The 288358-nt window shown below is 46.2% G+C and overlaps 1 protein-coding gene across 1 annotated transcript; it reads left to right on the top strand.

The window, feature by feature from the left end:
• The first annotated feature begins 4273 nt into the window (after positions 1-4273).
• GRIK3 (glutamate ionotropic receptor kainate type subunit 3) lies at positions 4274-241558 on the top strand. The gene is made up of 16 exons (XM_077837713.1): positions 4274-4388; positions 136262-136438; positions 140498-140755; positions 142236-142417; positions 147467-147520; positions 155431-155604; positions 163428-163571; positions 170012-170119; positions 177524-177637; positions 187008-187211; positions 206670-206893; positions 217498-217616; positions 222967-223184; positions 239492-239714; positions 239959-240209; positions 241364-241558. The coding sequence occupies exons 1-16, from the start codon at positions 4274-4276 to the stop codon at positions 241556-241558; spliced, it is 2760 nt and encodes a 919-aa protein (XP_077693839.1).
• The last annotated feature ends 46800 nt before the right edge of the window (positions 241559-288358 follow it).

Consider the following 288358-nt stretch of genomic DNA (forward strand, 5'->3'; position numbering starts at 1 on the left):
GGGTCTCATATCTCACACTGATTGTGGTTATATTATACCCAATGCATATAAATCTAAACAAAATTCATGTGCATGTGGCTAATAATAAATGAACGAGTTTAGACAGCCATTGTTTTGGGTTTTTTGGTTTTTTTAAATGGTCTTTTTTCCCTTCTACGGTATTGTGGAAAAAATGTCCTGAAAGTAGAAGTGCTTATATCATGTCTCTTTGTGTGAATTTCATCCTTCTTAGGTTGTCGGAAACATTAACCTGATTTGAAAGTGTCCTTCACTGATCAACGGTTTTTTTCTAGATATTAATAAAATGTTTCAACATTTTGTCCTCTTTTGTAAGCAGTTCCTTTTATACTTGAAGAGAAAAAGCTTTGCATTAAAATTAATGGCATTTAGAACTTCCGTAAATCTTTAGGCTTGCCTGTGGGTGAGAGAAGATTAAGATGCTTATGTATACAATCAATGTAAAATGTTCATGAATGTCATACTCCTATCAGTATAACAAATACAGCAGGAACTACTATGTGTAACCACCGCAAAAACATGTAGTAAAAGAGTCTAAAAAATACCAGGACATCTTAAGCTACCTGTGACCACACAACTTCCTAATTCATACAAATAAAAAGTATACTATGTTTATGCCCTGTAAGTACAGTACAGAATTTGCATTAATTGGTGATGGATAGACTGTGAAATGATGAATTACTGCCATAAAACTATTTTCACTATATTTGTGCATTGTGCAAATAGATTTTAGCACAATCAATGGAAATCACATAAGAACTGTAAAACAACATTGTGCTATTCTAGTGAAGGACAGTGGAGCAATGATAGATTTCTGTAAGGTGTTCTAACAACTTGTGGTGATACCAGTTCCTTGTCTTTTGAGTCTCCCAGGTCAATTTGTATTGTGGGCTTAGTTAGACAGGAAGGTCTTCAAGACAGGAAATGAGTTGTTTTGGATTTTTTTTTAAATTTTGTACAGCACATTACATGCACTGTGTAAACAATTACATTATGTTGAAATTCAGTTAATTAATGTGCAGCATTGAGTCTGCATTTCACAGAGCAGTTTTCATAACGTTTACAATTGCTGTGTATTGCCACAGTTCGGTCAATGCATGAGTCTGGCCCATTACCAGTAGGTGTGTTAAATCCATCTACTACAGCAGGTGTCAGTGGGAACTTGTATGTAAAAACACATATGTAGAATTACATGCTCTCTTCCTAAAAACATGCTGATGTGACTGAGACAAGGACTCGGAGCTGGGGTTTCCAAACTGTTTTATTATTGATCATAGAACATAGAACAATCCCGGGTTGACATTTGGTGCGAGAGCGGAATTCGCTCTGGGGGGAGCAAAGGCCAGAAAAGAATGAAGCTGCTAAGTTGCACATGCAAGAGAGAAGGGTGCTGAGAGCAGGCCAGCCAGTGAGAGCGCCAGGGTGGGGCTTCAGGAATACAAGGGAGGATGGGAAGAAAAATATACCAGGGATTTGCCATCCTGTTCAATTTTTCACCTTGCAAGACTCTCAGCTTCTATAGAGATGGGGAAAAGATATGAACCCAGAGAGAACAGACTTTGTATTCCAGCATCTATACACCACAGTTTCTGCTGCTAGACATTGCAGGCATTTTTGTTTCCTTTGGTTAACTTCGTTGTTGTTGTTGTTTCGGGCTCGTTCTCCCTGCCTCAACTAACATCGCAGAGCTTTCTCCATGAAAGCTTGCAGCATCCATGGCCTCTGCATACCATCCAACCCCAATCAAACAGCAAAAGATAAACTACACCCATGCTCTGATTAGTATTTATATTGCACTGCACCCATCCACAGCCCCCAGTCGGGATCAGGTTTCCATAGTGCAAGGTGCTGCACATACCCAGAGTAAGAGACAATCCTTACCCAGTAACAAACTAACCCAATATATCAGCCTGCAGCTGGCTTTTACACCTAAGGATTCATAGAGACAGAACCCACTAGCCTGACTTAAATAAAATCAACCCCCCTTCTTTACAACCTGCCCAGACTGACAGCAACAAGGAACAGCTGCTGCTCTAACTCAGAGCAAAAGCCTCTTCCTTCACCAGGCATATCTGTCTGTATCTCATTACAAGCAGCCCCCAGCTCATGCCCTTTGTAAAGGGCTACAGATGTCCCTCATATCCGCCATTAGCAGGGAGACTTTGCCTCCATGCCCTTTCCCTGAATCTTTAATCCTCTATGTACCCCCAACGCACTGTCAGGAGATGATAGAAATTGTCTTCGCTTGAAACACCCACATGCGCAGCCCAGCTGTAGATAATGAAATTCCCCCAGGAGCTCAGGGCCCCTGCACACCCACAGGGCTAGCAGCTATTAGCCTTGCTCTCGGGTGTAACACCTGTGCAAATGACAGCTGGAGAGCCCTGCCCCCGCTGCTTGGTAATTGGCCTAATCACTCAATGGGGCCAGTCTGAGAAAAAGTCATCCCCCTTGTGAAATTAGGCCCAAAGCCCATGTCATAATTTTGGTAACTTGCCTGTAGCCCAAGGAATATATTACAGCCGCTGTCCCCACCAGTTACTAATTCTATTCTCTAGAGACACTTACAGGTGATCAGAAACCCCCCGGCGGGCACATACCCGGCTAACCCACTGTGTGCGCTACACAGATGTGCTCACTAATTGCTGCAAAACATCAAAACCAGAGTCTTTCCTTTTGCACTTGAGGCTGATAGGGATGGGGGTGGCCTTTCCTCTTTCTTTAAGGATAGGAATGGTAATTGCAGGGTCATGAGGGCCAGTACTGAGTTAAATGCTCAGCGAGAGGCCAGAGATATCAGCCCTCCCGACAACGTGAGATGGTTTTGAGCCTACCAACGAGGAACTAAAAAGACAAGGCCAATGAGAGGGATGGATGCTTATGGGCTATGAGTACGTCTGTAAGAAAATTGAAGAGCCGCTCCTCAGATGTTCCAGGCGATACAGTCGCCGACAGCCGGCAAACACGAGCGCCTGGGGATGATGGAATAGGTCAAACTATTGAAAAGAGAAAAATAAACGCACCGCAGCCTCGCCCCAGCAAGCTGACAGAGCAGCCCGCTCACCTAGTGATTTTCCAGCCCTTTGTCTCTGTCACGGAGGTCATTCAACGCCTATAACTGCAGAACTCCTGGCTGCTTTGCAGCGCCGGGACTCCTCTCACCTCCCACCAGAGAGGGGGTTTTAAAATTATTATTATTGTCCTCACCCCCATCCCCTTTTCCTGCCTGCAAATAAACTCTGGCTGCAGGATGCTCAGTCTCTGCCCTTTCCCTTACATCCAGCCTCCTTGAATGCCTCCATCCATAGCCTGGCCAGGGCCAGGAGGCGCTGCCCAGGAGGGTCTCCCTGCTCCTGGCTGAAGGGATGCTGCCAGGAGGGCAGCCCCGCTGCAAGGCAGCCCCAGTCTGGCCGGGAGGGGAGCTCACGGTCCCCCGGAGAAGTTTCCCACGGTCACTGTCCGGGCTGCCGGAGGGGGGCTCCCTCCCGCAGGGACACCCCTCCCCGGGCACCCCACTGCTGCGCCCCCTCCCACCTCAGCCCAGGGCTCCAGGGAGGGGGACAGGCTCGCACGCGGCCAGGAGCAGCCCCCCCCCAGGCTCGCGCCCCCTCCCGCGGGTCCCAGGCTGCGCGGGCTCCGCAGCCGCGGCCCTTCTGGGCGCACCGGTGCGCCCGGGCGCAGGGCTGCGCGTGTCCCGGTACCTGCGCGGGGCGGAGCGAGCCCTGCGCCCCGGCGGCGAGGAGCCCTTGCCTCCGATTGTCCCCCGCGAAGCTGAGTCGCCCGCCTGCCCCTTCCCAGCCCCAGCTGCTCGGGGCTGCCCGCCTCCCCTGGGGGCTGCTCCTTGGGGTGGGGGTGGGGGGTTTCATCCCCCTCCAAACTCTGCTCCCCGCCCCGTGTGTGCGCGCGTGTGCAAGACTCCACTCCAGGGCTTTGTGCTCACCAGCCAGAGCATCAGTGGTAGGAGGGGACAGAGACTCCGGCAGGCTGAGCCGGAGCAGCCAGAGCCTTCCTGCCGGTGACACCCGGCTCGGCCCGGGCACCCAGCCGGCGGGGCTGAGCCCGCGACGCTTCCGTGGGTCTGGCACGGCGCGGGCTGCAGCGCCCAGTAGGATGAGCCACGAGCAGCCTCCCCGCGCCCCGGCCGGCCCGCTCTGCCTAGCCCCGGGTCCCCGCTCGCTCTCGGGCTAGCCCCGAAGTCTTCGGGTCGCCAGGGGACCCCCACGCGCAACTTGCCGGCAGGCGTTTTCCCCCAACGATGCCCCATTTCTGGCTCGCTCTGCGGAGTGTGCTTGTGGAATACTGGGCAGGGCTCCTGCTTTGCACCGTTTGGGTTCAGGAGTCGCACGGGATGCCGCATGTCATCCGGATAGGTAAGAGCGGCGGGAGCTGCCCTCGCCCCCTGGCTCCTCTTGCGGGGCTGCGGGGGGCTGTTTGCTCTCCGGGGCTGGCGGCTGGCGCGGAAAGGGCTTGCCCCCCGGTCTGCTGTGATTTCTGGCGGCTGCCAGGCCAGCCAAGTGCACTTTCCAAAGGAAGCAGCCCAAGTGCCAGCCCGACGCGGAGGAAAGGTCCTGTTCGGCGGGGCAGGGAAGGAAGGGGAGAGCCCGAGACGCACCGACTGGGTGGGAGGCTCCAGGAGGCGGGGGGGCGGTTGGCTGCTGCTGGCCCCCGAGGCGAGATGTCCAGGGCGCAGCTCTGCCGGCAGCGATGGGGCGGGGAGCGGGTTGGAAGGGCGGCAGGACACCGCGGGGGTGAAAGATGCAGGGGCGGGTGTTTTCGGGGAGATCCAGCTGCGGGCTTGTCAGGACTGAGTCGGTGACCGTGGCCGGGGGGCAGAGTCGCCCGCGGTGGCTCCTCTCTCGGCTTCCCACGGCAAAGGGGAGCTGGCCAGGGTCCAGCGGGCGGCATGCCCCGGGAAGGGGGCTTAGCAGAAGGGAAAGTTTGGGCAGGGGCTTCTCCTCTGCTCGGTGCTGTGGAGGAGGGGAGCCGGCCTGGGGCTGCCCCAGAGCAGGAGCGGGGCTGCGCGCACACGGCGGGGTGTGTGAAGCTGCCGGAGGAGGCGTGAGCGCTCGCGGGGTGCTGAACCCAGACTCCCCTTGGCTCTGGCTGGTGCGAAGCGCTCAGCGGGGCGTGGTGAGCAGCTGGGCACTTGCTACCGCTGGCTGGGGCGGGGGGGCAGCAAACATGCGAGTGCATTGGACTGAACGCAGCTGCGGCTCGTAATTTTATTTGCTTGAGGCTGAGGCGTGAAGGGGGGTTGCAGCCCTAAAAGGACGAGCGATCAAATGCTGCGACTCCCACTGACTCTCCGCACATGGCCGCTAAAGCCAGGCAACTGGTGCTGGCAGCCACGTTTGTTCTGGGGAGTGACTGAGGTTACGGGGAGGTTTTACGTTTTTAATAATGTTGCCCAAAGTCATGGCACGGCCGGGGATGCAGGGGAGAGCCACAGATGCTCTTTAATTAAAGATGCAATTCTGAAGTGTGGGACTTAAGGAAGGCGCTGTTCTCTCTCGGCACTCAGTCCAACGTACACACAGCCTTTGCGTTTTTTGGTCGTGTGATTTTGGTGCACGACTCCAGGGGTTTGCTCTCTGCCACATGACACAGCTGTCATTCGCGTTTTACAAAGGGACCCTGGGGACCGAAGGCTCGTGGCCGAGCAGGTGTCAATGGAAGGACAGTGGGGATGAAAACAGAGAGGAACAGGGACCTTATCTGCCCAAATGCAACTTAACAGCAGCCCTCACCCATGTCTGTCAGAGGAAACCAACGAAGCTGGACCACAAATAAAATCCTGCCGCTTTAAGTTTTTTCTTTTTAAGTTTCAAATATTTATATCTGTGTATATACATTTCAGTTTCTTACTTGCTGCCCATTGGATTTTACCGGTGCTAGGTCGGCTTGGGGATATAGAAATCACAGAAGAGATTGGCATGTGCTTCAGCACAGCTAGCTTAGGGCCTAGGTGTGACCTCTCCGCCTATGGAAAGGTTTCAAATGACCACACGCCCTAGCCTGCCCCATGGACTGATGGCCCGGCAGGGAGACCGAGAACCTGCTGCTTCTCGGAGTAAGATCCTGCGGCCCTGAGGCCGGACGCTGCAGTTGTATCCACCGAGGCTCCTGTGCAGGTTCAGATCATCATGGATTCAGAGGGGGAAGGCTCAGGAGACGCCTGCATGGGTCCAACAGCAGGGTCAGGGGGGTCTTCGCAGCTTCACTTCCTAAATCCAGTCGCCCTGGGGTTCTCTGAGGGCAAAGCCCTGGATCCTGTGGGCAGGTTGTGCACTGAGGAGGCCCACGTGCGAGGGAGCTCCCCAGCCTGGGCTGTGTGAGCAAGGGAAGGGCTGTCACTACGACAGAGCCGTTGTGGGAGTTCAGCAGTGTAACTGCAGATCTACGGCTCTGAAATGCCCCTCCCTACTAGGGTGGTGGAAACTGTCGCACAGGGAGGGTGTAGACCCCTGCATGGGCTCCATGATTCTGCGCATCTCCGTCTGCGCCGTGGAGCAGAACCCCACTGTAGCTAGCCTGACAGTTCTCACTCAGGCTAACTTCCCACCGAAATTGCCGCCTGAGAGGGGACAGGCGTCTCGGGTTCCAGTCCTGCAGCTGGATATGGTTGCACAGGCATGCAGGGGTCCAACATTAGCAGATCCAAATGCAACCCTGGGAGTTGCAACTTGTGATCCAACTATCTCCACTGCCAGGCACCTGATGCAGCCATGTCGTCCTGAACAAAGGGGCTGTCAGATGCTGCCATTCTGACTTGGTAGCGATTTAAGGACTGCACAAGGTGTAGGGCAGGGGAGAATCAGGCTCAGTCCCTTGACCCACAATGGCTTGCACTGTCATCTGCCTAGCTCACCAGAGCTGCAAGCTGCCCCGTGATTTGCCTGGCCTTCTGAGATACTCAAGCAGACACTTGAAGGAGAGTTTACGGGAGTCAATGGGAGGGGAAGGTGCTCAGCACCATAGAGGATTAGGCCCATCTTCTTGGGACTTCACTGTGGCTCAAGGGAATTGTTCAGCAAGAGACTCCAAGGCTGAGTGGCCTCAACCACCCAAGGAAAGTATTTTCTGTTGGAGCTTGAAAAGGCTCCAGGCCCTTGCAGCAACAGCAGAGAAGAAAGAACACTTGACATTCCAGCGCTATTGAAAAAAATCATCATGAACTTGCCACCTGGATCATTCTCACTGGTGGGGACACTGTGGGTCTGATTTGCCATTGCCTTGCCCTCCCTCCCCTACCCCAGTGCCTAATGCTGCTGAGTCAGGTGGGCAGGGTTTTGCTCTCACACTAGCCTGGCATAAATGACCCCACAGTGAGCAGTCTGGCCTTCCTTCTCTGCAAACACCTCTGCCTACAGCCCCTGTCAGTGGTGTTATGGGTTGAATGGAAAGGGCTGTTTTTAATTTCTAAACGTAAAAAGCCAAACTCCTATCTCTAGCAGAGCCTAACTTGGTTTTGGTCAATGAACTAGGAAAGTTAAAATGCAGAGAGGTGACTGAGGGTCTAGGGAAAGCTACAAATGCCTTCGTGACATTCGTTTAAAATTGCCATAATATTTTCCTCCCCTTGGGTTCAGTTGAAAAATGCAGATTTTTCTCTCTGCATTGATCTGCCTGTCAGTTTGTGCACAGCTACACCGATTCCAAATTCCGCTTTTAATGAATAGAGTACATTGGGACATGGAAAACTCCTGAAGGGGTAGCCTTTGTGCTTTAAAAACAGTCAAGTTTTAAAGGCTAGTTTGGTTTGAAATGAAACTGACAATTGAATATGTGCCATTTGAATTCTAGGGAAGGCATCCAGGACAAGGAAGGGAAGATCCAGAAAGCGTGTGCTCTCTCTCTCAGATCCTCATAATGGAGGAAAGGAGGGAGGGAAGAGATCGATAACACAGAAAATACATGCCTTGATTTATTATTAAATGGGAGTTTTCCCCAGCTTTTTCAGTATCTATTTGAATTTTATGTGATCCATCAAATATTTTCAAATATTACACAGAAACCTCAGATTAGATCTTCTATACAGTCAAGTGGCTGGATTCATCTCCCAGTTATACCGGGGTAAATCCAGAGTAACTCCACTGACTTAAGTGGAATTACTCCAGATTTCCCCTCCCCCCCCCCGCCACTGAAGAGAATTTAGCCCCCAGTGGTTTGTGATAGTCGGACTCTGGATGTGCATGTAATCAATGGAACTACTCTTGGTAGTAAGTGCTGCACTTGATAATAAGTATTTGCAGCGTCATGCCCAATCTGTAGTAAAAGCTGCTGCTCTGAATGTGTATAATATGATTACGCTATTTTAAACAGCATATTTATCTGGCCTTTCTGTTAAATTAAAAAAGCAGCCGCAGCTCTCTTCATCAGTGATAGACGAGAGCTTGATGCCATCTTGTAATGTCCGAAGTTACTAACCGGAACAATGCGAAAGCAGATGACGTCACACTTAGGATTTCAAGCATGTCCTGTTTTTAACAAATTAATTTTAGTTGCTTCAGAAACTGTAGAATTATGTCAATGCAAGACCAGAAAGCAAAACCTACGTAGATATGAACCAGACAACATGAACGCAAGACTAATAGTAAATAATAATATACAAGAGGGAGAGTGAGTGGTAGAAATTAATCCACTCTTTGAATGTTTGCAATTTTTGGTTGCCTGGCCTTTTGTTATTATGTAGCACCAGCACTGTATATGTCCTGAGCCCAATCCAACGGCCTTAATGCACATGGGTTCTCCTACCGGCTTGAGTGGATTACTGCAGTGAATAAGGGCTGCATGACCATATCTTTTTCTTAAGTGCTCAGTGATATGTAGGTGCAAATTACTTGAACTTGTGCTTTCGTTTCTTATATTGTCACCAAAACCCTCGGTACGTACATACCACATCCTCCTCTCTGCATACTGGGAGCTATTGTCTGGAGCGAATTTCATTGTGTTTTCTGAATATTTGAAATGATTCACTTTCCCCTTCATTTTTCTTCAGCTTTAAATTTTTATTTTTTTTGGTTACTCAGATTACATTTTTCTTTTTATATATTTCCATAGATGTTATACTTCAAGCGTGATAGAAGGGCCCAATCCTGTGTTACTGAAGTCAATGGGAATTTTGTCATCTACGTCACTAATAATAGGATTGGGCCCTGACTGAACTTTTAAAGAAACGGTCTTAGATAGCTGAATGATAGGGCTTTGTCTCTTATTTTCTCTTTTTAAATTGTGTCGGGTAAGGGAAGAGGTCAGTGCATCGATTCTTTGGGTGATTTGCAAGTAATGCAGGAGAGAGAGACAATTGGATTGTAGTTGGCAGGGAAAATGATAATTGATTATTTTATATAAATATGTAGAAAATAAATTTGGTGCATAATTATCCTTCCCTGTGAGATCAGCTTTTTCATGGCTTATTATTGTGTGTCTGGGATATTTTTAAAACTAGATTTCTAGTTTCAGCAAAGGAAGTTTTATTTTTTAAAAATCCAGATTTCCCTAGGCAAGAGAGATGTCTTCTAGTAGGGATCTGTGCTGAATGCTATGGGATTTGTGAAGGCTGCAGGAGGTAATTCTCAGAAAGGCTGGTCAAGTATTATTCTATTCGGCTCAGCTTGATTAATAGTTTGGAGAAATTCTTGTTTCAGTGAGAGGGTGAGGGGAAGTGTTAGACTGAGTTCTTGCAGGGCCGTAAAACAGGAGTTCACAGGTGTGAGGGGTTGCTAGGTTTTGCCTGCCTTTTCCTAAATAGTGTAGTTGCTGGCCCCAAGCCAGTAGGTAAGGGTTTGTATTCAGGGGAGTTCCTTGCCCTTAATCCAGGGTGTATATGGGATAGAGACCAACCCTATTCATCCTTCTATCATGAAAGACTCTAACATCTTATTTACATAGTTATTTTGTATAAGCCTCTCCTAATCCTACACACAGAGACAGAGGGCCAGACTCCAATTAACTCCAGTTTTCTGCCAGTGGAGCCCTGCTGGCTTCAGCGTTGCCGGATTTACACTGGTGTGAGTGAGATCAGACTCAACCCCACACAGTTTGCAGCAACTCTCCCGAGTCCACTGCGACTCAGTGTGTCACTATAGCCGAATGGGCCGGCACACTTGTCTTTGAGTTTGGGAATCACTGAGTGTAAAACAATGAGAAATTTCTTTCAGTGACTGGTGATGCGATGAAACATTGGTGTGTAGGAGCAGACAGAAGCTGAATGAAGATCAATATGTTTCCCCCCACCCCTGGAAGCAAATAGCTTTAGACAAGTGGCTTCCTGCCACCTGGGATCAGCATACAGACTTAGAAAACATTAACTTGAGGAATCTTCCCTTCCAGCCAAGCTGACTGCACAAATTCCAGCCATTTTATTCTTTAACGGCTGTGTAAACAGAAAGAACTGAAACTTGAATTTCACTGGGCTGAGTTAGCATGAGTTAGTCAATGCCAGCCTGACTGCAAAATGCACCTTGGCCCAGATTCTGACCCATTTACATAACTGGTGTAAATCTGGAGTGACTCTTTAGAAGTCAATGGAGTTACTTCCAATTTACAAAGGGGTAAATGAGATCAGAATCTGGCCCCCTCTTGTATCAATGGGGGACACAAGCCCCCACAGGCAAATTGATTTCCTTGGGATTCTCTGCTTGTTAGCACGTTGCATTTTTGCAAGTTAAGACCTTTTTTTAAATCACTTTTCTGCTTTTGTGGCCTTTTCTGTATTTTCAACACCAGCGTCCAGAGCCTCATCGCTCCATCTTTTTATAACTGAAAATGTTATTTCGGGTCACAAGATCCTTTGGGTCGAATAGTATATTTTAGTGATTTCAGCAGACTGTACAGGTGGCAAACTGTTGGTGGCATATAAGTTCTCAATACATCTGAATCACAACATTACTTCTTTATTGCAGAGAAGTCTAATAGTTTGATCTCAGCTTCCTCTTGAGAAACTCACACAGGATATTAAGATGAAACATGAAAACTGACCCCAGTTAAACATAGGAATAGGAGTCTAGCTGAAATAAATATAACCTCTTGTGTGCAGCAGCTGCGGCTGCTTCCTCGAATGAAACAGACACTTTCTCAAGACTCTGTGTGCACTGATCCATAGACCCCTTTGCACAAAGTGAAACTCACTAGGTTTACATAGAACTGAAATGATGCATAACCTTTGGACCGAGTCTGCATGGGGTGAGTTTCACCACTCAGTCCTTAATGGTAATGGGGCTATTAACTCTGGCACCAGGTTCGGTACTGTCTGTCATGAATGCCCCGTAATAAAGGCTGGATCGTTAATTTCGTGCCTTGCCACCTGCTGTGCAAACCCCTCCTTCTTATCTTGATTTCTCCTTCTCTGGACCATTTCTGTTTAAAGAACTAAATGACGGTTGATTTTTAAACCTTCGGCCTGCTTATGAGAAGACTGTTAAAAGCCTTTTTGATTCTATAATGCACAGAGCAATAGTAAAACCCAACCAATCTACAGCAAAGCTGTCTCTCTCTTCTTTTTGTAAGCTGAGCACTTCTTTAATATGGATAAGGAATTGCATTAAATTAACCATGCTAAATAAAATGTGGGCTTGCCCCATGATAATCTGTTGCAATATTGCCAAGAAACTAAAAAGCTGGCATTTAAAGAGAGCTAATGTTTGTGGAGTGCTTATTCTCTCATTTCAGCAGAGGGCAGTGTTTTTCATTTACAATTCAAATGCTTTGTAGGTATGGCTGAAAATATGATTTTCCCTACTTCTCTGCTTCTGGCTGTTGACTGTAGCTCCTTCATATTAGCCAGCATAGCTAATTTACAACCATTTGCAAGGAAAGGGTTTGCCAACCTAGCTAGACTACGAGTGTCTCTGATGGAAACATAATATGAAATAAAACCCCAGGTTGCAGAGACTATTGGTTGTGAACATTAAGTCTACTTAACCAATGCACTGCATTTCCCCTCTCCTATAATGCTATATATTCTTCTCTCTCTCTCTCTCTCTCTCTCTTCTTGGCTAACAGTTTAATGTAATGCAGTCTAGACAGCTTTTCTTTGCATTCTCAGAACATGGGCTGGTCAGAATCTCTGTGCAACACAGATAACAGCTAGAAAGCATCAGAGCCTACTTTAAAAAAACAGACAAACCCAGGAGGAATTCAGCACCTGAAAACAAGGTTAAAAATTTGTGCTACTGGCAGTGTTGCCAAATGGAATAAATGTGGAGTCAGGAATAAGGGATTTTTGCTGAAGCAGATAGGCTGAGTTTGGTCCTAAAGCTATTTGTATCTAAGTTTGCTGAGACTCTGCATCTATGTCTGTCTGTCTGTACTGCCTTTGAGGGACGTTGGTGACCCATCATTACACATTGTGGGGTGCTCTCTGTCTTAACACACACAAGAGTGTTCGCTCTTTGAGCAAGGACTGCCGTTTCTTGTGTTTGTGCAACACATGCCACAATAGAGCCCTGGCCTGATGGGACTTCTGAGCACTACTGCAATGTTTAATAACAACAACAAGAGGGTATTTGTTAGTCTGAACATTAAATCAAATCCAAAGGTAACATCACAATCAGGAGAGCTTTAAGCATGGGATAGGCCCAGTTCTGTACTGCATCTTTATTCTAATGACAGCATTCTGCATTCATTCTACTTCGGATTTTCTCTTCTAACCCCCTTTCCAAAACCTCTGTCCTCACTATTTATGTGCACCAGCCACCACTTAAGTCACACGTCAGCAGCGTCCAGAGCCTCCGCATGCTGCACTGTGAAGCTAGGAACATTCTCCTTTACGTTACAGTTTTATTTTTTTTAGCTTTCATTGCGGACAGGGAAGTTTCACATGCCAAGTGTAACCTGAGATTTTAATCATCTCTGGTGCATTGAAATCCTCAGGCCCAGGGAGACACTATATATTCTGCTACAACTTGATAATTTTACAGCACAAATATATTGCCATGGACTGAGCTGGTTTGTTCCGACAAGGAGAGAAGGTGGCTGTGATCAATAAAAAGCAGGATTTTCACACGTTGCCTAATGGAGCTGTGGCATGAATAATTCCATGACTCAGCTCAGATTTTCTCTACCGATATGCCCAATTGTTCTTCCTTTGAAATATAATTTAAAGAGATACTAAAGCAAACAGCAATTAGCAGCGATAAAAGGCTACACCACCATATCATTATTAAACAAGTCTATTACGCTAGCACTCATATGCCTCAGTCAGGATCAGGGTCCTATGGTGCTCAGCACTGTACACACATAACGACATGCTCACCGCCCCGAAGAACTTACACTCACAAGTCTCTTTTCTAGTGCTTCCAAATGCTCGAGTGCCAGCCAAGCATGGGTTACCAAGATAGCAACAAGGTTTGGAAGTGCCATAAACTCTCCTGCTTCAGAGTATGAGACAACTTTTAACACAGGGGATCTGGAAGGCACTCATCCAAGGAGCAGATTATCCCATAACACCCACTGTGGGGTTTCAGTTTCCTGCGCCTTCCTCTGAAGCAGCTGGTGTTGGCCACCGTCAAAGACAGGATACTGCGCTAGATGGACCCCTGCGTTGATCCAGTCTGGCAACTCCCATGTTCCTGTGTTTAATGATGCAGAACCTGTCTGGGATCTGAATGCCATGCTCAGAGATAGGCTTTCTTAGTTCATATCACATATGGAGTGAAGCATAGGCCCATAGGCACAGCATACTGTGCAGAGAACAACCCTCCCCCTTTGTTCTTTAGTTCACGGTGACATTCAAATGCAGCCACTGCAGCACAATGCTGTCAGACTTTCCTCCAGCCGTTCCTTTCCAGTCTGTGCCGTTTATCCAATGGCATTTATCTACTTCCTGTTGACTGACCATCTCTATGCATCTGCTCCGAGCTTTGTCCTCTCGCTCCTCTGGCCTGACCCAGTGAACGGCAGCACACACGGAATCCACAATTTCCTTGTGATGCGAAGCCCCACAGGAACACCTCGAGCTTCTTGCTGGGTTGAAGTTTCCTCATTCTCTAGCTCATGGCTGGTATTGCTGGGAAAATAAAGTTAGTCAAGGGATCTTCCTCCTCCTGGGTGAGTGCCAGCATAAGGCTTCGAAAACCAGCTGGTTCCCCCTTCAGTCCTGAGGGCTGACGTGGTGCCCAGATCTTGTTCCCGGGGTGAATTTCACCCCCTATCCATTCTGCTAGCGGCAAGAATGAGACCCGCGTGTTCTTGCTGGGTTAAAGTGTTTGTGCTTTAGTTGCAAAGGGCTTGTGAACATTTATTCCAGTCTTCCTGGGCAACTGGACCATTCTACTCTGCTCACAGGCCTGCACCACTCTGAAGAAAATATGCCTCTGAATCCCTGAAATTACATCAGAATCTGGAGTTACACAGGGGGAAAGCAAAGTTTTTCAGTAGTTGCTTAAGGCTTTGCTCATTTGATTTTGAACATTCAGGGAGGCAGCGTGGCCTAATGGATAGGGCACTAGACTTTAGCTCAGAAGACCTGCATTCAATGCTTGGCCTTGCCACTGAGTGACCTTGGGCAAGCTGCTTCACGGCTCTGTGACTCAGTTTCCCCATCTGTAAAAGGGGGATAATGATACTGACCTCCTTTGTAAAGTGCTTTGAGATCTACAGTGGAAAAGTGCCGTGATCTCTATTGTTAGTTATACACTACTATATATGTTATACTGAAGGCCATTGTCACAGAATACTTCTGAGAGTCACGTTACAGATGAATTATTATGCATTAAGGATGCACAGTTCACGTCTGAGTGCTTTCTGATTTTAAATGGAAAATTGGGATTATGTTAATTCACCTAGAATCTTTTAATTGGTGCCTGATGCTGGAAGCCTATCAGTTACTGAGCTTTATTGAATTGTTTTCTACCACCACATGTGAATCAGGGTACATGGCAGGGGAGTGCTCAGCTGTGGGGGTGGGGGGAGGAATCAAATTTGCTGAGCATGCTAAAAAAACACAAAAAAAGGGTTGCGGGGAGGGGCAGAGTCATTCTGAAAGGGCTGGGGAGACTCTGAGCACAGGGCAGATGAAAGGTTTATGCAGTCCGTTCAGAGAACTGTCAGGTAATGAGGCTATGGGCAAAAGCATGGGAAGAGAATGTCTCCCTGGTGATCATACAGTTTAAAATAATGAGCTGGAGAGGGCTCCTGTGGGAGTGGTGGATGAAATTCTGAAGCCGTTGGCACAATGCTTAATCAAGCGAAAGTAAAAGAAAAGGCGGAAGATACAAGATTCCTGGCTGCCTGAATAGAGGTTCCCAATGAGTGGGAGGCGATGTCATCTGGCATTATAAAAGAGCCAACTGTAAAGTGACTGCAGAGTTGAAAAGACCACGCTAGCTAAGGTGAAGGGGCAGTGCAACTGAGAAAAGCTGCAACGATCTTTGTGACACACAAAAACTGGAGAAACCTGGACTTTGGTTCCCAGTTATGATTCGTTCCCTTTACTCCAGAAGCATCCAGGGGGCAGGTGGCTGGCAGGGACAGCCCCGGGGAACGCTCCCCCAGCCAGTGAATGAGGGTGTGAATGGCTGTATGCTAGCCCCCAGTGGGAAGGTGTGGCGGGGGACCGGAGGTGGCTAGTTGGAGTTGAAAGGGGGTAGAGCCATGGAGGGTTGTCAACTCTGGCTGAAGCTATTCTGGGGAATTTTTTTCTCCAACATGACAATGTCATTTTCTCAAAACAGCCTATTAGAATTTCCTGGATTGCTTTCAGTAGTTACTGGGAGATCAATGCCGATTCCCGGAGACTCCAGGCCAATTCTGGAGGGTTGGTAACCCTCCAGCCCTGGTGCTTTGCACTTTGGTTATTCTGGTTGTCTAAAGCAGGGGTAAAGTACAGCAGCCCTGGGGGTTCTGGTCATCCCCCTCCTCCAGGCCCAGAATTTGGGATGTGCAAAGGTGGTTAAAGTTCCTTTAGCCCCCCAACTCTGCTGGGCCATGTCTCCTGAGAGGCAGAGCTCAACCTAGCCCCAGCTCTTGTCCCCACTGATTTAGACAGTGGCAGGCCTTCAGTCTGCTTTTTTCACTTTGAGATCTAGATGGGGAGGAAGGCTCCAGTCACCTGGTTATCTAAATAACAATATACAGTTCTGAAGGAATCTCAGTGGGGCAGATGCTGGACCCAGCACAGGGTTAAAAAATGGAGACTGAAGAATATTTGGAGACTGTGACCATTTTAGGGTAGGGACCACGTTTTCCAATGTGCTCATATGGCCCCTAGAACAATGGGGCCCTGATCCCACCTGGGACATCTGGGCACAGCTGTGATATCACTATTTCAGAATAATTTGCATGAAGAAATGCTATGTGAAATTAGAGAGGGCAAAGCCAAATGGGCTTCACGCAGCCTCTCCTTGTTTGTAATCCTAGTGCTTTATGAGGATCATCTTTATGTAACTCCTTTATGGAGGAAACAAGATGTCACTGTCTGGCAGCAGTGCAGTGCACTCTAGCTCATTAGATCAGGAAAAGAATCTAGGCCATTACTTATTTCAGACTTACTTCTTTTTTTATGGTCTAACAAACAGGAAGGTTTGTCATATCAGCTCCAAAGAGGCGGCTGCATTTCTCTTGAGATGCGTTAATCCCAGTTTATGTCTGCTGGGATGATTTGGTATCACAATGATCACCTGAAACAAAAACAAACCAACCCCCGAACAACACCCCAAAATAAAAATAGGCCCCTTTAAAAAGTTTTGTGGGTAGCGGCTGTCTCCTGCCTGCCTGTGCCAGACTGATTCACCCCCACACCAAAACACGGGATATTTGCATCTTGGATTAGCTGGATGAGAAATATTTGTAGAAGTTAATTTATTGCTAGCGAAAAGAGCCTGGAGACAGAGGCCCTCTGCGCACTCTCAGAACAAGTCCAGCTCCCGCAGAGGGGGATGATGTGGTGTCTCTGCCTGCCGGCAACATACTTTAGCTTTATTCGCTTCTCTTCTCTTCTAGTTATTTAGGCCATGATTCAGGAAAACATCTCCATTTTAACCCATGCTCAACCCACCTGAAATCAATGGATCTTACGTTCTTATCTAATTTCAAGCATTTGCTTATGTGCTTTTCTGAATCTGGGATTTATATTCCGGCCAGCACTATGGGATCTAACTACTGATCATGTCTGGATGAACCACCTTTAGGGCTGTCCAGTCTCCTGATATACGGTGGTGCCGGACACATCACAAATGCTTGTTGAGACTGATCAGCCAGAATGAGCTTTCAGTCCTGAATAACTGCTCAGACTGAATATAAGAATATCAATTCATGCCATGATGGTGGTTTGTGATGTCCAATAAGAACTGGACTGAGACTGTATTGGGGTATTGGCTGGTCCTTGGGTGGTAATGACATCTGCTCACTCCAGCATGGCCTTTATCAAACAGGGGACGTAGAGATAAAAGGCCCAAGCCTCTGAGCCAGCCAGTATTGAGTTGCACAGGAATGTGTCATTCTAAAAACACCCGTTGTAGAACAAAAACCAAACACTTTTAAAGACCCAAGAGTGCAGCACGATGAGAGAACAAACGTCTGTTGCAGGTTGTTAAATGACTCTGTCACTTCTTACATGTCTCTTACAATGAAACAGTAAGTAAAATATGGAATAACCCACAAATTTAGGTGAGTTATAGTGTCTCTTGGGATTGAGTGTTGGACTTGTCCGTTGCTTTTCGCAGTAAATTCAGAACACTCAGCAGTAAGTCACAGCAGTGGTTTTAAAATCCACCATCTGGCTGTGAAATAGAAACTTCCTCTGCTAGAAACTACAGCTGTGTGGGTACACATCTACTCTAGGTTTTCCAATGGCTGCAACAGAAGGAGTACTTTATAAAGTGGGCTGATTTGCCGATGAATGGAAGGAATGCTCACAGCACACGTTCAGCCAAGGAGTTCAGAGTCGATTTTCAAAAAGGCTGAAAGGCCCAGCCTCTCTTCCTGCAAGTGCATGTCGCACATGGAAAATTTGCACCTGCATTTTTGCATTTGCAAAATGAACCTCAGATGCAAAACAGAGTAACTTTCAGCTCTAGCTGACTTATTTCTCTCTCTTGCTGGTGTAAAACTGTCCTTGCAAAAAGGAAGCTGGCCTTTTGAAAATTTGGCTTTTAACTCTGCCAGACAAGGACAACATGTGCCTCCGTCTGTGGCATTTGAAAGGGGAGATGTAAGTCTTCCCACTGCCAGAAAAAGCTTCTCTTGTAAGTTGCACAGGTGCTACTGTGAAATCTGAATGTCTTTGGTTCAAGTCTCATGTGGGGGTAAATTATTCACCCCTTATATGTCCTGTAGGAAGACAGGCTGGTAACTCCTCCAATGAATATTAAATCAGAAGAAATCTATTCTTGTTTCTAGAACTATTTGTATCTAGTATGTAACTTGAGAGCATTTTGGAAAAAGCAACAAGACACTGAAAGACGTTTTTTGGTTAATATTCTAATATGTGTGCACGTGAAAGGTTCCATAGTCTCTACTGTTGAGAACATAAGAACAGCCATATTGGGTCAGACCAAAGGTCCATCTAGCCCAGTATCCTGTCTTCTGACAGTGGCCAATACCAGGTGCCCCAGAGGGAATGAACAGAACAGGGAATCATCAAGTGATCCATCCCCTGTCTCCCATTCCCAGCTTATAGCAAACCAAGGCTAGGGACACCATCCCTGCCCAGCTTGGATAATAGCCATTGACGGACCTATTCTCCATGAACTTATCTAGTTCTTTTTTGAACCCTGTTATAGTCTTGGCCTTCACAACATCCTTTGACAAGGAGTTCCACAGGAGACTGAAGAAATAATTACCCCCACAACAGTACAACCTCAGACATTCTCTTATAGGCTCTCCCCATGCCTTCACCCCCTTCCAGTATCTACAGCATGACCTGTAGGGACCACCCTAGGCATAAAACAATTCACTGGCCATGGCCATACTGTCCTTCATCTATTCTGCCCTTGGCTGTTCTGCTGAGGCTTCAAACAAGGCAGCTAGTTGGGATAGTGACAGCCTTGAAGAACTGGGCTGAGGTGACAGCAATCTCATTTCAAACAGGGCACCAGAGCAGACAACACATGGCAATTGTGTTGAATGGGTAGAACTGGGCCAGTTCCTAGGCTGACTGAAGTCAACAGAGATTCTTCCATTGGCTTTAACGGGGATGGCGTGTGACCTGGAGACTTGAGAGGTAGCCAAGTGCTGTAGTTCCTGGTACTGATTTGCTGAGCCATTTGAATCCTCTCCTCTGGCTCCTGAAATGGGATGGTTGCAGTGGGCAGTATCAAAGGCCTTCCCCCGGGAAAAAGACATCACTCCGTTAGGAATTTCCTCTCTAAAATACACCTGTTACTTCGGCCTTTGCTCTCATTTATTAGCACTGTTATCAGGCATTTGCATTTCCAGAGAGTTCTTAAAATGCAGCCATTCCTTGCTTGGTTTGTTTGAGCAGGGAGCTGGATGGAGACACGGGGCCGAACTCCCACTGGGAGTGAGCGAGGGAGAGGCTCCCAAACTCTCCTGGCTGGACCCCCCTTACTGATAGATTGGCAGGTGGGTTCCTGTCCTGGCTCCACTCACCAGGCACCATCTTCTCTCTGTCTTGCCTGGGTTTTGCCTTTTTTCTCCTTGTTTTGCTGCTGCTCTTGCTGTTTGCTGCCTTCCCCCCCTTCCTTGCTGAAGGGCTACGTGCCCCTGGGGTGGGCTGTCATCATTGGTGGCTCGTTGGTGCCCAGGAAGAGTACATGCTCCTAGCTGAGTCCTGTGAGAGCCTGGGGCCTCTGCCATGCAATCCTTCCCAGGAGGCATCCAGCGCTCTCCACTGGCTTCAATGGGCTGCGGATCAAGCCCTCCGCAGTGTCACATTTGCTGCGGGAAGCAGGATAGACTTGGGGCCATGCAGCTTTGAGTGTCCTCGTTGCTCTTTTCTGACCGCCCTGGGCTAGACCAGGCCTCTGAGGCGGGAAGTGCTGCATCACGGAGTCCTGACGAGAGACTGTGGGTTTCAGCCTCCCTGACTCTGACGCCCTCCCTGTGTAATGACAGCAGTGTCTGTGCACCTGCCAGATACGTGCTGCACAATACGGTTATTCCGCTGAAACCCCTCTGCTGGCCACACAGCTTCGGGAGGGTACTTCTGTGACTTAACACTGCAGAGATGCAAAATGATATTCATCCCCTGGACACGTAGCAAAAGATACATAACGACTAACCTTAGAAGCTGAGGCTTTTCCTTGCCTGCCTGAGACAGTGACTTCCTTCCCCAGATCTGAAGATGAAGCTCAAAAACTTGTACCTCCCATTAACAGAAGCTGGTCCCATAAAAGATATTTTGTCTCTCTCGTATCCTGGGACCAGCAGAGCTCCAACAGCACAGAGATCGGGTCTACACTAAAAGGTTAGGTCGGCCCAGCGATGTCACTCATGGGAAGTGGCGTAGTTAGGCCAACCTAATGCCTGGTGTAGCCAATGCAAGGCCGACGGAGGAATTCTTCCACTGACCTTGCTACTGCCTCTCATGGAGGTAGATTGCCGATGCTGACGGGAGAACACACCACACCTGTGATACTGTAGCATTTCAAGTGTAGGCAAAAGCCCTGGGACAGATTTGTAATATTTTTGTCTCTCTCTTTTTTTTAAAAAAAACAACCCACTGGATTCTCAGTGTAGACAATGATTTATTGAATAATCAATTTCCTTATCTACCTAATACTTTGAAGCAATCCATCAATGCCAGATAATCAATCTAGCCTGTGAGTGTGTGTGTGTGTTTGTCCTGTGTGTCTTGGTGTATCTTTGTCAGGGCCAATGAAGTTTTCATTTTCATGTTATTCCTTTTTTCCCCCTATGGGTTTTGTTTATGGTGCATAAAGGAACATCACTAGGTTATATTACGCCTTACAAGATTTACAGGGCAGGAGAGGGTTATGCAGTATGAATATAAAGGGCAATGCTATAATGCAAAGGGCAGCGAGACATTCTTAAACACAGAAGGATACACAGGAAGGTACAGAGATAAATCTAGGCAGATTACCACCCCCAGGTGTCATTCCCATTTACAGAGAGAGAAGATATTTGGTGTAACTCAGGCTCCAGGCCACTCAGCTGCACTCTCTGAATCTGCTTTGCATTCTGGGCCAGTTACATTTTTCTTTGCCTGACCTGTGTCCTCTGCCCTGGCATCTTATCCTGTTCTCCAGAGGGTCTGCTATGCCGTGTGCTCAGAGTCCATAGAATTCACCCCCCTGAAGAAGGGCTACCATAATTCCACACCACTTAGGGGGTGACTAGGTCTTGCCTAAGCCTGTGGTTGCAGTCTGTGGACAGGAACTGACCTGCTTCTTCAGCAGGAGGGGCCTCCTAGGACTTTTATGGATAAAGACAGTCTGGTTCCCTGTGTCTAATGAAAGGGGGAATCAGGAAAATGAACTGTGGGAGGAGGCAAAAAGAGTGCAGCTTGCAAAGAAAGAGGGGAAGGGAGGAACTGAGGGGTGGGTTTGATCAGAATGGAGGTAGGATGCGAATTCTCATCAAGTTCAAGGTTGTCTGCAGCTGGGATGCTAGTTCATGCCTGTTAGAAGGCCCTCTGGAGCCTGGGTTTCATCTATGCTGCTGCATTGCTGGAGGCCCACCGCTTATTTCTTCCTGCTCTCTGAGCTGGCTGAGTGGCAATGGATTTGCAGTTGCATACATTCGTTTGTCATTTTCCATGTACCAGATTCCATGCAGTGCGAGGGTACCAGGTCATCTGCGTGGCTGTGTGCAGAGACAGCATGTTCTAGTGCAGTGAACTGAACACTGGCCCACATGTACGGATTCTCGTTTCTAATCCCACCTCTGCCACTCACCTGGTAGATGTCCTTGGGCAAGGTACTTAACGTCCCTTGTGTCTCTGTTTTCCTATTAACAAAACAGGAATACTACCTCACAAGAGGGCGTGACTGTTTATTTGCACAACTGTGGGGACCTGAGGCACCATTGTGCTGGGCGTAGTAAGAGACAGTCCCTGCCCCAAAAGAACTTACAGTCTAAACAGGCAAGCCAGAGGAAAGGACTTGTCCAGGATCCCACGATCAGAGGTTAGAGCCAGGAATAGAACAACCCAGATCTGCTAACTACCCAGCCAGTGCCCACTGCACTGAGCCACACTGCATCTCTCATTCAGCTCCTTTGGGGATGAATTCAAATTCATACAGTGCCTTGAAAAATGCAAAGCACTATATAAATGCTAAGAATTACTGGCACAGTATAATATTTATTTTTGCCAAATGCTATTGGAAACATTCTTATTTCTTGTCAGAACCTGATTAAAACTTAAAAGTAAAAGCTCTCGGTAGAGCCAAACTCCCTGCAGCAGATTGGACTCATCCACGGGATGTGTATTTTGTTCTCTTTTGCACCTTTTTTTAAATTTGAAAACCCAGCAGAATTGCCACTTTTTAATTTTCCAACATCCTCAGGCAGAGGGACAAACAAATATTCATTTTTTCACACCCATAATTAAAAGCATCACCCAGGAGATAGCACTCCACTTAGCGGGGACAAGTGAAGTAGAATTCTGTGTATTCAAAAAGAATAGCACACTCTGAGCCTAGGTAGAGTTTTCAGGTGAAATCCCGGCCAATTGACAAAACTCCCATCGACTTCAATGGGGGCATGATACCATCTATCTTGGGTATTTGAAAACCCTCCATAACTATAGTAACTGAACACCTCACAATCTTTAGGCCCAACCCCCCATCTGAAGCAGGGCAGTCTTGCTATCCCATTGTACAGATGGGGAATTGAGGCACTGAGAGACTATGGGACAGATTTACAAAGGTATTTAGGCACCTAAAGATTGTACTCAATGGGAGTTAGGAGCTTAACCTGCTTAGGTGCTTGTGTAATCCCACTAGGCACCTATCTGCATCTTTAGGCTCAAAAATACCTTTATAAATCTTGTCTTAAGGGACTCCCCCAGGATGTCTGTGGCAGAGCAGGGCTCTCTTCCATCCTTACTGCTTCAGATGGGTTGGATGATTTGTTAAACTCTGTGCCTTCCAGGGCTGGATGGCCTGAGGGTGGCGAGGTAATTTTAGGGGCATAGTTCAGAACTCATGAGCTCAGGAGTGTTATTGACAAAGATTCATTTCTGAACAGAGGATGGAAATGATTCATTTCTGAACAGAGAGAACAGAGGCAATAGAGGATGCCAGTCTATGAATCCCACTTTACATCTTTTTAAGAGGGGAAAATACGATATATGCTATTTCCTGAGTATCTCCCCAACTCTTGTGCAAACATACCCAGGGACATAACCCCTTCCAGCAAAGCGAGATGAATGCACCAGGGACTCAGGTAGAAAATAAGAGTCTCCTGGAACCCTGCAGGTCAGCACAGATGTGTAGAGCATGAAGGTTTCTGAAGCTGTGTGTTCGTTGCTCTAATGCCCCCAAACTCACACTCCTGCCAGGTCAGCAGGACACTACACTGGACAATAATATAATCAGTGTGGGAACACTGGCCAACCCAATGCTTGGTAAAGGCTTAAGTGCTTCTCCTTTTCCCTCTGTATTTCTATAGGCTTCAAAAAACAAGCCCACTGATGGAAAGGGCAAGATAGCTGGTTCTAAATCCAAGCAGGAGGAGGATACTGGAGACAGCCAGCATTGTGGAAGCAGTGCATGAGGACACAAAAGCATCTGATATCAGTTGGGCTTGGGATTAGAAATGCTTGCAAGAATATTGCCCTCTTGTGGGACCTGAATAAATTCTGCTTTCAAGTGCTTGCAATCAAGCGAGGTGGATTTAATGAGCCCAAGTGGGCAAGACCTCAAATTTATGTTTAATCCAAAGAACTTCACCTTGTACAGAGCCTCCTAGCACCTGGCTAAGACACCGCCTCAATTGTATGGTGAATGGGGAGAAGAGAACATCTCTCTAGTCACTAACAGCACTTCTTGCAACTCCTTGGTGGGCTCCAGCCGGCTGGTAACATGTAAGCTCTTTGGGGCAGGGACCCTCTCTGTGTTTGGTGTCTGTAGAGCTCCTAGCACAATGACAACTTGGTCTATACCTGGGGCTCCTAGGAACTACCACAATACAAATAAAAATAATTATTCAAAACCCTCTTCTCCTGCAATGAGATTCCCTTTAAAGGCATTGTATGGCTATAGTGTATTTAAATGCAAGTCAAATCTGCTCTCTACGGGCAGCAACATGTTTCACTCTTCATATTAATTCTTCAGATCTGTTAAAGATGTTCCCTGTTCTTAGAAACTTTGAAGATTTATGAATTACGTGTTGGCTGCATATGATATCCCCCAGTCTCCTTGTATACACACCCATACGGCTAGCGGTACTCAATATCCTCAAAGACCCATTTGTGCCTCACAGGGAAACGAGAGACCATTTTAATTCCCTCCACCATATTTTCTGTATTTCCCTTCCAACATAATTTATTTCTGTAAGACCAAATCCTGCAGTGCTTAGTTTGATAAAACTCCAAATGAGATCAGTGGGCATTTTGGCTTGAGGAAGGCTCCGAGATTTAGCCCATAAATATTTAATGGAAATAGGATGATTTGTTTCTTTTAGGATTCTGGTGCTTATCCCTCACCTGACTGAAGCCTCTGCTTGTGACATCATAGTTCATTGCAATGGAAAGGACCATAATGTCCCAGAAAGGTAAAATTCACCCTGGGCAGGGGGCCAGTCCCAAAACTATGAACCTCTTTAGTACCATGTAAATACTCAAATTAAGATTTTTGCTGGCCCTCTGCTTGGGATGAATGTCATCCAAACAGGATTAGGATCTCAGATGAAGATGTAGTTGATGAACTGTCAGATCTCACTTGCCCTTTAAATTAAGGGGAATTATAAATAAAAATCCCAAACATACTCTGTCACCTCAGCATTCCTCTGTACTCCCCGGAATTCTTTACCAATGAGGTTTCTCATTAGGCAACACTGGTTTTGTACACATGCCCATTAATTCATATACTGTTTGGTTGATGATTAGTTAAAACAAGCTCAATATTTGTTTTACTTTTTAAATATTAATGTAATGTTGGTTATTTGAGTTTGGAGCAGAGGAACTTAAAATACTTTCTTTTCTGCAATACTATATTACATTTTGAGTGCTGAGGCTTCTGTGGCTGGATCTATTTCTCCCAATTAGAAGGAGAGCAATAGCATACTCAAATCTCTAACCCAACCCGATTTGCATATCATTATCCATAATGCTTTACCTTATGAATTCACATTTAATTTTAGTACTTGGTGGAGGCAATTCTAACCTAATTAAATTTCTCTCTCTCTTTCTCCAAGAATCTGACACTTTCCCCCCGTCCTGCTTGAGACAACAGCTGAGCCACACAAACAAGCCACAGGAAAGCCACGTGACAGTTGTTGGGATTTAGTCTTGCTTAAATATTAGCCTCACTTTGATTCCACTAGAATTCCCCAAATGCCATCCACTCAAATACTCATTTTGCAAATTACCCAAACTCTATTCGTCAACCTCATGCCTCAAAAGTAGAGAGAAGAAATTAATACAGCTTAAGTCTTGGGCAATCTCTCCTTTTTCCTGTTGAAAGAATAAATTGGATCCATCTGCTTTCTTAGTAGCTGGTCAAGATTTTTGTTCATAGATGCAGGGAAATAGAATAGGCTTAAAAGTAGCCATGTCGATACAGTATCACTATTTTCTGGGACAAGCAACTAACATGGACAAGAACTGGGCTAATTATTGCAATGTCAGTTATCACTGTTGCAAGTGCAAAGAATGGAGATGACAATACCAGATGTATGAAATCATTTTTCTTCTGGAGATCATTAATTCAAAGCACAGTAATCCTTACAGCAATGGCTCTAATCATGCTACCAACTTCTACAATAGAGCGCTGGTTTGATATGCAGTAGGACTGGTCAGCACCATGGACAGTAGTAAATCGCAATCCTCCAGTCTCCCTGGCGATGACCTTCAGTTTTCATTGCTCTGATGCTAGGGGCTGTCACTGTGCATGGCCCTGGTTTCAGGGGCTGGGGTGTGGTGGGAACAGCCAGCCCTTTTACCCAAGTGAATTATCTGGTGTGACACCTGATGGGAATCCTCAGGAAAAAGGGCTCAGGAAAAAGAGCAACACCAGTCCAAACGCCTAAGGTGGATGTGCTGTTCTAGTGCAAAATCAGTAATTTACTAGAGTGTGTTGCACCCGTGCAGAAAGGGTAATTAAAAGGCTTTTGTGTAAATCCATATGCATCTGCATTAATGGTTTGTGGCCATATAATGCACCAGTATAAGTATATCAATGCAAAGTTCCCGAATGTAGACAGGCCCCAACTCTAAAAGGGGCACCATGTATCCATTTTGGCCCCATTCTGTACATGTATTAAATTATCTAACAATTTATCTATCCTTGGCACTAAAATGCCTGTTATTCTGGCATCTAAACATATAACGTGTTTAATGTTGAGACATAGTTCCTGGGGCACAGCATATAATATATGGGAGAAAACTGGGCTCTTTAGAAATGGCAGGGGAAAGTTTCACAAAAAATGTATTGAAATTTTAAATTAAAAAAAAAAACGCCCTTGACTGCTCTAGTTGGTTGAAAAACAGCAGAGACATTTTTGTGAACAGTTTCCAAAATAATTCAAAAAATATTTCAACCCACTCCAAGTAGGATAAATCTCACTCTTAGAAATAGAGATGGGTGAGAAAAATCCATTAATGATTATTAGACATATTTAGCAAGCAGACCAACTGAAACCCTGCACTGCTCAAGCAGGGGAAACTCATATCTTAAGTGGGAGTCTTATCTGTGGGAACCCTCCAGGGCTCTGGCCCTGAAGGTAAAGACCAGGAATTAGACAAGATGTTCTCTAACAGACAGGAGTGATTCAATGGGGTTGAACCGCAGGCTGACGGGCTGGGCTAGCGCTATATCGGAGGTTTATTTGGCCAGTTTTCAGTTGTAAAATTCCTTGCAAATATGCCTTGCATTTTGACCTTGATGTGAATTTCAAGAGGCCAATGTTGGTTTTTGAGAGGCTGCAGTCCTTTGTACACATGCATGGCAGAGTTGTTATCATGCCTGAAATGGCCAGAGATCTTTGCTATTTTTGAACAAATTAATTCTCACTAAAGCCACTAAAATGTCTGACCTCAAGTGTCTCCTTCCCTCTGGCTTTTCTGTGCATCGCCTCCCCTGTAGCTGGTGTTGGGAAGCAAAGCAGTTAGTAGGTTTCCTTGTATTTTAAAGAATTCAAAAGGTCACTTCAGTTTGGATGAGACTGCTAATCATTTTAAAACAATGCCATATTGGCTACACAGCATAAAATACGCCTACCTGCGTCTCAAATAGATTTGGCTTGGGTTGTTTCCCTTCCCCAGCAACAGTTTGACCATCTATATTTAGTGTTTGCCCACTGGTTTGATATATATATATTTTTGACTGCATTATTATTAAGGTCACTTTGTGTGGCTAGATGGCTTTTTGTGCCTTGTGAGTGTTGGTGGAAAACCAATTTCCATATGAAAAATGAAAGTTTATGCCAACAGGATTGTAATTCATAAATTGTTACGACAGCTGCATTTTGAAAGGAAACACAGAGAAACCAGGATAATAAACCTTGCCATCAAGGGAGTGGACTTGTGAGTCTTGAAAAAATTTCTTGCCCAAGGATTATTTATGATTATTACCCAACAAAATGTGGTTTTGCATTTTTATTGGTTGCAAATTACTTGTAAACTCACTAGGGGACTAACGATTTTTCCTCCGCAGCCCATGCTACTTGAGAGGTTTTTTTACATTTTTATGGCTGATATATACCATTACGTTCAATTTATAATAGCAATAATTACTTCTAAATCAGTCATTTTCATGGAGAACAATCAGTATGTTAAAGGGTTAACCACTCTGGGCTTTCAGTTGACAACTGGGCTTTCAATTGACAAAAACTGGACATTAGCAATGACTCATTTCAAAGGGATGCTAGCTGGGGGGTGTGTGCAGTTTTTCCTTAAGCAACAATAACTGCTGCTTACTGACTCTAATGGAGAACACGGATTATTCATGTTCCTAAACACTTTCTCATTAATTTTACAGCATAACTGGATGCTGCAGGGTCAGATTTCTGAGTTTCTTTACTAGCATTACTTGCCAAATAATGAAGCTGAGCAGATTTGCTGGGCTGATTAATTTTTTTAATGAAGGAATAGAAGGAACTTTGGAAAGTCCAGCAGTGGCTTTTTCTCTGGCTGGCTTTGAAAGCTGCCCTAAGACTTGGCACTGTTTTCTTGTCAGCTCAAGATGGAACCTAAAAGTCTCACATTTCTGAACTTCTCTGTTGGATGAGGCATTTGGCTGAATGGCTGGGCTGTGGCACTCTGGATTGGGCCCTTGGGGGAGTCGCCCTGCAGAGGTGCTGAGAATCCGAAGCAGGGCAAAGAAATCATGACCTAAGAATAGAAGGGAGCAATGACAGGAGGAGGGTCGGGTCCAAGGTCAATACGCTAAACTGCTGCTCAGGTGACCTTGTTCAAGTCCCAGGTCTACATCTGAATCTCCACGCAGCCCTGGACAAGTCCCCTAGTCTCTCGTTTTCCATCCATACTGTGGGCATAACAGCCTTATACTCTTCCCACCTGTCATCTGTCTGATCTACTTAGACTAAGATGTCTGGGGTAGGGATAGTCTCTTACTATGTGACTGAACAGTGCCGAGCATGAGGGCTCGAGATGCTGCTGTAATACAAATAAATAATAATTAGGAAAGTCAAGAATGGAGTCTGCTTAACTGGTGAGAATACAGACTCAGCATCCAGGGCAGAGACAAAGCATTGGAGGAGTTTATGGGAGCTGACGAACTAAAACGATGGGAACTGGGATCTAATGAGACTAGAACAGGATGTGTCCTGAAGTGGAGCTCGTGGGTTTGGGACTGTGTCTCGCCTGCTTTACATCACTTCTGGTTACATACAAGTGTTTTTGGAGAGCCTGATCCTTCCTCACGAGCCCTCACTCCACTGGGGCCTGCTATGCTAAAAGCTGTCCCCAGAAACCTGCAGCTCTTGCTGCCAGCTTGCATGCGATTTTGCAAAGAACAGAGAGCGTGTGAAAAGGCTGCCTGAAGCAGCCCTGGACTCTAAGCTCAGCTGCCTTTTCCTCATCTTTCCCTTTTGGCTGAACTGCTCAGGCGCGCCCTTCTCAGCTGTGGCGGGAGCAAGTCTGGCAAGCACAATAGCTCAGGGTGAGCTCCCCCTGAAATGCCACATTTACTGTATTTCTGCAAATTGAATTTTCCATTAAATTGTTTGTAGAGGCGCGACATGGTGGCAGTCTCCCAGACATAATTATGCATGTCACAGACAAATATAAGTTAATAATAGAATGCCCTTTGAAATTACCTGTGGATCTTTTCATACAGGAGAGAGTGCATGTAAATGATGGGCAGTACCATTTAGGAGGAGTCCGAGAGATGCATGTGCTAGAATTTCAAGGCTTTTAGTCTCCGCTTTCCCTCCCAGCAGAAACTGAAAAGTATTTGCATTTTTTTTCTTGAATTGCCTTGATTCTTGGAATGGATTATTCCAGTCACTGGGCCTCAGTTCTATGCAGGCCCAGCTCTATCTGTGTTTGCTAGCGTGACTGTAGCCCCCCGATACAAGCTCTTAGCTGCCAATGCTCCTGGTTCAATTCCTGCTGTCACATAAATGCATCCTCTGTTGAATGTAACATGCATTGAGTATCGGGTTACATGCACTATGCTGCCCAGCCCTGGAAGACGGTGTGTGAATTGCATCAAGTGATGGGCAGTGAGGACTTGGGAGCCTTGGCAGATCTTTCCTTTTATCACAGCTCTGCTTGCGACCTGTCACAGGTGCCTCCTTCCTCCTGTCTGACTGGGAATCTTCACCCAGACTTCCTCTAGCGCATGCATGCCCACATCGATTGCAGCTCTCCTGGCATAGGAGTAGGGGTGGATTAGGAGAGAATCTTGGGGGCATCCCATTTAGGGTGCCCCCTGCTCCATGACGAGGGATCAGCCCTAGTTCTATAATCTCTGCAAACTGCCCCTCCCTGCCAATGACTTTCACCTAGCACAATTCCGATCCTATTCCAGCTGTAGCGAGAGCGCGTAATTTGGTCCCCTTCCTTGGTGTATTTTGCGGGAGCCCATCCTGATCAGGACAAGGGGGCACGTGCCCACTGGAGCCGAATGAGCTGTCATGCACACACTCTTTCCTTCATGGGCTGCGAGCAGCTGGACTCAGAAGGGCACATGTCAAAATCTTCCCCATTGGCTTGCCCCTGCCTTTGCAGAGCCCTCTCATTGTGTTCCTCTCTGAATTGGGCCCATCCTTGCTGGAGACATAGGTCTCTGGGTAGCAAATGCAGCCAGCCTTAAACCGTCAGTGCAGGTGGGGGATTTCCAGAGCAGGATGATCACTCTTTGGAATAAGACCATGGTTTCAGTAAACAACGGGCAGCTTAGATCAACCTTAACAGAAAGGTTAAGTGGTTCCTAAATTATTCATTGTCATGGTTACCAGCATCCATTCTGCTTGTTGTTCACCAAGTGCTGTCTTGCAAAACCCCTCCCAGCTGAGATGCCTCTGATCCTGATGACAGTTCAGCTAATCCCTGCCCTTCCGGGGTCGTGGGCTCCTTTCTTGTGGTTTGCTGAATGCAAGAGACAAATGCTTCTAAGCCCTCGTCTACACTGGGGTGGGGGTGGGGGTGGGGATCTGGGCCACTGGTGTATCAATAGCTAATGCCCTAGCTAGAACGAGCATAGAATTAATTAGTCAATGGAGTTTTCTGTCAGAGTAATGTTACAATTTGTTACTGCTGTCTCTGCTTTGTATGTCTCTCTTTCCTTCTAAATGTGACTTTATTTAAAAGTACTTTCCGACCTTTCCTGGATTCTATTCCCTGCTCTGCCACAGATTCCGTGGGACCTTGGGCAAGTCACTTAGTCTCTCTCAGGGCATCTGCACACCACGTGGCACCCCGCGGCAGGGAGCCTGCCAGCCGAGGTCAACAGACTTGGGCTCATGCTACTGTGCTACAAATGGCTGTGTAGACAGTGCTTTTAAGCTGTTGCGTGGGGCGGAGCTGGGAGGCTGATGCGCACCCCTCTCTAGGCTTCAGCCCTGAGCCCCAGCCCATGCTGTGTCATGAGCCCTGCAAGCTCAAGTCCGTGGACCTGAGAGGCTCACGGCTGCAGGCTGTGTAACGTACCCTTGGTGCTTTACTTCCCTGTCTGTGAATGGGGATAATGGCACCGTCCTACTGGACGGGGTGGTGTGAGAATAAATGTATTAAACATTGTGAGGGGCTCAGATCCTATGGTGGCGGAGGCCATACAACTGCCTTCGATAGTCACCTAGTGAGACATTGAGTTTACACCCCAAGATGCTTTGGCTACAGGCATTTTGAGGATCAAGTGCCTTAAATATACTTAACTACATATTTAATTTCGACTTTCAAGGGTATTTACTGAGATTGAACAACTGCGTACTAGACGCAGGGCTATAAAACCTTAAAAATATGCTCTTAATAATCCCTTGGTATTTAACTAACATACAATAGTGTGTTCTATTATATCGCAATTAAATCCCTATTTGAGACACTTAATTGAAAAGGTGACTATAATAAGCTCCAGAGCATTTACATTTCTAGTCAGATCCCCGTGATCTATCTCTACCGCGCTGCACGTTTGTTACTATCATACTGAGGCAGCATATATCTAATATATTACTACATTACGGCTGGGTTTTTAATCAGGGATTTGGGCTTTTGTGCGGTGATATTGCAGGGAGATTTTCTTCCAGTCGACACAACTCTGGCTGATCTGATGAGAATGTGTGCTCGCGTTTTCCTCAGCAGTCAGCTCCTCAGGCCCCAATGTTTGGTTCTGGGAGAGCGGAACTCAGCTCAGGAACCAGGGATGGAGCAGGTAGCCAGGGCTGCTTCCTGCTACTTTACACCTTCCAGGGGTGGAGCAGACACTGGTGCTTGTTAGGGTTAGGGTTGGTCAGCACCCCGGGCGTGCAGCTGTGCTGAGGGTCTGATTGGAGGGTGGGTAAGGCCATTTCCCAGAGGGGATGTCTCACCAGCTGTGCAGCCCTTTGTGCCAGTGGTAACACCAGAAGAGGTTGGAATCAGGGCCAAAATACTGCATGTCAAATGGGGGAACCTTGAAAATACTGAACCCGCATCATCATCTCCAGTCCCGGCTTCTGGGCAGAACTCCGCACAGGTCGCTCCTTCAGTTAATAATTATAACAATGGGATCCTTTGCATTATTATTGTGTCTTCTGCCAGCCTTCGTCGGACAGTCAGCGGACTGAGTCAGCAGTGTGCCCTTGTTGCCAAGAAGGCCAATGGCATTTTGGGATGTATACGTAGGGGCATAGCGAGCAGATCGAGGGACGTGATCGTCCCCCTCTATTCGACATTGGTGAGGCCTCATCTGGAGTACTGTGTCCAGTTTTGGGCCCCACACTACAAGAAGGATGTGGATAAATTGGAGAGAGTCCAGCGAAGGGCAACAAAAATGATTAGGGGTCTAGAACACATGACTTATGAGGAGAGGCTGAGGGAGCTGGGATTGTTTAGCCTGCAGAAGAGAAGAATGAGGGGGGATTTGATAGCTGCTTTCAACTACCTGAAAGGGGGTTCCAAAGAGGATGGCTCTAGACTGTTCTCAATGGTAGCAGATGACAGAACGAGGAGTAATGGCTTCAAGTTGCAGTGGGGGAGGTTTAGATTGGATATTAGGAAAAACTTTTTCACTAAGAGGGTGGTGAAACACTGGAATGCGTTGCCTAGGGAGGTGGTGGAATCTCCTTCCTTGGAAGTTTTTAAGGTCAGGCTTGACAAAGCCCTGGCTGGGATGATTTAACTGGGAATTGGTCCTGCTTCGAGCAGGGGGTTGGACTAGATGACCTTCAGGGGTCCCTTCCAACCCTGATATTCTATATTCTATGACAGGCGGAATTGAACCCTTGGGGGCACATGTGTAAGGCCACCTGCTTGCCATCTGGCCAGGTGACTTTTCTTCTTTAAACCTGAATTTAATTTAAGCATGTTTTAAAATGGCAAAAGCTTTCACATTAGACTCTTAGTCTCACAATGTGCCAGAGTTTTTAATTCATGTTAGTGAAGCTTCTCTGTTGATTTGCAGCCTGAGATTCAAAATTCAGGCACCGGGGGGAGAGTCAGGGGAGAGAGAGACTCCATGACAGACAGTGGGTGAGATTCTGTGGCCTGCAGGAGGTCACACTAGACAACCATAATGGTCCCTTCTGACCTTAAAGTCTAGTCTATGATTACACTCCAATAAGTTTGTTTGTTTGTCTGCATGTTTAAAATACAGCAATTTGTTTCTATAAATACTTCTGGAAAAAAAAGTGAGAGGGTTAAGGCACTGGGCTGAAATCCAGGAGATCTGAATTCACTTCCCAGCTCTGAAACAGACTCCCTGTGTGACCATGGGCCTGGCACTTCGGGAGAACTCATATCCCCATGTTACAGCTGGGGGAACCGGTGCACAGAGAGTTTAAAGAGTCTGATCCAAAGCCATTGAATTGAATGAAAAGACTCCCACTGACTTCAGTGGCCATTGGATCAGGCCCTGAATCTCTCTGAGCATCAGTCCCTCCAGCTGTAAAATGGGGCTAAAATACTCCCTTTCCCCCCTTTTTTAGTCTGTCCCATTTATTTAGGTTACACACTCTACCAGGCAGAGACTCTCTTACGTTGTGTCCATGCAGCACAGTGGAGCCTTGATCTTGGCTGGGGCCTCTCAGCAATACTGTAATAATAATAAACAACAACAAGGTGGAAAAAGTGACATTTTTAACTTGCTTTTTTGTCTAATGAGCTGCCCATCACACTCCATAAAACTGTTCTGGAGAGCAAAGGAACTTGCAAGGTCAAATAAAATGTATGGCGTGCCCTTATGGCCCACCAGTGTAACCCCTCTGAAGTCACTGCATTGCAGTGGCACTGGGGTAACTGAGGGGGACTTTGATGCATAGAGGAAAGGACTTAGTTGGACTGCAGCAACCTGCCTCAGAAGTCACCTCCAAACAGGGCCTTGTGAAATGGTCTATGTGCCATTCACAGGTCTAACACGGCACAGGGCCGCAGATGTTGTTTTCCCAAGTCAGGATCTGGATACCTCTGTTTTCGATTTGGTGCAGTTGCTCAGTGGTGGTGAATTGCAGAACAAACCAAATGGACTGACAAATGCAGTGTCAGTTTTCCAAAAGGAAATGGATGTCCTTGTTTCCTTTGGTAGGCAGATAAAAATAAGCACAGATCTGTGATGTAGCAGCTACTTGGCTTTTGCAGAGGATTGTACGGCAAGCAGTGGTTTCTGAGCAGCCTATTAATGTAATGCATACAGTATCTTACAAAAATCCTGTTTTCTCCATTTCAGTGCTATGGTTACATTTCATTTACAATCTAAATCTAATCAGAGGATCAGCGTAGATCTTGGCAGAAGAGCCTTTTCTAGTCCTGGGAATGGGGAGTCAAAACAGCTGCACTCCTTTAGCCCAGCAAAGTGAGGGCTGCAGAGATCTGAGAGAGAAACAAAGTGAAACGTTACCTTCAGTTACAAAACCACTTTCCCAAAGTGATGTAGCTGAGTGCCGGATTGTCTGAGCTCAGAGAAATCCATTGGCTGGAGAAGAATACCTTGTTTAGAGGAAGAAGAGTAAAAGATTTCGGGGGGGAGGGGGAAGTGCTTTGAAGGAAAAAAATATTGAAACACTTTACCCCAGCCCCCAGAAAACAAAGCTGCCATTTCATTGTTTAGATTTCAGGTGTTGCTAATTATGCACACTTGTGTTTTCTGTTATTTAATGCTGGCTAGTGATGGATGCTCCGTAATCTTGTGTAAGAGAGAGCACATTTGTTTTCTAAGGCTGACTGCACACAATCTGTTATTGTGTGGCACCGAACACTTTGAGGGTTGGTGCCTTTCAATGTTATCCATGAAAGCCAGGCTTCCCCAACAATAACCTTCATTAATCAGCCCTCTCTAGTTTGTTAGCATCTGTGACCACGATGTCTTCTTTGGTTGCCAAAGCTTGCTAGGAATTCCACTTTGAAAATCCTTCAGTTGAGCCCATATTCTTTGAATTCTATTTGTTTTCTTGGAAGGGTAGAAAGGCCTCCTGGTACTGCAATCTTTTAGGTTGTGTCACCGCTGTGTTCACATTGAGCTAAAACTTGGTGTGAAAGGGCTCCACTTAAAGGGGATTGAACTTCATTTATTTCTAATCCTAGGCCTGAGATTTTCAAAATTAGAATCCTAAAGTTAGCTTCCTTTGTAACTGAAAAGAGCAGCCCAGTCTGGGCAAAATTTTCAAAAATGCCTGAGTCACTTTCAATTAGGTTCCTATGTCACTTGGATGTTTTGGAAAAGGTTACCTTCTTTGACTGAAATAGAGCTCCTGGGCGCTCAGACATTTTAAAAATCAGGCCATTTATTCAGAATCCTAAAATGTGAATTTAGGGGGGAGATTTACAAAGGTGCCTCATGGATTTAGAAGCACAAGTCCCACTGAAGGTCAATGGGAATTCTGATTTTAAGTCCCTTGGGTTGTTGGGGTTGATTCTCAGAAGTGCCCTAACTTTAGGATCCTAACGTCAAGTTCTTCATCCATCTACCAGCACCTAAACGAAAGTGGCTGGATTTCAGAGATGCTCGGCACCCATAGATCACACAGACTTTGAGGGGAGCTCCAGGTGTACAGAGACTTTGAAACACAAGGACCACTTTTATTTAGGTACCTAAAGGTGGAGCTAGGAACCTAATTTTGGGCATGCAGGTTTGGAAATGAGCCGTAAATAACAGAGCTTGGTATTCTGAGGTACATAAGGATAAAGCATAAAAACCACCCCAGGACTAGTCTGCTATTCTTGATGTTTTTTTAAAATGGTGATTGATTTTAGAGAGGGTTGGCAGAATTCAATTTTTTAAAATAATTTTGTCAGATATCGATGTTTATTTTTAAGCTTTTAAAATTTTTACGGGTGCAATTTTTCAGAGTCATGGGAATTACAGGGGGCATCAGATAATTATTAAATAGTAGACATGGAGGTTCAAAAAGTTAAAGCTTTATAAACCATTAAAAATACAAATTGTCAATATCACATTTCGGAATATAGAAAGTAAATATCCTTGAATCAAACCCTACTTATTTTCGCTATTCATTCGCTAGCTCATTTGTAACAAGCCTAATTCTAAAGTCTAGATCGCTGGATTTTTTTTCTAATAAATTCTCACGCAGCATTTTTCTTACATTGCCTATCTGTACATTTTGATGATTGTCAATGGAAATATTTTTTCACTGGTGTGCGTGCATGTGTGTCATGAAATGGATGTTTACCAACATTTACAGATTAATCTAATCGGCCAAGCCTACTGGTAGAATGTTTTCTATTGTATCTTTATTGTCCCAGCTCTAATTTGTATTCAGATAGTCATGTAAATACAGACTGATAGAGCACGCCAGGTCCTAAATCATGGGATGATCTCTCAAGTCAACAAACGGCATTTTTACAATCCTGAGTCAGCATTCAGGAGATCTGAGAAACAGCTTGTTCAGGGTGCGGTACTGGCTTCATCATCCACCAGGACCAAAGTGACTAGCATGCAGGTAGTGTAACTTCTGCTCAGAATAGCCATGCATTCTTACTGTGGATTCTCTGGAAGTGAGATTAAAGCCCCAGCTGTGAACAATCAGTTCCTTAAAGACTAGCCTATCAAGGATATGTACATAGACACCCATCTTGAAGTAGCCTTGACAACTTGGTTAAAGCCACAAAAGTCTTAAATAAGGCAGGAAAATAAAGGCTGCACAGAGCTGAGTTCTTGCAGAGCTTCCTGAAGTTATTTTTAAACATGGTGTCACTGGAGAGGCAAAGCTTCCTTCAGCGCAAAGGCTCAGAAAAGGATGGAGCACCTTGAAGCAGAGACAAGATGTGCAAACGGTTGTAAATGATCCATTGGAAAGTGGGTGTGAGTCTCAGAGAGCCAAAGGGCCCTCATTCACTCTGAATAGCATGTCGCTGCATGAGTAATCCCACTGACATGAATAGAACCAGCCGTGGAGTAAAGTGGTACCCAGCATTACATACTCACAGCTGGTTGATGTATGTACTCTAAGAAGGTGGGGGACAGTGTGGTCTAGGGGATAGGTATTAGGCGGGGAGACAGGAGTTCTATCCCGAGCTCTGCTGGATGATCTTTGGCAAGTCAATTTACCCTGGCTGTGCTTCCTGCTCATTTAGATTGTAAACTCTCTGGAGCAGGAACTCCCTCTTCCTGTGCGTGTGCACAGTGGACCCTGCACGTAGCTGTGTCCTCTCAGTGCCACTCTGATACAAATAATAATTCTAGGTGCAGCGTGTGTCTAGGAGTGAGGAGGTGACACCGGATTAGATTCTCTTACACGTCCTCTGACTCAGACTTCTTGGGCCAGAGGTGACGTGTGTGCAGTTTACAGGCTTTGGGAATATAGCACACTGGTAACTATTACCAAGCAGCAAGCCCCTCAGCCATGCTTGTGGTGGGAGAGTTTATTCTTTAAACAAGGCTTCACTTGTCTCAGCGATAATGAAGCAATTCAAAATAACCCTCTGATTTCAGCTGAACACTCCTCTCTTGAGCAGTCTCTCGCCTTGACCACATTTAAGCCCTGCTCTTCTCCGGCGAGTCAGTTTCCGACAGACTTTTCGGCACTTGAAGAGCAACTTCTAAGCACAGGCATAACTCTTCAGCCCGTCACCAAAATAAGAGCAATTATTAGACGGTGTCTCTGCCGCTGGTAACCACCCTCTCAAGCCAGTACAGTCAGTATCACTTTAGCTTTAATTGCTAAATGTCGCCCTGGAAGGGTTGTCTTGCCACTCTGTGGCTGCACGTGTTTGTCCCGGTTTCAGACTGTAGGGAAAGTTTTTTTTTTTTTGGGGGGGGGGGGGGGGGTTCTGTACATTTCAAATGCTTCATTGTCAAACTGGCTAAAAGCCCTTATTTATAAAATGCGTGCATCCCTTTCAGCTTAACTGAAAAGGCATTAAAATAACTGCAGCTGTGGAAGGAATAATTACAGCTAGATTTTGTCAAGGACTCTCTTGTCTGATGTTGCCATCTGTGACACAGTGAATGCAAAGATCATTTTAAACATAGGCAGTTAATGTAGGGAATAATTCAAGAGCTTTAGATATTTATGGTAAATTATTTAACTTTATAGTTGGGTTTTATTGCCACATTATTCCATGCACTGAGGATCTCTGCATTTTCTGTTGCCCTGCATTTTACTGAATTTCACTTTGTAGCAGAAAAGTACATTGCAGTAAAAGCAATACTTCAAACAGTTCAGAAATGTTTCCAATGCTATATCTACCTACCTACCCATCTAGTGTTCTTCCGGTAGAATTAGATCCTTTATCAAACAAATTCTTAGCACATCACTGATGCTTTTTTTAAAAAAAACAATTTTTGGAAAAAGTCATGTCATTGATTGTTGATCAAGTATTAATAGTCACCACTTCAAGCTTGGGTTGTGGTAACCTGCTATAGATGCTGCTTTCTCAACATTAATTTGCCACTTTCTCTTGGGAGAATATTTTATGGTATCCTCCTAGGAGAATGTTGCTGTATTATTCCCCTCCCTCCCCACCCCAAATTAAAACCACCTGCCATCTTGGAAATTAATAAATGGCTGCCAAAATCAAAGAGAGGGGGCTTGTCCTGGCTTTAATGATATTCACCGCTCTGTAAAAGGGGCCATGTTGCTGTGAAGTCAATGACACTATCAATCAAAGCAGGGTAGAAAAAGCCAAATGGGGACTGGCTGCTGGAAGGATCTGAGTGCTCTGTGCCCGATACTTACACAGTCTAAGGGTGTTTATGTTTTCTGTTGCTGTTGGTAATTAGCACATGGCCCATTTCCCTCCTCCCCTCCCGCCCCCCCCCCCCGCCCTTGTAGGATTGCCAACTCTGAATGAAGCTATTCTGGGAGATTCCCCCCCCCCGCCCCCAACATGACGTAATGTCATTTTCTTAAAATATCCTATTAAAATGTCCTGGATTTCTTTCAGTGGTCATCGGCAGATCAGTGCTGATTCAGGGAAATTCCAGGCCAATCCTGGAGGGTTGGCAATCCTACCCCCTTGTGGCACAATAGGACTCATGAGGATTTCTCCCCTTGTGACTCTAGGTGGCATTTCTTTAACTTTGCCTTGGAGCGGGGCCCAGCAGCCCTGCATAGACAGACGGGTTACACTCAGGAAGAGGACAGAGTAGCTCCCTGTGTGTGCTGCTGGAAATGCATGAATCCTCCCTGCCCTTCCGCTGTAATCTTTGCTGTAGCTCCAGGTTAAAAGAAAAAACAGTAAAACAACTCTTGGGAGCCAGCTGCCTCCTGCCCTTCTTGACGTATCTGGCAGGAGGTCTGTGACTTGCGGGAGGCCAAGGTGGTGTATCTGAGAAGATGGCAGGCCTCTGCCAGCATGCAGGACTGTGACAAAGTGGACTTTCTAAGGAAAGCTACTGCCTCCAACTGGCCTTGCATCCTGCATTTTTCACAGTATTTCTGCAGCTCTGAGACAGGAGATGGAATGTTCCACCCATATGGGATTCAGCTGCTACTTTTGATCACATAAGGCCACGATATAGCTGCATGGCTGGCATCCTGGTTTGGATCTCCATCCCAATTCAAAGAGGAAAGCAGGAGAAACTCTCAGCATGAGGCCTCTTCCTCTTCTAACCTGTGTCTGCGGCTACTTCTCCAGCTGTGCCTACGGAAAGGAGAAACGAGATCAACATCTGCCACTGCACACATCTCGGGTTCTTTAGGGCCCTGGTGATTCTTTCCCTATTAATCAGGAGGCAGTCATCCTGCCTACTCCGAAAGACTCCCCATTCTTCATCTGATTGTTGGCTGGAGCAAAGCACTGGAGAAATCCTACAAAGGAGGCCTTGGTTTGGAACAGGTCCCTAAAGGGATCATTTATCTCAGGGAGACAAGATGCTCATCTCAAGAGACAAAGGAAGGATTTATATCCAAATGGTCACTTCCCTAAGCAATTTCTGCAGTTGCCATGTGCTCTCGGCAGCAGCCCACAAAAGAGAGAAACCCAAGCACTGCTCAGTCCCAGTCATGTTGGGAAAGGCTCTGTCTTTACAAGGCTGTGAGTCTGATCAGCCTGTGACATGGGATGTGGAGAGCAGCAGGAGAAAAACTAGCTCTAGGAATGGCAGACCATTGGCTGTCTGAGGACATCTCAGGGTAACAAGCATGACTTGTGGCATCTTCCTATTCATCAGCGCATACAGAGAATGTGGCAGGGTTAGGTACATGCTGTTCCATCATCTTTAGGCCTTAAAATGGAGTGGGACTGGCAAGTGGCATTCACAGTCAGATGCGGGGCATGACTTCTCCTGCAGATCTCTGCCAACCTGCTAAAGTGCAGAGGCTCCTTCATTCAGAGCAGTCACCGAGTAACCACGAGCTTTTTTTTAGGAGCAGGGGACAAGGAAAGTCCATAATTTCCTCCCAGTCTTTCCCAGGCCCTCAGCTGCTTTCACTAATTCTGAATTGCTAAATCGATTAAATAGAGACAAGAGCTCTAAACTCTTACTTAATGTCTTAGTTTCATCAGTGGAAGTTGCCAGCTCTACATGCCTTTCATGTGTGTTCACTGAGATTCCTGCTTCTTTTTCCATACACTCTATGGTTTTCTTTCACCCAGACATAGTGTTTTTGAGCTGTGATCTCTTCCAGTGTAGCTTGGTTCAGCACGAAGATATTGGGCCAACACGAGACAGTCTTTCCTTTGTGGAAGCTGCAAATCTCCTCAATTTTGGCTGGGCTGTAGTTAGCCCCCTCTAACTCCTTCCTTTTCTAGAAGCACCCTTGCTCTCTGAAAACAGCCCGTCTACTGGTTTTGTTACAGTTGCAACACAGATCGTTTGCTTGGTAAATTACATACTGTATCTCTCTCCAGTACAAAGGAAGTTGAGTCTGCAATAAAGGTCACAAAGCGATCTTTTGGGTAACTGTGTTAATCATGACTAAGAAAAGATGAAAACAGATTTCATTCTATCTTTCTGTACACAAGGGAAGCTTTCTCAATTACCACGTTTACATTTTGCCACTTATTTTCATCCTCAGCAACGTTTCATTGCTGGTGCAATATTTTTTTCTGTAAACTGTACTCTTTTCACCAATTTCACATTGAAATAAAAACAGTTGTATGACCCCCCCACCACCCATTGTAACATAGCGTATTCTCACCTTTTGGTCAACATTTTGACTTTCAGATATTGTGACATTCTTTCTTGGATCAGTCCCGTGTACTCTCCTGAAAAGTATTCATGTTGTCTGGCAGCTTCTTCTATCTAATCTAATTCAAACTATCCATCGGCTGATGACCGCCATTACCATGGGAACTGAAAAAAGAGAAGGAGGACTTGTGGCACCTTAGAGACTAACACATTTATTTGAGCCTAAGCTTTCGTGAGCTACAGCTCACTGCATCGGATGCATTCAGTGGAAAATACAGTGGGGAGATTTATATACACAGAGAACATGAAACAATGGGTCGAACTGAGTGCCTCCAAAGAATTTAAAAATAGAAATAGTAATCTCACTTTCTTCCTTTGCAGCCGGTAGCTGTTAGTTGTGTGTGCGTGCATGTGTAAAAAATTATTGAAGCTAGGGTGAAGAAATGAGTTTTGAAGTTAGTTCTGTAAGATCCATGGTTGTTCTCTCTTGTGGCAGTAAGTTACATAGTCCAGGCCTATTTCTTGTAGATGTTTTGTGTCATGAGCCTCAGAAAACTTGGACCTCCAAAATGCTTTGATTTGGGTATTGGGTTAAGGAGGTTCATAATGGATCTTTCTTCATTCAAAGAGATTTGTACATCCTCAGTAGGAATCAGATCTGAACACTCACCTTAAGTCTCCTGCTTTGTTTTCTTTTGTGTTTTAAGGCTGACTATTGTAGTGAAGGAAATGCAGAGACTGCAAAAATAGCTCTGTGCAATGAAGTGTAGTGTAAAAAGATTTTATTTCTCTTGCTCACAATCTTTCAATGCACATACAACCAAAGACTCCACTTTTTGTCAGGTGAGACAGCCTCATTTTATATTTTAGCTGAGTGACCAGTACTTATGTTGACAGATGGACAGAGAAGCCAGGAGCCAACACATAATTCCTGAACTTGACAGGCTACCTTCTGCAGCTTCATAACTTTTACATGTAAAGAGAGAAGATTATGAAGTGTTTGCTTTGGCCCCATAGAGGCTGGATTGAGAGTCCCTGATGATTAATTACTGTAATGGTTAAAGAGCATGGAACAATGTGCAGACCTGGCTTCTCTAGCTGCTCTTTTTGTTTGTGTAGAGATATGCCAGAATTCTCTCAACCCTGTTACTGACACACATTGTGTCAAGATCTGTTTACAGACAGTATCAGAGCCTGTATCTATGGCTCTCTGACTTGGGATTTTAAGCACCATTGCAATCTCCTGCCTTATAGAATCACCACTTTATAAAGCTCAGAGCTGTTTGCCTGGATAGGATCGTGTCAGTCGCATAGTAAGTCCTTGTCCAAATGTTTCTTCTCTGTGTGTGTGTGTGTGTTAAATACAGTCCCTAAAGCTGAGCTACCCAAAGTTTGTGGGGAGTGGGTATATGCGTGTGAAGCTGGAGCTGAATTTTGTGGCCCTGTGCATGACTGTAGTATGGACTAATCAAAACTCCAGACTCAAGCATCACCAGACCTTTGGTGGGGACCTGGATACTAACTTTTCAGCTCAGCCCCAACTCTAGTGTCTATGTAACAGATCTACAGAGCTACACAGCACTTTACAGAACACAGACGACAAGGTCTTTGCCCTAGAGCACTTGTAATTTTCACAGAAAAATATGCCAATCATTAAAGCTCGAGGATGCGTGGTGATTGTGCCAGTGAGTGAAGAAATCTACTGACAAACACATGGATCTATGTAAAATGTGAAAGTCCAAAACTCATGCAGCCTTTTGTCAGTAGGCCATGATATCAGCACCTTCTGTGAATGGCATCCTGTCATGATGGGCATTATTATACTTTGAGATCCTTGGATGAAGTGCGAAATATACATGTAACGTTATTTACAAATTAATGAAGCCCCAGCACCTAGGTGGAAATGGCGAATCACTTCATCCACTGTTTAAATGTAGCCACTTTTGGGGTGAAATTCAGCTGCTTCTTAACAAAGTATAGAATCATAGGACTGGAAGGGGCCTCTTTTAGTCCAGTCCCCTGCTCTCCAGGCAGGATTAAATTATCTTGTATAACAATGCTTCACAGCCGCTTAGATCAGGGAGCAAAGAATGCCATAGGTCAGGGTGCACCCACGTTTTTGCAGTGCAGAGCACATCTTAAGAGAGATTCTCATGGGCAGCCTCTCCTCTCTCTTTTGTGATTTTACAATACATCCCCATGGCTACAAACAGCAATTGCTTCCATGGCACAGTTAACTATCTGAAGCATTTTTAGCTTCCTTTAATGTGATTTGGCAGTTGGCAACAAGGAAGAGGAGCAAGCCTCACATGACCAGATATAGACATCAGCAAGTGTTGAGCTCACCACGGCTAGACCTCTGGCCCCAGCCTGTGAACTGCTGCCAGGATAGCTGGAACTGCGCGGGAAATACAGGCTGGCAGGATGTACTCTTACTGAGTTGGAATTTGGCCAGAAGACTAAGAGTCCCACTCCAGTGCACTTGTGCAAAGTGCAGTGGGCTGTGTGAGAAGCACTTCCAGCACTAATATAGTGCTAGGGCATGGGATCAGCAACGAGGGGCCAGCAACTGGCTCAGCATCGCTGTGTTGAACCGCCCACGCTGTCCAAAGATTGGGCCAAATTCTCCGCTGGAGTCGCAGGATTTATATCAGCTGAGAGTTTGGCCCATAGGGCCAGTTACGGGAAGAAACAGGCATGAAAAGGCCCCGTGTTTGCTCAGAAGCTGGAAACCCTCCTGTTCTCCAGTGTCTTCACCTCTAGCTATTGTGCTTGTTAACTTGAATTAAACATTCATAATTCAGAACTCATTGAAACATGCCTTCCAGACTCCCAGACATATCTGCCATGGCCAGGATTAATCACAAGTGATAATTATTTCATTTAATACTCTAATTATAACTATGGCTCTAATAAGCAAATCCATGCATGTTAACGTCCAAGAAAAGGAAAATACAGAACCAGACAAGCTCTGAGGGATGCCTTGGATGCATCTATTGGTCTCCTTGTGATGGGGTGTGCAAACCCCACACAAGTCAGGAAATGGTGGGTGGGCTATTGGGGGCCAATCAGCCCCACCCAGAGATACCAGAAGCAGGTGTCAGGCTTTGAGGGGGAGCTCAAAGAGGAGAGCCCAGCCCAGCTGGTGGCAGGCTGAGATCAGGAACTCAGGAAGCCTGTTGCCTGTCAGAGCCTCCCTGACCGCCGGTTGGCCTGCCCTGGCCTGGCCTTGTTCAGTTGCCACTTGACTGACAGCTTCAGATAAGCCCAGACAGTGTGGAAGAGTTTGTTTTCTTGGCATGCTGAGAAGCCTGGAAGGGGCAGAAAGTCTGCCAAGGACTGTGCCATGGACAGGAGGAGGAGTTTATGTCTCTTGGTATTTATGCTGGACTTTGGGCACCGTGTAGGGGCTGGAACTGTGGTAAGATCTAGCCAGTGGCAAAGTCACTTCACCCAGGAAAGTGCTGGAGGCTGGATGGATTCATGGAAGACCAAGACCAAGAGCCACTGCAGCACCACACCACATCACAAGCGAGTACCTGGGGGGATACATGGTTGCGCTCTTGCATCCTTTTATAAAAAATCTGCAATAGTGGGTATTAGGAAAACCCACCTTCGTTTGAAAGTTTGGGAAGGCTGCGGGAGAGAGGGGTGGCAGAGCTGAAAGAAGCTGAGGGGTAAGCAGTGGAGAGAGGTGGTTGTGAATCTTTCAACGAAAAGTTTTTGCTGAAAAAAACCCCCACACTGTTCGCGAAAGACCCAACTCAAAAAAATTTAGTAAAAAAGGGAAACATAGTGTAAAAAGGTTTTGGGACTGTTGAAATAGAAGCTTTGTTGAAAAAGTCAGCACATTTTGTTTGGGAATTTTAGGAAATCTACAATGAAAAAGTTTCATGGGGGGGAAAGAGCTCAAAATCAAAATGAAACACTGACCTGAACTTTTTTATTTTCGGTTCATAAAAATAGGACTTTTTACTTTTTGTTCCGATCTGAGATGGGAAAAGTTTCTGAAGTGTTGAAAATTCGCTCAGGGTGGGAAAACCATTTTTCCCGCCCGTCCTAATAAGTGGGGAACTAGATTGATTATTTATTGTTCTGCAGTAATGCTGAAGCACCCATCAGAGATCACGTCCCCTCAAATCTGCCACCTCTGTCTCTGGAATCATTTATTTGTTTTAACATAACTGGCAAAATGTGCTTTGAGGTACCTCACTTCATGTCTCCCCATCCCCAGTGTCTGTGATGCTTAAAATGTGCCACTTCACTAAAGAATTTACAGTCTTCCCCTCTGTGTTGGTCACCCACTTCGATTCCTGAGTGCCCCATGCTATGATGGCACCATGGTCCGGCCCTGGGCATTACCTCCTTTGAGACGTTGGCATTTTCCTTTGCTTCAGGGGTGGGCTTTTTTGTTTTTATATGTTTGCCACCTGCCCAGTGCTCTTCGTTCAGCCAGGCCTGTGGGGGAGAGCAAGTGTACCGTACAGATCCGCGGCAAAAGCCCCAGCTTTGTGACTGTCAAAGTTTTCCTGGGGGCTGAGTGGCTCACTGCAGCTCTAATGTATGCTTATTTTCTTTTCTATATTCTGCACCATGCTACAGGGGAATAAATGGATTCAATGAAGTATTGTGCAGCTGCAAAGGTTTAAAAATATCTAACTGTATGTAAATTTATGTAAACTACAAGCAAGCCTATCTATGTGTAGCTGTGAGATGTTATGCATCTGTGCACAGACACAGGTACTCTGCTCATAAAATCTGCATAGTATATTTAAACATTTGTAGGTATTTAGGAGGTGGCAAATCTTCCCCTTAGAATCAATTTATTAGCAATCCACTCCAATTCAAAATATTTGGATTCGGCAATTCTTTGTCCCCAACCAAAAATATTAATTCTCGATAATTAACCCGTTTTCAATCTCATTATCCAGCTACATATGGTAAAACAAAAATCATATGAACACCGAGCACCTCCTAAAACAAATGATAACATAGACGGTCCCTTTTTGTAGCTGGAAGCCATCCTGGTGGTTTGTCTAAGGAATCTCATTAGTCTGAGCTATTAATGTTCTATATAGCATAGTTAAGATGGTTCTCTGGGCTTGTAGCCTATATCCAGTGAGAAATAACAGCTAAGACTTGGTGTCATATATTGGGCAGGTGTGTTTGTGTGTATTCATATAGATACACAACACCCTTCATATGGTACACTATGCGACACAGTCACAAAGAAGTCCCCTAGGACAATGTTTACTGTACTTTGCATGTAGAGATCTGTCTTGTTTCCTGTGTATGAAGACTATAGTGTGCTGCTTTAGTTTCTGGACTACTTCATAATATCAAATGATAAAAAAAAAATCTGCATAACTAACAATGCAGTCAAAATCCAGTTGCAAATATTATGTTGTTTATTGATAGCTCCATAATATGGTGAGGTAGATTGCCAGACAGCTGCATTTCCTGGCATTTAAAAAGAATTCACTGTAATGTATTGTAATGCATTAGCATAATAATTGGTAAGCATTCGCAGATGAATAGTTTACTGACTGATAGATTTTGTACAGAAACTGTGAAGGTTACATGGAGGGTGAAAACATTTCATTGTGTCAATGAACATACTTAATTTTTCTGGAAGTGCTATTTAAATTGTGCAGTGGTATGACATTAACATAACAAAGACATAACACATTAGTTTATGCTATAATAGGGAACGCTGCCATACAGTCGCTTAATCAGGTGACCCGTAAAGGATAGAGGGCTAGAGAGTTCTCCCATCACCATGGATAGTTCTCTGAAAACTTCAGCTCAGGGTGTAGCTGTGGTCCAAAAGACTAACGGGATGTTGAAAACTTAGGAAAGGGATAGAAAATAAGACAGAAAATATCACTATATAAATCCTTGGTGCTCCCGCAGCTTGAATACTGTGTCTAGTTTTGGTCACCCCATTTCAGAAAGGATAGAGTGGAACTGGAAAAGGTTCAGAGAAGGGCAACAAAGATGTTCAAGGGTCTGGAACAGCTTCCGTACAAGGAGAGAAAAAAAAGATTAGGGTTGTTCAGCTTGGAAAAGAGACAATTAAGGATGGGGATATTCTGGAGATCTATAACATCATGACGGGCATGGAAAAAGTGACTGGAGAAGTGTTATTTACCCTTTCCCACACAACAAAAACTAGGGGTCACCTAATGAAATTAATAGGCAGGAGTAATAGAAACAAGAGGAAGTACTTTTTCACACGATACACAACTAATCTGTAGAACTCATTGGCAGAGGATGTTGTGAAGGCCAAAATATAACTGGTTTTAAAAAAGAACAAGATAAGTTCACAGGAGGACAGGTCCATCAATGGCTATTAGCCAAGATGATCAGGGAGGCAACCTTATGCTCAGGGTAACCCTAAATTTCTGATTGCCAGAAACCGGGAGGGGAAGATAGGGGTGGATCACTCCAAGTGCCCTGTTCTGTATTCTCCCCCCCAAACTCTGGGACTAGCCACTGTCAGAGACAGGACACTCAGCTAAATGGACCATTGGTCTGACCCAGTATGGCTGTTTTCATTCTCCTAGCTGCTGCAATGTGGAGCGATTAATCTCAAACTGTATTTCTGTGACTCACCCTCACATCCGTGCTGCCTTCCCCTCACTTTCCAGGATGGACTATTGGATCTGTCAGTTGTTTTGCTTTACTAAATTATCAGTCTATCAGGATAGAGAAATGCTTTGAATCCTTTCCATTAGCCATTTTCTATGACTTGCTCACTAAGAACGGCTTAGTCAGTTAACACATGGCCCAAAGAACAGCTCATCTCTCCAGCTGGTGTAGTGTAGGACGAGTGTGAGATACAAGAGCTGGGTTCTAATCCCTGCTCTGCCAGTGGCCTATTGTGCGACCCTGGACAGGTTATCATGCCTCTTTCTCTGCCTGTCTTGTGTACTGAGGTTTGGAGGGCAGAGATTGTCTCTTGCTGTTTGTATAAAGAACAGCAACGCGGGGTGCTCCTGTAGTGAGAACTGAACCCAACCCCCAATTATTGGGTTTGATACCATTTGATTACTTAGCTTCCCCCTCTTCCTCCTGCATGACTCCTTCATCTCTGCTGAATGTCATCTCGGGAACTAGCCACTGCTGCCTTCACGACTCTCTGCTGGGTGAGTGCCCACTGACCTGGGGGAAGCCCTGGTGTAGCTTAGATTCCAACTCAGCAGATGGCCAGAACTGAGGAGAGAGAGGACGGGCCTAAGGTATCCTGGTACGGTGTCAGCAGGCCCTGCTGGGAGCCAGGAGGGGTGAGGGAAATGGATTTGGGCAGAGTCTGTGGGAAGGGACTAAGTAAAACAGTGGATGTGGGGAGGGGAGAAAGATCCCTTGGGATTGGGAGAAAGGTGAGTGAGGGAGGGAAGGGGCACAGTGGAGCCATTTCTGAGCTGGCCCTAATTGCGAGAATCCTTTGGTGTAATTTAGAATCCTAAATTATGAACGTGCAGGCTGGAGTATTAGGGCCAGGAACAAGGAGGTATCTGGAGTTAAGGGGATGTGACCAGGATTTGTGAGAATGAGGCTGGGTTTGAATTTACTCCAAAGTTTTCTCTGGGTCCTGAGTTCTTGGATATTAACAGCTGTCTCCTGGGTTCCCTGTGGACATGCGCAGCATCCCGAATAATTTATGTAAGCAGTGTCAGGATGAGCTCCACCCTGACATCTGGTGGTGAGGTGTGGCAAGTTGTGGAAAAGAACTTCAGGGGCCGATCTCATTTGCATAGGCACACCCACCACGCCTAGAATGAGACCATAGCTGCTCAAATGGTCACTTTGGCTGCTGTGGGATCCCCAGCGTCTCTGTTATTGGGGCAGGAAGAATAAATTGTTATTACCCTGATTATGGGAACTGTGCTTGGAACTGTACGTGGCCTTTTGTTATGATGGAGGGATTCACCATCAACTAAGTAGCACTCGCTAGGCAAGGGTCATGGGTTCCAAAACTGTGTGAATAGAGAGAGGCTGGGGACAAGTATTAATACTTGGTGGCATGGGCCCCTTGGTGAGGGCCTTACATGCTAATTGCACTTCCTCCTCTCTCCACTGTGGAATATCAGAGCTAATTTTGATTTCATTAGAAGTCTAGTTATAGGCTGCTGAGCTCACTTTGGGCTGACAGTGCACCAGCACTGGGGCTCCCCTACTACAAGCTGAATTCACCTAAGAGCTGAAATCACTGAGTGTTGTGTTAAGTAGTGGGGGAGCCTGAAGATATATTGTGGAGCAGTTTGCGGCACGGCTGGTGAAGCAGCTGGCGGAGCGGAGCGCAGCTGAGCGAAGGAGTTCGTGGGGCGGCTGGCGGAGCGGAGCGGAGCGAAGGAGTTCGTGGGGCGGCTGGCGGAGCGCAGCGGAGCGAAGGAGTTTGTGGGGCGGCTGGCGGAGCGGAGCGCTGCTATGGAGCTGTGGGGCGGTCAGCTTCAGATCATGTAAGGTGCCTCTTACCCCCGTCCCATTTCCACCCAGGTTGGGAGGTAAAGCTCCGCAGATAAACTTTCGAACTCTGGGGCTGCCCTGACCAGGGACAGAGACTTTTGGGGCATTGGACTTTTGGGACCTTGGGTGATTTGGGGTTGCTGGACTCAAGAACCAAAGGGAAAAGGGCATGCCCCAATTTGCCTGGGGTGGGTTTTTTTTGCTCATGGGTTGTGTTATGAATCCTGTTGGTGGTGTTTCCCCAACATAATGCCACATTGTTTCTCTCTGTTATTAAAAGGCTTTTGCTACACTCAGGCTATGTGCTTGCGAGAGGGGAAGTATTGCCTCTTGGAGGCGCCCAGCGGGGGTGGTATATATTTGTCCCAGGTCACTGGGTGGGGGCTCGAGCCGGTTTGCATTGTGTTATTGGAATGGATCCCCTAGATATTGAACCCGGCCCTTGTTGCTGCCAACTCTGACGGGCAGAAGGGTTACATTTTTGGGGGCTCGTCCGGGATAGCCTGGGTCAGTACCCCTCGCAAGCACCTGTTGAGTGATCCACTACATTGGGAAACAATTTATATATTTTTTTGTTTTGTTTGTGCTTATATTTTGAGGAAATTACTGTTTGTATAATGGCTAATATGTCAGGTTTGTTGGGCCCTGGCTCAGCAGCTTCTAGCTCAGGGGCTGCAGCCTCGGCTGATGATTGGACAAAAGCTCTGGGGCAAATATTGGAAAAGGTTGTGCTGCCCCATGCTGAGTCAGACTCTTGTCGTAAGTTAAGATTATTTGCTGGGGAGGAGGAGTTTGAACCCTGGTTAGAGCATACCACTGAAATGCTGCAAGAGTGGGCCGTACCAGATGCAGAAAAGCGAAGATGCCTTATAGAGAGCCTTGGCGGCCCAGCATTAGATGTGATTCGCACCCTGAAGCTCATTGACCCTGGGGTCAGTGTGAAGGACTGCCTAGAGGCCCTTGAACACAACTTTGGGAGCGTAGAGGGCCCTGAAGACAGCTACTGTAAGTTCCTTAATTCCCGACAACAAAAGGGCGAGAAGGCTTCAGCCTACATACAGAGACTGGAGAGACTGCTTCAGAGAGCTGTCATGAGGGGAGCAGTGACTGCTGAGCAGATGGATCAGACCAGACTGGCTCAAATTGTAAGAGGAACTCAGTATCAGAACCCGATTCTACTTCATCTCCAGCTAAGAGAACGACGGGAACATCCCCCAAGTTACTCCCAGCTGATAAAAGAGGTCCGAGAGGAGGAAGAAAGGCAGGCTGCCAGTGAGTTTTGGGAAGCCCAAACATCGGAGCCAGGCAGCACAACACCACTGCAAACGGCCAGTGTACTGATGGTGAGCACCAGAGAGGAACTTGCCCAACAAATGCAGGTCCTGACGGAACGGATAGCTGAGCTGCAAAGTACCGTTGACCGAGTTAAGACTTCCAGGAATAAGAAGCCTCAAACTGTGGCGATTGAGAAGCCCGCACTTAGAGCCACCATCCCCCCCAGGCGAAGGGGAAAAGGTCAGTTCTTCTGCTACCGATGTGGTCAGGATGGACACAGTGCTGCCAAGTGCCGTAATGAAGAAAACCCCTCCTTAGTGTATGGAAAGCTGAGGATCAGTTGGGAGAGATCCGGTAGCTGCCAGAGGGTCTGGGGACGGGGACCCCCCAGGTCTGCAGGATTTGAAGATTCCCCCAGAAAAGACTGTCCAGCTGGGATCCCTGCAGGACTGATAGGGCCTCGAGCAGAGGTCACGGTGAGGATTGAAGGGGTGGAGTGTAAAGCAGTGCTTGACACTGGATCTCAAGTGACTATTATATTTCAGTCATTCTACCAACAGATGCTTAGGCACCTGCCTATACAGCCACTGACTGGCCTTGGCCTGTGTGGCCTCAGCATGGATGAATACCCCTATCAAGGGTATGTCATAGTGCACCTGGAATTCCCAGAGGAGGTTGCTGGGGTAAGAGAAGAGGTAGACACAGCTGCCTTAATATGCCCTGACCCTAAAGGGACTTCTGATGTGTCTGTGCTGATAGGGACCAACTCCAGTCTCTTCAAGGTACTCGCGGATTACTGCAGAAGGCGGGCTGGGGACCAATACCTGAATACCCTGATGATCCATACGCTTTGTGCTGAAGCCTATAGGAAAATTGAGAGCGCTAAAAGGGACACATCTGAGCTACCGCTTGGGGCACTGAAGTACGCGGGCACAACCCCCTTAGTAGTGCCTGCAAGGACGGAGCAAGAAGTGCTTGTCATGAGTACCTGTCTGAAAGGCAGTAAAGGGACGTTAGCAATGATAGAGCAGCCGATGGGAGGAGAGCTCCCTGAAGGAGTGCTGGTCCCCAGTGGAGTCATAACCCTACCTGCTGAAGCCCAGGAAAGGGTGACTATACTGATTGCTAATGAAACGAGTCGTGATGTTGTTGTGAAGCAAGGACAAAAGATAGCAGACCTCTTTGAGCCTGAGTCGATTGTAAAACCCCAGTGTGAAACTCAAGTTCCGACAATAGACCCAGCAAAGTTTGACTTTGGAGATTCACCAGTGTCCGAGGACTGGAAAGATCGCCTGAGGAAGAAACTTTGTGAAAGATCCAAGGTGTTCTCACTGCATGAGTGGGATGTGGGATGTGCAAAAGGAGTAGAGCACAATATCAGACTACATGACTCTCGACCTTTCAGGGAGAGATCTAGGAAGATTGCTCTCTCTGAGATGGAAGATGTGCGACATCATCTTCAGGAGCTGGCTGCGAATGGCATCATTACAGAGTCCCGTAGCCCATACGCCTCACCCATTGTGGTAGTCCGCAAAAAGAATGGGAAAATCCGGATGTGTATTGACTACCGCACCCTAAACAGCCGTACTGTGGTCGACCAGTACACTATGCCTCGAGTGCAAGATGCCTTAGACTGTTTGCTGGGAAGCCAGTGGTTCTCTGTGTTGGATCTTCGAAGTGGATACTACCAGATCCCTCTGGGAGAAGAAGATAAGGAGAAGACAGCCTTCATCTGCCCATTAGGGTTTTATCAGTTCGAACGCATGCCCCAAGGGATTTCTGGAGCACCTGCCACCTTTCAACGTCTCATGGAGAAAGTTGTGGGAGACATGAATTTACTGCAAGTGTTAGTTTATTTGGATGACCTGATTGTGTTTGGAAGAACCTTAGAGGAGCATGAAGAAAGACTTCTTAAAGTGCTTGATAGGTTGGAGGATTATGGTCTGAAGCTTTCAATTGACAAATGCCAGTTCTGCAGAACCTCAGTGAAGTATGTGGGTCACATTGTGTCCCAAGAAGGTGTGAGTACTGATCCTGATAAAATAGAAGCACTCACTACATGGCCACGTCCAAGTAACTACAGAGAACTCAAGACCTTTCTTGGATTTAGTGGCTACTACCGCAGATTTGTGAAAAACTATGCTACGATTGTAAAGCCTCTGAATGATCTTACCAGGGGACATCAGTCCAGCAAGAACAAATCTAAGTCCAAGAATAAGGGGAGGTCCCCAAAGCCTCCTGTGCAGAGACACAATGGCCCCTTTGCACCATTTGGGCCACGGTGGGATGAGAGATGTGAAAGGGCTTTTCGAGAAATCATTACTTGCCTAACTCATGCTCCAGTCCTAGTTTTTGCTGACCCAAGCAAACCATTTATCCTGCATACTGATGCCAGTTTGGAGGGTCTGGGAGCAGTCCTGTACCAGGAAGTGGAAGGCAAATGTAAACCTGTAGCCTTTGCCAGCCGAGGATTGTCTGATAGTGAAACTCGCTATCCCACCCACAAGCTGGAATTTTTGGCCTTGAAATGGGCCATCACTGAGAAATTTCGAGACTACTTGTATGGTGCTCAGTTCCAGGTGTGGACAGACAACAATCCACTGACTTATGTGTTAACAAGTGCTAAGCTGGATGCTACAGGGCAGAGATGGGTGGCTGCCTTGGCTAGCTATGAGTTCAGCATTCAGTACCGATCAGGGAGAAGCAATGTAGATGCAGATGCATTGTCCAGGCGTCCGCAGGCTCCAGAAGTTGCTGTGATACCCACAGATGGAGTGAGAGCTATTTGCAGTGTGAGTCGCCGAGAGCCAGAGGCCCGTGAGGGCTTTCAGGGATGTGTTGCAGAAGCTTTGGGCCTGCCCCCTGAATGCATGCCTTCTGCTTCAGTGAACTATATTGCATTAGACCAATCTCCTTTGCCCATGCTCAATGCGGCTGACTGGCAAGAAGCCCAGCGGCAAGATATTGACATTCGTGATACACTACTTGCCAAAAGGGAGGGGCGAAGCCCAGCTGCGGTTGTCCCACCTAACCCGGAGGGTAAACTACTATTGAGAGAATGGACCAAACTAAAACTGATTCAGGGAGTGCTACACCGAATGACCACTGACCCTTTACAAAAACAACGAGCACAACTAGTACTGCCAAAAAAGTACAGAGCCCTGGCCATGAGGGCCCTGCATGATGACTTTGGGCATTTAGGGATGGAGAGGACCCTGGAACTTATTCGTAGTAGGTTCTATTGGCCCCGAATGGCTGAAGATGTTCACAGGAAATGTGAGACTTGCGCTCGATGTGTTCAAAGGAAAACTCTGCCCACGAGGGCTGCATATCTCAAGAACATCACCAGCAACAAACCTTTGGAGTTGGTATGCATTGATTTCTTGTCTGTAGAGGTAGACAAGAGGAATGTTGGAAACATTCTAGTAGTGACTGACCATTTTACACGGTATGCACAAGCATATCCCACACGTGATCAGAGGGCCACCACCGTTGCTCGAGTATTGTGGGACAAATATTTCTCAGTCTATGGATTCCCGGCTCGGATACACTCTGATCAGGGGCGGGATTTTGAGAGTCACCTTCTGAAGGAGGTGCTGAAGATAGCAGGAATTAAAAAGTCTAGGACAACGCCTTATCACCCCCAAGGTGATCCTCAGCCAGAGAGGTTCAATCGAACCCTATTAGATATGTTGGGAACTTTGCGACCAGAGCAGAAGGCAACCTGGAGCCAGCATGTCGCATTTCTGGTGCATGCCTACAATGCCACAAAGAACGATGCTACGGGAGTCACCCCATATCTCTTGATGTTTGGGCGAGAACCAAGATTACCCATAGACTTGTGCTTTGGTGTATCAGAGGATGGAGATAGCTATGAAACTCATCAGCAATATGTATCCCGACTAAGAGAAAAGCTGCGGGATGCTTATCGCTTAGCTACCGCTGCGGCTCGGAAGAACGCAGACCGCAACAAACATCGATATGATGCTAGAGTGCGTTCGCAGGAGCTCCAGCCGGGGGACAGAGTCCTGCTGCGAAATTTGGGTATTGCTGGCAAACACAAGATAGCTGACAGATGGAAGGCAATACCTTACCTGGTGATGGAAAAGCTGGGAGATCTGCCGGTCTACAAGATCAAACCTGAAGACGGTCCAGGGCAAATAAAGACGGTGCATAGAAACCTTTTGCTCCCTGTGGGGGAATTGGTAAGCACCCCTTATGAGATGGGCCACGGCAGGGCCGCCGGGCAGAACAGAGGTGCTAGACCAAAGCCGCCATCCAACACAGACAGTGGGCCCCCTGCAGCTAACTTACCCCTATTCTGCACATCTGAGAGTGAGTCTGAGGAGGAAGACACAACCCTGGTGTATCCTGGGATGGAGACAAGATTTCAGTCTCGATCAGCTGAACCAAACGAGAGTTTTCCCTCTTCCGCCCTAAACCCAATGGCGGAACTATTTAGGCCCCTTTCTGATACCCCGGTGCTGCTGATGAGACCCCCCTGTGATGACACACACAGGTTACTGGACAATGGGGACAGACAGGTAGAGGATGTCCTGGGCACCTTGGACCCTCCAGCGTTAGAACTAGGAGTGCAGGGGCCTACGCCAGTAGCCGAGGGACCCTCCAGGGAAGCCTCTCCATCCGTCACTCAAGAGGATGTTCCCCCTACCTCGGCAACAGAGATTCTCAATAGACGAGACAGGGTGATAAGACCAGTGAAACGGTTAACTTATGATGCACCTGGGGTGACTAGTGAGGAGCCAATACATTTAGCACACAGGCTTGTGGAAGCTAAAGTGGGCTTCCTGAGGCCCTTTGGAGGAAACCAATGAGTTGGTATAAAGGGGGTGTGATTTGTCGGGACGACAAAGTCTCGGCTGGGGGGAGGATGTAAGCAGTGTCAGGATGAGCTCCACCCTGACATCTGGTGGTGAGGTGTGGCAAGTTGTGGAAAAGAACTTCAGGGGCCGATCTCATTTGCATAGGCACACCCACCACGCCTAGAATGAGACCATAGCTGCTCAAATGGTCACTTTGGCTGCTGTGGGATCCCCAGCGTCTCTGTTATTGGGGCAGGAAGAATAAATTGTTATTACCCTGATTATGGGAACTGTGCTTGGAACTGTACGTGGCCTTTTGTTATGATGGAGGGATTCACCATCAACTAAGTAGCACTCGCTAGGCAAGGGTCATGGGTTCCAAAACTGTGTGAATAGAGAGAGGCTGGGGACAAGTATTAATACTTGGTGGCATGGGCCCCTTGGTGAGGGCCTTACATGCTAATTGCACTTCCTCCTCTCTCCACTGTGGAATATCAGAGCTAATTTTGATTTCATTAGAAGTCTAGTTATAGGCTGCTGAGCTCACTTTGGGCTGACAGTGCACCAGCACTGGGGCTCCCCTACTACAAGCTGAATTCACCTAAGAGCTGAAATCACTGAGTGTTGTGTTAAGTAGTGGGGGAGCCTGAAGATATATTGTGGAGCAGTTTGCGGCACGGCTGGTGAAGCAGCTGGCGGAGCGGAGCGCAGCTGAGCGAAGGAGTTCGTGGGGCGGCTGGCGGAGCGGAGCGGAGCGAAGGAGTTCGTGGGGCGGCTGGCGGAGCGGAGGAGTTTGTGGGGCGGCTGGCGGAGCGGAGCGCTGCTATGGAGCTGTGGGGCGGTCAGCTTCAGATCATGTAAGGTGCCTCTTACCCCCGTCCCATTTCCACCCAGGTTGGGAGGTAAAGCTCCGCAGATAAACTTTCGAACTCTGGGGCTGCCCTGACCAGGGACAGAGACTTTTGGGGCATTGGACTTTTGGGACCTTGGGTGATTTGGGGTTGCTGGACTCAAGAACCAAAGGGAAAAGGGCATGCCCCAATTTGCCTGGGGTGGGTTTTTTTTGCTCATGGGTTGTGTTATGAATCCTGTTGGTGGTGTTTCCCCAACATAATGCCACATTGTTTCTCTCTGTTATTAAAAGGCTTTTGCTACACTCAGGCTATGTGCTTGCGAGAGGGGAAGTATTGCCTCTTGGAGGCGCCCAGCGGGGGTGGTATATATTTGTCCCAGGTCACTGGGTGGGGGCTCGAGCCGGTTTGCATTGTGTTATTGGAATGGATCCCCTAGATATTGAACCCGGCCCTTGTTGCTGCCAACTCTGACGGGCAGAAGGGTTACATTTACATGGTTTGATTTCTGCCTCATTCTTTTCTTTCTTCGTTTTTACAACACTGCCAGGCTAACAACTTCACAATTAACTTAGAGGAAACTGAAAAGCTAATTGAAAGGGACAGAGCTGAATCTCTTGAAAGGACGGTTGAAAGCATTCTGAGCCGGGTTTTGCTGCCATTCTGTATGCTAATTCCATTATTGCTTGGATCTAATTGGGGGAAACAGATGTGAGGGGGAATAAAAAATTCCTGCCTTAGAGAAAAAAGTTCTAGCTCCATGGTGACCCATCTGAGAACGGAATAGGATCAGTCATACACATGTACCTTTCCTGCTGAAGAAGCCCAAAGCATTTCAAACACATTGCTGACATCCAGCAGCACTGAAAAGCCTCCACCACTTGCATCAGGAACAGCAGCCAGCAGGCTAAAGAACAGAGAAGGGAGGAATCTTTTTGTCCAGGGCACAGGGGCAAAAGCAGAGTCTCCCAAACAGGGCTACCAGCCCTGCAGTTTCAGTGAGGAATTCACAGGCCGTTGTCATTGTAAGATCTCATTTGAAAGCCTCCTTTCCAGCAAACTGTGTGCATGGAGTTCACTTTATTCACATCCAGAGTGATGGAAGGATGAGTCATCTTAATTACAGTGCACTTTTCCTCATCCTGCTGTTTGGCATTTGCTGTTCCTTTTTGGAAAATTCCTATGAAACGGATAGGAAGGAAATCAATGGGACTTACACCAGCCAGAGTATGATGTCCTTTCTATAGAATTTTTAAGCCATCCTGCCATGCGTATCCATCCCCACCGACCTTTTGCAGAGTATTATATCCTCTTTATAGAAATCTGTAGATTTGTTTTAAAAACCCTGTGGAAAAGTTATGGGTTTTCTATTAGATTTCCCATAAGGGGTTTTCTGCCCACTAAAACCAAAAGCAAACGTTAAATCTGCTCTGTAAAATGTGCCCAGAATTTCACTGTGTGCAACTTCCCTGCCTGGACAGGGATTCCAGGGAGTGCGGCTACCCAGCATTTGGTCTATGGATTTTCCTCCTGTGCCCCTGAAGCTGTACATAAAGCCACCCCAAACTGTCCCTCAGTTTCCTGAGTATGATTCCATGCACCTGAGAAGCCCATCTCTCTGTTAAGCAACCAGTGAGTGCGTCTCCCTGGAGTGGTTGTTCAAGACAAGATTCGCTGTGTATATGGAGGGACTAAGCCAGAAATAGGATGGAGATATAGTGGACATTTCTGAGTGGCTGATAAAGATTCCAGGGACGGGGGCTGGGAGGGGGGTGGGCAGGGTGAGTTTCTGGCATGTTTAGGAGGAAGTCCTGTTACGCCAGACACATGTACTTCTCGAGGCACTGAAGGGACACAAAGCTCATGCAGCAGGATTGTGTATGTGTCTGTCCCCATCTTAACTCCTTGCTGAGTGTTAACCCTCGCTTCTCTCCTGGCAAGTAATGAAAAGGTATTTGACACCAACAAAGGCCTGCGTACTGTGGCAACCAGCCCTCTCCATTTTCTTCATTCTCAAATAAGAGTCCTAGTTGTTCCTTGACTTTAGCAAAGCTTTTGACACTGTCTCACACAGTATTCTTGCCAGCAAGTTAAAGAAGTATAGGCTGGATGAATGGACTATAAGGTGGATAGAAAGCTGGCTAAATCGTCGGGCTCAAGGGGTAGTGATCAATGGCTCCATGTCTAGTTGGCAGCCGGTATCAAGTGGAGTGCCCCAAGGGTCGGGCCTGGGGCCGGTTTTGTTCAATATCTTCATAAATGGTCTGGAGGATGGTGTGGATTGCACCCTCAGCAAGTTTGCAGATGACACTAAACTGGGAGGAGTGGTAGATACGCTGGAGGGTAGGGATAGGATACAGAGGGACCAAGAGAAATTGGAGGATTGGGCCAAAAGAAATCTGATGAGGTTCAACAAGGACAAGTGCAGAGTCCTGCACCTAGGACGGAAGAATCCAATGCACCGCTACAGAATGGCTCGGCAGCAGTTCTGCAGAAAAGGACCTAGGGGTTACAGTGGACGAGAAGCTGGATATGAGTCAACAGTGTGCCCTTGTTGCCAAGAAGGCCAATGGCATTTTGGGATGTATAAGTAGGGGCATAGCGAGCAGATAGAGGGACGTGATCGTTCCCCTCTATTCGACACTGGTGAGGCCTCATCTGGAGTACTGTGTCCAGTTTTGGGCCCCACACTACAAGAAGGATGTGGAAAAATTGGAAAGAGTCCAGCGGAAGGCAACAAAAATGATCAGGGGACTGGAACACATGAGTTATGAGGAGAGGCTGAGGGAACTGGGGATGTTTAGTCTTCAGAAGAGAAGAATGAGGGGGGATTTGATAGCTGCTTTCAACTATCTGAAAGGGAGTTCCAAAGAGGATGGCTCTAGACTGTTCTCAGTGGTAGCAGATGACAGAACAAGGAGTAATGGTCTCAAGTGGCAGTGGGGGAGATTTAGGTTGGATATTAGGAAAAACTTTTTCACTAGGAGGATGGTGAAACACTGGAATGTGTTACCTAGGGAGGAGTGGAATCTCCTTCCTTAGAAGTTTTTAAGGGCAGGCTTGACAAAGCCCTGGCTGGGATGATTTAATTGGGGATTGGTCCTGCTTTGAGCAGGGGGTTGGACTAGATGACCTCCTGAGGTCCCTTCCAACCCTGATATTCTATGATTCTATGATCTCAAATGGAAGGGTGTACCCTCTTCTCTAGCTGGGTACAGCAGAGACAGAGAGCCAGCACTTGATACAACACGTTCACCAAGGAAACCTTCAGCATATCAGGAAACCTTTGTATTCGCCAACACATAAGCACTTATAAGTTTCCTAGTCAAAACAGTGAAGGAAATGATTACACATCTCTCTTTCTCTCTCTCATATTATTTTTAACAATAAAAGTGCTTTTATGAAAGCTATTCACAAATGCACCAGAATGTTTGACTTTCTTATTCTAACTGGCAATAAGGAATTTGAAATGTAATTTATGGTAACAGATTTCTGTCTACTTTTCCTTGCAGTATGAGTTACTTTAACAATGCTCCAGCGATCTACAATATCAGGGCCATATTTGCTTCCACTAATAAGAGCCACGATTACCTGACCCTGTCACTGTGCTCTAGATCTTGTTAACGCTATGTGTTACAGTGGAACACTAACACCATCATTACAATAGGGAGTTGGTTAATTTACAGACATACTTGGCTTCTTACCACTGATAGACGGTACAGGAGCTTTTATACATATCATGAATGATCTTCGTTTACCAAACAGAAAGTAGCACCAAAGTCCTGAGAATGAACCCCTTCGCACCACTTTGTGCCCTTAGCATTGGTTCAGAACGTTATTCTCTGTCTCCTCGCCACTGAGGCAAATTAGCAACATTTTCAGACATTTGTCACTCATCATTTTGCCAAGAAAACACACTTTTTTCCCTTCTTCTTCTGTAGTGGCCATTTTTTTCTGTAGTTGCGCATGGCGTAACATCCTGTAAATCCAGCTGTTTGGTCACTTATTCCGTACAATGTACTTTTACAGTTTAAGTCTAGAGTACGTTTGATTTGAACTATTTTCTAGAGACAGGATTGTCTTGTGGATCAGAGGCTGGGCACTAAACTCAGGTGACATTAGCTTCAATTCCCAGCTCTCCCAGAGATGCCTTAAAGTTCCTTGGGCAAGTCTCTCATGTTCTCTGTACTTCTATTTCCCCATCTGTAAAACAGGGATGATACTTCCCTGCATGAGGATAAAGCCATAAATTGTTTAGAGCCACTCTGAGGGCAGGGATGGGCACTATGCAAGTACCTGGATAGAAGCTGTGTACATATGTATGGATGTTGTTTTGTGGCTTCAGAATTGAGTTAGGCACTGCACAGAAAACATAAGAATACCGGATCCCTGCATTTAAGGTCTTACAATCTAAATGGGATTAGCTAGTAGCATCTATTGGTGTCCCTGTGTCGTTTATTCACCAGCAGAGCACTTGGTATTATGAGTCCAATCCATGTGTTTTAGTCTCTATTCCATTCACTCCTGAAGATGCTTTTTCAGCAGTACAATCCAATGAGGGTGGGGACTCTCACTTTAAAAAAAATAAAAAAAGGTGGCAGGATGAAAATAATTTGGAATTTTCCAGTCACAGTTTGCTGGGGCACTGGCTGAATAAATCTTAGAGGCAACAGAAATTCTCCAAGATAAATAAAATGAATCCCAGCCAACCCTGACAGTTCTCGCGATCCAGGCGTTAGAAGTGACTCCACTGTGCTAGATGACCCATACAGCTGTACGTATCCGGCACATGGCATTTCATCTTCATTGTAAATGGGAGTGGGAGTTGCTTAGCTATAGAGTAGGAATGGGAAGAGACTAGAGCCCAATGGGCATGGCCGGGCCAGACTGCTACTGGGGAGGGAGATTTGGTGTGATCTAGCAATGTGAAACCTGTCATTCGTTAGGCCAGATTCAGCCCTGGTGAAACTCCATTGATTTCACTGAACCTTGGGGGAATTTGTCCCTAGGAGAGCTGGGGAATGTACTTTGCAGGCAACCAGAGAACAGAAAATGTTGGCTATTTGCTGAGCCAGCGTGTGCAGACCATGGGCCAAATGGAATTACACCAGCGATGCATTTGGTCGTATCAAGAGACAATAAAACTTGCTGCAGAGGACAAGTTGCAAGTACGCTGGCAAATTCCACTTACTGTAGCATGTTTCTGCAGGGTCCTGAATCTTTCCCTCAGAGCCTGTGGGGCTCATGTGCAGTGCCGGCTCTAGGTTTTTTGCCGCCCCAAGAGCGCAACTGCCCAAGCAAAAAAAAAAAAAAAAAAGGGGGCGGCCAGAAAGCCGCCCCTGGAATCGTGCCGCCCCAAGCACATGATTGCTTTGCTGGTGCCTAGAGCCAGTCCTCCTCATGCCTGCTACTAGGAGTGCAGAGTAATTGAATAGGCAATACAGGAGCTAAGCAATAGGATTGCACTAAAACTGGCTGAGGAGGTGGGTTCTCTAGAGGCAGACCAGTCTCCTGTATTCTGCTTTCAAATAAAGAAACCTGAATGTATTGATGTCGCTGGGGGTCTTGGTTACCAATCTGAGAGAGAAAAGGGAACTAAAGCGGCTGCCAAGAACCAGGAAGGCTCTAAGGGAGCCTGTTGCAGGGAGAATGGTTTCGGAAGCAAAAGGGCCTGCTAAAAATTCCAAATATCTGGTATTCCACTGACAATGCGGGGCTGAGTCCCCGTCACTCTCCTGGCAGCTGCTGGATACCCTGGTATCTGAATTCATCCAGCCCATTACTATTGGCAGGTGTCTGTGCGTGTGTGTGTTGTGAGCCCTGGAGTTACAGTGAACTCAGCAGTCTGTACATATTTCATCCATTCCATAAATAGCCTAGAACCAGCATGCAGAGCACCTGGGCATGGTTATGCCAGAGACAGAAAAGAATCTGTTTAACTCAGGATACATTAGGATTATTGCAACTACAAAAGAAATTGCTGGTGTCCATTGAGCTATCGTTCCTGCTTTTTTAAAATTTAGTCCCATTCAGATATATTTAGCAGTTAGCATGAAAGGGGAAAGCTAACAGCAGATGGGTCTAGTCCTGGGGAGAATTTCAGTGTTGAATATATCATATCATTGCGTGTACGCAGGTGTGTGTCCTGTGCTTGAGACACAATATGCAGCTTTCTCTGAGAGTTTACAAATGCCATGTATATTATTCACCTAATAGGAATAACAAATTGTGCTCTATTTCCTGGGGCCTGGCCAACTGTTCTAATGGAATCGCATGGATTCAGAGCTATCTATAAATTGGGGGCAACTCTCCCAATTTTGTTGCGAGCCTCGCAATATTTGGTGTTTTTCTTAAAGCCTCAGCTCCCAGAGTCCTGTGGTTACTTGGGAATCTCAACTTTTTTCTTTTTGTGTGTGTGTGTGTGTGTATATTTCTAGCCACTGTGTTTACAGAATCTGGAAAACACAACCCCTTCATAAGGTCGACTAAGAATAGCCTGAATTTTATTAATTTAAATACTCATGATTTTTAAGCCAACCTTGTGCTATTTTGGGAGCCCGATTCACGATTTTTAAACGTTTAGGGTTGGCAATGATGTCCGGAGACCAGGCATGGTCCAAAATACATTGAACCTGCTCCTTAATCCATGGACAGCCCCCAAGTGGATGAGGTTTGGAGACAGCCTCTGGCTCAGAGAAGACTCTCTGACCTACTGAGATCATAGGAGGGAGTTTGGCTAAAGCAGAAGGCTCTTGCTGGTCAGGGAGAGGGAATTTACTGGGGGCAGAGGAAGTCAAAAGGCCAGAAATGGACATCGCGGCTCTCAGCTTTAAGCCAGTTAAAAAGAAAAAAGATTTGGGAGTGAGCTGAGATTCCTGATAGTTCTTATTCCTTCCAAACATGGCTGCCGATCTAGGCAGTGACCAACGGTTGGAGCTTCAGAAGTAAACTAATTAAAGAAAGAGAAGGGGCTGCTATAGCTTAACGAAAGGAAAAGTGCACAATCCACTTGTAATGATAAAACTTTCACTCACCTTGGAAACTTCACTTTCCTCCACTCCCTTCTTCCTTTGAGGTTTTTAAGGTCAGGCTTGACAAAGCCCTGGCTGGGATGATTTAGTTGGGGATTGGTCCTGCTTTGAGCAGAGGGTTGGACTAGATGACCTCCTGAGGTCCCTTCCAACCCTGATATTCTATGAGTCTATGAAAGGTGAACGATCCGGCACGTGAGGGAAAGGAAACGTTCTAGAATTAAGCTGGGAAAAGAACTGCAGAAAGGTTACCCTGCTTCGTGCATGCTCTTTTGGAAGCTTTGTGTGTATGTAACATGAATCGGGAGTGATCGAGAAATTCCCAGCGATAATTACGATTTTACAAAGAGCAAGGGTGACATTTGTGGTGATATTAATCTTTCTACCTTTTCAAGAGCAAGTGGGGCGTGCGAACAGTGTCTGACTTCAGCGTGGGATAATAGACTCATAAACTTAATTAGCTGCTGTCCCAAGGGGAGGAAATTGAAAAGTCTCAGTCTTGCTGTTGGGACTCGGGATGAATCACTCTGTTTGCTCAAATCATTGACTGTCAAACAATAATCAGAAAATGGTAATGTGCCCGGCTTGGCAGCAGCCCCGCCAAGACAATTGCATCAGTTCCTGGGACACACACTGCTGGCTCTTAGCTCTCTGTGATGTGTTGGTCCTGCTTTGAGCAACCCTGATATTCTATGATTCTATCTCTGACTATTTTATAATATGTCTTGCAGACAGTGACATTAGAGAGCTTGTATAATATTCACACATGTAACCAGGGGACAGAAACTGGCCTAAAACTTCACCCCAAATTTGAACCATGCATGGACATTTCTATGAGGTTCCAAAGGCTTTTTCGGTTTGTTTTCTTGCTGAGTCCTGAGTTCATGATTTTCAGGTAGGGCCAGAAGCAAAAGCCCAAATTTCCTGTGGCGGAGTCATTCTCAGAGTATTTTTCACCTTTTTTTTTAAACCAGGCAGGGAAGCCTGGGAAATTTCCTATGGCAATTTCGTGTCATTGGGTTGGCAGTACAAGTGCCACCAGCAACTTCTGGAAGTGTATCCAAATAAAACCCAGGATGCGGAAACCCACAGAACCTTCACTCAGTGTTTGAAGTGGACCCCTTTTTAAAGATCAAAGTTGGATTATTACCCCCTCCGCACGCACTCATGCTTTCATTTCCCTTCGCACTGCATGATCCCAGGTTGGTTAGGGAACAGAAGCACACAAATTCTGGGAGAATGCTCACTTTGGTGCCCAACCAAGAGCAAGAAGTAGCCGCATCTCAGATTGTAAAATGGGCTAGTTCACCTGAAGATGAAAAACACATTAAATAAATAAGTTCTTGGGACTTAATTGTTGCAAGCTGAAGTGGGGAGGCAGATGGAGGAGATGCTTTGCCCGGCACAGCGGCACCATGCCCACTAAGTTAAACGCAGGATTGTAGCTGAATCCAGTGCAAATAGAGCTGGTCATCATTTTTTGAACAAAAAAAAGCGTCCATACGGGCCATCTTTTTTTTTAAAGTTTCCTGGTTTTAGAATTTTTTTTTATTTTTCTGAATGGCTGATTTTGATTTGGTCAATTCAAGTCACATGGTGTGTTTTTTCAAAATGGAAGTTTGGTTTTCAAAAACATTTGATTCATTCAGAAAAAATGGCAGAAAATGACATTTCAGACCAATGTGAAGCACAGTTAGATAAAAACTGCTTTTGAATTTGCCCAAATTCCTGCAAATGTTTGTATCTATTTTTACCATCTGTATTTTCAATCAGTATAAATTATTAAAATTAAGTTAGATTAGTAAAAGCTGAAGATTGTTAAAAATTGAAATGCATGTAAAGACTATTTATTTAAAATATATGAATTTTCATTTAACAGTATCTCTTTAAGGCCCCACTAGCTACTCTGCAAATTGGGATTGTGTCAATATATAATACTAGTGAGGGCTTTGTCATTGGTTTACTGACCTCTTGAAATCTGAAGGATACTTCTTGTGTTGCAGGCATTTATCATATTGTATTCTGTGTGGGAAAGAGGGACTCATTCCGCGTATAACATCCACTTTTTAAAAAATCGTACGTAATACTGCCTCAGCAAATACAAACTTGTAATAGTCGGCTCTCTCAGAGAAGAGTCTTCACATTTCTAGTATCCAGAAAAGGAAGTAAAAGGATAAAAGGGCAAAGAAATACAAAACAAAGACGTTTGGAGGATGTCTCCTTGTAATTCAATAATTACTGGCATTGCTGACACCACAGGGAAACAGATTTTGAGCCTGCTGAGAAATGGGTAGAATGTTAATAAATTTGGGCTTGCTGCCATTAACTTGATGGTTCTGTGGTGATTTAAACGCCTTATTTCCATCAGGGCTGTCTCTGTCCGTGGATACTTTCATGAGAACGCGAAGTTGGTTGAGTGAACACAGAGTGGTCGTGGTGTTCAGAAGAATATAAGATGCTAATGGAATAGAGAGAGAGGAGCAGTGAATACATCTGAGGTTACATAGTCAAGGAATTTTAATGAGACTTGGGTTTCATTTGAGAGATGTAAATCGAAAAGGGAGAACATTAATATCGCTTCAAAACATCTATCCCAGTCTTTGTTCTGGACTCTGTATCTTTCCTGATCACAGGAAGTGCCATGAATATACTGAACTCCCTTGTTTACTTCCTCCCTGACCCCAGACTTGGTAAGCAGTTGGTGGGGGGAGAGAGGCTCCATGCTGAAGTAACCGAGGCCAGATTTACAAAGGTATTTCAGTGCTTATAGGCACCTACTGGATTACAATCGCACCTAACCTGGTTAGGCACCCAACGTACATTGATTTCAGTGGGAATCAGGGCCTGACTCACTTAGGTGCTTTTGTAATCCCAGCAAGTGCCTATTTATTGATCTATTTAGGCACCTAAATACCTATACAAATCTGGACCCTAATCCTGCTTAAAGCCCAAGATCCTGCTAATATCCGAGCAGCTGTCCTTTCCAGCAATGCGTTGGAAACTTCCGCTAGGCTTTCCGAGCTCTCGCTCCCCTGATGTGAGCTTTATTCCAGTGTGCTCCTCTCTCCACATTATGTACTTTGACAATTGTGTGTGTGTGTGTGTGTGTGTGTTTAGTGTGTGTGAAGGGTGCCCCCCTCCTGGCTCTGCATTCTCGGGCTCCCAGATGGGCTGTGGATTTAGCACAGAGAATCGGGGGGCAGGACAGCACAGGTCCCAGAGCGGGCAGGGCATGTAGGGGCCAGGAAATCAGGTTCTGCTGGCTCTACAGAGCAGGCGGCTCTTGGCCAGGGTCCATCAGGGGGAAAGAGATAGCCAGCTCCCAAGGAGTCAGTGAGATTTCAAGCGCACCTGGGGAGCCAGAAGGGGTTCTGGGCACCATATGAAAGAGGAAGATGTCACAGAACAGTGACATCAAGTGACCAGCACGTCAGGCTGGAGCTAAGGCTGTCTGGCTCCAGAGGCGTGAGCTCTCTGGGCTGCACAGTCCCCTGGTTTCTTCCAGTGCAGTGTGTCCTTTTTCAGCTGTGCATGAACCCCTCCTGTCACTTCGCCTTCGCTGCAGGGGGCCAGGAGAAGGAGTTAGTGCACTCCTTGTTGAGGACAGCCAAGACATTAACAGTTCTGTGGTGTGCTGTCAAGTTGTATCCTGGTGTTAGAATGGTTTGTCTGCCCAGCCCACTACGCTACCCCCATATAACTTGGATAGTAGATGCCCCGAGGAGCAGAAAGTATTTCATTGCAAGAGTAAAAAAATACTAAGGGGAGGGGGAAAGTGCTATCTCAGCTGGCTGCATAAACAGCTAAAATGAGCAGTATGCCGGCATCTCATCACGAACACAGAATAATAATTTCTGTTTTGAGTAGCGATAGCTGTGTTTAATTTACGGTGGCAATGGTATCATGGCCCCAAACTTTATTGTCCTTTAAATTATAGCGCAGTCTATACAGAAAGTAGACCAGGCCCTAAATCATGCATTGTCGCCTGTAAATTTCAAAAAAAATTGTGTTTTTTTCCCCTATAAATTACGAACTTCACAGCTTTTGTAAAATAAAAATAAGAGTCATGACATTTATTTTATTTTAATTAGTGAGGAATTTCCTCCTCTGGAGTCCTTTCATTTCCCTCTTCCCCTTCTACCAACCCCTTTCTACTCCCTGCAGGCCTCAAAGATCTTACCTTACCATGGTCAAAAAAAGCTGGGTGTGATCATGTCTGAGTCCAAAGCTTTCCATATGGGGTGGGGAATGAGGGAATTTGCCTCTCTCAGATTCCTGCAAAAGAAGGATGCTCTTCATCTGAGCCCAGACTCTGTGTGCTACCTCAGGCCCAAACTCAGAGCATTGGGTTGGCTCAATATATTGCATTCACTTTGTCCTTCCAAAGGCAGCATGGAAGCAACTCCGATGAAGCCCTCCCTACTTGTGCATTAATTTTTCCTTTGTATAATGGCAACAATGCACGTGTTGATCGCACCATGGAACTACTGACTCTGTTGATTTGGGGTAGTACTATGTCTGCATAAAGCCAACTGCATCAAGGCAGAAAAGCCCGTATTTGACAGGGTGACATTGGCTTAAAGCAATGTCGTTTATTCTCTCCCACCCTCCTTGAAATAGGAGAACAATCAATAATACCAAGGGAGTTGATTTGTGTTCAGGGAGTTTGCAAGTTTAGTCTTTATCCCTCACCTTTTCTGAGTAAAGGGACAGCTGGTCTCTTTATATTACAGGGCTTGTGACTCTTCCGCTGTCTTTGTGAGATCCACTTTTCAGCAGGTAATTGAAATGATAAGAGAATGATGATTCTTCCCATCAGCATCACTAGCCTGGCTGCTGAATTGTAATTCATTTACAGGCACGGGAGGGCTGCTCATGTTTTGTCATCTTAGACCTGAATCTCTGGATCTGAGGCTTAATAATTTTTTCCCTTGCCCCTTATATTCTTCAGGTTTCGCTCCTCCAGTCTTGTTTCAGATTCCAGTTGCTGCAACTTGCAGCAGTCTCCAATCGGAATGTCACCTATGCAAAGCAAAGATGGGATACTCCAGCAAAGGGAGATGAAGGAGCATCTATACCGTGGGGCTGCTCACCTGTACCCGCACTGCTTAGGGAAATGGCTCCTTAGCCAGTGACATCGTACTATCGTTACTACGGTTACAGTACCACACTAAAGGGCAACCAGCGTTCGGGAGGGCCCTGTTGTGCTATGTGCTATACAAACATGTGGCGAAGGATGGTCTCTGCTATGAAGGGCCCATGGTCTAGATAGACGAGATAGGCAGTGGGTGGGAGGAAGGAAGGATTATTATTCCCATTTTGTAGGTGGCCCACTGAGGCTCAGAATGACCAAGGGATTTGACCAAGGTCACAGAAGTAGCTTGTGTTGGAACTGGGAATTGAACCCAGGTCTCATGAGGCCCCAAGCTCGTGATTCCTCTTGCTCTTGTACTTTTAACATACTAAGCCCATTCCAGCTATCCCCTTAGACATGGAAGGGGCTGCTCCTGGTCACAAGTTCATGGAGCCAAACATTCCCAGGCCCCAGGCACCAATGTGATTGTCTAGACTGACCTCCTGTACAACACACACCATAAGACTTCCCCAAATTAATTCCTGTTTCAAATCAATAGCTGTAGTTGAACTGGAGCAGATATGAAACAGCCAGTCTCAAGTCAGTATCCTCCCTATTAAAAATGTGCCCCTTATTTCGAGTCTGACTTTTCTAGCTTCAACTTTTAGCCGTTCAACCTTGTTATACCTTTCTCTGCTAGATTGAAGAGTCCTCCATTATCCAATTTCTGTGCCCCACGTTGGTACTTATCGACTGTGATCTTGTCACTCCTTAACCTTTTCTTTGATAAAAAAGATAGATCGGGCTCCTTGAGTTATTGCTACAAGGCATGCTTCCCAATCCTTTAATCATTCTCCTGACTCTTCTTTGAACACTCTCCATTTTATCCACATCCTTCCTGAAGTGTGGACACCAGAACTGGGCACAGGATTACAGGAGCAGTCACACCAGTGCCAAGTACAGAGGGAATATAACCTCCCTAATCCTACATGAGATTCCCTGGCAGTGACGGGGGCTCTCTTGTACATTCATCAATCTCATCATATAATATAACATTGTAGTACGTCGGCTTGAGGTTGCTGAGTCATTTTGCAGCTCTAATGATGTAAGTAGGTTGGCCTTCCCCCAGGCAAGAAGGAAAACCCATCCGGTGAAATGTTTGTATGTGTGTTCTGCAGCTGTGGCCAATGGGGAATCTTGATAACCTTAGAAAATGCAGTAAAATGAAATTCTCTCCTGTAGCGCCCAGGAAATGCCATTGGGCCTGCTGGATTTAAAGAGACAGCTTTTGAATAAGCTGTACCCCCGCCCTAGTGCTGTTGAGGCAGCATGCTCGGCCAGAGCGGGGAAGGCAATGCCCCACGTTGCTGGGCTGAAGCATGCTAGAGGAAGCAGAGCTCAGCCCTTGTCCCCTGGAAGGTGGGGGAATGTGGTCACTGAGCACCAGGCAACACTGCCACCAGAAAAGTACAGCCAGACGAGCCCATCCTTCTGTAGAGGAGGGCATGCTAAGGTGTGCCCGGGCTGCCTCAGGTGCTGATGAATAAATGCTCCACTAGAAGAAGGGAAAAGGGTCTGACTCATTTCTCATGTACACCAGTATTTCATTGGTGTAACACCATTAACTGCAGCGGTTACTCCTGATTGATGCCCCCGTAAGAGAGAGAAGACTCAGCTCCCCAGTCTCCACGAGTCAGATATCACTCCCATGCACTGCCTAGCATCTCTTCACTAGGTCCATTCCCTAGAACTTTTGTTACAAGCTCCTCTCCTTCACTTTTACATTCCTGGCCATCCAGGAAGGCTTTGTGGTTTGCAGCAGCTTTCAAAGACGAAGAGGATCCAGAGCCAGGGAACTGATACAGGAAGCAGCGTAAATCGAAACCAAGTTCATTGCTCGTTCCATGCTATTCATAATACCATGAAGCAAAAGGCTCCTCCCAAGCTACAGAGACCAGGAAGGAGGGTGGGATGAATAAATCAGTGAGCTGAAGAGAAGCTTGTGGGCACAGTGGTTTGTTTGCTTACTGTCTGTCCTAGGCCATATTGTGTATCTGATATCTGCTCTGTGAATGAATCAATACTGGGTTTGCCAGAGATCTCTTGGCAGAACTTTCAGATACAGCCCTGCCAAACGGCGCCTTGGCACCCAATGATAATTAGATTTTGGTGATAAAATAAGTGTAGAAATTCCTGGTGTGAGGCTAGCACTTGATATCCTGGGCCCAATCCTCTGTTCGCCTCTGGTGGTATAAATCAGGAGCAATTCCCTTGAGGTCAGGGGGTGGAGAATCAGTCTTCTTTTGCATTATCCACTTTCTTTTGCTGAGTCTTTTTTTTACCACAGAGTTTTTTTAGCCCTGCTGTCACCCATCCCAGGAGAGTAAAACTCAAAGGGCTACCTACAAATAATAATAGTACAAGTGAGCAGAAGCTTATTCTGCCCATGAAAGCGGGACTAATGCTCCCTGTGCCTTTCCTAATGGGGAAAAAAGGTGAATTGCATGCAGCATAACATGTGCTTTGATTGGAACAAACTGGGTGAAATATGGACCATTAACCTTTTCGCTGCCTCTCGGATGCATGCCGCCCATTCAGAAGAGAAACCACTGGACATAATATTTTACATCTATACAGCACCTGTTGTCCCAAAGCAGCTCATAAATTACTGCAATACAGCACCATTGGCCTGCAGCTTTCTCGGGGCGGGGTGGGGGAGGCAGTAGTCACACTCTGTGCTAATGGGATGGGGGCAGGATAATTTAATTTTTGAAATTGCCCCCCCCCCATATAACTCAAACCCAAAGGTGATTCCATTTTAAACAACGATGCGTTTTCTTATTCTCAGCCTTAATACAGGAGAAGGCCTCCAAGCATGAGGAGAGCCACAGATACAAGATCGAGACTGTGGGGCTGATTCTGCCCTGCCTTGAACTTTGGCTGGCGATTTACATGTGAGCAGACAGACTTCAAAGTGGATGCAAAATTTTTCCATCCTGAGGGGAGAACAGTTCAACTCCTTTGCAACAGATGTATGCGACGACACCAGGCAATAAGCAGTTGCAAATCAGGCTCTGAATTTCCCTTTCCATTAGAATCTCTTCCCTACCCTCTCTCTGCTCCTTTATTCACAGACCCTCGCAGCTGGGACACAAATTCAATAATGTATTAAGTCAATCTTTTGAACCCCTGAAATCTGAGTGGGTTTGAAATGTAGGAAACATGAATTTGCTTTTCTCTAGTGTATTCTATAAAAAGCAAAGTGAAAAGTCCCCCAACAGCGTATCAGCATCAGAATATCACCAATAGGAAAATGATTTCTCGCTTCTATTTTTAAACAACCTCCCAGAGTCCACTCTGCCCATCTTCTAGAGAAGTTTTCCAAAGCTTAACTGGTTTGACATGTTCATTTCTTTTTTCCTCAACATCCCCGGCATCCTCTGATTGAGCATTAAGGCTTGTTTGCATTCGCCAGCCTGCAAATGTATTTCCAAATCCTGATGCCCCAAACACACAGGGGACAGTGCGGCTGTCTGTGACACGGGCATTCTGCTTAAGTGAATGATTGTGCAGTAGCTGCTGCAGGCCTCTGTGTCTGCGAGCCGTGCTCTGGCCACATCCCTTCCCGCGGGTGATTTGCTTTCTGGATAATAGCTTCTGGCATGTAGCGCAAGAGGCTGCTTTGCCCAGACTTTTCTGTTCCATTTTGCTGCTAACACAACTTTGCACTTCCCCTCCATCAGTTGCTCCAATAAGAGCATTATAGGGCCTGGCAGTGCCATTTATGCTGCCCCTCCGTGCAGCCACTCGTCTGGTACAATCCATTTTGGAGAGTGAAACACAGGCTCCTTGAAGCAAGTCCTGCTCTTGGCTGTATAACAGAGCAGCGCTGCGCTGCTGGGTCAGTAGAGGGAGCTCATTTCATCCAGTCTAACTGCTGGGAGCTCTCCAGATAAAGAGCGGCTGTTGGAAATGCCAGCCTGTTCATAAGACTTAGCGCGGACCTAGGGCGCCGCATAGTCCGACGTTAGCTACTTAATCCTTCCAGCCCTCTCCAGGTCATGTCCCAGATCCCTGCAGCATCGCCCCCTGCAACACCGGGCCCCTTGCTGTGCACAGAACCTGTGTGGCCAGGCACAGCTGTGGAGGGGGAGTCTGGCTGCCTCCAGCAGCTCGAATGCTGGGCCTGCCCACAGGCCAGGCTGCACAGATAAGGTGTTCCCTTGACTCCTCTCTCCCTGGCCTGCCCCCGGGTCCTGCAGAACCAGAGTCCATTGCAGGGGCTAAAGAGAGGGAGAGAGGCAGCTGAGTGTGAGGGGCAAATGCTACTGCTACCGTTCAGCTGGATTCCCAGCCAGACAACGCTTTCCAAGCCTCCTCCAGGAGCTATGGGCCTTTTCGTTCCCCACCCCAATGGATACGATAAAGGGAACCTAAGCCGTGCTAGGATTAACAGCAACACCCACCGTTACAGTCGCAGGGATACACTACTAACCCTCGTGTTGAAAGGCATGAGCTTATCGCTAGCTGGTGTCAGCCAGGAACGTCCTGAGATATGGGATAACTCCGCTCAAGGTAACATACAAACCTCGAACACACACATCTCCTGACACATCCTGCATCAGCCACTGTGAGAGCCAGAATGCCAGAACAGGCAGATCCGTGGTCTGTCCTGAGGTCCTGTTGCTGTGTAGACTTTTCTGTCTGTACATCCCTTGGAAGATGAAATGTGCTATGTAGGTTTTAATAATAATGCATAATCCCATACAGCCAGTTCCCACTATGTATTGCACTAAAGGGTCGGCCAAACCCGCCCCTCTGACTGAACTGCAGTGGAGGCCTTTTGTGGCTAGTTTACTAGGACCTCATAACTGACTTTGGAACCACCCCAGAGTAGGTCATATCTGAATACTGGCCCCAGAGCCTGTCATACGAAGTGCATCCCCGCGATTAGCAATTGCTGCTCACTTGCAGCTGTGGCCAGTACCACCTCTGCAGTTACCTCTTTTGGGAAGACGTCTTTCCTCAGCCAGTGGCACCAAGATAGTCATATTTGTATTGGCATTGTGGGAGGGCTAGGAGTCCCAGTCAGGGGCCAGGGGGCCAGAGTGCCGGGCCCGGAACAAACACAGAATAAAAAGATGGCTCCATCCTGCTGGTGGTGGTTATTCCACAGGTAAAGGTGAAGCCAGGCCCAGCAGTCCTGACTCAGTTGCCATTCAAGTCAACTGGAGTTTTCTCTTGATCCCCGAGCCAGGACTGCAAGAATTGAACTAAAGCATTCGGGAAATACCATGGGCAGGCGGCTTGATAATTCTATACTCGCCCAGCACCTGGGTCCAGAGCTGGAACCGTCTGGAGAGTTAGTGAATAATCCAGTGTCTGAGCTCCACCTTCTCTCTTCTGACTGGGCAACCTAAATCCCTTTGGCCCATAGCACCCATTATCCTGCCACCTCTATCTCTGACTTCACTGAATCCTGTACAACCAGAGCGAGTGGCACAATTCCCTCTTATTCAAAGAGCTTTTCCAAGCCCCATCAGCTTTTCTGAGTGATAATGTATTGGACAGTATGTGAACCTTTTGTTCCCTTCCCCCCAATAGCAATTAATCCCAGCACAATTAATATGATGACTCAGCACTTCAGTGCTGTGGATTTTTGTTCCCCTGAAGTGACAACACTGCAGAAAAATGACAGACCGCAGTATAATATGTCTCCAGGGACCTGCCAGTGACCCTTTCACAGGACATATGTTCTATGCGGTAACACATTTAAGGGTTTCACTCATGTCTTGTTCTATTTGCCGAAACCTCTACAGCTTTTCATCTCACTCATAAGGATTCAATACTCGCTACTGGGCCAGATTTTGCCGAGATTACATGCCCTGTCTTCTGAAGGCATGTGCTCTATATCTGGGCAATTATAGCTGGAGACAGAACCGATATAGTCACTTTTCCTTTCCTCCACTTGGGAGGGCCAAAGCCCAGCTGGAGTCACAGGATCCCAAGCAATACAATAGCCCAGAATCATCTTTGGGAGCAAGATTATAGTTAGAACTGAAAATTGCACAGAATACCTCCTCAGTGGCAAAGATTGCAGGGAAGCTGGGGAAATTACACTTGGGTCATTATGTAAAATATTGCAGTCTCGGGCCGTGCCTTAGATGCTCGGAAGTGGCTGAAGACATGTAACTCGAAGAGCACCGTTGGAGTGGACTTAGGGGAGAGCAGCGAAAGCAGGGGCTTCTCTCAGGAAGATGCTGAAAGGTACACATGGCTGCTGGCCTTTGTATCCTTCAGAATCCCCAGAACCCCGGCGTGGCCACAGGTGCTGGGAATGCACCTTGGCTGATTGATGAACTGCTCCCCACAGCTCACAATAATCCACAGCAAATGTCGCTGGGGTCTTGGTGGAGGTTTAAAGAGGAGGAACAGGGGGTGTGTCTGAGCATATTATGGAGTCGTCTTGGATGCGCCATGTCTGGATTTAGATGTCTGAGCCGCTCTGCTGACCCAGGACCAGATCTTGAAGATGCTAGTCAAGATAATGCAAGTATTCAGCGTCTCTCAGGTTCAAATGGGCCCAGAGCCCATCATGAAAAGCAGCAGTCCTGATACAATTTCTCACTGGGGACACAACACTCTTGTGAGTACACTGCCATCTGCTCAGTGAGCAACACCACAGAGTCTGTGTCCAGGAGACACCAGCAGGAGGAGGAAACAGTTCCTGAGTTGGTGCTGTAAGTGAATCTCTATCTGGCGTTAATTCTGAATGTGCCCCTCAGTCCTGTACAGAGGCCATCCCCTGTCGCCCATTCCCACCTTCTGGCAAACAGAGGCTAGGGACACCATCCCTGCCCATCCTGGCTAATCGACATTGACGGACCTGTCCTCCATCGGTTAAGCCAATCTAAGTCCAACGTAGGCGCCACTGGGTGGAGGGAAGAATTCTTCTGTCCACGTAGCTACTGGGTCTCAGAGAACCAGAGTAACTAGAGCGACGGACAAAGCCCTTCTGTGGCTTTAGCGAGTGTCTATACTATGGCACTATCTTAGCACAGCACAGACGTAGCTTGAGACGGTGGAGCTGCAGCCTCCCACATAGATCCTTCCTGGGGATCCTGAGAGCAGCACAGAGAGGTGAAATGGCCTCCCCACAGTCACCCTGAATCAACAGCTCAGTTCCCTGTTCCTAGGCTCTCGGCTGCCACCTCTGGTGCGCTCCTTGATGACTGCAGGAGATCTCCCAGGGCTGGAATGGGTGGGAGCAGGCTTCTTCCTGGCTCAATTTCACCTCCTGGGCACTGCAGAAGGCCCTGTGGTCTTAGTAATTTCCATCAGCAAGGAGCAGCTTTATACTAACTGCTTTATACTAACTGTCAGGAAAACTGTCAGGAAAGTCTGCTGATGTCTGAGCCCCGTGGCTGCCAACCGGTGCTCCCCACTCCAGTCCGGTCACCAGGCGCCAGAGTCGTATAACAATTGTGCTAGTTTCTCACTCCCTGATTTAGAACAAGCCTCTGTGCTCCAGTCCTGGAGTCCTGCAGTGCCCCTCTCCCTGAGATAAATTTAATGTGTGAGCATTATTGTAGGCAAGACTTGGATTTGGTGCCTTGTTGCTTAGAGAACCCATGAGAGATGGGTGTTAGCTGGCTCAGCTGAGGTCCTAGCCTGGTAATGGAATAGTTCCCTCAAAAGGCTGGAAAGCCACTGGATCAAGTTCCCTTTAGATTTATACATTACCAAGGGAACGTCCTTCTCTAGGTGAATTACCCGCTCCCCATGCTGCCCTGGGTCTGTGGAGTTAAGGAGAGTGAATTGCCTCTTTTGTCAAAGATGTGGCCCAGAAGGAGTGAAATCACTTCATTGAAGTGCAGCATTTGGGAGTCTGTCCATTTAAAACACAGTTGTTTCACAACTGAGACTCTAAGTCATTTAAATTAGTGTGGCTGAGATGCTGGACATTGAGTCATTTAATCTCTCTAAGTAACTTTCCTGTTCTGGACCTCTGCTTACACAGCATTGGCATCCAACTCTGAATCTAAGAACAGGATGCTCTCATAAATCTCTTGCTGATCTTTCCATCCTGGCAGACAGAGGGCTGTCCCAACCAGTAATATATATCTATATATACTTGGTGCCTCGGAAGGGCTAATTTCCCAAAGCTGAGGAAAATTATGAGTGACATTGACCGGGATGAAAAATTAAGACAGAAGAATGTGAATGAAAATTGGGAGTTCAAGAAGAGTTTATTAGATGGCCAAACAGCCACAATTCCACAATCAAGAAAGAGGACAACTTTGGGTAAAAGCCCATCCTGGCTCAGTGGCAAAGCAAAAGCAGCAATTAGAGTATATTTTATATATATTATATAATAATATTTATTATCTATAAGATGGGAAAAGGGGAAATAGGAAGCAATCCATATAAATCAGAAGTTATGAAATATAGAAAATTGATAAGGGAAGCTAAAGACTTCAGGGGGAAATCCATGGCTGTCGGGACAATGAACAACACAGGAGGTTTTTGAGTACATTAGGAACAAAGGATATTCCAATGATGGTATAGGCCCATTCTCAGATGGAGAGAACTGTTAATAATGAGGCAGAAAAGGCAGACATATTCCATAAATATTTCTGTTCTGAATTTGGAAAGAAGCAGAATTATGTACCTGTGGCTGATGAAGTACTTTCCAGTCCATTAGTAACCAAGGAGATGTTTTTACAATATCTACTCGGGATAAGCATTTTGAAATCAGCAGCCCCAGATAACTTGCACCCATGAATCCTAAGAAGAGTTAGCTGGGGAGATCTCTGGCTCACTGGTGCTAATTTTTAATAAATCTTGGAATACTGGGGAAGTTCCAGGAGACTGGAAGAGTGCTAAGGTGCCAATGTTTAGAAAGGGCAAGCGGGATGACCGGGTTTTTTATAAACCAGTGGAGCCAGACATTAGTCCTGGGCAAAAGAATGAAAAGCTGACATAGGATTTAATTCATAAAGAATAAAATGAAAGGAATATAGTCAGTATCAGCCAGCATGGGTTTTATTGAAAATAGGTCATGTCAAACACCTTGATTTCATTCTGTGACGAGATTATAAGTTTGGTTGCTAAAGGTCAGCGCATAGACGTAATACACTGAGAGTTTTGTATGGCAGGGGGCTCAGTACCATGGAACATTCTGATTAAAACAGCAGATCTCTAGAATATCAATAGAGCACATATTAAATGGATTAAGAACTGACTAAGTGACAGATCACAAAAGGCATCATTAATGGGGAATTATCATCAAAAGTTAGTGTTTACAATGTCGTTCTGCAGGGTGTTCCCTGGGCCCAACGCTCTTCGACAATTGAATCAGTGAGCTGGAAGCAGATGTAAAATCGCTGCTGACGCATAGATGGGCAGAATGATAAATAAGGATGAGGACAGATCAGTCATATGACATGATCTGGACTGGATTGCTTTGGGCCCATTCGAATAAAGTGCATTTAAACACAGACAAATGCATAGTTATTGCTGTGGGGACAAGGAATGCAGGCCATACCTTACAGAACGGGGGGCTGCATCCTGCAAAGCAGTGACTCTGAAAAGGACTTAGGGGGCTTCGTGAACAAGAGCCTAATGTGAACTCTCAGAAGGATTCTGGAGCAAGAACGGTTAATGCAGTCCTTGTACGGATAACCAGGGTGTAAGGAATAGGATCAGGGAGGGGGCTTCACCTTTGTCTATGGCACTGGTGAGACCAATACTGGGGTAGTGCATCCAGTTCTGTGCATCCACTTTGTAAAAAGGGTGTTGAAAAACTGGAGAGGGTGCAGAAGAGAGCCACAAAAATTGGGCAAGGGCTGGTGAAAATGCCTGATAATGAGAGCCTTAAAGGGCACAATCTGGTTAGCTTATCAAAGAAGCTGGGGAGGAAATTTGAAGGCTCTTTATTCTCGTGGAGGAAGGCAGAATGAGAACCAAGGCTGTAAGCTGAAGCCAAGCACAAATGTTTAACAATGAGGATGATTAATCCCTGGAACCAACTCCCAAGGAAGGGGGTGATTTCTCCTTCTCTTGATGTCTTTGCATGGAGACCGGATGGCTTTCTGGAAGATACCCAAGTTCCTGAGCTCAGTTCAGAGGTAACTGGGTGAAATGTAATGGCCTGTGACATACTAGTTGGTCTTCTAGTCTTGACCTCTAGGAATGTAAGAACCGATCCCAAGTTTTTGCCAGGCTGCTGTCCAATCCCATTCAGGAAAAATACAGGGGAGATAACATGGCCCAACATAATCTTAGCTCCTGTGAACTAGCCATTCTTGCTTATATATCACATCAACTGAATCTGTCCTTGGATTGACTTTAAACCCAACATATTACTGGAGTTGAAATGCAGAAGGGATCACAGGCCACAGCAAAAACATATCAACAAAGGAAACTTACTTGGAGCATAGCACAAAGGGCCACCCCCTTCTCTCTCACACCTTTCAGTCTCTTTGGAATGGAATGGAATAACTACTATAACTGAATGATAAAGAAAGAGAGTGAGTATCAGTGGAAGGAGCATATCTACTGTTTGTGGAGCAGAAAGAAAGTGAATGAAATAATGAAGAGGCAAGGAACTTGGGGGAAAGATAAATACATGAATAGTTGGTGCATTGGGTCTGGAGGATTTTCACCGGGGGCAGCTGTTGTGTGTTGGAGGTGGAGTGGACACTTCCCGTTCCCTGTTGCAATAAAAGAAATAATAGCAAATTTAAAAACACCTCGAGGAGAGTGGGCATTCTCTTGCCCTCCAAGGGTTGTAATGGGGTTTACACGCATGATTAGAGGGGAAAAGTCTCCCAACTTTGATATTAAATACTTTTTAAAATCCATGGCCAATGAATTTATGAGCATAAGAATTTCATTCTTGGTACAAAGCAATGGGATGAATGGTTATTTTTTCGACTGTAGTTAGTTTGCTTTCTTCCCCTCTCTCTTTCTCTCCCCACTGTGTCTTTTAATGTGTTTTAATCTTCAGTAGAAATTAACACGTTCTGTGTGTTCTTGAATGAAAAGCAATAGAGACTTGCCAGCTCTAACTGCAAAAAAACAGAACACTGCACATTTTTGAAGCACATAATTATTCTGCTATAAACAGAAGTTTATATACATTTGTAAGTGTACAGCACAGCCACTTAGGTTATCTCTTGTATTGTACACTACGTCCTTCCTGCACGCCAATCAATTTTCTGTGTCATTTTTATCTTCTGGCGGATCTTCTAGCTGTATAATTGTCAGACACTAAATAATTTCATTAGGGAATGTGAGGAAAGATGCATCCTGGTTTTGAAAGCATTATTTCCAACTGGATCAGCCACATGAATTCTCTCTCAAATGGTCTGCACTGTAGGGACACTCAATAAAGTTTACTTTGCTTTATGTGCTTTTCCACAACGTAAATCTAGTATGTGACTCCCAAACTTTAGTTTCCATTGAGTTTGTATTGACAAGGGAGCTTTTCTGGCTATCAAAAGCGACAAAAGACTGCAATGTCACGACTGATTTATTTCTGCTTGGGGAAGCCAGAGATATTCCGCTTTGTGGTGCCTGTTCCCTAACTCTAACAGTTAATACCTTTCCAGACTGAGAATGAATTTATTCCCTCTTGCACCTTCTATGGGCAAAATTTACCCCTGTGCTGAAGGACAGCACCAGGTCTGTGCATCACTAAAGCCCTCAGATTAGGCCTTGTGTGGCCCCATTGCATGGGGCAGTTCCAACATGCAGTTTGCAATAGCGTTATAAAAACACAACATAATCAGAGATGGGTAACCTTTTTCAACCAACACTTTTTTCCACTGAAGAATGCAGTTTTGTCAAATTCACAGATGTTCTGGGTAAAAAAGGTTTGATTTTTCTGAAAAACTTTGGATTTTCAGTTGAAAGAATTTCTAAACAAAAGTTTGTTTCATTTAGAATTGTTCTGTGGAATTGTTTGAAATGTCACTGCAATAAATTGGGATTTTTCAACCAGTTCTAATTATGATTTTTTGAGACCTTGGTGTAGCTTTCAGACACTAGAACCAAATATCTGAACTGAGATACAGTATTGTTCTGGATAGGCTGGAGAATAATAGCAGGGATACATTTAAAAGAAACCCCCTTAAAGTTAAATTATGATGAAGCACATGCTTTGAAGCCTCACAGGGTAATGATCCCATCCTTGTTGCCAGATGCTGTCTCTTTTGCTCTTTTATTTAACAATATGAACAAATCACATATACGGTTGGGTCCAAAGAACGACATTTACTAACTGTACATAAAGATGCAAGGCCTAGTTTTAACATATTGCTGCTCTAACTGATTTCTGGTGTGTTCCAAAACATGGCACACGGCGAACACCAGTAGAGGGCACACAGACTATTGGAAGTTATACTACCCTAGAGAACTTAGTGCCTAGAGAACTTACCAAGAATTGGACCCAGGTAGATTTTGGTGCTAAATGGCCTGGAGGAAATCCTTGTTGCTAAGAAATCTCTCTCTTTTATTATTTGCCCATCATTTTACAAAAATGGGTGATCATTGACAGATGAGTTTTACTGGATAGAACTGAAAGCATAACAGCATGATGAATGGATTAGCATGTACTGATTAAAGCTGGGAAGCTGGAGTCAGGACTCTTGGGTTCTTTTACCGAGTCACAGTGTGACTTTGAGTAATTCGTTTCACCTTCATTTTCTCCTTATGTTGTATCTCTGTTACTTTTGCCACCATGGTAGCCCATTCGGTAGGGTCCGTTGCTAATCTCTTTGTGGATAGATAGGCCTTTTGATCCATCCAGGAGACCACTTCATCCATCCAAGATCTTCTTTTTCTGCCTTGTGTTCTTCTTCCATCAACTTTCGCTTCCAGTATCCATAGACATGCATTGCCCACTGAGCCTCATAAAATGTGCCCTGCAAACCAAAAGTCTCTTTTTGCAAGATCTTTAATGAGTATGTGCTGAGCTCTAATAATCTTCAGTACATTTTTGTTGGTCACACAATCTAGCCATGATATAGAAGAATTCTTCTATAACACCATAATTTGAAGGACTGTACTTTCCTTATTATCAATTGTTTGAATGTCCATGTTTCACAGCCATAATTTAACACAGGCCAAATATACATTTTTAAGAATTGGAATTTAGTCTTCAGATTTATGTCCTTTCTCATCAGAAGTTTATTCTTACAGAATATCTCTTTCGTTCCTGCTATTCTGATGCTGACTTCAGTATCTGATCTTCCATCTTCCCTAATAATGTTTCCTAAGTAGCAATAATTTCTTACTTAGTATGGCTGAGTTGTTCACTGGAAACTTAAATGTTTCCCTAGGATCCTTGTGTACCATAGTTTTTGTCTTGTCCACATTCAGCTCTAGAGCGTATTCTTTGCCATATTCATAAATAATCTCCACTAACTTCATGACACCTTCTAAAGCAGCCAAAAGCATTGTGTCATCTGCATAGCAAATGTTATTCACCTATTTTCCATACATCTTAATACTTTATTCTGTTTCTTTGATTAACTTCAAACAAACACTTGCTATAAATGTTGAATAAAGTCAGTGACATTACACAACCTTGTCTCTTGCCTCTTGATCTCTATTAGATTTTCATTTTCATTTCTCCTTAGGTGATCTAAAACATCCTTAAGGTGACCAGCTCCCAGTGTGAGCACCCACGTGCAGAATTGGGGGCCCGAATGTAAGTGCCCAAGTTTGAAAGTCAAGCACAGAGTCTGCAGAATTTTTATAACAACAACAAGGGTTCAGAAAAGTGACTTTCACCAAGGCTCATATACCTTGGACACAGGAGAAGACCATGGGGAGCAGAAATATTTATTTCATATTTAAAACGAACGGACCTTGCAATACACCCTGCCAGTTAAAGGGGAGGAGGCACAGAGGGGCTGTGAATTGTTGCTGTGTGACTTCCTGAAGGACGGAGCTCATGCTCAGATGCAGAATGACGTAGCAGCCTGCTCTGACTTTAAGAGTGTCCGCAAAATACAAGATCAGCTGTAGCCTCCTGTAGAGCAGAGCTTAGACAACACTGCTGCAATTTTTACAGACACAGACACAGAGTGAACTTTTTGACTGCTCCAGAGTTTGACAGAAACATCAGAAAGCAGGAGCCCAGGCACAGAGTTAGAGGGAAGGCTTGGAACTCCAGACAGCATTTACGTTTGAGATGCACACAGGGTACCTGAGTCACCTCAGATTCTTATCTTGAGCCCCTCTCCTGATCTATGCCCCATCCACCCCTGATCCATCCCTCCCTGGTTTATCATGCCTGAATTCCAGAGTGTGAGCTCTGCAGGGCATGATCTTGTCTGACTTTGCCATAGGAGTATCTTGGGCACAGTTCAAAATTATGAATAATAGTCATGTGGAAAAGGGAAAATCAATATATTGAATGTAACTGGAAAGCAATGGGCCAGATCCTTAGCTGGGGTAAATGAGCATAGAGCCATTGAAATCACATTCACAAAGACTTGTGCCATCCGAAAGCAGTAGCAAGATTGATGTGTTATTGACTTACAGCTAGACTCAGGCTATGCACGTGGGATGTGTGAACAAAATAATATACTAAAAAATCACTTGTGGGATATAAGATTGCCTTCTATTGAACCCTGCTTCTCTGGATATTCTAAATGTTACAGCTAGCACGTGTCCAGGTCCTTCTCTAAGGTGGTTTTATTCTTGCTCCTGTGAACTACTGACCCAGGCCTATCAGTGCTCTCTAGAATTTCAGCTTGGCACAGAAGTCTAGAGCCCATGCCATTAGATCTTCACAGGGCAAAGACCTCATCTCTTGCATGTTCTGTACTTTGCTGTGCTCATTGCCCTCTCTGCGTTCAACAAAATAAAGGCAGTGTCTTGAAATGTTAAGTGGAGAAGTGCACATCAGATGAGTAGATGCAAAAAGCTTCTTGGTTGTGTTTCTAAGCTTTCTGAGGACAGCGCCTTTGAGGGTCGCTTCTCTTCCAACCCTGCACATTGGTGACATATGCTGACCTGCAGTTGTCCACTTGTTAGAGTCTGGTGTAAAGTGAAAATGCTCGTGGGAGTGGCACTGTTGTGATTCGGCCTGAGTGCCATCAGTGAGGGGCAAGGGCCTTTTCCTCTGAGGAAATCAGGAGAGGCCAGTGGTCAGGATTTTCAGAACCTTTGCTGTGCTTGTGACAGGCTGGAAAATGCATTTAGAAAAAGGATAATCGCAGATTTTGTGCCATCTACACAGTTTATGGTGCTTGTTAATATTTCTTTTATCTGCCTTGTCTATTTAGATTGTAAGTTCTTTGGGGCAGGGACTGTCTCTTAGTACTTGTACGTACAGCTGCTGAGGCCCCGATCTCAGGTGGAGCATCTAGGCTCGATCGTAATTCACATAATAAATTAAAGCTCAGTACCCACCCAAACGGGGCACACAAACACAGGGGCACCCATGCTTACTGGCCAGTGTTGAAAATCTAGACCCAGAGTAATAAATAATTGTTGCCTCTTCTGGAGTGTCCTTGGAGAACTGAAGTGTCTTCAGCTGGTTGAAGACACGTGTCGACTTTGGAATAGAACACCGTTGTTCTTCTTAGGACACTCTGGAAAAAATAATCTTGAGAGGTAGGATTTAGTCTCAGTCTCGCTCAGGATCGGTGCTGGATTAGAGTGGACAGAGTCTACGTGGAGTGAGGCCATCACCGGAGAGCCTCTCAGGCCTGAAAGCTTTCATCAACAGCCCCAAAGCAACTATGAAAGAGACAGTTGCCTCTCGGGCATGTCACTGGAACGGTGACCAGTACAGCCATGTACAGTACTTGGGCAATTCTATTTGAAAACCTGTCGTCTCCGACCCTTTCTGACAGCTCCTCAGAACAATACGGGAAGCTGAGCACGTCAAAGCTCAGACTCTTGAAAGGCTACAGGAAAATGTTGCGTGGAATGACCAGTCCTAAAAACCAGAAGGGTGCAGCTTTGTTGCCAGCAGGGCACTGCACCCAGGAGTCTCCATCTCGAGTCAGCTTTGGTTGCAAATCTGAAACTCAGGCCAAATTTGCAGAAAGGTTTTCTGAGTTTTGGATGATTCCAGGCTGGGTTTTGACTGGTCCAGGGACCATGTGTTTAGAATCATAAACATACATAATGCTAGATAATATGTCAGACTTAAAGTGCCAAGTGGAAGTCAGAAGGTTTGTGTTGTTTTACCTTAAAAAGAGAAAAACGTGTTGGTTTGGGCTGAGTTTTGCTTTGAGTTTTTGGGGTGCGTTCAAAGCTGAGATTGTTAATGGCAAGAGGCGCAAGAGGAAAAATTGCTCATATGTATCTGTGGGAATGAAAACTGCTGAATAATGCACAGCTCCACCAAACCTAACACTTCTCTAAGCTCACGAAACAGGGCAGGGACAGGATTTTAAGATTTCATACCATGAGCAGCCAAAAGCCATTCCTTTTTGATGCGTCACACTGTGTATACTAGTTTGGATTTTTAAATAAATCCACTCAGCCCGTTTATGTATTTGCAGGCCGGGAACACACAAAGACTGAAGGAGTTTTATTGCAATGAATTTTTGAAGCAAGCTAATTTCACTCTCACCTATATTGGACAGAAACTGACTTTTGAGCACCACCATGTGCTCCTTGGTGCCAGAAGTGCTCATCCAGTCTCTTCCAATACAGGGAGGCTCCGAGTGCTCACGCTCCAGATGGAGTTCCTGGCTCTGCACACCTCACGTGACAGAGCCATTAGGGATTAAGAGTGAGAAGGACCTCACCATGTTTTATGTCTGGTCCAAAAGATGGAGAGCAGATGATATGAGCCTGGGGTCAGCTCCAATGTAACAAATCTTGAGTTACTCCTTCCTATAAAAGCATCAGTCAATTCAGCTTCCAAGGTAGAAGCCTGTGATAGACTTTTTTCCTTCGCATCCAGCTCAGGGCTAGATTATTTTATAAATGGAGTGCATAAACAAAGGTCTTCTCAACTTGGCAAGCTGCTAGATAGACTGTATCTTCCTCTGTAGACTGCTTGGAAGACATGAGATGTTGAAGGGAGTCATGTTAGAGACGAGACAAGACGATACCCCAGTTACAACTGTCAGGCATTTTTCTTAGTGTGCACTTCAAGAATTAAGGTACAAGACAGTACCTCCCAGTCCAAATAGCACGTACTGTATGCATGTCAGCGGATTGAGTGAACAAGCTCAGCAAACAATGGAGCATCTGTTTGCAAAAAGCAGACAAAGAGCCAATAATCAGGTCTATGCTTATTTTTTATATCATAATTCACTGCTGGAGTGTGGAAAGTCTGTGGCTCGACTCCTGATAAGCAGCAGACAGATAAAAACATGGTTACCAGCTGTTGCTGCTGGCACCATCGTTTGCATTGCAGCATGATCAGAGATGTTCTGGAACTGGAGTGTGGAAGAAGTGCTTTATAAAAATACAGCAATTCAGTTTCAAATGAAGTGAAGAAGCAAACAGCTGAATCCTGTTTCTTTCTCTTTCTCCACCTACTTACATATCAACCTTAAAGACTCCTGGCACCAAGGTGGCTTCTAATTTTCCATGAAATCTGTTTCCTACATGGGAAAAACAGAGAAAAGCTAAATCCCAAAAGAGAATGGCCTCAAATCCCTTCATTCTCAAAGGAGACTCTGAAAGAGGGAGGTGAGCGCATGAAAGGGTCAGACTGGCACTTGGGTACTTGGGCAGTAGCTTGTTCTAGGTTGAAGTGCCTGGAGTTGGCACTGGTCTCCAGTCACAAAGCTTCACAGCAAGAGATATGTAGGGTGCTGCCCTGTGAAAAGAGTGGAGAATGGGGGACCTGGATGGTGGGCTAATAGGATACACAACTTTTCACCCCTAGGCCACTGCTTCAAACCCAGCCCAGCTCGGCAGTGACAGAGCAGGTGGGCATGGCCGAGTTTCTCGCTGTCAGACATCCACCTTCATAAGTTAACTCTCTTGTTGGCAGTCCTGGGCTGTTAAACACAGCAAGGGCAGTGAGGAGACATGCCCTCACCCACCCTCCTGCCACTTGATAAACAGAGGACTCCAGGCTCCGGGGTTGCTGGACCAGTGTCTTTCACAAGCACTGGGATGATCAAGGCTAAACTGAGCATGGACCTACCAATCGTGTCCTCTCACTTCTCTCCCCATCACCAGACTTGCTTTTCTTCTCAGCCCCACTGGATTACTCCTGTCTCATTCCCACTGCTGAATCCTTTACCCGCCTCCAAGGCTAGATAGCCCACTAACCCTTCCCACCCCAGCGGGTCACACTCTGCACCTCACTGCTGAGTCTGATCCCCAGGCTGCCTACGTCATTAGCTCAGAATGCATGTCTACATGGACTAAGATGTTGGGTTTCTCCTTATTGTGCCCTTAGCGTGGTTGTGATGCCATTAACTAGAAGGTGTCTAGGTTCCTAGAGGTGCCTAGAAATACTCGGAGTTGGTGCATCATTGCAACTAATGTTCTAGCCTGCGTCTGTGTCTAAGCCTGTAGTCATTGCTGTGCAGAGAAAGATGTTGTCAGAAAGAGCTACTTCCTAACTGCTAAGCAGCTACTGCTTGTTCTCTCTGACATCCCTTGGCCCTGTTTCTCTGTCTTGCATAAAACCAAAGCATGTTTTATTAAGGAAATCCAGGTGGGGGCTGCTGTGTCTACAGGACGCAAGGGCAGTGGCAGTTGGCCACATCTGTGCTGAGCCACATGGTTCTGGGTGTCCAGGCTCCCACAACATCAGTGTGAAAACATGGCACCAGGAAGCAAATTAAAGATTTGAAGCCAGAAGGGTAACATGTTGGCACAGAGCTGAAGTGACAAGCAGCATCCGACCAGGAAATGGTGCATCACTGAACTCTGCACTGAAATGAGTCAAGAAAATGTCCAATGCAACTTGAAGAGCTTTATCGAATTCCCACAGGGAGCTCCAGATGGCCAGTGCTGCTCGCCCAGCTTCTGTTATTCATGTAAAGGCTGCCCAGTGTGTTTCAATGCCATTAGTGATAATAATGGTGTTTGCGTTTTCCTTTCCCCTTTGCCATGGATACATGAATTTTCTTTTGTTTTCCATTGAAGCACTTTTCTGGCAGGTGGGGACTTTCTCTCTGGCATCTGTATGGCTCATTTTAGAGAGGAAGGTCTGGGAATACAGCAGCCAGCAATTCCCCCCGTGAGATTAGTTATGCTGTCAGGTCTCTATGGGCAGAGGATAACATCCCAAATCCTATGTTATCTCATAGCTTCTCTAGCAGGTGCCACTGCTCAACCAAGCCTCGATCCTGCCTCCAGTGTCCAGTATTGTCTCCAACACATTACTGTTAAACTTTGCAGGTTTAAAATCACAGGCACATGGCTACAAATCCTAACAGAGGATGTGTGTACAGCTTGGATAGTTGACATGCACACAAAGTTGTGTGTACGCATTCAGAGGATGTGGAGAGCGCAACCCAGGTAACCAAGAGCAGACCTGTGCTCAGAAATATCTGGTGAGACACAAGACCTCATGAGGGTTGCAAACAGGTGTCATGACCATCCTGCCCTTCCCATACTGGTGAGTGCGGGGCAGGGGGTTCCTAGTTACATCCTGGCTAGGGTTCTGATCCAAATCAGAACTTAAGCACTTGCTTAACTTTAAGCACCTGAGAAGTTCCAGTGACTTCCATGGGACTTCACGGTTGGAGGGTCCTGGTATGGAAAAAGAATTACTTCAGTAGATACATGATGGCTACTATGGAACATCTAGTTTGGGTTCAAAATGTGTGCATGGGGAGAGAGGCTGACAATTTTCTCCATCAAAATAGATATTTTCAGAGGAAATATTTGTTTAGTTTTCATCAAAACAAAACAAAACCATACCCCCTGTTTGGAGAAAAAAATTAAAACAAAACCTCCTTGGCTTTCATTGAAACTTCATAGGAACAAAAGGTGTTTCCCAAGCAGCTGTAATAACGACCACCAACTATTTAATGCTCAAGTGAAACCAAACTCACTTTCTGCCCCGATGCAAACATCCTTCGGGTCTCTCTTTTTTAAATATTCAAAGTAACACGCTCTCTTGAATGCCAGCCTGCACAGAACAAATCCTGAGCTCTGTTTACGTGGCACCTTCGTCTCTGGAAATGGGTAATTCTGTGTATCCACGCAACAGGGATGACACTGGCAAAACATCCTACCCCTGTGCTCTGCAACTGCACATGCCATGAGCCTCGGCTCTGACCTGCAGAGCCTGGTCCAGCCCCTCCACTTTTGTCAGATGGCCTCACTCCTTTGGAGTCAACAGAGCTACACCAACCAGCTGAGGATCTGACATGCAGATGTTAGAGGGCGAGAGATATAGTTAAGGCATTGCTCATTCAGTCCTTTTTGATTCTTCCCTGGCATTTTCCAATGGCCTTTCTCCCTTCAGCTGTCCTTTCCTCCCTCCACTTTTCACTGTAGGTACTGGTTTTTTAGATGTGCATGTTTAATTAGGTTATAAATTCCACTCTGCTGTGCTCCAGAATGTTAGGTTTTGTATTTTTCTGTGGAACTGTATTTTCTTTCATGGGCTTAGAGATTTATTAGCTAATTTTCAGTTTTATGTTTCCCTTTTGGTGGGCAGTTTTGACTGTTTCCTGGTTATTTACCCAGAAGTCCCCCATTTTCCAATCTTCTTCTGTTTGAATTTGCTCAGGTCTCCTTTCTCTTCAGCAAATCAAGGTTTATTTTCCTCTCCCACTCTCTTTGGGACTTATCTTGGGAGTCATTCTTAGAGCTGCATTTCCGCTTTATGTGTAGCTTGCAGGTGTCTTTGTGGTTTCCATAATTAGACAATACCTTGTCATTGAGCTGTGTGATGTGATGATGATTTTATATCTGTATTTATCCCTCTGAACAATGCCTTCTGTGCCACAGAAATACTGAAGGTGGCACCAGTATGCTTCTTATAATACGCTAGCACACAGTGTAATCACCTCTACCCTTCGTTCCAGTCAGTAGATGAAGCTCCTTCGGATTATTAGAGAAACCATTAGAGCTCTGCCTTGGTGCATGGTGTTGTATCTATGTTTGGGAAATGGGAGGAGGGTGGAGATAAAGTCAATTTAGACTTAAATAACTTGTAACGTGGAGATTAAGCAGGTCCCTAATGCTGGGCCCGAAAACACCTCTCATTAATCAGTGTGAGCAGCACATATGCAGCCATGGCATAAGTAGGACAAAAGCAACGCTGAAGTGGAGCTAAGGGTCCAGTTCCACTCTGGGGTATATTAGCCATCCAGATGGCTGAAGAAACCTTGACGTTTGGCTAGTTTACTTTGTACAGCTGGTTGACTGACATCTGAAAAAAATGTCATTAAGTAGAACTTTGCACTGTTCTACAAACTTCGATACAAAGAAATAGAGAATTGTTTCACTTTGGAGGGTATCTCTGTATTAACCCCCAAACTTGTTATTTATTCTTTGTATTTTGGTAACACCATGGATCTGTCTACACAGTAACTAAACTCCCATGACTGGCCCCTGCCAGTCGACTCGGGCTCCTGGGGATCAGGCTGGGGGCTCTTTCGCTGCTGTGTAGACATCTGGGCTCAGGCTAGAGCCAGGGCTCTAGGACCCTGCAGGGTGAGAGGGTCCCAGAGCTCGGGCTGGACCCTGAACCCAGAAGTCTACACAGCCATGAAACAGCCCCCAGCCTGAACCCCACTAACTGAGTCGGCTGTCATGGGCCAGCCCCAGGTTTTTCTTTTCTGTGTAGACAGACCCCTAGAGGCCCCAACCAAGACTGGGACCCTGTTGTGATGGGTGCTGGACAAATACAGTAAGAGACAGCCGTTTCCACAATGAACTTTCAGTTGAAAGAATAACACAGGGAAATGGTGGGGAAAAGGAATCCCCATTTCACACACTGGGAACACAGAGAGATCGACTCACCCACGTCACAGGTGATAGCAGAGCTGAGGGTGGAACCCAGATTTCCGGAGTGACAGGTCATTGCTTTAACCACAGAAACATCCTTTCTTCCTCAGCACGTCTGGGCAATCATAGACTATCAGGGTTGGAAGGGACCTCAGGAGGTCATCTAGTCCAACCCCCTGCTCAAAGCCGGACCAATCCCCAACTAAACCATCCGAGCCACGGCTTTGTCAAGCCTGACCTTAAAAACTTCTAAGGAAGGAAATTCCACCACCTCCCTAGGTAACCTCTCAGCACCCTGTGGAGTCTGCGATTTAGTGACTAGCTGGAGGCGAAAAGTGGGAAATACTTAGCAGTTGCTCTTAGTTGCACAACACCCAGAAAGGAATTTGATGCATGTGTGAAAGTCTGAACCCAAATCTTTCAGTCTTTTAACAGAGCCAGCACTGCTGTGCAATATCTGCCGGTTAGCAAAGCATGCTGGGTAATCATATTTAAGTAGATATCAGGCCTAGACACCATGGTGATGGACATTTTATAAATGCATTAGTTAGACAGACGGACAAGCCATCCCACTTAGGAGCAGCAGCACTTCCACAACAAAGAGCAACAAGCGCAAACAGGGGGGAGACTGTTTATGGCAGGGGAGCTGGTGTCCGAGCCGGGGATGCAAACTGAAAAGACTCATGCACAGCAACAGGGCAAAACACTCGTCCCAGGCGTCACCCCAGGCACCTCGAACGCTTCAGCCCTCAAGCCCTGATTCTTTTTTTTTTTTTTAAGAAAGGGGCCTTTAATTTGCCCTCCCCTGTTTGTACTTGCAGATAATTGTAGGGGGTGATTTGTCAGGCATAAATGTAGATGCCGGAGATATATATGCAGTTGTGGTTGGGTACATGTCCTTGTTTCCTTTTCCAAAAGGAATACGCCCACACCCACATGGAGGGACACAGGGTTTTACATATCAGGCTCTTACTGGCTGGTACTTGACTAACAATGTCTTGTAGCAGCCCTGTTAGTCTGTGTCCGCAAAAAGAACAGGAGGACTTGTGGCACCTTAGAGACTAACAAATTTATTTGAGCATAAGCTTTCGTGAGCTACAGCTCACTTCATCGGATGCATTCAGCGGAAAATACAGTGGGGAGATTATCAGTGGAAAATACAGAGGGGAGATTTATAATCTCCCCACTGTATTTTCTGCTGAATGCATCCGATGAAGTGAGCTGTAGCTCACGAAAGCTTATGCTCAAATAAATTTGTTAGTCTCTAAGGTGCCACAAGTCCTTCTTTTCTTTTTGCTGACCTTTCCACATGCAGTTACTGTGTTTGTTTTCGGAAAGCCCTTTTTGTTATTGCACTGAAGGAAGCGCCGTCCTTCAATATTGTTTTAGCCAATTTATACAAATTGTGTCTCAGCGCAGACTGCAAAGGTCACCAGAAAACCTGGAGAGTTATTTGGTGCTTTAAGTAGATTCTAATGCATCTTTTGACACAGGGAAGAGACGACCTGAATGCCACATTATTAACTCAGAAAGAGGCTTTGTTTAATTAGCATCTGAGTACTTTTCCAAAAATTAGATTGGATAGCTATATATATGCATATATATTGGGTGTGTGTATATATACTCAGGCCCTCATTTATATGTCTTAGATTTGGAAAGATCTATTCTAAAATATTACATTTTCAGGGAATAAATAATTCACATAAAATAGGCCTAACACTCTTGTTTGATTTTTCACAGTGAATGAGAGCTAAATGCTTGTATATTACCTGTTCACAGAACAAAGAGAAAAGGAGAAACGTGCGCCCATTTCCACAGAAAGCTGATCTCACGGAGACAGCCCTTTTCCATCAGAAAAGCATTTTCACTCCTTTAGTTACTGTGAAACAAGCAACTTTCCTTTCCTTTGGCACAGTAGACACACTTTCTTGTGACTCCTTGGGTGTGGCAGCCCCACATTGAAACAGATCCAGAAAGCAGGACTCCAGTACGTAGAAGGGGAGAGGTCCTTCTCTTTGTTGGCTTATTAAGAAAACATTATTTCCATTAACAATCGGTGAGCATCAAGAGGAAGAAAGATTCAGTTAGAAGAAGCATTCAAAAGTTCAGAACATCTGAATACAGTCCTCTCACTTTTATCTCCCCCCTTAGCTCCTTATACAGACCTCCTATTGGCTCCCCTGTGTTCCTCTAACTCCCATTTCTCCTGCTGGCTTAGGGGTTTGTACTGTCTTTACTTTAGACTTGCTCATTCACCAAGATCCGTTGAAGAGCTCTTGAGCCATGGCTTCTTTAGGGTGTTGAGGAGACAACAAGCGACCTCATGCATACAGAGCGTGCTCACCCTAATGTGGATTCATTACTGACTTGCTAGTGAGATACATTAAAAAAGGATAAAATACTTCTTTGCATAGGCTCAAGTTTTCAAGCAGTGGGAGCCAAGAATGAATGAGCTTTGAGCATGGGAGAGAAAAGCAATATGTTGTATGTACACACACACACACACACACACACACTCAGACACTCGTGTCTTTCTGCAGGATGGCCTTAGAGCTTCACACACACCACTACAAATCTATCTTCACTAACAAAAGTGTGAGCAAAAAAATCCCCATTTACAAGCAGTTTTCATGCAAGTGCTGGAGCAAGGGGGAGTAGCAAAAAAAGCTGGTTTTGAAAAAGGAAAATTGTTTTGGTGAGAAAAGCTGATTCTACATCTAGTATAGTGAACTTTCACCAGGAACAAATTCACAAAGCAGCTGGTAGAACCCCTCTTCACACAAAGCCACCTTCACTAGTAGAAATGGTGAGATTTCATTCAGGATGAACTTTGTTAATTCACATGATTTGCTCCTAAATGCTGGTGGGATGGAATCTGGCACCTTCACATCCAACTCTTGCCAAGAGTGGATCAATCCATCCTTTAAAAAGATACTTATTATTAATTACATGCATTACTGTAGCAGCTAGAAGCTCAAATCATGGACCAAGACCCCACTGTGCTAGCTACAAACACATAACAAAGACAGTCCTTGCACCAAAAAGCTTGCAATCAGTGTATAAAACTCAGTGGATACAGACAGACAGAAGGGGGAGCATAAAGAAACAACAACACAAAACAATTACTCAGCATGAGAGGCAGTGGTATCAGCACACCAGCTGCCTAATTTTGTCAAGGTTTGTGAAGGACAGTGTCTGAGCACAAAGCACTTCTGAAAAGTCATGTGACTGGATCTCTGCTACACTCCCCTACATTCATTTCCTCGGGTTGAGCTGGTTCTGAATTAGGCACGTGGGGTTTGGGAATGTCTTTATTTAATTCCATTTCACTCTACTCCTTGGTTCCAGTGGACTCGCTGCATTAGTGTGTCCATGGTAAGAAGGGTTTTTTAGTCACAAGACTACAGAGCAAGGGCGGCCATTAATCCAAAGGCAGGCCATTGTCAGTGGTGGTGCTGCAAGGTCTCTCTTCATATTCCTCTTGTATCTCACAAGGAAACAGCGGTGAAGGGGGTGAGGATTTGGGGAATCCGTCTACACAACTTATGAATTTTCTGTGAGATGATGAACTCTGTGTGTGTATCTCTACCACGCTGAGGGTGCAGCCCTTTAGGCGGCTCTGTTGTGCTTTCATCTCCACGCTGGACTGACATTTCAGGGGGAGCGGTACAAGGCTGACAATAGCGGTTCGTTAACTTGGGATGGTCCTCTATTCTCATAGAAACACCCTAGATGATAGACTGGCTCTCCCCTCCCAAGAAAACTGGTTTGTAAGGGGAGAGGTCACCTGGTAGGAGTCTGGGATCATCAGATGAGGCTGGCAGAAGGACTAGACAGTTATAAAATGGCAGGAACTGATCTATTCATTGTCTTCAGCCATTACCACCAGCTCAATAGTATTTTAGTAACCTGTATGTGTGATATATGTGACACCGGCCATATGCCCCTTGAAGAGAAACCAGAATACCCCCTTGGCTGGAGTTCTGGGAGATGGCCTGTTTAAGCTCTGGGAGGAGTCTGAAGGGTCAGGGGCTGGGGAATAGGTCATGTGGTCGCAGGTCTCAATGTGGAGGGTGCCGGACAGAGGATCTGCACCCTGAGAGTGTGCCTAGGGACCCCCAAGGCAATGGTAATGCCTGGACTCTGTTCAGGCTCTGAAGGCTTAAAACAAGATCCAGCGGCTGGATCCCCTCCCAGCAATCTGGTGAGCGTCCCGCAGGAGGGGCTTGTCCAGACCTGTGACAAAAGGCACCATCCCCTCTTCAAAGCTGAGCGGGACATCTGGTGAACAGAACTTTAACTGACCTTAGCTTGGAACTCACCTGCATTAAGCAATTATTTTAAATGAAAACCCCCTTCCCCACCTGCCAGGCATGTCCCCGTTTGAGACAGCTCAGTTGGAAGCAGCTTCTAGCTAGCTTCCTCACCTGCGGACGCATTTCGATGAGGTGTCCAGCTGCTGCGGAGAGCTGCGCCTGATGGATCATGCCTCGGTGCTGAGGGAAGCAGAGCTGGTTGCACAGAGGGTGCAGCATCCATCTTTCAATTTGCCAGAATAAATAGTCATTATTGACCGTATTGTGCTTTATGTATTTCTTTGCACTGGCATTCCTGAATGGAGCAGCCTAAATCAAGTGGTGAATACAGGGTGCGAGCGATGCCCTGCCTTAACTCATCGGGGGAGCCAGCTGCAGGAATGGCACCTGGGCCAGGCTGCCCACACGAGACAGGAAGGTGCATGGCAGGTGAGGGCGGGGGAATCTCAGCGAGGAGTGCACCTTAGTGAGACTCAGAAGAGGAGCAGCAAGCACCCTCCTAAGGCTGCAGGGTAGGCACAGGGGTATGGGGCCTCCCCGGCTGCAGGGCTGTGGAGGATTAGCCAGTTATGGCAGGTCTAGGATGGCATCACGCTCTGCGGCTGCTGTGCCGATGTGCTGGGGAACGAGGGCCTTGGGGTGGGGGAAGGATTCACGCCCCTTCCTCCCCTTAGTGCACTGCAGAACTCAGATGTCCCGGGCAGGGATGGGTCACTCGCTGCCGCAGCTGTAACCGGGGGCTGTATCCCAGATGGCTGCTGGGCGTCCCATTGGCAGACTGGCTCCTTGGCAATAGGCTGCAGGCAGCAAGGACTGTTTCAGAAAGCCACGCATTCGGTTCCCAACACAAACAGTCTTTCTTTGGTGGTGCCCGATTCCCCTTGGAGTCCCGCCCGAGCCCCACCAGGGCTGGAGAGAGGTGGGCTCATGGGTAGGGCCTGGCCCTGGGAGCTGGAACATCTGGGCTCTCTCTGATCTACAGGCTCCCTCCGTGGCCCGGGGAAGTTTCTGTGAGTCACCTGGAATGTTCGTTCTTAGCCTGCTGTAGATACCGGGCTGTGGGCAGCAGAGCGTCTGGCTATCAGGGGGGCGGAGGGGGGGGGGTTGCAACAGGGCTCTGCTCCATGGCCCACAGCTGGCTGGAGGCAGCCCAGAAAGTGAGCCTGGCTGTCTCAGTGCATCTGGCCAGTCAATCTCCTGCAGAGCCCTGGCCACTGCTTTAAACCTGCTTTCTTGGGGCAGCACCTGTGCGGGGTGGGGGGTGGGGGTGTGTGACAACCCTGATATCCTGCATGGGGAGTGGGTACAAAAGGGACCAGTCTTCATGCCCCCCTGCTCCAGTGGGGTGAATCTGGCCGATAGGACTAGACAATTCGTGTTGATTGGCCTTTCTTTGCCGCCCATCACTACAATGTGGACCATGTTCCAGGATTCAGTTTCATCAGATCCCAGCCCAGTGCAGCGTACCATGTCACCACCTGGTGGCCACACTTTTACGCATCCTCGGGTGCCCTACTGACAGAGCCCCCCACCCAGCTATGGGGGTGCGAGGCACACTGCAGATTTAAAACGGGAACTGTCACTGTCCATCAGAGCCAAATGGGAGGTGTGATGAGATGGATGAGACAGCAGGAAAAGGGTGGGAGACAGTGAGTAGCCTGTCCCCATCTGGAGCCTCTTTTTAGCATCTGTTGCATACTGCACTGAAATCCTCTTTGCTGCCTGCCTTTTTAGAGACCTCTTATGCTATTGCTCCCAAAGCAAATAAAACATGCTAGAAAACGGCCCAGGTGGCGTACAGCCCTAAAGGTCATTATGATGGTGTTTATTTTGAAATCAAGCGAGTCCATTAAAGTTGCCACACTGAGAGAAATGTGCCCCTTTGAAACCTGTGAATTAGAGAGAGGCCCTTCAATACTTTGATTAAAACAGGGTCATAATAGCACGTTCCTCTGTGGCAGGGATTGCTAGCCATTATGGGCCATTTGCTTAATGACGGGTGAGTTAAGCCGCATGAATGAGCAATGCCTCCTATTGGCTGGACCCTCGGAGCGCTGGGCTTGTTGCATACGCCGCTGTGTGCCACCAATATGTTCATACTCTTCCTCTTACAAAAAAATGGACACACAGCTATTATTTCCCTACTAGAATGCAGAGCGGGAAGTGTTCGCACTTTCTGCCGTCGGTTCCCATACAAGAGATTAGCCATTTCATAGATTCCAGGGCCCGAGGGGACCACTGTGATCATCGAGTGTGCCCTCCTGGATAACACAGGCCAGAGAAGTCCTCTGCAATGATGCTTGTTTTGCGAAAAGCTCGGCTCTCATTTAAACAGTTCAGCCTGCTAGGAGCAAAGCGTCCCCACCATGCACACAGCGAACGCTGTGACTCTAGTGGTGGGGGCCACTGCTGCAGCTAACGCAGGTGAGGAGAGGTAAAGATGGCTGGTTAGCAGAAGGGGGGTCTGGCGATTAAGGCACCAGATGGGACTCAGGAGATCTGGGTTCCAATCCTGCCTCTGCCACAGACTTGCTGTGAACTAACCTCTCTACTCCTGGTCGAGGTTCCCGTATACCCAGCCCAGAATCCCATTCACCTTTTTGGCCTCAAGATCACACAGGGAGCTCATGTTCAGCTGATTATCCACCATGACCCCCAAATCTTTTCCGGAGTCACAGCTTCCCAATACAGAGTCCCTCCTCCTGTATGTATGGCTTGTATTCTTTGTTCCTAGATACATACATTTACACTGAACCATATTAAAACACATAGTGTTTGCTTGTGCCCAGTTCACCAAGCTATCCAGATCACTCGGAATCAGTGACCTGTCCTCTTCACTACTTACCACGCCCCCGATTTTTGTGTCATCTGCAAACTTTAACAGGTGATGACTGGGCCAAGTCACAATCTTCCTGCACCTCAGTTTGCCATCTGTAAAATGGGGATAACAGTCCTACATTTCTCCTTGTCCTTTTTGATGTGTCTGTTCACACTGTAAGCTCTTCGGGGCAGGGACTTACGTATTTGCACAGCACCTTGCACAGCAGGGCCTTCGATCTTGGCTGTGATCTCTAGGCACTACTGTAATACAGAAAGGTGATCACAGTGAGATGCCAAAACTGCCTGTGGGTAAGTTGGGTAAAAAGGTCACTTGGTGATTTCTGCTGCCGGTTCTGCCGTCCCAGAGGAATGTTAGTGGAGGGGCTCTCAGGGCTGAGGGAAGACAACCTGAACAAGGCGTCCAGAGAAGTGAGTGACACTTGCAGCTGTACCCGCACCAACATTACCCAGCAACCTTCTCAAGCCAGCTGAGTGGGAAATTGCTAATTGGAAAATGGCTCTCCCCTGCTGCAGCATCTGTTTAAGATTCCAAGGGTGAGCAAGCGAATCCCCCAGGATGTTCACTCCTCTGTGACCTCAGCCACTGTGTGGGTTCCTGTTCCAGCGGCTGCAGACACAAGGCTGGAACTCTGCATAATTGTCTCTGGACAGCTAGACGGGGGGAGAACTAAGCAGTCAGGTGTCTGAAGGGAAAAAACTCAAGACCCCATTTCGGCTAAGCTCTGTGCACGTGCTTTGATGGTGCATTAACAAATAAAGTTCAGCCAGATCACTTTGAGCTCAGAGAACCTCAGCAGGAATAAGCAGCTGAATGAGAGTTCAGCATGCTAATCCAGTTTAGGTTTCCATATTCATCTCTGATAGGATATTGGAATATCCTAATTGCATTAAGGCTCAGCTACACAATACAGGCAGGGTAGTGGTTGGACCATGGGGCTTTTTGGTCTGACTGAGCCTACCGTCTAGATAATGCAACGTCTTCATTTCCATTATGCAGGAGTTCCTTTATATTGGAGAGCATTACTAAAGATTTGTTAGTTCAACATGAATGCTTTAGGAAGTGCCTCCCACATCTGAATACTCAATGCAGGGCTTGAACGCGGCCACATTAATTCATGTTTATTATGGAAATAAGAACTTTTTTTTTATCGTATCGCTGAAAGGGATTATGGCAATTAAAAGCCTTTGAAGGGCACTTGAGAGTCTAGGGTCATGGTTACTGAATGCTTTTCACGGTGGGGGGGTTGTGAATTATTTATTGCATCCAGGTCTGCGGTAGGAAGAGGAGGGAGCAAAGCGGGAGCCGTCATGCATCAGGATTCCAGCTGCGGCATTCAGCACTGCAGCTGCTTGGCAGATGCGTCAAGTAATGGCCAGCTAGGAGTGAGAGCCGTGGGGGGGTGATGGGAGCTGCTCGACAGAGCTCAGGTTCTGGGTGAGGAGAGCAGACCCATGCTATGCGAAAATAGGACATTGCATCATGGGATTGCATGGAACTAGACTGCAGTCCTGGCTCTGCTTTAACGTAGACCTGCTTCATGCTCCTTGACAGGTAGGTTACATCAACGTGTACTTGCGTACACATGGCTAGAGGGGCGGCAGGAGGCCTAAGGGAGTCAGAGTGAGCGCAAGGGGGTCTGACCTTGCACAGCTTTGGGCATCTCCTCTGGATCTCCGACTCTGGATTTCAGTTTGGATGAGCCTCCAAATACAAACATCTGATGCGTTTTCTGAAGCTGGTTATGGAAACAAGACACCGTTCTACCGACTCCTGGAGCCTGGCAGTGTGCTTATACCACCATCTAGTCGGCATTGAAAAAGCAGCTATCAGCACAATAGCTAGGTGCTGTAGAATATGTATCCCAATTCACCAGCCCACCAGCCTTGCTTCATCCTGATCCCTTTTAGCGCCCCATCTTCAGCAATACCCTTCAGAAGTGCATTCCATCCACTGATCCACCCATGCCCCTGGGATTTTCCAGTGGAGTCAGTGGTTTAGGCCTCTTTCAGACAAACTCATCAGTGGATGGAGCTGCTGTTACGTGCTGTACAGCTCCAAGCGTGCTGTTGTAGCTAAATAAATAAACAGGGCAAAGAGCCACAAGAAATAAGGTGACGGCAGGATTTGCAGGGCTGCATCTGGTTCCAGGCCACGTATCACCCAAGTGTTTGGAAACTGTATATTAAAAGAAAGTGAACTTTTCCAAGCCTCCAAACCAGTTTGATATGAGACCGAGAGAGCGAGCGCAGGTGTGCATGGGAATGGGTGCGCGGGCCTGCCTAGTTTGACTGCTGAGTGAAGGGTCTGCCTGCTCTTTGCTTTACACAGATGGGCTCCCCTTCTGGCTCATAAGCTCAGGTGCCTTCTGATTGCATCTCCTCCCCAAATGCCATCTCAGCTGCGCTGCTCGCATCAAGCACAGCCCTCCCCTCCCCCACCATTTGGCCTCAAAAGTAAGACATGTCTGCCGAGCACTGATCCACTGGACGGAACGGCCAGCTAAAGATAACTGTGTGCACATTCTCCCTTGGCCAGGGCTGTCCTCGGGGGGCTGTGATAACTGAAAGCTTTTCCCACACAGCCAGGGGAAAGGCACCTGGAATGTCTTGCTGTGTACCCTTGAGTGTGGAGATATTTTTTCTCTCTCCCTCCCGCTGAATGTGTTAACACGGCACCAATTTTGTTCCCGGATTCCATTGCTGTTTTATCTGAGAAAAGCAATTATAGCTGAGAATCTCTCCACTTCGCTGCTCTTGTCACCCTGGAGAACACTTCCACTACATCTCTCCCCTGATCAAACAGCTGCAATCTGCTAACGAAGGTGCCGCAGCCCCTTGCAGCTAGCACACCTCTCCGCAAGCAGCTGGAGGGAACTCACACGCTCTCTTGCCCGCTACACGGGCAGGATCACAGGAGAGGCGTTCAGATAACGCAGCGAGGAGAACCGTGTCATTACTCAGGTGGATGGGACTAGTTTTCACAGTGGGCGTATTTCTCCTTTCCTCTGGAAAACAGGCCTGTGTGTGTCAGGAGCTCCCACCCATATTCAGGAGTCGTGTATAAAATTCAGAAACCCCAAAGAGTAAATTTGTGACTTTGTCCCCCAACAGTTCCATAGGTCAAGCGACTCCCTTGGGTGGTAAAATGCTGGTTCCATGCGTGCCCAGGCCCTCTCGCAAGACTTTCTCAGGGCCCCTCTCTGGCGAAAGAACGAGCCATCTTCCAGCCCTTTCCTGGGTAGCAAAGGGCCACGATGTGAACATCATTCCTTTTAAGGTCCAAAGGGACCACTTGGGTCATCTAATCTGACCTCCTGCACAGTACATATCTGTATCTGTATTAGCTGCTCTGCCAGCTTTTCAGGGGTGCTTTCACCATATCATTTCTTTTCTTTTCTAAATGTAAAATGAGGATTCCCCTCCCGCCCATATTGATAAAGTGGGAGTTTTTTGTTCTGGGAAGTATCTCCAAACCTGCCTCAATGGAAACCGGTGGGACTAAGGCAGAAAGCCTTGCTAGTCTCACCCTGCGCTGTACGTCTGGCAGAGCCCTCTCTGCAACCTCACTAATTACCAGGGAGTTCTCCACTGCGATGATACACAAGATGAAAACGAGTGGAGCAGGCTGCCTTACCAGAGCAGGAATCAGAGAGACCCTGCACATCAATGCCTCTGCAGCTGGCAATGGCGGTCGGGGGCGGGTTCAGTGATACGGACACTGGCTGCGAGGAACTGCACGTTCTGCCTGTGGGTACCGCAGATCTAACAGGAAGATGCTGCTGGTTCTGATGGCTCATTAGCACAGGGGGAGAGAGAGGAGAGATCAGATCCAGATCAAGGAGGAGAGGATACAGCAGAGAACTTGCGAGAGAATAGGAAACACTCCAGCAATTATCTCAGCTGTTTCCCTGCCTTGGGCTGCAGCCCTCTTGCCAGCCCATACCTTCTATCCAGCACCATTGCTCTTCCCGAAAAGCAAATACATCGCTGGTAGCTATCCGAGAGAGTCAGCAGGCAGTGGAGCCCACTGTTTTATTAATGGGCATGTTGGTGCGTGTGCGTGTGTGTGTGTGTGTCTGGTGTGTCCCAGTAATCCACACACATTACATTCGAGGATGCAAGTACCTTCCCCTACCCCCTCATGGTCAGCGCTGCCCAGGCACCCCGAGCCCACAGGATATCGCCAGAGTTTGGAGACATGCTTAGAGCAGCGTCTTTTATTGTGGAAGACATGAAGTGCCGGCAAGGGAGGAATCCGGGAGTAGGCACAGGGTGAGGATGACGAGGCCGCAAGGTGACCCAGCTTGGCAAGCAGCTAAAACAGGAAGCATTGGTCACTTCACAAGGCAGGGGATGAGAACGCACACCACAAAAGGAGACCTAAAAGAGAAGCTGATCGAAAGAGATGGAGCCTAGGATGGAGTTTATGGGCCTAACTCTGCCCAGAACTCCCAGGGAATTCTGCAGGAATTTTGAGCCTGCAGATACTGCAAAGCTCCATGAGATTGCTTGGCTGTTCTTGTGCAGTGCAGTTGTAGCTGTGTCTTTTCCTATCCAGCATGGGGTCGTTCTCTGCAGAACATCTCTGAAATCCCCCTCGGCAGCGCGCCAGCACCAGGGATGAGCAGTGCAGGGGCCTGGGGCTGGGTCTCTGCATAGGAACAAGTTTCATTCTAGTTATGGGGAATTCCACCACTTCCCTTCGGAGGCTGCTGTCCTCGCCAAATCGCCCCGCCAAATCGCCAAATCGCCCTGATAAGTTTTCCCATCCTACGCAGGCATAAACAGGAGCTGATGCCTTCCAAATAGCGGGAGACAGTTGTCCTATCCATCTCGGAGCTGATCTCCAGTTTTATCTCCCTCATGGGCTGAAGGGGCTCAGGTAAGGCTCAGCACAGCTGCACATGCTGTTGGGTTCAGTCACAGTGTCTGTTGTGTGTAGAGCACACATCTGGCCATTTGAAACAGCTGCTGTGGGGAGGCCAGGCAGATGCTGTGACCGGATGACTGGAGACGCTACGCTGGAAGGAAAGAGCCTGATTCTCACGCTGCCTTGCAACTTGTGTCACATTTACAGCTGGCAGCGGGGGTGGGAACAGCTCCCAGATCACGATGGCAGAGCGTGACGCCCAGCTTGCACAGGGAGAAGTGTAGGCCCACTGCATGGCCAGAGCACTCGTTGTGCTGGGTGTCAAGATCTCAGCCTTTGCTCTGGGCGGGTGCGAGGAAGGACTGTTCAGAGAGAAGATGGTCTTGTGGTTAAAGTACTGAACCGGCTTGGGAGATCTGGATTCAATTCCCAGCTCTGCCATAGGCTCCCTAGGTGACCTGGGGCAAGTCCCTTCATCTCTCTTGCCCTCAGTTCCCCTGCCTGTCAGACAGATGATAATTCCCCTTTCCTTCCCCTCTTTGTCTGTCTCGTCTATTTATACTATTGACTCTTCAGGGCAGGTGGTGTGTCCTTGTACGGACACACAGTGCCTGGCACTATGGGGCCCTGGTCTCTGTAGGAGGGCCATAACGCGAATAAAAATAGGAACCATTCAGCCTGACTACATAAAGAGGAAGCAAAGTGAGTGGGGAACTATCAGCTGCTCCCCATCTGGTGGCCATTTTCATGGCCTGATGGCAAGGGACCAGCAAACATTGATTTAGAAGGCCTGTAGCTGACACCAAGCGTTTGCTTAGCAGGAGCGACTGTTTCTAAAGACCAGGCTTTTTAGTACAGCCTCGGAGCCACGAGGGAAGCTGCCCAAAATTAGATATTGTGGGGGAAATGATGGCTTTTTCCGTAAGCCTGGATCTGCCAACGTGCATGAAATATTGGTTAAATACTAATTGGATAACAATATATTCTTTATGCTGAGGAGGGCATGTCTTGTCAGTGGAAGTTAATCTACCATGGGTGTAATGATGAGCAATAGGCTTACTTAAACAGGGTTATGTATATTCATTGTCTTAATAAGGGATTTGGAAAATATGAGCCCAGGAGCAATCTGGAGAGTTGTAATTGAGGTCATTCCAGGCAGTGTTTTTATAAGTGATATTTAAAAAGTGAAATCATGACAGGGGCCACTTTTCCTGCAGGTTACTGCGTGAGATAGGCCTAGACCAAAGCCCATAGGCCTAAATACAGCCAGACTGGGGGAAGCTGAGATCTGAATCCAAATGCTGAGGTTCTGAGCCCATCTCTAGTGGCTGCCTCCCTATTCTCCTGCAGGGATCAGCCACTCCCAGTAAGACACCAATGGCAAAGGCGAGGAAAAAGCAACCCCTGATGTTCCATGGGATGGTGTGACTGAAAGTGGGGGGGACCTGCACATAGAAATCTTAGATCTCACTTTATATCTTGGGAGTGGGTTTTCTAGCATATGCTTGAGGATCTGGCCGATTCAGACGTGCACAGTTGCTGTGAAATGTCACCCGGCATGGCAGCTTCTTCCCAGAATCCATTGCCAGCATGCAGCAAAGGGTTTACACTTTCTAATTCATTCTGGTAACTTCACTGTAAAGTTGGCTTAAACTCTCTTACGCAGCTAGGGATGGATTCCATGGAGAGCCTTCGGTGTTGTGCAGCGTCTGCACTGAAATCGCAGAGCTCACAGTGTAACCAGAAGGAACTCTTATTGATTTTCAACACCAAAGTCATATATTTTAATTATTATGGCCCTTAGATATTTGTATGAATAAGTGACTTTTTAATTAAATCAATTCATTGCAGGACACAGTACATTCACTCCTTGGAGTGCCGCTGAGTTTTAATGCTAGTTTCCAAAGACTATATTGAATGCTAGAAGTTTTCCAAATGGAAGCTGGCAGCTGGCCTGCAGTGTCGTCTGCTAATGCATTCTTGGGCTGCCACACAAATCTGCCTCAATCTTGAGCTGCAGCATCCCTTGCTCGTCCAGTCCTGGAGCCCCACATGCAAGTCTGGCCCTGGAGAATGTGTGCAGGAGAGAAGGTCACAAGGAGCAAGCCAAGCATACAATTGCTCCCTCTTATTTCTCCATGGGACACACGCCACCCCGAAGGGAGTGGAGAGGAGCTGGGACCACAGCCCTGCGCTCCTCCTGGACTGTCCTGCTAGCTAGCCAGCCCGGCAGTGGGATCATATCGCAAAATCCATACTTCCTGCAGCTCCAGGAATGGAGGAACCTCCTGGAGTCACCACCATTCCCAGAGCTCCCCCAGGGCCTGCGTCTCCACCCAGCCCCCCAAGCAAGTGCTTTTGAGGCACAATGGGGCCCAGCATCGCTAAGACCACATTGTGACACACAGTCATATCAGTGCATCCGGCAAGGGGCACTTGCATGTCTGTCTCTAAGACAGCATCAATCCTCTTATCAATCCGTCCCAACCTTAGCTTATAACTGTTTGGCTTGGTTTGTTTTGCAAATCACTCCACGGCTCTAGAGCTGGATCAAACCTCCTCCTGCAGATCTCAGTCCCCCAGACCCATTGTTCTTGGCCAGGAATAAGGCATATTCAAAAGGTGTCTGGTGCATTCAATGCAACCTTCTGAATGGCTGTAATTCACGTTCTCCATCGTTGGCTGCTCCACTGCTCTTATCCAATAGAGATTCCCAATGAGCACCAATAGGAGTCGCCAACAATGCCTTTCATAAGTAGCCTTGAAATATATTGAACTGTTATTACTAGTGTTGAGGACAAAGCAACATATAAACCAGATGCTTGGAGTGATATCAGTCTGTATTGCTATAATATTCTCTACAGTCCGCTTTCAGAGGGGCAAGTTTGCTTTCAGAGGGACTGTTCCTTCATCTACTCATTTCTTGCATGGCTCTTTGTAGCTAAAGGCATTGCTAGAAATCACCTCTAATAAACTTGCCCTCTCTCAACTCAGAAGATGACTTGGAGCTATTGTCCTCAGATGTGATCTTTACCCCATTGTTAAATCAGCTGGTCTATGGGACTTTTGCCTTATCTACTAACTGAGGAATTACCTCTGCAGGACTTAGCAGGGAGGAAGGCTTTCTGTTTAAGGCAGTGGGCTGGGACTCAGGAGGTCTGGGTTCAGTTTCCAGTTTTACCACAGACTTTCTTGAGAAAAGTCCTCTCTCTGTGCCCCAGTCCCCACATCTGTTAAATGCCAGTAATAGCACTTGTCTGGAAACTGCCTTAGCATCTGTACATACAGCCCCCTGCACAATGCGGCCTTGATCTCAGTAGGACCACCCAGGGCTATTGTAGTGCAGACAGCAAAAGGCTGTACATATCTCCAGGTTCTCCCTGTGGTCTGTGGACTTTTCTCTAAATCCTCTACGAATGCGTGATCAACAAGGGTAAAATTCATGAGTGTATATTAAGAGCCATGGAAGCCCCACCCCCAATTTGGGGGGTACTATACGGTAGACCTAGACCCACACGAGCTGTGCAGAGCCCAGCAGCACCTATTCTAACGTAGGCACCGTAGGGTTAGCCACTGAAGAGCTACCCCATATTCTGCCCATGGATTAGGGGAGAGGTCCTGCCCCACATAACCTAGTGTGGTTACTCACACCCAGCCCATTTGTTCAAGCTGTCTGCGTACGCCACAAGGAGGAGGGTGATTTTCAGCCCAGATTCCTGGATTTAGAAGGAAGATGATAAAGAGAGGAGGTTTCCCCCCTTTTCGCTCCTATCCAGAACCCAGGGTTCTAGGTAGAACAAACTGGATGCAGCTGTGGCTAGTGGTCATGAAAGGGGCTGCGAACACAAGTACTCCACCAGCTGAGCTTCACAAGTGTCAGAGGAGCAGTCGTTTTGTTAGTCTGTATCTGCGAAAAGAAAAAGGAGGACGTGTGGCACTTTAGAGACTAACACATTTATTTGAACATAAGCTTTCATGAATGCATCCGATGAAGTGAGGTGTAGCTCACGAAAGCTTATGCTCAAATAAATTGGTTAGTCTCTAAGGTGCCACACGTCCTCCTGTTCTTTGAGCTTCACAAGTAGTTGTGAGAGGTGTATGTTTAGCTGCAGTTTACACCAGGGAGAGTTTCAAATTGTTTGTTGGATGGCAACATTCTCAGTTTGCAACTCCCACTTCACCCCATACTGTGTAGCTATCACACTGCGGGTACAGACAAAGACACAAAGTGCAAAGGAAATCAGGAGTCAGTTAAAAAAAAATAGAAAATAAGGGACTAATTGAAGATCCTATAGGAAACAGATTTTACAAAATCCTGGTAGCAGCTGTTGAAACAACAAACAATCCTTTCTAAACATGTCTCTTTACAGTAAATAGGCTTCAGACAGAAACTTACTAGCTCTAGATCTTACTTTGGGCTGAATTCTTAACCCTTGATGCGCCTCTGAAACTGGCATAGGCTCCCCTTGCTGACATGAGCATAAACTCTTGAACTGAATTAAATTCCAATCTACATCAAGCTTCAGAGCTGTACCACATTCCCAGCCAGAAATATACTTCTGAGCTGAGCTATGTTAACCACTCCAAATGGGTGTCTCAGAGCTAGAGCAGACTTCCATCTACACTGAGCTCCCAAAGCAGAGTAGGCTATGGGGGCCTAGAGGCCAGTTTTATAGTTCCCTAGCACCAGCCCTAATAGTTTCTGGCCACTCAGCCCCCTCCACCTGATCCTAAGTGGACTCACGCAGCCTGCCCCAAGTAGTGCCGCACCTCCCAGCCCAGCAGCTGGGAGGAGGAAAAGAGAAACCAGCTCTGCAGTGTATGCTGCAATGGGCCTTTACCTTCTCATCTCTCCTGGAGGGTCAGAATTTTGAAGTTTCCTCAGGTTTCAGTGTGTAAGAGATCAGAGTTCAGTTCATTGCTGGAGGTGAGATTCCTGCATCTAAATCCTAAGTGATTGAGAGATGGATCACACTGTAGAACCACTTACATTGGATTTGAACCTATTAATAAGTTTCCCCACTTGGTCTCCCCAGTAATTGGAATGGTGCTGGAGATTTCCAACTCTTTGAGTTGCCAAACTAGTAATTTACCCACGTTATTTCCTGACTGGTACTTAGTTTGCTTTACTCATAATAGAATGAATGTGCAGCTTCATGAGCACGTCTTGGGTTCAATTCATATGTAAATGTCGTCAGTTCCATCAGCTTAACATTAGCGATCATGCCTCAGAACAGGAGGGTGTTTTCTTTAAACCCACTTGTAGTCATGATTAGTCACTCACTCACCTCCTTTCCAAAACAGGGTAGCAGGGCTGAAATGGGGACGGTGCCCTCTAACCTACCCTTCACCTGCCTCCGACACAGATGTGTGCAGAGCAACTGGCTGCTCAGACACCTGGGAGGATGGGTTTTTTTCCTGTCTCAGTTCTCCAGAGCTTGCTGCCCCACTGCAAACCTTGCTGTAGACAGTAGCATAGTAAGCTAGAAATAGGTTTCTCAGCCTTTAGGGAGGTGTAAGATCCTAGGTCCTTTTCTGAAGTAGGCTCAGCTCTTCACTTCATTAACAAATTCTGGACTCTTCACTAGAGCCACACGCAATTTCTAACCCCTTTGTTTTTCCCCTTCTCTTGCACTGTCCTTATGTGATTCATTAATTCCCTGTGAAAGTCACCTTCCCCCTCCCCGTGCATTGGGCCAGCACAAGGGCTAGGTCACGGTGATGGTCCATGTGAGCCTCCTTTTAAGGCTATCAGTGATGCACTGGGATGGATTTCACCCTTAGTGAATAGTCAATCTTACAGATAACAGTCTCCCTTCCATTATTAGCCAGACCCAACAGAAAGAGAGAGAGCGCGAGCGAGCCTGATCCAACAACACAGTGAACTCTGGTGGTGTTTAGATGCTGCTTGTAAGGGTGCAGCAGCAGCTTGGTAAAGAGGTTTCTACTTTAAAAATAAAGTTCTGTGGAAGGTTGTTATTACCTTGCCTGGTTGCTACAACAACTCTGTGTGTCTTTCAACTGGGCCAAATCCCAGCCTTGTTTCCATATGGGCAAGTCCCTGTGCAGGGTTGCTCAGGTGTGAATGAGTGAACACTAAGGCCTAAAATCAGGACTCCTTGCAGCCAAAAATCAAGCCTACAGCCGTGGCAAACCATCAACTTGTCCACTGCAGCTGCCTCCTTGCATACAGCTTTCATTTCCTCACCTCTTCCCTCCCTTTCCTTCGGGGCCTGGAAGGCTCCTCATGGGAGCTGTGCTAGAGGCATGAAATGGGGCCAGCAGGGAGGCAGACAGGACTAGCAGGTCTGCAAAGCACCTGAAAGAATGATTCATGAACTGGGTAAATTGTTCATCAGTGTGAATAAGACCCTGTCTTACTGCCAAGGTCGCTGAGACCCAAGGAGACTTGTGCTTTGTTACAGCTCCCTGGGAGCTGCTCTCTCAAGTGTCACATTTTTACAAGAGATCAGAACGTTTTTAAGGGAAGAACTTGCTCATCTGGGTCAACTCATCTTTCAGTTTTATGTTGCCTTTGCTTTGAACATGGGCATCTTCCAGTGCTTTCCTGCCTGCTGCTTTCTCTGGGTTTAGCAGAGTCCCACCCCCATAGGGCCCTGGAAATTTTGGCGTCTTACTCTAATTTGTCATTTTTCCAAATTTTCTGATTTTTTTTTTAATTGTCAGTTTTAGGGTGGGGGAAACCCCCTGGTGTAACTATGCTGAGCAGTCCAAATGAGCAATGCGGGGGGGCTGAAGACATTTTTTTCCTTACCAGTTTCCACTGAAAACTTTTGAAAATAGGCAGGATTCTCTAGTGCCTAGCCAGACACTCAGCGAGATGGGTTGGCAAAAAAATGAAGTTTTATAAAAAGTGGCTACATTTTGATGAAAAATGGTATTCATTGAAAAAGTCAAGCCCCTTTTCTCGGGGGTTTCAGCTCTCAAGGCTGGCCACGCACCTGCCTTCCCTGCTCAGACTGTTGCTTTGGCTATGATGGGGAGAGCAGGGGCTGCTCACCCTGTACTGCTGCTAGCCCCATAAACGTTTGTGCGTCCTCATGGCATTCACAGCATGTTCCCCCACTTTGTGTGCTTGGCATGGCTTCCTCATTCAGCTGGCATGTTTTCCCCCTTTTGCACATGTACCCACACCCCAGATTCTAGGATGGCACCGCGCCCTTTTAACTCCACGAGAATGGAAGATAAGGAGGCTAAAGTAGGGCTCTAAATCTCCCAATTATGTCTTTCACCTGCCCCTTAGCAGCAGCAGCACAGAGCAATTTAATCACTGACCCAGCACCGGGTATTGGAGTCTACACACCTCGGCCCTTTGAAACCTCTTGAAATCTATTACAGACCTTTGATCTTTTCCTACATAAAGGGCATTCTGGAGAGATTTCAGAGAGAGTGGATAGCATTAAACAGAAACAAATTTTCCATGGGGCTTTCTTTTCTCTCTCTCTTTCTTTCCTTTTTAAAGAAACCTTCATGTGACAATAAGAACACTTATAAAAAAGGCCTAACCAGGCTGAGTTTTGGGGTCATTAGCTCTTGAGTGGAATTCATTGTATTCATTTTATAAACAGTGAAACAGAGCCAGCTTGAAAATTCAGCATCTATTAAGAGCAAATTCAAAGCATGTGGCATCAAAATCACATAAAGCTGAACTGTGAAATATTTAGGGCAGATGATGAACAGCATGTCATAATATTTGTTGAATTGCATTTGCTATTTGATGCATCGTCTCACTTAAAGCCCTGACTTTTGCAGGCAGCAACAGAAGAATAAAAAACAAATCAATTGACTGCCAGTATTTGGTTATGAGTGTGTGATTTAATTTAGACTTCATAAAACTAATATTGCACGCTAAATACCAGGTGTATATTAATTTTAATTAACGGAGGTTTAGCAATTCATAATTAACAGGCATTCAGTTCACATACAATAATTCTAATTTAATGTAGGTAGAATCCTTATTTGCACTCCATTTGAATTTTCATGCATGGCATCGTTTTATTTTATTGCCATTCGGGGTCATACCTGGGAAGTAGTTCTCTTTGGAATTTGAGTGCTCGTGAATGGTATGGAAGGCTGCAGCTTTTTGTTCACGTAGGAAAACTTCACCCATGGGCAGAAGGCTGGCACAAGGGCATGAGACTTACGTTGTGTCTACACCTCTGGCAGAGTGTAGAGTACATAAACTGCCTGCCCCCCCGACCCCCTAAATAGCAGTTTAGATAGTGAGACACTGCTTAGGCGAGAGGAGTAAAGACAGGCCTGAACCTTAGGGTGTGCACCCTGCAGGGATCTCGACACACCCAAGCACTGCCTCCCAAGTCTACGCCGCTATTTTTAGCACAGCGGTGTCCTGCTGCCAGAGTTGTTCTTCACCGCGGTGAAAGGCTCCGACTCCTGGGAGCTGCTGGAGGTTTTCCCGGCGGCCTCTCCGCTGCCAGAGCCTTTCAAAGCCATGTGCAGCTAGCCACACTCTGCACACAGTCGCCAGTGTATACAAGGGCTGAGTCGCAAACGGTCTGGTACAAAGCCCACTGAAGACAATGGAAAGACTCTGCTCCAAATGGCTTAAATGGGGTTCAGTCACACACAGCCCTTGGGCTGGCTCCTCTCCGGGAGAGCAGGGAGAGAAGAGGCAGTGGCAGTAGAAGGTTCTCCAACACCTCGTCCCTTTGCTAATCTGTCTCCATCCAAACGGGGGTGGGGGCAGGTGCTGTCTCTAACGGTGAGAGAGCTGTTCGTTCCCAACGTCCATTCGGATCTTGCCTTCTCTGCTTGTGCTACTAACAAGGGTGTTGGTTACTGACAGTTGCTGGGGATGTAGGCACTATATGGGATTGGGCTGGGATGATATCAGCATGGTGTCACAGGCTTACACAAACAACGACCAGAGGGTTACCACCTTTGGTCATTTCCATTCCAGGCTCAATCTGAGCATGTGAAAAGCTATATATCACTCCTAGACCTCAGTCAGTTCCCTGGCAATGCTTTCTTCCCCCCCTTCCTGACTCCATACATTTGGTGTTAGAGCTGATCAAGAAGTGAAAAAGGACTTTCACCAGCAATGGTGGCATCTCAAAGGGTTCCAGACGGATCCATTTCTTTTCAAAATTTGTATTGAGGACTTTCTTAAAAGTTTATAGAAAATGTTTATTTACTGAACACCTGGCTTTTGGCAAACAAACTAGGAAACGAAAATGTTTACTAACTATTTTGACAACATTTGGTGTTTTCAATACACATTTTGATTTAAATTAATACAAATATTTTCTAAATAAATCCATTTTTTATAGAAAAGATAGTCTGAAAAAGTTGCACAGCTATCTCGGCAGAAGTGAGAGGAGAATCGGAGCCGTAATGTAGAGAGGTTGGCGGCCAGAGTGCAGTGGCCTGTGTTTAAAACCACTGCAGGTGTGCAATTTAATGGCCATGTTAATCGGACAGCAGCAGGTGTACGGGGAAATCTAGTGCTAATGTGGAGCTTTGTAACCCACAATAAAGAGAAATACAAAGTACTTTTACTATGCTGCCGTCTTTGTTACAAGCCCGGTCAATCACGCACATGAGCCTGGATTTATTGCAGTTGCATTGTTTTTCTGCTCCAGCTTTTGGGTGGACTGTGCACCAGACGGACAACACATAGAATACAAGACTTCAGCCCAGACCAATAAAACACACGGGAAAACATATTTATGGCCGTGTTGCCTAAAACCAGTATTGTAGATCCTTAATAATTTCAAGCTTTCAGACACTTCCTTTTTTTTTCCTACCGTGCATTACAGTTTAAAGCGTGCTTATGGTCCAAAGAATGGCTATAAAAGTGACACGTCTGTGTGCCTGATTTATTCTCCCATCAGTGGCTTTCCAGAGTAAATTTGCTGAGTTTACACAAGTCAAAATAAGATTTTTTTTTTTATTATTTTTTTGGGGTAAGTTTCTCAGTACCTGTGCTGCCAGCTCAGCCTCGTGTCTGAAAATGAAAATTGGGCTCATTCTGATCCGTGTGGGCCCCACCAGCACCACAGGTTCTGGAATCAGAAATGATCTGGCTGGATGAGTACAATTCAACCCAGCTCACGCTCCAGCAGCATGAGCGAAAGTGGAGACGGACAAACACTGTGTTCCAATACCGCTCCGATGGAAGGAACTTGGGTCTGTAGTTAAACCAACCAGAGTAAGCTCAAGAGAACCTCTAGTTAGTCTCCTATACTGATCATAGACACCATCCACACTGGAGTTACTCAAAGCTTTAAAGATGTTTTGTTTCAAACAAGTAGGCCAGAGTTTTCAAAGTAATTTTGAGCATCTCAGTTTCTGGGAGCCCCTCTTGACCCACGTGAGTGTGCTGTACTTTCTGAAAACCAGATCCCTTTAAGGTGTCTGAACAACCAGTAATAGACACTTCCAAACTCCCTGATCAGTTTTGGAAATCTTGACTGTTCTAAAGTCTGCTTATCTGGTAAATTAAAAGTTTCTTGGCATTTTCATTGCCCTTATCTTGATAGTGCCCTATTCCCAGGCGATAGTGGTTCTTTTTGTAATTAATAGACCATGCTTAAAAAAAAAAAAGAAAAAAAAGCCTGTTTCATTTTAATCATGTTTTATGCAAATTAGAAATGTAAATATCATGAAGAAATCTGTTGCTAACTTAATTTGTTTCTGCTGTAGCAGTGTTGAAGGCCTTTGATCTCAAATTAGTGCTTTGATCTGCTCCCTTGATCAGGGTATGCACATGCTGTTTGTAGTAGATGCTCTTTCTTAGATGTCAAAAAAAATAATATCCAAATCGATCGTTCAAAGAAATATCACAATAAACATTGCCAATTAGACTGCGCAAGCCTGAGGTGCAAACAGCTGAAAGTTAACTACCAGAGAGAGATTCCCAGCTGATGTAAATTGGTACCCCTCCACGGAAGTCTTTGGAGCCATGCCAGTTTATGCCCAGTTGAGGACTGGGCCAATAGTCTTAAGTTAGTGGCTTACAAGATTCTAACATTTGGGTGGAGGGGGCAGGGGAGGTAATGCTCACCAGTACACACAGTTCACTTCTAGTAGCACGCACGCTGTGCGAGGCCCTGCCGACATTCATAGAAAGACCCAGCTCTGGCCCTGTGTTTGGGGCTGCCTCTTCCCCAGCTCTCCCCAGCACCCACTGCTACTCAGCCACTGCTCACAGCTGGCAAGGACGGAGGTTAGCACAACAGGCCAGAGCTAGGGAGGGAGCAGGAGAGACCAGGTGAGCCACATGCATTTTCCCCTCTGTCGAGTGGCACTGATGGGCCCTATGGCATCTCCCTGTGTCCTGGGGAATCTGTCCTGTGTGTGGGAGTGGCACCCAATGAACATGCATCTGTGTGCCAGGCCACTACAGCTGCTGCAGAGCTTAATTACTGGTGGACGAGAGACGGGAGGAGAGTTAAGAACCACCGGCCTCCTGTCTGGATGCCCTCCAGAGGGCTGGGTCAGGAAAACGCAGCGAGAGGTGAGAGATTTGGCCAGTTTTTGTTTCTGTGCAGCATCTGGATTTACTGCATTTAATCCCCTGTAAAGCCTGATATTTATCTAGGGCTGCTGGTTAGTTTAGCAGGACGTAAAATGCAGCCAAGTGGCTTTGTAGGAAAGCAGTTAGAGCATTTGGGTGGCAAGCCTTGTGGGGAAGCTGGCACAGTGCTGGGGAAAAAGCCTTTGGCCTGATTCTCCTCCCAACACAATGCACATCAGAAGTAATGCCCGTGAGTTCAGGTGAGGGCTTGGATCAGACTTTCATAGGGGTTAGATTATCCCACATGTGCCTTGGAGGTTTCATGTAGTTTCCTCTGCTGTGTCTGGTACTGTTCATTGCCATAAACAGGGTATTCAACTGGATGGACCATGGGTGTGATCCAGTCTGGGAATTTCTATGTTACTATCGAACTCAATGGAACCACACTGATGGTAAATCAGGTAACTGCACTGAAATCAATGGAATTATTTATTATTTATTATTAATTATTGACTCCAAGGAGGGGCTGGTGTCTGTTCTCACTTACACCGGTATTATACCAGCCTAACTCCCGGTAATAGAAAAATTACTGGTGACTGGCCCTCTCTGTTTGGCAGTGGGCAGTAGATCCTTAGGGAGATGATGACCTTGTTGGGAAGGTTTCAAAGTAGCAGCCGTGTTAGCCTGTATTCGCAAAAAGACAAGGAGGACTTGTGGCACCTTAGAGACTAACAAATTTATTTGAGCATAAGCGTTCATGAGCTACAGCTCACTTCATCGGATGCATTCATCTCCCCACTGTATTTTCCACTGAATGCATCCGATGAAGTGAGCTGTAGCTCACGAAAGCTTATGCTCAGATAAATTTGTTAGTCTCTAAGATGCCACAAGTCCTCCTTGTTGGGAAGGGATCAGAGTCAGGCAAAGCATCCAGTAAACTATAGGAGAGCCACAGGGACATGCCAGCCAGTCAGCAGAGAGCATAGATCTTCTGGTCTTCAGTAAGTTTGATATATTAAGATGATAGCTGGCTTCTCCTGGAGATGGCTGCAGCTTCCCCCCGAGGCTAGGTAGTTCTCCAGTGGGATGACAGCTCGACCTCCCCAGACCCAGTGGGTATACAGGGCACTATGGAGCAGCAACTTGCCCAGTCCCTGAGGGCGGTGATGGAGCTGTGGCCACAGTTCCTGAATTATATCCCACTGTGTCTGACTGACAGTGCTGGCCCATCGTCCCCAGCAGTGTGATTCCCAGGACTCGAGTGCCCTGAAGCATTCCTGGAGCATTGGATGTGACTTCCATTTCCAGTTGCCAACCTAACTTTAAATACAGCATTTGGTGCTTAGGTGCCAGGGATCAGTGCCCTATACGTATGCCAGACAGAAAGGGAGGGTGGGGAAACACAGAATCCTGAACTCAGGGGTTTTCCTCCTTATTATGTTGTACATGAGCCTATGGGAGTCTTACTGTTTTGCATGAATACTGTGTGTGCCTCAATTTCCCTGTGTATTGCACAATGCCTAAGTGGTGGGAATTGGGTGTGTGACTTTTGCTGAGACCCTCGAGGGCAGGTGAGTCGGCTCCAGCTCCCAGGTGGGGGATGTGACCAGGTGACACTTTGCCCGGAAACTGAGACAAAGACCAGGAGGAGGGCCCACAGGCATGTCGGAGTTCGGGTTGCTGGAAGCTAGGCAGTCAGTTGTTGAGGACTCAGAGATGGGGGAGTCCCGGGCGTCCGGCCCGGGGTCCCCCCATGTTGGACTTTGCTGAAAGTCACTGATTTCTGTGCTAACAAGATCTGTTCTACACTGTGTTGACTAATAACCCTTCTGTGTCACCCGTTGGCTGAGAGTCATGGCTGATTGCAGAGTTGTGGGGCAGGGTCCTCTGGCTCCCCCAGGGGTCCCATCCAGGTGGACTTGCCAAAGGGACATGCACGGTGAGAACAGGGGTGTGGAATGCTCTGAGGTCAGTCCCAGGAAGGCCATAGCCAAGGAGGCTCCATGCCCCGAGGGGAGTAATGCTACCCAGAGTCCTGGCTGGCTTCATACCAAGCAGTTCCAGAGCATCGGGCCTGTGACACCATGACCACAAGCGTTTCTGTTTAGTTGTAATGTCTGGGAGGAGACCATCCTACATCCAGAGATGAACGATGGTCTTGTGGTGAAAGCTGAGACAGGGATTTTGGCTTTGCGGCTCTGGCTCTCCTGTGTGACCATGGACAAGTCACTTCGTCTATCTGTGCCCCAATTCACCAGCTGTGGAATGAGGACAATAACCTTTCCTTTGTCTGGTTTATTTAAGTTGAAAGCTCTTTCAGGGCAGAGATTAGCTCTTACTATGTATGTACAGCACCTTTGCTGTTACTGCAATACATAGAATGGTGTCAGTCCGTCTGTCTAGTGCCAGGGAGATGCGCTGGATCTATTGGGCCGTTCCCTTCTCTGACATTGGAGATTCTGTTGAGTCCGGAGGTTGGGCGGGGTGTTGGGAGTATCTCCCAGCTCTTACCTGCCTTACCCTGGCTGCTAACGCCACCTTACACACCGTGTCCTGACTGAGCTGCTCTTGGGGGAAGGTAGCAAGCTAACACTGGGAAGAAGCTTAATAATGACTTCTCTCCACGTGAGGAGTCACACCCGTGGCTGAGTGCTGAGCATGTGTGTGTGGGGAGCACAGCTCTGGGGTCTGCGATACGCCTGTTACAAACACTATGCTGCCAGGAGCAGCCCCTGAGCATGGCAAACATGTAGGTACAGACCGGAGACGACCACAGCAATGGCAAGACTAGCCCAGAGCTCATGCCTTCCCCTACATCGTCCTGATGAAGGCACGCCAGGTCGCTCAGCATATGGTCTGACCCATAGTTACGAGACGTTCTAGATGCTCGTTCTGCACTCATCAGCACGGTGTCTTAGCTGAGGAGATGGTCCGTATGGTGGCACATGAGAGACAGCATGTCGCTAAAGGCTCTGAGGATTATAGAGACAGTACCAGCGGAGAGGTCACTGCAGAGCAGGTGTCTGTCACAGGTGACCTTGGCCCCAAATCCCCGTGCTGTTGAATCAAGCCTGAAATCCCAGACAACTACCGACCTGAAAGCAAGTCCCCTGCCTTTTGCCAGGCAAAGCCCAATAGACCTAGGCTGCTGCATTGGACAAAGGTGGCATCACTTCAAAGCCCCGTGTGACAGGTTGGGTCACAGAAACCCCCTGGGAGCCGCCCCCTGATGTGCCAAGGCTACTTCTGCCCCTGCTTTCCGGCCCTGCCAGCTGAGGACTCCAGCGCCCTGCCTGCTTTGAGCCAGAGCCGCTAGCCTGCTGCAAACTCAGACCCAGGTCTGAACCACGTCCCCTAACAGCTGTAGGCTTAACTGAAAGCAGCTTACAGAAGCGTGCCTGTCCTTGACGCTCAGATGCCCAACTCCCCATGGGGCCCAAACCCTGAATAAATCCATTTTACCCGGTATAAAGATTATACAGGGTAAACTCATAAATTGGTCCCCTCTATAACACCGTTAGAGAGATACACACAACTGTTTCCCCACCCCACCCCCAAGTATTAATACGTACTCTGGGTTAATTAATAAGTAAAAAGTGATTTTATTAAATACAGAAAGTAGGATTTAAGTGGTTCCAAGTTGTAACAGACAGAATAAAGTGAATAACCAAGCAAAATAAAATAAAACCTGCAAGTCTATGTCTAATAAAACTGAATACAGACAAAATCTCACCAGTTCCAGTAAGCTTCCTTTTACAGACTAATCTCCTTCTAGTCCAGGTCCAGCAATCACTCACACCCCCTATAGTTACTGTCTTTTGTTCCAGTTTCTTTCAGGTATCCTTGGGGGTGGAGAGGCTATCTCCTTAGCCAGCTGAAGACCAAATAGAGGGGTCTCCCATGGGCTTAAATAGACTCTCTCTTGTGGGTGGAGACCCCCTCCTCTCGCCTATGCAAAGTCCAGCTCCAAGGTGGCGTTCTGGAGTCACCTGGGCAAGTCACAGGTCCATGCAAGATTCACAGTTTTTACAGGCAGAAGCCATTGCTCACCTGGCATCTTGAACGTCTCCAGGAAGACTTCTTATGTGTACTGGAGCATTCCAAGATGCACTGTTCCTTAAAAAGAACAGGAGTACTCGTGGCACCTTAGAGACTAACTAATTTATGTGAGCATAACCTTTCGTGGGCTACAGCCCACTTCATCAGATGCATAGAATGGAACATATAGTAAGAAGGTATATATACATACAGAGAACATGAAAAGGTGGAAGTTGCCATATCAACTGTAAAAGGCTAATTAATTAAGATGAGCTATTATCAGCAGGAGAAAAACAACTTTTGTAGTGATAATTAAGATGGCCCATTTCAGATAGTTGACTAGAAGGTGTGAGGATACTTAACATGGGGAAATAGACTCAATTTGTGTAATGACCCAGCCACTCCCAGTCTCTATTCAAGCCCAAGTTAATAGTATCTAGTTTGCAAATTAATTCCAGTTCAGCAGTTTCTCATTGGAGTCTGTTTTTGAAGCTTTTCTGCTGCAAAATTGCCACCTTTAAGTCGGTTACTGAGAGGTTGAAGTGTTCTCTGACTGGTTTTTGAATGTTATGATTCCTGATGTCGGATTTGAGTCCATTAATTCTTTTGCATAGAGACTGTCCGGTTTGGCCAATGTACATGGCAGAGGGGCATTGCTGGCACATGATGGCATATATCACATTGGTAGATGTGCAGGTGAACGAGCCCCTGATGGCATGGCTGATGTGATTAGGTCCTATGATGGTGTCCCCTGAATAGATATGTGGACAGAGTTGGCATCGGGCTTTGTTGCAAGGATAGGTTCCTGAGTTAGTGTTTTTGTTGTGTGGTGTGTAGTTGCTGGTGAGTATTTGCTTCAGGTTGGGGGGCTGTCTATAAGCAAGGACTGGTCTGTCTCCCAAGATCTGTGAGAGTGAGGGATCGTCTTTCAGGATAGGTTGTAGATCTTTTATGATGCACTGGAGAGGTTTTAGTTGGGGGCTGAAGGTGACGGCTAGTGGTGTTCTGTTAATTTCTTTGTTGAGCCTGTCCTGTAGTAGGTGACTTCTGGGTACTCTTCTGATTCTGTCAATCTGTTTCTTCACTTCAGTAGGTGGGTACTGTAGTTTTAAGAATGCTTGATAGAAATCTTGTAGGTGTTTGTCTCTGTCTGAGGGATTGGAACAAATGTGGTTGTATCTTAACTTTGCAAATTCCTTTCTCCAGGAACTGACCAAATGCTCTACTAAGGTTATTTAGAAATCAAGCCAGTACACGGTCAATATTCATAACTTCGAAAACAAAAATGATACATGCATAGAATCATAGAATATCAGGGTTGGAAGGGACCTCAGGAGGTCATCTAGTCCACCCCCTGCTCAAAGCAGGACCAATCCCCAATTAATCCCCATACAAATAGGATTGATAGATTCAGTAGATCATAACCTTTACATAGATATGTTACATGGCATATGTAGCATGGAACATATTCCAGTTATGTCATATATATTCATAAGCATATTTCCATAAAGCCTTATGGGGAGCACCGTCACAGCCACCTCCAGAAAACGTAGGCAGGAAACCAAAGCCCGTAATGAGCGCAGAAGACTCTTAGAATCCTCCAATCCATTATCAACCCCCAACCTTCTTATCTGATAAGTTCTTCTATCCATAACATCCAATTTCCATTAAAGGTGGCTCACCTTTTCAGACTCTCCCTATCTGTTTTTCATTAAAAAACAAGCCACCATATTCCATTAGTTTCTCATTTAGTGTGTGTAAAACGCTGATACATACATTTTACCCAGGGTGTTTTTAATCAGTTAATTTAACCAGAAACATTAATAATGTATTTCTTTGCCCCTTGACTGCTCATCTGTTAAACAGCTTATACATGGGAGAATAATGTCACCCTCTGTGACATGAAGTATCTAATACAGTGCGAATGGAATAAGATTTTGCATGTTTAATGCCAAAATGAACAAAGAGGAAGATACTGTCTCCTGGGAACGGGTATTACAGGATGAATAAAACCACTGCAAAGGACTTGTCTTTCCTAGCAGCCAAGCAAATCCTTCCAGAAAGGACACACATTTTCTGTACTTCATTTTCCGCTTGGATTCAGTTTCTTGGCATTTCTCAGCACATTTTTCCTATCCTGCAAGACATGGTTAAATCCAGGTCTCCGTGAGGTGAACTTCCCAGCTTCAGCTCCATCCATGAAACCTCACCCAGGTATAATGGGCGCTGCTGGAAGCCGGAGAGCGCGGACACCAGTTGAGAACTGAGTTGCACTCAATGGGGGAAATTCGTGCCATTGCAGAAGGCCAGCAAGAGAGGCCTCTGTACCAACTGAGTCCCACATAGAGCCTGAATCGGGCTGAAGCAGGACTTTAGTGGCATGTGGTCCTCATGCCTATACTCAGCAGAAACGTCCTTCTCAGCGCTTCTCCTGGTCCCCTCGAAATAGCAACTTCCAACATGGCCAAACATTTTGTATCTCTTTATTCATTTTTAGCTGGCGAAGTCAGCAACATCAGTTAGGTCGATTTTTTTAAAGTCAGGCACCTCAAATGCAGACATGGGCAGGAGACCTGAACTGCAGAGGAGCAGAGCCTACTGAAGGCAATGGGGAGCTGCAGTTGCTCAGCACCTCTGGAAATCAGCCCACTTATTTCAGAGCCCAAACTGAGTGTTAAGCCCCCATTTTAGCCACCCACATTTGAAAGTTTTGGCAGCTTGTACTGAAGCCTAGCAGGGAGCTGCTGTCCTGGCCCCTCCCGGCTCTGCCACAGAGTCTGAGCACAGAGCGGGAGTCTGTGGCTGGGAATGCCTGGGATTTTGCCGTTTGTGACCACAATCTTACCTTTCCCTTCAGCATCTTTTCACTGCATCCCTGGAACTACGGGCAGAGGTGATGAGATGCATCCCACTGTGCAACAGCCTTGATGTCACACCCTGGCACAGGAAGGGAAAACGCTGCACCCCCTGAGGGACAAGAGACTCCGTTAAGGAGATTTCTCCTTCCTCCGGTCGGCTTGTGTGGCAGCAAAGCAGCACCTGCTAAATGGAGACTTTTCCCCAAGGCCGGCAGGACGCACAGCAACTCTGCCTGACCCTCTGAGTCATGCTGCCAACACCTCTCTGGCCAGCCTGATCTTCAGTGTTGTGCTGAACTTTACTCACACGTGGAAAGATTTTTAAAATGCACCCACGGCGATGATATTTGGAGGTATTCTGCTTCGAGCCGAGGAGAGGGTTTCCATCAACAAGCATTTCACTTCTCTGGCTTGGAGGGAGACCTTTAGTTAGCACTGAAGATTTGGTTTTCAGTCTGACACTTCTAAGCGCACTTGGGATTGGAGCCCAGACACAAGCTCATGTTTTCCCCACAGTTACAAGGTCAGAGGACAAGCTGAACAGAAGTGAAACAAATCTTTCGTCAGGGTAACTAGAGAGAAGCAGAAGCTGGCTCGGCATGTCCTGTCCCACGATGCTTCCCCGGCCTTGCGGCCACAACGGCCAGCATGATCTGAGACAGGTTCTCAGGCTCTGGCTTGGGACTCGCATTCTGGATAAACCAACTGGTGTAAGGAACCCGAGCCCAATGACGTGCTGGGTGTGAAATACAGATGCTGCTGGCACAGGTGATTCCCACGGCGCTTCCTCTCCAACCCCCCTCCCAGACTAGAGAAATCTGCCTTGGCAATACAAGAATCCTCCATTCAGGAAGCTTTAGAGAAGCACAATGGTCCAGTGGTAGGGTGCTAGCCTGCAGCTTGGGACACCTGGGTTTATTTCCAAGCTCCCTCATAGACACTTTGAGTGCCCTTCTGCAGGTCACTTTGTGTCTCAGAGCCTCAGTTCACCATCGGGGCTATGGGGAGAACTGCCCTGCCCTGCCTCGCAGGGAGAAATGCCCTGCCCTGCCTCATGGGGAGTGCAGTGGGGAAAAATGAGTTAAAGATTGTGATGTGCTCAGAGGTGATAAGGGCTCGCCAAGGGCCTGAGACAGACCGGAAACCAGCACATGGCTAACGGGCCTGATTAGGATCTAGAACTGGGAAACGACTCCATGGAAGGCCACTCATATAGCCTTCATCACTGTAGCACTGTATATCTTAACTGTATTGTTACATTTATGCACCTAAATTTGGGTTATTGCTGATTATGTATCTTTTAAAACAAACTTTGTATTTGTGGATAATCTAAGCACTATAGCCAGATGGACAGACACTCTTTTCTTAACACATGTATTACATAATTTTTTTAACATTAGCTTTAATTAAATGTTTAAATATGAGTGCTTCACAGAGCAGGGTTTATTTCACCCTCAGAACCTCCACTCTGAGGTTTTAGTCTCAGACGCGGAACAGAGCGGAGAAAAGAGACGAGGTGATTTGCCCAAAGTTTCAAAAAGAGTCTGTGGCAGAGCCAGACTCTGAACCCCGCCTCCTGCATCCCAATCCGCTGCCTTAACCACGAGGCCAGCCCGCCTCTCCGCCTCAGTGGAGTTGCACCAGTTTCACAAAGCTGTGAGGAGATACGGGCCGCGTCGGTTTGCCTCTGCTGTACCCATCTGCACACCAAAGCTGAACCCATATTACAGAGCTTAGCATCTGAGGGCTTCCGCCAGCCCCAGGCAGAGGGGTTTAAGGGGTCTCCCTCCTGAACAGGCCAGACTGGAGCTTACTTCCAGGAGCCTGCATCCAGGATTTACAACGAGGGGTTGGTTTTTGGTGAGCAGCGCTGGCCCTCTTTAGTTTCCCCAAGCAGTCTGTTAACTCCTCCTTGCCTAGGGTTCACATCATCCAGCACAGAGCTGGTCTGCTAGGGTTTGATGTACTGGTTGCATATCGATGGTCAGAACGTGACAGACCCGTATGCTGATTGTTTAGGGTATGTGTCTTTATACAGCACGTGCAGCATCGCCAGGCTGATGGCTCAGGAGCTGCGGTGCGGTACGTGGAATGCCGGAGAGCCCAAGGAGTTTCTTTGGCCCTGAAGGTTTCCCATTCCAATCCCATGAGCCCTCCACTGCTTTTCAGCATGTGGCTTTATGAGGCTAGGGCCCAGGGACCCATGATGGGCAGATGAGATGTACAGCAAGCTGTCGAGTCCATCCTTGGACGCGCTCCCTCCAGGTGTCCAAGTGGATTTCCCCTGCACTCTCTGCCACGCGCACTTGCCAAGCAGTAGGACACTAGTTAGCACTGCTCTTTTCAAGCCAGGCTATTGGGGAAAGGGAAATAAAGCATGTCAGGTCTGTCCCTTAGCTCCAGCTGAGTTGGGCTCAGTGGTAGGCCGCAAGCTGAGGAGGGAGGAGATTTACTCCGTACTTGTGGTCCCCCAACTTGGGGGCTGACCAGGAGCTTCAGGGCTGCTCCAAAATACACCCAGTTGCTCATGGCCCCACACAGCCCTTCCAGCAGCCAGGGGTAACAGCTGGGTCTGTGCCACTCAAGGATTCCCCTTGGGAAGGGGAAATTCCAAGCTGGCCAGACCTGCTGCATCCCTCCCTGGCTTCCTTGATGTGGCATGAAGGGGTCGTACTGGAAAGAAGCCCTGGTCCCTTAGAAAATGCAGACAGAAGTGACAGGAGACACCCCCTGAGAGAAGTATGTCGGGCTGCCCCAGGAAAGGCTCAAGTCCCATCTTTTTTCCTTTAGAAAAGAAAGAAGACACTGACTAGAACTGTGCCGATGATGTTACAGTTGTGACACGGCCCTGCCAAAGCCGGGGTCTCTGACGCTGGGGCTGTTTGGGACCAGTTAATATTCACACAGAGAATCCCCTTCGGATAGCTCAGCCCTGTAAGTAAGAGGCAGCTGATTCCCCAGGTTTCCGTTTCATTCACTCCATGGCTATGTAGCCTCAAATTGCATCAGCTACATGATCATGTTGCATCACATTAGGCTCTGCCAAGCTGACGTGACAGGGCCAATGCATCATCACGAGAAGTGTACAGGGGGCAGGAGTTCAGTTCCTTTGCTGTTCTGTCAGAGCAAGAAACCAATCTATGCCCTAAAGAAAACATTTTCAATTCCTGCCGTGGAGGAATTCAAATTTGCAAGTTCCAGTTATTGCATGTAGAAGAGCCTGGCTCTTTGCTGCTGCTGCTGAGCAGATCTCTGAGTGTGCCCCAGGAAGTAAGCGTTACTGCAGGAGGTGCGAGCTTTGGGACTGAGGGTGAGGGGTTTGGGAGTGCTAGGCAGGGAAAAGATCCCTTTGTGCATCTCCTGCGTGCTAATGATTCCCACTCAGCACAAAGGATTCCTCAGTAAAATGTGAGCTGTAGGGATGGAGTTTCCAGTTTCTTCTGGACTTTATCTTCCCCTCTTGCTTCAGAAAAAGGCTTCCACGGAATCACTCTGTGTGGCTTTTGGAAGACACCAGATGGCACCGCCATAGGGGTGCGGGGACTCTACTCACTGCCCGGCGGAGAAGGGGGTCAACAAAAATAGAACAAACCTGAAAAAGACAAAACAAGCAGCCCAGCACTCGGCAGGAAAGAAAACAATTGCAAGGGAAAGAGATCCTAGGGGCCCTACGTTTGAGAGAACACACAAAATCCGGTGCTGATGGGTAGATGGAAGGTATAAGAAATTCTTCAGGGTTCATCCCATGTTGTCTCTGCAGGAAGCAATGCTGTCTGCATCCTCAGTAAGATCTTTTTCAAAACAAGCGTTTATTCCAGAATTCCATCAATGGAAGGGGACTGTCCGAGCGCTGTCTAAGTGTGTTAGCAACACTGTCAGCAGGGGAGGGGAAAGTGTGATCAAATGTATCTGTTTTTCAAAGCTAAATAACACTGCGATTTTATTAGAAGAAAAAGGTAAGCGATTACATTGCAGACTAAGTGCTGCTGAAATTCCCTTTCCTAGAACGAAGCTGGTTTGTTTTGTTAAATTGGAAAACACCTGAAACGCTTTGACTTTCTTGTACACTTAGCTGCTGTGAAGCTAAAAATAACCAGCCATTTAAGGAAAATGGCATTTAGCCAGAAAACTTGTCTGGCAGGTTTTGACTAGACAAGAATTAAACTAGTGGGATAGAAAGCACAGAAAATGAGTTTTAACCTGGGAATAGTAAAGCAGCTCACACCTATATGATTAACAGCATCCTGTCCTGAGATATACATATAATTTCTCTTCTATGGATAAGTCGGGTCTGTGTAATAAATGGCGTAGAGAGCCATTCTGTAGAGCACAGTAAGCACTGAAAGTTGCTAACGAGATCTTTTTGCTTTGTATTAGTGTATGGCCTTTGTCAATGGGAGTTGGGTACTTAATTCTCTTCGGCCTTCTTAAATCCCATCTGGGTTGTCCATAGCCACATTCTGACTGGATGCTTGGTCTGTTCTGAGGTTGTGTGGGTCTTGTCATGCGCCAGAGAATAGGGGGAATAGAACCGGTCATGCCAACTGTGTCTGGGCCCGATCCTGCTCCTTTTGATGCAATGGGACTTTGCTGTTTCGTGGGATCTGGATTTTGCTCTGAAGGGAGGGACTGATTTTCAGTGATTTAGCTAGAGCTACAGCCTGCCAGTTCTTTGCATCCAAACCTCCCTGTGTGTCTAATGCCAGCTCCCTGTCCCTGTGAAACACCTGCTCCATCTAGCCCTTCTGATCCAAGATTTTAAACAGGAGTTTTAAACATTCATTTTTGTTTCTCATTTTGAGTTCTTTCACCTTTGAAACTTCCTAATTCCAGCAGCACTTTCAATGGTCAGAAAATAAGATAAAAAAGAAGGGAAGTTGAGTTTGCATTTTCTTATTTGCAGATTGACAGTCTCTGGAGAGCAATTAGCCTACTTTAAAGCAAAAAAAAAAAAAAAAAAATCCCAACAACCCAAACCTCCAAACCGAGTAAGTATTTAACCTGCCTGTTGATTGATATTTAAAATACACAGAGACAAATGTAATAAGGCACAATAAACATTGTTTCCCATCGTTAATATTTAATGATCTAGGCTCTCCTTCCCTCCCACCACATATCTGAGCAAATGCAGTTGCCTTTATGTCTTGACATTTCTGTCTGAAGAGCACTGAGCAGATCATATCCAGCTGTGACTTGGAGGAAACCTGTTGCCGCTCTTGGCACAATTATTCATCAGGGAACACTGGAGTCTCGATCTTTCCCTTAGTTTGGTAATGAGCAGGAATTCGAACAGTCGCACACGTCATAGACTTACCATCCAAATAACAGATTCTCGCCAATTGCCCAATGGAATTAACTAGGAATATGATGATTTGCTTACGAGCTGTTGACACAGAGTAGTGAGGCATACTTTTTTAGTACGGATACAGGCTGCATTAGTGTGCTCTGGAAGACATTAAATGTGTGGCCTTCAGAGTACTGTAAAGTCATTTCCTCCACTATCCTTATCGGGGACAACTTCGACTATATTCGTTTGTCAGCAGTTCAGCAGCAGGCTGTTGAATCCTTAGGCGGCGGCAGCCTGCTCTAATAGGTGGCGTATGCTTCTGCCGTTCCTAAATACAACGAGATGCGCCAGATTCCGGCATAACAATGTGCAGTAGTTGTCTGCTTGCACACTTGCAGTCTGCCTGGCCATATGTACAATGAGTTACATTTGCAGTTGTGCATGAGTGAGGCTTATTGCTCGTGGCGAGCTTTTACAGCTGTGGGTTAGATATCAGAAACAGGAGGACTAATGCCCTTGCTGTGTCAAAGGAAGGTGAATTAAGGAGATGGGGTAGGCAGGGATTTGGGGCTGTTGCCTTCTCCTTGGACTTTGAGAGTATGGGTGAAATGAACCCCAGAGCTAAAACATGCCTGGCTACAGTTTGGCAAAAGAACTAAATCCATCCTCTTTTGGCTTAAAATTGTTTGTTCCTTTGAAATTTAGATGAAGCAGAACTGGAGTTGGTCTCGGGACATGGACCATTCCTCTCTCTGCAGCTTTGCATTCAAACCACCCAGAGCCTCGGCTTTAGTAAAGGGAAAACCGAACTGATGATGTTTTGCAAAGTCAAAACCACGTACCCTTTGTTCACCCATGCTACAAATGCACCCCACGGTCCTTACCCTGGCTAGCCTAACTCTGGACCTTTCTTGGGCTGGTGTAGGTTTGGTGATCAGAGTTTGGGGATCAGAACAAGTGTCAGCTGAGCCTGGTGTGATTTTACCAAATGCTCACCGGCAATGGGATTTGAGTCAGGGTCACCAGGGTGGAGAAGCGTTCAGCACCTTACCGTGCCTCAGAAGATAGTCGTTATTACTATTATGATCTTTATTCTTGTGATGCCCAGGAATTCCAGCCAGGACCACATTGTGCTAAGCGCTGTACAAACAGAACTAAAAGAGGGCCCCTACCTCAAAATTTCTTACAAGTAGAATTGCAAACACTCTGTGCCTGCGGCCATTCAACCTTCATAAACATGAACCACTCCATCGCATTGCAGCGTGAGATCTGTGAGCACCGCTGACCACTCAGGGCAATGGCATAGTCCCTTCTGGGATCAGTTAGGCAGCCAGTACTCTCATGCTTATCAGGAAGATGTTGCAAAGCGTCCCTGTAGGCCTGAAATCAAGCGGAGTGGATGAGAGACCTCAGCCCAGCCATCTTGTATCTGCCTGCAAAGCTGTAGGAGGCAAAGGAAGGTGGAAGATGAGCAGCTGTGATCTGAATAGACAAGGAGGTAACACTGCGAAAAGGCTGTTAGCACTAAATCAAGTGAACAGTAACTCAATTCATCTCCAGGACATCTCCAACACTTTTTAAAACAGGGTGGCGGTGGAAATGCTGTAGAGAAATACATCACCACTAAAGGACCCTTAGTTTTGGTGTTTCATATGACATTTATTTATAGACAATGCATAAAAGTGGATACCTTTTTATTGCTGATTCTTTTACTGTCCATTGACTTCAATTTTTTTTTTCATCTGAGCAAAGTCCTGGTGGTGTTCTTGTCAAAAGACCAAGAAGGATACCCATGTGAAACCTAGGGGAAATGCAGACAGCTGACTGCATTTCTGCTCCCCTCACATTGCTGTACGTTGGTGTAATGGTTACATTTGTCAATACATTTGTGCAAGCGCTGTATTTCAGAAAGACTTTGGAGCACAACCCCACTGAGTTCAGCCCACTGGAGTTATTAATACGATCGACTGTTTGCTCCTGTTAGCATGGTTCATTCCCTCTGAAGCGTCCAGCAGTGACCACTGTTGGAAGACAGGATACTGGGCGAGATGGGCCACTGATCTGACCCATTCTGGCCATTCCTTTGTTCATTCCCACTGCGCTGAGTAGGGAAGCCTTAAAGAGCTTGCCAAGAACCAAGTCAGGATAAAGATGGCTTGGGTTGAAGGTACTGGTCTGGAGCTTAGACAAGCTGGGTTCTGTTACTGTTTCTGTGAGGTTGGGGTCTGGGCCTTGGTTCTCCATCTCCAACATGGAGATAACCTTCGCTCATTGTCTGTACTCCTACTTACATCACTAGCAACTTGAGGCAGAATCTGTCTCTTACTGTGTGTCTGTGCAGCGCCTTGCACCAACAGGGCCCTGATCTCAACTGAAGTCTCTAGGCCCCACTGGGGTGCACAGGAATAATAATAAAGCTAATTGCGTTGCACCCGCTATTACAGAGATCAGGATTTAGAGCACTCCGCTGGCTAGGGCGGTGTTTGTCCGGGCTGGTGCAATTCCACTAGCACCACATGAACATGGTGATTAACTCTCCTGGTGTGTGCACAAGCTGATATTTTCATGTGCAAATGTGCATCTCACAAGCAACATTTCACCATTTTCACTGACTTTTGAGTAAAAATGCCAGATTTGTCCTCCACATGTTAGTGTTATTTACTGTAAAATTGGCAAATATCCATCTCCAGGGAAAGAAAAACATGTGTGTACCTCCTTCCTTTCCCCCACCCCACCAGCCGTGTTTGTTTACTTTCATAAAAATAAAATCACAGCGAGGTCAGGAATGAAAACTGTTTGGCTTTTCTGGGCGCTTGTGAGAGCCTCAGTTCTCACTGCATCACTGGTGGTGAGAGGGATTGTTTCACACGACGTGAACAAGAGGGAAAACTCTGCTTTGAAATATTAACAAGCTGCTTGTTCTGAGAGTGGCTGAGCCGTTTGCTGAGCTGGTGCTGACCTCAGGGGCTGTGCTTCTCATGGGAATGGCGAGTGGAGGCTGGTTTTCAGAGTATTCTCCTCAGGTTATTTCTTTTCTGTTGTTAGTTTTTCTAATTGCAACCCTGAGAGATTGTCTTTGCCCCCACTCGACTCCAGTGCCAGGTATGCATGGAACGAAGCCGATCTCCAGAACCCTGGGCTCCGCACGCTATCACTGCATTGCCACTTCGCTCAATAGTGCAAGCCCATTTTCTCCGTTTTATTAAAATGGAAAAGCTGTGACAATTATTTTCGTAATTAGCTGGCTCTCCAAATTAATGCCAATTACACTGTGTAATCACGATGAAGATTATACATTAATCAACCCTTCCAAGCTAGTTATTAGGCTTTCTAAGTAATGATTGTGAAGAACGTATGGGAAGAAAAGACACACGAGCTAAGAGAGGAAGCCACGCCAATCCAGGGGAATAGGCAGCAGGGAATTTCCAAATGGGTCTAGCTGTTCTTTTCAGCACATTTGATTGGCCTGAAGAGATTTGTCGCTGGCTTTTGTTTTCCCCCTTCCAGGGCCTCTGTGTAAAAGATTATTCTGTCATATATTGCTACCCATTGGCTCTTTCTAACACCTTAGCAAATGCAGGGTCTGTTTCACATTGCATCTGTCCCCATGCGCTCTTCAGCCAGTACTGTAATCAGAAATAGACCAGCTGAGCCTGTCTCCTTTCTCATCGCCTGGCACTAAATGCAAGTGGCTGGGTGGTTGCACAGAAAATCCTTTCTTTAAGTAAAGCCTATTATATCCAAATGGATGTCTGGAGTGTTAATTTATTTGGGATCAAACACTGATAATCCGCATACCGAATCCTACTGTATTCTATCACAATAAGACACACTCAGAACCAACTCTGAAAGCTCTGAGCTGGGAGAAAACACGTCAGCCATTTGCTAATCAATGCAACATGAAGCCAGTTCATTTCAGCATAATGCTAGAGAACAAAATCCTGCTGCTGAAATGTGCTGGGTTGAAAACATTCGCGTGGAGGGGAAGGGATGAGCCTCACCAATGGGTTTTATTTTTATTATTATTCATTATTTCTACAGTAATATTTGTGCTTTTGGAGCAGTGCAGACTTTTTTAAAGGTAGGTCCCTGCCTTCAGAAGCACAAATTAAGGGCCCAATCCTGCAAATGCTTATGCACAGGAGTAACTTTGCATGCTCGAGTGATCCACTTGAGTTCATTGGGATGACCCTATGGGAGCTAGGCACCTGGGCACTTTTGAAAGTCCTACCAGGAACCTAACTGATATGGCCCTAGGTGACTTGTCCAACATCACAAAGTGACTTGAACCCAGGACTTCCAAGCCCAAGGCTGGGGCCCTAACCACTGGATCATCCTTACCCATGTTTGTACTAAGCCTGGTAATACTTTACCACACTGGGGTATGTAGAAAGTAATTCCATGTGTGTGCGAAGAGTTTCTGGGATCCTCATATATGTACATACAAAGTATTACTATCCCCATGTGCAACATGGGGAAACTGAGGCACAGAGGGCCAAGAAAATGATGTGCCCAAGAGCAGACAGCGAGTGAGTGACAAAGCCATCAATGAGGCTCAGCCCTTCCCCTCGCACATTTGCTGTTCTCTGCTGTTTGTAATGGCATAAATAACTAAGCATCAACGTCCCCCCACTGCCCTTCCACCATGCACCTCCCCTGTCCCACTCCAACACCTGTCCCTGCTGCTCTCCAAACATCTGCCCTTGCTGCCCCACCCCAGTATCTGGCCCCTGGCCACCCCTCCATTAGGAGCTCTCTGTAAAGCACTCAGTACTGCTTCGTTGGTCAGATCAGCCCACTGACAAGCCATTCCCCGCCTGACTTCCAAGCTGCTGTGGCAGTGCGAGGCCGAGCTGGTATCACTAGGTTGAAACCTGAGCTTGCCCTGGCTGGCTGGGCGAAGGGAGCTGATGGGATGCCATCTCTCTGGGTTAAGGGTTTTCATAGCTGGGTATTTTTAATGTAATGTTCGAATGAGAGATACTCCTGATGATAGATACTGAATAATTAATGTCAATGAGGTGGAGTTTAGCTTTTGCTGGGATGGAGGATGCTCCGTGGCCCTATAAATATTTCACAGGGATAAAAAGGGAACGAGAGGGAGATCTCCAAGCAGCGCTATGGTGTGAAGGCTCACAGGAGCCTCCTTTGGGTTGGGGAAGGGACACCCTTTGCTGGCTGAGCAGAGCAGTACATTAAAACAGCCACATGCTGCTGATATTCCTGTCTGAGATACCAGAGCAGCAAGCACTGCTAGAAAACAAGGATCTGGGGGTCAGGAAATTCAGAACAAGGGGGCCATACAGCATTGAGGACTGGGGATAGAGTTTCAGGTCATTTGGTTGGACCTGTCCCCAGTTGGCAGTAACCACAGGTTATTGCCAGAGAGTTGTGCTTTTGTCTTATGTGAAATAGACTGGAAAATGTCCCAGAGCAGGCCTTAGTGACCATGTATTTACAATAATCATCACCACGATGTCAACAGAAGCAAAGGACTGAATTAGCCAGGGAGACTGAACAGCCCTAGAGATGGGCTGTTGATGGTTGGGGCTGGTAGGAACATTCATAGGTTCATAGATTTCAAGGCCAGAAAGGTCCATTGTGATCATCTAGTCTGACATCCTCTATAGCACTGGCCAGAGAACATCTCCAAAATAATTCCTAGAGCAGAGCTCTAGAAAAAATCCAATCTTGATTTTAAAAATTGCCAGTGATGTAGAATCCCCCATGGCCCTTGGCAAATTGTTCTAATGGTTAATTACCCTCACTGTTAAAAATGTATGCCTTATTTCCAGTCTGAATTTGTCTAGCTTCAACTTCCGGCCATGGGATCATAAAAAGAAAAGGAGGACTTGTGGCACCTTAGAGACTAACCAATTTATTTGAGCATAAGCTCAAATATGCATCCGATGAAGTGAGCTGTAGCTCACGAAAGCTTATGCTCAAATAAATTGGTTAGTCTCTAAGGTGCCACAAGTCCTCCTTTTCTTTTTGCGAATACAGACTAACACAGCTGCTCCTCTGAAACCATGGGATCATGTTATTTCTTTCTCTGCTTAGACTGAAGAGCCGTGTAATCAAGTCACCCCTTAGCCTTTTCTCTTTGTTAAGCTAAGTAGATTGAACTCTTTCAGTCTATCACTAGAAGGCAGGTTTGCTAATCCTTTAATCATTCTCGTGGCTCTTTTCTGAACCCTCTCCAATTGATCGACATCCTTCTTGAATTGGGGGCTCCAGAACTGGACCCAGGAGTCCAGCCGTGGTCTCACCAGTGTTATATATGGAGGTACAATAACCCCTCTGCTGCTACTCGAGGTTCCCCTGTTTATGCCTCCTAAGATCGCATTTGCTCTTTTGGCCACAGTGTCACACTGGGAGCTTGTATTCAACTGATTATCTACCACGATGATCAGAGTCTCTGCTTCCCAGGATAGAGTCCCCCATTCTGTAAGTATGGCCTGCATTCTGTGTTCCTAGATGTGTACATTACATTTAACTGTCTTAAAACACATATTGTTGGCTTGCGCCCAGTTTACCAAGCGATCCAGATTGTTCTGAATTGGGGACCAGTCCTCTTCATTGTTTACAACTACCCCAATTTTTACGGCACCTTACAGACTAACAGATGTATTTGGGCCTAAGCTTTCGTGGGTAAAAAACCCACTTCTACAGTTGCAGGCATGCAGCAGTGGGTTTTTTACCCATGAAAGTTTATGCCCAAATAAATCTGTTAGTCTTTAAGGTGCCACCAGACTCCTCATTGTTTTTGTGGATACAGAGTAACACGGCTGCCCCGCTGATACTTGGTACCAATTTTTATGTCATCTGTAAAACATAAGAATTATCTTCCCTAAACTCAATAAAATAATGTGTCCACTTAGTTCAGTATCCTGTCTCTAGCAGCTGGTGTTGGCCACTGTCAAAGAGAAAGGTATAAGAAACTGATAACCTGCCCTTAGGGTAATTTCCTTCCTGTCCCCCAGTCTTTAGAAGCTGGTTATGCCCTGAAGCAGGAGAGTTAAGAGCACTTCGAAAACTGGGGTTGGGTGGGGTGCGGGGGTTGTGTTTGTTTGTATTTTGAATCCTTGCTATATCAACTCTGGACATTATTGCTATCCATATAAATGCTCCATCTTTTTGGCTTCCCGCTAAGCTCTTGGCCTCAGTGACATCTTGTGGCCATGACGTCCACAAGCTGAATGTATACTGTGCAGAAAAGTATTTCCTTTGGTCCATTTTAAACATGGGCGGGGGGGGGGGGAGTTTGAGCTGTTAAATTACCTGCCTGTGGATGAAATAGGGAATATCTACACTGCAATTAAATACGCAGGGCTGGCCTGTGTCTGCTGACTCAGGCTTACGGGACTCAGGCTAAGGGGCTGTTTACTTGCTCTATATGCATCCTCCTAGGGGCTTCCGTCCCAATTGCCATTGGACTGGCACTCTTGACCAGCACCAAATTAGTATAAACATGTATAGACAGTGTGGTTTGGACCTGGAAGGAGAAGGCATGTAATTTCTTAAATACCAATAGAGCTGATAAGGCGTGTGCCATCTATAATGAAACATTGGAAAGGCTTTCCTAAATCGAAGAGGAAGGCTTGCTTCCAGGTAATGAACCTGGAGACCATCTGTTACCAGCTGCATTTGCTGAGCTCATTCATTCATTAAGTGTTTTGATTTGTGTGTTATCAGACAGAGTCAGGTTTGTGTGTCTTACCAGGGCTCTTTAGGGGCAAAAGATTGTTCCTACATCTCCGAGACAAGGATATACAATTACATAATTTACGCCCTCACTCAGTCACTTCAATTAGAGAGGCTGCCAGTGGGGAATTGAGGACAAGACTTACAAACGCAGAGCCAAGAAAACTAGTGATACCATGACATGAGCTCACTGCCATTGGGGAAATTTAATGGCATTAACAACTTCCAAACATGGAAAAGCATGCGTTGAAGCCATGCATTATTGAGCAGTGCAGGTTGTAGTTGTAGGCAAACTCAGAAGTTTCTGCTTGTCTGAACTAAGGACTTGGAGAGCAAATTCAAGGAGAAACAAAAAAGATGGGGCAGAGGGAACTAATAATAAGGAATGACAAAGAGGGAACTTAAGGATGAGCAGAAAGCAGCTGGAGATTTCACTCCCAATTCTTATATTAATTATAACTCTGCATTATTCACACAGCACAATGACTGTGCATGGTAAAAGTCAACACACTGATTGCCTCATTGGTGGAGAATCTAAGACATGAGGAAGACCTCACAGCATGGCAGGAGGTAGGGCCCAGAAGGGAAAGCCAAGGCAGCAATTCCTGGTCACTGTCAACTTGGACCATGTTCAAGATGGTGACTTAGAAATTAAAGGGTCCAGACTTTGTTCCCAGAACTCTGCAGGGGGGAAACGATTTAACTGCTGCAGGAGAATTTTCAAGATTTCAAAAAAAAATTCTGTTCCCAATGGGGGAAAAAATTCAAAATTTCAAAAAAATAATAATAATAATAAAAAAAATTGTGAACCAATAATTTGAATAAAAATTCATTTTGGTTTAATTTTGACCTTTTTAAAAAGAGGTTACTCTTCTTTAGCTAAAATTTCAAAACAAAATGTTGTTTCAAAACAAATTGAAAAGCAAAAAATTATTTTTGAAAATGTCAACATTTCCCATTTTGATGACTTTGAAACTTTGTTTTTCAATTTTTTTTTTCAAATTTGGAGATTCACTGAAACTGACCCTTTCCTGTGAACAGTTCTGGTTCTGACAAATTGGTGTTTTCCAGCAGGAAAAAGTTTTGTTGGAAAATTCCTGACCCGCACTCCTCACACTCCACACCCACTTTATTCTTATCCTCCTAGCAACAGCTGCTTGGAAAATACCAGTTATGTTTGATGGGACGATTTCTTAAATGTGTTTTTCTTAATTTCCTTTGAAAATACTTCAATTTTCAGCAGATTTTTGAAAACCCAAATCACAAACAAAAAATTTATTAAAATTGCAATTGTTTGATTGTGAAAACCAAACATTTAAATCAAAAACTGAAAAAAAATTCATGAAAATGTTTCAGTTTCCAGTTTTTCATGAAAATACAAATATTTTAACCAAAACAAAAGTGTCCACCAAAAATGTTTATAGTAGTCAAAATGCCTTTTTTTAAAAATGGGAAAACAATTCAACCCGCTCTATCCTGGCCTCTGTATCCTTTCTCTCTGATGTTGATTGAGGCTCAGGCACCTCTAATCTCAGATAGTCAGGGGAAGGAGATGGAAAGAGGGGGATGGCAAAACTGGGCTGGATGGGGAGAGAGAAATTTATGACAAAATATTCCTGGAATTGTTACTATCTCTGAGCAGCCCTGGGTTCAGCCCCAACATAAGCCACCAGCATCTCCCCAGCAGTAAAAGGGGAACCAGGGAAACCCTCCTTCTCAGAGAGGCCCCATTTCTTGTTTTTAGGTGTCACCATAATTTGACTCAGCTTCCCTGCCTGCCGTCTCTGGGCTGGGTGCTCAAATCAAAACAGAATGTACACAATCACATACACAGCAGTGAGCGGCTGGGTTCCCAAACTCCCCTGAGCTTCCTAGGGAAACTGTGAGAGAGGTCCCTCCATGCAGTTTGGAAGACATGGAAGTTCCCACTGGCTGATAAACCCAGGGGAGACATGGCTATAGCCAGTAGTGTAGCTGAGCATAAATGCCACTCGCTGTAGCCCTAATGTAGCTTTGAAATGTGTAAGCTTTTCCCAGGAGTTTGTCTCTGGACACGCTGTGGGAGAGGGTGCTCCTGAACCTTCATGTTGTTAGTAACTCTATTTTGGTCCTGTCTTTCAGGAGGAATTTTCGAGTATGCAGATGGCCCCAATGCCCAGGTTATGAGTGCCGAGGAGCAAGCCTTTAGATTTTCTGCCAATATTATCAACAGAAATAGAACTTTGTTGCCTAACACAACATTAACTTATGACATTCAGAGGATACATTTCCATGACAGCTTTGAAGCCACTAAGAAAGGTAAGTAGATAGCATGTTTCTCCATTTGGTGAAGAATTACCGTTTGGGTTGATCAGAGGCAGACCGCTCTCTGCTCACCTGTTGAACATGTAGCCAGGAGCTTATGGGTCTTTAATGGCTTTATTTATTATTTAGTTTAAAAATGTCATCTCTTCTACCCATTTCCATTTTACTCCATGTCAGCTGAAGATGCTAAGGCTCAGATCACCTACAAGTGGCTGATATATGCATGTGGCAAAAATAAATCTTACGAGCATTGCGATCAGTGATGGTAACCATGCACTGCTGGAGACATTATGCATATACCCACTTGGATGACACCTTTGGCAGCATCCTTCCTGAAGTACATCACCTGGCGTGCATGGCAGGAAGGGAGATTAGAACCTACCTGGAATGCTATAACAGTGTGTCAAAGGTTAACAACACTGTGCTCCACTGATACAGGGGGACCCCATAAAATCTTGGCCCTGCATCTCCCAGAGGAATCTGAGTAACCACTGCATTCAGAGCTGCTCACTTTGCTTTCCTTGAATTGGGGCTTACACACGGGTACATGTTTTTGAAATAACCTGACCACAGTGAGAAAAGGTGGACAGCTGCAGGAACCTCAAGCCAGCCAGACTGGAGATTCCTTGTCTTCTGTAGCCTGTGCAATAGTTTCTTTATTAAAACAAACAAAGGAACAGGTGTTGAAGCCCACTGTATTTTTCATGCAAATGTTTCCATTTAATTGAACTTCATGCAATAGGAAATTCCAAGATGGCACCAAAGGTGTTGGTGGCAGAAACTAAAATAATCCTGACTCTCACTTGTCGGGATTCTCCCAGTTCAGGTGGAAAGTGGCTACTGCTTTACTGGATTTTATGAATATCTTTTCCTAGAATTCTCAGGACCTTTGTACCACCCAGTATGTACAGGTCTATTGCCAGTTTCTACAGCTGAGTTGACTGAAGCACCAAGGGGTCAAGTGAATTCTGGATCAAAAGCCTTGTAAATCAGATGCTCAGCCATGCATCTCCCAGTTCCTTATCCTATGCCGGTCACTAGACTATACAACTCCTTCACCCGCTAACCCTACACAGCTAACCTATTTCTCTTCCAACTCTAAAGTTTGCAAGACTCTTGAGCAGCTCCACTTAGACATGATATTAATGGAATATGACAAGTAAATAAAGTTATGTTTTTAAGCCTCTCCTTCATGTTTAATTAATGTGCCACTTCCTGGTGCATTTGCATTGCTAGATAAAGACTGGGAACTCTATCCAATGAAACAGAGTCCCCCCATCCCTCTCCCCCCCACACACACATTAAAAGAAGGGTAAAATGTGAGCACTGGAATGATGGGTTGTGCCGTTATTAAATGCTTCTTGCCTGTTGTGGTTTGTGTGGAGGTTCTAGAATGTTTGAGGTGATGGTTTGATGAACTTTTTAAAAGCACAGAAGTGTGGAATAATAACGGTGGATCCTAAAAAGCTTAGAAATTGGATAAACATGCAAGAGTTTGGCTGCCCACCACATATTCCTGGTAGAGAGGGATTACAGCTTCCTTCTCCCCACCACCACAAGTCATTGTTGTTATTGGATGCCAATTGATTTGAGCTGCTAGAGAGCGAGGTCTGGAGGGCGGGAGGGAGAAACTGGATGGCACAGCAAGTGCTCTGATTGTGGTTTACCCGTCAGCTTGTGAGGGTGATGGATTAGCTTCAGCTGGGGGGGAAACCTGCTCAGTAAAAGTATGACTCTGTCTGAATTCACAGACCAGAGAGGCATCAATAGACAGAGCTGGTAACTGATTGTCACGGAGTCTACCAGGAATCAAGGCGGATATTTGCTTTTTTCAGGGGGTTTTATCTTGGAAGTTCCCCTAGGTTTTGTGACCCCTGCACTGTGCTAGGCTGAAGTGTAAGTATCATGTTTATCTTCACTGAAGCATTAATTTTTGCTGGATGTTAAACCAGACAGGAACCAAAGGAGGGGCACTCGTGAGCGTGCACACGTGAGTGTGCAAGTGAACGTGTATGTGCGCACACTCCCTACCCGGCAGGAAGCAGTGTGGTTTCTGCCTTACCAAGTGGAACGCAGTGTGTAGGCCACAAGGTGCAAGCTTCTGCTCCGTGTCCGTTCTATGTTTATAATACAGTCAATGACGTTCCGTTCATTAGCACCCCAGTCCTGCTCTTATTACATGAGAGAGATCTCCCACTGACTTCAGAGAGCCTTTTGTCTGAGCTGCTAGTACTGGACCAGGCCCATAAAGGTCAGCTGATTTCATTTGGTAAGTGATCTAGTGGCTTCCAGAACCTACTACCACCTACAGCTCGCAGACCTGGTCCTTTGAGCCTTATGTTTTTTGTACAGAAGATCTGGGGTTCTGTCCCCTCTAGTGACCTATGGTGTCATTCCATACTCAATAGGATTGAATTTCTGGCCCCATTGTGGCAAAACTCTCTGGCTTCGGTGGGGTCAGGATGTCACCATATCTGATAACTCTCTGAGCAGAGCAGCATGGAGGAGTAAAATACCCTGCTATGGTGCTCTATCCTCGATCTGGTCCCCATTCAGCAAAGCATGCAAGCAAAGGCCCGATATTCCAGTGGGGTGACTGGCCTCACTGAGCTCAGCGTCAGCTGGCATCCCAATAGAAAGGGGCTGTTCCCATAACTAAGGGCGAGAGGGTTAACCCTGTACGCGTTAGCAAGTCTCTCAGTCTAAACCACGGTCATTGCTGAGCTGGGCACAGATAAACATATTTTATTTTTAAAAAGTAATCACTATGTGCATTTCAGAATGAAGTTATTTAATGTAATGAACTAGTCAAAGCCCCAGTCTGTGCTAAGCATCTGCAAAATATCTGGGGTTTAAGCTTAAACCCTGCATTCCCAGCAACCTGAATGAAACCTACACATCAAAATCCAAAAATCTCACCAGCCATCTACCCCTGTTTTCTGGCCACTGAAAATATATTTGATAAATTACAGATAATTTTTGTATGGAAAGAGAGGTGTGGGGGAGATGCTTCCAGACTGCCAGTGGCTATGGTACGTTTCAGTCACAAGGGATTCAAACCAGTAGGGATCCCAGAAAAACGGGCGCTGTTTATCATGGAAATAGGAATCAATCCTTTTTCATATTGAGCTGATTGGGATATAATTGGTTTCTTTTTCTGTGAAAATTTCTGTTTTTTCTTTAAAAATCCCAAACCCCCATATCTTAGGTTTTCAAATTTTTAATGCAAAATTTAGAAGAAAATTGACATTTTTTTGTGAAAATTTCAGTTTTGTCAAAAAGCCATTTTTAATTTTCAAAACAATTCAATGGGAATTTTTTGCCCAGCTCCATATTTATATCAGTTGCTGCCCAAGGGACCATCACTGCAGGGCCTAATTCTGTTCTTAAGCGCCTTAAGTAGTAATTACTCCTGCAAGTAAATCTGCAAAGATCAATGGAACTACTTGCATAAGGGCTGCTTGGAGCAGGGGAAGGTGGCAGAGTCAGGCCTCAGTGAATGTCTCATCACCAGAGCTTGGCTTTGTGGTCACTCTTTATGAGATAGGAGAGGGCTCTGTGACCCAGTGCTGTTGATAGGATAGTGCCATTAACTAAAGAGCAGTCAGTGTTATCACCATGCAGAGCTGGGATTTAAAAATGAAATATCTGTGTGTAAGGAAAAAATCCTGAAAATGTCAAGACTTTGTACATCTCCCTCAGCTGTATCAGGCTTGGATAATCACTCCTTGGTCTGGAACCTGCCATCTCTCGTCTGTCTCACTGTTGATCTAGAACTTGACCTGCCTCTCTGCCTCTCCTCTCTGTTCCTTTATTTTTTAATATTTATATTTTGGTTGTTACCCAGAGGCTTCTGTCTGTCTGTCCATCCATCCCCATACATGCTGCTCTATCTATCTCTCCATGTGCCAAGACAAAGCAGCAGAGCTGTGCTGTTTGTGATATGACTGAATTAGTGACACGCGCTGGATGGGCTTGCATCCCCCAGTGTTAATCAGTCCCAGGAGGGATATTGTCTGGTGTATTGACAGCCTCGATCCCTTTCTATTCCAGCCTGTGACCAGCTCGCCCTGGGGGTTGTAGCAATATTCGGGCCTTCTCAAGGGTCCTGTACCAATGCTGTTCAGTCTATTTGCAATGCACTGGAAGTCCCCCATATACAACTTCGGTGGAAGCATCACCCTTTGGATAACAAGGACACTTTCTATGTCAACCTTTACCCCGACTATGCTTCTCTCAGCCATGCCATTCTGGACCTTGTACAGTATTTGAAATGGAGGTCAGCTACCGTTGTTTATGATGACAGTACAGGTAGGTGAAGGGGGAGCAAAGCAGCTCATCTATTGTGGGTTCCATTTCGGGACTTTTCCCATGCTCTCTGGTGGAGTAAAATCATGTTATGTGTGGTGAGACGAGTCCACAGGGACAGATCCGAATTCCTCATGAACTCACAGCAGAAATGCACAGGGTTCTTTGGAATATGTCTAAAGCTTTGGCAGACTTGTCAACCGGCTAGCCTTCATCCCCACGGCTGCCGACAAGGGGCCAGATGAAGGATGACGCTCTCTGCCTGTGTAAACTGGCCCCACTTCACTGAAGGCAGCCGCACAGCGTCTGTTTACATGAGCAGAGAATTTGGCAGGTGGTTTTGCCACGGAGGGCACAAAGCTCCCTCTAATGGCATAACTGAGCCTGCAAAGCCTTTGCTGTCTGGCTCATCCCAGAAAATGCTCCTTACACACATCTGCAGGTAGAGGGAGCTCTTGATAGCGGGACAAAGCCCAGCAAAGCACCTGCTCTAAAGATAAAATTGTGTCGGGTCGCTTGTTCAAGACAATTTCACAAAGCCAGCGAGTTTCCTTAGGGGAAGTGCTGCGGAGAATGCCGTGTGACACTGCTGTTGGCTAATGTGGCTCCCTGTATATTCCTCTCCGTGACGTGTTCAGATGCACTTCTTCCATGTTGCACAAGGACACTCCCCATTGTCTCTTCCCCCTTTGCAATGGCCTTCTGTTGGGTTTCTTCTTGCAACGCTAGATCCCACTAACTTTAACCGGCTGTGGCTGGCACAGCATTGTGCTTTCTCCAGAGGAGAGAAATGAGTGCACGGGTCGAAAAAAGGTCTCCGGTTATTTCCTGTTTCTGCCTACAGTCATGGCAGTAATATAATATGATAGAGAGGAGATTCTTCTCTTCAGATTGGAATTAATTACCCTAAAGACTCAGTTGGACTCAAGCCTCAGTTAATGGGACTTTTTTTTTCTTTTTTAATCTATACACAGTAAATGAAACAGATTTTGAGATGTTGGCTGGCTAGTTGTTATGCTCTCTCTTTCCCCTAGAACATGGGCTCTTAACTTGAAGGGGCATGCCCCCAAAGCTGTAGGGGGTCACGACTGTCCTGCCAATCCCACATGGCCAAATGGTGTGGGGAGGGGGGGAAGGGTGCATCCTGGTTAGATCTCAGCTAGATGGAAGGTGGGTTATTAGGAATGGGGTTTCTGATATGGGAAAAATTGGAAAACAATTGCCCTAGATGTGGTTGAAATTTAAAACCACGGCCCAGCTGCATCCTTTGTTTCGGTAGACACTTTTAAAATGCTAAATATTGGCGGGGTGGGGGGGGAATTACTTTGTGAAATCAAATTGTGAATGAAAATTAACAGTCGCCCAGTAAAAGTTTGTAAAGGAACCCAGAGCCCAGTGGATGTGGAAGGGACCCGCTGCTGGCAAGAGCAGCTCGTTCTGACATTGCTGTGGGTTTTGTCTTTTTGAAATGCTGCTCTCTAAGGCCTGATTCGGCTGCAGGAGCTTATCATGGCCCCGTCAAGGTACAACATCCGACTGAAGATCCGCCAGCTGCCCATCGACACGGAGGATGCCAGGCCCCTGCTGAAGGAGATGAAGAGAGGCCGGGAGTTCCGCATCATCTTCGACTGTAACCACTTGATGGCAGCTCAGATCCTCAAACAGGTGAGCTCTGGAGGGGCTGCAGCAGGAGGGGTTCTTTGGAAAGTGGGAAGCCTCTGGGAATTCATGCTCATGCAATGATGATAATCCAGCTGAGACATCTGTGGCGTACCCCTGCAGGTAACGTCCTTTACAATAAATACAGCATTTTTGCAGCTGCAGATGCTTTGCTTAGGCTCTTGCGGGCAATGTTCTGAGGCTATAGTTAAAGCTACTTCCTCTACACTTGGTTTTTACATCTGAAAATACAGGTTTTGTACAAAGAACTATGCTACAAGGGTCAGGTCACACTGCAGAGCACGCAGAGAACACCAAAGTTAGGGCTGCATTGGTAACCCAACTTGGCTCCCTTGTGCATCGGTATTAAAATTAAGGCTGGCCAAAAAATTGCTGTCAAAACTTTTTTGGTGCAAAATTAGGTTTTTGACTAAATGAAAATTTTCAGGGAAGTGTCTGATTTCTGCAGGAAATTTCAACTTTTCTTTGGGGAAAAAACCCAAAATAATGAAAAGTAAAAATTGTCCATGGAAAAAAATCAAAATTTTCCACTTCAGGGAGGAAAAAAAATCCTACAAGCTTTAGTTAGGATACAAGGCCAGATCCTCAGCTGGTATCAGTGGGTTCAGCTGTGTTGGCGTCAGTCTTTAACTGTATGATCACGTACCATTTCCTGTTGCCACGCAAGTGGTTCTCCAGCCCTCAATGCGTGAATGCAGCACTTGTTCCTCCCTTTGTCAGCCAATGTATCAAATAGAATTCTGCTCTTGGCCACTTCTGTCATTGTTCGGTTAGCCCTGTCCCTGCACAAATGTGGTATTACTTCCTGGTTTCATGTCATCTCTCCCATCTGTCCTGCCTCAGGCCCCCTAGGCGTGCACAGGGGGACATTATACTAGATGCTACGTTTTGGTAAGGACTACTGCAAGGTACGCGTGTCTGCTTGCACACATGTCTACACACACACACACACACACACACACGTACATACACACAAAAGAAGCCACAAATTTGGTCAAAATGGAAAGTCCAAGATTACCACATTTCTGGGTCTTTTTATTGCTATGTTGAGCCTAGATGTCAGTGATTTCCCATTGACCGGGTTTTTTTTCTGCTACTTGATTTGTGTCTCTCACATGCCAGCAGGCCTGGATTTCTCCCCTTCCTCTTCCGCTTAGGTACATGCCGTTATGGTAGGAAATGTCGACCCTAGGAGAATTACAAAAAAATCATCAAATACAAGTGTGATTTATCCCAGCCCAGGGAGACCCAACATATTGTTTAAATAACCGTTCTGCCCTTGAAGGACTAATCAGCCCAGTGCACTGAAGACGGAATTCTCTGCAACCCCAGTGCTACTGCAAAACGAGGGGAAGTGCCCAGAGATCAGACAGCCAGGGCGGGATTATTTAACAAAGTAATAAGGGGAATCCTCATCTCCTGTGAATTATTTTAATAGGCTAGCTGTATTTGGTGCTGTACACTTATTATGCAGGTTTTGATAGTTTTTTGTGCCATCTGCTCTGCTCATCGGTGTGGGTAAAGAATAAAGGGTGGGTGGGGTGGAGGTCGGGGGGGGCACGAAAGGTTTCTTGTATGTGGGGGTTTTTTTTAGGAAACAAGAAACAGGGGTATCTACTTACAATCCATAGACCAGTGGTTTCCAACCTATTGACCATTGTGGGCTGCCTATGCAGCTCTCTGTGTGTTGTGTGGGTTGCATCTGTGTCATAATATATGCTACCTGTGCAGCCCTGCGGATGTCACGTGGGCTGCAGCTCTGCGCTGATTGGCCATGAGACCCACTGCCCTAGAGGATTGCTCGTTGTCTAGGACCGAGTGCCAAAGGACCTTAAGAGCTCCGGAGGAATGTCACAACCCCCTCCACCTGCACCTCAGCTGGTGTCAAAGCTCCCTGCTGTGTACCGAGCTCTCCCCCTGGGTTCTGCCGCAGTCCCCGCTCATACCTGGTGCGGGGTGGATTGAGGAGTGGGGATAGCTCCAGTTTTTCCCTGCATCTTTTCTGACTGCCAGAGAGCATGAATCTGGCACAATACTGCAGCCTTGCTCTCTGGAGGATGGTTTATGGAGACGGTGAGTCCAGTCTGCTCTTCCCCGGCAACTTCTGCAGGCCTTTACACCTGTGCAAAGTGACTGTCAAATCCCGCCAGGTTAGAATCGTAGGGCTCTGTTCCCACTGCGAATCAGTGGGGCGGGAGGGGAAGAAGACTGTGCAAGATACAGGAAGAGCGCAACACGCGTCACACGTTTGTGCAAAAGGGATACGATTCAGAGCCAGACCCTTTCTGTTAAACAATAACAACTTTTCTGTGTTATTCCCTTCTGGGATACTTTAGCAAACATGCCAATTAAACCACACGCAAGTCTGACCTACAGTTTTTGCTTCCCATGTCAGGACAAGTGTTCTGAGCTCACCTATTGTACTGCACCTATTTGCAAGTCGAAGCAGGAGAGGAATCCTGCCAAGCTGCCCCACTAAATAACGTAGAGTTCAAAGACAAGATTTCCAAAAGTGAGTCCTGATTTTTGGGTGCCCAGTCTGAGATGGCTTAACACACTCTGATTTTCAGAAAGTGCCGAGCACCTGCTCTCTTCAAATCAGGCCCCTCAGAGGTGGCCTAGGTTGGGCACCCTGGATCATGAGTCACATTTGAAAACCCAGTCTCTTTAACACATTCATTAAAAATATCCCCACAGTGACTATAGCATCAAGGCAACTCATAGTTACCCTGGGCAATACTTTTAAACCCCACTAACCCAAGAAGGACTACCCCAAGATAATACAGACAGCACATATGAGACGATCACATTCCCAGGAAGCAGGTGTGGCGTTTCTTGAGATAGCACCAGGGAGTTAAAGTATTTTCTGTTTTATCCTCTTGCACTATAATTTCACTTGAGAAAAGTCTGGTCTCAGTCTTTCTGGTCATCGGTTTACGATCACGTCTGTTCTCTGAACTCCCAACTTTCTTTCTCCTCCTCCTTGGCAGTGGTCTGTGAATGGATTGCTGAACTCCTGCTCGGCACAGTCCTACCTTTTCTACAGTTCCCCCTCTCCCCTTTCCCCCCTCCCCGGCGGTTGTTGATAGCCTTTCTACTGTTCTGCGGGTTGCTTTTTGCTTTATTTCTTTACAAAAGCAGAGGCATTTTCTGCATTCAGACTCATGCATCACACCAGCCATCTGATGGCAGGATTGGGCCCCAGCACATTAACATTTACCATCGTGGATGACTCAGAGAATTACAGCCTCATTGCCTTCTGGGTTGAAATCTTCTGCTCATACCAGAGACCTGATTATTTTTTGCATTAATATCATCGTGTTTTTTAAAGACATCCAGGTCAAGGAAAGGAATGAAGGGAAAACTTCAGATTCTGGGTTTCTAGGCCCTGCAATCTGGATTGACCCATCCTCTCCATGTTTCCTAACCCCCTGCTTCGTTTCAAACTGTTCTTTTCTTCCTCAGAGCTAAACTCTGCCCTAGTAATTGTAGCAGAACCAAACAGAAAGCAGAGAGAAGCAAACATCCCCTGAGGTCAGAGGAGGCAAGGTGGCTGTCATTAAAGATTTTGAAGTACTCTTAGATCTGCTTTCCCCAAAAGCACACTGAACCCTATCCAAAAAGCCAAACCTCCCTTCTGTTTGAAAATCTTTCCAGGAGGATTCCTTTCCTAGATACACTAGAGCTATGCCCTGTTGCAAGGTGAATGGATTTGGTAATAGTCCAGGCTCTTTCTGGTCCAAAAGATTCAGTGATATGTATCGTAGAATTATGCATTCAGTCTAGTTTTATTAATATCCATCATGGCAATGATGTGTGGGAGTCATCGTTTATATGGACTCCTGCTTCTTGGTCTACTCTGATCCCTTTCGCATCAGCTGTAGAAGGAAACACTAAAATATTGCATCCATTAACTGGACACTGCTTTACACCCCATGTTTCAAAGATGCTGACATGCTATTTCCCCAGACTAAAGGAGCTAAGGCAGCTCTGGGGAAAAAAGCTATTTGTTTCTCTGGATATCTGCAGCTCCTGCTTCCTGCCAGAAACTGTCTGGCCCTTCATTCCACCCAACTATTAAGATCTACTGCAATGCTTCTTGGAAATAGTAAACATTGCCCTGGGTGCCAGATTTTGCTCTGACGATTTCTGGAGCAGTCCTTTCAGCCCATCAAGCAGGTCTAAATGTATACTAATTGATCTGACTTCATTGATAGAATAATACAGAATGGCTGAGTGGCTTCCCTCCATTCTCCTTCCCCCTGGACTTTTTCTGACACCCACCCCCCCGCAGTATTTCTAATTAGAGTCCCAAATGCTAAGTATAATCCTCCATTGATTATGTTCAGAAAAAGGGGCACAGTCGTTTAAAAAAAATTAGTTGTATGAATGTGGTAGGCACCAAAGACCCACACTAACGACAGATGGAAATACACAGCAATGCCAGTCCAAAGTTAAGGAATAAAAAGCTTTACACTTCACCTTTTAAGATCAACACAAGGCAGCATTACCCTGGTGGTGGGCTGTGTGTCTGCCTAGGTTTCTATAATGTTGCCCATCACCAAGGTGTCCAGAGTACCTTCCTCAAGAAGTAAACACAGCCATATCTTTCTCCCTCTGTCCCAGCCAGGCCAGCAGCGGCCAGCTCATTGTCAGTGTTGGGATTTCACGTGGTATAGGACGTGTGGAGATGCCCAGATGTTGTAATCAAATCTCTGGATTTTTCTCACTGCTGGAGCGCCATGCCCTATTGAAGTCAATGGGATCTGGATGTGCTCAGTACCTGTTTAAAACAGGCTACAAGGGTCTTAGGCCTTGATTCAGCAAAGCATGTAAGCATATGCTTATGTCCCAGGAACTTAAAGTTAAGCACATGCTTAAGCACTTTGCTGAATCAGTCCAGAATCCAAATGTGTTTCCTGGTTTATCTCTCTCTGTATGTATCAGCCCTTCAGGTGTTTTTCTTTCACTGTTTCTTCTGGACGGTTTTACCATACATCTTGCTAACCCTCTTTCCCCCCCACTCTTCTTAAGGCCATGGCAATGGGAATGATGACGGAATACTACCACTTCATCTTCACTACTCTGGTAAAGTATCAAATCAATGCAACTCTTTTTACTGTCCCCATGTACCGTGAATGAAATGTGAGCAGGTGCTGCATGTCGTCAGTGAGCCGTACGGAATACTTTTTTCTGGGTGTGTCATACAGCTCCAGGACCCCAGAGGGGCGGGGTGGGCCTGTATTAACAGAACAGGGACCAGGAGGTTTTACTTAGCTTTGGTCTAAAATCAGATTTTTTTTAATCCGGCCTTCTCATTGAAGCATCACGTAACTGTTCGTATTAACAGACACGCTGATTCTCCTCTCACGTACACTGCTTTTCATCAGTGTAACTGCGTTTACTTCTCTGGAGTTACTCCACATATACACGAGCGGAGGCAAGAAGAGAATCAGGCCCACAATATTTGTTCAACTTCTTTTCCTCCCGTAATTTTGATCTCGGTGTGGTTGCTCACACGCTGAAAGCTGAGCGTGTGCACAAGGTCCGTAGCCATTGTGCATGGGATTTGTGGGTGCTGAAATTCAATAGGCGTTGGGAACCTCTCTGCCTGAGGCTCTTTTGAGAACCGCAGCCTAACCCTCCTTGCTGTGGGAGATATTTTGACACTGCAGGTTTATTTTGCACGAGAAGAATTCAGCTTGAAATTATCTTCAGTCTCATTAAACATGGGCTAGTTCTCCTCTGACTCCAGGAGGCATTGTTCTTGGCATATGCTTTTTTTTTTGTTTTAATTCAGGGTGTTATTGTCTGGGACCCTCCTGAATTTGGTATGATGCTAAAAAAAACTCCTGTATCTTTCCCCTTTAGGAAAGAAACATAATAAACTAACCCTTAAAATTTGTAAAACTTATTTTTCAAATGCAAAAGACGTTTTAATTACTCCTACTGCCATTATCTATTCCAGGCAGCTTTAAGCAGTTCCCAGATAACCTCCTATTAATCAGTCCCAGCTGAGCCCATAGTACATCTTGTGTGTAGGTAAAGCCTGGAGGTGGGGAAAAAATGTTAATAAATTAACAGATAAGTGATCACAATTAATGCCACTTTCCTGAAATAACAGTTATACCATGGGAAAGATGTTTTAATCTATTATTCCTGAAGGCAATGTTTTCCTAGCTTGCAATGCACATTCTCCAGCTTTGACCATACTAGACCCATGGGGTGCTAATGAATTAGTCTATTATGTTATAGTGAATGTTTCTGAAAGGTCCCTAGACAGTGCTGAGTACACTCTATCAACATTTGGCATGGAATGCTTCAACATTTTGCCAAACAGCAAAGCTGAGTTCAACGTGTAGGGCCCCCTCTTGATTTTCCTTCTAACGGAACTGGGAGCCAGGATCCAGCAAGATGCCTGAGAAGCCGTCGTTTGGTGTCAAGCACAGCCCTTGCTTCCACATGATTTAGGGTTTGATCCTGCAAGGTGCTCAGCACCCTCAGCTCCCGTTGGGGTCAGCGGGACTTGGCATCTCTAGAAGTGGCTCGGCAGCTTGTAGGATTGTGCGGTGCCCGTACAAGGAGAGGTCTCCCTAACACAGCTGTTTGCGGGTAGCTAAGGAAAGCTGGGGGCTCAAACTACTTAGAGTCTGGGCACCAAGTCCAGAGCGAAAGAGCGCGCCCAGGGCAGCATCTCAAGCAGGCGCGGTCACCAGCAGAGGAGCTAGAAGTAAGGGGGAAGAGGGCTGATGTTCTGCTGCTTGCTCCACTCATCCAGCTGAGCTCAGGATCTTCGCTGCACTTTGGGCTGCTCTGAAGAGGGCTAAGGCTTAACGCTGAAACAGTCTGTAGCCGCCCGTGCTGCGAAGGGTGAGGTCAGCACCTGCAGGACTCGGACTCTGCGCCTGAGCGGGAAATTGCACAGCAGAGGACTTGGGGCAGGCACTAAATACGGCGCCATCTCTAGAGCCACCAGGGGGAAGGGGAAAGCGTTCAGGAGACAGAACAGAAGGCCGTAATGTTCAAATCATGGGGCCTGCCCAGGTGGGTGTGTGGGGGCCTGATTTTCTGGCACTTAAATTAATATTGAACCTGATTATTAGGCACTTAAATTAAACTGGACTGGCTTTCAGCTGGTGCTGAGCACACCCTACTCCTGTGAAACTCAGCACATCAGAGAGGCAGGTCACTTCGATGTACGTCAGTTGATTGTGTTGAAACAGGGACTCAGTAGCGTCTGAAGGCCTAAGCCGAGATCAGGGCCCCATGGTGCTAGGTGACACCCAAACACAAAGAGCTCCGCTGAAGTCAAATGGGGGTTGTCAGTGCAGTTGTTGCTGGATTTGGACCACAGCAAGTCCCCGCCCCTTTCTGTGTGTTTGCAGAGCAGCTAACAGAATAGATCCCTGATCTCTGCGGGCGCAGACTCTCAAGAAGCCGCGCCTGTCATGGAAGATGGAGCTTCCGCTAGGAACTTTTTGCTGGGCAACGTCAGGGGTGTAAAAGCAGCTCCGTAACTCTGAAAAGCAATGTTCCAGAGAAGGTGGAAGGGGACAAATCCAAAGCACCAGAGTCAGTGATAGAAGGAAAAGGTAGATGAACTGGAAAATGGAAACAGATGCTCCAAGTTGCAGATATAGGAGCGGCAGGAGCAGAAGGTCTGGGAGGAACTAATATGGTGATTTTTTTTCCTTGCAATTTTTGCAACTCAGTTTGAATTCTTAATTGTTCTTTTATCTCTAGAAGCTGGAGAGTCAGATTTCAGCTGAGATTTCAAAGGGACTGGAGGAGAATGGAAAGGCTCAAGTTAGCTTCCATGGAAGTGAAATCAGGTCCTTGGGGAAGTGAAGGGCTACAGGAGATGCAGAACAGGAGATAGTCACACCCTGAGTATGGGCAGGGTGAGAAGGGAAGCCAGTGCTGGAGGCATGGCAGAGAGGGGAACAGAGAGATAGGAGGTCCTGGACATCAGTTGGAGCTAGCTGGATGGACTTTGTCATGTACAACTAAAGCTGTGGAAGTGAATCTGCTAGCCTCAGAAGTGAATTCACCACATCTTTCCCCAAAGCACTAACAGAAGATATTCTATGCCTAAAAATTCTGATTGCTGGAAGAATGAGGAATATGAAAACTGTTCCCCTGGGGTCGAGCAATAGACTAATAAACCCATAGTCTGAGATAAAGATGATGTTAACCATCCAAACCCTGATGCAATTAAATATCTGCATGCTGAGTTCAGTCACCTGGCATCATTTATGAGAGGATATTCAAGATTGATTTTCAGCCTGCTCTTTAACTGGATCTCTGGTTTTCTACCTAAAATTTTGCAGATGAAAATTTGACCATGCAATTCTTTGTGGGCGTAATTAGTGACTGGACCTGCAAACATCTACATGGCATCAGCTGTGCACTTGGAGGGTGCAAAATAGGAAGCCAGCATATAAAAATAAAATGAGGCCCTAAAAGCTTAAGGCCCAAGAGCTGCAATGATTCCCAGCTCCTCCATGGAGTGTGCAGTCACCGTGGTCTGGAATGCGCTGGTTTTCTCACACACTGATTACGGTTCTGCATTTGGGGCCAATGCTCTGCCAGCTGTTCCAGAAATTACGAATTCTGCAAGTGGGAGAGTGCACCATCAGGGTCATTACACAGGGTCAGCCTGTGACGTCACCAAAAACCACATTTGCATGGCTAAGCTGGTTCCTGTTGGGTGTCGGGAGACATCAGTGTTCAGCCACTAAGATGCACAAAGGCATAATAAATATCCCAAGTCCTTGCTTCCCCATTGAGAGATTCCCTGTCACCTCCTTGATGAATCCCCTTAAGGAGTTGCCAAGCCTATTCCTAAAGTCGATACATGCTTGCGCAAAGCTTCCTTATCAGGCAGAGCTCTGGCCCTCACTAACTCTTCCCAATGCTGCTCTTGAACAGCTAACGAAATCCCAGCAAATTGTTACGTGTGCTATTCACATTGCCCAGTAACCTCCCAAGCCGCGCCTGTGTGTTTGCAGTACGCGGCCTCTACGGGCGCACTGTCCAGTGCAGGAAACAGGATGGTCTGTTCCTTCCCTCACCCTTGGGCAGAACAGAACTGATTGTCAAGCAGCTGTGTGGCTGAAGTGGCATATTGCATGGACCATCTCTCTCCTGTATTGAGACGTGCACCCAGTGGTCCCTGCCTCATTGCACAAGCAATCTGGGCCAGATGACTCACACAGGGACTGCCAGAGACTATCAGACAGAAAAACGAGACTTCACCAGCAGGGGATCGATTAACGGTTAAAATATAACCCAACTTTTCAAAATCCCTTCTGAGAACAATAAACGTATACCCATCCTTATCGCTTCAGCCCCTGTGAGCCATAGCAGGGAGACTTCATTACTACCAGCAATAACAAAGCGTTGCCAGAAAAGAAGGCACTGGCCCGTGTGGGTGGACACTGTTCATGGGGGAATTTCCACGTTATTAATCCAAGCCTCAACCATTCACTCCATGCTCCAGAAAGGCTCTCTCCTTAGACAGCCCATGTCACCACAGCGATAAGAGAGGGTTTACAAGTAGAAATGACAACAACAGTTGCTCCCTTTCTCCCTTCCCAGCTGGAAAGAGAAATAGCTTGCTCAGTTCCTAAGGCTCCCTGTGTTTGCGTGTGTGAGTTGTGGACGTGTGCAGGGGACGGGGGATGTGAAGAAACTATTGAAGTTGAAGAAATGAGACTTGTCTCTAGGCCTGAGAGTGGCTGGATCCCAGGTGTTTGTTCTTTCTCAGGGCGGGGAGCTCCATAGCCTGGGAACATCTGGTCCCCTGCACCCATGGGTCTCCCCCATTGGTGTAGAGTTGCACCGTTGTGTGGGATTGTAGCTGTCATGGAGGGAGAGGCAACCACCGGCAGGTAGAGCGCTTTCCATAGAGGTCTTTGTAGGTCAGGAGACACACCTTCAACTGGACTATGCAGTCCGCAGGGAGCTCTCTACGCAGCTTATGTGAACCCCCTGCTGCAGTAGCAGCTGGCCCTGGAGCAGGTCGGACCATGTGCTTGTGAGAAGCAGCGGACGCTGCTCTGCTGGGATACAGAGCAAGATTGAATCCAAGACTTGGCTACTTCCTTTGACAAACTCCTCCATTAGATCTGGTGAGGAAACCCCCCTGGGCACAGACAAGCTGTGTCCCGGTGCTGAAGGGGGTACAGTATGCTAGGTGGGATAAAGGTGCGTGGAGTTTACGTAGAGCAGCCATTTCAAAATTGCCATGTTCCCTAAATCCTGCAATGGGCATTGCACGTGAATCCTGGTGATTACGCATAAATAACACGGTAGAGAATGACTGGATGTGACAGAGATGAACATACTTCCCAAGTTACCGTTTAGTGTCCAAATCATCCCCAATTTGCACTTTGGGTTTTTGACACTGAACAAAGAACAGCGGCCTGTTGGGTTAGCGTTGGGGGTCAGTCAGGCTGTTCCTCTAATCTTGTAGGGTTTTGTAAACCCCTAAATCAACACCCCTTGCACATATCCTGCAGATCTAGGGACTTCACCTCATGTCATTGCAAAGTTCCCAGCCTTCCACACAACTTGGGGGTCCCCTCACTTGTACTGTTGATGACTATTTACATAGGGTGACCAGACAGCAAGTGTGAAAAATCGGGGCAGGCGTGGGGAGTAACAGGTGCTATATAAGACAAAGCCCTGAATATCAGGATTGTCCCTATAAAATCAGAACATCTGGTCACCCTATATTTACATCAGTGTAGCTAACTCCTCTCACGGCCAGGGGTCATTTTGCACGTACCCTGCCCACGTTAGCCTTCTCTTGCAGGCCCTTTGAGAACTCCTGTATTGTCTGTCTTGTGGTTAACAGCACCCCCACCCAGGGATGGTTTAATAACCAAAATGGTTCAAACAATCCCCCGAGAGACCCCAGAGGGAACCTCATACCCGTAACACAAAAGTTTATACCCACCCCTGGTTTAGTCGGCCACACACAGAGCTCTTCCTTTGTCCCAGTGTGCTACTTCACCCTACTGCTCTCTGCGAGGAGGCCCCGGGCCCCACCAAGGCGTGCCTCTTCAGTAAGCAGGGTTGGCCAGCCTCAGCCCTGCAGCCCCGCTGGGACGAGCTGCCCTGGTGCAGTCAGTAATAAAGATTCATGGGGCTGAGGTTCCAGAAAGTGTCATTTGCTGTAAAGGAAGGAACCCAGCGGCATTTTAACTTCCCAGCAGGGATCCTTTTCGTGGCTCACATTTCACCCCAGACCTGGTCCCTGACAGGTCGAGCGGTGTGGCACATCATGGTGGTAGTTAAACACTGACTTTGATGAGGCGGTGTCAGGGTACAATCGAATCCAGCAGGGAAACCCATGCATTCGTATTGCAGGAGCACCTAGCGGCCCCAGCCACGTCCCAGGACCCTGTTGTGCTAGGCAATGTACAAACACAGAACAAAGAGACAGGTCCCAGCCCCAAAGAGTGTACAATCCACGACCGGGACAAAATAAAACATTTTGTTTCATTTTGGGGTGTTTTTCATCCCATTCTGTGGGGTTTTTAATTTGTCTTAATTTCTAAACAATGCCATTTTGAAACAAAAAGTCAAAACAGAAACTCAGCACTTCCTAGAATTTGGCCCAGGAGAATGTGGTGCATGCAAACTAGTTTTTTTTTTTATTGCCTCTCATCTGTTTTAGAGAATGAATCAGCAGAGAAGATGGTAGGAATGGGATGATCTGGGATTACAAAATCAAGAACTGTTGCAGAAACTGTTCAAAATAAAATATGGTTAAAACAACTCATTAAGCAGATTATTCCAGGACCGAAGCCCCCTCCTGACTGCCATTCTCTGCCATGCTCACTCACGATTCCCTCATTTGTGAACTCCCAGGAAACCTTGTTCAGCTTCATCATCCAGGCAGCTTCCATTTCCCTTGGGTGAGCTGTTCTTGTTTTTTGCCGAGCTGAACAGCTGTGGTGTGTGCCTGGCATGTCTCGGATCCAAAACCCATTCAGATTTGTTTCTGAGGTTTGAGCTACAGACCTCCCTGTACTGAAGTTAATATTCAGATGTGGCAGAGCCAAGAGATGCATTAAGGAAGTGCGCTTACGAAGGACTGCAAATACCCCCTCTCTCCCTGCCTGCCGAGTGACAGCTTTGGGCTGGTTGCCAGGCGAGCTAAAGACTGCCTGGTTTCTCTGTCTCTCTCTTTTTTTATTGTATAAAGGGCACACTCATTCATTTTCAGACTGTGTACACTGGTTGTAATGTCAAGAAATTCATCTTAGCTCCTCTTCTGTAGTGATCTGCAAATTGACATTCCAAATTTGGAGTTATTCTGTCATACAAGGCACCATCCAGGACTCAGCACTCAAAGCAAATTCTCCAGGAAAAACCTTGGGGAACTTTTATAGGATTAAACTCAAATGCAGAAACAATGCCTTTTAAGACCTCATTCTGCTGGGTGTAGTGGCCAGGCACCAGTCGCAGGACTAGGGTTGGATGACATTTTTCAGTCAACTTTTTTCACGGAAAAATGCAGATTTGAGTCAACCAAAACATTTTGCAAATTCTTACTGAAATTTGGAAATGTTTCATTTCAATATATTGAAAGAAAAAAAAAGATTTTTCAGTTCAAAATGACTTTGTCTTTTGATTTAAAAAAACTTGAAAACTAGACATTTCATTTTGGGTTGAACAAAACATTTTGTTGTTTTTCTTTGTTTGTCCTGTGTGTTTAGATTGTAAAGTCTTTGGAAAGGAGATTGGCTTTTCCTAGATGTATGTAGCACAATGGAGCCCTGATTCCATTGGTACTATCATGATACTCATAATGATGGTAAGGGACGGAGCTCTACACCCTGCATTCAGTACGGCAGCATCCTGTATCCCACTTTCTGTGAACCCTGAACTCTCCAGCTTAATACAAAGGGCACCACATTAAACAAAGGAAATGCGACAAATAAAAGAAAGTCACAAAATGTTAAAACTGATTTCTCTCTTTTAAGGATCTTTATGCATTAGACCTAGAACCATATCGCTACTCTGGAGTGAACCTGACTGGCTTCCGGATCCTCAACGTGGAGAACCCTCACGTGTCTGCCATCACTGAGAAATGGTCCATGGAGCGGCTGCAGGCCACGCCCAGGGTGGAGTCAGGCCTGCTTGACGGAGTCATGATGGTACGATGGTCACTTTAAAATCCCTTTGGCATGTGGGTGTGTTGTCCCTGGCTGTGCAAAGAGGGGCCCTGACACAAACGCCACTCCCGTTATATCTGCTCTGGGTGCTGCCTGGGTTCCGGGGAGGGAGTTATTCCTCTAGGATTTTACTGAATAATTGACATTTATTTTCTACTGATTATTTCTCTGCTTTTGAAACTTAACAAAGGATCGTAGTTGGACGTCCCTCTCATAGCTGCATCGGGCCATATTCACCCTGGTGTATCAGCATGTGTATCAATCACAGGGGATCTACATCTCCTTGGCCCATCATCCATAAAAGTCTGATGTGTGAAGATAGCTGCTGTTCTTCTCTAAATACAGCAGTTCAGTGCTGATCGCTTCAGCATTTAGTTAAAATCCAGAAGTGGATGGATAGGTGATCCATTGGGGGGGAAAAAAACCCTTTTTAGATTTCATACAACTTTAAAAATCAAAAAAGCATCTGTGCACTCTCATTTTGCTAAACGTGGTCTCCCCTGCAGGGACTAGATCTGAAGGTAGTTATTCACCAGTAGGTGTGTGAGCAGTGTGAAGCTACCACTGACAAGGATCTGAGTACAAGAGAAATGCACATTTGGTGTCTTGAGAGTTTTGCAGCTGCCCCTGCTGCAGATAAGTCCCCTGGAAGCCTATGTTGACCATGCAAAAGTCCATTAATGGCTCCGAGCATTATTTATTAGTAGTGGAGCCAGTCAGGAGAAAACCCACAAACATTTGTGTCAATATTTTCAAATTGTAAAAATTTCCACCAGTCCTGTAATTTGGAGAAAAAACTGGAAGAAAACTGTGGAAAGGTCAAGAAAATCGTTCCTTTATTGTTTTTAATTCTGAAATTTGGAAACATTTTGACCAGCTCTAATTGTTCTTATTGTTATTGTGATTATTTCTTATTAATAATAGTAATTCTTTGCCTTTCTCTAGCACCCAAAGGCTCCAGCGGGGGCTGTACAAACATATAGTAAAAGACTCACATCTCAACCAACTTGTCTCAGGACAACCCATCCCAGGGATCCTTCCTCATGTACTTAGTTGCTCTCTATTGTAATTGCCTCTTAAATACAACAAAGCTCTCAGTACTGTACCAATGTTATTACAGTCCATCTGTGTGGGCCAGCATGCCCGCGGGCTGCAGCTTCCGTGCAGCTATATGTCTTGTCTTAATAGCGCGACCCGCTGTCACGTCTCCTCCACAAAATCTGGATGCACATAGACTGATTTGAAGCTGTTAGTTCAGGCTGTTGCGTGGCTGGGCTGTGCAGGGACCGCGACTAGGTGTGGTGTAAACGGGGGAAGTGCCCCGCACAGTATCTGCTGGGAACGAGAGGCAAAGGAGGGCAGCTGTTTCTTTAATCAGATAGATACTGTATTCCTCATGGGAACATGCCTGGATTTCTCTGCGCCGGCCCCATGCACAAAGCTCACTGCACTGGAAAGGTCCATGATGCATGTGCGACAAACCCTGGTGCTCCCAGGCTGAGGAAGGAACCCTCTCCTCATTGCCCTGCACAAGCTGCCTTTCAGGTTGGGGCAGACGGGTGCCCCAAGGGGTCACCATCCACGAGCACCCTGCTCCTGAGAACAGGCACTGGGAATTCCGAATGCTCGTGCCGTTCAGCGGGAGCCATGTCACCAGGGACGTGCCTGCCGCTGTGACAAGCTCTTGCACGAAACTCACCAGAGGGTTGGGCTGGATTAAGGACAGCCGTGTGATATTTCACAGGGCACAATCCTGCAAGATGCTGAATGCCTCCTGGGAGGTTCACCGGCACCCCTGCCTGCCGCAGACTTCACTGGGAGCTCAGTACCTGGCAGGATAAGGCCTGCAGTTTGGAGCGAGTGATCTGGAGAATGGGAGCAGAGTTGACACGCTTGTGTTGGGAGCTGGGGTTCCCTGCCACCCCGGAATGCTGCTGCTGTGGGGGTTGGTAGCAGCTCCACACCCCAATAGTTTCTACTGGGAGGATGCTGCATCCCACACAAGTACTGCCTGGTTTCCTCCTGTCCTGCCTCTTCACCCCAACCAGGATCCCCGGGTAAAAGGCTCCCAAATTGTCACTGGTGCATTTGCGTCCTTTCCTCCTTGAAGTGCCTGCCGCCTGTCATTGAGGGTTTCTCCTGAGTGGAGGCTTCCACCATTCTCCTTCTGCCTTTGGCCCATAGCAAGCAAGGCCCCCAACAGGACACATTCTGGGCTTCTGACTCCTCAGGGGCCCCAGGACTCCAGAGGGACTAGAAGGTGCCTTATTCACAGTGTGGATTTCGGGATGGTGCTCCTCTGTAGGGATGGGCAAGCAAAGGAGGAAGTGCTCCACTGTTCCGACCCAGAGACGGCTCATAGCTTGGGTCCTATTACTCAGCGTGTGCATCAAGGAGGGCTGAGAAAAACCAGAGAGAGACCCGGTGCATATGGAGCCCTCAAGGGGAGTGACAGTGAGAAAAAGGCAGTTTGAGAACCACCCCCCCCCCCCCGAGCGCCCTGTCCATCTCTGCTCAGGGTTTCAGAGAGAAATAGCCGGCAAGGGCAGATCAGATATCTGGTGGCTGGTTTGTGGGATTTCCCAACACTAGAGGGAAGGATGCATTAGGAACATGTCTTAATTTCTGACCATAAGGAGTCTGCTTTCTTAGCCCCATCCCCAGAGTGCCACATGGCCTCGTGAGAAACTTCGCTCTCTCTCTGCATGTCGGGAGCCAAGCACATCTGGGGCAAGGATGGACCTGGCGGCTGGCAGAAACGAGGACAGCAGCATCCCTTCTTCTATTGCAGCAAGACAGCTGGTAATAACCAGAGGCACGGGTGTGATCTTCCCCCTCCCCAGTATGGCTTGTTAATCTTCTGCTCTGCCTGTCACAAAGGGGCATTATGATAAAATGCTACTCTGAGGTGATGCCTGCATGCTGGCTGTGATTTCCAGCCTCTCTCCTCGCCAGCAAAGACTGAACCAGCATGCTGTGGGCTTTCTAATAAATTTTTTTAAAAGTCTTCTTCCAGCAGAGCTGAAAGTTTCTCTCTGCAGCTAGGAGCAGCATCCTTCTAACATCAGACATCTCTGCCCAAGACATCTGAACCCTCCCTTCTTACGAAACCGAGAAATGAGGCAGGCACACACTAGAATTCTCTCCCTTTTTATGCCTTCTGGTCAATGTCAAACATCAAAACAGTGGGCCAGGCTTTCAGAAGTGGGGACCCCAAGCTCTGGAAGCAAACAGGGCAACTGTGAGTAAAGTTACTCCATCTCCATACATGTGAGATTTGCAGGAGGACCCATTGTATTGGGAAAAATAATTCCCTCTACTCCAGGAGTTTACTGGTTCAGGTTCTCTGCCCTGGGAGAAGCAGAAGCTCAGCCTGCATGACCATAATTGTCTCTTCTGGCCTTAGAATCTGGGGATCGCTCCCCAGTGACAAATGTCTCTCTCTTGCAGCTGAAATTTTCCTTGTAGCAGGCTCTCCCCCTATTTCCTGCATTTCTTTGACTTTTTTTTTAATCTTTTCTCTTGTTCCGACACTTCTCCAAAATACCTTCTAAATTATTTCATTTTTATAGACGGCACATACCCCTGGCTTTGTATGAGCACGGAGAGAGACTATTGCACAGAATGTACGACAAGACCTCAGTTAGTAGAACCCTTTGTTATATGTGCACTAAGATTTGGTTGTTTACCACCTCTTGTCAATAGCAAGGTCACAAAGCTCTCAGACCTCTGGTTTTAGGGTCCTTCCTCCCTACCAAATATGACCCTCCAGAATACAAGCCTTGGGGATGTAAGAGCTTCCTCTTTGTTTTAAACTATCTTTAGATTATGCAATAGTTTGTTTTAAACTATCTTTAGATTATCTTTAGATTAGGGGGTGCACTATTTTCCGTAACTACTCGAGCATACTGGGTAGGATGACCAGATGTCCCGATTTTATAGGGACAGTCCGGATTTTTGGGTCTTTTTCTTATATAGGCTCCTATTACCCCCAACCCCCTGTCCCAATTTTTCACATTTGCTGTCTGGTCATCCTAATACTGGGGCATGCTGTACTCTACTCAAAACACACTGAGTCTCTGCAATATCTCCCGTAGTGGTGGATGATAAGAACGGAAGTCGTTTTAGGAGCACGCAGAGGCCACAGGTTTAATGAGCCAGCCCTGTTTGAATTGCTGTTCACCCTATCTTCGTGCTTCAGAATTGTGTCCTTCAAGCCTCTCCTTCTCCAGCAGCTAAGTCAGGTGTCTATCAAACTCAGTCCCTTCTCTGGGAGCTTATTGCGTGGCTAAGTTCTGCCTGATTTCCTGTGTACTCCCAAATACAGTTTGGATGGTGGGTCTGATTTTCAGCTACGCCGTCACTTGCTCACTGAGTTTGCATGGTCAGAGGCACAACGGGGAGCGCTCAGCCACTGAACTCCCGTCCCTGGATTTGTGGGTATAACCCCTCAGAGGCATGAAACTCTGAGTACAGGCGCTATTTGCAGGTGGAAAACCATGACTGCCAAATCCGAGGCTAGCACCGAACCTGCCATTCTGGCCCTTTGCTTTCGAAACACGCCTCACCTTTGAGCGGGGTTTATCCCCAGCCACCCTGGCTCTGCCTTTCTAATTTTGGAAACCTTTACCATGGCACCTGCAGGCTCACTCCTCTACTATGAAAACAAAGTCCAGATCCCTTCATCCTTTCTTGTAATGTAGGTTCTATACCGCTAGTGACCATTTGGTTAGCTTACACTGCACTCTCCATGCTAGTGTGGGATGGTGACTAGAACTCCCTAGAGGGTTCCACATGGGAATTCATGGCTAATGCACATTAGCTGTAAGTACCTGTGAACTCACCCTGCTTGCTCGGAGTAGAATATTGTGCTGTCTTCTCCTCTCTAGTATTCCAGAACAATGCAATAGAAGAGAAAGGCAGCATGGCCCAGTGGGGAGGGCACCGGCTTTCTTCCCAGTTCTGCCAGGGACCTACAGTGGGATCTTGGGCAAGTCTCTTTCCTGATGTGTGGTTATATTTCTCTCCTGCCCCATGCCTCTCTTGTCTGTTTAGCTCTTGGAGATAGGGCCTGTCTCTCCCTATGTGTTTGTAGAGTGTCTAACACAATGGGCTCTCAGCTGGGGCCCGTACATACCACCATCAAACAAATAATAATTATACACCATCTGTGTGCTTAAACGTGTTCCAGTATCCCCCAGACTTATAAGACCCAGTATCCTGTCCCTTAGTGTTGTAAAGATACACCAGCGGGATGTAGGCCAGGCTCCTGCTCTTCACGCTTGGGAGGAATAAGGTCATGGGAATGATTGCCAACCTGGGACAAAGCATTTTCTCCTCTGCCACACTCCACTGTTAGATATTTGATCTGTAGTTTGCTATATTGTTTGATTTTTTACAAATATGGCTACTATTCTTGGGTCTTTGTCATCCACTTTTGTGAAACCAGCAAGGAATGTGTTTTTAACTAGTGGGATTTCCCCCCATCCCTCTTTTAGAAGTGAAAAAAAACCCCACTTTGTCAGTGTCTGGAGGTGGGGTGCAGTGTCACAAAGCCATTCCAAACCACCACCACCCCACTGGCTGTCACATTGTACACCAATAGCCCCCTGGTCCCCACTGCGTGAAATTTCCCAGTTTCATCATGGATATTTCATGGAAGCAGGACTGTCAGGCATTGCCATCTGGGTGAAGATTTCACAGCACCAGCACCCAAGAAAAACTACCAGGGTGGTGGGGGGAATTTTTATTCAGAGTCCAACTCCTCACCTTGAAACTCATCTTGAAATGGGGATGCTTTGCTTTAGTTTTCTCATGAGGGCAGCTCTGATTTCTCTGTGTTGTCTCGTGGTTCTAAGAGGGACTAAGAGTCAGGAGAACAGAGTTCTGGTCTTGACTTGCTGCATGCATGACCTTGGTCACTTAACTTTTCTGTTCCTCATTTTTCCCATCGATAAAATAGAGATACCACTATTTTTCTGTGCTACTACTTTGAGATCCTCAGAGAAAAGGGGCTACATTAAAAAAAAAATCTTTTTATATCTCCTGTTCGTCTGACATTTCACTAGAAAGGGCTTGCAATCTTTTTTGCGTGACAAGCAGACAGTACAGTGGTAGGTGCATTAGAGATACCTAAAAAAGAAGTAGCTAGAGAAATGACATTCTTGTCGTCTGTGATTTAAAGAGATGACTATGGCCTTTTAGTGTAAACGAACACATACGGGAAAAAACCTTCTGAAGAATTTCTTTGTTGTGTACATAATGACCCATTTAGAAAATGAAAAGAACAACAAAAACACAACTTCTGCCCACAAAGCAAACCTATTTGCTGTTCCGTAGCTTTAGCTATTTCAAAGTTCTGTTGAAGTCTGAAATTTCAGCCGGAGAAGACATTTTCTGGCCTGATGGGTAGGCCTGTTAGGGTTAGGAATGGTTGAAATTTTTTCAGCCTTCTTTAAAGGGGTTTCACAAAACATGGTTTTTTACACCAAGGTTGTTATTTCTGACAACTTTTTCAGTTTTTACATTGGGGGGAACTTCCCCTCACCACCATTTATTTTTACTTTTTTTTTTTTAAGTGGAGGGAAGAATAAAAGAACACGAGAAGGTGTGTTTTCTTCCACAATTTTGAAACAAAAACGTAAAAATGTGGAGTGGGATTTTCCCCACCAAAATGAAATTAAAAATTTCAAAACAAAAAAATGTTCTCCAGAAACTTTTTGTCCAAATCCAGAAATAATTCAGGAATAATTCCAAATGAAACAAAAAATCTCCCCCCTTCTCCAACCCTCCCCCCGCACAGAGTCATGAAACATGGTAACTTTTTTTAGATCAGCTCTTCTTTGGATAAAGAATGGATTGTTCCAAATCTACCCCCCAGGAGGGAATTGAGGGCCTGCTTGTCTGGTTACAGTGCGGGGCTTTTCAAGATATGCTATGGCTCGAACAGACGTTATGGGCTTCACAGATTCATAGCAGGAATCATGGAGCAAGGGTTCCCATGGCCTGTGTTATACAGGAGGTCAGACTAGGTGATCTGACTTTGAAATCTGTGAGTCTCTAGAAGTTCGTTGAGCACACCGTTGTAACAATGTAGAGAATACAGCTATGTTCTGCTCCCTTTCAGTCCGTGGGAGTTTTACAGTTGATTTCAATGGGAGCTGGATATGTGGCCTTTGATTACACTCATCTAGGGCTGAACAATTAGATCCCTCCATTAGCCAGAAGTCAGTGTGACTGTAGGTGTCCTTGGAGTGGTCAGCTGGTTCTTGCATTAGACTTTGTTTTTTATTTATCCAGTGCCCCCTCCTCCCCTGTTTTACCAGTGGTGCCAACTGTCCCATCAATCTGCTCTCCAACGAAACCATTGTACCCAGGCCTTCCCCCCACACACTCACAGCCCCCTGCTGCTGGCAACTGTGTGTGCTGGAGGGTGTTCAGCCTGCAGTTCCCGGACTGATCAGCAGCGTCGGGCTGATCCGCCGGCAGGATACAACCCCTCAATGCCGAAAGCCCTGCCCTTAGGGAAGCTGTATGCAAGTGTGTTTCAGGCGCAAGGGAGGAGAGATGTCAGGATGCAGGCAAGAAGACAGAGGCAACCTCTTTCATTTCTCTGAGAGACGTATGAGTAAGAGGGAGGAGAGAATGGGGGTGGGGACGACAATTTAGAGAAGAAGCTTCTGCAGCTTTGCATGAGATGGATCATCGGTTTTCCAAATGGAACCGTCACCAAATTGCTCTGCCTCATTATTGTCTTTTTGCTTTGGAACGGTTATCAACCCAAATGCTGTTCCCCTTTATTTTAGACAGATGCTGCCCTGTTGTACGACGCAGTTCACATCGTCTCAGTGTGCTACCAGCGAGCCCCACAGATGACCGTTAACTCCTTGCAGTGCCATCGACACAAAGCCTGGAGGTTCGGGGGCCGCTTTATGAATTTCATAAAAGAGGTAAAAGCATGATTTGCAGCAACAACTGCGTCCTCCCTATTGATGCAAACCTTCCGTCGGCAACGTGGGGATGGAGAGCAGCTGTTCAGAGCCCAGAATTAGGAGATGCACAGTGGCTAGACAACGCACTTACGAGCACTATAGACAACCCTTGCGGAGATGGATGGGAGCAAGGATCCAGGAGTCAGATTGTTGGTATGGCCCCTTTGGGACCAGATAAGATGCACTTGAAAGTAAATGTGGTGATAGAACAGACTGTGCAGCTTTCATCTGATAAAGGCCAATAACCAGAGTCTTAAGGTTTCTGGGCTAAACTGAATCCTGGTGAAACACCCCTGACTTTGGTGGAGAGAGAGCAGGGCTACACCTGACCAGTCACAGTGGTCCAGTAGATAGGATCCTGGACAGGGAACCAAGAACCCCAACTTCTATTCCTAGCTCAGGTGTGACCTTGCGCTTGTACCCTTTGCCTGTCTTGTTTCCAGCCACTGCCATAACTGTTTGAATGTCCGTCCCCCCATTTGAAACTGGAGATGCTTGGTGCCCCATTCATCGGGGGCTAGAGGTGGGCTGCTTTGATCTGTGTATGTTGAGGCCCGGTATAAAAAATATCCCTGATGCAGGTAAATAGTGGGTGAAAACTCAACTCCTAACCAGGAGACAGCCAGAGCTCTTGGGTGCGCTGGAATATTTTTACAGGAGGCATTTCAGAGTATCACCCCAAGTGTGTCTGTGAATGAGAGTCCAGGCCTGGATTGGGGCCTGTCAACAGTTAATTGTACGAGTGCATTTGTTGATCTAAAACCGATCGTGTAAACCATCGTGAGTTACAATTCTTGTTAAATGTTTGCTGGTGGTTGATCTTCACCCCTGTGCAAAAGGCTTGCGTGAGGCTTATGCACTATTTACATCTTACACCCTCAAAATAGTTCCAGTGGGGTCACAGCAAGACGTGAGAAATGAGCTGAACCCTCCAGTACTATTACTGACGCTGTGTCCACCTGTGCCCGCTCTGGGCTGCTCTCATTACAAGGCGGTTTCCGACCAGAGGGAGAGCTGTTTGCCTTCTGCAGGAACTTTTGGTTGGTGTCTACAAAAAGTACTTGGCACAGGTCTGGTGGCAAAACTGGCAGCGTCTTACATCTCTGCCCGTGTGCTGATTGCCCAGTTTTGGCAGAGCGGTGGATTTAGTAAGATAGGAGTCCAGGAAGTGAAGTGGGAACTTCATTTCCTCTGTTTTGTGTAATTATAAATTCCCTGGGTTCAGCCCACGTAACTGTTTGTTTGGCTTACGCATGCAAACAGCAAGCTTACCAAATCACAGCACGGCGGGGAGGCTGGAACAAGGAGCGCACCTGTGAGAGCAGCCATGCAGGGAGCTACTTTCTTACCATGCCTGTCCTCTGCTTACTTGCTGTGTTTCTCCTCCTGCCAGTGGGAGACGATCCTAGCCTGAAAAAAACGAACCAAGAGTGAGGGGTGAGTGGCAGATCCCTAGTGCTGTGCTAAGGGCACGTTGCAGGGCCTGGGATGTGGTCCTGCCAGTAGATAGGTTCAAGCACTCTTGGGATTGCTTTGTGATTAAGGGCTGGATTCTCATTTACACAAAGGCCCCTTTACACTGCTCTGGCTGCACCTTTTAACATGGGAGTCGTATAATCAGGCCATAGTAATTTATTCTATTCCTGGAGCCATGGAAATAATTCTCTCTCTTCTTCCCAGGTTTTGCAATGGTTAAATTTAACTCTCTTGTTTTGAGGCAGAAAAGCCAATCAAAAGATCATTATTTATTGTTCTTTCTTATCTGTATTTTGGTAGTGCCTAGGGCCCATCAAGGTCCCCTTGCGCTAGGGCCTGTACACACAGAGTGGGAGAAAGTCCCTGCCCTGAAGAGTTTACAATCTAAATAGACAAGACAGACCCAGGGCAGGAGAAAGGAAAGATTATCCTCATTTTACAGGGACATTGAACTGCCAGTTCGCAGGCTCTGAAAATCTCCTCTTCTCTCTCTTGGTTTGTTCCCTTCCGCAATGAGCGGCTCCTGCCGGCTGCCAGAAGAAAGTGTTTAATAATTTCATGTGTTGCCGCCTTTTGCAAATTACCCTGAGCCCTCCACTCCAGTGCCCGCCTGTTGTTCCCCTTCCTGGCACTCTGTCAGCTAGTTGCAGGGATAAGCTTCCTCCGTTGCAGCCAAAACACATAATAACTGTGCTCTCTGAGTGCTGGAAAGGACAAAAAGGCAAACGCAGAGGGATGTCCCGCTGCAGAGACCAGGCCCCTTGGCCCCATGTTCCTCAGGCAGAGAATTGTGCCAATGTTTGTTCATGCCGCACCAGCCAACACACACTGAGGCCTTGTCTTCAGCAGGATTTTTTCAGAGCTGTGATTCGCCCGGGGCACAGCCTGGCTTGTTATCACTCGTCAAGGGCATCTGTCCTGCGTGGGAACTGCCGCCCTGAGAATGTCTGGGGGGTGGTTTGGACTCCTCCCACTGCAGCAGCAGCCGAACAGGACACAGGGATGAGACTGGGCAGCTCAGCATCCCGCTGAAGTATCAGAGGAAACCAGGGGGGTCGCCTCGTTGGCTAGCAGGCTGCTGTCACCTACCAGCGTCTGCTCAAGAGTCTCGTAGCGGAGCAGGAAGCCAGGACCAATGGGCAAGGCAGAGGGAGGTGAGGCCGATAGTCCCGTGGCCTCCCTTCTCAATGCCACCACACTCTAAGGCTCCTGAAATGCGGGGGCCTCCCAAGCACAGGGCATCCTGAGGCCCGCACCAGCCAGAGATTTAACATAAATTAGCTTCAGAACAACCTGCTCTGCAGAGGGCAGAAGACCCCGGTCGGCTATCTGGAGAGGTGGGCTGGGGGAAGCAGCTGAGCTGACCCTTCCTTGTCCCTTTTATTTTTTTGGAAATGAGAAAGCAAAGGGGGACAGACCCTCCTGGGTGACAGACACGTGCCGTGTCTCCTCAGAGGGAGACGTGTCTCTGGGCACAGGGGTAAAGCAGACTGAGGAAGAGGGGGAGCACTCATTGCACCACCCTAGGAAGAGGGGGAGATGTGGGGGAGCGCTGCCGATGGCTGCCAGGGAAAGGAGGGGAGCTCTCCTTGGCTCTAGCTGCCCCTGCCTGCGCTCCGTTTCCCTGGTGCCATTGAATTAATGTGACACCTTCCTGCCTGCGGTGGCGAAGCAGGAGAGTTAGAGCCCCAGAGAGGAGTTGACACACTCAGTACACATCTGTGTTTGTTTCCGACTCAGTACTTCAAACACGGTGTGTGTTCACTGCGTCCCGGAGAACTTCCCAGCTGTAGTTCCCACCTGCATGCTTAACCTGGCAAATTGAGTGCAGCCGTCCACAAACATGCAGGGCAAAGGGCCTGTGAGGTGGGGGGACCAGCATTCCTTCAGGAATTAACCAGCCATGTCCCGGGGGAGAGTGGAAGGGGTTTGATCAGGGAAACATGCCAGTCATCCCTGCAGCTTGTGCCACCTTCATCATCAGGGGATATTTCTGGCTCACCCCCCCAGGGAGATACACTTGTTAGACAAGAGCATGCTGCAGATGAACTCTGCAAGTGGAATGAGACAAACCAGTAAAGCGTGCTAAGAGTCTGGCATTTCAGAAAGGGAACAGGGAAATACCAGCCTAAAGTTCAGAGCGTGGCAAGCATACTTCACTTGGTGTGCATGGGAGGATGGAACGGGTGTCCTGCATTCAGGGAAATGTCACAAGAAACAGCAGAAGAATTGCCTCTCGCTGTCCCTGGACATTCCAGGGTCAGCACTGCACACGGCGGTGACATTAATCACCACTTAGCCTACAGGAGCAGCAGCTGTTCTTCCGAGTGCTCTTGCCCCTTAAACCAGGGAGGTTAATTTCTGTGCTTTTGTTTATTCAAACACCAGGAGAGTCGCTCTGAGACAGAAAGGCAGGGACAATATCATTGCACTTTTCATCAAAGTGGGATTGGCTCCAGATCCATCAGCAAATCTCCCTTCCCCAAAATGCCGTGCTATTCCTCCACCCAAGAAGGGGGCTGCCGTTCAAGAGAGCTGCGTGCCCATGGGGCCAGTGCAAACCCTTAAGCACGTGCTCACGTGCGTTGCTGAACAGGGATGGACTTCTGAACTGGGGCCGAGAAGTTCAGAGACCGACCTCCCACATCCAAAGAATCTGAAAAGTTATTTATGTTTATTTTTTAAAAGAAAAAATAAGCAGAGAGAGGGTTTTGTCATAGTTGGGTTTTGTAATGGTGTCAGTTAATGATTCATTTGGCTGGTGCTACTATCAGCAGGTCTCAGAGAGAAACATATTCGAATGGTCTGAGCACAGGATTGGGAGCCAGGAGCGACTGAGGTCTAATCCCCACCCTGGTCTAGTCACTGAGGCCTGGTGTACACTTCAAAAGTTTTAGGGGTGTAACTAGTTAGGGCTGCGAAGTTTCACTTACATAATTATGCTGGTAAAATTCCTATATTGGTATAAGGGGCTTTGTACCAAAAGAGCTTATTTCTCTTTGCCAAACTGGAACAAGCATTACTCTCGTGAGCACTTTTATATGAGTCTACCCTGGTGTGCAGGGTTGCTGCTGTAAAATAACAGGCGCAGTAAAAGTGGCAATGGGCCAAATGCTCTAAAGGGGTTGGGGCTTGTGATGCTCAGCCTCATAACGCCTGACTCGTAGGTGCCTGGAAGACCACTGCAATCCACACTGCCTGATTTAAGTGCCTAGCTGCCTATACAATGAATGCAAAGTATCAGCGGGGGCAGCTGTGTTCGTCTGTATCCCCAAAAACAACGAGGAGTCCGGTGGCACCTTAAAGACTAACAGATTTATTTGGGCAGAAGCTTTTGTGGCTAAAAAACCCACTTCTTCATTCAAACAACCCACTTCAAATGTTCATCTGCAAGCGTAACACCATCTATTTGGGTTTCAATAGGGACTGGGAGTGGCTGACTCACTACAAAAGCAATTTTCCCTCTCTTGGTATTGACACCTCCTCCCTGACTGAATTGGCCTTGTCAGCCCTGGTTCTCCACCTGTAAGGTAACTCCCTTCTCTTCATGTGCCAATACATACTTATGCCTGCATCTGTAATTTTCACTCCATGCAACTGAAGAAGTGGGAATTTTACCCACGAAAGCTTCTGCCCAAATAAATCTGTTAGCCTTTAAGGTGCCATCGGACTCCTCGTTGTTTTTATACAATGATTGGGCAAAGATAGGCACCGAAACTGAGATTCACAAAAGCCAGCAGGCTAAGCAGGGAGCCACTGAAGCCAGCCTGTGGGAGATGGGTGCTAAATGCCACCCCCTCACAGAGATCGGGGCCAGTCCAGGTGGCAGGGAGCGGTGGCTCTGCTTGCAGTTCTCAGCCAGGACCCCTCTTTCGAGTTAGGGTCCCTAGGCCATTTTAGCATGAAGCCCAGGACACGGGGGGAGAAGGAGAGCAACCTCCCTCGTAACATTCAGCCCGGTGGTTCGGACGCTCACCTGGAAGAAGGTAGCCCCCCTGTTCAAGTCCCCCCTACCCCACCTGAAGGGGGGAAAAAATTTGACCAGGAATTTGCCTCCTCTCAGGTGAGAGCTGTGGGATATTCTGATGGGAGGAGTCCTGCAGTCTCTCCTGCTGCACTGTGGATAAATAATGAGTTATTGAAGCAGGGGGACTGGATCCTGGATCTCCCCATGCTGGGCCAGTGCTCCAACCACCAGGCTATGCAGCCGTTCTCCGGCCCAAGTGACCCTTGAAGGGAGAGAAGTGCTTCAGGAATTTTTACTGCAAAAACAGGAGCATGGAGCGCGTTGAGATCCCTGCGGGGTTTCAGCTGGAGTTTTATGCATCGCAGTGACCCCAGCCCTGGAACTTAGGGGCCCAGCTCCTTCTGAGCATTCAGCCCCAAACTTCTAAGCATCAAGCAGGTCTTCTCTTTGTGCTTCCCTTTCCCCATCTGTAAAACAGGGGCAAAAATACTTGGCACTTTTCAACTCCAAAGCACCTTGCAAAGGGTAAGTAAACATTCAGCACTATCCCCGCATGGAGGCAGGTGAGGGGTGTTTGTTTATGTGTTTGAGTGACGTGGTCTAGTGCTGAAAGACACCCCTCGACCCTCCCCCAGACATTGTCACTGCGGCAAAGACACGAGCAGAAACACAGCCAGTTTTGCACTGGCCCAGCGTGCCAGGGACACGTCCGGAGACAGATGTTGTACACAAAAGGTGCAAATGTAAATCAGGGCAAGGACTATGATAGAATTTATGGAAAGCTCCAGCCCATGCTGCAGCATGAGTAATGATGGAGGTGATTATTAATTAATCACGCTCGTCGGGGAGAGAGCATCAGTGTAAGGAGTAATTAAAATGAAGCGCTGTACAGCAGTAGCAAACGATGATTTATGAAGCTGAGTAACTGCTGTGCTGCCTTCTCTCCCTTCCACAGGCCCAATGGGAAGGATTAACTGGGCGTATTGTCTTCAACAAAACCAGTGGATTAAGGACAGATTTTGACTTGGACATCATCAGCCTCAAAGAGGATGGTCTCGAAAAGGTCAGTAAAGTTTGTCCTTCCTGCTAGCTAAAGAGTTTATGAAAAAACCTTCAAAAGATCCACTCAGGCCCCCTGGAAAACGGTGCATCAGCCTCATAACTCCTATATTTGCCTCTGTGTTCGACGTAAGGGTCTTTGCTGCTTTGGAATTGCTCTGCTCCTGTTCCCTGATGTACACACACACACACACCCCTGAACCCTCAGCCCAAGTTGTCACAACTAGTTGCCATGTAAGATTGTTGTGGTAAAACACACAGGAAACGGTGGAGCCACAGAAGCAGAAGAAACTCCCTGAGCAGTCAGGAGCCTGGTTTTTTTCCCATGCCACTGATGGGAAGAAAAAAGCCCAACCCAAGTACTGCCTACATGCCACAGTTTGTTTATGCAAAAAGAAAAGGAGGACTTGTGGCACCTTAGAGACGAACCAATTTATTTGAGCATGAGCTTTCGTGAGCTACAGCTCACTTCATCAGATGCATAAAAGTTTATGAAGTGTTTTCCCTGAGGTGACAGCAGCTCTTTAAAGCCCCTCTCTCAGTGTGATCTCCTGCTATGAAAATTGCCTAAGGCCTGGAAATATCCCCTGTTCATTACAGCCCTGATTGGCCCTCTTGCAGCCTGAGTTTTGGAGGAGATGATAATGTATGGTTTTTTTGCTTTTTGATATCGGAGAGAGGGTACGAACAAAACGAGGGCAGGTTAGTTTCCTGGCCTGATTGGAAATTTCCCATTTGGATGTGGAGTGTCTGCAGCAGCAATCCTGCTGCTGGGGACGCAAGGTAGCAGCCCAAACGCTGCTCCAACGAGAGACTGCTGAATTGGAATTAATTTGCAAACTGGACACCATTACATTAGGCTTGAATAAAGACTGGGAGTGGATGGGTCATCACACAAAGTAAAACTATTTCCCCATGTTTATTCCCCCCCACCCCCCGCTACTGTTCCTCACACATTCTTGTCAACTGCTGGAAATGGCCCACCTTGATTATCACTGCAAAAGGGTTTTTTTCTCTCCTGCTGGTAATAGCTCACCTCATCTGATCACTCTCATTACACTGTGTATGGTAACACCCATTGTTTCATGTTCTCTGTGTATATAAAATCTCCCCACTGTATTTTCCACAGCATGCATCCGATGAAGTGAGCTGTAGCTCACGAAAGCTTAGGCTCAAATAAATTTGCTAGTCTTTAAGGTGCCACAAGTCCTCCTTTTCTTCTTATTACCCTGTAGAATCCTCCTAATTAGCACAGCTCCCTGCTGGATACAGGGATATCATGCCACTGAAGTTCAGGCCTGAATCTCAGGTGCTCATGGGGATTTCATTCCTGTTTCATGGACCACTTAAAAAAACAAAGAATATTCAAAGCATTAAAACTTCTAAAACATCATTTTCAAGGGGAGAGCAGTTCAGTCAGTGGACAAAACAGAGCAGCAAGTTGCCTGAATAGAACAAAGATCTGCACCGTGGACAATTCATACCAATAGTTATCTATTCACATGTGCTGTGCTCGAAGCAGGTTGCATATAGTGACATTACAGTCTCTGTGAGCTAGCTATCCATGGTTAGAGAGCCTTTGAATTTACCTTGGGGACTGATTCTTCACGGCTTTACCCATTAGGTGGTTGCTGACACCTTGCAAAGTGGGTTGCTAGGATTGGTGCCAGTGGGTAACATCAGTCCACCCTGCTCCCTGTGCCAGTGGACAGCTTACCACTAGTGATCCCGGTAGAGTAATAGGCAAAAATGGCAGACATTTTGGATATCTCGTGAATCTGAACCTTAAAGTACTGCCAAAATATCTATCAGTCAACGTAGTTCTCCTCAGCTATATGATAGAATTGCTGACCCTAGTGGTATTTATTACTACCGTGTGTCACGTAATGCTCACTGGAAATTGCCAAACCCTGAAGCATATTCCTCAAGGATGCTCAGTTTTTATGTTTAATCTTCATCGAGTCAAGAGATTTTGTAGCTCTCTGCTTTTTTTTTTTTAAAAAAAAGCTTTTTGTCAACCCTAGAAAGGTTTTAAAGTATAGATGTTAAATCTCTGTGGACACTAAGATTCTGTTAATAGCTAATCTGAAATAATGAAATGCCAAACGGAGTGAATCCCAATATGTACTTTGCATTATGTATAATAGCTTATATTTGTTGAGCTTTAGGATTGTGCTTCTGATCCTGCTACCTCCTGGATGTTCTGAGGATTAAAGCAGTATTACCCAAACATAATTACATGTAGTCTGACTATCTGACTTGCACAGTTCTCTTAATGGAATATTTGCATTTTTTCTTTATTTTAATTTGTAAATTAATTAATGCAGACCTGAGTTCCATGCATTTCATTTTTCTTAAGGAAAATTTAGCAAGGGATTCTTCGCTGAGTAGGTAGCACTGCCAAAGGCTCTTTATATTATTGCTTCTCTTTCCTATAACAATAATAATCTTCTGACATTTTAACTGGCTGCGTGATTGGAAGGAGGGATGGAGGAGAGCCTGGCTTTTGTAAAATATTTAGAGATTCTCAGAAAGTTCACGGAAACTCTTTTAAAATTTATACTGTTCATGTCAAACAGCATTCGTTGTTCAAAAACCCTTTCTGTGAATGCAATAAAACCAGGTTCTCGCCAGAGGTTGCTGGGGAGATTGCATTATTTAAAAAAAAATAGAAAAGAAAAGAAAACCAATCAAGGAAACAAAAAACATAAATAAATAAATAATCCAAAGCTCCTGGCCCCGCAATGGGATTGGTCTGTGGGCTCTCCGTTTTCAAGGTTCCATCACTCATGTGGCCTCGTAGATGGAGCGACCTGTATATTCTGCGGTTCCTATTTGCTGTGTCTCTGTCTCTGTCTGTTTGGGGGCATAACAAGCCTCAAAGGGGCAGCCTTAGACAACCAGCCACAAGGTTTGACTATGACAGGAGATTTTAAACCTGCATTCTCGAGGTCTGGGAGAGAGTGCGGAGTAGCAGGTGCAGCAGGACGACGAGGGGCCAGATCCTCTTTAGGTGTAAATGTGCTTAGCACAATGGCGTCACTGGAGCGGTACTCCTTTATGCCAGCTAGGCCCAGGAGTCAAACTCTTCTGCGGGCCCTCTGCATAGCTGTTGCCAGGCCTTTCCCCTCCCAGAGCTTCAGCTTGCCCAGTGGTAAAAGGCTGTGTCACCAGCCAATCGTTACTGTTGGTCAAGTGGAGTGAGATCCCGGTAGGAAAGACTCTACAAAAGATCAGTCGGCTCTAAAATCGGGAGGCAGTGTGGTAGAATGGATAGGGCACTGGACTGGGATCCAGGAGATTTGGATTCTAGTCCCAGCTGTGCTGTTAAGCTCCTCTGTGATGATGGGTAATTCACTGCCTTGGCTTCCCCTCCCATCTTGGTCTGTTTTGTTTATTTGGACTGTGAGCTCCTCAGGGAAGGGCCTGTCTCTCACTTTGTTTCCGGAGTGCCTAGCGCAACAGGGGTGCTACACGCCACTGTCATAGAAATAAGAATACTGTAAACAAGTTGTTACCTAGCTACATACATGAAGGTGGAGGAAAGTGCGTTCTGATGTTAAACATAGCGCTGTACTGCAATCGTTTCCTTTCCAGTTAGTCTCTTTGCCTTCTTTTTTCACATTTGCAGTCATGCTGTTAAAAGGCCTTTTAACGACTGTAAAATATAGATAGTGGCTGGACAGAAAGGGGAGCTGAATGGTAACATCCCATGCAGCATCTGCTCCTGCAGCTGGAGGGCAGGCCGGCCGTGTGGGTTTGCATTTGTTTAAAAGGGAATTGGACCAAATATCGGTGATGATGCTGGACCAGTTCCATAGCGGGTGTAAATCATCCTAGCTCCCCTGGTTTTAAAGAGACTGTGACATTTTACCTCAGCTAACGATCTGGCCCTCTATCTCTCAGCAGAAGAGAACTGATTAAAATTAACACTTGGCCCCTATTTGTGACACTTTATAACTGAGCCAAATAAATTTATAGAGAGGAACGTAGGAATTCCCCAATTGGATCAGACCCATGGTCCATGTACTCCAGGATCCTGTCTCTGACAGTGACCAGTGCCAGCCGCTTTAGAGGAAGGCGCGAGAACTCCCTGATGGGCAGGTATAGAGTAATCTTCTCCCATTAGAAGTGGATAGCTGGGAGTTCCTGGCCGGTTGCTTTGAGTCCAGCTCATATTCATTCCCAATGTTACTAGTTTTCAAGTTGGTTCAAAATGGAGCTAAGTGAAATGCAGATGGGCTTGATCTCCACTCCATGACACTAATGTTATGCTCCTTGTCTGTACCTCCAGGGACTTTGATGAGGTTGCCCTGGGTGGAACTGGTGTCATGTGGAATCTGCCCACATACAGGGTATTACAGGAGTTCATATTTCTGAACTCTCTCTCTAATACCAGGGCCTCTCAGCACTTTTCTCTGCAAGGACACTGTGATCGCCTGCTGAAATCAAACACTCTCCCCAGGACAAAATTATTTGAATGGAGAAGTCTTAATTAATGTCTTGAGTAAATTCCTCCTCTCACATGCATGGTGTGGCTCTACATTGCAGGTTGTGTGCTAGATCCAGGGACGTTATTCTCTGCACTGGCGTAAATGAGTGCTCCATCCGTGGGAAATGGCAGACGGGATTGACTAACAGTAGCAATCCTGCAATGCAAACCAGACAGGAGAGTTCATAAGTTTATAGTTCCCCTATTAATGTGTATGGTATAGCTTGACTTCACCAGACACATTTTTCACACGATAACAGATAGGAAATACATTGGATACACTATGAATTGTAAAAAGAAAAGAAGTACTTGTGGCACCTTAGAATCATAGAATCATAGAATCATAGAATATCAGGGTTGGAAGGGACCCCTGAAGGTCATCTAGTCCAACCCCCTGCTTGAAGCAGGACCAATTCCCAGTTAAATCATCCCAGCCAGGGCTTTGTCAAGCCTGACCTTAAAAACTTCCAAGGAAGGAGATTCCACCACCTCCCTAGGTAACGCATTCCAGTGTTTCACCACCCTCTTAGTGAAAAAGTTTTTCCTAATATCCAACCTAAACCTCCCCCACTGCAACTTGAGACCATTACTCCTCGTTCTGTCATCTGCTACCATTGAGAACAGTCTAGAGCCATCCTCTTTGGAACCCCCTTTCAGGTAGTTGAAAGCAGCTATCAAATCCCCCCTCATTCTTCTCTTCTGCTGGCTAAACAATCCCAGCTCCCTCAGCCTCTCCTCATAAGTCATGTGTTCTAGACCCCTAATCATTTTTGTTGCCCTTCGCTGGACTCTCTCCAATTTATCCACATCCTTCTTGTAGTGTGGGGCCCAAAACTGGACACAGTACTCCAGATGAGGCCTCACCAATGTCGAATAGAGGGGGACGATCACGTCCCTCGATCTGCTCGCTATGCCCCTACGTATACATCCCAAAATGCCATTGGCCTTCTTGGCAACAAGGGCACACTGCTGACTCATATCCAGCTTCTCGTCCACTGTCACCCCTAGGTCCTTTTCCGCAGAACTGCTGCCTAGCCATTCGGTCCCTAGTCTGTAGCGGTGCATTGGATTCTTCCGTCCTAAGTGCAGGACCCTGCACTTATCCTTATTGAACCTCATCAGATTTCTTTTGGCCCAATCCTCCAATTTGTCTAGGTCCTTCTGTATCCTATCCCTCCCCTCCAGCGTATCTACCACTCCTCCCAGTTTAGTATCGTCCGCAAATTTGCTGAGAGCGCAATCCACACCATCCTCCAGATCATTTATGAAGATATTGAACAAAACCGGCCCCAGGACCGACCCCTGGGGCACTCCACTTGACACCGGCTGCCAACTAGACATGGAGCCATTGATCACTACCCGTTGAGCCCGACAATCTAGCCAGCTTTCTACCCACCCTATAGTGCATTCATCCAGCCCATACTTCCTTAACTTGCTGACAAGAATACTGTGGGAGACCGTGTCAATTTATTTGAGCATAAGCTTTCGTGAATGCATCCGATGCAGTGAGCTGTAGCTCACGAAAGCTTATGCTCAAATAAATTGGTTAGTCTCTAAGGTGCCACAAGTCCTCCTTTTCTTTTTGCGAATACAGACTTAAACGGCTGCTACTCTGAAACCTGTCACTATGAATTGTGATGCAAGTCACATATATTCCAATTACGTTTAAGCCTAGTCGGGGGGCTGGAACAATTTGTACAGTGGGGGTGCTGAGAGCCATTGAACCAAACTGTAAATCCCATATATGATGGAAACCGCTTAAAGCCAGGGGGTGCTCCCGCACCCCCAGAACCCCTGTTTAGTGCTCCGATGAGTCTAGTGCTGCAGAGAAGGTTGCCCACAAAACAGGGCAGTGGTTCTGCAAGCTTGGATCTCATTTGGCTGCGTTTTTTATTTTTTTAAGAAACACACGTTTTCATGGGAATCCTTTATTTCTTTTGAAACGTGCTGGTTTTTAAATGAAAACACTTTCAGACTTTTGAAAACGGAAACCAACCCCCAAACCCCCAGCATTTTTATGTTTCTCTGTTTTTTGTTAAAACATCCAAAATTCCAGCAGCCACCCTCAGAATGTTTTCTTATTTTTAAAATTTTCATCAGAAATACCATTTTCCAACTAGCTGTGTTCTCAGCCTTTTCCATACCAGAATTCTCCTCCCACCTTGCTGCACTGCCCTCCTGTTTAACAATATGGGAAGGATGGATCGAGACCACAGCCCCTGTCCTCTGGTCTGTATGACCCACAAGACTCCTTCCAACACAAATGACTCTAAATACTGTATGAACACATCCCTTGAGTGCAGCCAAAGCCTGTCTTTTGCTTGAATACATCCCATGACCTCTTTTTGGTTACTATAGGAGATGGGCCCAAGCTGGAAAATTATTATCTAAATTTTTAACCCTTCACAAGTTTGGAAGTGTTAGAATCTGGTGTTTCTGGTGCCAACCCTGCCATTCACCAAAGCTTGGGACATATTTGCATTGGGAAATCTTTGATTCAGGAATATCTCTAATCACTGTGAGGCTTGGCCAAAGTTCACTCTTCAGTGTATTCTGAGCTCCTGTACTGCATGGCGCTATTGTCCATTGTTGAATGAATTCCTGAACTCTAGATATCATGGACCTCCATATTTGTCCACAAGTATCAGTGCCCCCATTTAGGGGGCAGCAAAACGGAAAGGCATTCGGTATTTGTAATGTCTGCTCTGCATGGGTGACCGTTGGAGCGGTCTACAACTGCAGGATTAGTGTAACTTTCTCTTCTGTTTAGCTCAGCCAACGCGGTGTATTCAGCTTTGCTTGCATGTGCAGCAGAAGACAGAAATAGCTACCATTCAGCCAGGGCTGTGGGATTCTGGAAGAGACTGAACACCACATGTCAAGTGTCTAGTAATTTGTTTCTTTGCTTCATTTCAGGTTGGAGTGTGGAACCCTTCTGATGGTTTGAACATCATGGAAATTTCCAAGGGGCGAGGGCCCAACGTCACAGACTCACTAACCAACAGATCTCTTATTGTCACCACTGTACTGGTAGGAGGCTGCAGGCTTGTATTTCTCATCCATATATAAATGGCTGGAAATATGTGACTTCTCTGGTGCTTTACAATGCTGCAGTAGATTTGCCAGTCCCTTTGCTTTTGGCCTTATGTTTAGGGGCTCTCTCCTAGCTCCCCATGCTATTGGCAAGGTCAGAAACCTGTGCTGGTCACCAGTAAGACACCAACAGTTGCCACACAGCTGAGTGCCTGAGACACCACAGCTCTTCGCTTTACTTAAGATAACAAGAGATAAGAGAGACTGAGATTTCAATGTGCTAGGGACTGTCATCTGCACACTGTTGGCAAATATTGGCTCATTCATGGTGACCAATTAACCTCCACTAGTTAGCAACATTTTACCTCCCATGGCTGCCCCATGCGAAGGTGTGATGGCCCCCAGGCACCTGCTAGCACATGGCTGATCTGGGTGGGGTTATAAAGGGGAAGAGGAAGCTAGTGCAGAGGAGGCGACCGTGGAGAAAAGGTGTGTTCTCTCTCCTCCTACCTGGCTGGAGCTGGATAGTCCGTGGGTGCTTTTTAGCCAGTAGTTTGAGTTGGTTTGTCTGGGGTTTGAGTTTGTGATTTTGGAAATCAAGCCTTGAGGAAAGGATATGAAATGACCGGTAGCTGGTGAGTCTGTCTGCACAGTGGCTTACAGGCCCTTCCCTGCATAGAAGTGAGGTTGGACTAGAGAGAGGGGGAGACCTGCAACCATATCACTCTCTGCTGCACACTCTCATACCCACATGCTGACAGTGCCTCCTGGTTTATCAGCTGGGCAGGGCAGGTGTTAGCAGCCCTGAATCCCACAGTTGGTCTGTAGGACAGTTCCAAATGTTTCATTAGCAGTAATTGACACGGAAGGTGGACAGAGTCTGAGGGAGGAGATCTGTACTGAGCGTGTGTAGAGACGGGTGCTACTGCCCAAGAGGCCTGTGCTGGTCTGGTCGCCACCTGACCCAACTTGCATTCCTTAGGCCCAGGTGCCACGCCAAACAGCTCCCTCCCGTCCCTCTATTTCCACACCAACCACGGGGCTGGGTGAGGAGATGGGGTGGGAGTGCTGCAGTGTCTCATCTTCAGGAGACAGAAGAAAAATGTGCACAAAGGACTTGGCTTTGGGGGTCTCCTTGCTCCTCTGACCACCGGTTGGGGACAAGGGGATGAGGAAATGGAGAGGCCACCTACCACCCTTCCCCTTTATCCTGACAGTAGAGGGCCACTAGAGGAAAGAGGCTGGGGAGAGAGGTGGTGAGCTGAAGGCCATGTTTGAGAAGGAGTTGGAGAAAGGTGCCCTTGGTGCCTAAGGGGGCACAGAGGGAACCATCTCCTCTCTGCCCCAGACCCCCGAAGAGAGAACTGAATGGCTTTGCTGTCCCATTTCGCTCTTTGGGGAGATCTTTCCCTCAGGCAGCGTCTCAAATGTTCAGTGGGAGCTTTCTACCCACAATCCCACTCTGCACCACGGCAGCTGGCGTGAGGACTCAGATGGTGCATGCATTCGCAGAAGCCCTGGCCCTTCCCAGGAACGGGCTGGGGCGATCATTTAGTGCATCTGGTAACAGATGTATTCCTCCCTGCAAGCTGGGAGTGCTGCTCTGGGCACTTTAGCCACCTGAAGAGAAGCCAAAGCTAGTTGATATGCTGAGCAATGACTCTGAGGCATCAGAGCCCACTATAAAGGGTGAATATCCTGCAATATTGTCATTGGTCTTAGAATTCACAGTTTGTGGGCTGGGGAGGGGGTATCCTTTTTTGCATTAGTGGTTATCAATAAAAGTTATTGAGTCAATCTGTTTGGTATAAAATGGCACCATTGACATCAATGCGGGAGCATTGATTTAGACCAAGAGAAAATCTGACCCACTGGATACTTACCCAGACAATCAGGTACACCGAAGACCTGGTGGAGATACCTGCTTTCACTGCCTGGTAGGCAGGGCTGGGTTTATGGCACCGTTGTCACTCCAGAACTTCGGCACGTCCTTGCTGTCGTGACTGAACAGAGCCCTTCTGGGAGCTAGCTGGTCCTTTCTAGAAAAGATATACTCTGTGCTGAGTGAATGGCTAGTCTGTCTGCACCCAGAGGCATTTCAATACCTGTGTATCTCAGCAATGGAACTTAAAGGAGAAGAAATACGAGAAGGAGAGGGAATCTGGTGCTCAGAGAGAGCGTGAGGGGTGCTGGCTGGCCTCAGACAGGGCACAAGCAGGTGCTGCACAGACTCCCACATGTATGCTGCTAAGCTGCAGCATCTCCTGCTGTTCCCACACTCCAGAGAAACGGCTGCTCCTTGTCCACACGTGCCAGCCAATTCAGTGATTCTGTGTGTTGCTGGCGAGAAGCCACCACACTTCCAGTAGCCATGAGGCTGCTTCTTGTTCCCGCTGCACTTTTGAAAACATCCGCGTCTACTCTTGTGCGGAGCCTCAGGCATGTTCTCGGTCCCGGTGCTGGGCTGCATGACCCGGCGCTCGGTCCCAGCGAGGGGCTGCGTGCACTGGGCGCAAGAAAGGCTCTTAACTAGCATTCCACACAGGTTGTACAAGTGCCCAACTAACTAGCAGGAGAGGGGTGGGTGTCTGCTTCAGGTGTAACTATTCTCATCACAGCAAAAAAATCAGAGCAAATGCATGCCTCAGTGTCCTCCCTTCTGGGGCCTTAGTGGCTCAGGGGATTAAGAAGGGGCTAGAGGGTCTCTTCCTCTCTCTCACTGATCGAAAGAGGGGCACATTCTCTCACACATAGTCATCAACATCAGGTGGCTGCTCAGCAGCCCTCTATGAAGTGGCTTGTCAGTCTCCGCAGATTTTCTGTTGGACATTTGCCCCCATAACTCCAAGGCCACAAAAGCCCCAAATTAGCCGCCCTGCTGGCAATCTTAGCAGAGAAACCAGTGGCTTCATGGGCCTTGGAGACTGAATCCTCCTCTTGCTTCTAGATGAGGCCCTTCAAGGTCAGAGCTGAAGCTCCGTGTCAGGAGGTGGGGTGGGTACCACCGGGGTGCTTGTCCTGCCACTCCCAGCGTTGTATCTGCTCTGCGGGTGCTTCATGCTCCAGCGCTGCCAAGCTGTCACTTCTCACTATCCCAGAATTCATTTATACACACGGGTTAGAACTGCAGCGGCTGTGTTTCTTTCCCCTCATAACTACGTAGGTGACAACCTAGCCAAAAGTAATTGAGTTATCCAGCAAACCATGGATACTTAACCAATCTCCTCTGTCTCCAACTGTCACGCTGTATTTAGTTCTTGCCTTCACTACTGGATTTGATAGCAGGCATCAGATCAGAATGAATTTTTATTTAACATCTAATGAATTATGACTAGTAGCATTGGTTTGTATTTGGCTGTGTTACACAATGCTGGGTCTGCCAATCGGCAGCAACAGCAAATAATGCTGTGCCTAGAACAAATAAACGATTAAGGAAACCTGGGCAGGTTGTGTAGATCTGGTTTGAAATTCTGTTTATGCCAATAATTTTTCTGGCCAATTTCCATGCAGTGGCTTCAAGGAGCCTCTTCTGTCAAAGAATCGTGGATGTTAGAGGTGGGAAAGAATGGCTAGGTCATGTAGGGTTTAGAGAGTATCGTCTTGTATGACATATTGTCTAGGATTCCTAAAAGGATGTGTGCATGTGAATTGGGTATTCATAAAAGAGAAGGACAAGTGTTTGGCTCAGTGCAATATTACAAGCACTGTGAAATGTATTCTCTGCCCATCTCTTTGTTCATGCACCTCGAGTCTCACCTAAAGAACTTCTTTCCGTTCCAGTTCTGGAGCTCGCACATAGCTTTGCCAATGCACCGCATTGCCAGCCTGCAGCTCCTGCTATTCCAGTGGGGTTCTTCATGTTTGACTTTTACTCTGCTTGGGCTCTCCAACAGGGTGATAGCCCTCTCCTTCCCAGGGTGATAAAAACTAAGGAAGGTAATGATTAAAAAATGTTTGTTCCATCGTTACCTTACAAATGATGCGCTCGTGCTGTGACACCGCTATCCAATAACACCCCCGTGTAATCACATCTCCCATCAGAGGCTGGACAAGGTAGCTGTGTAACCTGATCCAGTGCAGCAGAAAGGATGGGAGATACAGGACTTGACAGAGCAATGATCTGGTCTGGCATGTTGAGAGATTGGATAATGGAATTAGATGGACCACTTGGGTAATGAGGCCTGACTTCCTAAAATGAAACAACCACCCAGCCTAAAAATAACCCAAACCTGGCACACAGCTGCTCCATCTTCTCTGTGTTCATTGTCATAAAACGTTTTTCCCAGCTGAGTCGCTCTGCTCAAACGCCTGGGTGTGAATGTGCTGCAGGAGCCTCTGGTTGTCTTAGTTTAGCCCATAACATGCTGCTTTCATGCCTTGCTTCAAATTCCTCAGACCCAAACTTTCAGAACAAGCCAAAAAAAATAAAAAGTAAATTCAAAAGTCCTCAGACCAGTAGTGAACAACCTGCGGCCCGTCAAGGTAATCCGCTGGTGGGCCGCGAGACAGTGTTTACATTGGCCGTCCACAGGCATGGCTGCCCGCATCTCCCATTGGCCGGGAACGGCAAACCATGGCCACTGGGAGCTGCAGGTGGCCATGCCAATGCAAACACTGTCTGGTGGCCCGCTAGCAGATTACCCTGACGGCCCGCAGGTGGCCCACCACTACCTTAGGGGAAATGCTGGAACAAAAGGCACTTTGGCAGTTCCCACTCACTCAGATTTTGGACATCTCTGCTCAGGCTCCTGGAACAGGGTCAGTTTTTGCACAGTGTAACAGGGTGGCTTTGGCCTTATGGGCTGGAGGCCTCAGGCAGAAAAGCCCCATTACTGACAGAATGGATCCAGCCCACCCGTGCCACGAGACTTGACGGGGCCTGATAGAGCACAGCTCATTCCCCTATAAAGGGCAGCAGGAAGCTGTAGGGAGGAGGGAAATTCAGGAAACTGCAGTGAGTGAAAAAAGCTCCTGCAGGGAAGAATCTGACACCAGGGGAATGGAGAAGTCAGAGCCAGGAGGCTGAACTCCAGCCCGGGCAAGCCTGAGAGTGACTTGACCTGGACCCAGCTCAGGGAAGAAGAAAGGGGGATGCCCTACTGAGGGGAGGGAGACACTAAACCAGTGTGTTGACCTCAGGCCTGAATAAATTGGACCCTAGAAGGGGTATGTCTGAAATGCTGTGAACTGGGTAGTTCTTCAGGGGCCCTGAAGAGGGGGAAGGTAGCGGCAGGGTGCTGCAGGGCTACCTCTGGCCATCAGTGGGGAGGGGGTGGGGGGCATCTGTTTTGTTTTCTTTTTATTCTTTTGAATTTACTTTTTTTTTTTTTGGCTTGTTCTGAAAGTTTGGGTCTGAGGAATTTGAAGCAGGTTACTTCTAGTGGGCCCAGCAGAAAGACTGCAAGGCTACCTGAGCTGGAGCCAGTCCCTGTAAGTGGGAGATAGAGCTGTGTGAATAATACAAAATAAATGCCATGCACAGTGATATGAACCCTAGGTGGAGTCCAGGGTCAGTGGTGGGGGAATTACCCAAGGTTATTTCAACTCTCAAGAGATTGAGCAGAGACTCATTTCCCCCTGCCTTTGTCCATCTTCATCTGTATCAAATTATAATGTAGCGTGGTGCCACAAGGGGAATAATTGGCTGGGGGTGCTGGTAATACTGAAACGAAGGGTTGAGATGCACCAGCCCAGGTGTGTGGGGCCGAGGGCTGGAACAACAGTGAGAGCTGCAGGGCCAGGACTGAGAAATGCTGGAAGAGGGAATACTTCAGCTCAGAAGCGAGACATATTGGTAGAGCTGAGACGGGGTCTGGATCTGGAATAGCTCTGTAGCGGGAGTGGCGCAAGTCAGGAATGAGGTGCATCAGCAGAGCTAGGGAGCTGAAGGGAGCCCCTGCCTGTTTCTAGCTAGCACTTTAGTCTCTCCGCTCTAGCAATTCTACTGCCACGAAGGTCCCTAAGCTTTATGCTCACATTTCAGTTCTAAAGCATCCATAGAGCAAATCACCACCCTCTAATTGCTCAGCAATGTGTGCTGGAATGGGCGTGTGCGTGCCTAACGCAAAGTCACCTGCAGCCTTATGACCCACCGAGTGAGGAGCATGATGGGATTGGCGCGCTGAGTTGTGCAATAAATGCATTTTCTTACATTGGCTCCTAAGAAGTAAAATACAACCCTAAACTTTATCGACATCTGCTGCTGCCCTTTCTGCCTCATCCGTAGGTGTAAATGACAGTAGAAAAGCCAGAGGAGGGATCTTTAAAAGGAAAAGCCGGAAAGGTTGTTCACCCCCCTCCTCCCCACATCTCCCCACTGCCTTTTGCTCATATTGCAGTGGCTTGTTGGAAGAGAAATATTACTCCAGCAGCCAGCACCACTCTCCCTGAGCAATACAAGAACTGTGAAGTTATGAAATTGAGGGCACCTTCACTGAGAAATCGATTAGCAAGCCAAGGGAGCTTGTGAATTGGATGTCTGGCCATTTTCAGTAATAAATTGTGAAATAGTCTGTGAATAAGTGGTTCATAGAGATCAGAATTACCCCCAGGAAACGTTTGAGACCCGCAGATACATTACGGAGCAAGTGGCATCCTAATGTTCAGTGCTTTGGCTGTTAAATATGTATGTTATCCCTATAATGCTTCCCAAAATTAATAGTGTTCTATGGCTGATTTGGAGCTGGTGTATTTATACCAAGACCCGTAGACTCAGCTGGTTCACAAACAAAGCGCTAATTCCAGGGGAGAGGGCTGCAGAGGAGACTGGAGAGAGAGGGAGTTTAACGGGCTTGCATGCACTACGCTAACTCCATAGGCATGACGTTGTCAGCCTTGCTTTCTCAGCCAGCAGACCCAGACCCAGACCCAGACGCTCTCTCTCATCCACTCCCCACCAACACCCAGAGCAAGACAAACTGCCTTCTGCACAGCCGTACGTGAATGGCCTGGTTTGTCCACTGTGAGTGCTGGATGAGTGTGGATCCCTCCAAGGAGGAGGCACAGGTAGGGATGTTGCTGGAATTCCAGCAAAGCCTCCACGCACTAGGGCGAGGTCTGGGCCACCTCCAAGCTAGGACTGTAGCATTGTGTATAATGTTATCCAATGGTTCAGCCTAATAAATAGTCTTTTCCTCAGGTCGATCTCCTGTCCTGCCCTAGTCTCCTAGCACTCATCTGCTGGATAGCGTACTTTGAGCATCTCAGCACTTCCCTTATATATCTTCTCTCTCCGGCCACTCCCACATCTTCCTGGTCCCTTTCTGTTGCCATGACTAACAGCCCAAACGTCTTGCTTTGTGAAAGGCTATGATTTTTATTGCATACTTTATTGCCTTCACTTGCATATGATGGCCTCATTCATCACAGGAGATGAGAAGAAAGATGGAACCTTCCTGTGTAGAAGCCTGTTATAGGGCTGCTAATATTAGTACATTATTATTTGGATCGTGGTAGTACCTGGTGGCCCCCATCACGGCTCAAGGCCCCATTTTTCTGGGCATTGTACCCACATATAATGAAAAGAGGGTCCTGGCCCAAAAACTGACTATCTAGGAGTAGGATGAGAGACACTAGTTGGAACAAAGAAAGGGAGAACAAGGTAACAATGAGACAATTTGATTATCGTAATAAACAGTGGTTCTGTATTTGACAGGCAACCTGGGATCTCCTGGTGTGCCATATATCGTGGGCATTAATCAGTGCTTCAGTGTGGGATGGAATAATAATAATTAATTAAAAATACATAGTTTGCTTTCTGCATCTGGACATGATTTTCTCAGAAAAGTAATGGCCGGTTCTGGATTCCGACAGGAGCTGGGTTATCCGCCTGACATCTCTGAACCTTTCAAGGCATCCAAGCTGGACATCTTTAAACTAAAAAGAATGGCTATTTTTGAGCATTAGCAGAAGTGCAATCATTTGGACTTGGAGGAGAGCAGCCCTCTGAGTGTTTCAGAAAGTTCACCGTGGAACATTCCTTTTAGATGTGTTATAACTTACAATGCTTCCTGGCGCTGCCTGCAGTCTGCTAGCTAATAAGGCGGCACTTTGCTGCAGCTTGTTAAATTTTCAGAGGCTTTTCTGAATACAAAAGTAATGAGAACAGCTCAGGAGGGGGAGAAAAGGCCTCAAGATAGCAAGGCGGGGGTACTTACCCCACCTTGCTGTGCCCTTCCTGAAGTAATGTGCCATGGCTTGTTGCTTGAGAGGCCAGGGTGATACCTGGTTATTGAAAAGTCCTGGGTCCTGATCCTGGGCTGCATCTGAGTTGATCTCAGTGCAACATGGGTGTGGGAAAAGATGCCAAAAGCCACCAGTACCACTGCTGACTAGCATAATTTAGAGCCATCCTGGAGCTGCTGTAAATTATGCCTGCTGCCTCTGACCCCAGTGGCAGAGCACCTTATAACTCTTGGGCATGTCCTCTGCACCGACAGCCAAAGTGGGGGTGGGGACACATTGGGCACTATGCCGGTGAACAGTCCTCTGACAGACAGTTCAGCTGCCATATGGCCAGAATGAAGCTGTGGGTCAGAACTGGAGGGGATGTTCCTGGGATACTATAGGACATGATCAAATCCAGGTGTATGTGGAAAACCTGTCCTTTGGAACAGCTAGCAGGAAACCTGCTTGGGAACCATCTACTTTTAGCACCTCCTCCTCTAAGTACAGACCTGTGCTCTCAGGTGCACCTGCTATGGAAGCGGGTGCTGGTGTGTTACAAAGGAAAAGGTCTAAGACACATGCTGGTCTCCTTTTGACCTACCTCTGGCCAGCACTAGAATCCCTGCCCCAGTCTTTGCTTTGTCTTGTTCACCTATCCTGGGGGGATAAAGAAATAAAGCCAACCTTATACCAGCCACCAGCCACACATGGTGTCCTGGCAAGACACCCAGCTCAGATGCTCTTAAGAACCCTGATGGTGGTGAGTCCACAACAGTCCCCAGGGATCGGTTCATTTGTGTTTCTAGCGTCTGGGATTTGTGGCTGAATTCTTTTCCCCTACGTATTTTTATTTTTCAATGCCCTTGTTTTCATTTGCAGAGCATGAAATGGTTATTTTCTCTCTCTCTCTCTCTCTCTCTCTCTCTCTGAAATCCCGCAGGATGGAAACCAGTTGGCTGCTCAGAAGAGACGAAATTAAATTTAGTGGGGTAAACAAGGTTGCTAATTAGCTGATGCACCATGCAAAGTTAATTTATTCCAAACATGTCGTGGTGCCAACCTTGCCTGCATAATGAGTGTCACATTGCGCAGGGTTACCTGGAGGAACAGCCACCTGCTTTCATCACTTTTCTGCTGGAAATGGGCCTGGCAGCCTGCCCTTAACTGTGGCTCTTTGCTGTGCTCTCACCCATCTGCGCAGGAAGAGCCCTTCGTCATGTTTCGGAAGTCAGACACAGCCCTCTTCGGGAACGACCGCTTCGAAGGTTACTGCATTGACCTTCTGAAGGAGCTGTCCCACATCCTGGGCTTTACCTATGATATCCGGCTGGTGGAGGACGGGAAGTATGGAGCACAGGATGAGAAGGGGCAGTGGAACGGCATGATGAAGGAACTCATCGACCATGTGAGTAAGACCCGTGTGTGTAAAGCTCCCAGTAACTAGGGGATAAACCACGCTGCAGCCTGAACTGTGGGTCAGGACACCTAGAGTGGGTTGGCATCCCAGCCCATCTGAGCTCTGTATCTTCCCCAATGTATACTGAACATATTCTATAATACAAATATTCTTGATCATTGCTAGGGGCCTCTTCCAGCTTTTCCACGGTCATTGAGTGAAGAAATAAATTAGCCCCACCAACAGATGTCTTCCTTTGCGTCAGTGTAGGACCAGGGGCACCACTGCCCCAGCCGGGTAACATCCTGGCTCTAAGCCACCCCTTCTAATTCCAACTGCTGGCACAGGGGGCATGTTGTGGGCATTCCCATTGCTGAGGGCTTGCCAGAGCGTAGCAATGCTCTGGACGTCTCTGACCAATGTAATCACCCATGGGGCTGTTACTTGCCTCAGTGTTGCTGAAATTCCTGGTGGCTGTCAAGTCACACCTGGGGTGGAAGCATCCCCCAGCAGCTCTTGGGATGGGGGGGTGGATGGGGAGACAACCAGCTGCCTTAGACTCTGTGCCCCCAGTTTTGCACAAAGCACAGCCTGAGCAGACTTGAGGATCATGGCTATTAAGTATTTTGGATACATGTCATGCTGTTAAATATAATCATTACACATGGCAGTCCAAGTCCCTCCCTCGAGCCCAGGTGCCGAGGGTTCTCAAAGATGTGGTGGGGAGTAGCAACCCCAGCCGGAGTCAAGGAGAGCTCTGTGGAGGTGTGGAAGAACAGAACAGGGTCCTGTCCTTCTCCCATTGAGCTAACGGGGAGCTTTGCCACCAACGTCAATGGGAGGAGTGGTAAGCCCCATATATGGGCAGTAGGGTTCCCAGGAGATACCGTTACTTCTGGGTGATGAAAATCGGAACCTCAGCCTTACATTCATGTACATTTCGTCCTCAGTGTCTAGTGTAAAGTTGTGTTCGAATGGGAGGTGAATTCTGGCCAAGCGTATTTAAATGTGTGTCCCAGATAATGTGCTTACCCAGAGGAGGGAGTCATAGGACTGGAAGGAACCTTACGAGGTCCTCTGCTCCAACCCCCACCAGTGCTAAGGCAGGATTAAGTATACCTGCCTCAGCGAGCGGTCATGCAGCATCTCCTGGTATTTAGTCACAGCTGAGTGGAGCCTGTATCCTGAGAGGAGTTCATTTGCTGGGTTTCTCTCTGTACACTCAGTGTCTGACATACTTGGCTGCATCCCTTTTCCATCCCTCTTCTTAATGTTACTTGGCCAAGACCCCAATGACACCCTGCCCTCGAGCCCAGGTGCCGAGGGTTCTCAAAGATGTGGTGGGGAGTAGCCCACAGCTCCTGGTGTCTTCAGTTCTGAAATATCACCTCCTGCTGACAGGATGACATGGAGCTATTCCCCTCCCATGTGCCTGTCCTCTGGGATAACAAATGTACAGCAATCAACCAACTGGGCAGATGGTCCCTAGTGCAGGGACAGTGTTTCGCCAGCCTGGGATAGCGCGAACAAGCCTGCTGCATGCTTGGCTCCATCATTTAACCAGGCTGAGTCTGAAAGGGCGCAAAGAGCACAGCCCCAAAGGCTGATGCCCTTACGCAGAGACCTGCTTCGTTACGTGCCATAGAATGCCCCAGGCTGGTGGTGTGCAACACTCCCACCATCGTCCCCTGTGTGTGCCCTACAGCTGTGGGATCACTGGCCTGACTGAGCAAGGACTCCTATTCCACAGAGCACACGTTCATCTGTGAGCATATGCGTCCGTCCCACAGACTTCAATGGGACTCAGGCGTGCGCCTAAAGTTAGCACCCCCTGAAGTGCTTTGCTGCATCAGAGCCTCGCTGAGAAACAAACAATGTGACTAGGCTCTGATCCTTTTTCCAACCCTGGGACCTGGTGGAAAGATCCCAAGAGAACGATTTGCCCTTCACTAAAGCACTACACGCTCCTGGCTGCGCTGACCATGCCACCAGCTGTTAAGCAGAAGGGAGCCCATTCAGCCTGCTTTAATCTTGGATTATACCTCCTAAACTTCCCTGGATGTTTTTTTCCACCCAGCATTCCTGTCACGCAGAATTGGCGGCAGTTGTCCTTGTGCTGCTGCCAGTAATTTGAAAGTCTGAGTTGACCACGGCTCCTGGAGAAAACCCTGTAACGCATGTTAACAATTGTGATGCTGTAGTCATCGGTCGTCATGCCAAGAGGCCTCTTCCGCCCCTGTGGTCAGGGTGATGGGGGAGCATTTCAGAAGGAGCCTCTGCCACTGGGTGATTAATAATTGTGTGTGTGTGTGTAGGCATGGTAATAGGGTGGGAAATTGCTAGATACAAGGCAAGTCTCTCACAACTGTTTGCCAGGCCGCCCAGCAGTGCAGAAGAGGGAAAACAATCAAATTCCTCATAAATCTTATCTTCCAGAGGAGACTTAATTATAGGCCCATTTGTAGACATGAAATAAATCCCACCGCACTTTTTTGCAAGACTGGGGAGGCATTAACCTCAGTGTCCTGACCTGATTCCAGTTCTGGTATTTAACTTCACAGAGGCATTTTAGAAACTATTCTGCCTCACTTCCCATCCTAAACTCCTGTGTGCGGTTACCCTGCACTCTTACACCCTTCACAGCCTTCCGCAGGAAAGGCTCCAGGGAACTGTCCAGGCACTGTCTGGGATTTGCAAAGAGACAGCAAGGAGTTATGTTTCCAACTCCCATTAAAAGAGAGCAGCTAGCGCCCTCTGGAAAAACCCATCACCCGTTTCCCCTCCCGCTCCTCAGCAGTACATTCAGAAAACTGATGTAGTAAATAAACCCCTGTGGGGAACTACAGAAACAGATCACCTTATCTGGCTTGACTCAGGTGACCCTCACACTAAAGCTCAATGCAGCTAAATGTGTGACCCAAAGCCATAGGACATCATCAGCATGATTTATTTTTATTATTTCACTGGCTGTTTCCTTCATTTCTGGTGAGCACAGAAGTGTGACATCTCCTACTTCTCCGGCTTAGTGGCATGCTTATTTATTGGCAGTACTATCTTGTGTTTTTCCTGGCTCCTAGGTGAACAGATGATCCCTACTGCACCATATAACGATAATATCTAGCACTTCTCTAGCAACTTAATCCCAGGGTCTCAAACTGCTTTACGAGAATTCATGACAACACTTCTGCAAATTACCCCAACAGCTACTGTCCGTAGTTTACAGACAGGGAAATTGCGGCATGAAGACTTGGCTGATGGGCACACAGTGGCGGAATCAGAACCCAGTCCAATGCCCCATCCACTAGAGCATGCTGCCACACAGTCAGGACATCTCCTTCCCTTTCTGAGGCACACCTGGTTGGCGGGAGGAATTTTCTTCATAATTGCTTGTGATGCACCGTGCCAGGGTCTGTACTAGCTGGACGGCACGCGCTTCAGCTCTCTGCGAGTATCCAGGCTCACCAAGGCAGGAGTTCCTGTTTCACAGGGAGGAGGGAGTTCTTCCTGTGACTCAACTGAGAGGAGCAGATAAGCCAAATCAGTGCAGCTCCTCAACATCCAGGCAAGCCGAGTCAGCCCGGTACCTGCTGTTTGGGGCCAGCCCTGCTGCATCTCCAGACCTTGTGGAGCTGCATTCTCACGGGAGCAGGCTTTCTTGTGAGATCTCAGGGACTCCAGACTGGGAGTTCCCTGCAAGCAGCTTTTTCCAGGGAGTGCTTCAGCCACAGCCCAGGAGAGCAGATGATGATGAAGGAAAGAATAAAAGCCGCTCAATACCTGAAGTAAGGATTGGGTTTGGACTGGGGTCTGTAAATGGAGCAGGGCTCAGGGCTGATGTGTGTTGGGGGCATTTGGTCTAAGTCCCATCCTTAGCTGAGACCCCTCGTTTAGGAATTAGTGTCTGGATGCAATGTTGGTTGGCACTTGAGATACACCACGGCAAAGGGTCTCCGCCTCCCCCCCGCCCCCAGGAGAGAGAAACTGTTGGACTCTCCCTCCCCCAAAAAGGAGGGTGATCATGCACCCCTGAAACCATTTACATTTTCTGGTTGAGAATCTGTGTGTGCCCTTGATAGACAGGCAGACCAATGGGTACGTTCTGAGTTCTCACAGGGCCTAGCACAACGGGGTCCCTGGCTGGAGTTCCTAGGCACTGTGGTAATACAAATAACATTGGGATAAATATGTGATAGGTAGCTAGAGGGGTATGTATTTGTATAGACATGATGATCGCTAGAGGGGTATATATTGTGCTAGGTAGGACTTTCCTCTCTTCTTCTAGCTAATCCTCCACCCCACCATGAGCATTCCCAGCAGACTCCACGTAAAGCATTCCCTTCCATTTTCACGCAGAGCCTAAAACATTTGTAGAGAGCTTTGTGTGCCCGGTGTCCCCCAGGGAACACAGCCATCTGGGATACATTGAAGCGAAAGATGCTTTGTAATAGAGAATGTCATTATGGTTTTGCTGCCCTTGGATATACATAGAAAGGAAAGCAAAGGGTCCAGAATCCTGCAAGCTTTACTCCTCTGAGTAATGCTTAGTGATTTCATTGGGGTGAATAAGTGCTACTCCGAGTAAGAGCTGTCAAATGTCTGCTACAGCTGCATCCTGTACAGTATCCCAGCTCTGTCTAGCATGTGTAACCAACAGGCAGTTGTGAATAATTAGGCTCTTCTCTAGCCTTGAATCCCAGAGGCATTACCTGCTTCTAATGATCTGCTTTCATGCTTTATGGAGTGACCCTTCTGTGGAACAGAGGGCAAGAGCAGGCGTGCAGGGGACAATTTAATTTATTTATAAATTCAGCTTATTTTCTAAAATCATCTGACTCGCAGAAAGGGGGGAAAAAACAACAACCCACGTCACCAACCAGAGCAGCTGCGTTCTTGCTTCCACTGCCATTTAAAAGAGTCCATTAAACACTAGTGCATTTCCAGCGGCAGTGTTACTGAGTCCCAAAGCAGCCAGAAAGGCAAATTGTCTGAGACCTCAGCTCATGGCCAGAGGTCACTCAACTTCCTAATGAGACGCGTTGCTTCCAGAGCATGCTGCCATGCTTATGCCCAGCTTGGAGAGGGGAGGAAATCTTGCGTTTTTGTGAAGCTCTTATTCCCAGAATCGGGTCTCTGGGAGAAGCGGTGTTGGCAAAGGGGTCTAGCTTCTCGCAGTGCAGATAGCGAGGCAAGCAGCCCTGGTGTTTTGGCCTCGCAGCTATTTTGCATCCATGTCAAGTGATTCAGCCTCCTAGATGCCTCTGAAGTTCCTGGCACCAATATGAAAGCATTGCCTAAGCAAAATAACTTGTATAGCGGCTGCGATCCTCTTGTAGCGTATGTGAGGGGAATGTAGTTGCTGGGTGACTCACGTCGGCAAATTAGCTTCTCTGTGAATAGCTAATGGGCTCTTGCCGTGTTGTTAATCACAGGATTGGGAGTCAAGAGACCTGGGTTCTGTTCCTGGATCTGCCTCAGACTCCCTGGGTGACATTGTGCACATTGTTTGTGCTTCAGTTCCCCCCATCTGTAAAATGGAGATGGTAACAATTACCTGCTGCACACAGGTGCTATGAGGCTTAATGTTTGTCAAGGGTTTCAAGTGCCTCAGCTGGAAGGCACTGGAGAGGTGAAAAGTAGAGCAGGGGCATGTCAAGGTAGCTGCAGTAGGGAATGCGTCCTCACTGCTAACCAGGAAAGAAGCGAACGCTTGGATTCAAATCTGCCCTTCATAGTTGTGCTCCCCGTGAAGTCCACAGAGGACAAAATGTGAACCGTGTTGGTTATGATGGTTTCCTAGGTGGCTAGTGCTTTGGGAGGTGACAGTAGCCTCCATATGCCGGGTGGTCGACATTACAGAGCCTCATTTTGCTAGAGAAATTAAAATCCTGTTTCATTTCAGCTGGCAAGATGAGTTAACGTCTTAAATACAAAAAATTGAGAAAAGAAATGACAATGTCTTGGCTTTCTAACTGTGCCCAGCTCCTCGTGCTTTTATGCAATTATTTTCGTCTGTGCCTCCTAGCGCAAGATGTCTAGCTCCGTAGCCTTCTATTCGTTGCATGTCCTGCGTGATACCCTAATGGAACTGTCTGGTACCTCAGTCTTTGAAATGCAACACACACGACTGAGCAGGTGTTCTGAGGGGTTTTTTTATGTTACAAACACTGCTGGAGAAGGTCAGGCCGTGGGGCAGGAGACAGCGGAGGCTGGATAATGAAACGTAATTTGAATATGTAGCATATTTAGATACAGAGTTAAGTGTCACTTCAAAATACCCATAACTAAAAAATGCTTTGACTAATTGCCTTCAGCCTTTCCCAGAAAAAATGGAAGTCACTGAGCAGCAACTAGTCACCTCTAATTTTCAATCCTCAGAGAAAGACATTCCTGACAATGCAAAGAGCCTTATTTCTGCTCCTGCGTACCCCGTGCTCCTGGCGATCAATGTTAACGAGAGCTCTGTGCACAGTGGGTGGGGGTGAAGTGATTATGGCCTGGAATTCCGTGATGCCGTCAGTCCTGGTGAGGAGTCATTCTGAGAAATCCCACCAAGGCATAACAAGGTGCAAGGGCTGAAGCTGAAGATAGGCAAATTCAGACTGGAAACGTGGCAGAAGTTTTTCACAGGATGGGTAATTAACCATTGGAAAAACTTACCAAGGGTTATGGTAGATTCGCCATCCCTGGATGTTTTAAAATCAAGACTGGATGTTTTCTAAAAGATCTGCTCTAATTCAGGGACAGTCTCCCCTGGGCTATGCAGGAGGTCAGACTAGATCGGTGGTTCTCAAACTTTTGTACTGGTGACTCTTTTCACATAGCAAGCCTCTGACAGTGACCCCCCCTTATAAATTAAAAAAACACTTTTTAATATATCTAACACCATTATATATGCTGGAAGCCAAGTGGGATTTGGGGTGGAGGCTGACAGCTCACGACCCCCAATGTAATAACCTCATGACCCCTTGAGGGATCCTGACCCCCAGTTTGAGAACCTCTGGACTAGATGATCACAATGGTCCCTTCTGGCTTTAGAAACTATGAATATGGAATAGACTGCCCAAAGCTACATTTCTATCTACGGGAATGTGGGAGGAGTCCTAGCCATCCCAGATTTTCCCCTATGCCTCACATTTCCCTGTGTTTTCCCTCTCTGTGTCTGAGACCCTGCATTAGCAAATCCCTACAAGCTAAAGGAAACTTTGCTATGCTGTAGTGCAGGAAAGGGGAATTCACTGGAGCACAGCCGGACTGTGGAGTACAGGGAAGAACCAAGAGCCACTGAGACTTACGTGCACCCTAAACATGATCCTGTTACCCAGGTTTGAGAGAAACCTGCTTTGTTAACTGTTATAGAATCTTCCAGTATTCCTGGAGCATTAGGACCTCAACCTACGTGCTCCTACTCTGCACTTCTTTTACAAGAGTAATGGGTAAAGTATTACATTTCACTTTGTACAATACGGTTTTGAAGTGTGACTAAAATCTGATTGGACTTTTTAGACACACTGCTGGCAAGTGAAAATAGTAATTTTTAAAGTGCTGTGGAAGTTTCAGATTAAGGGGGTATATAAATATGCAAACATTAATTAGCATCCCTGCCGGGTACTTTTTAATGGAAACATTAAATGACTTGCCCAAAGTTACACAGCAGGTGTGTGGCAGAGCCAAGAAATGGACACAAGAATCCTGACTCCCAGTCTCTTACTCTGCACTAGTCACAATTTTCTCTCAGTTCATATTAGGCAATGCTAATTTCTTTTTTCCACCACTGACTTTATCATGATCTTGGAAAGTATGATAGTCTCAAGGCAAGAGGGCACTGCGGCCCTACGGTAATACAAATAAATAATAATAATAGAAGATGAAATGGGAGACCTTGTTAACCTTGATTAACTAATACAGATAGGGTCAGTTAAACCTGGTACAATGCGTTTATTAATAGGATTGTAATCATTCATAAATTATTTCAGCCATCAGCTCATTAACCTGCTCTGCAATGTGCAGAAAGTAGTGCAATGCTTTGGAATATTGCAACTTTTGTTACCCCCACCAAAAAAATAAAATAAAATGCAATAATCTGACATGCTAATTTGCCAGCTCACTGAAGTGTCTTTCATGCTGATTTCACTTCAGGGACCTCCTGGAACAGACCCCGTAAAACAGAAGACCACAATCATTAATGGCATAATCCCATTAGAGGGGCGACGGGAGAGTGCTGGAGCTGGGTAAGAGGCAGGAAACACGAAGACAAGTGGCCACTCTCCCCTAACGAGCTAGACTTGACCCTCTAGGCTGAATAAAGAACGGAGCAAGTCTGGCACTACTTGGAGAGCACCTGCTCTTGGCCGAATTCACAGCATTACTTCTCCTGGTGAGATCTGGGTTTTGCTGTCTAGGGTGTGAACATGTCATGCTGCCTCACGCTGGCTCCCGTAATTCCCTCTGAAGGAGCAAGAGACACAAAGTCTGTGTGGCTGCACTGGCCCAGTTTGTGCCTGTGTGATTCTGATGCTGCAAGCACCCTTCTAATGGAAGACCAGCCGTAGCCCCCCCTCTCCTGGCACACAGACGCTCTGGGTTTCTGCGCCATACAGGCCGCCACAAGGCATGATTGATGGAGATGGCCCCACAATGAAGGGAAAATTTCCCATTGAATCATTTTGAAATCTCAGATCTGTTGCGTGAGATTCGTTGAGCAACACTCTTCCTACTGAGCAGTCCCACGGCCTGACAGGCCTTAGATTAAGACTTGGGCCCAAGGGCAGAGGCCTTTGGAAGACTTATAGAATGGAAGCGAAGCAAAGCAAAGCTGCTGGTCTCTGGGATGTTTTAGCTGCAGCACCATTAGTTCTTTGAATCCTCCCTTCTAGCAGGCATGGATTGGCGGGTACTTGTCTTAGAGTGATTTATCAATAATACCCAAGCCCCATCTAAAGCCATTATTTATTTTATCCATGGGTCATTACGTTTTACAGAACTGTTTATGTAAAACATTAAACAGGGAATTCTTTGAGTGCAACCAGATGGGGCCTGTCTTCAGCAGAGAAGCATCCGCAAATCATGCACAGAAGGAACAGCAGTTGATTGGCACCGGGGGGGGGGGGGGGGGGACCCTGAGGTTAGGAGTCCGTGCTCACTGAAAGCTAATCAGGTGAAGGCTTGTGAGAGACCTGGGCTTGGATTGGCCCAACTTCATCTCAGACATCCACCTCCTTCTCAGTGAAGCAGGCGCATCAAGAGAGAAGCATGAGTCAGGTAGGACCATAGGATCCTGTGGGGTGCTGAGCACACAAGGCAATGTTCACCCCGTGTAGAAGACATGGGACACCCGGGTCTTGGGCTGATGTCCTGGTGCAGCCCGTAAATGGTGCACAGGGCTTCAGTGGGACATTAGTGGTGCCTAGGCCTGGCAAGGCTGACATGGGACTTAGTGTGCCTGGCCCCTCTGAACAGGTGAATTGCCCCCTTCCTGAGATGTGAAGCTGCAATCTTACGATGATTGTTTAGCATCTTGAATGACTGAGACTGATGGGAGATGCTGTTGCCTTAGAAATGTCTGAGGCAGAGAGACGGGATTCAGTGGATGTGGTTTTGGGGAAGAGCACATGGGAGAAGCCACGTCCCAGCTGAGCTTCCATGTGTGTTGTGAAAAGTATCCAAGGAGAAGAGAGATGTTAGTCATGTGGCTTAATGCACTAATGGATGGTGCCCAGATACCATGCTGCTGGGCACAGGCCAGGAACTAGAACAGACCCAGGTAATTCAGGGAAGGGAGGAGGGGAAAGACTGGAACTGAGGAAATGAGCTCATCTAGGGCTGCAGCCATAGAGCATGATGCTCAGAAGAAGAGGCTAGGACACTTGCTGCAGTAAATCGGTAATGAAGGAATGTGCACAAGCCCCGCTACCATCATATAATTATAGATATATCTGGGCTTTGTACACATTGTGTCATTTCCCCAGCCATCTGCAGTACAACGGTGCAAACTCCAGAGTATGACAGAGTTCTGGCTGTTTACTTGATGGTCTCTTATTGTTTCTTTTGGAGTTATGGGAAATCCCTGATCCAGACAGGGCTGTCCATAGGTGGTAAAGGCTTAATCTGAAAACCTCTGTGAACTTGGCTAGGTTCTAGTCTGTCCTGAAGCACAAGTAGGAAAAGCAACAGCAGCATGAGCAACTCATGGCATGACCCTACCTTCCAGCTCCCAAAGGTGGGTCTGGAGCGAACAGCCTACTACTGTGAGGTGCAAATTGTACATCCTGTCCTGCTGGGTTTGCTGTGATCTGCATCGCTCCTAACAACAGAAAGGATGGTCTGTGTGAAAGGAGTCTGGTGGTGTTGAGGCCATTTCCAGGCTGACATGACTCCCACAATTGCTACTAACCACAGCCCGTGATTGGCAGCTTCAGCAGAGAAGCCAGGAATGGATTGGCCCCTGAAGACTGAACTTGGTCTCAGATCATGAGCAAAGCTCATTTTGGGAAGGTTTGGGGTGCACTGATGGTGCAGGGGTGGCCGCTTTCAGTACCATGGTTCTACAGATAAACAGAGAACCTTACGGCTGTCAAATCCACCTCCTTTTGCCAGCAATGCGCGTGCTCGCTCTCTCTCTCTCTCCAGATGCCAATGACAACAAATGCAATTAAACCCACATTATGGATTAGTTATCCATAAAACTTCATTTAAAAATTCAAGCCGTCTGACAACTGCACCTTGAAATCTCTTGTTGCTAGGGTATGGGGCATGGCATTCGTAGGACACAAAAGCAGTAGAAAAGTGGGTTGTTCTTGAAATTTTGTGCACACACATACAAAAAAATAAAACTTCACTTGTGCTGAAACTAAGTGCCAAATTTCCACTTGGTGTGAAATTTCATGTGGGAAATAGACCGGCATGAAAAATAATAGGGTTTCTAATGGAAATTCCTGCTGACCGGTAAGTGTAGTGGAGACATAATATCTGTCCGCAGGGACGATTTATGACAGTTGATTTAACTCTTTCACAATAAATGGACATTTATTGACAGTAAATTCTGGTGGAATTACATATTATGACCACGTGGCCATATTCTGATTAATGCTTTTGCGCGGGGTGCCAGGGGGCTGTTTATTTCAAGTGCCTGTTAGCTGGGAATTCATTCAGAAGCCATTGCCTCAGGAATGGAAAGAACCCCTTTGTGTGGTCCTGAGGTGTATTTCATATTTATTTCTATACTGCAGGGATTCAGCATTAAGGAGAAGGCATAAAATAGGAGGAAACGCTGTGCTTCCAGCTGGCTGACCATGCTTCTGCCTTTTGTGTGTGCTGGAGCATCGTTAATCAGGTGGATTCATCTTTTTAAATTCAGTGAACACAATGGAAAGGCAGCATGGCCCATGGATGGGGCTATGGACTGGAGACCTAGGTTCTATTCCTGCCGCTATCACCATGTTGCTGTGGGATTTTATGCAAGGCTCTTCCCCTCTCTGAGCCTCTGGTTCCCTTGACCGTAAAACCTAGTTAGGTTGTAAACTCTCCAGGGGAGGGACAGTCTCTTTCTATAAGTGTGTACAGCACCTACCATCGGGTGGCCCTCATCTCAGGTGGGGCTCTTGGCTGTACTGCCCTAGAAACCATGCTAGTACACTGCAGAATAGGACATGTCCATTAAGGAAAGAGAAGCAGGGAGCCATTGCAGTAGCAAGAAGCCTGGTAGGATGTGATGATGCTCATTTCCCATGTACAGCACATAGCTGAGTTCCTCCCTGGCTGTGTTTGCTTCACCCCGGAGGTTAAATAAGTTCACTGGCGAAACACAACATCTAAATGAAGCTGTGAGAACAGCCATTAAGAGCCAGGGGGGTCAGAGACTCACATGATGTCAGGGAGTGGGAAGCATTCAGGGTGGCTCGGGTCACAACCTCACCGTTATTCAAACATTAATTCTCACGCTGAGGGATTAGACAAGCAGAATGAGCAGTCACTCACAGAGGGCTCTGCACTGGGCAGTCAGGGGAATGCAGTGCTCAAAGGCCTGGGAAGGCATATGACGCCTTCCAGCTCCGGGTAGACTGCAGCCATGCGTACCATCTCTCAGTTCTTTGCTGGCCTCTGTGAAATGAGCTGGTTGTCTTAGTCCTGTCTATAATGGGCCTCCTGTGAGATCAGCCCAAAAAGGGAGAGGCAGAACTCTCCACTTGCCCTGGGGCTGGTTCCCAAAGGTCAGAGCTGAATCTCACTGGCAGGGAGGAGCATAGGAGTGAGTAACTTACGCAGCTACTGCCCAGGCTGCGACCTTGTCTGCTTTTGGTGCTCACTAAACAATAGAAGAAGATGTAGTCCCTGGCCCAGGGAATTTATGGTATGAATAAGACCCAGGCACTTAATGCACTGGCAACAGGTGCAGTCGTGGAGCAGGACACGTGTCTTCAGGGGCTCATCACCTCCATGGAAGAAGCAGGTTTTGGAGGAAGAGCGGGAAGGAGATGGTGACAAGCAGACAGGACAGCATGGAGGAAGCAGGAGGGAACAGACTGGAGAGGAAGGAAGTAACAGAGGGAGGCTTTGGGCAGCAAGGGAGTGTGAGAGGAAGCTAGGTTGGAAATGTCGGCAGGGCACAGATGGGGAAGGCACAAATCAAGCTTGCCATGGGAGGAGAGAAGAAGCCAGTGATGAGCCAGGCAAGAGAAGTGACCGGGTCAGAGCTGCAGGAGAGGATGAGCATTGTAGTGGCCATGTTTTATGTGTCCTTGGTAGGAAGAATTGAGAGCTGCTCTCTCTGGCATTGTCAGTTAAGCACCAAAAGAAAAATTAATTCATTAAATAAAATATGCATTATTTACCTGTCTCTCAGGCAATGCACACATAATTAGTTTATGCAAATACCTAGCTCCAGTTGGCGAAATAAGGATGGAGGTATTCTATTTTCCTGAATAAATATGTATCTTGGGGCCCATGTTTGCCAGACGGCTGTGAATGGCTGTGACATGCGTCAGCTTTGGACGAAGGAGCGTTGTCTGTGCTGACCCTTGCGAGGGGACAGTGGCTGTTTGGGAGCTGCTCTGACCCCATTCCCTTGCACAGCTGAGAGATCTGCATGGGCGAGTGAACATCTCTGCTCAGACTTTGGTTCTCCATCCACTTACACTGGTATAAACCAGGATTAACTCCACTGAGCTCACTGAGGGGTAAAATCTGTGTAAGGGAGAGCAGACTCACACCCCTTTAAAGACTGGTGGGGAAGTTTCCTCATTTGGCATTCGGTCTGCTGGACAAAATTCTGCTTTTGGCTCCAATTCACCAAGGCACTTATGTATCTGCTTAACTTTAAGCAGCTGCGTAAGTCCCCAATGAGACATGAGCCTGTGATGAAGTGGTTTTGCTGAGTCAAGGCCCCTGTGTAGCTGGCACTTGCAATAATGCTGCGGCTATAATAAAAAGACTTTTTGCTATTCAGCAATGTAAAATTCTGGGGTGAATGGAGGAAACATTTAGAGGCTGTAAGTAAGTGACTTCCTGGTTTGTAATGTCAGAACGCCACAATGAAAGCTTCACCCCTGCTAGTTTTTGCCTTAGACTCTTGTGGTCAGCAAATCCTTAATTAGATGCCACCTTCTGAAAAATCTGCATCGATGAGAAAGGGGATCTCAAAGTGCAGTTCTGTATTAGCATTAACAGCATTACCAACAAGCATTTCCGTGCTGGTTTTTGTCCGCTTCAGGCTGACATTGTTCGGGATACTTCAGCAAAAATGGCTCGGCCATCGCTCATAACAAGGTGAGGGGAAAATACATAGTTTTGACCATGTTAAAAAATTCTGACAACTGTTTTGTTGAGAAGCTCTAGCACCTCTGTGGTTTGGAGCAGGGACCTGATTATTTCTATGTTACTCTTTGAGGATCATAAGGGAGCCCCCATCTAGAGGGAAATAATTCCCTAAATCCCCAAATTTTAAAAGATTTCATTGGGAATTTTCATTGATTTTTTTTTAAGGCCAGAAGGGTTTATTATTCTGAACTCCTGACAACACAGGCCACAGAATTCTTCCCCCACCCCCTTCTTCCCACCCCGTAATGCCTGCTTTTAGCCCATAAAGTCTGGCTCAGATAGACAGCCGAACTGATTTAAAGATTTCAAGTGCTGGCGAATCCACAGCATCCTTAGGTAAGTTGCTCCAATGATTAATATGGTTTCAAAATTTCTAAAAGCAAATGCTGGGCAAAAAATAAAGGATAAATAATAAATAAGATGGATATCTTATGTGTGTGTTAAGCACTTAGTGCGCATGACATTGAAGTCAAGTCAGAGACACAGCCCTTGCCCTGAGGAGCGTGCGTGTAACATACATACAAACCAAGCCACCTATTGATTTGTGATTGCATCTATAAGACTTTTTACTGGATGCTGTCCAGGGTGGCCTGTTAGAGCTGAAGCATGTGTTCAGTGAGGTAGGGTAGAAAATGTTCCCTCCCCCAGTACAGCTGGGTTTCCTACTGGTGGGTTTTACAGCAGTGTATGTGCTCAGTTTCCACATGACATAGATGCCTCAAGGATTGTGGTGTCTGGTGCACCCTGGAAATGCTATCAATTCGTCATCTAGAGCAGCTGAATGTTTTGCAGTTTCCACCTGTGGGGCTTAAATTTGCTGGGTGAATTTCTTGTTGCCAGGCACCTGTTCGTTGCTGGAATGTCTTTTAAAAGTGGCCAGCAAAGCTGCACACGAGAGTGCATTTAAGGGGCTGTCCTACTCAGTCTGAGAGGGGAAAGAAGTGAAAATCCAGGGCAATGCCAGAGTGAATCAAGAAATTGTGTTAAGGATGAGGAAGAATGTGACCATGTGTGCCTAAGTGACCTGGGCTATAAGTGTTGCTGGGGTTGTAGCAGGTTTTGCACATGACTGAAAAATCGGTTGTAAAAGCTTTGGATTTTTGTGAGCTGCCAGAAGCTGTGGAAATGTTGGCGAAACAATATTTTATACTAAGATACAAACACTGCTTTCCACTTGTTACCAACGACCATAAAGCGTGTCCAGGAAAGTAAACTGACTTTCAGAGAATGGAGATTGTTCCACTAACGCTTTGAGGAGGCGCTGGCCGTGCCTTGTTGCAACCTCAGTGTGCCTGAGTTTCCACATTGGTGTGACAGATGTTAGTGACGTGGCTTGATGCACTAGTGGAAGATCCTCGGATATTAGGGTGATGAGTGTGGTCTAGGAACCTAGATAGACGAGACTAGGAAAAGGATGAGTGTTGTATCTTGGGCACATGATGCGTTTGCTTCTGTTGAGTGATCTGGATTGTTGACATGGCAACAGATTTCCTTAAACTGCCAGGACCAGAGTTCAAGTTCTGCTTAAGTAGCAGGTGGAATTTGCTGGTTTCATCCTCGGTCTTGATGGATGGATAAAGATTTCAAACTTCACCCTCTTTTTGAGGCTCAGAAAAAAGGAGTCCAAAGGAAACAGAACTTGTGACAGACAAACCTCAACAGGTTCAAAGTTTTGGTGAATTTTGAGATGCTGAGCTAAACATTTCTTTGGCTTCATGCTGGCCTGTTTGCCATGGGGCCTCCTGACCTTTGAGCTAAGCTAGACCAGGGATCGGCAACCTTTGGAACGTGGCCCATCAGGGAAATCCACTGGTGGGCTGGGACAGTTTGTTTACCTGCAGCATGCACAGGTTCGGCCGATCGCAGCTCCCACTGGCCACTGTTCACCGTTCCAGGCCAATGGGAGCTGCGGGAAGGGCAGCCAGCACATCCCTTGGCCCGTGCTACTTCCCGCAGCCCCCATTGGCCTGGAGCGGCGAACCACAGCCAGTGGGAGCTGCAATCGGCCGAACCTGCTGGAGGTAAACAAACCGTCCTGGCCCGCCAGTGGATTTCCCTGAGGGGCCGTGTGCCAAAGGTTGCCGATCCCTGAGCTAGATTATTATTCAGTGCAATTTGTGCTCCCGAACCCCTTAGGTACTTCTGAAAATCTCTCTTCCCATTGTTTATTACCGTTATTTGTATGACAGTAGTGCCTAGAGGCCTTCTGGAGCCCCATTATATTAAGTGCTGTACAAACATATAGAGAGGGACCCTGCCCACAAAGCTTGCAGCCTAAGACAAGCTGGAGATATTGCAAGAATGGCCTTTTATGTGGCATCTTGATATTTCTGCTTCAAGTCAAAAACCAGGAAAGAGTGAGGTGGACAGCACCAAAAATAAATCAAAAGGGGACTGCTCTGAGCCCTGGACAAAGCTTCCATTTCAGTTTGGTTTGAGCTTCAGGGCTGGTTTGTATTTGATTTGAACTGATTTGCCATTCCCTAGCTGCCATTCAGCCAGCTGGCGTAACTGTATTCATTTATATTTGTTTTAAATATGCCTGCTTGAACTCTAAACGCACATACAAGGAACAACACATGCTACCCCAAACAGACCCATAGAGAAGGTTAGGGCTTTGCCAAACCAGCCTGTCCAATCATTGAAACTATAAGTACCCACATGACTTAGTAGAGTGAAATTCCCTCTGTGCAGAAAGCCAGCAAAAGAGAGATGATCCCAAGTACATACTAGGCCGTGCCTAGGCCATGTGATCTGAGTTTCACTGGGGGTGTTTGCAGTAAGACATGAGACGTGAGGAACAAAGGCATAGTACAAAATGTCCCATCCTTTATTCACACTTACCACTGAGACACTCCCACCAGTGTCCTAGAGATCTGTTACTTCTTTGACTCTCTGGGGTTTCCACAGAGAACCTATCAAGTTTCATCATGAAGTCGACTGTGGGGAAAGAAAATGAACACTCTACCTCATGCTGCTAGAATATTACTTCCTGCTACTTAATTTCTGGGTTGGCCTCCCTCTGTGACATTCTGTACTTGAAGCAACATTGAAATGAAGGCCAAAAAATATGCCTTCTATGTAGGATGGCATTTGCAGCACGCTGAAATCTCTGATTGGTAAGTGTTGCTGCAGGAGGCAAGGTCACAGCCACCGGTTAGGACATTTTAAAATACACTGTCTCTGGATCTATAATTAAGTCGATTAAAAATGCAAACTCATTCCTGGGCAGATCACAGCTGGGTCAAAACCCCTCAGAACAGAACATCTCCTGCTGGTAAGCACAGTATTTATATACCTAGGATCAACAGAAGAGCTATGCGGTAAAATTACAGACTATAATTATTAAACAAGGTGGACCAAATTCTGCCTGCCGATACGCTGGCATACATCTGAAGCCACTTCCTTGAAGGTAATGAATTTATCCCAGTGTCACCTCATCCAGACCCTGGCCCAATGCATTAAGTAGGTTCTGCACCATCCAACTGCATTTCTTTTTATCCATGGAAGGTATTTATAATTACAACACCTGCCCACCTCACCTTCTGCCTGCCCCCTGGGATCTGCATGGTTAACATATGGTCCAAGCCCTGGGATCTGGATGCCTGATGCAAACCCCATTGTTGATAGAAGGAATCTCATTGACTTCAGGGGACTTGACCCAGGCCCTGAGCGCAGATCAGGGTACAGATACCTTCTGGGGAAGCATCTCAGCCCCAGCTAGACTTCCTAGGAGGCCTGAAAACTCATGGGTTACCAGCATAAGTGGTGCTGCCCCATCCCTGCCCCCATGTCCGCCCCCACACACTTTGCAGGCTCAGAGAAGTTATAACAAGCCATCCTGTGAGCATCATAGCCCTGCTTACACCCAGCGAGGAGGAAGACAGTAGCTGTTTAGTAAGAGCTGCAACCAGGATCACTGGGGCTTCTAAGCTGCAGTACCCCACCCCCGTGCCATATTAATGGGAGCCTAGACCTTCCCTAAAGACGGTGGTTCTCAACATCACCAGGGGAAAACAAAGGGGCTGAAGAAAGAAGCAGGAACCAGGGAGGGAGCGCAGGGATAAATTGAATAATTAAAAGGAAGGAGTTCCCCGTGGCCTTGTTGAGATTAATAGAAGCATAATAAGTTGAAGCGGCATCACAAATATCTCTCTCTGCATGAGCTGCTTGCCACGCCAAGTGCTGGGCATTGCAAGACCCAGATGCCCTGAGGGCATCAGAAGGATCCTCTGGCTATGGCAATTATTATTGATGATTACTGTGTGGCCTCCCTGGGCACTGGTGTGAGAACCAGAACAGATGTAGGTAACGGATGGACGGACACACACCCAGAGGGCAGACCAGGCTCCCCGGGTGAAAAGGTGCATGGGGGGAAGATTTCGCCACTTGCTCCAGCAGCTGTGTACTCCTGACAGATCCCTCACGCAAAGGAAGAGGAAAATCCTGGAGTTGATCTGCCCTGAGGGGCCAAGATTAAAATTTGGCCTGTGGTTTGGGCCCAGTTCAGCATGGCAACTGCAGTGGGATTGGAAGGTGCTCAGCACCGTACAGGATCATGCCCCTGGGAGAAGGAGCCTGCCCGGGGTTGGTTTGTTGTTCAGCTAGCAAGCTTTAGGTTCTAGTCTCCAGGCAACATGTGCTGCGAACCCAAGTGACCCTAACAGAGGGGCTGTGTGGTCTGGTGGGGAGGGCCCTGGGCTGGGGGTGGGGAGACCTGGGCTCTATTCCTGCCAATGCCACTGACCTTCTGTGACAACCTGGGCAAGTCACTGCTGCTCTCAGTGCCTCAGTTTCCCCTCCCATCTGTGGCTGTTTATATTGCATACTCTTGGGGGCAAGGACTCTCTCTCTCACGCTGGTTTCAGTCAGGTCCTCTAGGTGCTACTGTAATACAAATGAGTAGTAATAAACTAAGGGCCAGTGTGTACATGAACTGGGGGAAAGAGCATCTCCCCTTATGTCTATGGTGCTTTTTTCCATCTCCCTCCCCCGCCCCTCCGTCTCTCTCCCCCTTGTCACCAGCCAAACCTGGTCTTGCCCTGAGCTTTGAGCCCTTCGGCTGACTGTGCTTTGAGTGCTGGTGATTTGTCTGAATCCCCCCCACCTCCTGGATGTGTAACTGAGCAGGGTGGGCGTGAGACCCTGTGGACCGGCCCTGGTGGGTTTCACGGCGAACGGAATCAAAGCGTGAAGAACAAATCTCTCAATGTTTCGCGTCCGCTCAGTTCTGGTACTTCCCTGATTCTGCAACCCTTGGGCCCCATCCACAGTTGGTATAAACTGATTTCTGTGGCGCTAGCCCAAACGCCTCCAGGCGAGACCCAAACTGCTTCCAAAGATCCTGGTATCATCTTTCTTCTTCAGGTTGGGGGGGGAAGAGGAGGAGGGGCTGGTGTGTTTCTGCTTTGAGTGAGGCCAGGCCTGCCCCAACTTGGAATAAACAACAGAGTGAATTTACCAAACACTTGCTGCTGCTCCCTGCATTCGGTCGGCGTCTCCCCTGCCCTGGGCACCATGACTTCAGGCTCCCAGGAGGGCGGCCGGTCTGAGGAGGCAGCGTGCTTAGATGGGGCTGGAAGTGCCTTGGTTTCTAATGGCTTCTCTCTCTCTCTCTCTCTCTCTCTCTCTCTCCACCTCTGTGTTGCCGCACAGAAAGCTGATCTGGCCGTTGCTCCTCTCACGATCACCCACGTCCGGGAAAAAGCGATAGACTTCTCCAAGCCTTTCATGACACTGGGGGTCAGCATTCTGTACCGGAAGCCCAACGGGACCAATCCCAGTGTGTTTTCCTTCCTCAACCCCTTGTCTGCTGACATTTGGATGTACATTCTCCTCGCCTACTTGGGGGTCAGCTGTGTGCTGTTTGTCATAGCCAGGTAAGGGGCGCTCCGATGCCACGGCTCCAGACTGCCATTGCACATCACGCGTGCTGCCCTTTGCCGAGTTCAGAATCATTTTGCTGCTTGGTGTACCACCCCCGAGAGCCTGCAAATTAAACCCGTTCTTCTCTTAATTCAATGACATTTCCTCCATTGCACAGAGACAGGCTGGTTTGTTATTGTCGGGTTGCTCATGATTGTCAGACTGCATGCACTGTTTATTTCCTCTTCCTTGCTGTGGGATAACTGGAGCACCAGGCTGAGCATCCTTAATTATTGCAGGGCTGCTCACGATTCAGACAGTGTACATGGTTTGTTATTGTACGGTTGGGTTACTTCACAGGGCCTGATTCTGATCTCACTTATATTGGTTCCACACCATTGCAGCTCCAGTTGAATCAATGGATTTACTCCTGATTTACTCTGTGAGTGAAATGATAATCAGGTCTGCTGTTTGGGGGATGGGGTTTATTTATTTACTGTAAGATCACTCACTGAGATAAGCAGGCTTTGTTACTGTAGGGTTGATAATTGCTTCTCTATACGCTGGTTTGTTAGTGTAGGGTCAGTCATCCGTAGACATGATGGTTTGTTACTATAATACAGTAAGATGCCCTATCAGCGTTGGGGGATTTCTCAGTAGTGGTATCATGCTGTGCAGATCGCTTTGCTATTGTAGGGTCCCTAGCAGTGGCTGCTGCTTTTCTCAATGGAAATAGCCCCGGAACACAGGAACTGGCCGACTGGATCAGCCCATTTAGCCCAGTATCCTGTCTCGAGAGTTGGCCAGTGCCAGCTGCTTGGAGGTGCCGGAAACTTTGTAGTTAAAATGCTGGGTTAGCTGCCCATAGCAGAATTTCCTTCTACCCCCTTTATCCCTCTCCGCTATGACATAGAGAGTGGTTTATAGCCTTTCAGAGATTCTTTTTTTTTACCCTACTAAAAGTAGCTGTGGGTGTTCTCACGTGTAAGCCTCTTTTGAATCACATTAATCTCTTGTCCCCAATGACGTGCTGTGGCAATGAGTTCCCCAGGCCAATTATGTGTTTTGGGTTTGTTTGTTTGTTTGTTTTTAAGTGTCAGCGGGGTAGCCGTGTTAGTCTGTATGCAAAAAACAATGAGGAGCCCGGTGGCGCTTTAAAGACTAACAGATTTATTTGGGTAAATATTCATGAAGATGCAAGAAGAAGTGGGTTTTTTACCCACGAAAGCTTCTGCCCAAATAAATCTGTTAGCCTTTAAGGTGCCACCGGACTCCTCGTTTTTGTTTTTTAAGTATTTCCTTTTGTCACTGTAAAGCCTGTTGCCTTTCCATTCACTGACTGTGCCCTAGTTGTGATGAAGGGTAGTGGGAGCACCTGATTTATCTTCTCTGTGCCGCCTTTTTCATATCACCTCTAACCAGTCCCACTCTCTCGAGACACAGATCGCCCCATAGCTTCAATCACTTTCACCTTCTCTCGCTGAACCCTCTGCAAGTAATCCCCCAAACCGTCTGTATAGCAAAACACTGGGAAGCCTGTTGCTATGGACCTGGCAATGTGTCTGTTTACAAAATTAACATGCCGCTAATCTTCATGTTTAAAACACATTCCTATCTTTAAAAGCAGCAGCATTTGCATACATTTGCATGCATTATTAATTTCATACAGTCTTTGTTTGATGAGATACACAGTCTGGGGCCACTTCAGAATATGCACAGGCAAAGTGTCTGCGTCCCTCCCATTGGACAATGGGCCATAAATAAGCTTGTGGGCCTTTTATGCAACAGGAAGGTCTCTCTTGGAGGCACTAGTCCCCATTAGCCCTCCCTCGCCTTTTGATTAGTATCCTTAATTGAGCCATTTTCTAATGACTTTGCTTCCATTTTGCATGCCACTCATCCATATTTATGGGACACAGAGACAGCCTTGTTTTGGTTGTCTGAAGGGGTCCTCAGGGGTGCTTAATGCAGCACATAAATGAGCTATTATGGCCACGCTTTGCTGTTTATCATTTCAAAGCTCATAAATTGGGAGCTTGGAGAGCAGCCTGCTCCATTGTGGCTGGTGCCATGTGGCTGGAGTTTGCTGTGGAGTTTTTTCCAGTACCTAGAAGCACTCTCAATATTATCCTGATGGGCTACATTTCCTTTGCATGCCACTGACCATCTGTGTCCCAGAGACCAGCCTGAGACGGGCTCTGCCTATGGGCACAAACAGCAGTTCAGTGCCCAGTTCCCATTGTGAGTTAGGTACCTCACTGCCATTTGTGCCTGAGAAATCTCCAGCCCCCAGGACTGCACCAGCTCTCTGGGCAGGCCTCAGTGCCCAATAGCTTCCTAGGACGGATGGAATGGTGTTTTCCTTAAAGTGTCCTTAAAAAAGAGCAGCCTGCCTCTAATCCACTGACATTTCAATCAAACATTCAAAGCAGAGATTAATTATCAAACGACAGTATCCAGAATCCATTAACCCTGATGTTCCAGCATTGCTGCAGTTTGCAGCCCTCCTGGGTTCTCTGCAGCATTTAGAAATGATTACCTGGGTTTAGCATGTAATACCCTAATTACACGTAGAGCAGTTGTCAAAGTAAACTCTGCTTAGCAGGCAGAATATTTGTTCTCTCCAGAACATCTGAGCTGGCGAAGCAGCTGATTCTTCTTACACTTGTGTCAATCAGGAGTAACTCCACTGACATCAAAAGACGTAACTAGGCCCAGGGTGTTTGGAGGGTAAGTAAAAGGTTTATTTTCTGACAATGAGACCTATTCTTCTTACCAGTCTTCACAATGAATCTCTAGCAAGTGACAGGACCTAGAGTGTGTCTAACCCTTTACAGCTTCCCGGCACTCTGCAGACACTAACTATAGCTCTGTAGGAAAGGGACTGTCTGTTTGTACAGCATCTAGCACATTGGGGTGCTGGTCCATGACTGACACTCCTAGAGCTACTGCAATACAAATAACAAAGAGTAATAATTATCCATAAACATTATCCCCATTTTGCAGATGAGGCAACAGGCAGAGCTGGTTTAAAAAAATGAAATTCAGATTTTTTTTTTCTTTTTTTGGTGGGGATGGAGAGTCACGTTTTTTTCATGAAAATTTAATGCCATTTTCCAACCATTTTCCAGACCTGTCCAAGGTTGCACAACAAATAAGTAGCAGGGGTGGGATCAGGATTCAGTAGTTCCTGGCTTCTACTCCCATGCTAACTCCACATGTTGAGCCACAGTTGACTTCAGTGGAAACCTTGCCCATGAGGTCACAAATGATAATGGCCATATGTTTATATAATGCCATCCACCCTCAATAATACTGAAGAAATTTACAATGCAGACATGGACCCAGCCAAAAAATTTGGGTCCAGATCCCAAGGTGATGTTATGAGCGAACACCTGTTAGAAAATTCATAAATAGCTGGTGAATTTCATCCCATAGGTAGCTGCAAATCATGGAGGGTGAGGATCCCTGTATATCATTTGTACAACAGGGATTCTTGTACATAGCACATAGCAACACAACACACCAGTCATTCACTTCTGGGAATATCTTCCATTCAATACTCTATCTAATTGAAACTGCAGGGGAGCTACGGAGGCAGAGCCAGAGAAGAGAACACCAGCTGCTGAATTACCAATACTGTTTTTATAGCTTCATAGTTTAAGACCAGAAGCGACCATTAGATCATCTAGCCTGACCTCCTGTATATCACAGGATATTAATTTTCACCTATATACCCCTAACACTGAGCCCAAAGACTTTAATTAGACCAAAGCATTCCAGTCCTTAGCTTTGGGGAACTGGTAGCCTCACCACACGAGGTGGCATGGCTGAAGAGCTACGGAAAAACGTGTTAGAGATCTGCAGAATTTTGCTGTGGCAGCTCTATCCCGGCCTCCTGATCAGCTCCTTAGCACTTCTGCAGTGCCAGAGGGAGAAGCTCCCAGGCGCTTAGCAGGGAATGAGATGTTCATCTGGAAAGATGAACACAGGCTAATTATGATGAGCGAAGTAGTCGCTGTGATGAGTAACACATTCACAGAGAGATTATCTCTGCTCTCTGTCTCTGCTAACAATGCGGAACATTGCTAGATGGACTCTATTGACATAAGGACTGTGTTTGATTTCTTGTGTGGTTTGGAATTAGAATTCTAATACATTTTTAGATTTACGAGTTTACATTTCTTTCTTCACAGGGGGGACCAAAAAATCCCTAAAGCTCATCCTGATTTTCCTTTCCAGGCGTTTGAAAAGGCAATTGATTAAACCTGAAACAGAAAAATCTTTTCAATGGACAGTGATGAAAGGCACAAAGGAAACTGGAAATGAACTGCCAGCTCCACCCACAGGTGGAATGGAATTAGGGAGCTGACCTTTATAAAGAGGAAATTCAGAACGATCCTTGCAGTGGGCCAAGTGGTGTATTGTAAAATGGATGGGGTTGCCTACCCAAATGCACACTGAAGAACCTCTGTGTTATCCACAGGGGCGTATGCATTCAGCAGCTGTCTTCTCCAAAGGCTGATAGGAGTCCCATGCAGAATAAAGCTTTGAGATCTCCATTGTCCAGTGACATGCACTGGTTCCGGCATGCCACTACAGGGGGAATTGTTCACCCTCCGGATGGGGGATTTTGGCTGCAGCGTCTGCTACACAAACACACTTGTGCCTCCACTCCAAAGCGGGGAGTTCTCTCACAGCTTCTCTCTCGTTTTCTGACACGTATAGATAGGAAAGGATCAGAATGCTCTGATCTGTTGGGGCTGGTGTCTGGAGCACGGGAGGGGGACTCCAAAGAGCTGTGTTCTCTGGGGCTCTGCTTTGGGAGCTGGGGCAGGCCACGTGCGCCTCTCGGGCCTGCCTTCCCGGTGTGGCACTGTCGGCTAGAGGACCCTATGAATCCGAGAGCAAGAGGTGTCAAATGGTAACAGCATGTGTGTGACGCAGTCCAAGCTCCTGCAATGGAGGTGGCTAGCGGCGTTAACTCTTGTTTTTTCTGCCTCTTTGACAAATGGGAGAAAAGAACAGCTTTGACGACTGCCTTCGGTTCCCTGGGCAACCCCCCATTGCAGAGTAACCTCTTCTGGAGGTCTTGGCTCGAACGACCTGCGGCATCTCCTGCTGAATGAGCAGATGGGAGAGCAGAATCCCCTGTAGTGCTACCCAGCCCTACGCCAAGTTCAGCTACCACCTGGCATTTCTTAGCTGCCTTGGATAAACGGGTGCTCTGGAGTGCTGGTGGGACTGACTGCCCTGGTTTGTTATTGTAGGGTTGCTGCAGAGTGCTAATAGGGCTGTGTACATTGGGCTGGGTGATTGGAAAGCTGCTGGTCTGGGTGGGTGTGGTTTATCCATTAGTGGGGAAATGGCTGGGGTGCCTTTTTGTCCCAGGAACCCATAAAAATAGCTTTGCTTTTGGAAAGAGCTAAAACAGCCCCCAGGAGCAATCCAGGGGCTGGTTCCTGGCTGGAATGGGCTGCCATGAGAACTGAACCCACACATGAAAGAGCACCAGCCGCTGTTAATATTATTCCTATCGCCCCATCTTCTCCTACTGAGTTATTGTTATAACAAAGTGTATCACTGAATGGCAAGGATCAGGATCCTAATTACCAGAATTAATTAGCACAGGGCCATCAGTGCTGCTTCATTTCCAGTAACGTCTCTGTTCGGCGTTGACTGATATCACTGATCTGGTTGCTGAGATTACAGGAGCGACACACATTCACAATTCAAGCTGCAGTTTGCTCCTTCTTAAACTCTACCTGATGATTCCAAAGGGGACACTCTGGATGCTCAGATGCACTTCACGGTGCACTGCAAATCCAGGGTCAAAATGATGAGGGAACTCCTTCCATTTAGCTCGGCCTGCCAACTCTTGAAGTCTCCAATGAAATGGCTGTCCACTGTGAGAGTGTCCATATCTCCTCAGACTGAGGGTCTCAGCCCCAGAAAAGTTTGAAGCCTGGCTCCATTGTGAAGTGGCAGGTTTGGTCCCACTTTGCATGGCCCAAATCCAGGTGTTGAAATGGGTTAACATTAATTTCTTCCATGTCATTTATCATTTGCTGTTCCCTAGCTTTCCATACAGCTTCCTTCGGTTTAGTTTGCACTGATAAAATGTACAGATTTGTAGCAAAGCCAATGCCTGAGTCACATCATGATGCCTGCAATGTAATATAGCATTTTTCCTATCCGGTTACTCACAGGGTACAATAATTTATAGCCACCTTTGCACATACAGTTTCCTTTTTTCCTCCTCTTTCTAACTAATAGGTTCTGTTTCTGCCATTTTCTTCTGCCCTAGTGCCCTTTTAAGGAATTTCTAGCATCCAGTGTGATTAAAGTTGTACAGGAATGATCCTTTAATGAACGCAGATGGAGAGCGAGAGATATCACGGGGAAAATGGTGGGTTTATTTATGGTCTCCAGACATAATGGAAACAATGCCTGCTCTTGACCCTCGCAAAGCCTCTGGAAGTTCTATTCTCAGAAGAAAAACAAAGTCAAATAGTCAAGCTGTAATTCAAAGACATGCGCCTCCCAGACTAGGCACCAGGGGCCTCTGTCGAAGCTATCATCATAGGTCAGTGACACTTAAAACCGACTCGGGGACTATTTAGAGGCAGGCAAAGGATGTATTTGATCCATCATCACTTTTAATCAGTCTTTCCTGCTTCTTGATGGGGCCACTGCCTCTAACCACCCTGATCCCCAAAGAGCCATAAACGCTAGAGATACAGAACAGCTTCATGGTGGTAATTTGTCTGGTGACACTTATACAATGATCCAAGCCAGCAGTGCAGCCGGCTGTTCCCTTCTAATCATCACCTGTTGCTCTCAGTGATGTGATCCCCAAATTACTACTGATCAGGGGATCATGCATGGAGGTTTTTAAATATTTTAATCCTAACAAGGGCCATGCCACCCATGAGAGATTTCTCTAAAGATGCAATTTAGCCTCAAAGTATTTTGTGATAGATCCTTGCTTTCTACTTGAGCCTTCTTTGAAATGCTTCCCCGCTCTTCCTGCAAAGAAAAACCCAAAAAAGGAAGTGAGCTGTAGCTCACGAAAGCTTATGCTCAAATAAATTGGTTAGTCTCTAAGGTGCCACAAGTACTCCTTTTCTTTTTGCGAATACAGACTAACATGGCTGCTACTCTGAAACCTGTCAAAAAATAATTGTATTTTCTCATGAACCATTTCACTTGAAACCTGGTCCTCACATAGGGGGGAGGAAAGCCTGCCCCTATGAATCCTTAGTGGCCCCCATTTATTATGGCTCCAACAAGAGGGAAGGAATGAACCCCTCCATGCCTTCATTATGCCTCTCTTGCTTTAATGGTCCCATGAGCCTTTTCAGGCACTGAAGTCACTCCCCTGCTTTGCAGTCTTCTGAATATTTCTCTGTAATTTGAGCAGCACTACCAGATTCTCACTCAGAGTCCTTCAGCGTGTTATTTTGTTGGGCTCATTTGATCTTCCCAATTCCCCTTCCATTTTATATTCTTTCAGTTGGCAGCCGGAGAAAGTTTTTATCTAATTCTTCAACTCTGGCTTCAGTCAATGGGTCTGGCTTGCTCACTATATTTTATGTACTCTCAGTGTAAAGCCCTGGCACACTTCAGCCCAGGCCATTAAAGAAATGGGCAGTATTTAAAGCCGACTTTAATTTCAGTACAATTTTGTCTTCCTTTCTAATTTTTTTTTAAAGCAGAAGGATGGGAAAGGGATAGACCAATCAATACCTAGACAGACTAGTAATACTGTAGTGCTCAAACCAAAGCAGGGTGCTGGTTGCCGTGCAAACACTGGTAAGAGATAGCCCCTGCCCCAACGAGCTCACAGTCTAAAAAGACCAGGCAAACAGTGAGAGGAAGGATGGAATATTATCCCCATCTGACAGATAAGAAACTGAGGCACAGAGAGAGGAAGTAACTTGCCCAAGGTTACACAGTCAGTCTGTGGCGGAGCCAGGAATTGAACACAGACTTCCAGAGTCAAGATCCTCCGGTCCTCTCAAGTGTGACCTGGCAGTGACTGAGAGTTCAGTAACAGTGTGTGAAGTAATTTGGGGTCCATGTCACTAGAGTCTTCCACTTGTCCCTTTATGGGCAGTCTTAGCAGAGATGTCTACGATTCAATGGGTCATGGAGACGTATGTGTCCCCTCTAGGGTGGTTCTGGCAGGTTGGGATTGAGACACCTTAGTAGGGCAGAGCCGGGGAAGCCTCCAGTGCTGCTGCCAGTCATGCACCTGAGTGAAAATGCGGGGAGGGATGTGATCCGGGAGAGGAACTCACATACTGCACTGACAAGCACATGGAGAACAGAGATGGACAACGCTCTTCATCACAGCATTTCTGACCAGACAAATGTTCCAGTAATCATAATCATTCCGTTTTCATCGATCTTTGGAGGGTTTTTGTTGGCGGGGGAAATCATTCATTTTCAGTTGCCAGATTTCACTTAATACCCAAAAATGCTGAAGAAATGTTCTGATGAAAACTATAAATGTCATTAACAGGGGGAAAAAATAATTCCCCAACATGGAGGAATGGACAGATTTATCTATCAGTTTCCTCGCACAGCACAAATATACTCAAAATTAATTTGCAAGATTTTGTGAAGTACAAAGTCCTGTGATGCCCCATTTAGTCTATAGCCCGGCAAATTCAGGATTGCTCCCTACCGGGTATTTTCTAGTGCTTTGTTCAGTCTAGTTTTTAATTTTCCAATTTTAATATTTAATGTTCTACATGTGCAAAGATGAAGGTGTGCCACTTTCTGCAAAAGCACTGTTATAAGGTTCCTTTCAGTGCCTAAAGTCTGAATTCTCCTCTCCCCAACCCCCACAAAGACATCTGTCCCTCTCCGATTGAGGAAACCCCATGAAACTAAACGGGACATCTCCCCAAAGAGCACCACATCTGGTGGAGACCTACAAGTTATTTTAAAACACCTCTCCTAACACAAACGGGGGGCTGCAGGATTTGAGGCAGGACTACAGGGATTTCTAAAGGAAGCTGAGCTGATAATAATTAATATGTCTGGTTCAAAAGCAATTATGCCAATTATGTCTTTAATTTAATCACTGCAAAATTTGGGACTCTTAGCAAATGTGAATAAACAGCTCTAAAAATATTAGCATCTCTCCTGACGAGAGCCCCCTCAGGATCCTGGTTGAGTGAGCGCCGTTAAAAGCTGTATTTACCCATCCGTCTCAGGCAGGGCTTTCAGCTGTGCCGAGAGGCGACTACAACAGGCTGTTGATTTTGTCTGTAAACTGCTGGGCTGGGCATGAGAACAGACCTGTGCAATTAACAGACTCCTCCATTCACCAGCTGCGCTGGGTCTGCACATTGCTGAAGCCACGCTGCAAGCCGCGGTACTTGTTGGGTCTGGAGGCAATGCTTCTGTTAAGTAGCCCACTAGAGCCTCCCCGGCTCAGCAGGTATTTGCTGTGCTAAGCTCATCTCAGCTGCAAGTAAGTCTTGGCAGAGCTACCCCCATGACAGGGAAGAGGGGTTATGCTTGCCCAGGTTGCTAGGTGCTGAAAGGAGCATCTTGCATATTCCTTCCTTATACTCTTACCTGAAGTACCTGTCCCACAGTTCCTAGCACATCTGTCTGACACAGAGCATTCTGGGAGGTTTTGCAAGGCCACTGATGCACTGAGGGTCACTGAGTCAGCAGCTAGTTCAACAGTTGCATCTACCACCCTCTGGCAAGAAAAGAGTTCTGAATTAGTCAGTATTTAACCCTGGTGAAGCGTACTCTTCTCCAAATGGCAGTTAGCAGACTTGCAAAGCAGCGTGAGAACGTCTGTGCTTGGGTGCCAGAGGTGCTTGAGGGGGAACAGTAGCGGTTAGCCTGGCATATTTCAGTAGCGTAGGCAAGCCTTGACAGCAAAGTTATTCTAGGGGGGAAAGGGATAACTCCAGTGGGGGAGATGCAGGAGCTCCCTACTTCTGCTGGGAGGCTGTACAGGGTTCCACCGAATGTGCTGTTGTGCCCACTGCAAGAGACTTGTGTTTCTGCAAAATACTCCTCTTCCAATAGCAATTAAAACACAAACAGATCCTCCTGTGCTCCGGGGGGAAGTAGCTCCCCAGCGTCCTCTGAAATACTACACTTTGCATGAGATGATGCTGAGAAATTGTTGCAGAATCTGCCCGGTGGGCACAGAAGAGCCCTTTGTTCATACTAGGCGCGAGAGGAGCTCCTGTGTTTGTGCCTCATTCCATTCCATCAGCCTCATGCTTCTGCTGACTGTGTATGACTGGAAAGTCCTCTGCCATGCTTTTCAAAAGGGGCCGGTGACTTTGGGGGCCCAACCTGAGACGCCGTGAAGGGGCCTGATGCTGAGCACCCACCGTCTGAAATGCAGGCCTCTTTATCAGGGGTCTCAAGTTGGGCTCCCAAAACTTGAGGTTCCCCAAACCCCTAATCACATTGGAAATTCTTGGCCAAGCTTCTCCCTGGCTTTAAGAGATGGAGAAATGTCAGGGGTCAGCGGGCGCTCTGGAACAGCTCCATCTGGAACAGCTCTGCCTTTCCCGGTCCATTGGGCCCTTCTCATGCAACCTCCCAAACACCACTCTCTTGCTTTCCACAGGTTCAGCCCGTATGAGTGGTACGACGCTCACCCCTGCAACCCGGGATCAGACATCGTGGAGAATAACTTCACCCTGCTCAACAGCTTCTGGTTTGGAATGGGAGCGCTAATGCAGCAAGGTACGGCTGGCCCCCCTGACCCCCCACCACACCCACACACACACTCTGCTATTTTCTGTGACGGTGAGAGCTTTTGTTTGGTGCCTGATGTTTGACAGGAGCAAGGTAAAGCACAGTTGTGCTTGTCAAAAACAACCAACTGTAGCAAAAAGAATAAATGTGGCAGCCCTACGCCCGGGTTGCAGAGAGGAGCTATGTTACTGCACGCTGACAGGCACAGACATTGGGTTTGAAATTGTGAAGTTTGTCTCTTAACGATTACAGAAGTGCTTGTCAACACCGGCTTTTTGTCTCCACGCTGGGTAGGCAGTTAGCTGCAGGAACTGGGAGATCGCTCTCCGCTGACAGTTTTACTGCTCATGGTATCCACCGTGGGATGAACTATTTGTCTCTCCTGTTACTCTTTCTGATTGAGATGTACCATGCACAAGTGGCGAGCTCAGATAGAAGCAATTCTCCGGAGAGTTGGTTGGATGTGTGTGTGTTGTATACAATCCAGGGCTTTGCGTTATCCAGCTGCACATGGGCCAGCGAGCCTAGTGCAAACAAGGCCAGACAGGGGTTAATTAGATAAATGCCTAAGTGGAATTAATCTGATCCATGGAAACCAGCCATGACTTGGAGCTCAGGAGGGTCCTGGGGTCTATGTAGGGCATAATTCACTTGCCATGATTTTCCTTTCGTTTGTAGACTGTGCTTTCACTGCTTTGTGTAGCTGGCGGGAAATAGGGGAGAAAGGACGTTAAAACCAGTATGGCAAAGAACTAACCCAGCCTGAGATAGGAATCCAGCTGCCTCAGCCGGAGGCGTTGGTACTGAGACTCTCCAGAAAACCTGAACAGTTCCTCATCTGTCACAGGAGGGTGGGGCTGGAGGACTCTTCTTTGCTCACCCAACAGAGACCGGCGTGTTCTTTTTCACCTTATCTCCTCATGAGGGTGGAGGCAGGAGAGTGCTCACCTCCTGCTCTGAATTGTTGAACACAGAGATTGTTTCTACAGTAGAAGTCACTGTAATTTATTTGGGGAAGCACCTGCCCCGCAGTAAGAGAGGCTGACCTAGCGCAGAATGGAATAAGCGCTTCCACGAGGACTATCAGTTAAAGCCATGCTGCCCCATCTGCCATCAGCAGAGACCTCTAGCTACATCCTTCTCATTATAAAAAAGCCTCCTTTCCATTGCCATGTTCTTCCTACCCTCCAAGTTCTGAAATCGCCTGGACCTGCTGACCTCCCGGGCATGTCACAAAGCCCATCTGTCTGAGCCGGCCTCGGCGTAGGACTGAGGGAGGTTTTGGTCTGGTGGGAGGTAGGGGGGCCGTGTTCAAATGTACTAGTCCTGTGAGGGGTGACTGGATGGTGCTCAGTAGGGCAGAATAAAGGAGGTGCGGCTGCAGCTGCTTTATGTTTGGCAACTCCAGCGTCACACGGAGCTTGACATTGGAGTTTTACATAGATGCCAAGAGTGCCCAGATAGGGCTGCCAACTTTCTAATGGCAGAAAACTGAACACCCTAGCCCTGCCCCTTCCCCGAGGCCCCACCCCTTCCCTTTTGACCCCACCCACCAGGGTCCCTTTTCGACTGGGTGTTCCAGTCGAAAACCAGACACCTGGTCACCCTATGCCCAGAACATGGGGTAGAGTTACCAGTAGGTCTAAATTGATATAAAGACTAAATAAATAAAGTGAGTTACTACATCTTAGGGGTCCAAGATTCAGCCTGGCCCCAGCTTCACCTCTTTGTATGAGTGAAGTTTCACAACTGCTTATCTTTGTGCCTGTTGTTTATCAAGGATGCGGAATCCCCCATTTAGACAGCTCTGCACCTGGCTGTTGGAGCAAATATGTGACTTACCCACACATGCAAAAAAACCAACAATATGGGTGCAGTTTTTATAGGCACAAACTATGTCAGAAATAGGGAGTCTGAAAATATACCCCTAAAAGATCAGCTGGAAGTGCATTTGTGTGTGAGAATACATTATGTTACAATCCATCTCAGCTGCTTAAATTCACCAGGTGGAGCAGTAGCCCCCCATCTCTCTTTCTCTGGTGACACAGCTTTAATAATTTAAGTGATTCATTTACTTTCAGGAAGATCTAACCTGCCTCACACCATTCACTGGTCGTTAGTAGAACCAGTTCTCACACAATGCATGCGGCTGAGGGTTTAACATTTCTTCCCACGTGGTGACTCCATCCTAGCACGGCATGGAAGGGAGAACAGACAGTGGACAGACCCTAAAACAACAGAACCCCTTGAGAAAGGCTTTGGTCAGTCACTAGGCATAGCATCCAAAATATCAGATGGGTTTCAGCTCAGTGAATTGAGAAGTTCAAAAACTACAAACACATCCACTGATCCTTGGCACAGGTAATTCATAAAATACTCCTAGATGATAATAGGGCTTTCTGCTGGAACACTCATTTTGATGGACTCCATAGCTGCCAATTAAATAAAGTGCAATTGAAAGTACCTTCAAAAACCTGTTTTCTTAGCTAGCAGTGTAAATGTTCATCACCTAAGGAGAGCTGTATAATGAAAGTACAGTCTAGTGTCTTTCCTCTCCCACATGTCTTCTCCACATCCCATCTGTGTTCCAGTCTTGAGGAAGCCGTACAAAACGTACTAGGGCACTTTCCCAAAACGCCCTTCGATGGTGTCTGCAGGAGTTAATGTCTGAGGAGTTCTTTGATACCATGGTGACAGGAACCTTAGAAATAGGCTGGATGGATTAGAGCAGAATTGTTTCAAGCTGAACAGAGGCTCAACATGAGACTTCTCTTGATTAGAGTCTTCCAAATTTCCAAAAACAAACTTTAAAAGTAAGTAAACCAGACCTGATGATCTGTCAAGGCCCAGCAGTGGGGCACAGTACGTGGCAGAGACCCAGAATGCGGGACATAAAAGAACTACCCATGCAGGAAACAAACAGCTGCAGGAACCCTTTGCTTAGTGTGACCAACTCTGTTTATAGCCTCAGTCCCAGGATGCTTTATTCTTTGCTGTCAGTAATTTTCTGCAGTCGAAGTGAGAGGCTGCCATGGAACTTTGGGACTGAAATGGGGGCTGTTTGAGAGGGATGACTTAAATGAGTTCAGAAATACCCAGGTCCGTCACGATGCAGTCGTCCATGGGTTTTGGAGCTCAGCAGTCAGCGGTACCCTGCCTCACTTGGGTGTCATTTGTCTGGTTGCATATCCAGGAATAAGAGCGACACTGGACCAGTGGAAGAACAGTATCTGAGCGTTTGTCAGAAAGAGACATATGGTGGGGTAAGGCAGTAAATGAGAGAAGTAGGAGAGAAGAAAGACACGTGTTTGTGGATTCAGAAAAAAAAGTTATTCCAACCAGGTTTTTAAGATGAAAAGAGAAGTCAGTTTGTACAGGAAGTGTCTCGTGCTTTTCTCCAGACCCTGAACCTCCATTGACAAAAGGCTGTTACCCTGGGAGCAATGCTGGGCTGTATCTGCATTGCTGAATCCTACACTTCTCCCTGGCTGCACACAGTGGGTGCAGCTCAGGTCTAGTGCAAGCAAGCACAGCTCCACAGGCCCTCGGTGCCCTAGAAGAGCCAGGGAAACTCACTCCCATCCCACACGTTACCACGCAAGGTGTTTTTCCTGGTACGGCTCACTTGGCTGGTCCCAGCTCCTTTACAGCTACTGCGGTTCCATTTGGGCTCTTCAGTCGCTTGTCAAGCACCATCTGGTTTTAATGTTTGCCCAGATTGGAGCAAACAGTCCGTTTGCGAGAGGATTGAGCTCGAATTGGAAAGGAGTGTCCAGATTCAGATTGTGAGAGGTGCCATGGATGGCTGTGGACTTACTAGGGCTATAAACCCTGCCAGCTCTTCTGTAGAAAGAAAACTTCAAGATAAGCTGAAACTTGTCTCACCAACTAATTTCACATAGGGCCTGGTCCAAAGCCCACCAGAGTCAATGAAAAGGCTCCAATTGGATTCATAGCCATGACCATTTACACCAGAAGCTTGTTCCTACACGTTGCACTTGCCCAAACGAGGACATACCATGTGACTTGGCTGTCCAATCAAAATAGTTTGAATTTCAAACGTGGCATACATGCAGTGAACTGTGCACAAGGGAGTCCCAGTGCAAGGATTTGTTTGGTGAGTTATTTTTAAGTCAGGAATAAAACCCAAGCCAGTTGTGATCTGGTTGCAGACAATTCAGGAACGGAGAAATGAAATGTATCGCACGCATGATTAAATTATGAATTATTCCACCCAGATCCACTTATGGTCACGGCAGGGAAACTAAAAGAACCCAAAGCATTAGTTCAGCAACACCCACAAGAAATATTGTTCTGTGTCCCCCTGCCAGCACTGTAGCAACACTTAATAAAGATTCTTCCCAGAGCTGGACAAGGTCAGTATCCAGGGAGACATTGTAGCAGGATGAATCATTCCCTTACTGGACGCAGTTAAATTAGAGGTCCCCTGTGTTGCTTTTAACTCCATTCTGCATCTGATTCAGAAATGGTTTTCAGAGCCACGCCTTCAGCTACACCAAAGGACGAGACAGAATGGAGCAGGAATAAGTTCTTGATGAGACAACTTTGCCTCCTCAGGCACCTAATGCGGGGGAAATGCTGTATTATGTGCCACACTTTAACGCCACGCTCCTTAAATTACCTTGCAGAATCCAACTTTCCATGCCAATTCCAGATCAGAAATGTCTTCTGACTGCAGCTGTTTCAAACCCAACCCCTTTCCCCATTTTTAATCAGTGTCTCACGAGATTGCAAAAACAGCACAGCCCATTTAGTCCTTCATCTCTGTTCAGTCAGTCATTCCAGGCGAGTTACACCTTCCATGCTGTACAAGATCTCCTACTTTTCTACCTCCAGCAGCTATTCAAAGTAATGGATCCTGATAATTTCTCTCTTGCATTGTTTGATTTTTTTAAGCCTTGTGTATTTGAATACTCCCCCCAGAATGAGGCCTTTGAGAAGTAATTCATATAAAAGTAAAGCGCTTTTTAAATGGCAGAGCAAAACACTCATAAAAGTTCATAAATGACTTGCTATTTAAATCTCATAAAAGCAGCCTAGTTAATTACTTCAGTTTTGAAGGTTTCCTGTAAACTGTGCACTGTACCCAAGGTCAGCAACAAAGAGAGAAAATTCTGCAAATGCTACAGAAAAAAAATACAAATTTCTTTGCATGCAAGACGTCTGGGTAATTTGCATTAAAAACAATTGGCTTAATTTGTGCAGTTGTTACAGTTCAGCAATGTGACCTAGTGCTTGAAATATGTACTGTTTTCTTTTTATTTCTTTTCTCTCTTTCTTTTCTGACTCCTTTCAACTGCTTTTCCTACTCTCCTAGGGTCTGAGCTGATGCCCAAAGCTCTGTCTACACGGATCATTGGCGGCATCTGGTGGTTCTTCACGCTCATCATCATCTCGTCCTACACAGCCAACCTTGCTGCCTTCCTGACTGTGGAGAGAATGGAATCCCCCATCGACTCGGCAGATGATCTGGCAAAGCAAACGAAAATAGAGTATGGAGCTGTGAAGGATGGAGCTACCATGACCTTCTTCAAGGTGAGATCAAACATATGCATTCCACCCTCGAGGCAGAAATGCAAATGCAAACACACAAGAAATAGGACCAAAGCAATGTTCTTAGACCAGAGGGAGTAAGAGCAGAGAAAAACTAGTTATGTCACATAGTCCTTTCCCCCTCCTCTTAATGCAAGATTGTTGTCTCTTGCATCTTTGCTAGGACTTTGCCCACACCCATTATAAGTCATCCAGGCTATGGAACATCCATAGCTCGCTTCTGCCAGATGCTAATTGGTGTTAGAAATTTTAAATGGCATTGATTTTACAGTTTCCGAGATACAAAGGACACTGGGTAATGACAGCTCAGACGCTCCAGATGGAAGGTGTATTCCCAAATCAAGGCAGAGCTTCTGTGCAGCTTGTACTAAACTCCTCCAGAAAGTCTTATTTTCCCCAGGCATCTTCCAGACCTTCACAACTCCCCTAGTCCCTTCATCCCCAATGAGGATGCCCTGAAGCCCTTGAAGACAAACTGATAGGCTTCTAGATGAATTCAGAATCAAGAGGAGAGAGATTAAAAATGCAAACTAGAGCTGAACAAATGCTGCAAACACCTTTCCACCATTTTTTTATTTATTTAATTTTTTTTGCATTTTTAAGCAACGTCTCTTGCCTCATGTGCATTCACTGACCTTTTAACATAATCATGTCTTATTAGCATGAATGTTCTCAAATAGCAAATCTCAAACTTTCTGGGACCTTTCAGACCAGAATCCTGAGAGTTCCATTCACTCCGGCAGGGAACAACACCATGTGATATATCACCAACCACAACTAACCCACACAGCTCAAACAGAATGAAACAAAACACACTGAATAATATTGAAGAACGGATAAGTGGTTCAGCAGACGGCTCGGATCTGCTAACCTTCTGTGGCCTGTTTTTCTCACAGGTGCTAAGGGAGGGGGTGGTTTGCACAGAGAAGGTTTTTTTATTTACTCATAAGAGTATTAGGTAGGGACTGAGTAGCTACTTATCTATCTAGGTAGGAATAAGTAGTCTGTTCCTTGTTACAGTGTATACTAGTATGAAATTGTCCATTTTTAATTGTTATCAGGTCTTGTACAGCACAGGATGGGCACCTGCTGATGGTGTTACATCTTTGATAAATCATAAGAACAAACAGCATAAATAAATTCAAGAAAATCATGTTTTCAGATGCAAAGAGATAAAAGTAATCAGATAAACTTACTTCATGGCCTGCTAGTAAGTAAAAGACCCTTATCTCTGCCTTGGGCCTATTACATACAAAGCTTGTGTAGTCTCAGGTTATTCCCTTGCTACAGGGTTTTTGTTATAACACTGTTCTTCCCCCATCTCTGAACACAGTGGGCCAAATATTTCATCCATACTAGGTCAACAGGGTTGCAGAGCTGGAATTTAGGAATCACAAGGAGCAAGAATATTTCTGGGATCATTCCACCAGTGTCTTCAGAAAACAACGTAATGCAATTTTCTGCCCACCCCTCCCCACATATTTGTGGGAGCAAGGAAATACAACCCATTCGTTGTCCCAGAACTGCACTTTCAGGTCTGACTAGTGATTTGGGGTAACAGACAAGCGCCATCTTAAAGGATCCTGATTCTCAGTGTGTTGGTGTTCAACACTTTATGAAAACCAGGCCCCATGAAGGTGTCTCACGATGCAAATTTAAACCCCAGTCTACAAGTTAGCTGGTGTGTGACTGACAGCAGGGTCCCGATCGTGTTCCCAATACTAATGCTAAAGGCACAGAATGAACACAAGCCCTGGACAACAAACATCAACCAGTTTTCAGTCAAAAGAACAGTTGTTAGGACACAGACAGAAGGTTCAGCACATGTTGAATTTGCTGGAAAAGCGTTCTCCAAGTGGCATGGAAGAGGCTTTAGTCTGCCTAACAGTCGACCTTTGGGGTTTCCGCCCTCTCTATCACGCTAGCTCTCAAATCCAGACAGACAGCAAGAGTAAGTAATTTCCTGCTCTAATATGAAGCGTATTAAAGAAACAAAAAGAAAAGGAGTACTTGTGGCACCTTAGAGACTAACCAATTTATTTGAGCATGAGCTTTCATGAGCTACAGCTCACTTCATCGGATGCATACCATGGAAACTGCAGTAGACATTATATACACACAGAGACCATGAAAAAATACCCCCTCCCACCCCACTGTCCTGCTGGTAATACCTTATCTGAAGTGATCATCAAGTTGGGCCATTTCTAGCACAAATCCAGGTTTTCTCACCCTCCGCCGCCCCCCCCCCCCCCCCGCCCCCACAAACTCACTCTCCTGCTGGTAATAGCCCATCCAAAGTGGCCACTCTCTTCACAATGTGTATGATAATCAAGGTGGGTCATTTCCAGCACAAATCCAGGTTCCCTCACTCCCTCACCCCCCTCCAAAAACCACACACACAAACTCACTCTCCTGCTGGTAATAGATTATCAAAAGTGACCACTCTCCCTACAATGTGCATGATAATCAAGGTGGGCCATTTCCAGCACAAATCCAGATTGATAGAGCCAGAAGAGTTCCCAGAGGTCACCTACTACAGGACAGGCCTAACAAAGAAAATAACAGAACGCCACTAGCCATCACCTTCAGCCCCCAACTAAAACCCCTCCAACGCATTATTAAGGATCTACAACCTATCCTGAAGGATGACCCAACACTCTCACAAATCTTGGGAGACAGGCCAGTCCTTGCCTACAGACAGCCCCGCAACCTGAAGCAAATACTCACCAACAACCACATACCACACAACAGAACCACTAGCCCAGGAACCTATCCTTGCAACAAAGCCCGTTGCCAACTGTGCCCACATATCTATTCAGGGGACACCATCACAGGGCCTAATAACATCAGCCACACTATCAGAGGCTCGTTCACCTGCACATCCACCAATGTGATATATGCCATCATGTGCCAGCAATGCCCCTCTGCCATGTACATTGGTCAAACTGGACAGTCTCTACGTAAAAGAATAAATGGACACAAATCAGATGTCAAGAATTATAACATTCATAAACCAGTCGGAGAACACTTCAGTCTCTCTGGTCACGCAATCACCGACATGAAGGTCACTATCTTACAACAAAAAAACTTCAAATCCAGACTCCAGCGAGAAACTGCTGAATTGGAATTCATTTGCAAATTGGATAATATTAATTTAGGCTTAAATAGAGACTGGGAGTGGCTAAGTCATTATGCAAGGTAGCCTATTTCCCCTTGCTTTTTCCTACCCCCCCCCCCCCGATGTTCTGGTTAAACTTGGATAGTGGTCAGTTTGGATGAGCTATTGCCAGCAGGAGAGTGAGTTTATGTGTGTGTGTGTGTTCCCGGGGTTGGGGGGGGGGGGTGAGAAAGCCTGGATCTGTGCTGGAAATGGACCACCTTGATTACCATGCACATCGTAGGGAGAGTGGTCACTTTGGATGAGCTATTACCAGCAGGAGAGCGAGTTTGTGTGTGTATGGAGGTGGGGGGGTGAGAAAACCTGGATTTATGCTGGAAATGGCCCACCTTGATTATCATGCACATTGTAGGGAGAGTGGTCACTTTGGATAAGCTATTACCAGCAGGAGATTGAGTTTGTGTGTGTGGTTTTTGGAGGGGGGTGAGGGGGTGAGAGAACCTGGATTTGTGCAGGAAATGGCCCACCTTGATTATCATACACATTGTGAAGAGAGTGGTCACTTTGGATGGGCTATTACCAGCAGGAGAGTGAGTTTGTGTGTGTGGGGGCGGAGGGTGAGAAAACCTGGATTTGTGCTGGAAATGGCCCAACTTGATGATCACTTTAGACAAGCTGTTACCAGCAGGACAGTGGGGTGGGAGGGGGTATGTTTCATGGTCTCTGTGTGTATATAATGTCTACTGCAGTTTCCACGGTATGCATCCGATGAAGTGAGCTGTAGCTCACGAAACCTCATGCTCAAATAAATTGGTTAGTCTCTAAGGTGCCACAAGTCCTCCTTTTCTTTTAGCTTATCTAAAGTGATCATCAAGTTGGGCCATTTCTAGCACAAATCCAGGTTTTCTCACCCTCCGCCCCCCCCCCCCCCCGCACACACACACAAACTCACTCTCCTGCTGGTAGTAGCCCATCATTGTGAAGAGAGTGGTCACTTTGGATGGGCTATTACCAGCAGGAGAGTGAGTTTGTGTGTGCGGGGGCGGAGGGTGAGATAACCTGGATTTGTGCTGGAAATGGCCCAACTTAATGATCACTTTAGATAAGCTATTACCAGCAGGAGAGTGAGTTTGTGTGTGTATGGGGGTGGGGGGGTGAGAAAACCTGGTTTTGTGCTGGAAATGGCCCACCTTGATTATCATGCACATTGTAGGGAGAGTGGTCACTTTTGATAATCTATTACCAGCAGGAGAGTGAGTTTGTGTGTGTGGTTTTTGGAGGGGGGTGAGGGAGTGAGAGAACCTGGATTTGTGCTGGAAATGACCCACCTTGATTATCATACACATTGTGAAGAGAGTGGCCACTTTGGATGGGCTATTACCAGCAGGAGAGTGAGTTTGTGGGGGGGGGGGGGTGGAGGGTGAGAAAACCTGGATTTGTGCTGGAAATGGCCCAACTTGATGATCACTTTAGATAAGCTATTACCAGCAGGAGAGTGAGTTTGTGTGTGTATGGGGGTGAGAAAACCTTGATTTGTGCTGGAAACGGCCCAACTTGATGATCACTTTAGATAAGCTATTACCAGCAGGACAGCGGGGTGGGAGGAGGTATTGTTTCATGGTCTCTGTGTGTATATAATGTCTTCTGCAGTTTCCACGGTATGCATCCGATGAAGTGTGCTGTAGCTCACGAAAGCTTATGCTCAAATAAATTGGTTAGTCTCTAAGGTGCCACAAGGACTCCTTTTCTTTTTGCGAATACAGACTAACTCGGCTGTTACTCTGAAACCTGTCATTAAAGAAACAGGAACCCAACAGGTATCTTAATTCAGGAAATAATAGAACAGTAGCATCTGACAGGAATCAGAGAGTAACTAGCTACTGTGACATACCTCCAACCTATGTTAACCTTTTATCAAGCACTAAGTGCCTTGGAGAAAAAGATCCATGGCAAAGGAAAGGGGAAGAAAACAAAACAATAAACCAAAACGGAAAACAAACCAGAGAAAAGGAATCTGATGCCTGCTTTGTCTCTTGGCAAGTCCATGTTAAGGCTTTTAGGCCACACCTATGAAAGTCCATGCAGTCCAATGCCGCGAATACATTGCAGTCATGTCATGGAAGGCAAATTACATGAATTCCGTCCATTTAAACGGAAATTAATTTTAGAAGTTGTCCGACACAGCAGAGAACATGCAAAGAGCTGTCGCATTTTACTGCTGCTTAGAAGATGAAAATTAATTAAGAGATTTAAGAAAGCCTTTGAAACCACAATTGGGTTGTAAAAGTATGTGTTAAAAATGAGAGAGAAGGAGAAGATAAAGGAGAGTGGGAATGGGGAGGAATTTATCTAGGAATTAGCCTCCTTTGCGAACATGACCTGGGTTTTTATGTTTTGAGGATGAATTTTTAATATTCCCTTGCAAGGAAGAGATTGAGACTGGAGAGTGCAGGCTTTTACCCTGTTATCCTGGTTGGGTAACAGTCCCAACCAGGTGGGTATGTTAGACCCTGATACACCAAAGCACATCAGAGCTTAGAAAGGGAAAGTTGTTAGCTCTGATGACTGTCTGTCTGGTGGCCAGTGTAAAAGGAGGTTCCAATCCAGCATCATTACACTGGGATCACACTGATGCTTACCAACTCCCATTACTATCGTATTTGAATACCTTGCCCTCATTAATGAATGTTATCCTCACAACACCCCTGTCAGGTGGGGAAATCCTATCGCCGTTTTCACAGTAGGGGGACCTGAGGCCCAGCGCAGGTGAAATGACTTGCCCAAGTTCATATAGAAAGTCCATAGCTGAGTTGGGAATTTAAACCAGGTCTCCTCAGTCCCAGTCGAGTGCTCCAGCTGGTTCCGATCACATAACAGACCATTTGCGTGGATTGCCCTGGTGTAGGTGTTTTTAATACTGTGCAACTGCCGATTAAACCATGTGGCAAAGAACCAGAGTTGTGATTGTTCTTATATAGCCAAGCACAGAATTATAGCCTCGAAGAGGGAGTGACAAATATTATCATTATTATATTTTGCCCTGGTTTAAAGATTTCCATCCAAGGATCTCAATGCACTTTCTCACTATTAACATTAAATGTAAGGTAAAGCGTGAGTGCGCTGTGTGAGTAAGCTATGAATTCCCTGCCAGAAGGGAGATGCCAGGATTCAGAGAAATGGAGACTTTCATTGTTTGGATGGTGAAAATGTGGCTGCTTTTCTGATCTGGTTAGCAGGCTAACCGTACTGAGAAATGTACCTTTCCCCAACCCCTTTATACCTTCCTATCATTTCAATTCAGCTGGAAATATATGGACCAAAACAGTTCACATCTTAGAAGCCAGGTTGTGCCTGGAATACTGTAAAACGCTGAATGGGTGTAATATAATAGCATTTAGATTAGCCAGTCAGCAGTTTAATAGCCAAGACTCATTAAAGGGAGCTGGTGCTCTGAATTTTAACAAGAAGAAAGAGCAGAGCATTTCCCTGCAGATTCACCGCCCGCTGTTGGCTATGACAATGGTGGCCAGAAGTTACGCTCTCCAAAGCCCATGCTTAGTTTGACGGGCAGCGGGTGCGCCTTCCTAAGGAAATGGGATTTTTTTTTTTTTTTCGGTACAAACATTGCAGAGCATTTCAAACTCAGTGTCAGTCTGCTTTTCGCAGTGGAGTCTGCGTAAGTAGGCTCCTCTTCAGCATGATCAGACATATTGTGTTACCTTCATAGGCAATAAAAGCTTAGAGGAGCCATTAGGAGGAGGTTCACTTTCAGTGTTGCATTTTAAATATTCTTTGTAATGAGATTTCTATGTGGAAATAAAAGAACGTGCGCGTGTGTGTGGTGTGTGTGTGCAGTATCTTTGTAGCTTCTTAGCCATCTCCATCCCACCCATACTTTGGTTCCTCTCTCGCATCTGGCAGAGTCTGTTCGTGTTCCACAGTATATTTTATTTCTCTGTGTTACGACTGGGAAGAGGTGAATTCTCGGGGCTGCCCCCTTCCCAACACGGGCTTTGTTTGCTGGAGCAGCCGAAATGCTCTTGTGGGATGCTGTGCGTTTGTCCTCCCTGGAGAGAGAAATGTGGCTCAGTTTCCTTAATTGGCATCCAGATGCTCCCACCCCAAACTCTGACCCAGACCCGTGGCTGGCGTAATTCAGCAGCCCCTCGCCATGACTTAGTACAGCTATGCCTGGGTACACCAGCTGGGGATCTGCCCCAGTGTTTGCAAAGACACCCGCTCTTCATTCTGTTCATTGGGGATGATGCTGTGGCAGCCATTCTCGAGACACAGGGTCCTGCGGAACAAAGGCCCTGGGCAATTGGTGACCAAATGCACCCGGGTTACGTGATACAGATCATCTTGTGGACAAACAGAGAAGTGCAGCGTCTGATGTCTATTTTAGGGCATACCAGCCTTGAAGGGAAGCAGACATCGCATCTGGCTCGCTGCAGAAAAATGCCCCAGGATTGATTGATAGGGGATTCCCCTATGAGATTATCACCCCTCCCCTTCTCCATGATCAGCTCTAAAAGTTCCCTCCCGCTCAGCCTGGGAATCTGTATTCCCAGCTTCTCTGCTGCCTCGTTTGCTAAGGCTAGCAGCATCGTTTGCTAACTGCATTATGAAGACACAATATGTCACTTTGGTTTGCAGCTTCTCTAGCCTGTAGGAATGTCATAGATAATTGCTGATGAGGGCCAGGACAGGAACATCTGCTGCTGCAAGGGAAGCTACAAAAGGTTTTCTCCCCCCGCCCGGCTCTCCTGCTGGTATTAGCTCATCTTAAGTGATCACTTTTCTTACAGTGTGTATGGTAACACCCATTGTTTCATGTTCTCTGAGTATATAAATCTCCCCACTGTATTTTCCACTGAATGTGTCCGATGAAGTGAGCTGTAGCTCACGAAAGCTTATGCTCAAATAAATTTATTAGTCTCTAAGGTGCCACAAGTCCTCCTTTTCTTTTTGCGGATACAGACTAACACGGCTGCTACTCTGAAACATGATCAAGGTGCTGTCATTTGTGGAGAAAATGGAAGCATAAAGAAAAGGAAGGCAAAAGCCTCCTGCCACAGTTACCTGAGAAGACTCCCCACCTGCCACCTGATGTCCCTATCTGTAGGCAGGGGGACATCAGCCCAGACCTGGAAAGGTTTTTAGATGTTGCTACATTCAGCATCGTAACATCTAATTGAGTGAAGAGCCTAAATCTCATATCTCCAAAAGGGATTTAGGCACTTGAGTCGATGCTGAGTACAGCAAAGCCTAAATAGCTTGAAAAATGCAGGGCATGGCTTTTGCTGGGCTTGATCGAAAGCCCACTGGAAAGACGTCCCTTTGGCTCAGATCAGTCAGGCCTAACCGTGGCCTTGCTCTGTTGCCAACCTGGCTAGCTGCCGCCTATGCACGGCAAAGAGAGAGTTTTGCTCACTTCATCGTTGTGGAAAGAGCTTATGAGAAGCCATTTACTGCCAGGGAATGCAGGTCAGATAAGCTGGAAGACGAGGGTTCCAGGAAGAGATCAATTAATTTAGGAGCTGTATCTCGTTTCCATTATAGAAAATACCAGAAATACTGTGTTAAGAAGGATGCTATCTCTCTCAGAACAAAAATGCTGGTTATAATGTGCCTTTTGCAGCATTCATATATATTTCCTTGTACAGAAATGTTAAATTCTCAAGATGAAGTATCTTCAGTTTGTGAAAATCAATTTATTTCTTTGTATGGTCTGGAATTGAAAAGCATAAGCCTGAAAGAGACTTTCTTGCCAATTTTACTGATAAAAAAGCATATGTGTCTGGCAAGGCACTTTTATTTTGGCTCTCCTACACTGTTCCATTAATTTATTTGAGTGACTGGTCTTGAAACACCGGTTATTACAGGCAGCTCCTGAGCTGTGACTGTAAAGAACAGAGTCAGAGTCATTTGCACTGTTCACAGCATTTTCTACGTTCAGTGTGCTTGTTTAGCTTTTTTGCAAGTACATTTGGTTCAGAACACAAGGTAAGGTTAGACTGAGAAACAGCCACATCCGTTTATCCCTCTGGTGTAAATCGATGTAGCTGCACTGATTTAAGTAGAGCTACATTTGGGGTGGTCTGGCCAATGTCTTTCTTTACCTAGAGATACCATAGGCGATCCCTGCCTTTCTAGTCAGCACTTCTGACAATCCAGTGTTCCCCAGCAGTTCGCAGCCAGGTCATTTAAGATCAGCTCTTACTACTCCAGAGCAACTGAGCACAGAGCCGCCCGGGGGGGGGGGGGGGGGGGGGGGGCACAATTGGGGCAATCTGCCCCAGGCCCCACAGGGGCCCCCACAAGAATGTCTGAGGTCTGAGACAGGGAAGGGGGCGAAGGGGCCCCTGAAATTGCTTTGCCCCAGTTTTTCTTCACTGACCTTTTGCAACAGGTCTGATTTGGGGGAGTTTGGGGCTACATCAGGTGTCAGAAATCTTCCATTATTCCCACCTGCCCAGATGGAACGTGTTACCAGTGTGACTGAATATCAAGATAGCAGATGGACATCACTTCAGATTGACTCTGTATTCAGACACTTCCATTAATTTGAACACAATACCCTATTAAAATTAAATGGCAATTCATTAGTAAGAATGTTACTAACATCCAACCACTGTGTTACAGACGTCCGTTTAGCATAGTTGATGAATCCCAATAATTTTTTTTTATAATAATCATTTAGCCTTTAAATCAGTAAGTGACAAATATCCAGTTACCTCTGAAGCAGGCACAATTAACTTCTTTCTTTACTGACAGTCAGTTTCATACCAGGCAATTATTGTGCATGTCCAGGAACTCTTTGATGACCAAGAATACACTTTCTGAGGCAATAGAACAATTTAAGTGGAAGTTAATTTGCTTCTAATCACAATCTAACCTGACCTGGAGCACTTTTCTTTGACGTGTCATAAATATAAAGGAAAGGGTAAACACCTTTAAAATCCCACCTTTGCCACCATGTCAAGGTTCTTTCCCCACTCTGAACTCTAGGGTACAGATGGGGGACCTGCATGAAAACCTGCTAAGCTTATTTTTACCAGCTTAGGTTAAAACTTCCCCAAGGTACAAACTATTTTACCTTTTGCCCTTATACTTTATCACTGCTACCACCAAATGTCTAACAGATATATAACCGGGAAAGAGCCCGCTTGGAAACGTCTTTTCCCCCAAAATCCTCCCAAACCCTACACCTCCTTTCCTGGGGAAGGCTTGATAAAAATCCTCAGCAATTTGCATAGGTGAACACAGACCCAAACCCTTGGATCTTAAGAACAACGAAAAAGCATTCAGTTTCTTACAAGAAGAATTTTAATAGAAGAAAAAGTAAAAAGAATCACCCCTGTAAAATCAGGATGGGAAATACCTTACAGGGTAATTAGATTCAAAACATAGAGAATCCCTCTAGGCAAAACCTTAAGTTACAAAAAGACACAAAAACAGGAAACTACATTCCATTCAGCACAGCTTATTTTCTCAGCCATTTAAAGAAAACAGAATCTAACTCATATCTAGCTAGATTACTTACTAAGTTCTAAGACTCCATTCCTGTTCTGTCCCCGGCAAAAGCATCACACAAACAGAGAGAGCCTTTGTTTCTCGCCCCCTCCAGCTTTTGAAAGTATCTTGTCTCCTCATTGGTCATTTTGGTCAGGTGCCAGCGAGGTTATCTTAGCTTCTTAACCCTTTACGGGTGAAAGGGTTTTTCCTCTGGCTAGGAGGGATTTTAAAGGTGTTTACCCTTCCCTTTATATTTATGACAGCGTGAATGGAGACTTTTCAGTCACAGGGAGGGAGGATTAAGAGCATGAGCCCCTGAAAGTTTTTCTCTGGACCTTTACAATTCCTGCAGCCTTGCAGGATGAGGGAGTACCGTCTTCACAGGAACTTGGTGCTTTTCAATAGAAGGCCAAGGTGGCACACCTCCCCATCTGCAATGATGCTAGCTGCCTCTGTCAACTGCATACCAGTAGAGCGGCAGTGGGTACCACTTGCAGTTTGCACTGACTTTTTACAGTCCAGTGCCCATATTTTTTCCCTTTTACATTGGCCCATATCTGTGATCGGACAGGTTCAAGCAAGCAACTAGCTAGTTAGAGATGGACAGATTTGTTTTTTTTCCCTTTTAATTAGAAAAAAGATAATATTGTACAAGGTAGCTGGACCTTATATTAAACTCTGCCTTGTTTTCACCAGCTTTTTACCTCCTCTTAGTTACCTGGTGTTAGCTAACATGAGTAAGAACACACCTTTTACCCTCGTGATGATAAGGACAATGTGACTAGTGGCATTTTGGCCTTGAGACATTGTGAGGTCGCTGAAAGCATGGATTGGAGGAAAGCAGAAGAGGCAGAAGTAGCTTGTGTTCATGTATTTCAAGCTATGCCTCTGTCTGGGGGATCATATTGCCACATTTGCTCTCTTAAGTGGCTCAGCAAGTGTTGCTGGGTCTTTAATTCTGTTGGTTCATTACACATGCATGAGTGACTGTAAGTAGCTGTTGCAAAGTGGCCAAACCAGACAGTCTCTACGTAAAAGAATAAATGGACACAAATCAGACGTCAAGAACTATAACATTCAAAAAACAGTCGGAGAACACTTCAATCTCTCTGGTCACTCGATTACAGACCTAAAAGTCGCAATTCTTCAACAAAAAAACTTCAAAAACAGACTCTAACAAGAGACTGCTGAATTGGAATTAATTTGCAAACTGGACACCATTACATTAGGCTTGAATAAAGACTGGGAGTGGATGGGTCATTACACAAACTAAAACTATTTCCCCATGTTTATTTCCTTCCCCCCTCACCAACTGTTCCTCACACATTCTTGACACACATTCTTGTCAACTGCTGGAAATAGCCCACCTTGATGATCACTACAAAAGGGGTTTTTTTCTCTCCTGCTGGTAATAGCTCACCTTACCTGATCACTCTCCTTACAGTGTGTATGGTAACACCCATCATTTCATGTTCTCTGTGTATATAAAATCTCCCCACTGTATTTTCCACTGAATGCATCTGATGAAGCAAGCTGTAGCTCACAAAAGCTTGTGCTAAAATAAATTGGTTAGTCTCTAAGGTGCCACAAGTCCTCCTTTTATTTTGCGGATACAGACTAACACGGCTGCTCCTCTGAAATTCATCAAAGTGGGATCTAAAGAGAAGGGAGCATTTGCCATTGACCCAGGTTCACACTTCAGGATGCAGAGTGAAGAGCCGGGAGATACCCTGCTGCTCTAGCACCCATTCCCCCCTGCACTAAATGAGATCATGTGACGGGGATGGGTGGGGGGGAAATGGGCTGCCCTAGCCTTTCAAACTACTATTACATTTTCTCAGTCAGTCAAAGGGAGTGATTTTAGGAGGCGAGAGGAGAAAAGTGCCTTCTCTGTAGGAAAGAGTCTTGTCGCATGTAATTTAAGTTGCCTAAAGAGCTACATTGCCTCATGCTAGTCTATTAGCGTCCCTAAATGCAGCCGATTGATTTTTTGCCAGTTTACTTCTCTCTGTGCTTTAAACTGGGAGAACACTGATGTTGTTAAAGAGCTCTGTGTCAGCACCCAGGCAGCAGTAAATGCAGAGAGAGAGAGAGAGAGAGAAAGGGAATGCTCGTGGACTCAAAGGTCTCTGATGTGAACTATGCAAGTGTTAAACAAGTCGTCGTCGGGCAGGAAAGCATGTTATTCACCTCACTTATGCATTGCAATGTATAGATATTTAATAGTCTTCTTTCAGAGGGGTAGCCGTGTTAGTCTGGATCCGTAAAAGCGGCAGAGTCCTGTGGCATCTTATAGACTAACAGACATACTGGAGCATGAGCTTTCGTGGGTGAATACCCTCTTTGTCGGATGCATTCTTTGCCGCTTTTAATAGTCTTCAGTGGCCTAAATTTCCTGCTGTTTTTTTTTTGAGGTCCAATAGCTGCCCCAAATCTACTTCAAGGCATGGGTCCGATCCTCAGCTGGTGTAAATGGCCATACCACCACTGAATCCTAGGGTGAGCGATATTAGTTAAGGATCTGGCCCATTGCAACAGGATTGCTCAAAGGACAGCTTTTGCTGGAGAGTACGTATGGGTTAGGGTGCGAGCCTGGGGCATAGGAGACGGGTGTTCAATTCCCCCTCTGCCATGGAATCCGTGTGTCATTTAGACTTTCTATGCCTCGGCTCCCTCAGGACAGGTATTTCCCTTCCTCGCACAGGTGCTGGGGGGATGAGTACATCAAAAGCTGTGAAGTACTCAGATCCTACAGCAATGTGGCCCATAGAGGTACCTACGATAGGAGGAACGTGGCTCTGGGGCACATACGAATCCTCTTAAAACAGGGGGTTGGTTAATCTTCATTTCATGGCCAGGTACTCAGTGCAAGGAATAAATTGCAGACACGAGTGTGTATTTAAAAGGCAGCCATTTATTCCGTGAATGATGAGCCCTCACACAGGGGTGTCCAAGTTCACCCCTTTGTATGCCTAGTGGCGGCACTCAGTGACCCCACGCCTCAAACAGCCACCTTGCCAAATGGTGTAGCAAAAGAAATGGAACTATATGACCTGCCAAAGCCACATGGGCAGGCCCTTCACTTCAGAACGTATTGCATGGCCACCACCTCCTTCCCTTCTGTGCATCTCTTCCTGAGACCCACGTCTGCTGCCTTGCCTAAGCGTAGGGGATGGGCCTCATAAATGGAAGAATTTAGATTACATGTATAGTGAGAGAAAGCTCAGACACCGCGAGCACAACGTTTTCGTCTCAATCCCAGAGTACTGGGCCATCTCATGCATCCCGTGCAACTGGGAGCCAGAAGCACAAAAAAGCCAGGTATGGCTTAAACAGTGCTGTGGACTTGTTTCATGCTCTCTCTGCTTGACACATTTATATTCCTGTCACATCCAGTGTGAGGACAGAATTTTTTGACACCCTCCATCCTCATCCTCTCCAACACATGGTAAATTTCATCAAAGAAACAGACCGAGCCTGTGATATGTTCTCCAAATCCGCTCCTTCTTGCTCAGCTGATGGTATCTGCCTGGATGATGCATGCTGCTATCTTGTGCAAACATATGGGAAGGGAGATTGAGGAGAGAGATTCTCCAACTGTTTGTCATGGAAAAAATAAATGACAAGACTGAGCAAGCACTGCCCCCTTACATGCCTCTTCAAAAGAGCTCTCACTTTGGAGAGCGTGGGAGTTTCCTCCCATCCTTTCCATTATTAAAAGAGCTACAGTCCTCGGTGACCCATTCCCAAAGGGGGAATAATTTCCCTTAGCCCAGAGTTGTAGGAAATAGATCTGTAATGCACATGCAAAGAGACAAGTGTTATATGCCGAGGCCCTAGTTTGTTTGGTAGAAACCTGGTTCAGCTCGCATTTCTGAGCGGCTTGGGACCCCACCAGACTACATCCAATCCTGAAACCTGACCCAGACCCTCTTTCTCCAGTTCTACTTATCACAGTACACTTCCTGCAATAGTTCTGAAGCGAAGGGCCTGCCCATATGGCTTTGCCATGTCATATATTTCTATTTCTTTTGCTAAAGCTTTTGGCAAGGTGGCTGTTTGCTGTATTGGGCTAATTTGTGCCTGCACTAAGCATACAAAGGGGTGAACTCGGACATCCCTGAGTGAGGTCTCATCATTCATGGAAGAAACGGGTGCCTTTTAAATACACACTCGTGGCTGCAATTTACTCCTTCCATGGAGTACCTGGCCATGAAACGAAGATTAACCGACCAACTGGTTTAAGGGCACTTGTACGCGCATCTGTTTCTGTGGAACCTTCCGAAGCCAGTGCCTACGCTTCACCAATTTTTGTTACCGCACACGTAAAAGACACTTCAAAAGGCGATCTTAAGCCAGTTGGGATCATGTTATAAAGAAAACAAAATTGCTTCTTCCCATCCTAACCGATTTTTGAATGAGCAAATGAAGACTAAAGGTCACATCATGTGCCAGTCCAGAAAACGTGTAGTCCCCATTCCAATGGGAAGTCTGCCAATAGGGAAAAAAAAAAAAGTCCCAGTTTCTTAGCACCAGCAAAATATAGCTGATGCTTCTCTACTGTCTCTGTGCATCTGTTTATGTAAAACCGTAAAGCCTGTTTGACGGGGAAACATCTCTCAGAAGGGACACAGATGACCTGCGGTGCTTGAAAGTTGGAGAGAGTGAAACACATTCTCTGAAACCCTCTTTCTCCTCGGTCATTGGGTAGAAAGATAAAGGGATAAGCAGAATTCAGGTGGCTGTTATTATTCAGAATAATTTGACAGACATATTGGGAGTCCATCATAATAGCAACTTTTGCAAGGCATCAAAGCAAAGTGTGATTGTGCATTGTTCAAATGTACAAATACATTTTTCTACTTCGATTGGAAGCTCTTTGGGGCAAGGATGCTCTATTTGTTGTTGTAAGAAAAGGAGGACTAGTGGCACCTTAGAGACTAACCAATTTATTTGAGCATGAGCTTTCATGAGCTGCAGCTCACTTCATCGGATGCATTCACGAAAGCTTATGCTCTCTAAGGTGCCACAAGTCCTCCTTTTCTTTTTGCGGATACAGACTAACACGGCTGCTCCTCTGATCTTTGTTGTTGTGTTTGGTGCAGCACCTGGCACAACGGGGTCGTGGTCTGTGACTGGGGCTCCCAGGCGCTACCTCAGTACAAATGGGAAATAATGCGAGGGAGTTCCTGTAGTGTTATTGTCGGTCAGGATACTGATAGTTAGGACGTGGGAAAACTACTTAGCTCCTCTGTGCCTCAGTTTACACATTTGGTAAAAGAGGCATTGGGGGCACTCATGGGGCCAACGGTTGTTAACAGCATTTTTCATCTGAGGATCTCCAGTTATTGTGCAGTCACTAATTAAGTGCAAAGCATCATTGTTGTTAGTAATAGTTGTGATTACCTCTGGTGTGTCAGACAGCCTCAAAGTCACTCTGGTTTTCCTTTAATGAGAAGGATGCCAACATTAACCAATGAGCTTTCCCGAATCCGCCACTGACATTCTTGTACATTTTGGTTCTCTCCTGTGGCTTTAACTTTATTGGTATCCTTGTCACAATTTGGAATTTTCCAGACATCGTTTAGCAGCAAAGGAATAAAAGGCTAATTCACTTCTGGGGGGGTGGGACGACTTGTTATTGTTGTTCCAGAAATCCAAAATTTCCACCTTCGAAAAGATGTGGGCGTTCATGAGCAGCAAGCCATCAGCACTCGTTAAAAATAACGAGGAAGGAATCCAGAGAGCCCTCACTGCAGAATACGCCCTCCTAATGGAGTCCACCACTATTGAATATATCACACAAAGGAACTGCAACCTGACCCAGATTGGAGGGCTGATGGACTCCAAAGGCTATGGGATTGGAACTCCCATGGGTAAGTGACCATGGTGCAGTTTGTGTACACGGCCCAGAGAAAGGCTGCTTAGCATAAACACAACAGCTGGCATTGAGCTAATCGCTCCCAGCCATGTATTTCTGAAGAAAACACCCAGGAGTATCTGCTGGGTGAACAGGGAGATGCACAGCCCTGCTTACACAGACACGCTGCCTGCACTTGGTGGCTTTTGTCTTCCTTCCCCGCTGCGTGTGTAACTGCATCCGCTCTCCCTCCCCCGCAGGTTCACCGTACCGGGATAAGATCACCATTGCGATTCTCCAGCTCCAAGAGGAAGACAAGCTGCATATAATGAAAGAGAAATGGTGGCGAGGGAACGGCTGCCCTGAGGAGGAGAGCAAAGAGGCCAGCGCTTTGGGGATACAGAACATCGGTGGGATTTTCATTGTCCTAGCAGCAGGCTTGGTGCTGTCGGTATTCGTGGCGATGATTGAGTTTGTCTACAAGCTGCGCAAAACAGCGGAGCGCGAGCAGGTATCGGCACCGTCGGTCTCCTGGCCCCCGCCCTGCAGGCCTTGGAGCCTAGCTCAGGTCCCAGGTTTGGCCTCTCGCAGGAGTCTGGGAGTCGTGCTCAGGGCGCACACAGCTCGGAGAGCTGGAAGACTGGTAGCAGTGCTACTTGCTGCATGGTCAAGAGGACCCTGGCTGTGTCAGAGCCCTGAGCGCCGCTCAGCCTCACCAACTGGGGAAAAGCCCTGGCAGCCCAGAGCAGGGATAAAACGAAGATGCCATAGGGTGGGACTCACAGCTCTTCTCCCTATACTGTATGGCTTGGATGTCCTAACCAAATCCCCCATCTGGAAGGATGTTGCCTCCAGGGAGGGGATGATGGACTGTACCTGCCTTGGGCGAGGTAGGGCCTGGTGCTGAAGAAGGTGGACAGAAAACAGGGGGAAAAGAGAAGGCCAGTGACTTGCAGGGAGCAGCCCTGTAGCCAATGCAATATGCATCTCCCAGGGAAACAAGACACCCGGTCACCAAAACGGGCTTGGCGAGTGGCAACTCCACGAGCAGTAAAGGAGCCACTAAACCTTGTCCTGCCATGCTATGGCAATTGTCTTGGCAAAACCAGGGAACTGGCATAGTATTCCATGCACTATTCCTCATTAGTTAACCCTTTATACGCTATTTCTAAATGGAATCTTAACAGAAAGTGTGGCCAGGCCCACCTCTCATGGTTGCCATTTGCCCCTGATGGAAGAGGGTTTATGCCCCTCATACTTTTTACCTTGTGCTGCGTATACAGCGATGTTACGCAGAACATAATAATTGTGTGTACGAGTAACTTCTATAACCAGAGACTGAAATAAGTTGGCATAAGCAAAAACCAGTAAACGAGCCAGCCCAGGTCAGGCCGCAGCAGTCCTGTGACACTCAGCATGCCACAGCATTCCTACTCCCAGGGAACAGGGAACGCCCCTGCAATTTCTTACAGTAACCTATGCTTTGTCTTTAGCCAGTCTCAATAGACTGATGGGGAAATCTCACCCGTGTGCATAGGGGCCCACCAATGGCCTCCACAGCCCTGTGCAGAGTGGTACATAGGAAGCATGCTGGCCCTCTGTGCAGACAGTTCTCGAAACACCTTCCTAGGAATAACAAAACCCTTTGCTTCCACTCTTCCCCAGCGCTCCTTCTGCAGCACCATGGCCGACGAGATCCGGTTGTCACTCACCTGCCAGCGGAGGGTCAAACACAAAGCCCAGCCACCCATCATGGTGAAGACGGACGCCGTGATCAACATGCACACGTTCAACGACAGACGGCTACCAGGGAAGGACAGCATGACGTGCAATACTGGGCTGACGCCCGTGTTTCCATAGGGAACTGGGATTGGGGTGGAGGGAGGGACTTGCTGGAGGCGGGATCGGATGCTCTCTCCATTAGGGAGGAAGGGATAAAAATCCTAGTTTGGTTCAGTTTCAAGAACAAGGCCTTTAACACAACTCCATCGGTCGCCAGAACAGGAACGGAAACTTCAAAGCATGGACTGTAACCTGGTTTTATTTTTTTAAAAAGGCTTAGATCCTATAGGCCTCATGGAGTCCAAACACACCACACATCCAGGAGTCTGATGTTTACATATTGAACACACATGGAGGCAAGCAAGAATCAAGCCGGACTGACCCTCAGTGGATAACGAGGAGCCCCCCGAAACCCCAGGCTTCCTTTAGCATGGCAATAAAAAGAAACATTTTGTGAGTACAGTACAGATGTGGATTGAATGACAGTCCACCTGAGCATCTATTCCGAACTGACGTACACAGCACATTTAGGATAGAATGACTGGGAAGGGGAACAAATATAAATAAATAAAACAATTGTCAAAGCTGCTGCCTTCTCTCGAAGCAGTCCACCATGACCTTTTACCTCAATGCTGTGCTGGCTTCTTGTCGTTGAGAGCGGGAAGTCCACGTGTGCGTGTGATGCAAAAAGGCGTGTGGAAATACATCGGAGTCAGACAGCGGCTAAGAAGGGGCAAATGATCTTTAATGGACTCCCAGACACAGGGCATAGGATTAGGATAGTGCACCAGAAACTGCTGCCATCTGAAAACAATGAACAAAATCCTCCTGTGCCAATTCCCCCTGCAATGCCAGGGCGGGATTGTGATCTTCAGGTCACTAGCTCCTTCACAGCCTGTGGGAAGGTCACATTCCCCTTAGAAAAATCTAGACTTCAGCATTAACACGAAGGGAAAGTGAGGGAGCTGTTTCTGGGAAGCTAATGGGTAAGTCTACTCTGCAATGAAAAGCCCAGGATTAATAGAATTCAAGTTTGTTAACCTAGGGCTTGAGTGTCTACACTCATTTGTAACCCCAGGTTAGGAATTGTTGAACCCTGGGTCCCAACCTGGGACTCCAGCATCTACACTGCATTATGTGGATCGAGTCCAACCACCCATATGCCAGGCCTCCTAGAGCCCGCCAAAAATGCGGCCTCTCTAGCCATTTGTTCATGGTGCAGTTTGGGAAAACTTGACTCTCCAGAGGACAAAGAAAGTCTGCCTATGGGATTGTGGGATATTTCTGGCAGACTCCCAGAGCACGAGTCCAGTGGGGCCGCATCTACACTGCAGAGCAATAGGGCTTGGACCTTGGGTCTTGGCTTGACTCAGGCTTGGACCCTCCACTTCCATGCGGTCCTGGGACCCTGGATCCAAGTCCTGGGTTAGTGCGATTTGTGCGTAGACTTAAAGGGGTTAGGCTTGAAGCCTGAGTTCAAACCCTGGGCTAACATTGCAGTGTAGACACACCAAATGTTACTAACTCCAGCAAGTTTGATGGCAGTAAATTATGGCTGCATTGGTTTCATATTCCTGACAGGCAGGGAGAGCCGGGTTGTTTGTTTAGTTTAAAATTAATGTTTAATTTGGGGGTTTGTGGGACATCGCAGACTTGCAAAGATCTTGGTCCAAATAGACAGGACCAGTCTTGAGTCAAACAGCACCCTGGATGAGCCAGAACATTTCACTGTTGCTCTCCCAGTGCACTCAGTGTCCTACAACAAATGCATTGCCATTTTACGCTACCAAAAACCCACCAAACAAACAAGAAACTCCCATTTAAAACATTCTCCATGAATGGCGCTCGGATTTTCAGCAGCTACCCAGGTTGCTTGTCCCACAAGGCTGGTCCTGCAGATGCATTCAGTCAGAATTACCAAAGACGCGTGAGCTGATTTAGAGGTAATCTTTGAGTAGGGTTTGTTTTTTTGGTTTTGGTTTTTTTGCATTCTGCCCCCTCAGAGCATCACATAACAGTGTTCAATGTGACATGCCACTGGCTCATTTCCTTCCTGGCCTTGTGCAGAACCAGCGATAGGCTGCAACGTGCAGAGATGCTTTTCTAAAACGTTGTGGGGAATGTGCTGAAAAAATCAGTTCAGGGATTTGACGCTGCCCGATTATGGGGAGGATTTAGTGTGAAGGAAAATGATGCTCAACTTCCTCTTTTAATGTAGCATCGCTAGAAATCTGCCATAGGGACTCCCTGCACCTTCCATTCTCTCCCATCAGAACAGAGGCTAATCCTCAAGGCTGATGTTCCCTCCCACATACAGGGCCAACACGAAGCTTATATACCACTTAAGTCCTATTTTGAGGGCTTTAGTGGGGCTTTAAGTAATGCCTTGTGCTTGGTCTCTTCACGGGGTAAATCTCACCCTACATAGTGTGAATTTAGGAAGGTTTTATGGCTACAGCAGGAGTCAGCTGCTAAACTAATCCAATTTTTCATGTTCTTATTTAGAAACATTTTTAGAGATTTCGCCTGACCCCAAAGAAACAAATCCATTTGCAGTTGCAGTCTAAGACACACTAGCATTTTTGACCCTCCTCTTTCTTTACTTTGTTCAGTTTTAGTTTTTAGGGTGGTGGTATTTGGGCCGAATTAGCACATTTGCTCCAGGGAGAACTGTGGCTGTTTTTCACCAGAGCGCGTACTTTGGTTTGGTTTCTTCACACAATGAAAAAAGACAATGTTTTATCCTGAAATAAAATGGTAGCTTTTCTTGCATATGATCCTGATAAAAATTAGCCATTTGGCAGAGAATTTGCCACTATTCTCACCTTTTCTTTTCATAGATGCCATGACAAGTTAGAGGTGAAACTCTCTGTGTGTGTCAGACTCCTCAGAGTTGGGTGACCAAGGGTGAAATTCACCCTAGTGCAGTGGGCCATGGCCCACTTAAATCCCTCTTCGGCCCTCAAACCAGGCAGAACGGGATTGAAGTGGGACGTAAGTGTGGTGTGTAGGCTTTGTGCCAGCCTCCTTCAGAGGGAGAGCACCATCCCAAGAGCAATAGGCACCAATCTGATTGCTCACTCACAGAAAGCAACTCCGTTTAATTGTGACAAGGTAGGTGACTTAGCCATGTTTTGCCCTGCCACCTCATACCTGTCTCCATTCCTAGCCTCACTCAAGCTGAATTTAGACCGCTTTTGTTTGACTTCCAAAAACCTGGCTGACTTCAAATTCAGTGTTTGATCCAAAGGGGTTGGATCCCAACAGCAACACCATCTCTGTCACTAAAACAGCAATAAATGAAGAAATGTACGAAGAGCAGAAAGTGGGGTGGAAAAAATACCTCCCTCCCCCAAAACTAATTATTTTCCTTCTCCATCTCTTTGCACATCTGGGGGCATTTCAGACAGGCCATTTTTACACTTTTCTTCTGGGCTTTCCAAGCTCTTAGAAATAGATTTCACAATCAAGGGGAAGGTAAAAGCAAAGTCAAAACCCTGCTGGACTTAAAAAAAAAAAAAAAAAAAAAGGGCCCCCCCTTTAAATGCTCCAACAGGGTGAGTAGTAACAAGACTATACAAAGTATCATCCATTTCACTCCTTAGAAAATTATTTTAAAGAATAAAATTTAACCAACACCATTTACTTGTCACAAACAATGTGACGAGTGAGTTTCTGTCACCGTTGTCCCAAATTTACAGACGACCATGTGGAATTACCACTGTTTGCGACCAGCAAGAAAAATCCTTGCAGATTAACTTTTTCTCTATCTCCACAATTACAGTAAACTGTCCGTGAAAGAATAGCCCATTTCATGCTTCTAAATGTTTAAAATCCTGAGTATGAAAACTTTCAGCCCTACAGAACAGCTGCTTGCTGCTGAATATGGAGAAAATCCTGTTGGAATGGAGAGGAAATAGCCAGAAGCCAGACACAGACAGGTGTACAGGTTAGTGACAGAATGGACAGCAGAACCACAAGGAGTCCTAAAGGTGCTGGCGTGTGTACCCAGCAGAGGCCAGGGAGGCGTATGGACCCAGCGGTGTAAATAGCAAAGGGACTGTGGAATGCACAGAGGGGAATGTGGGTAGCTCAGAGCCAGGAGGATGAGTGAATCTGTAACTGTTAAAAGGTGGGGGCAACATCTCTCGTATAGTCCACAAGCAGCAGCAGTTCAGGCCTCATCTCCTCATGGGCTGTTCCCCGCCTCTAACGCAGATTCTCCTGGGCCTTTACTGAGATGCCGAATAGGTTTCCTTGCGGTGCAGATCTTTCATAACCACCCACATCTGTGCAATCAGTGTCTCACTGCAACTACCATCCCGTAAGCTCTGCTCTCATTCATATATATATAGAGAGAGAGAGACAGACGTGCACATGCCTAAAAGTATATATTGTTAAAAGTATATGATACACATACAAAGGTTTTTAAATACTATCTGTATATATTACCAGAATGCCATCATATTTTTCTAATGCCATCTGGCAATGATCTACAAAAGCCACAGGAAGAGTGGAAGGGTGAGAGGTCTCTATGTCTCCTGCCATTCTGCCCTCCTTGCCCCACCCCAACAGAAAGGGATCTCGGGTATGGCTGGAGGCAGTTTGTGGAGCCTGGATAGTGACCACTCTTGTCCCAGGGGGCCGTACAAACCCTGCTCTGCTCATTCTCTTTAGCAGCTTGCAATTTCAGGCTCCTGAATGTCCTGGCTGCACCTCATTGTTACTGATTAATCCCATTCCCTTCGTTGAGCTACGTCTATTGGTCCAGATTCCCAGCCAGTGTAAACCAACTTCACTCCATTGGCTTCAAAGAACAGCACCAATTTACACCAGCTGAGGATCTGGCCCATTGCCTTTATTTGGGGGGAGGGGTCCCCCCAGTTAGATTGGTTCATTTCAACCAAAATTTAGGGATGGGGCAGTACAGTTTCTGATCTCTGTTATACTGGTATAAATCTGACTAAAGTTGCTTTCGAACTACGCTGCCTTTGCATTGGTATAACCGGGATCAGACTCTATCCCCTTGCCTCCACTAATCCTTGGCGGTGCATCAGGCCTTTGGACTGGCTAGCAAAGGTAAAGTGTGCACCATGCAATCTCTGATTGTGGAGAAGTGGTGAACTAGGAGCTAAACATACATTTGAAAGGAAACTTTGGGATGGGTAGAAAATTTAATTCAAACTAAAAATACTTTGCAAATCATTTTGTCACACACACCACATACATGTTTCTTAAATAAATGTCACAAAGTAATTAACTTCCACTGCATATAAATCAATCACACACATTTTGGGGGGGGGGGGGAGGCATGGAAAAAAACGTTGGTATAAAATGCTGCGGTTTCAGTTCACTGTCACTCTTACAGTATTCAATGTCTCCTTCTTAGTCTCTTGTAAGACCAATGAAGTAACACAAGGATGGGTTGGTTTGGGGTTTTTCCATGGTTACAAATCTTTCAAACTCTCACTGTGGTAAAAGTTGGGTCATTTTTTCAATTTTGGGGGGGCTAATTTCTAGTGTAAATTTCCAGCACCCAACACTCAGCCTACATATACGCCAACAGACAGAATATGCAAAGGGGGGTGGGAATATGTTTCAAGATAGCTATTGTTCTCTCAGAGGTGTGTGTGGAGGGGAAGGGGGTTGGGTCAGAAACGTTATCGTATGTTTCCATGGTAGAGGTTTCTGCCAGGTCTGGGCCCCAGTATTTCTCCCTCTAGTAGACATCAGTGCAGTTCTGGCAGCTGAATGCCAGCACTGGAAGTCATTATGCAGCATTCGTGATCTCACAAAGTTGAGCCATGTGCTATGTGCCATCCTGCTGTGAGAGAGACCAGGTTGAAACATACTCAACACGTTGTTTGGTTTAATCACAGCTCCCTTGCTCTGGAAAGTTAGGGCTGTGCCTTGCCAGTTAAAGCCAGTCTGCCTGGAGGATATGGATTTCTGAGCATTGTTGTAGAATGCCCTTTGCTGTCTATAATTTTCTTTGACATGTTTCTCAAAAAACTGGTCTCTGTGACATTCAGGGGATTTTCCTTTGTGGACATGCAGAATTTCTATGAATATAGTTTTTTGTAAACATTTTGTAACAATTTTGGTTTCATAGTAACTGTGTTACTTGCTGATCATTCTAGGCTGATGTAAATAAAATTTCCAGGAAAAAAAGAAAAAAAAATTCTGATTATTTTCCTTTTTAAGACACTGTGATATATCAAAGTGCACAGTTTGCTGTATGAGGTAATATGGTTTTAAATTTTAAATAAAAAATAATTTCTAGGAAAAAACAGTTTGTGCCCGTTTGTATTAAAGGTGCCTCTTTAGCCTTGCTGGAACCTGTGTCTTAAGAGCAACTACATTGTTTAATGACTTCCCTAATTGATTCCCCTTCTAGACAGATAGTTCTCCCTCCTCTTTTCTCCCCCCCGCCCCCGTTAAAAACCTTGTAACAAACAAATAAAAATATCACACAACAGAACCAAAACCCACTCCAAGCCGAGCTTTTACCCCAAAGGGTAAAATCCACAGCACAAGAAGAGACGCCTGGCAACTTCTCCAGTTCAGTGTCCCCATCAATAAGGAGAGTTGTCATTTCGTGCCAGCTGGGAAACCACCCAGGCCTTCTCCACTGATGCACAGGCCACATGAGGGCAGGTTGGGGATGCAGAGTTGAGCTGGTCAAAATATTTTCCTCAAAAAAAAAAAAAAAAAAAAAGGGGGGGGGGGGGGGTTGAAAAATGGCTTTTTTACCCTGAAATGAAAATTTCACTGGCACATTTTCGTTTCAGCCATATTTTTCTGAATTTTTTCAATGAAAACCCCAAAATCAACACTTTTCTCTCTCTCCTTTTTCTCTCCATTTTCCAGTGAGGAAAAGAAGGGGGTTGGGAGAAGGGAAACTGAAAGCCATGATTTTTTTTCTACAGTTTTTGTTTTGTTAATAATCGGGGGGGGGGGGGGGGAAATCAGCAAAAAGTTTCCTCAAAAGAGGAAAAAAATTGTATTTCTTTGGAAGTTCTTCATAGAAAATATTTAGTGTTTCCCAACTGGCTCTGCTGCGCTGCACTTTTATGTCAGTATTTGCTAAGCACAGAGCACAGTGCTTTGGACTCTGGAAGAAAGAAGCAGCAGCCACCATAAAAAGCTTGAATTCAGCCCATGGACGTTCCTTATGATTCTTCTTCATGTTATCAAAGGGGTTTGTGCTCTGATGAAAAGCCTGGAGAACTGGGCATCTGGGCCTGATTCCAAAACCCACTGAAGTCAATGGAAAGACTCCCACATTTGCCCTACGTTTGCTGAGACATGAACTGGTGATGGGACTTACCTGGTCTAACCCCCCTTCCTTAGAGAAAGTTCTATGCAGGGTAGGTAATAAAGTCCTGATGCTTCACAAGGCACTGCCTATAAACATTTGCTCCCTATATTACATAGCACGCAGGCTGAAGTTGTGCTTTTCATTATGAACGGATGCTAGATTCACTGAGTCTAGGAAAGGCTCACAGATTCCCTGTGGGCTCCAAGTCTTAGAAAACCTCTGTTTACATCTTCCCCACTTTGATGTGAGTCTAATGGCAATTAAAAATCTTATTAGCTTGATAAAAGCTTAAAGGACTCAAAAGGCCAATGTTTATTAGTATGAACTCTTTACAGTTCTGCTTTATTATATTAAGCCAGGGAGCTTAGATTTCGGCATTTAAGGGGGAAAATTCTACTCTTGTATCTGTACCTTGCATCTCAGTTCTGACATTTTGAGTGAAATGTGCCATAGGAAACCCTGCATGTGTAGGCTGAGGAGAATATTGGAGGCAAGATTACTATCACTTCCATTAACCCTGAGAGGCTCCAACTGACATCTGAGCCCCATTGTACGAGGCACTTCACAAACACATAGTGGGAGACAGCCCCTGCCCCAAAGAGCCTACAGTCTAAAGGGAAAAGACAATCAAAAGGGTATGCAAAAAAATGACCCCAATTTACAGATGGATAAACTGAGGCACAGTGTGAGTCAGTCATTTATGCAAAGTTAGTTGGGGCATAAATGCAGCAAAGTCAGACCTCCTGAGGCTCCGTCCAGTGCTTTAACTACAAGGTCATTCTTCTTTCCTATGAAGGTCAGGCCCCAAGGGTTTCAAATTGCTCACATACAGTGAATGGCTGCATTTGAAAAGATAGGCCACAGTATTGAGAAGTTCTCTGCAGAGACATTTCTCCGAGGAAGACTCCACTCTGTCATGAGTAGAGGCCTGACGGTAGGCACAGGGTCAAATTTTCAAAAGCACATAAGTGACTTGGGAGCCTAAGTCCCATTTTCAAATGTTACTTTGGTTTCCAGGAGCCCGAGGATCACTGAAAGACAATGGGACTTGCTCAAGTGCACCCTAGGTCACTACTGAAAATGGGATTTAGCCTGTTAACCACAAAGCCTTCACTTATTGCACGCTGGAAAGGCACAAACAATTCCTTTCCATATTTATTATTTTTAAGGGGCACACTCATAAATTCTCTCATTTCTATTCTCTCCCAGCACCTGGAAAATGGCAGCCTTGAAATTTGTGCCCAGAAGAGTGTGTCAGAGGATGGCAGAGATTCACTTTTAGGTTCTGAACTCTGATCAATATGCAGAGAATATGTCAAAAAAGGGAAAAAGCAGCAGATGTTCTTGCAAGGCTCCTGCTACATAACCTAGCACAACAGCGGTGTCTACGGTAGCTAAATCCACGCACATGGTGTAGGCTGAATCAGGGAAGAGGCTGTTTTCTCTTAACTAGAAAAGCACAAGTCAGGCTAGGCCAGGCAGACCTTGTCTGAGCCAGCAACGCAAGCTTAGGTCTGCATTAATAATATGAAAAATTGTCAACATGAATCGTTAGTCAGAGGTGGTCAGTAACAAGGGAGAGCAATTAACCTTATCAGTCAATGAATCACCTTTCACTGACCATGAACCTGCCACCTCAAAACTGCCAATCATGCCAGGCATGAATAATTACTCTGACAATAGATTTCAGTCACAAAAAGGGAAAATGCATTACCTTTCAGTGTTAATTAGTCCCAGGGAGTGAGAGAGGGGGAACAAAGGAGCAACAGGGGAGGGGGGGAAAAGCTACCCATCTATCTTCCCACTTCTCTCTCTTCAACCAGGAAGCTTTGAAAATTCTTTCAGATGATCAGGGAAAGCAATTTTTCGTAATGCCTATTTATTGATTTATTTATTTAAACAAAGTCTCATTTTCGAATGTAGCATCCGGGAGTTTGTCTCTAGGTCTGGGTGGGTATTTTCCTCATGTTGAATCTCAGAAAATCTGATCCCACCTCACATCTCAGCCTGCATCACCCGTTCTGCCACTTCTCAGCATGTGCCATTAGCCCTGTGCAGGGCAAAAGGACAGCTGGATTTTCAGTCATTCTCTGCTGTCACATTACGTTTTGCCCTGTTCTTTCTCTCTTTTAAACCCTCTTCAGTTATGAAGGATTTGACGAAGCTCTGACTTACACAGCAGAACATGCCTGGTTTTCTGGAAGATAGTCACAACTTAGAGGGTAGGGTCAAAAATACAGTGAGGTTAGTCCGTTTAAGAAGAGCATGTGAAAGGCATGGCAGCAGTAGGTGGTTTATTACATTTAAATACCGATAGTAATCGGTACAGTGCAAATATCTGTAAAGATGCATAATAATTAAAGTATCTTTGTACTTGTACAATGCCTTGCATTTGAGGACCTACAAGGTAGTTTAATATTGTAAAATTCATCCCTACTGTGAATTCACTCACTTAATATTATACCAGGAGTTACTTTGGCCCATGGAGCATCTAACTCCAATTTAAAAGATGAGGAAATTCAGGCCAAGTGACTTGACCAGGCCACATGGTAGGTCGGTGGCAGAACTACAGACTCCCAGGCCTTTGCATTAAGCACTAGGTAGCCTCCCTTCCTGTCATGCTACCTGCAAGGTCTTCAGATCAAAACTGACCAAGACCTGACTTGTCTGCAAGGGGACGGTAAATGAAAAGGGGAGGAAGAATCAACGGATTCCTTATGGGAAAAGGAGCAAAAAGGGACAAACTGGATGAATTTTCTCCTTAGTCACAGCTCTGCATCCCTGATGGGAGTTGCCCCTGTGAGCACAGACTTGGGCCCAAAATGTCCAATGACTCAAAATTGTTAAGACCTAAACTCCAGGGAGCAGAATTTTGTTGGCCTGGACACACCAGCCTGAATTAAATTAGAACAGAGCTGCACCTTTACTAGAAACTCAACTTGAATCCAAATCTGCTTGTGACTTTTGTGAAAGTTTGGTAACATTTCCTTTTAACGTTCCCCATCAGCCTCTGCATTGGATATTTTCAGCCAGAAGCTGAAATATTAGATTTCTCAGGAGGCCAGAGTTGTATATTTAAACACCTGTTGGTAACCAGACAGTGCTGGGAGTCCAGCTACAAAAGCTGTTCTAGCGACTTTCCCAGGTAGGTTTCTAGAACAAAGCAGTTGAGGCAGATGGTAAAACCCCAAGATTTTTAGATTCTTCCCAATGCAGAAAGCACCTGAAATAGCTAAGACAAACTTCCGGAAATTGTTCCCTGGGTCCCTCCTGCAGTTCAGCAGCATAAAGTATTCTAGCTTTACAGTTAACTTCCCATTAACTCCTTGGCTAACCTGAATGCCTGTCGCTAGTCCAAGTCCCCCTCTCCGTCAATCATTCCTTCCTTCAACCCCACAAGGCCTTGTCTATACAAGCAGGCTGCACTGGCAGAATTTTCTTTACATTGGTGGGCACAGCCACATTTCCTCCCATCAGCTGTTCCCTGAACTCCCATCCATCGAACGGATGTCTGGACTCTGTGGACGGAGCAGCCAGCCTGGTTTTTACTTATTAATGTATTCCTAACGTCAAACTGTTCTTTCATCCCTGACAACAATTCTGGGAAGTCTGGGCCTGCTTTTCACAGCTCTCAGACAGCCTCGATGCACAGCCACTTCCTCTGTCCTGGAAGCAGCAACCTGTGAAATCTGGGATTCTCCAGCCAGAGTGTCACGAATTTGATATTGGGTCAAATTTGATCCTTTTCACTTCTGGGAGAAATTGTCTTTCAGTTTTGTGAAAGTCAGCCCGGAACCTGGAGGCCAGACAAGGCCCATCGTTCAGTGTCAACTGGACATCAAGCACCCCACAAGGTAAGACCTACAGCTTCATTTAATAATAATTTACTATTAAATGTTCCTTCCCCCCACTCCTCGGAGCTCTTCCCAGCCCAGTACAAGCTGCACACAAACAGGCTTTCCCAGGACCCAATATTCAATAATAGGAATGTCTCAGGTTGAGACAGTGCCTTTCATCCTGATGGCTCCCTGTGCACACGGGTTCATCCACTACTTAAACCATGCTGTCTCTGGATGGAAGATGGGACCACAGGCCAACAGCTGGGGCACAGCAGAGCAGAAGCTCTGTGTCCAGTGAAGCTCTACATACCACTACAGAACCACAGAAGGGCTAAATGGCTCATTGGATGTGTGTCCGGGCTGCTTTTCTGGCCCGTTGCAATGAAAATGACCCTCTTTGGATGCACCATCATGGTTGTTGAAATTGTCCCCTACCCAGAGCACTAGCAGTCTCTGATGGCGAGTCCTTGTATTTACATGGTGCATTGCCCTTGTTCTGGCTCTCTGCCCAGGAGAGAATTTCATCCTTTATGTATTCCCATGGGGCCTCCAACCTTTCGAAAACTCATTGTCTAGACAGAGAGGACAGGAGCTCAATGATTCACCTCTCCTCTGATAGCTTCTACACCATCAACTTCTTGAAGCATACCTGGACCCAGGGCCAAAATCAGCCGCTGGCACTGGAAGGAGGGTTTCCAGAGCTGGGGCACAGGCCCCCACACTCCCCTCCCTTTCTGTAGATCCTCTCCTAGTTTGTAATACGTTCTCTGACCCGAGCGGGGACTGGGAAGGCAGAAGGGACCCACGCCCAGGTCCTGCCCCCAAAGCACATGCCATGCTGTTCAAAGGCAAAGCGAATGAAAGCGAGTTTTGATGAATAGGCTGGGGGTGGGAAGGCAGCAGAATTCCATTCCCCGTTCGCAAGAGGCTCAGTCTCAGCACCAGGGGGAGATTTATGGGGTGTGAAGGCAAATTTGAATTTCACATCAGGCCCAGGACTGCACTGCCGTTGTGGGGATCTGCCACATCAGGCTGCTCCAGGGAAGCAATCTCGCTAATGAGACATGAACAGAAGAAAATGGCTCCATTCCCATTCCTCATGGCCCCAGGAGGCTCCATTCTTGTACCAGCTGTTTGCAGCATGAATCATTCATTAATATTACATAAACAGGAAGCAGTGGGTGGGATCTGACACCAGTATCTGCACGGGGAGGAGAGAGAAGGGGGAGGGGGGTGGGACTATGAAGGCATGCTTAGATGCCAGTGGCCACAGGGGTGTTGGCTCTCCTCCTTGTTTCCAGCCATTGACTAGCATTAAGAAAAGTTAAAAAGCATTAAATATGTTCTTAATGTTACTCTTGGCCATATGAGCAATGCTGTGGCTGCCCCGTGGACATTCATGGGGGAAGGGTGGCCTGTCTGACACCAATGGGACAGGAGGTGGGTCCACAAGATAAGACGTGGTCCAGACTATTAAAAAGTTTGGGCCTGAAGTATCTGAGGTGCTGAGCTCCCGTCGCTCCCTTTGGAGGCATTAGTGTTTGCACTCTCTGAAAACCAGACCTTTAAATGCGTATCTGTCTGCAGGGGAGTTTATATACAGCAGCCAATGCTTTAATATCACTTTGGATAAAAGGTGTCAATGGGGCCATTTAGCATTCTCTGGAAATAAGGTGAAGCAAGATGTTAGTAAACAAGAATTCCTTTGGCAGCACTTGAGTAACATATGGGCTCCGTGCATAATGCGCCTTGAAATAGCTTTGGTTGGTTAGCAAAGTGACTTTGGGATGCAACGCACATTGCACAGCAGCAGCCGAGAAGTCCTGCACTAGAAGAAATCCAATGCCAGCCTTGTGCTGACTTCTCTGCACGGGGAATGAGGTGGAGCAAATATGCACTGTCCTCTGGGCATGAAAAGGGAGAAGAGATCCTTCCCGACAGAAGAGGCTTCTGTTTTCATTCTGACACCAACGGCTAATGAGCTAGTTCAAATCAGTGTTTAATAATAAAGAATAATGGTAAAAATAAACCACAATATAAATAATACTTTGTATCTAGAATCATAGAATATCAGAGGTGGAAGGGACCTCAGGAGTTCATCTACCCAATGTCTTTCACCTCAGGTCTCAAGGTGCTTAGCAAATAGGAGTTAATATTCATACTAGCCTTGTGAGGCAGACAAATATTCCTACCCTAATTTTACAGATGAGGACATTGAGATACGAAGAGGTTAAATGACTTGCTGAAGGGGAAATAGAAAATCAGTGGCAAAGGCAGGAGCAATCTGATTTGTAGTCTCTTTGACTTCATCTCTTGCAGAGAGCACAGAAAGTTTTCTTTAGTTTCTATTTGGAGACAAACACCTTTCCAACCTTTTGGAAAGAATGGGATTTTGCCAGGACAATAATTGTCTTAGGCTTTGTCTATCCTGGGGATTTTCCCTTTGACAGGGTGAAAGCCACGCTAAAAGCAATATTCTTCCTCTATTCCAAAAACTGAAAGCATAGTATCAAAATAGGAACCAGACTTAATGGGAATCAGGCCTGGGATCTTCAGCGAACAGAGCTTGTAGCCAGGGGCGCTGGAACAATTGGTATAGGAGAGGTGCTGAGAACCATTGAACCAAACTGTAAACCCCTGTATATACAGGAAACCACTTCAAGTCAGGGGGTGCAGCAGCCCCCCCTGCACCTCTTGTTCCAGCACCTATTTTTATAGTTCAGTGATCCTGGCTGTGGCTTAATGCAGATCCACAAAATACCACCTTGTGATAAATGATGCTTAATCATACCCTGCTAATTACAGGCTCTATCCTAATATGTGTGTGTCAAAGAATCAGCTTTGATTTGGCACCACAAGACTTGCACATTTCCCAAGTGGAGAAGTTTGCTTGAGTGTGACCACACTGGCATTAGTTGTAATTACTTATGGTCTGATTCTACCATACTTGTCACCCGTTCTGTGGACATCAGCAGGGCCGTTTGCTCTGTGAGGTACAACTCACTGTGACTAAAGGCACCAGAAACCATCCCAAGTTGAGCATGGCAGAACAGGGTCTTCAAGAAATTTATTCCTCTTATATCACTTATAGTCTCCCTTAACTGCACTTCACCTAGCACTAAGGGCCTTTCTGCATACTTGGAATGAAAGATAGGTGCTATGGGACTCTACATTCAGTCACATCAGGAAAGCTCTTAGCCTTTGCTCCTTGAAACTCAAATGTATTTCTCTCACCACACGTGGCTTTTCTTCACTGGTTATTACTGGTACCAGGAAAGCTGAAGTAATGCAGGTGAGCTGCTGGACAACTGTATTCATGCTACGAGTTATTACTATTATTGGTTTCAGAGGAGCAGCCGTGTTAGTCTGTATCCGCAAAAAGAACAGGAGGACTTGTGGCACCTTAGAGACAAAACACATTTATTTGAGCATAAGCTTTTGAGAGCTTGCATCCGATGCAGTGAGCTGTAGCTCACGAAAGCTTATGCTCAAATAAATGTGTTAGTCTAAGGTGCCACAAGTCCTCCTGTTCTTCTTACTGTTATTGGAACTCATGCAGCATCTTTCTAGAATTTGGTCTGCATCATAATACAACCTAGGCCAGCCATACCTGGTGGCCGGGAATGGGTCAATCTCCACAAAGCAAACTCACAGACATTCTCCTTGTTAACATCCCCTGTGATCTTGCTGAATTTAACTGCCCTGTGCCACTTTAAGGCAACTTCCAGCACTTACTCAGCAGCTCAGTGGAGGTCTTGGAGACCGTGGCAGCTACAGGGGTCAGATGAACCATTGCAAAGCATTTGCTGCACTACATGCCATGCCCAAGCTGTCTTTTTCTTTGACCTCAAGCACCAATTATCTTTATGTTCTTCCCCCTCCCCCCATCTTCTGCAGACCTGAAGATCCTTTTTTTTTTATTATTTCATTTGCAAAACTGCACGCTGCCATGTACCAGCTATCCCATTCCAATGTTCATTGCTCGGGGAAGTGTGGGCTCTTCCCTGTTACGGTTTTATTTGCTGTTTGTATCACAATAGCACCCAAGATCAGGGCCCCACTGAGCCAGGCTCTGAACAGCCACATGGTAAGAGACAGTCCCTGTCCAAAAGATCTTACAGTCTAAAGAGATCAGACAGACAAAGGCTGGGAAGGAGGCAGGTGACTTGTCAAGGTCAGACAATGAGTCAGCGGCAGAGCTCAACTCCCAGCCCAGTGATCTCTCCACTGGACCAAGCCTATGAAACAGACAGTGAAAATCCATCACTGCCCAAATCTTGCACAAAGCATCCCAGAATATTTTGGGAGGAGAGCATGAGGCATCCAATACACAAACACAACCTCAGACACCACAGTGGTGCAGGGGAATTCTTGTTTTCATATTTTATTGCCAGTGCTATTTTTTACCATCCTCGAGTTTGGAGTCTTTTTCATCCTCCACATAGAGCACGGACAGCAGTTGTGCAAACTTCCCCCCATCGTCTGGAGATGAAGGGATCCCCACTCAGGATGTCCGAGGAGTTCAATCCCGATGACCCAGTCAATCTTCTACTTCTCTGCAGAGACCACCCACAAGGAACAGAGGAATTAATCCCCCTCTTCCTTTTTTTAATGACTGTATCACTTGCCCACTACATAACAGACAAAGAAATGATGTCCCACGAACAGTCACTCTCACACCACTGCCCTGAAATGACAACAGCTCTGTGTCCCACTTCCTACCATCCAACCCATCCTGCCCTGAGTCAGGGCTGGAACCAGGCAATGAGCTAGAAATGAGGGACTCTCTCTCATCTCCTTAGCAATCCCCTAAACCCTGCATACCCACAACCATTACAGCTCTTGAGTTGGGGGAACTACGGAAAATGTCATTTGGGGATAATTTACTAGTGTAGGAAGAGAGTTCTTTTTGTTGTGAATATTTCAGCCATGTTGCAATCTCTTTTTCTGGCCCAGCTGAAGTAGCACCGTGAGGTATAATTAGAGAGTTTAAAAAGTATTTGTCATTATTATTTTATTATTTTGCTGCCGTTTCTATTATGTAAATGAGCCATGTATTCCCTTCTGCAGAGCGGGCTGCATAGCGATACGAGTCCCAGCTAGAACATTTGTTGCCAGACTCTCGCTCTTGGGATGATCGACTGCCAATGAAGGACTGTAAATACACTTCTTCAGCTCCTCATGCCACATAACCGTGCCCTCCTGGTTAGTGGCTCACCTGCTCAGCCTGGTGGGGTAGGCTGGCCGAACAGATCCCCAATGCACTTGCTCCCACCCAGTGCACAGAAAGTATTAGACAGTCTGTGGCATGAAGCCTTTATGCTAAGGGAGTGCATTGCTTATAAAAACACTAATCCCGATACATCCTTTGGGTGATCATACAGCTGCAGCAGATAATTCAGTCAGAATTTCTTTGTAATTTAGCTTGAATGGCTGTCCTATCTCTGTAGTGTAAAATACTCCTCTATTCCTCCACACCCACACGCTTTGCTTGGATTCTGTATCTCCACAATTCACTTTTACGTAAGGGATTTTGTGGTTCCAAGCTGCCTTAAATGCCATACAATGTATTAATATGGTATGGCCCTGTATGTGCTCTCGATCTCCTTGTCTAGGGCCTTATGCTGTGCCTATCACCCTGGTATCTGAGCATCTTAATATTTCACAGACAGTGCATCGAGCCTGATGGTCAGGGCTGAGGTGCAGACAGGAAGGCTCTGTTTTGGAACCAATGTTCACCCTCAAAGACTGCATCCCACCACTTGCTCCATAGCGGCCTTCCAGCTTTTCTGCTGGGCTCTAGGACGGGACTAGCTTGACATACTGCAGAATTACAGCGGGGAGACAGACTAGGAACCCCAACAATTGGGAGCCTGGAACAGCAGAAGTAGGGTTGCCAGTTTTGGTTGGATGTATTCCTGGAGATTTAATCACACAACACTCTTTAAAGATTAATCTTTAATTCCTGGTGACTGCAGGCCAATCCTAGAGGGTTAGCAACCCTAAGCAGCAGGGAAGGAAACTTCACAGCCAGCCCAGGATCAGGAAATCAGCTGATTTTTAAAGAGGGCCCTTGTGCAATGAAAAGAGCAAAAGCCAAATCCCCAAGCTCATCCCCATCTTTGGCCACTTCTCCTTCATGCAGCTTAAATTTTTAAATACTAAATCACCCACAAACACAAGACTATGCAAGCAAATCAGGACTTTTTGATACTAGCAGCCCCTTTCCCCAGCTTCTAGACACCAGTCCCTCTTTCCTCTCAGAGGGCAGCTCAGCTCCTATTTATGGTTCTGAGCCTAACCAGGCTCAGCTGCCCCTAATTTCATCCCAGCTGGGAAGCCTATCCCTAAGCAGGCTGAGACCTCCTTCTAGGATTGCCCCTAGAAGCACCACAGACTGTTACTCAGGTAGGCTGGACACTGCTGGGAGGAGGGCTGCAGGGGGCATGGGAGGAGCTGCTTGCCTGTAGGGAGCCTAGTACTGAAGTTCTAAAGGACGCATAACTCCACACTGTTCAGTATTTGGGTTTGTTCCTTTCCCGGCTTTGTGCAGCCTGGAATCTCCCCCCTGGAGAAGCTGCTGTATTTTCCCACGTGAACAGTGCCCTCTGCCAAGTCAGCAAGGTCCGGAGCCCTCCTACCGCTTAATCTGTACCCCTGGGTAATGCGTATTCAGGGCATTACCGCTTGTGCTGCTTGGTCCTCATATCGCCAGGCCAGACAGTAAAGGGCTGCGATGCCCGGTGGCTCCTGCAGACAATGATGCCCCTTGAAGATGGTATGTAGGCAAGGGTCTCTTCATTGTCTCGGAGACACTGCTGGAATGAAGAATCCCTCTGGGGCTGCCCATGGCAGACTCTCTGGGTATGTCTACACCGCAGTGAAACACCTGCGGCTGGCTCCAATCAGGCTATAAAACCCGTGAGGAGAGAGGGTCCCAGAGCTGAGCCCAGAGGTCTACACTGCAATGGTATAGCCCCACAGCCTGAGCTCCGAGAGCCCAAGTCAGTCGACTCAGGCCAGCCATAGATGTTTTATTGCAGTGTAGACACATCCTGTATCACAAATGCAGCACTGCGTTAACAAAAGCAAACAGGGGGCTAACCTGGCAGGAGCCCTCTGGGCTGCTCCCTTCTGACGCCACACTCAGGTTGGCTTTGTAACTGTTATGCTAGCTCAAGGGAGATCACAGATCCTCTGCGCATGGCTGCTAGCAGGAACCATAGCTCCAGCCACAATTCACTGTGGCAACTACAGCCTGCTGAAACCCTGTCTCTCTTAACTACAGGACAGTGACCGAACTAACAGGGTCTGCCTCTCTCTGCTCACCCAGAACACACACTGTGTGATAAACAGGCCTTGGAAGATAAATACTCAGGGAGGACAACTGCCTCCTAGAGTCGCTGAGTGTAAGACCAAGAGATCATCTAGTCTGACCCCCTGTGTACTGCAGGCCAGTCGGTTTCACTCAGATAACCTTGTACTGAACCCAGTCGCTTGTAAATTGTCACCTTCTCTTAAAATTCGCTTAGCATCCGCAGAGTTTTATGAAGGAAAGTTTCTGTCTTCGTGGCCTGAATAAACCCTGCAATAGTTTCAAAAGTCACTTGTAGAAGCAATGTTCTTGCTCTCTCGCTCGTTCTCTCTTGTGCAGGCACATGCATGTGACTCGTGTGCACTGTCTCTCACACACACACGCAGAGACGTATGAAGAAAAACACTAAAGCAGAAGGGGGAACTGAATCACTCAGAATCAAGTGATTTGCCCGAGTCACTGGTAGAGTTGAGGATTGACCAGGTTTACCCTTCTTCTCTGCCCCCACAGAAAGGCTATGCTATGGCCCCTGTAAAGGAATGATGGCACTCACCTCTCTAGTTCTGCCTCTGTTTATGAGCAGCAGCAGAGGAGAAAGGCATGGACTAGTGGGTGGAACACAGGCCTGGGCACCAGGAGTGGTTGAACTGTAATCCTGCTTCACTGCCTCCTGCTGGTTTTTTGGGGGGCAAATTGCCTAAACCAGGGGTCTTCAAACTTCAATGTATCATGACCCCCTTCTGACAACAAAACTCCCTACATGACCCCAAGACGGGGGACATAAGCCTGAGCCAGCCTGAACCGCGCCGCCCTGCGTGGGGGAGCCAAAGCCAAAGTCCAAGTGCCACTGCCCTGGGCGGGATGTGGTGGGGCAAAGTTGAAGCCCAAGGGCTCCAGACCCAAGCAGGAGGCCTGTAACCTGAGCCCCGCCACCTCCCGGGGCTGAAGCCCTCAGGCTTTGGCCCTGAGCCCCAGCAAATCTAAGCCAGCCCTGGTGACCCCATTAAAATGGGGTTGCAACCCACTTTGGGGTCCCGACCCACAGTTTGAGAACTGCTGACCTAAACCCTCTACCGTTTCCCTATAATTGCCTACCCCCTCTGACAGGGGTTCTCTCGGGCACACACTTGTGCCTATATCTGGCTGGAGATTTGGGGGTGGAATACTTTTCCCTCAGGAAATGCCAATTTGTTAAAAGCAAAACTTTTCTCAGAAATGTATCAATTTCAACAACATTTCATTTGGGGAGGGAAAAAACCCATACAAATGTTCCCTTCAGACAGTCTCAGAATGAAACACTTTGATTTTTTTTCATTTTCAAAATTCTGCCTTGTTTTTAAAGGAAATATCAAACATTTTGTTTTCAGTCCATTTCAGAGTGGAAAAAATGGTCAAACTCACAGAATTTACCATGAAATGGAAAGTCTGGTTGCTCCCTTGATCCACTCACACCTTTCCACTGTTAACTCTTTGGGGCAGGTTCTGGTGGTTTGGTCACATATCACCTCTTGCACACCACTGGGTATTCATATGTCTGCCTCTCTATATAATAACAGTAGTAAAATGGGGTGTTTTAAGACTTAATTAATGTTTGTACAACAGCCTTGAAAGGAAAGGCTCTCTATAAATGCTAAACATTATTGTTAAATAGATCCTTGTACCTTATTAGTCCTAGTTTACCTGTTTGAATCTGAACATTTCTACCACCACAGCTACCGCTCGCGTCTATCATAACCAGGAGCCAAAGACTGCTCTCCTTTGCTCCTGTGTAAATCTGGAATAACTTCGTTGAAATTAATGGGGTGACTCAGTATGTAACCAGTGTAAATGAAAGCCAGTATATTATTATCTGGGCTTAGCATTTACAACCTATAGCAAATAGCTGATGTCTGTAACTTTCTTGGTGCCTTGAAGACTTAGACAGAGTGAGTGGCACTGGGGCAGATCCTTCCCACATGCCCTTGCTCACATCAGCTGGGATAAATGAAACATCCCCAGCACCAGACCTTAGTATTCACCCAGGACCATTAGGAGAGAAACAATTAGCTAAGTAGACTGTCCACAGTCATTCAGGCATTGAATGAATTGGGGGGAGGGATAGCTCAGTGGTTTGAGCATTGGCCTGCTAAACCCAGAGTTGTGAGTTCAATCCTTGAGGGGGCCATTTAGGGATCCAGGGCAAAAATTGGGGATTGGTCCTGCTTTGAGCAGGGGGTTAGACTAGATGACCTCCTGAGGTCCCTTCCAACCCTGATATTCTATGATTCTATGAATGAACATAGTGGTCTGATAGGCAGCCATTGTGAAGTCTTAATGCTTGTTTTAATAATAATCTTATAAAGCCCCTCTCTCCTGTCTACTTACTGACACAGGGGTGTTCTTCTTCATATGCCACGAACACAAACAAACTCAATCTAAGGTAAAAGCTATTGGAACACTAGAAACACATAGAAATGGTGGATAATGCTGTGCAATCTAAACCTGGCAGCCAGCAAGCAAACATCCATCAGAAGTGGGTAATTGATGCTATCTGGGGCTAGTTTATTCCAATCAATATAGCACTCTCTTTACATCTACATTCTCCACAGCTCTCATGTGTTCTAGAGGTTTAGAAAATGTTATTATCCAAACCCCTAATTCCAACAAATTCCATTAGCCAGGCAAATGAAAATAACAAAAACAAAAATTACTGAAATTCTTATGGCTGAATTGCTTGTCGGGGTTTTATTTATTTATTTCTAATGGGATTTACAGTGCATACCATAGGCTCACTGGGCTTAAAAGCGGTTTGGAACAGGGGCCTTCTTGCATCAGTTTATGCAAACACTAAACAGTGATTATCTTAAACATTGTACAGCAAATGGCTTCTTGGAGGGCCAAGGCTCTTCTATGCTATTTGAATAAATCTCTTGCTCCCTCTCATCTATTTTAGCTTCAGATGCAAAATTTCAGGCATGTTCTGTAAGCTTTAAGCATTGCCACTAGGGGCTATTTAATGGCCATGGATTTTAACTAGGAGATTTGGAAACCTTTGGAATTTTTTCTTTAATCTTTTTTTTTAAATAAACAAACAAACAAAAACAGGTTTGTTTTTTTTCCAGAGTATGCTGCTAGCTAGAAGAGACTATCAAACAAGTTTACTAGCAGGAATGTTTGCTATAACATCATTATTTAATGCATCCGATGAAGTGAGCTGTAGCTCACGAAAGCTTATGCTCAAATAAATTTGTTAGTCTCTAAGGTGCCTCAAGTCCTCCTTTTCTTTTTGCAGATACAGACTAACACAGCTGCTACTCTGAAACCTATAATGATTTAAGTGAATGCCGCAGAATAGTTCTGGGAAGCAAATTTATAATTTATATGCACACCAGAATCAACTGTCTAAGAGCTACACTCATCCAATCAGGGAAATAAAATGTGTCATGTGACTTCGGTGTTCAAGAAAAATTGCTCAAATTTCAATGTTCATACCGAAACAACTCTCGGTGAACTGTTTTGAAACAAGCCACAAAGCACAACTGATTGCATGAAGCTGGTTCAGATAAAGCTGGTTGCAACTGGTCTGTTATTTTTCATTAAAAAAAAATTTCATTCAATTCATTTTGCAAAAAAAATTTCTCAATTAAAAATTTTAAAATTAATTTTAAAACTTTTCTTTCATTTTTTAAAAAAACGTTCTTTTGTTTTGGTGAGAAAAAATCTGACTTTTCCATACTTTGGAAATCTTCCTTTTTATTTCCCCTGGACATAGAGGATGGGGAGGATGGGATTGGACAAAATGGGGGGGGAACCCTACTTTTGCTCCCTTTTAAATTTTTTTCACCACTAGAAAAGTGAAAGTGTTGCTCTGTTACTTTCTATCAATTAACAAGAGAAAGTTAAAAAGCAAGAGGAGTTACTTTACTGATTCAGCATTCAGAGGGCTTCCCTTGAGTCAGGAATGATTTAAGATCCCAAATCAGGAAAACACTTAAGCATGTGTGGATGCATTCCTGAAGTGGGGGCTTTACTGTCACAGCATCATGCTAAACAGAGGTGTCTTTCCTATGAGATATAAAATCAAGACTCTAACTACATCTAGACTTTAAATATCCCAAAACACTTCTTCCCTGTCTTTCAGATTAAGGAAGCTAGCCCTAGGGTCTTGGCCACATGACGTTTTGTTTAAATGCATTCTAGCTAACTGTGTTCGTTCCATTGGATAGGATAGCCTTCACTACCTCATTGAAATGTCACAGTGTTGCTGTTTGCTGTTGAACAGTTGCCATGTTCCAGGTCAGAGGTGGCTGCATTTCATTGGTAGGTGAAGGAATTGCTGTACCCATGTACTCAGGCCACGTCTACGCTACCCGCCAGATTGGCGGGTAGTGATCCATCTATCAGGGATCGATTTATTGTGTCTAGTGTAGACCTGATAAATCGATCCCCGATCGCTCTGCCATCGACACCGGAACTCCACCATGGTGAGAGGCAGAAGCGGAGTTGATGGGGGAGTGGCAGCCGTTGATCCCGCACCGCGAGGATATGAAGTAAGTGATTCTAAGTCAATCTAAGATACGTCGACTTCAGCTACGCTATTCTCGTATCTTAGATCGATCCCCCCCCAGTGTAGACCAGGCCTCAGATAGTTTTAGTATGGAGCTTTTCAGTATAGAAGGTGCTATATAAATGTATCATTTAAACTCCAAAGAAACTGTATGTGAGTCTTCAAATAAGGATTATCCCCCACGTTTCCAGAGCTTCATGGAATGTAACTCGCTAGCTCCCACTGATTTAATGATCCTGTTAATTTTAATGGGCCAGCTGCCTTCCCACTAACTTTAATGTGAGTTGGGTGGCTAATAAAATGTGTGCAACTCTTTGAAAATTTAGGATTAAATATTTAGTTGAGTCCATATTTCATGTATTATGGTATTGACCTGTTTGTATCCACATTATGAAACCACAAATTCTGCAACATGAATTCATTGCACAGTTAAAATCCTTAAAGGCTAAACATAAAATAAACTTTGTACTTTATTTCTTCTAAAGTTCATTAGCATGAGATTTACTGGAACCCCCTGCCATGATCTAGCCCATTTTGGGATGGAAAACACAATGCCCAACCAGCACTGAAAGAGAGATCTTGATGGTCTGTATGATTGCCCTTGTAAGTCTCCTCTCTCTGTCTGCAAAATAAGCAATGAGATGAATACATGCCAGTAAGTAAACCAAGCATATTACAAAAACCCTGTCAGCTCCAAGGTATGGTACTATGCCACATTGCCTAACGGTGCCCACCTGCTAACGCAGATTGCAATACCCAGCAGGTGTGCCAGCCCCCCTGTTTGCCTGAGAGATTGGAACAAAGACTTTCTTTCTCCCTCTACCTTTGCGAAGGTGTGTCCAGGGGCATTTCAGAAGCAGATGATACAGTAAGAGTTGGCTGTGGGCCAGGTCTCTACCTTCTGAGCTGATATTTCCTGAGAAAACGTATCCAGCCAAGCATAACAAGGGGGCCATGCATGCCAGGGCATTGACACAGATCCTGGAAGTGGGTTGGGAGGGCAGAGAGCGCACCAAATGGGCATGCAGTGTGATGGGTATGACTGGCTCAAAGACTAATTAATCTGGCCAAAGCTGCTAATGCCTAGCTGTGCCCCTCAAGCTTCTGTAAACAGGTGACACCTAGGGTCAGAGACTTCTGGGGTGCTGCACATGGGGAGGATGGAGGAGAACATCCTCAGACATCATCACATGGGCACAGTCTATTAGCAAGCTTACAGGAATGGGCAGACTGACTCCACAAGGATACTAACCTGCCCCATCTTATCAGAGCTTGATCCAAAGCCCATTGAAATCCCTGGGAAGATTCTTGTTGAGTTCACTGGGCTTTGGATCAGGTCCTAGCATCATTTCCCAGACGCCTCCCCAATGAACTGGACTCAGCCACCCCTGCAAGACTGACACTCTAGGACTCGGAGGGGCTGACTTATGCCACTGTATCTGGTTAACACTGATTTATAGCTGGGTGAATGAAAGGAGAATCTGTCCCTTCTCTCTTACACCTGCAGGGAAGCCGGTTTGGTTCCAGTATCAACACAGGAACTCGGTTAGTTATTATTATTGCTCCCTTTAATTAATTGATTTTGATGGGGTTTGGGATTCTACCACTAGCCGCTGCTTTGGAAGAGTGCAGAATCCTGAAGCTAAAATCCCTCCAGCACATATTGAGAGTGCATTTTAAATAAAATAAAAGTCCCATTTCAGACTTACTTCCAGTGAATTTCCCCTTGTTTTGCTGCACAAAACGTGGGGGAAAACCCCACACCTATAACTAAAATCCTGCTACTCAGTGCTGGAATAACAGTGGCGGGTATCCATGTTTAGTAGCAACCCACACATCCTCCCTGTGATGGGTTCGGTCACAGAGACTCCCCTCGAGACTGTTACTCAATGAGCTGAGATACCACTGAGAACAACCCTCCTGCCAGAACAGGCACCCCTCCACTCCTGTCTTGCTGAGTTAGACACTCCAGTCAGCTCCAGCACAGATCCAGAGGTTGGGCCATGACTCTCTGCAGTTGACTGAAACTGAGATTCACTCAGCCCAGGGGCTTCTCAGTTAACAGGGACTTTCCCAGCGCCCGGCATTCAGCCTTTCTGGGAGCCTGAACCCCAGATAAATCTGTTTTACTCTGTATAAAGCTTATACAGGGTAAATTCATAAATTGTTCTCCCTCTATAACACTGATAGAGAGATATGCACAGCTGGTTGCTCCCCCAAGTATTAATCACTTACTCTGGGTCTATTAATAAACAAAAGTGGTTTTATTAAGTATAAAATGTAGGATTTAAGTGGTGTCAAGTAATAACAGACAGAACAAAGTAAGTCACCAAGCAAAATAAAGCAAAAAAACGCAAGTCTAAGCCTAATACTTTAAGAAACTGATTACAGGTAATATCTCACCCTCAGAGATGTTCCAATAAGCTTCTTTCACAGACTAGACGCCTTCCTAGTTTGGGCCCAATCCTTTCCCCTGGTACAGTCCTTGTTAGTTCCAGCAGACATCTCAGGTGGGAAGCAGGGGTTTTCTCTGGTAGCCCCCTTTGTCCTGCTCCACCCCCTTTTATAGCTTTGGCACAAGGCGGGAATCTTTTGTCTCTCTGGGTCCCCACCCCTCCTTCTAAATGGAAAAGTACCAGATTTAAGATGGATTTCATTATCAGGTGACATGGTCACATGCCACTGTAAGACCCCTAGTCTCCATTCCCCATGGGCTGGCCCACATGTACACAGGAAGGCTTTCAAGTAACTAGAGCCATTTACAACTGATTGTTTCTGAAGCACCCTTAATGGCTTCCACTTAATCTGTTTACATCAGTAATACAAGTTTATTCTCCTAACTCCAGACATAGAAATAATACATGCAAACAAATAGGATGAACACACTTGGTAGATTATAAGCTTTGTAATAATACCTTACAAGAGACCTTTTGCATAAAGCATATTCCAGTTACATCATATTCACATTCATAAGCATGTTTTCATAAAGCATATGGAGTGCAACGTCACACTTCACAACACCTCTCTCTTCACAAGGGGAATTACAACATCTGTCTGAGACCTATTCCAATAAAAACAGACACATCGGGGAAACTGGAGTGGTATTGTGAAGACAAAAACACTGAGCAACAGTGGCCCCACCTGTATTCGCAATGGAAGTAAATGCTTTCAATGAAGAGGTGAACCATATAACACATCCTGGTCCTGTTGAGACCTGGATGACCAAGGCCTTAAGGATATTGGGTCCATAAGCTGCATTTTGAATCCTTGGTAGTTCACCCACTTACACCACTGCAGCATCTGGCCGATCATCTCTAGAAAGAAAAATAAATTTAAGAAGCTTAAGAGTAAATGGATGGTAAGAAGAGTTGGCTGGAACATTATAAATATTTTCTGCTTTCATTTTGTTTGAAATTTTTGGAAATTTGGGGGATTTTCAACAAAGCAAACTGAAAGCAAAATGTTTGGTTTTCAGTTTTTTGAGTCCGCCTCCCTTCTCTTTTGTTTCCCTTTATTTACCACCAGAAGAAAGGGGATGTGGGGGGGAAACAAAACCGAAAGAATTTTTTTCTGTTAAAATTTTCAATTTGTGCAAAAATTCATTTTTCCTAAGAAAAAATGTTAAAGCAAACAAAAAGTGAGAAACTGGTTGGTCACATTTTCAAATTATGCTGCTTGAATGCTCTTCCCCTTGCCTTCTAGGGCATGGGGTGGTGACCCCAAACATTTGGAGCTACATTCCTTTAAGCAGGAACATTTAGAAACATTTTTCTTCTGATGTAAACTGGAATATGTAAAAATGTCTTTCATAGTCTAGTGGTATGCCTAAGGCAGCATCCTAATTAGTTCATCAATAACTCAGAGCAGCTGCTCAGAAAGAATTCAGCTGTTCAAAGATGGAAAAGTCCATTAACTTTATTGCATAGAATGTTGGACATGGTTTAGACAGAGGATCATTGCCAAATTATATCAACTACCAATACCAAATTGTGCCAAATGAAAAGAGTGCAGACAGGGCAAGGCATTTTTTAAACTGTCATCACCCCTAAAGAGAAAGGAGGAGCCCTTTATCTCCTTTAATATTGCTATTGAAAAGTGACATGTCTGATGGCTGCTTTGGAGTCCATCACTTTGCTATACAATGAGATGCCTGGGGTTTCTTTAAAGTCATTTTTACAAGGGATTTTTCGTTCAGGCAGGCAGCAAGTTTAAGGTCATAAAATGCTAACTGAAAATAATTTATGTTCCATACTTGTGTCAGTGATGAGAAAACCTTGGGGTCTGGCTTTGTTTCAGATCAGCATCCAGAAGTCTAGATACATCCCTGATCCTTGCAGATCTGTGCGGGGAATCTCTCTGGAGATTCCCAGCACTTCTAGCTCTGGTCCCAGCCAGAATCCAGATGAACAACCATAGGCACAATGAGCAGTTTGGTTTGGTTTTAAAAGCTACTCAAACCTTTCAGCACCTCAGAAAAGCTCCTATTTGAAATTAGCCGTAAAGATGCGAGGAGGCATCTTAAGGCCTTTGACAAACGATATACAATTAAAGTAATAAATAATACAGCCTGCAACGGCAGGCTCATGTGATATGACTGAAACCAGCAAGGGTACATCACGCTGTAATTCAAATGGTGAACGAGCAGCAGTACCATCTGTAAGATCTCCAGGCAGCGAGACCACAGCAGCCCGCTGTGGCAATACAGTTAGGTACCCACGAGATGAACAGGCCAGCGCTTTGTGGGGACGAGCATAAAGAAGTGGTAAGACTGTGTGTCAGAATCCCACTCACTCCAGTTCTGTGCTTGCAGCGAGGACCAATGTCGCCTTAAGCCATCTTCATGCTCCCAGGGTTGCCAGTTCTCATGATTTCATCATGAGTCTCACAGTATTCGGTAAAAGCGGCAGAGTCCTGAGGCACCTTATAGACTAACAGACATCTTGGAGCATGAGCTGTCCTGGGCGAACACCCTCTGCGTCGGATGCACGCAGTGGAAATTTCCAGAGGCAGGTATAATTTATGCAAGCAAGAATCAGGCTAGGGATAAGGAGGTTAGCTCAATCAGGGAGGATGAGGCCCTCTTCTAGCAATTGAGGTGTGAACCCCAAGGGAGGGGAAATGGCTTTTGTAGTTGGCGAGCCAGTCACAGTCGGTGTTTACTCCTGAGCGGATGGGGTCAAATTTGCAAATGAACTGAAGGTCAGCAGTTTCTCTTTGAAGTCTGGCCCTGAAGGTTTTTGGCTGCAGTATGGCTGCCTTTACATCTGCTAGTGTGTGTGCCGGGAAGTTGCAGTGTTCTCCTACAGGTTTTTTTATCCTGCCATTGCTAATATCTGATTTGTGTCCATTTATCCTTTTACGTAGGTACTGTCCAGTTTGGCCAATGTACAGAGCAGAGGGGCACTGCTGGCACACGATGGCGTATATTACATTGGTGGACGTGCAGGTGAATGAACCGGTGACGGTGTGGCTGATCTGGTTAGGTCCTGTGATGGTGTCGCTGGTGTAGATATGTGAGCAGAGTTGGCATCAAGGTTTGTTGCATGGATTGGTTCCTGAGTGAGTTACTATGGTGCGGTGTGTCATTGCTGGTGAGAATATGCTTCCGGTTGGCAGGTTGTCTGTGGGCGAGGACTGGCCTGCCTCCCAAGGCCTGTGAAAGTGAGGGATTGTTGTCCAGGATGGGTTGTAGATCACTGATGATGCATTGGAGAAGTTTCAGCTGAGGACTGTATGTGATGGCCAGTGGAGTGCTGTTGGTTTCTTTCTCGGGCTTGGCTTGCAGGAGGAGGCTTCTGGGTACACGTCTGGCTCTGTTGATCTGTTTCCTTATTTCTTCGTGTGGGTATCGTAGTTTTGAGAATGCTTGGTGAAGATCTTGTTGGTCTTTGGTGTTGTTTTTTAAAGCCCGAGGGACTGTTATTACACATGGATCGCAGCTTTCATTAAAAACAAGTTTCTAGCCCTCATGGCTGCAGAGAAAAGCTTGAAAACGTGACCCCTAAAAACTCAAAAGCCAGAAGAACCCATTTTTAATTTTTTTTTTTTATAAAAATCTCATGATTTTTAAGCCCATCCCATGACTTTGGGGTCTGACGCATTAATTGTTGAACACTTGGGACTGGCACTTCTGTACATTGCAGGGCTCAAGAAGCCCTCTGGGCTTAGATAAACTGAGAATAGCCTTAGTGCCATGAGCCTCCCTTTCCCCCAGTCCACTTCTACACTGGCTAGGGAGGCTTCCTACAGAGAATTGTTCCCAGGGAGCTGTTTCTACCCATTGTAAAGCGTTTTTGCGCTGCCTGTGTGTGAAGACAATGAGAAAGCTAGGCCTACGATTCCAAAATGCTTTAACAAGGTGAAAGAAAAATCTTAAATGTAAAATGGAACTAATTTACCATATGGAAATAAGACATAAAAATACTCAGAGGGGCAAAAGCCCACAAAACCCCATACACTTATAATCAAGTACAATGAGTAAATTATTACATTTTTTCACTAATTGTACGGTTTGAAAACATCCAGCAATATAATAAGCGATACAAAAGGCTTAATAGCTCTCAAGTTGGTGAGGAGAGAAAGAAAGTTATTCTTTATCTGCACATAAATGTGATAAACAATACACAGTAATAATTAGCAGCAATTATCTGGTATAGTGATTATCTCTGTTAATGACCTAGAAAATGAACCCATTTATCTAAGGGATCACAGAACATAATCTATAATGGGTACTCGTGATAGAATAGCACATTTAAGTGGGCTGGCTGCACATGCTCTGGGTCAGTGTCCCAGGAATAGCCTTATCTTCTGCTCAAGGTCTTGATCCTGAAAGTGATCAGCCAATGGGATTTGACTGATTTCTATGGGAGCTGAATGCCCCTCAGAAGCCTGATATCTACAAAGGAATATTTCAATAAGTGACCACTGAAAAACTCGATGCAGCACAAATTAATGGGTCATCCCCTATCTGCAAGATATTATAGGGCCTTCCAAAATGACTCATGATTTTGGATGCCCAACTTAAAACACTCAAAAGGATCTGATTTTCAGAAGTGCCTAGCATCTGCCCTCTGGAACTTGGGCCTCTTTAAGGTGATTCGTGCTGGGTGCCCTAAATCATCAGTCACTTCTGAAAATTTAGCCTAGATCTCTTGAATCAAGAGAGAGACTCCCTCCTCATTAGAGGGTTGTCCGGCTACAGGGAGAGTGACTTACAGCTATCTGACCTCACTAGGGGAGAGCTGTGGCCACGCCAGTCTGGTGTTTCTGCCTGGTCATTGTCTCCAGGGTATGTTTCCATGCACATCCTGGACTTGTGACTTGGGATACTCTTGCTATACATTTTACTTCCTGAATGTATTTTCCTAAATCAGTCAGTGGTTCCACGGCTGCCTCTTGGGTGCACATCACATGACCTGACCTTGCATCTTCTCACCTGAGAAATCCTTTCTTGTGACAAATCTCATAGAATCTTAGATTAGGGTTGGAAGAGACCTCAGGAGGTCATCTAGTCCAATCCCCATGCTCAAAGCAGGACCAACCCCAACTAAATCATCCCAGCCAGGGCTTTGTTAAGCTGGGCCTCAAAAACCTGTAAGGAAGGAATCATAGAATATCAGGGTTGGAAGAGACCTCAGGAGGTCATCTAGTCCAATCCCCCTGCTCAAAGCAGAACCAGTCCCCAATTTTTGCCCCAGATCCCAAATGGCCCCCTCAAGGATTGAACTCACAACCCTGGGTTTAGCAGGCCAATGCTCAAACCACTGAGCTATCCCTCCCCCCGCCACCTCCCTAGGGAACCCATTCCAGTGCTTCACCACCCTCCTAGTGAAATAGTGTTTCCTAATATCCAACCTACACCTCCCCCACTGCAACTTGAGACCATTGCTGCTTCTTCTGTCATCTGCCACCACTGAGAACAGCTGAGCTCCATCCTCTTTTGAACCCCCTTTTGGGTAGTTGCAGGCTGCTATCAAATCCCCCCTCACTCTTCTCTTCTGCAAACTAAATAAGTCCAGTTCCCTCAGCCTCTCCTCATAAGTCATGTGCTCCAGCCCCCTGATCATTTTCATTGCCCTCCGCTGGACTCTCTCCAATTTGTCCACATCCTTTCTGTAGTGGGGGCCCCAAAATTGGATGCAATACTCCAGATGTGGCCTCACCAGTGCCGAATAGAGGGGAATAATCACTTTCCTCGATCTGCTGGCAATGTTCCTACTAATGCAGCCTAATATGCCATTAGCGTTCTTGGCAACATGGGCACATTGTTGACCCATATCCAGCTTCTCGTCCATTGTAATCCCCAAGTCCTTTTCTGCAGAACTGCTGCTTAGCCAGTCAGTCCCCAGCCTGCAGCACTGCATGGGATTCTTCCATCCTAAGTGCAGGACTCTGCACTTGAACCTCATCAGATTTCTCTTGGCCCAGTCCTCCAATTTGTCTAGGTCACTCTGGACCCTATCCCTACCCTCCAGCATATCTACCTCTCCCCGCAGTTTAGTGTCATCTACAAACTTGCTGAGGGTGCAATCCATCCCATTATTCAAATCATTAGTAAAGATGTTGAACAAAACCAGCCCTAGGACCGATCCCTGGGGCACTCTGCTTGATACCAGCTGCCAACTAGACATCGAGCCGTTGATCACTATTCGTTCAGCCCAACGATCTAGCCAGCTTTCTATCTACCTTATAGTCCATTAATCCAATCTATACTTCTTTAACTTGCTGGGAAGAATACTGTGGGAGACCGTAACAAAAGCTTTGCTAAAGTCAAGGAATAACACGTCCACTGCTTTCCCCTCATCCACAGAGTCAGTTATCTCATCATTGAAGGCAATCAGGTTGGTTAGGCATGACTTGTCCTTGGTGAATCCATGTTGACTGTTCCTGATCACCTTCCTCTCCTCCAAGTGCTTCAAAATGGATTCCTTGAGGACCTGCTCCCTGATTTTGCTGGGGACTGAAGTGAGGCTGACCGGTCTGTAGTTCCCCAGATTCTCCTTCTTCCCTATTTTAAAGATGGGCACTACATTAGCCTTTTTCCAGTAATCTGGGACCTCCCCTCGATCACCACAAGTTTTCAGAGATAATGGCCAATGGCTCTGCAATCATATCAGCCAACTCCCTCAGCACCCTTGGATGCATTAGATCTGGACCCATGGACTTGTGCATGTCCAGCTTTTCTAAATAGTCCTTAACCTGTTCTTTCACCACTGAGGGAGGCTCACCTCCTCCCCGTATTGTGCTGACCAGTGCAGCAGTCTAGGAGCTGACCTTGTCGGTCAAGACCGAGGCAAAAAAAGCACTGAGTACTTCAGCTTTTTCCACATCGGCTATCACTAGGTTGCCTCCCACATTCATTGCCTCCCCCATTCAATTGCCTCCCCCTTTCCCTGACCTTCTCCTTGTTGCTAAAATACCTGTAGAAACCCTTCTTGTTACCCTTCACATCCCTTGCTAGCTACAACTCCAGCTGTGCTTTGGCCTTCCTGATACACCCCTGCATGCTTGAGCAATATTTGTATACTCCCTAGTCATTTGTTCAAGTTTCCACTTCTTGCAAGCTTCCTTTTTTGTGTTTAAGCTCACATAAGATTTCTCTGTTAAGCCAAGCTGGACGCCTGCCATATTTGCTATTCTTTTGCACGTCGGAATGGTTTGTTCCTGCGCTCTCAGTAAGGCTTCTTTAAAATACAGCCAGCTCTCCTGGACTCCTTTCCCCCTCATATTAGCCTCCCAGGGGATCCTGCCCATCAGTTCTGGAGTCAAAGTCTGCTTTTCTGAAGTCCAGGGTCTGTATTCTGCTGCTCTCCTTTCTTCCTTTTATCAGGGTCCTGAACTTGACCATCTCATGGTCACTGCTGCCCAGGTTGTCACCCACTTCTACTTCCCCTACCAATTCTTCCCTGTTTGTGAGCAGCAGGTCAAGAGGAGCACAACCCCTAGTTGGTTCCTCCAGCATTTGCATTAGGAAGTTGTCCCAACACTTTGTCTCCAAAAATTTCTTAGATTGTCTGTGCACCGCTGTATTGCTCTGCCAACAGATATCAGAGTGATTGAAATCCCCCACGAGAACCAAAGCCTGTGATCTGTTAGTTGTCTGCAGAAAGCCTCATCTACCTCATCCTCCTGGTCCGATGATCTATAACAGACTCCCACCACGACATCACCCTTGTTGCTCTTGCTTCATATGAGTCAGAGTTTGCAGGATCAGGACCATTTTGCAATAGGACCCACTCTTTAAATATTCTCAGCGTCTTAGCTGGAAGGGAAGAATGCTGCAAACTCCTGCAGGAATTGCCATATCAGAAATAATAATAATACCTAGCTCTTATTTAGCACTTTTCATCAGTAGATCTCAAAGCACTTTTAAAAAGAGCACAGGACCTTTAGCCTCATTTAACCGAAGGAGAAACAGAGAGATGAAGTGACTTGCCTAAGGTCACCCAGCAGGCCAGTAGCAAGTCTGGGAATAGAAGCCAGGGTCACCTACTTCCCAGTCCAGTATTCCATCTGCAAGGCCACATAATAGATGAAGGTCCAGCTCCTCTGAAACAGTTGTTAACATTTTATTTGACATTGTACACATTTGCCCAAAGGTTTCTAGGTGTCTTTATAAGAGCTGCCAACCAACATAGAAAAAGAAACATAAATTTAAACATAATGATGATATTAATTCCAGGAATCAGCAAATGAGCAACGTAGCTCCCAAAAATACAATTATAAAGGAAAAGAAATCACCCTGCATGATTCCACACATGAACCCCAGGGAGAACAGAGTTGGTGCAGGGGAGCAAGCCTGAAACGCAGGGCTCCAAAGCAGAACAGGAGGTGGGCTTGGAAAACTCATTCTTAGCAAGATTATGCTTTCAATATTTCAAGCCTCACCAATTTTTATTTTATTTTATTTGTTTGGGACACAGGACAGCAGCGCATCCTGCAGGTAGGAACTGGGCATATATAAACTACAAAATTCTTCCCTGTGCAGAGGGCTGGAAACACAAGTCCTGCGCACCAATGTCTCCCTTCAACTCAGTGCAAACTGTAAGATCTTAAAGTGCCCCTCTGCTGTTCTAACAAGTAGCCACTCTCTGTACAGCCCTGTTTATGTACCTATTTGCTTCTTCTTGACCCAAGAAAAAAAAATCACAGCAAAGTCCAACAGACAGTATCAGGGCTCCTAGTCACTTAATCACCTCCATAGTTATTTGGTAGTTGCAGTAACCACTTCTTTTATAACTAATTAGCAAAATTAATCAACAGGGTAAAGATTTCAGTCAGAAATAATTGATAAAAATAATTTCCCAGCTGCACTGAACAGCTCCATTTCATTCCACTCTGGGTGCCGTAAATTCCCATCAAGCTAAGAAAATATAGATCAATTTGAAAACACTGATATGGCAATAAAACACTGATCTCAGGCAAATGGAATTAGGTAACATAAAACTGGGCTATATATTATCCTGCTGGAAAATCCTCCTGGGCAAAATTATGTTATTAAAAGTTTGGGAAACTTAATGCAAACACTTTGATCTTTCTCCAGGGGAAATAAACAGGACACAGAGATAACAGTGCAACATTTCCCTTTGCTGGAAAGAGCTTGTTTGGATTCTGAACTTGCTGAAATAGTCTTCTCTCTTCTGAGTTTTCCTACACACTGCAGATTCTCCCTGGACTTTGGCATTTATTTAGGGAAAGAATATTTTCATTGTGCCCTTAAAAATGATCATGCAAGTTACTGAAGGGGTCACAGCCGAGGTTTATAAAAACGGTATGTTTAGATTAGGAAGATCATTAACGAAGAACTCTCAAGCTGCTTGAGGGGGGAAAAACACATAACAGGCTAAGCTAAAATTTTCATTTCAAGCTGCATTAAATATTTGACTGGATACAATTACACTGTGTATGTTACACAGAACGTGGCTGGCATGTTACAGAATCAGCTTAGAAGCAGACGGTGATCTCCAGGGCTCCCCTCGACCCTGTTACAGCCTGTGTTCATTGAAAACTGTGAGCTGCTCAGATATTGTGGTGATGTGGGCCAGATAAACAGGCTATTAAACACATTTTTTCATACAAAACATTCCTCACTGATGAACATTTAGTTGCTGTCAAAAGCATCCTTCTGTGTCCCTGCAGAGATGCCTCTATAATGCCACAGTTTTGAACTGGAAAGGAGATGGATGAAATAGCTTAATAAGCCTCTCCTGTCTCTGATTCCTATAATTCTATGTGCTGGGAGAAGCACATGGTAGATACTCAAAGCTGTCTTCACTGAAACTTTGATGGGTCCAAATACTGCAGGCTAGAAGGTTGGCAAGTATTATAGGGACAAATGTGGTTTTGTGCAATAAGGGATTCATCCAGTGCATGCTGAGGTCAATGAAAAGACTCCCATTCACTCCACTGGGCTTTGATTCCAGCGCTACGCAGAGGTTTGAACTCAGCTAGGATTTCTGTGTTTTAATCCCAGCTCTGCCACTGTTTCATTGTCTGGCCTTGTGCAAGCCAGATAGGACTTTCTATTTCACTTTCCCCACCTGTGTAACTAAAGATAATGATATTTGCTTACTCACCACCCAGGGGTGTTTTGAGTATTAATTAGCTGATTTTTACACACCACTTTGACATAAAACACTTAATTAGCAGGATATGTAGATTCCAGTCCACGTGTTGGTCTCTTCTTGCTTTGCTTTATAGGAATTAATATATCTCTATTACCCAGATTTCTTCCCTGCCTTGTCTCCAGCTCTTACAGAATTTAGCTGTTAGGTGGTTTAGATGTATTCAGTTGAGTTTAGTTGAATATCATTGGTCACCAGGTTTTCTTCAATGTCTATGAAGGCTTGAAAGGGTTCTTGCTAATTTAGCATGAAATCATACACCCTGGAGGCAGCAGTGGCCAGTGCAGTGACACCTAGCCCACTCCTGCGCGAATACAGAATAGCACATGCGATGCATTCCTTAGGGTTATGTCCAGTTCACTGTAGTAAGCTGTTTGCCTCATATGCTTTAGGATGATGCAGCTTTTATACAGGTTTCAGAGTAACAGCCGTGTTAGTCTGTATTCGCAAAAAGAAAAGGAGGACTTGTGGCACCTTAGAGACTAACCAATTTATTTGAGCATGAGCTTTCGTGAGCTACAGCTCACTTCATCGGATGCATACTGTGGAAAATACAGAAGATGTTTTTATACACAGAGACCATGAAACAATACCTCCTCCCACCCCACTCTCCTGCTGGTAATAGCTTATCTAAAGTGATCACTCTCCTTATAATGTGTCTGATAATCAAGTTGGGCCATTTCCAGCACAAATCCAGGTTTTCTCACTCTCCGCCCCCGCCCCACCACACACACACAAACTCACTCTCCTGCTGGTAATAGCCCATCCAAAGTGACCACTCTCTTTACAATGTGTATAATAACCAAGGTGGGCCATTTCCAGCACAAATCCAGGTTTTCTCACCCCCCCCTTTCCAAAAACCACACACACAAACTCACTCCCCTGCTGGTAATAGCTTATCCAAAGTGACCACTCTCCTTACAATGTGTATGAAAATCAAGGTGGGCCATTTCCAGCACAAATCCAGATTTTCTCACCATACAGCTTTATACAGAGTTCCTTGTGGGGGCCTGGTCTTTATACAAAACTCATTGAGGAAAATTAGAACCTTTCCAATGGGCACTGAAGTGAACTCCTGTTGGGGTACTCCCAAACGTATAATGCCCTTTGACTGTGGAATCTCCGATAGGTGGGGCTTAATTTCACAGTGTCACCCGTGGATTTCAGTACTGTATCAGGTTTCTGTTTATTCAGCTGCATTTTAATTAAGGTTTGTTTTCTTTGCTACTTGTTTCATATTGCACAGCTCTCTAGGATGCCTGCACTGAGCACAACAGACAAAATACAATGGCGGGTTATGTGCTGTGTTTAGCTGAGAAACAGCTTCATGGTACTTAGAGACGGAAGACCTTGAGAAACATAATTGGATGAGAGGCAGCCAACTTGTATTTGCAAGAGGGAGGTCGTGCTTAACTAACTTGCTGGATGTGTTCCAAGATTTCACTGCTGTGCAAGACAAGGGAACTAGAATGGGCCATTATATCTGTATACTTAGCTGATCCCAAATGTACCATGATATATTGTTATGTCTAAGAAAAGAGGTCATGTGTCAGGAAAGAGTTGCTGGAGCACTCATTGGGAGATATGTCACTTTGGGGGCTTCATTGTTATGGCAGATGCCTGGGTTTTTCATTAAAAAAATATCAAATGCAAGATTCTTCATTGACTATATTGGAAAAATAAAGAAGAAAAAAGAAAAGATCTAGAAAGTTTTGGATTATGTATGGCCTTTATGGAAAGTCCTACAGATTTTAATAGAAAAAAAAATCCTTTTTATAAAATTCTTTAGATTGGTAAAAAAAAAAAATCAGTAAAATCAGTGTTCTTCTTTGTGTGTGTTTTCAATTAAATGCTTCACTTTTGATATGAAAGAATAACAATAGCCTCTCAGTCATGGGGGTGCTCTTGCATGATGACTTGGGGAATAAAATTAAAAAAAAAAACAGTATCAATTTCCACCATCCGTGGGGCGTTACTTTAGACAATACTGAGGTGATTATTCTTTTTAAATTTAGAAAAATATCTTGGCCGTGGCTATTTAATATAAACCAACACAAATGAAGTGATCTTGAGGAAAATACAGAGTACATGTTCAATGGAATTGTTGTCCAGCATATGGATCTTGTGAAGGAATCCTTCAAACTATCCACATCATATCAGAGTTGACCAAAAACATTTTAAAAAGTAAACGGTTACAAGAGTGTCCCACAAAGGAGATGTCTGCATGTATGCAAATAGTGAGATGGTGCACCAATTGATGACATTCAAGAATTTGCAGCAATGTTAATAGCAGTTGCTGGAAGGTACAGGATTTTGAGCCCTACAGCTCTTCCTCGGGTCTGTGGAAGGAAGCAGAGTGAGAAACAATAAAAGCTGTTGTTTTGCCAGGCGGCAAATGATTTACTGTGTGCAGCTTTTTACATGGTGCTCGTCATACAACCAGGATGCAGGGATGCTTTGAAAGAAGGGTGCCAAACGAATCAAAGGACGCAAAAGGGTCATTGTGCCCCCTATCGCACGTAGGACTGTATTATTGCTCCGCACTGTGTATCTTGTACAGCAAACTGGATATTTCCTTGTTTCAAGAATATTTCTCTTGAGGACAGATTGCAGCGTCTGAACCTAGTTGCACCAAGACAGAGAAGATTCTGAAGTCACCAGATGGAAGAGGTCATGGTTGCAAATAGGTTCAATAAAGTGGAACATAACGAATCCCTCCCAGATGCTGAGACCTTCAAAACCATCCTAAAGAGGCAAATCACTCCTGAGGTTTTGTGGGTTTTTTTTTTTTTCCTTAAAAGAGAAACAAACCTTTGGAAGAAGCTGCTAGATAAGGTCAAAGAACAGCTAGTACACATGGGTTTAGGAGACAGCTGGACATTTTTATGGTAAGAAATAGGAGAGGAATAGTCAGAGGATTAAGGAGAGAGAGATAAAAGCAGAGGTGGGGACTGAGATTAATTTTAAAAGGACAGGCTTCTGGAGTGGAGTGGCTTTTTCTTGTACAGTAATTTCTTATGGCCTTATCTTTACAAGCAGTTGGGCTTTCTGTCATGTAAAGTCAAGGTTACAGAATGACCTGTTTCTAGCGGAAGGTGTTTGAGCGGGAGAGTTGTGCACATTTCCCCCCAACTACAGGACAGAGGAGCTGCTGCTTTGCAGTTTGATTGCTAGCTACAGGCATGGAGTAGTCTTCAGACACAAGCCGAGTAAAAGGCAAACTGCAAAAAGTTTCAGGAGATCTGTTTGGATGAGAATTGGGAAGTTGACCCATTTGATTTAATTACAGGATAACATATTCTGACTTCAAATATAACTATATTGTACCCTATTTTTTTCTACAACCTTAGACACTCATCCTTCTTACGTGCCTATTTAACAAGCTTAGCAAAGAAAAAACTTCAACAAACAATCCACCTGCACATACTAAATATGCAATTTCCAGACACTGATCACTTGGTCAAAGCAAAATCCACTTCTTCTTGGAACTTTACCAACATGCTTAAGTGCTTTGCTGGATTGGGGTCAGAGCGCTCAGCAGTTTGCATGGCCGAGCCTTTGGTTTCTCTATGCCTCAGTTCCCCACATGTCAAGTGGTTATAATGATATTTCCCTGTCTCACCGGGCATGCTCGGAGGATAACGTTCAACAATGTTTGTGAAGTGTTCAGATCTACAGTGATGAGGGCTAAATAAATAGCCAGATAGATATTTGTGCAATATCGGGCTGGGAAAAAATGCCAATTATTTTGCAAGGGGAAATGTCATTAACATTTTCATTTACAAAAATTTCCTGTGAAATTTTTGTGGCTTTTCACCAAACCCTTTCCACAACCCAAAAGTAAACGAACTAAACAAAAAAGATTGTCAAAAATGATTTATTTGATCAAAAAATGAAAGAAAAAAAATTTTAAGTTTCCGGTTTTGTTTGTTGGGGAAAAACAACAACAACAAAACACCACCAAAATATCTGACAAAAATGAAAATTTTTGTTTTGGTTCAAAACCCATTTTTCTTTCCAACAAATTTTCAATTAAAAAAATGTCCACCAACGCCGGTGGTACAGAAGCACTTTTTTATGACTTTGGGGGAAGAGATACTCCCAAACCATTGCGCCTGAAGAAAGCAAGCAAGCCAGGAAGGAGGAAAACCTGTTTTCCTTCTCCTCCAAAAAAGAGAGCCACTTTTCTTAATTATCTATCTAAATTTTACAACCTAAGCAAAAGTCAGATGAATGTATATTTTCTACCCCATAACCAGCTTATTGCAAAATAGGTTTTATTGATGTACTGAACTTGCACTTTAAATTATTATGAAGTGTAATAAAATGCCATAAAATCATCAATTTTCCCCAGAAGATGAGCTAAATAAAAGTTAGTTACAATTTACAATCCAAGTTCTTGCATAGCGTGTTACAGGCCAAGGTTAAATATACAGAGGAGCAGAGCCACATTTCAGTTTACAACACAATCTGGCAATTTCAGATTTAAAAGAAGCCTTTGTGAATTTAATTTTTGTTTTTATTTTATTTTATTTTATTGCTGCTTTTTTTAGCTGTAGCTCTGGATTAGTGAATCCATCAAATACATGAAAGAAAGCAGGACAACATCAAAAATAAAGACAGTGAAATAACAATATACTGTTTTTCCCCCTTAAGTCTCTCAGTTAGGCAAAGGCTCAAGAGGACAAACCAACCCAATTTATGCCTCCTTGTCTCCAAGGTTTACTATCATAACTGTTTCAGATGAGGAAGGTTGTCTGTAACTTCCTCCATCTGCCGCTTGTCAGTACTGCTCCTACAATCGTCCAGAGGGTGGAAGAGTGATGTGAGGCATGTGAGGGACAGATCAACCTCTGCAGTCTCCTATTGCTTGCTCGTGCTTCTGCTAAATCCTCTGCTGCAGAGAACTCCAGAGTGCTACATGGCTGCATTACTGGTGGCTGACTATAAAAGCACTCTCAGATACTGCAGTGATGGGACCATACCGTGCCTAACCAGAAAGAAACAGCCATGCAGCATCACTGCACCCTACTGTTTGGGTATCTTTTTTATTCCCAAAAAATCCTTTTAGCATAAACAGTTGGCTCGTTTCCTGTACACAAATGCATGCATGTTTCTCCCCTGTGGCAATACAATGCATCTAAAATTAACTCCTATTTTTAGCCTTGTGTTATGAGACACATTTGTAATTCCGTCTGAGTTTGTGATAAAAATATCATCTATGGTGAAATTTCCTTTAAATTAAAGGCCCAAATGAAAAAGCTCTTTGAAGTGCTCAGATAAAATTCTGGCCAATTTGTTCCTAAACCTTCATATTATTTTATTTTATTTTAGCCAGGTGATACATGTAGATTTATGTATGAGACTTAGAGAAAGAATGAAACCATTGTGTGTACAAAGAAAAGGAATTTATGGCAAAAGAACATTTGTCATTTTATATTTTTTCTCGTTATTCACAATTAATGAGGCCCCGTTCTCTTCTTTAGTAAAATGATTTCTTCTATTGTCCCATAGGATCCATTAGACTTTTTAGAATATCAATCCAATGCATCCCTTCCTGAGATTTTAAATTAATCACACTGATTACAGCTTTATTTACTCACTGAGGTCTACTTAGTCGTTTCTTTGTTGCTGTAAAAAGCTTGTTATTCTTTTTAATTGAACTGGCTTTTGTAAACTACATGCATTCTCACTAATTACTTTCCTTGATGAGAGTGGAGTTCCTAATTACTAATTCCTCTCTTGAAAGCTGTGATCTGACAAAGACAATGAAGTGCCATGTGGGCTAATTTTAGAGTGGGTGGGACCTGGACTGAGAAGATGAAACCAGGGGTGATGTGACTGAAAATGACAAAGGAGCACTGGGCATTTGAACATCTTTTGTGCTTTAAATACGTGTTCTGTTTTGATCTATGTTCACTCAACATGCGCCTGGATTGCCAGGAGCCACTATGGTAAAGTGAGGTGGCCAGTGCTAGATCCTGTTACTGAGACAGGAAACACAGAGAAAGAAATTGGAATACGAGTGATTGGCATTGTTTGTGTTACCGTCGCAACTGAGTGTGGGTCCCCACTGGGCTCATTGCTGCACAAATTCCAGAGCCAGTCCCCAGCACAATGAGTTTAAAACAGATGAGGCAGACAAAGGATGGGAGGGAAACACAGGGACTTGGCCAAGGTCACCAAGCAGCTCAGTGACACAGATCTCCTCACTCTGAGTCTAGTGCCCTGTTCACTTCACCTCACTGCTTCAGAAGCAGGGCACCTGAATAACTTACTTCCCGCCCCCACTGAATTGGTTCCTGGGATGTGTACGGGAGTTGTACCTTATGACAGGCTGGATTTGGCCCCTATATAGAACCTATATCTAACCTCATATTTGCCTCTTTTGTTTCGGTGATGAATGTAACTGTAAATCCTTCCCTGCAATACTGTATTCTAATATTCCCTCAGAGGTGCAAGGTCACCTTTTACAAAGTCCCCTGATGGTTCTATGTTTATTTTAGCAAGATTTCTTCTTGGGTGCAAATACCATCATGATAGCTTGCTGGTTTTTAGCAACCCAGACACCTTCTCTCCTCCACTGACTGGTGTGGTTCTATTCAGTGGGAATACTGTGGACTATTTGACTAGTCTAATGAGTGCAAGTTGAAGAGAGGTAGAGAAAATATTGGAAAAAATGTTTTGCTGATATTTGGCCATATAAAAATCACATGAGCGACACTTGATTCCTTACTCTTTTTGTGTTCACATCCCATAAATCTTCTAGCACCTGAGTATCCTGGAAGAATATTCACAAAACCCAGCAAATTTTAAAAGAACATTAGGAGGACATTTGTGGGAAGTGAATTCTGAGCATGCACTTATGTATATTGGCATGAAAAACCTAATTCTAAGGTTACACTCATGCAACCAGGAAACAGAAACAATTCCATGTGACCTGCATGCACAATCAAAACCAGCCAGCACAACCTGAATTTCCCTTACTGAATGCTCACAAATATCTGGTGGTGGGAGCAAGCTACACACAAAGAATTATTCACAAACTATTCAGTACAACATTTCAAACAACTGGTGCGTTTGAGAAGATTGTAGGTTGCTGGCATGCAATTTCGGAACACGGAGAGAGGCTAAATTAATCAAAAATATTATTTGTTATGATCTGTTTGCTCTTTCCCATAGTCAAGCCTCTAGTAATGGGTGTTTCAACTGGGATAGAGGCTATGCAGGAATCACCCACAAAATGCATCCACCTTTGGGGCAAACCAACAAATACTTTACCAGTGACAGAATTTGGCAAGAGTATCAGGCTTAATACTCAAACACCCCTTCTAGTGAAAAGTCACATGGGATCTTCAATGAGCACAGATGATCAGGACCATTGGCCCAGTACTGCCTCTGCATTATGGCTGTGTCTAGACACCTGTGAGGCCAGGATTAGGATTAGGGTTAGGATTAAGGTTTTCCTTAAGGTTCTCCCATCTAAATGTTGACCCAGTCTAACCCCACTTAATTTATGGGACCTGATGAGTTCACAGCTTGCAATGGGGAGGTTGCAGATTCTGTCAGAAGCAGAAAATATGTTCTACTTGCTTTGTTCATGCTTATCCATCTGTGTGTTTATCTTGCTTTCCAGCAATTACATGGGTTGCTGGTCAGTAAGTGTGCTGTAATGCTTGGTGAATGGGATAAAACAGCATCTGCCTGTAGTCAAATGCACCAAATATCAATATTTCATCTTTAATTGAATGTGCTGCACACGTCTCATGGCAGAATGGATCCTTTCACCAGATCAGACCCATTTGAAATCTCCAGGGAGCACTTATAATTGCACGACTGGATTTGCATAACAACAGGCATTGTAAGTGGCACATGTAGGAAACAGATGATGGGCCCCAAAACAGAAAAACAAATCTGAACAATCTGGGAAAGTTAAGATTCAAACTATATAGCGTGGGCCCATATCGAACAGCAAAGCTTTATCAGTTAATACTCCAGGAAGCATATTCGTAATGCAGCTATAACCTTGAACAGTGACCCTGGTTGAGTTCCTAGCAGAGATTGAACCCAAGAGCTCTTCTGGGAGTGGTGAGTACCTCATGGATTGGCCATAGATGGGGACACAGACCTGCTTGGCCAGTGTGTTTCTGACCCATTGAGGCAGATTGTTGATTCAAGCTCCCCAGAGGATCAGTAAGGAGATGCACAGACACTAATCCTTACTATAATGGTTCATGGGCATGGAAACCCACAACCCCTGGTAGCTCCACATTGTGGCCTGGGAAGAGATTGTACTGCTACTGTTCAACAGACTTTCTGAGGAGACAAGGCTTCCATCAGCAGCAGTATTCTCGAGCCAGAGTCAAATATCAGGTCACGATGGAGGGGCGCTGACAGAACTGGCCCTCAGACTGGTACTAGAAGGGATGCTGCAGAAGGGGATGCAGGTGCATGTGGCAGAGCTGTGAGACAACCCAAGGCTGAGTGGCAAGGTGTGATACAGAACACAAGTGAGATGCCATGGCAAAGGCAAAGGGGCTTCCAGGGCTGAACAGCAGGAGGTGCCATAAGTCAGGACCTAGATGCATTAGCTGAGCTGGAGAGAGAATCTCACATTATGACTGGCTTTTTATTCACCTTTCACTTTTACAACATTAAAATCCTCTCTTCCCAGCCTCTCGGTCTATCATGTAGTGGGTTCACTTAGCCAAGAAAAGGTTGCTGGAAATGACATTGCTCCGCTGGGACAGCACTGTGTTTGCAGCCACTTATGGATCCCCTTTTCTGGGCGTGGCTGGGCCATTCCACACCAAGCTCAAGCAGACCAACCCTTCCCAAGCTTCTCCTCCCCCTCGAAGGCTGCTGAGGCTCCCTGGAGACTGTGGCTTTGAGAAGGCAGCACGGGTCATGGCAGAATCTCAGGTCGTGCATTACAGTGAGGAACATTTCAATGACATGACCCCACTTTAAAGCAGGGCTGACTTAATGGAGGACTTTATATTTTGGGCAGCCACAGGGAAATCCCTGAGGTATGTAGAACTTTAAGTAGACTGTCATTACAAGCTGTTCCAATGAACACGCAGTGCAGTGGTAGCCGCACAGACGTCTTACCTGCCTATTGTCTGTCAGACGCTGGTTCAAGTCTTTCCTCAGGACCCCAAGCCTAATTACCTGGCAAGGTGAATGCTTTTAGGCTTTTCTCTGACTGGCACTATTAGAAGCCCTTCCAGCAATGCATGTAGTAGGAATAAATAAGGGGCATAAAACGGCTTCCTTTAAAATTTTAGAAATATCTGTGTATGGAGAGGCTAGGACTGGAATAGCAGGGGCCAGGTGGGTGTCAGGTTAGGCCCCAGTTGCATTGATGGAGCATGGAGTGAAAAATGAGAATTTCAGGGAGACATAATAGATTTTAGAAGCCAATTTACGTAAAGTATCCAGCAAATTATTGCTCTTCTCCTGAAATTACCCTTTCTTCTCTCACATCTGTGCTCTTTACGGTGTGTCCAGGCAGCCTAATGACAAGTGGGGATATCTGGAAATGAAATGATGGCACCGATTTAGAGAAAAATCACCATTCCAGAACAATAGCACAACGGTTAATAAGGAAATTTGTGGGGTGGTTCTGAACGCAGCTCCCTGGTGCAAGCCCCCACTCAAAGCTGCATGGGGGCAACATGGCGATACAAAACCAGATGGGGAATTAGCAGCGAGGGAAGAATTGCTCGGTTCTTTTACACACACACACACACGCACACTTGGTTGAGTTTCTTTAGTTTGAAATAAATAATTACATGGATCTGTTGCCCTGTGTGAAGGAACCTGAGCTTGAGTTAAAACTTGCTGATGCTCTCAGTGAGTTCAACACATCCCAGGACTAGAAAAGTAAACAAATGTTAGTGTGATGATCTGGGATGGATTCACAGCCCCCTGGCGCTGCTTCTTCCTGGCAGCTCGGCATCTGGCTGTTCACGGGTATCTTCAGCCACTTTCTGGTGGGCTGTTGTGGAACAATCAGCCTCTGCTGTGCATATCACAGCACCTGAACTGCACTTGGGGGCCTCTGCGCCCCTGCCCCTGTGTGAATCCCTTACCCGTTCCCCATGTGTTGAGTTCAGTCTCCCCATTCTCTAGGGCTTTGTACAACTCCACCCTTGCCTGTATCTTAACTCCCATTTCCTCCTACAAAATACCCGTGCTCCTCCACTGCCTCTCCCCTTCTCCCAGGCTCTACTTTGCACCTCCTTGCACCTCCCCACCCCCAGCACTGAATTACCACATCTCCTTGTTCAGATCACCCCTGCTGCAATGGCTCTTTGCCAAGCCTGTCAGCTAGGATCTCTTCTCTGTGACAACATCCCTGCACCTGCCCATCCCTTAACTGCCATCCTGCATTTGACCTCCTCTTTAGGGCAGGGACGTTGTCCAGTAGGTGCCCTGTGCAGTATTAGTGCATATTATGTGTTGGGGTAGAGAAACAACCAATCTCTACACACTTACCAAAAAACTCTTGATTATTGGTTGCATTTTTATAGCAAGAGAGGCAGAAAAATGACGAGGGAGGAAAGGTCGGGTTTATAATAGACCCTTTCCCTGGTTACCTAGGGGCCAGGTTTGAAAGATATTTCAGCACCTAACTCCCTTTGAAATCCAGGGGAGTTCAACACCAAAAGGCCTTTCAATATCTGAGCCCTAGGCACAAAATCCTTATGACCGGAGGAACTTTCGGAAACACCATAAACAGATGTGAAAGGGTGAAAACAAGGGAGTGAAATACCTCCAATTCATTCAGTTAGTATAAACCCCGCCCTGCCCCCCAAACCCTCCTCCTCCCTTCTTGGTTTGTGTGCATCACCCACAGCAACCCTGTTATGGCTTGTCATCAACTAAGGCCCGATCCTGCAAACACATATGCTTGTGCTTAATCTGAAGCATGTGAATAAGCCCATTGAACTTGTTCATAAGAGCACTTGCCTAAGAGCCTGTAGGATCAGGGCCCTCAACCTGGAAGCTCTTTAGGGCAGGGATGCTTTAGCTATGGGTGAAATCCTGGCCCCGCTGAACTCCCATGTCAGGTTTTCACCCATTATTTCTGTACAGCCCCGAGCACTCTGGGACTCCAATATAGTTGGGGCCACTGCGCGCACACACAGAAATAAGAGTAATGCAGCAAGGAGAACCTGGTGAAAGGAAAATTATCACTCGGACAGCTCTTCAAACACCAGCCCGTTAAC

Source organism: Eretmochelys imbricata, chromosome 19 (assembly GCF_965152235.1).
Source record: "Eretmochelys imbricata isolate rEreImb1 chromosome 19, rEreImb1.hap1, whole genome shotgun sequence".
In the NCBI taxonomy this organism is placed as follows: Eukaryota; Metazoa; Chordata; order Testudines; family Cheloniidae; genus Eretmochelys; species Eretmochelys imbricata.

Coding starts and splice junctions, on each gene's coding strand:
- GRIK3 (XM_077837713.1), top strand. CDS start 4,274: ATGCCCCATTTCTGGCTCGCTCTGCGGAGTGTGCTTGTGGAATACTGG. Junction 4,389..136,261: donor GCCGCATGTCATCCGGATAG/GTAAGAGCGGCG, acceptor CCTGTCTTTCAG/GAGGAATTTTCGAGTATGCA. Junction 206,894..217,497: donor GTGCTGTTTGTCATAGCCAG/GTAAGGGGCGCT, acceptor TGCTTTCCACAG/GTTCAGCCCGTATGAGTGGT.